At 42.1% G+C, this 288,358-nt stretch overlaps 3 protein-coding genes and 1 long non-coding RNA gene across 13 annotated transcripts; 1 reads left to right on the forward strand and 3 right to left on the reverse strand.

The window, feature by feature from the left end:
- Positions 1–37,564: 37,564 nt before the first annotated feature.
- On the reverse strand, positions 37,565–160,082 carry trim36 (tripartite motif containing 36). 5 transcript variants are annotated; one of them, XM_072281074.1, is made up of 12 exons: positions 160,057–160,082; positions 155,582–155,831; positions 142,485–142,514; positions 128,707–129,032; positions 125,588–125,734; positions 125,138–125,233; positions 95,976–96,229; positions 84,620–84,741; positions 75,567–75,617; positions 61,307–61,600; positions 46,083–46,380; positions 37,565–39,691 (listed from the first exon to the last, which is right to left on the reverse strand). In XM_072281074.1, exons 1-12 carry the CDS (start codon positions 160,057–160,059, stop codon positions 39,340–39,342), a joined length of 2,223 nt encoding a protein of 740 aa, XP_072137175.1. In that variant the 5' UTR covers positions 160,060–160,082; the 3' UTR covers positions 37,565–39,339. The 5 variants fall into 5 exon arrangements, with proteins under 5 accessions (XP_072137175.1, XP_072137171.1, XP_072137172.1 ...); XM_072281070.1 differs by lacking the exon at positions 160,057–160,082 and adding an exon at positions 158,584–158,792; XM_072281071.1 differs by lacking the exons at positions 142,485–142,514; positions 160,057–160,082 and adding an exon at positions 158,584–158,792.
- Positions 160,083–196,301: 36,219 nt separating this feature from the next.
- Positions 196,302–269,362, reverse strand: pggt1b (protein geranylgeranyltransferase type I, beta subunit). 2 transcript variants are annotated; one of them, XM_072281410.1, is made up of 9 exons: positions 269,219–269,362; positions 251,874–251,992; positions 231,651–231,718; positions 230,689–230,840; positions 227,761–227,893; positions 205,554–205,599; positions 201,122–201,306; positions 197,042–197,150; positions 196,302–196,785 (listed from the first exon to the last, which is right to left on the reverse strand). In XM_072281410.1, the coding sequence occupies exons 1-9, from the start codon at positions 269,284–269,286 to the stop codon at positions 196,604–196,606; spliced, it is 1,062 nt and encodes a 353-aa protein (XP_072137511.1). In that variant the 5' UTR covers positions 269,287–269,362; the 3' UTR covers positions 196,302–196,603. The 2 variants fall into 2 exon arrangements, with proteins under 2 accessions (XP_072137511.1, XP_072137510.1); XM_072281409.1 differs by lacking the exon at positions 269,219–269,362 and adding an exon at positions 266,190–266,331.
- Positions 266,463–276,352, forward strand: LOC140211568 (uncharacterized). Its single transcript, XR_011889513.1, has 3 exons — positions 266,463–266,485; positions 272,315–272,404; positions 275,878–276,352. It is a non-coding gene; the product is annotated as an uncharacterized lncRNA (long non-coding RNA).
- Positions 269,290–287,877, reverse strand: LOC140211566 (coiled-coil domain-containing protein 112-like). 5 transcript variants are annotated; one of them, XM_072281405.1, is made up of 11 exons: positions 287,722–287,877; positions 287,266–287,384; positions 280,749–280,867; positions 278,953–279,042; positions 277,117–277,192; positions 273,749–274,121; positions 273,061–273,477; positions 272,129–272,224; positions 269,737–269,855; positions 269,573–269,635; positions 269,290–269,366 (listed from the first exon to the last, which is right to left on the reverse strand). In XM_072281405.1, the coding sequence occupies exons 1-10, from the start codon at positions 287,758–287,760 to the stop codon at positions 269,605–269,607; spliced, it is 1,479 nt and encodes a 492-aa protein (XP_072137506.1). In that variant the 5' UTR covers positions 287,761–287,877; the 3' UTR covers positions 269,290–269,366; positions 269,573–269,604. The 5 variants fall into 5 exon arrangements, with proteins under 5 accessions (XP_072137506.1, XP_072137505.1, XP_072137508.1 ...); XM_072281404.1 differs by lacking the exon at positions 269,290–269,366 and having other exon boundaries at positions 269,391–269,635; XM_072281407.1 differs by lacking the exons at positions 269,290–269,366; positions 287,722–287,877 and adding an exon at positions 283,772–283,867 and having other exon boundaries at positions 269,391–269,635; positions 287,266–287,345.
- Positions 287,878–288,358: the final 481 nt, after the last annotated feature.

Genomic DNA, 288,358 nt, shown 5'->3' on the forward strand with positions numbered 1-288,358 from the left:
AACCTAAACCTCCCTCCTTACATAGCCGTCCATTTTCTTATCCCCCATGAGTGAACTGTTCCCTAGAAACTGTTTTTCAGAAGCAGCAAGTTCAGAAACAAAAGAGGAGTGAGATGTTGATTTTCTTTTGCAATTTTAATTTAATAGATCTATAAAAGAAAATAATATTTTAGAAAATAATCTGAATTAGCCGAGTTATAATAAATGGTAAATGTGCAAATCTAGTGAGGAGCTGGTGGCTGATTTTCAAATTGCCACAACTGGAGACTTTCTTTACCCAACATCTTGTGTAGACCGACTGATTATGATTGAAAACCAGAATTAGTCAACAATTCTATTAGTCCTGTGTCATACTGCCCCATTTTAGTAAAAGATGAACTGGATGGGCCATGAAAGCAATCCTCATTTTTAAACGACTTTGTTAAAAATGTTACATTTGTACTGTTTATATGAGTGGGGAGATGCTGCTACAAGTGAACAATTACAAAGGTTGATTCTGATGCCTCTGGATTGCAGAGACACAGAACTGCTTCAAAAAGCAGTGCCAGTCAAACTGTAATTTCAAATCTTTCCATTTTTCTTTTTCCTTTAAAAACCTGGAGCACATTAAGTAACAGATTCTTTAGTGATGAAGGTAATAATGTGCAGTTCGTCACTGGCTTAGAAACCTAAACCTCACTGATCCTGTTTCCATTACCGAAGGAAACAGATCTGTAAAATGTAGTTTAACCTTAAAAACAGAGACCTTGAATTCCTCTCCCACATGCTCATTTTGCAAGCAGTCATTTTAAATACTATATAACAAGCTTTTGAAAACCTTGAGCCTCGCTCCTGAAGTCAAATTGTTTTGACTGTACTCTAGTGTCAAGATAACCAACTGATTAACTATCAGAATTAGAGTCTGAATCAGGTTTAATATTATTGACATACATCATGAAATATGTTGTTACACAGCAGCAGTACATTATTATAATAAAATCTATAAATTAATAATAAAGTATAATAATCTATATTACAATAAGAAATATAGAGTATAAATTTAATTGAATAAGTAATGCAAAAAAAGAGGCCAGTAAAAAAAGAAAACAATAGTGAGATACTATTCATGGGTTCATTGTCTATTTAGAAGCCAGATGGTGGAGGGGAAGAAGCTGTTCCTAAAATATTGAGTGTGTGTCTTCAGGGTCCTGTATCTCCTTGTTGGTGGTGGCAATGGGAAGAAGATGTGTCCTGGGTGATAAACGCTGTTTTTTGAAGCATCACCTTTTGAAGGTGTCCTCAATGCTGGGGAATTAGCTAGTGCCCATGATGGTGCTGGCTGAGTTTGCAACTTTCTGCAGCTTTTTCCGATCCTGTGCAGTGGCCCCTCCAGGGCAGACCGTGATGCGACCAGTTAGAATGCTCCCCATAGTAGATCTGTAGAAATCTGTGAGAGCCTTTGGCAACATACTGTACCAATTCTCCTCAAACTTTCAATGAAATATAGCCATTGTTGTGTCTTCTTTGTAAATGCATCAATATGTTGGGCCCAGGGTAGGTCCTCAGAGATGATGACACACAACAAATTGAAACTGCTCACCCTTTCCACTGCTGATCTGTTGACGAGGATGAGGAAGTTCACTCGACTCCCCCTTCTCAAAGTCCACAATCAATTCCTTGGTCTTACTGACATTGAGTGGAAGGTTGTTATTGTGACACCACTCCACCAGCTGATCTACCTTGTTCCTGTACACCTCCTTGTTACCGTCTGATATTCTACCAACAACAGTCGTGTCATTGGCAAATTTACACATTTTGTTTGAGCTGTGCCTAGCTACATGGTCATAGGTGTAGGGAGAGCAGAGCATTGGGCTAATCACGTATCCTTAAGGTGCACCAGTGTTGATTGTCAGAGAAGAGGAGACGTTATTTCTGGTCTGCACTGACAGTGGTCTCCCAGTGAGGAAGTCAAGGATCCAGAAGGAGGTACAGAGGCCCAGGTTTTGGATTTGTTGATTAGTACTGAGGGTATGATGGTGCTGAATGCTGAGCTATAAGCAATGAACAGCAGCCTGGTATAAGCATAGTGGATTCCTGATAATTGGGACAGATCAGGATGAGTACATTTTGGCCCAATTAAGTGGCTGCCCCAACTAGCCAAAGTTTCATGGAAATAGTTAAAAGGTATAAAAAGACAAACTAGCATTTAACTGAGTAACAATTAATGTACTTAATGAAATTAGAACACCACCAATATCTCTACAGTCATAAAGAACTGTATTAGTTCCTAAAGTTTCTGATGGTTGAACTCATCCAATGTACACAGGCACATTCTTTTGACTGACAATAAAGGAACAAAATCAGCAAGCATCCAGTACAGCACAGTGCAAATAATGGACTCTTTCCATAACACTTTAGACATTACATCCTACAATGTTTCATTGTAACATTCAAGATGATTGTCAGAATCTTCAAATTCTTCGTAATCTCTCACTTTGTTGAAGTAGTGAAATCAGTTCATTTTTACTCCTGGTTATTTCCGGCATCTCCAAGTCTGATTGCTTGAAACCACAGTGAGCAAAACGGTTCTGAATTGTCTCACTGATGCCAACTATCAGTGACAAAAGTCATTGCTTTTTGAACACAAACACACATAACTGATGTTGTTTAAAAGCTGTTCACTCTAAGCACAGTATAGTGCCTAACGGCCACGCAAGTGCACATGATGGATGCGAGTTGGATTTTCTCTTGCTGGTTGGAAATTGTTGAGCATACCTTCTGCCCCAATTAAGCGATATAGTGTCCCAAATTAACGAAGCAAATCCTGGGCTATTTCCTCAATTTAGTTTTAGTTCTTTAAGTGTCGGCCCATATAAACAGCTGTCCCCACTAACCGATGGCCCACTTATCTGGACCACTGTATTGTTATCACCCAGGTGATGCAAAGACAGTGAGATTGCATCAGCTGCAGATCAATTCAGAGTCAGAATCAGAGTCAGGTTTAATTTTACCCCCATATGTCGTGAAATTTGTTAATTTGGCTGCAGCAGTACATAATAATAGAAAAATTTTTTGCACCACTTATGTAACTAATTAATATATTTACTTACTGTAATTCAAAGTAAATATATTAATTAGTTACATAAGTGGTGCAAAAAATAGAAATAAAGAAAAAGTAATGAAGTAGTGTTCATGGGTGCAATATCCATTTAGAAATTGGATGACAGAAAGGAAGAAGCTGTTCTAGAAACGTTGAGTGTGTGCCTTCAGGCTTCTGTACCTCCTTCCTGATGGTAGTAATGAGAAGCGAGGACACCCCGTTGTGGCGATAAGCAAATTGCAGCAGGTCCAGGTGCTTGCTCAGGAAGGAGTTGATAAGCATTTGTGTATCTTGTTTACTTAACAATGAAATCAACAGTACACTAATCCACGGCAAAAAAAAACTTTTTTTTATATGCTTGAATAGTGCAAAAAGCAGCAAATCAAATAATTGGGAAAATATGCAAAAAAAAATAGGCATCTGTAATAGGGATAATGAAAATGTTGGTTTGCTGCAAGAATAAACAGCTGTTTCATTAATGATCTTTGGGAAGGAAATAACCATATAACAATTACAGCACAGAATTGATTTGCCGTCACAAAAAAAAGTGATGTGTAAGTCCACCATCTTTACCCATTCTGATCTATACCTGCGTCCCGAGCTGTCAAAGTTGAGGAGATATTGGTGATGAGCAAGAAGTGTCCACAACCGATGAATCTAGAAGTTATTTTCATTTAAATATATTTTATTGTATAAATCACTAATCTTTTTTGCGTATCTTCCCCAAATGGTATCATAAATGTTGACTATGGTTTTCTATACTGTGCAAGTACTTTATTCTCTGTTGCTGTGGATGGAGTTATTCATTCAAGCTGTGGTCTACATTGCCCTCTACTGCTCTTTGGTAGCAGTCATGTCAACCCTCGAATAATCTTACATGCTTGTACATCTCATTACTCAATCTATAATAATTTTATCCTCATTCCAGATCACCTGGTAATTGATTCATACAATGTAAATGTCCTAATTGATCTTTACTTAATTTGATTAATTACATAGCATTTTTATTGTGGTTACCAGTAATACAATACAGGGAGGCTAGATTTATTTTCACTTATTTATTTTTAACTGGTAAGGGTGTCGACGGTTATGGGGAGAAGTCAGGAGAATGGGATTGAGAAGGATAATAAATCAGCCATGATGGAATGGGTGGAGCAGACTCAATGGGCCGAATGGCCTAATTCTGCTCCCATGTCCTATGGTCTTATTTTGATGTAGGTTAATTTGCTCAAGTCATTGAAATATTGGTATAAATTGTATAAAGGAGGTACTGGCAAATGTTGGGTGACAGATTTGAGCTCTGCATCTAGATCTGGATTCCTCTTGTATTAAGTGGCTTTAGTTATCTTTCCTGGATATCTAACACACCATTCCAAGACAACCTAAAGTTCAATACCAACAATGCACAAAAATGATTGGAGGATTTTGTTGCAGGGATCTTCCCCTTTGATCCCACCTTCAAACTCTCTAACTATGATCTTAAGAGTAAAGTGTATGGTCTGTCTCTTTATTCCTTTCCACAGCTGCTGCTTGATCTGATGAGTTTCTCTAGCATTTTGTATGCGTTTTGTCTGCTTCTCAATGTTGTAGAGATATTGTTGAGCTCGTAAGCACAGAAAAAGGACAAAAATGACAAAAGATAAGTATTTCTAGTAGGTGACCAATAATGAAAAACTATCCTTTTGCAAAGAAATGAAGAGACAGGATTTTTTTTTGCACTGCCTTACTTTCCATTTTTCTATTTTCTATTTATGATTTATAATTTAAATTTTTAATATTTACTAATTTTTACTATTTTTAATATTTAATATTTGTAATCCAGGGAGTGGGAAGCGCAGAATCAAATATCGCTGTGATGATTGTACATTCTAGTATCAATTGTTTGGTGATAATAAAGTATAAAGTATAAGACAGCCAAAGCTGACTACAGCACATTTACCACTCCACCCAGTGGAGCTCATGATGAGGGATATGGATATGAATAAGCTACAGTTGAGTTTCCATGACACAGTTCCTAGAGATTTATTCTGGGATGACTGAAACCTCAAACATGTACACAGACTGATTTTTGAAGAGGAGTGACTTTTCCACTTCATGTCATCGTAGTGATGGAGAAATTACACCAGTATTGAGCTCAGTCCAGGAAAACCAGGGAAATCAGGCAGTACAACTGAGGAGAAATCAGAATCATGTTTATTATCACCGGCATGTGACGTGAAATTTGTTAACTTAGCAGCAGCAGATCAATGCAATACATAATCTAGCAGAGAGAGAGAAAAAAATAATAAATCAAATAAAACATAATAAATAAACAAGTAAATCAAAATAGATTACTAAAACAAATGTGCAAAAACAAAAATACTGTATATTAAAAAAAAGTGAGGCAGTGTCCAAAGCTTCAAAGTCCATTTAGGAATCGGATAGCAGAGGGGAAGAATCTTCAGTGACTCTACATGCATTTACAAATGATCTGATTGTAGCATCAATGGATGGCATTGCCGAGGTCAGGGTTTCTTGCCCAGCACTGGTTGCCTGAAATATATGGCTTGCCAGAGCATTTCAGACAGTGGTTAGGAGTCAATCATGCTCGTGGGTCTGAAACCACAAACAGGCCAGAGCAGGTAAGGATGGCACGTTCCCTACCACAAAATCCTTTGGTAAATCAGAATGCTTTTCATGATACAATAGCTACGTGATTAGTAATATTGATCCTAACTTCTCATTCCAAAATAACTTTAAGCCCATAAAAACTACCTCACTACTTTACTTTCTTTTTGCACTACTTTATCTATTTATATATTTATTACCTATTTATTTATTATGTCTCATTTCTCTATCTATCTCTTTATTACTTCTAGTAAAGGCATCCGTTAGTCTTGTGAGACCATGGATCTGCGCCTGGAAAGGCTTCACTCTCCAGGGCGCAGGCCTGGGCAAGGTTGTATGGAAGACCAGCAGTTGTCCATGCTGCAAGTCTCCCCCCTGCACAACACCAATGTTGTCCAAGGGAAGGGCATTAGGACCCATACAGTTTGGCACCAGTGTCATCGCAGAGCAATGTGTGATTAAGTGCCTTGCTCAAGGACACAACACGTTGCCTCGGCTGGGGCTCGAACTCACAACCTTCAGGTAGCTAGTCCAATGCCTTAACCACTTGGCCATGTGCCCTTCTATATTACTCCTATATTTAGCTATTTATTTATTTACCTGATTGTCTATTAGTTTATTTACTTCTTTATTTGTCTAGTTACTTCTTTAATACCTATTTACTTATTTGATTTCTTACTGTAACTTATAGTATTGTTATATAGATTACACTGCACTTCTGCCACCAAACAACCAATTTCACAACACACAGTATATCAATGATAATAACGCTGATTCCGATTTTGAATTTGAACTCCCCACATGCCTTTGAAAGATTGAAGGATTCAAACTCACAGCTGTGGATCAATAGCAAAGGGTTCCAAACAGTAATCTGGAAATCTAACCATGAGAATTCCACAGCATTCCTTTAAGTTTCTGAGAGGGAAGGCCCTGACTCTCCATGGATTTCATTGCTCATCTCGGTCTACTTCCTCAGAAAGGGATTTCGATTCACACAGTTGAGACCATTGGCAGAAATTATAAAGCTTCATGGCATGGCTGCAGTCCCATCCTGATTGCTACAGGGCATCCACATGGGGAGAAGTTGTCCAGAGAGTATTGAAGGTATCAATTGAACAATCACTAATGTACATGAATGGTAAAGTAGTGTAAAGGGAAGGGAGCAGACAGGAAATGGGGTATATCCAACAAATCTGTGGTAAGATGAGCCAATTTATTGTTCACTACTGGATAACAGAGAGCAGATTCTGTAAAACAAACGATTCACTGAAGTTCTATTGGTCCAACACTACTTTGACAAGAAGAGAATTGAAAAGTCTGATTGATCGTTACGGTACTAAGAGATCATCAGAACATCAGCAACAACGACCCCTACCTAATTGAACACCATGTCAGCAGAGATGGGGAGCCAGGAAAGCACAAACCTCCCATGAGGAAAGCAAAAGACTTTACCTGATACTTTGGAAACCTCTGGTCCTCCAGGAAAGATTCCATGGTCATCCCCTGCAGTGGACTTCTGGACAGTGTCTTAGGAATTGACCTTCCATTTCAATGCATACCTGAGGAGGCCTTCCTCCTCCCACTTTCTATTTGAGGCCCATATTGTTTTCTCCACAGCAGCAATGGCAAGTGTGTGCCACACAGTAATTAATGTCTCCACTCAGCAACAAACGGCAGCCATGTGCAGGCAAGCCACACTCATGGAAGCCAGTAAGTTATGTGCTGCACTGAGAGAGGAGAATCGCTGGAGTATCTTGACCCACCTTGCAATGGGTTCTTCTCCCATGAAGATATTTGGTGAGCAGCTGACCTTGTGGGCCATTTTATTGCGAGCACCAACATACTACATCACCTGTCCTGTCCTGTGAACCAGAGTCATGACCAGTACATTTCTAGCAAGTGTATAAAAGGTAGACAAGAAGGGAAACTAAAATGTAAAAAGGCAGCTTGCCAGTTAATGTCAATCACACTGCATCAGAAGTCATTTCCTTTCAGGAGAAATGGCTGGGCTGGGATCCCAATGAAAAATCAAATAGATTGGATGCTAGAATATTGGCTGGAGCACCATAGTACAGCACTAAAGGCAGCCCTACTGAAATCAGCGATTGACCAGAGCAAGAGAATCCCGTCACTAACTCATCAATATCAAATTTCAAACTCCAGCCATTAGTTAATAGCTATTCTGTTAATGTCAATTCACAAAGCTGCTGCCCCGAGCATAGGATTCATGCATGTACTGGCCACAATGAGCAGGGAAAATTAAACCCTCTGGTTATTACTTACCCACAATTTACTTATCACACAAGCATGGCTAAAGGCTAATCATGTATAAATTTCTCAGCCTCCACACCATATGAAAGTTTCTGACTAGAATGTCAGGATCATTCATTCGCTCGGCATGTCCCCAACCTGTCCAAGACCAGTGCTGCAGAAAACCCATCAGTGACCTCAATCTGTTCTCCTCACAGCTTATCAGTGTCAATCACTGTACAGTTTTAGAAAGCAAACAGCAGTGCCAGTTAACCAGGAGCTCAGAAGTCTTTGCTTAATTTAGAAAAGGGACAAGGAACATTTCAAAATGATTTGGCACTTGAAGCAAATTTGTAGCAGACCAATGAAAAGTTTGAGCATTTGTGAGGTCAGACTGCATGTTTTGGGGTTATACAGGCAGGAAATATGGAAAACATGGTCAACTGGTGTTCACAGTAGAGGTTGACTACCATTCAAATAATGGACTCCTTAAGAAGGGCTGGGAAGTTATAATTTCCTGCTACTTAAGATGGGGAGTCCACGCAAACAGGAGCCAGGCTTGGCCTTATATTAGAGATTTGTCAGCACTGTTTACAGTTCTACCCCACCCCACAATGGTGCCCTTGGTAATTCATGTTATGTGAGACCTTATTGGCTTCTGGAGTTAAGTTTGCAGCTGAAAAATGAATGTGAGGTGAGTCCAAATTTCACCCATAAGTCAGCAGAGAGAGTAGACCTGACCTGCCCACAAAATTTAGCTCATCGATAAAGTTGAGTTCCGATCTCTAAGTAATCCTCTGGTCTGGACGTTGAAAGGACTGTAAGTTCTCAATCCAAGCAGCACTTCACCTGCGTGCAGAGTTGAAATTTATTAACTCCTGCCTGAAGCTATACGGCTTGGATTTTGGACTGATGAGCCATGAGACCATAAAACACAGGAGCAGAAATCTGACCCATTGAGTCTGCTCCACCATTGAATGATGGCTGATTTATTTTCCCTCTCAACTCCATTTTCCTGCCTTCTCCCTCATAACCTTTGACACAGTTACCATCAAATAGTTATCAACTTCTGCTTTAAATATACCCAATGACTTGGCTTCCACAGCCACCTGTGCAATGAATTCCACAGACTCACCACCAGCTGGCTGATGAAATTCCTCTTCATCTCAGTTCTAAAGGGACACCCTTCTCTTCTGAGGCTGTGCCTCCTGGTCCTAGACTCTCCCACTATTAGAAACAGCCTCTGCTTTGACCACTCTATCTAAGCGTTACAATATTCAGTCGGTTTCAGTGAGATCCCCTCTGACTCGCCTGAACTCCTGCAAGCACAGAGCTATCAAACGCTCCTCACCCATTAATGCTTTGGATGTGCTGGTCACATCAGTCTTTGTTTATCCTCTGTACTTCCTCATCTATCCCGCTTCATGCTCTGCAAATGGTTATTTTAAGAGCTTGATCCATGTCTTCGAAGATTTCCTATTTCCTACCTCAAGTGGCCTTTAAGATTCCTGTGATTCTGTAGTTCTGGTACCTGACACATCATTCCAATTGCCCAGAATCAGTGGTTACACCCCCAGCTGCCTCAGTCCTAGGCTTCAGAATTCCCTCTCTAAAACTACCCACCTTTATTTTTTCTTTCTCTCTCCTTTAAAACACTCATTAAACCTTACCTGGTAGACCAAGCTTTTTGTCATCTGCTCTGCACTCTCTCTCAGAGATTCCACGTCAGGCATGCTTTTGTTGAGAGTACTCTCGTCAAATGCCTTCGTGTGTTTTCCAACATTAAAGGAAGTAGTTGTTATGTAAGGAGCAAGTTGTGAAAACATCAGACACAGGGAGCCAATTCAATCCATTCATCTGTACACAGTTAGGATGCACAGCATCTTTCAACACCATCAGCTTGTAAACCCACTAAGAAATCCAGAGTGTTGAAACTCAGTGGAATGCATAACAATATCTCTGGTATTCTCAACATTCATTTCAATTACATTATGCTATCAGGAAGCATTTGCTATCATCTTCAGGACCAGTGTGGCCTGCTGCTCTTTACCTGGTATAACCTTCCGAAAGAGATCAATTGTAACAGCCTGGAGGAAGATGGGGAAGTTTGGCAGGGCCAATTGTCTGATGATCAGTGAAAGAAATACCATTTTCCTTAGCTGGACAATGAGGAAAGTTATTACTAGCAGTCAGACAGTCACGACATATCCCTTCAGAGAATAATGGGCAGAGTTGCCAGAGTTCTTTGGGGCTCTGCTCTTGGTCCAAGTACTCTCAGGTTCTTCATGGAACCGCCCGCTGACTTAAGGTCAAGCCATGGCATTCCGGCCATTTATTGTTCTTCCATCATGTGTTCTGGTTTCTTAGCTACTGAAAAAGATCAACATTATTCACAGCATGCCCTCAATCAATACTGAAGTGCAGGAGAGCACCAGCTGGCCCAGCAGCTGAGAGGGAGTCAAGTGCCTGATGAGGGATTGAACTGTATTCCTGAAAATTTAACTCTAGTTCCTCCTCCATATAAGCTGCTGATTTTAAAACTCATCTTTTAAGATTAGCTTTATTTGTCACATATACATCAAAACATGCAGTGAAATACATTGTTTATGTCAACGACCCACACAGTCCGGGGATGTGCTGGGGGCATCCCACAAGTGTCAACATACTTCTAGCACCAACGTAGCATGCCCACAACTTACTAATCCTAACACGTCTGTCTCTTGGAATGTGGGAGGACATCAGGACACCTGTAGGAAATCCACATGGTCATGGAGAGAAAATACAAATTCGTTAAAGACAGCGATGGAAATTGAACCCCAATTAGAGATCACTAGCACTGCGCTAACAGTTACACTACTATGCCACCTGTATTTCGAGGTTTTTATCCTGCTGAACATCCCCAGATTCTTCTGTTTTGATCTTATTGATCTACTTCCTCGTAAACTAACAGTGACTGCAGCAACTGGCCAACTTATTTCACTGGCCCTGTGACCAAAGAGAAGGGAAACACCAGAGTCTGTTAGTTCTCCTTGCCTACCCTGGCTTCGACTTTAGACTTTCATTCATCATTGAGTTCGCTACCTTACAACTTAATGATAACAAAGTAGCATGACATTGCTGTGAGAAATACAGTAAAACTGTCTGTTTATTTGGGAATCCCAACAGTTCAGCGCTTGGTTCACTAGGTGAAGTTTGACATCCTCCCTTTCAACCCACTACCTTTGAATCATTGGGATTACGTTTCCTTTTCTCATTGCCAAATCTCTGGGTCCCCTGTTCCCTCACTCCCCTTGCCAAACCTCTCATGCGCCCTTCCGTCTTACAAGGGACCGGCTTTTCACATTCATTCCACGCTCACCAGGGCCCCGCTTCTGCACTCTCTTTAAACTGACCAGGACCCCTTTAAACTTCCTGAAAGTCGCCAAAAGGCAACTCCTCATTCCGCTCCATAGATGCTGCCCGACTTGTTGAATTCCACCAGAATATTGTGTCTGTGTTGCTCCCCATTAAACTTCTGGATAACTTATTATCATACAGCATAGCATCTAAAAAAAGATGAATTAAAAGCATCTGTGTGTTTTACTAGAGTTACAGGCAATAAACCGGAAAATGTTTTAGTCTGGTACCACCAAAGTTTTGAGCATGCCAGATTGTCAGAGATGTGTTCTCCATTCAGGGAAATAACGGGAGATAGTTGTGACTTTGCAAGTATGATCTGCCTCACAAGGACAAATAAAAATAGCCTCATCAAGCTCTTTTCAAACCTGCATCCCTTTGAATCTCTCAAACTGAGATGACATTCTTCCACCATCAAAACATTTCACTTATTATCAAACTGTAAAGGCTAGAACAGAAGGAAATTTTAAGCCCACATTAATGCCCAGTTACAAAACTGTATTATTTATTCATAATAGATAGGATGTGATTATAGATTCTGTCAGAAGTTACCCGGTACTTACAGACACGGCTGCTAAGAATAGATCAATAAGGTCTATTCTGAATAAAAATGAACAGCTACTAAGTTAAAAAAGGTAACTATTACCATGTTTAAATATAAATAGCATGCAAATAAGTGTGTACATTTTCAAATCAAAGAAGATTTATGATCATTAAATGCCTGCACTTCAATTATTTTATTCTTTTTACTTAAGACATCCAGAATCACAGACACAATAAAAGGCCTTTACCAAAAGAAACTGGAATATTTATTGAGGAGAACACCTACAAATCTTTGTACTACATGAACAGTTGATGAGAAAGTGATTGCAATATAATGGACAGCTTGGATCTGCTACACTAATGATCACTGTAAGGTAATTAAGGGGCAATGACAAATATCAGTAAGGTCTTCTTAATCACAAACAAGGGAAAGTCTGCAGATGCTGGAAATCTCAGCAACAGACACAAAATGCTGGAGGAACTCAGCAGGCCGGGCAGTATCTATGGAAAAAGAGTACAGTTGGCATTTCGGGCCGAGACCCTAAATCAGGACTGGGAAAAAAGATGAGGAGTCAGAAAAAGAAAGCGGAGGAGGGGAGGAAGAACCACAAGGTGATAAGTGAAATCTGAAGGGGGGAAGGGATGAAGTAAAGAGCTGGGAAGTTGACTGGTGAAAGAGATACAGGATTGGAGAAAGGGGAGTCTGATAAGAGAGGACAGAAGGTCATGGAAGGAAGAAAAGGGGGAGGAGCACCAGAGGGAGGCGACAGACAGGTAAGGAAATAAGGTAAGAGAAGGAAATGGGGATTGGGAAAAATGGGGGGGGGGTGCATTACCAGAAGTTCAAGAAATTGATGTTCATGCCATCAGGCTGGGAGCTACAAAGACGGAATATCAGGTGTTGCCTCTCCAACCTGAGTGTGGCCTCAATGCGCCAGTAGAGGAGGCCATGGACTGACATGTCAGAATGGGAATGGGAAGTGGAATTAAAATGGGTGGCCACTGGGATATCCCACTTTTTCTGGCAGATGGAGTGTAGATGCGTGGCGAAATGGTCTCTCAAGCTGCGTTGGGTCTCCCTAATATAGGCCACACCAGGAGCACTGGATACAATAGATGACTCCAACAGCCTCACAGGTGAAGTGACGCTTCACCTGGAAGGACTGTTTGGGGCCCTGAATGGTAGTGAGGGAGAAAGTCTAGGAGTAGTTATAGCACTTGTTCTACTTGTGAGGAGGGACGAGTGGACAAAGGAGTCGTGTAGCGAGCAATCCCTGTGGATAGCAGAAAGTGAGGGGAAGAAAAGATGTGCTTGGTGGTGGGATCCTGTTGGAGGTGGCAAAAGTTGTGGAGAATTATGTGCTGGATATGGACACAGGTGGGTGGTAGGTGAGAACAAGAGGAACCCTATCCCTGGTGGAGTGATGGGAGGATGGGGTGAGTGCAGACGTGTGAAATGGAAGAGATGCGGTTGAGGACAGCATTGATGGTGGAAGAAGGGAAGCCCTTTCTTTGAAGAAGGAGGACATCTCCTTCACTCTGGAACGAAAAAACTCATCCTGAGAACAGATGTGGCAGAGGCAGAGGAATTGAGAGAAGGGAATGGCATTTTCACAAGAAACAGATTGGGAAGAGGTATAGTCCAAGTAGATATGAGGGTCAGTGGGTTTATAATAGACATCAGTAGATAAGCTGTCTCCAGAGACAGAGACAGTGAGATCGAGAAAGGGGAGGGAGGTGTTAGAAATGGGCCAGGTAAATTTGAGGGCAGGGTGGAAGTTGGAGGCTAAGTTGATGAAGTTGACGAGCTTGGCATGGGAGCAGGAAGCCACACCAATGCAGTTGTCAATGTAGTGTAGGAATTTTTTTCCAGTCCTGCTGAAGGGTCTTGGTTTAAAACGTCATCTGTACTCTTTTCCATAGATGCTGCCTGTCCTTCTGAGCTTCTTCAGAATCTTGTGTGCGTTGTGAGGTCTTCTTTGTGGTCTTTTAGAAAGCAGATACACTGGCATACAGATCAGATGAATCAGTCTATCAATAATTATTGGGAAGATCTTTCAACACTTTGTAGAAAACACCCAGGTGCTGAGACTCAATGTAAATATAGTACTTATAATTTCATGGAGGAGATGGTTGTGTAATGCTTCATAAGATTGCTGGTTTTAACTCAAGGTTTGGAGAGGATACTTGCTGGTAAAGTACTGGATAATCATGGCTTCTGACTCAGAGACCACTGTTCGACCTCTTTGTCTTTGGCACCTGACATTGTTCCAAGAAGCCTCAATGTAAGTGTAAGGTACAAGGCTACATTTTCTGTCTGGGCACTTTACAGCCCACAGAATCCAATATAGAACTGAACAATTTCAGATAACCAGCCTTTCCTGTTGGTGTCAGAGTAAGTAAAGTCATCAGCCTGTAACATGGACGCTGCTTCTCTCACCATGTATACTATCCGATTTGTGAGCTTTTTCAGTTTTCTCTTTTCCGATTTCCTGTAACTGCTGTGTTCTGCATCTCAGAGCGCCAATACTATTTCATTTGCTCACTCTTCCTTTAGGCTTTCACTCAGCTCCCTTTCGCTCAGGGGTTCCCAACCTTTAATTATGCCATGGACCAATACCAATAAGCAAGGGTCTGAAGACACCACTTGGAAGCCCCTGCTCTAGCTACACCTCCTGTCTCATTATCAAGCCTTTACCTCCTTTTGTAAATGGCACATATGGATCTCCAGCCCTATTACAGACATTCCCTTTATCCTCAGCAAATGTTTCTCTTCTCATGTTTCCTATTACTTTGTAAAACAGAAGGAAGCCATTCAGCCCATTGAATCTACACTAGCTCTCAGCTGCTTTCTCCACTTATCTCCATGAAGCATATTCTCAATAATCCCTCTTAACTCTTGCTGGGGACTAATTTATCTGCAGATTAAGTCTGTATCCCACAGGATAACTCAGGGTTTGGTGCATGTTAAATCTCACAGGCAACTTTAACAGTGTCTGCTCAGCATCCAGGGTTAAAATTAAGCCCTGGCCTTAAAAAAAAATTTGTATAAATGCAAAGCACTAGCTAGGATTAAGTAAACCTGTACACCTGCTCGTTAATGCAAATATCTAATCAGCCAATCATGTGGCAGCAGCTCAGTGCATAAAGAACATGCAGACATGCTTGAGTGGTTCTGTTGTCGTTCAGTCTAAACATCAGAATGGGGAAGAAATGTGATCTAAGTGACTTTGACGGTGGAGCGATTGTTGGCACCAGGCAGGGTGGTTTGAGTATCTCAGAAGCTGTTGATCTCCTGGGATTTTCACACACAACAGTCACTAGAGTTTACAGAGAACAGTGTGAAAATCAAAACATATCCGGTGAGCAGCAGTTCTGAGGGCAAACAGCCTTGCTGATGAGAGAGGTCAGAGGAGAATGGCCAGATTGATTCAAGCTGACAGGAAGGAAACCGTAACTCAAATAACCACGCGGGGCAACAGTGGTGTGCAGAGGAACGTCTCTGAATAGAAGATACCTAATAAAGTGGCCATTGAGAGTCTATTCGCTTGAATTGATACTCCTGTAATGTGCTGAGTTGACTTAGTGTAAGATGAGGACCATAAACCACAGTGTGAGGTGGTTCATTTTGGTAGGTCAAATATGATGGCAGAATATAGTATTAATGGTAAGACTCTTGGCAGTGTGGAGGATCAGAGGGATCTTGGGGTCCGTGTCCATAGGACACTCAAAGCTGCTGCGCAGGTTGACTCTGTAGTTAAGAAGGCATACGGTGCATTGGCCTTCATCAACCGTGGGATTGAGTTTAGGAGCCAAGAGGTAACGTTGCAGCTATATAGGAGCCTGGAGTACTGTGCTCTGTTCTGGTCACCTCACTACAGGAAGGATGTGAAAACTATAGAAAGGGTGCAGAGATTTACAAGGATGTTGCCTGGATTGGGGAGCATGCCTTATGAAAATAAGTTGAGTGAACTCGGCCTTTTCTCCTTGGAGTGACGGAGGATGAGAGGTGACATGATAGTGGTGTATAAGATGATGAGAGGCATTGATTGTGTGGATAGTCAGAGGCTTTTTCCCAGGGCTGAAATGGCTAGCATGAGGGGACACAGTTTTTAAGGTGCTTGGAAGTAGGTATTGAGGAGATGTCAGGGGTAAGTTTTTTACACAGAGAGTGCTGAGTGTGTGGAATGGGCTGCCAGCAACGGTGGTGGAGGTGGATACGATAGGGTCTTTTAAGAGACTCCTGGATAGGTACACGGAGCTTAGAAACATAGAGGGCTATGGGTAACCCTCGGTAATTTCTAAGGTAGGGACATGTTCGGCACAGCTTTGTGGGCCAAAGGACCTGTATTGTGCTGTAGGTTTTCTATGTTTCTAGTATGTTTCTTGTGGTATCTACAAGGATACAATTCTTCCCCATCTGATTCATTTTCAGAATTTATTTTCCAAACAAGTATCAGTTGCAAACTTCTTCAAAGAGGCACCAGGTAATGTTCACTATGTAAAAGTTTACAGCTTCCAGTCCAGTCTTAGCATGTCAAACACATATGAGCTGTAACTTCCGAACTGCAACAGAGATCATCTGTATCCCTGTCAAAAACAGACCTGGTCTAGAGCCGTATTCCCTGCTGGCACTTTGTCAGCCAGTTTTATATAGTGAATCTGTTGACGATAAAGCAAGTAACACGACAAGCAATCACACTTAGAGTGCAAAATAAATGTAAATTTAAATGCCGGAACGGAGTAGATGTTATGGCAGGAATCCTCACAGATTATTTTTGTAATTTGATATATCTAATCATCAGTGGCAGGATCCTTGACATTTTTGGGCACATATTGCAACCCATTTCTTCCTAAGATGTAATGGCCATTTCAGATCAAGCCAGAAACGTGGGGGCAGAGAGTAATTACCTGCCGTCTACCACTTAGGCAGTCCCTTGGGATCATGGGTGGTTTACTTCCACTCCATCCTTGTGGGTTCCTAGTAAATTCCACAGAAAATTCCACAGGCTGGAAGAATATGACCACAAACCTGGCACAAAACATATGGGTCTACTAAGCAACAGAGATTGCCCTCCTATATGCACCTGGGACCTAACCTCCTTACAGCAGGAACCTCAAGGCTTTGGACAAATTCTTCAAATCCTCCAAATTCAGAGGAAGGATAAACAAACCAAGGTCAATGTCTTCCCCCAGATCACTGAAGTCTTAGTTAGTCAGCTGTGTTGGGCAGGCTACATTGTTTGCATGCCTGACATCTAACTCTCGGAATAGAAACTCTATTCTGAGATCAGTCATGGGAAGAGATTACCTGCTATACTACAAGCCTGTCTGACAAAGTTATTTAGTTACCAAGTCTATGGCAGATGATCAAATCTCCCACTTCCTGCTGCCCTGAGAGTAGAGGCAAGAGAGCTGGGATGCAAGGAGACACAAGTGCAAAACCCAATGACCTTTTCAAATTCATCATCATCATCATCATGATTATGTGCCACTCCGCATGATGTGGGTGATCATGGTCTTTGACCATGATTGTTCTTGGTAAGTTTTTCTGCAGAAGTGGTTTGCCTTTGCCTTCTCTCAGGGCTGTGTCTTTATAAGACGGGTGACACCAGCCATTATCGATGCACTTCAGAGATTGTCCACTTGGTGTCAGTGGTTGCATAACCAGGACTTGTGATATGCACCAGCTGCTCACAAGGCCATCCACCACCTGCTCCCCTGGCTTCATATGACATTGATCGGAGCGCTAAGCAGGTGCTACACCTTGCCCAAGGGTGACCTGCAGGCTAGCGGAGGGAAGGAGTGCCTTACACCTCCTTTGACAGAGACGTATCTCCACCTCACCACGCGGATTTATTTCCTATGCAATAGCTTGAAAACCTGAAGCTCAAAACTCTTGGTGAGCTTCCACTACAATATCAATTAAGTTGGTTTGCACTGTTTCACCTTGGAGATCTGAAATCTGTAATCTGAATTCTGCTGTTTCAAGCTACAGCAAAGTACAAAATTGCAAACAGAATCATAGTAGATATTCCAACACTGTCTAAAACTCAAGATAATCTCAGAGAATATATCATCGAAAACACCCAAACAGGGCCCCTTGGTGATGCCAGTGAATAGCTTAACAAAATCCAACATGACAGCAGCCTTGTGAGTAATCGTAAGAACCAATCTAGTTTTTAACAAACCCTTACTCTAGATGACAGGCTACAAATACATCATTATACTCTTCCAGCATTTTGTAAGCAGGTGTTCATTTAATTCATTTCTGCCTGGACTTTAAGGGATGAATGGTTTAATTGCATTGAGATAATTAGGTGGGAGAAGATCCCACACCGATAACCTCATAGCCTGATTAGAACATAGAACAGTCCAACAGAGTGCAGGTTCTTCAGCTCACGATGTTGTGCTGACATTTTATCCTACTCCAAGATCGATCTAACCTTTCCATCTCAATTTTTCTTTCATCTATGTGTCTTTCTAAGAGTCTTATAAATGTCCCTGTTACATACCTCATGGAGATCTTGAGACTGTCTTATGAGGATGATGTAATGGTCTTTTGGAGGTTACCTGATGTAATTTTCCCGCCGATGTGAGGTCACGTGATGACATGTTCACCACGGGTATAAAAGGGAAGACCCCTGGTGACGCAGTTTTCCAGTTAGAACATCAATGAGATACTCCGCTCCACTGTGTATTTGCATTATGATGCAGTTTTGATTTTAAATGGATTTTTATGTTCTAATGTAGGATACAGAAGTCTGGGCCAGCAGTTTGACCAATCGCTGCCAGGTCTGTTAACGTATCTTTTCAGTAACATTGGAAAGTGAAGACGGGGCCCTGAAGGAGACGTTCAATGAGTTTGGAAAAGATTGACCATTATTGAATTTGTTCAAGAAAGAGTGATCTACATGAGATAGCCTCTGCTAAAAGTGGTAGAAAAGGCTGTGCAGGATCTATTCTACGGAGGAGGAAGGTCAGTGCCTTTAAAACTGTTTTATTTCCGTCATCGTGAATCCTGTGGACAAGGCAGGATCAGGCTGGGAGTGGCAGTGATGTCGTGTCTTCGAGGAATTCGTTACTTCATGAAGGTCTCTCCTAATTGACTATATAAATCTCTTGGACTTTAAAATTTACCATTCGAAGAACTGTGTTTGAATTTATCGCTTTAAGAACTGGTTTCGCATTTATCGCTTTAAGAACTAGTACTGAGTAGCGGTTTAATGAATGGCTGCATAGCCATTTACTTCCGGTTAGGGCTTTCATTTTTTTTTCATTGTTTATCAGGGTTTAGTAAATGTTTGTTTGTTTATAAATCCTGACTCGATATATTCATTGTTGCCAATCACGTGACATCCCTAATGTATCTGCCTCTACCACCACCCCTGGCAGTGTGTTCCATGTACCCACTACTCTCTGTGTAAAAACCTACAGTACCCCTGACATCCCCCATATACTTTCCTCCTACCACCTTAAAATTATGCCTTCTCATTTCCACCCTGGGAAAATAGATCAGGCTGTCCATCTATCTATCACTGTGTCTATGCATCCTATACACCTCCTATACACCTCCTTCACTGCAAAAAGAAAAAGCCATAGCTCGCTCAACCTCTCTTTATAAAATATGCTCTCTAATCCAGACAGCATCCTTGCAACTCTCTTCTGCACCCTCTCTAAAGCTTCTACATGCTTCCAATAATGAGTTACCAGAAATGAACACAATAGTCCATCTGTGGTCTAACCAGAGTTTTATACAGCTGCAACATTACGTAATTTTCTTGTTCTTTTTCAATGAATGGAAAGGAGATAAAATGTTGATTCATTTGTCGTCATCGTTAGGTCGCATCTGGAATTTCCAGTTGGCGGACAATTTCCCTCCACGCCGCTCTGTCCCGACACTTGTCCACAACATCCCTGGTCTTGTCCAGCTTGGCCCAATCCTTGATGTTATCCAGCCACGTTGTTCTTTGCCTTCCTCTTCCTTTCTTTCCCTCCACCTTTCCGTATAGCAAGTCCGTCAAGATGTTATCTCTCTGCGTAACGTGTCCACAGTAAGAAACTGTTAACTTCATAATCTTCTCCAGCAATGTCCGTGGTCTATCAACTTTGGACATAACCCTCTCATTTGAAACTTTCTCTACCCAGCTAATCTTCAACATTCGTCGATAACATCACATTTCAAAAGCGTTAATTTGTTTCATGTTATCCTTCTTCAGGGTCCATGTTTCTGATCCATACCTCAGCACTGACCATACGTAACACTCGAGGAAGCGGATTTTACTTTGGATATCTACCTTCCGATTGCATAGTAGATCTTTTAGCTTCATGAACTGGGTCTTAGCCATAACTATTCTCCTTCTGATCTCAACTTCACATCTCCCGTCATCTGTCAGACAACTGCCAAGATATTTAAACTTTCGCACTTGTTCAATGTCTTGTCCATTCACTTGTAACGATACCATCATGAGTGAGTCTTTAGTGTATGTTTTGCTTACCACCATCGATTTTGTTTTCTTAGGGTTGATTTTAAGTCCATAGCCAAGGCTTTCTCATTCACTTTATTCAGCATAATTTGCAGTTCGCATTCACTATCAGCTAACAACGTGGTGTCGTCCGCATACCTGATGTTATCCACCTTCCGGCCTCCGATTGGAATACCTGTCTCCTGATGGTCACATTCCTGAAAAATCCATTCTCCGTAGAGGTTGAACAAATCTGGCAAGCCAACACAGCCTTGTCTTACGCCTCGTTTAATACATGGCCAAGGTAATAGCTTATTTTCTACCCTGACTGCCGCTTTCTGATTCCAATACAAGTTCCTTATTATCTGCACATTCTCCCATCCCAGATCATACTTGTTCAGCGCCTCTATTACTTTCTCGTGTCTTACTTTATCAAAAGCCTTTTCAGTCAATAAAGCATAAATAGATGGTCTTCTGTGCCTCAATGCATCTCTCCATGATGTTTCTCATCGCAAATATTCCTTCCCTTGTTCCAGAGCCTTTATGAAAACCAAACTGTGTTTCTCCAATTTCATCGCTGATTCATTAGGGAATGTAAAATCATCATTATTTAACTTCCACCCCTAAATGCCATACAATTGAAACCCTGTCAAGAAAAAGTTCTACCCCACTAACTCCAATATTCCTCTGATCATGTAATGAGGATCCCAACCTTGGCACCACATCTAAGTTCATTTCGTCCTATCTGATTTGAACTGATTGTTATTGAAGGGTTTCTGAGATTTAACTGCAGCAGTAATAGCCAACACTGTGAAGAGGAAGCTGATGAGCCTTCAGTCCTGATCCTCTTTTCTCTGGCCCCATGAAAGGTAAAATGTTTGCCTGACATCGGAAATCAGAAAACATCTAAACCTTACTTGGGTCTTCTGTATAAGTGTTGCAGGTCTCCTGAACACATGCCCTGTTGATCTACTACCCAGAAAGGAAATCAGGATCTTAAAAAAAGCTAAACCTTTTGCAACTTAAATAATTATATTTTATTGTCATATTTCATGGTATAGTGAACTCCTCCTCAGTGAGTAAACAATTGCTCAATGATGAAGTTTTTTGCTTTGGTATGGACTTTGGCATCAGCTAGTAACTACCTCATTGCTATTAATGACCAACCTACCAATTGCAAATGATTTGAATGCAATAAGTAAAACAGAAATTCATCCACCTTCAATGGAAGCTTGACATGGGGAAGCACTGCTCTAGGCAACTTGGGATGGGCTGCTGACTTGACACAAAATCAGCCACGTACTGTACTATAAAGAACATTTTCAAAGGTTCATTTATTACCAAAGTGTACAACTCTGAAATTCTTCTTCTCCAGATAGCCACGAAGCCAAGAAAGGAAAAGAACAGCAGCACATTCATCAACACCCAAATCCACTCGCCCCACACCAAAATGAAATAGGTGCATCAACCCCCCAAATCCCCCACTCTCACACACAAAAAAACGTGAAAGATCGGGCGAAAATACAAAATATAAAAATCTATATGACTGAAAATAATTCTCCGGGTACAGCAGCAGGCTCTGCCCTCTCAGTTTGCAGAGCGATCCCCAACAATCTAACGGCAGGCAGCCAGCGCTCAACTTCCACATTCGTCGCAACAATTCAATCTCCCTCAGCAAATGACTAATCAGCAGTCTCCCTCAGCAAACAATGGAAGCTTTAATCAGTGAAATGGAGTCAAACATCAGCTCGTGCTCCGTCCCACAGCCTGCCCACACTCACCACCTCTGCCTCCCAGAATCCTCTCGAGGCCTGCAGAGCGCTGGAACACCCAAATGATCTCTAAACTGCAAATCATGGACTCCAACAGTCCCAGAATCACATTCAAGATGAAAAACAAATGTAAAAGACATAAAAGAAATGAAATATATGGTTTCATGATCTGCCCAGAAGATGTCAACTGAAGAAACATTGTAATTCAGCGCTATCTTTGATCATTTATTAAAAATTAACTATTTTACCCTACAAGGTTCCCCACTCTCTCCAACGTTGTTCTGTCTAGCTTTGGAGCCCCTGGCAGCAGCTATCAGAGAGAATGAGAGCTTTATAGGGATATCTGTGGGAGGACAGGTTCATAACCTGATGCTTTATGCGGATGATATTTTATTATTTGTGTCGGACCCAAGTCGATCAGTGCCATGTCTTTTTAACATTATAAAGTCTTACTCTAGATTCTCAGGTTATAAGGTTAATTGGACAAAATCGGAAGCACTACTGTTGACTGCATGTTGCCCTGCATCTGCTTTTTACCCAGGCCAATTTCACTGGCCAAAGAAGGGTATATAATATTTAGGTATTAATTTTTCCCCTCAACTGAAGGATTTAGTAAAGGTAAATTTTGATCCATTATTGCAGAGAATTTCATGTGATGTAGACAGATGGTCATCATTGTATTTGTCAATGTCGGGAAAAATAAATTCCTTGAAGATGATGCAAACACAAGGAATTCTGCAGATGCTGGAAATTCAAGCAATACACATCAAAGTTGCTGGTGAACGCAGCAGGCCAGGCAGCATCTCTTGGAAGAGGTACAGTTGACGTTTCGGGCCGAGACCCTTCGTCAGGACTAACTGAGGGAAGAGATAGTAAGAGATTTGAAAGTGGGAGGGGGAGGGGGAGATCCAAAATGATAGGAGAAGGCAGGAAGGGGAGGGATGGAGCCAAGAGCTGGACAGTTGATAGGCAAAAGGGATATGAGAGGATCATGGGACAGGAGGCCTAGGAAGAAAGAAAAGGAGGAGGGGAGGAAAAAACACAGAGGATGGGCAAGGGGTATAGTGAGAGGGACAGAGGGAGAGAAAAAGGAGAGAGAGAAAAAGAATGTCTGTATATAAATAAATAACGGATGGGGTACGAGGGGGAGGTGGGGCATTAGTGGAAATTTGAGAAGTCAATGTTCATGTCATCAGGTTGGAGGCTACCCAGACGGAATATAAGTATATAATACTCCAACCTGAGTGTGGCTTCATCTTTACAGTAGAGGAGGCCGTGGATAGACATATCAGAATGGGTATAGGACGTGGAATTAAAATGCGTGGCCACTGGGAGATCCTGCTTTCTCTGGCGAACAGAGCATAGGTTTTCAGTGAAACGATCCACCCTGCCCCTCCTGTTTTCTCCTATCATTTCGGATCTCCCCTTCCCCCTCCCCCTCCCACTTTCAAATCTCTTACTAGCTCTTCTTTCAGTTAGTCCTGACGAAGGGTCTTGGCCTGAACCGTCGACTGTACCTCTTCCTATAGATGCTGCCTGGCCTGCTGCATTCACCAGCATTTCGTGTGTGTTGCTTGAAATTCCAGCATCTGCAGATTTCCTCATGTTTGAACATATTTTAAGCAATTTGATAAAATAATTAAGGCTTTTATTTGGAATGGTAAACACCCATGCTTAAACTTTAACAAATCACAATTGCCAGGTGAAAGTGGGGGGCTTAGGTTTGCCAAAGTTAATATACTATTACTATGCCTTTAATCTTAAACATTTAGCACATTGGTCTCTCCCTCCGGAGAGAGCGCCTCCTTGGTATCGTATTGAGAGTTCTGCTCTTCCTCCCATCCCTCCATTACAATGTTTGTCTATCGAGTTACCTCCTGAGACAAGGTCTCACCCAATTATATTGCACATGCATTTGTTTTGAAATAAGCTAGCCAGATTATTTAAATTTAATCCATATTTGAATGAAGCCTCGAGTATCTAGATGAATCCAAAGTTGTGGATTGATAAATCCCCTTTCTTCTGGAGGGAATGGCAAGGGAAAGGTATAATTAAATTGGGAAACCTTTATAATGGTGAGAGTTTAAAGTTTTTAATCAATTAACCCAACAGTACGATATCTCTAGGTCACAATTTTGGAGATATCTTCAACTGCGTCATTTGCTACATACAACTTTTGGTTCTACACAGCAATCCCCACAAGTTACTACGATACTGTCCACTGTACTGGCTGCATATGGTAAAGGTCACGCAGCCTCAACTTATTATTCAGGTTTAACTCAAATCTCCGGGGACAAATTTCTGTTGGGTCTTAAAAGAGCATGGGGAAAAGCCCTGAGTGTGGCTTTTGAGACAAAGGAGTGGGACAAAATTTGCAAAAATGTCAAAACAATGTCAAGAGACCTGAGGGTGCGCCTTATTCAGTTTAAGATCCTACACCGTTTCTATTGGACTCCAGCAAGGTTACATAGATTAGGGTTGAAAAACACCCCTGAATGTTGGTGCTGTGAGATGGATAAAGGGGACTTAGTACATGCGCTCTGGTCCTGTCCCAGAATTCAAGAATTTTGGATTATGATACATAAGTATATTGGTGAAGTTTCGGGTATTCAACTCCCTTTCTGCCCCAGACTTTTTGTCTTGGGAGACACACTTGAGTTACTTGGGGATAAACACTCTCAAAATTGGATCCAAACAAGTATAATGGTAGGAAGATAAACTATACTTAGAGGTTGAAGGAACTTGGGGGGACTATCATTTCAGGAGTGGGTCACAGAAACAGCCAAAATGGCAGCTTTTGAACGCACATCTTACAAACAGTTTGATAGATTGGACATCTATACACAAAAATAGTGCAAATATTTAGGTTTCCTGGGGGCGGGGGGAATAGTGGTGAATGTGTGGTAAAGCATATTACTGAATGGCAGTCTCTTATGTTATTAGAGGTCTAAATAGACACACATGGTTATTATATTGATATTTATTTCTGCCATGTTTTTTATTTTATGGATAATTTTATGTTTTGTAAGCTATGATTTACATAATTTCAACACTGACTCAAGGGTTTGGGGAAAAATTTGTAAAAGAATTCAATAAAATTTAAATCATAAAAAAATTAACCATTTGCTTCTTTTTTTTGTACAGTTGTACTTGTTTTGAAAGGTAGGTGCCAGTAATGGTTAGGATCAGCAAACTCAAAGTTTAGCAGAGGCTTTACATGTTAAGATTATTTTCACACCTTAAGAAACATACCAGTGTTAATTTCTATTGATAGTAAGCTAAAAGATAAAAACACTTAAAATTTGAAAAAAGGGAAAAATCGGCTAAATATGTTTTAACTCTAAATGGTTAATTTGAGTCATTCTCTACAAAAGGAATATTTCCCATCAGCTTTGACAATTTTCTAAGTTGTTCATTCTTGTCTGTTAAATTCCTGAATACAATTGTTGTTGCTTATATTTTGCATTTATTTTTCGCATTTATTTTTCAAGTATTTTATGTAATTTTTAAAAAGTTACCTAAGGTTTTTACTTTCATTTGAATGATCATTTCAAAGACAGCTGAAATATTCAATAATGTTCTCCTGTTTTTCCTTGAGGTTTTCTAATCTGTAATTTGGTAGCAATTAGTTTATCTTTCTTTCAAAATAATTGCAAATACATTGATCACAAATATCCATCTGTCAGGTCTCTGAAGCTAATAACTATTATCATTGGTCTAAAGGAGGCTAATACTGTATGTAAAGTTAACCAAAAGAAAATATATCACCCAAGTTCAAAACCATCAAATAAAAGTCAATAAACACCCTTACTACATGATATAGAAGCATGTTCCTCACACGTCATGCATCAAAATTTATTAACTTGCATTGTAAAGTGTATACTCAAACCTTCAAAATATTAACCTGCAGCATTTTAGAAAACTCTAAGTGAACAATTTAGTTCATGAGTAAACTAAAGTAAAAAATTTCCTTCATCATTTGTAGCAGCATCTGACAGGAATAAAAACATAAATTCCTGTTTGGGCATATTGTGGACTTGGAGTGTATAGCAAAACATTAACTTCAGCAACCAATCTTTAGACCTGAACATAGACTGTGTATTAAATTTTAAATGCAGCTCCAGACAATATGTTCCTAGAGCGGTGAACAGCAGTTAATTGAAAAAGCAGACTATCTTGATTAACATTGTCTGGAGTGTGAGTACAAAGCACGAGGTGTGGACGTTATATGTAATTCAGAGGAAGCATTGTAGATACGTTGTAAGTATAAAATTGTCCTTTGATCTTTAGCACATAAAATGTCACGTAATGTTGAATCAAACAGTCCTCTTCCTCCAAAAGGGTCTCAATATGATACCAGTGTGTCTCATTTTGTCAGATAAGACTACTTCATAGCTACCAGTTCTGTCTCTCCAGTGACTTTGTTCACATTTTAGCAATCCCTATTTCACACAGTTATAAAATAAGAAATTATTAGTAGGGCTTAATATACAGACAGGAATGGAAGCATGGAGCTATTCGAAGCTACACAAAACTGATAGATCAATGCTAGCTTATAATAGTATACTAAAATTTTATTTGTGTTAACTAATACATTCTGCTTTTGATTAAACTGTCTCCACGTAATTTGATTCAGTTCTCAAAATGCTCTGAAAGAGATTTGTGTGGTTCATCAAACAAAATAGGAATGCTCATCAGCTTTACTCAAAACAGCCATAGAACCATAGAACATTACAGCACAGAAACAGGCCTTTTGGCCCTTCTTGGCTGTGCCGAACCATTTCTCTGTCTAGTCCCACTGACCTGCACCTGGACCATATCCTTCCATACACCTCCCATCCATGTATCTGTCCAATTTATTCTTAAATGTTAAAAGTGAGCCCGCATTTATCACTTCATCTGGCAGCTCATTCCACACTCCCACCACTCTCTGTGTGAAGAAGCCCCCCCCCCAATGTTCCCTTTAAACTTTTCCCCCTTCACCCTTAACCCATGTCCTCTGGTTTTTTTCTCCCTTAGACTCAGTGGAAAAAGCCTGCTTGCATTCACTCTATCTATACCCATCATAATTTTATATACCTCTATCAAATCTCCCCTCATTCTTCTACGCTCCAGGGAATAAAGTCCTAACCTATTCAACCTTTCTCTGTAACTCACTTTCTCAAGTCCCGGCAACATCCTTGTAAACCTTCTCTGCACCCTTTCAACCTTATTAATATCCTTCCTGTAATTTGGTGACCAAAACTGCATGCAATACTCCAAATTCGGCCTCACCAATGCCTTATGCAACCTCACCATAACATTCCAACTCTTATACTCAATACTTTGATTTATAAAGGCCAATGTACCAAAAGCTCTCTTTACGACCCTATCTACCTGCGATGCCACTTTTAGGGAATTTTGTATCTGTATTCCCAGATCCCTCTGTTCTACTGCACTCCTCAGTGACCTACCATTTACCTTGTATGTTCTACCTTGGTAGTACACAACCTAATGAAATGTTAAAAAGGATCAATGAGTGTTTTAAAGTGCATGTATTTATGATACGAATAAAAAATCTCATTAATTATGAGATTAATTAATGTCATAATTAAGGCCAAATTACGAATATTGTGTACAGTTCTGGTCACTGAATTATAAGAAAGATGTCAACAAAATAGAGAGAGTACAGAGAAGGTTTACAAGAATGTTACCTGGGTTTCAGCACCTAAGTTACAGAGAAAGGTTGAACAAGTTGGGTCTTTATTCTTTGGAGCGTAGAAGGTTGAGGGGGGACTTGATAGAGGTATTTAAAATTATGAGGGGGATAGATAGAGTTGATGTGGATAGGCTTTTTCCATTGAGAGTAGGGGAGATTCAAACAAGAGGACATGAGTTGAGAGTTGGGGGCAAAAGTTTAGGGGTAACATGAGGGGGAACTTCTTTACTCAGAGAGTGGTAGATGTGTGGAATGAGCTTCCAGCAGATGTGGTTGAGGCAGGTTCAATATTGTCATTTAAAGTTAAATTGGATAGCTATAAGACAGGAAAGGAATGGAGGGTTATGGGCTGAGTGCAGATCGGTGGGACTAGGTGAGAGTAAGCGTTCAGCATGGACTAGAAGGGCCGAGATGTTTCTGTGCTGTAATTGTTATATGGTTATGTACAAGAATTATATAGCATTAAACCAACAGTATAATCACATCTGTTCCTTATTAGCAAAGGATAGTTGACTCAATATGTATGGGTAGTTCCTGCAAGCAAAAGTTGTCAAAATCAGGGGTTCTTACTTAGCTTAGGTCCATGCTAGTTCCCAGCAGAGCAATCCAACCCCCACCTTATTGAAGATTCAAGGTTGTTTAATGTCATGTCCAGTGCACAGGTGTAAAGGAGATTGAAGTAATTGTTATTCCAGATAGATGCAGCACAAAAAGAACAATAAGATAAAGAACAAAGTAACTTTAAAATAACACAGTAAATATCAATTTATGTGTGAACTTGCCATTACTGGGGAGAAGGTTCTTGGGAGGAGCAGATTGGGAGGCAGATTTAAGAAAGGTGCAAAAATAACAGGGTTGTTATCATGGGTGACTTTAACTTCCCTAATATTGATTGGCACCTGATTAGTTCCAAGGGTTTAGATGGGGCAGAGTTTGTTAAGTGTGTCCAGGACAGATTCCTGTCGCAGTATGTGGACAGGCCAAATGGGGGAATGCCATACTAGATCTAGTACTAGGTAATGAACCGGGTCAGGTCACAGATCTCTCAGTGGGTGAGCATCTGGGGGACAGTGACCACCGCTCCCTGGCCTTTAGAGTTATCATGGAAAAGGATAGAATCAGAGGACAGGAAAATTTTTTAATTGGGGAAAGGCAAATTATGAGGCTATAAGGCTAGAACTTGCGGGTGTGAATTGGGATGATGTTTTTGCAGGGAAATGTACTGATGTTTAGAGATCTCTTGTGGGATGTTAGGGATAAATTTGTCCCGGTGAGGAAGATAAAGAATGGTAGGGTGAAGGAACCATGGGTGACAAGTGAGGTGGAAAATCTAGTCAGGTGGAAGAAGGCAGCATACATGAGGTTTAGGAAGCAAGGATCAGATGGGTCTATTGAGGAATATAGGGAAGCAAGAAAGGAGCTTAAGAAGGGGCTGAGAAGAGCAAGAAGAGGGCGTGAGAAGGCCTTGGCAAGTAGGATAAAGGAAAACCCCAATGCGTTCTTCAATTACGTGAAGAAAAAAAGGATGACAGGAGTGAAGGTAGGACCGATTAGAGATTAAGGTGGGAAGATGTGCCTGGAGGCTGTGGAAGTGAGCGAGGTCCTCAATGAATACTTCTCTTCGGTATTCACCAATGAGAGGGAACTTGATAATGGTGAGGATAATATGAGTGAGGTTGATGTTCTGGAGCATGTTGATATTAAGGGAGAGGAGGTGTTGGAGTTGTTAAAATACATTAGGACAGATAAGTCCCCGGGGCCTGATGGAATATTCCCCAGGCTGCTCCACGAGGCAAGAGAAGAGATTGCTGAGCCTCTGGCTAGGATCTTTATGGCCTCGTTGTCCACGGGAATGGTACTGGAGGATTGGAGGGAGGCGAATGTTGTCCCCTTGTTCAAAAAAGGTAGTAGGGATAGTCCGGGTAATTATAGACCAATGAGCCTTACATCTGTGGTGGGAAAGCTGTTGGAAAAGATTCTTAGAGATAGGATCTATGGGCATTTAGAGAATCATGGTCTGATCAGGGACAGTCAGCATGGCTTTGTGAAGGGCAGATCATGTCTAACAAGCCTGATGGATTTCTTTGAGGAGGTGACCAGGCATGTAGATGAGGGTAGTGCAGTGGATGTGATCTATATGGATTTTAGTAAGGCGTTTGACAAGGTTCCACACGGTAGACTTATTCAGAAAGTTAGAAGGCATGGGATCCAGGGAAGTTTGGCCAGGTGGATTCAGAATTGGCTTGCCTGCAGAAGGCAGAGGGTGGTGGTGGAGGGAGTACATTCAGATTGGAGGATTGTGACTAGTGGTATCCCACAAGGATCTGTTCTGGGACCTCTACTTTTCGTGATTTTTATTAACGACCTGGATGTGAAGGTAAAAGGGTGGGTTGGCAAGTTTGCAGACGACACAAAGGTTGGTGGTGTTGTAGATAGTGTAGAGGATTGTCAAAGATTGCAGAGAGACATTGATAGGGTGTAGAAGTGGGCTGAGAAGTGGCAGATGGAGTTCAACCCAGAGAAGTGTGAGGTGGTACACTTTGGAAGGACAAACTCCAAGGCAGAGTACAAAGTAAATGGCAGGATACTTGGTAGTGTGGAGGAACAGAATGATCTCGGGGTACATGTCCACAGATCCCTGAAAGTTGCCTCACAGGTGGATAGGGTAGTTGAGAAAGTTTATGGGGTGTTAGCTTTCATAAGTCGAGGGATAGAGCTTAAGAGTCACGATGTAATGACGCAGCTCTGTAAAACTCTGGTTAGGCCACACTTGGAGTACTGTGTCCAGTTCTGGTCACCTCACTATAGGAAGGATGTGGAAGCATTGGAAAGGGTACAGAGGAGATTTACCAGGATGCTGCCTGGTTTAGAGAGTATGCATTATGATCAGAGATTAAGGGAGCTAGGGCTTTACTCTTTGGAGAGAAGGAGGATGAGAGGAGACATGATAGAGGTGTACAAGATAACTAGAGGAATAGATAGAGTGGATAGCCAGCGCCTCTTCCCCAGGGCACCACTGCTGAATACAAGAGGACATGGCTTTACAGTAAGGGGTGGGAAGCTCAAGGGGGATATTAGAGGAAGGTTTTTTACTCAGAGAGTGGTTGTGCGTGGAATGCACTGCCTGAGTCAGTGGTGGAGGCAGATACACTAGTGAAGTTTAAGAGACTACTAGACAGGTATATGGAGGAATTTAAGGTGGGGGCTTATATGGGAGGCAGGGTTTGAGGGTCAGCACAAAATTGTGGGCCGAAGGGCCTGTTCTGTGCTGTACTATTCTATGTTCTATGTTCTAATGAAACTGAATGGTCTGAAGGTAGATAAGTCACCTGGACCAGATGGTGTACACCCCAGAGTTCTGAAAGAGGTGGCTGAAGAGATGCTGGAGGCACTCGTAATGATCTTTCAAGAATAACTAGATTCTGAAATGGTTCCAGAAGACTGGAAAATCTCAAACGTCACTCCACTCTTCAAGAAGGGAGAGAGGCAAAAGAAAGGAAACTATAGGCCGGTTAGTCTGACCTCAGTGGTTGGGAAGATGTTGGAGTCGGTTATTAAGGATGAGGTCTCAAGGCACTTGGAGGCACATGATAAAATAAGCCGTTGTCAACATGGTTTCCTCAGAGAAAAATCTTGCCTGACAAATCTGTTGGAATTCTTTGAAGAAATAACAAGCAGGATAGACAAAGGAGAATCCGTTGATATTGTGTACTTGAATTTTCAGAAGGCCTTTGACAAGATGCCAGTCATGAGGCTGCTTAATAAACTAAAAGCCCATGGTATTACAGGAAAGATTCTAGCATGGATAAAGCAGTGGCTGATTGGCAGAAGGCAAAGAGCGGAACAAAGGGAGCCTTTTCTGGCTGTCTGTCTGTGACTACTGGTGTTTCACATGGGTCTCTGTTGGGACCAATTCTTTTTATGCTGTATGTCAACGGTTTGGATAATGGAATTGATAGCTTTGTTGCAATGTTTGCAGACAATATGAAGATAGGTGGAGAGGGAGGTAGTTTTGAGGAAGTAGAGATGCTACAGGGGACTTAGATTAGGAAAATGGACAAAGAATTGGCAGATGGAATACAATGTTGGGAGATGTACGGTCATGCACTTTGGTAGAAGAAATGAAAGGGTTGACTATTTTCTAAATGGAAAGAAAGTACAAAAAACTGAGGCGCAAAGAGACTTGGGAGTCCTTGTGCAGGATTCCCTCAAGGTTAATTTGCAGGTTGAGTCTGTGGTGAGGAAGGCAAATGCAATGTTATCATCCATTTCAAGAAGACTAGAATATAAAAGCAAGGATGAGCAGGTTTGGGCCCTTTATCTTAGAAAGGATATGCTGAAACTGGAGAGGCTTCAAAGGAAGTTCATGAAAATGAATGTAGGATTGAATGGCTTGTCATATGAAGAGAGTTTGATGACTCTTGGCCTGTATTCACTAGAATTCATAAGAATGAGGGGTGGCCTCATTGACACCTATAGAATGGTAAAAGGCCTTGTTAGAGTGGATGAGCAGAGGATGCTTCTTTTGTTGGGAGAGTCTAAGACAGAGGACACAGCCTCAGAATAGAGGGATGTCATTTTAGAATGGAGATGAGGAAGAATTTGTTTAGCCACAGAGTTGTGAACCTGTGGAATTCATTACCACAGGCAGCTGTGAAGGGCAAATCTTTATGTGTATTTAAGGCAGAGGTTGATAGATTCTTGATTGGTCAGGGCATGAAGGGATCTGGGCAGAAGGCAGGAGATTGGAGCAGAAATTGGATCTGCCCATGATGAAATGGCGGAGCATTTAAGATGCTCTCTACTGCACATCTGTAGAATGACATAGGTGTAGATGTGCATAGTCCAGCTTTCTTCAGCCTCCTCAGAAAGAAGAGGCATTGGCGAGCTTTCCTGATTGTGTGGAATGTGTCCTGGGACCATGAGACATTGTGCGAGATGTGCACTCCCTGCAGTGTGAAACAGCTTGCAGTTTCCATGGCTGTGCCAGTGATGTAAAGAGAGGTGTGAGTGGTGTGAGTTCTCGTGAAGCCAATAACCATCTCCTTTGCCCTGTGTACACTGAGGAAGAGGTTATTTACCTGGTAGTAAGCCTTGCGTTCTTCCACTTCCTCTCTGTAGGCTGTCTCATCACTGTTGGTGATGAGCCCCAGTCACTGTCGTGTTTCGGGAAAACGTGACAATGTGATTACTCAGGTGTTTGGCCATACAGCAGATTGTGCAGTAACGGGCTCAACGCACAGCACGGGGGTGGGGGGCACTGTGCTGTGGATGGTGGGGAGGAAGGAGCAGTAGGGCGTCCTGACTACCTGAGGTCTGTTGGTTGGGAAGTCCAACACCCAACTGCACAGTGACTTTTAGATCAAGAAGCAGCAGCTTGTTCACCACGGTCCATGGGACTTCAGCGATGAAATCCAGAAACAGCATTCTGACATAAGTGTCCTTGTTTTCTCGGGGTGTCACGGCCAGGAGCACGACAGATGCCATAGCATCGGTTATGGAGCGGTTCTGTCAGTAAGTATGTTGATGAGTGCCCTGTGTGGTAGAGATGGGGTTTTTGGTATATGCCATTACCAGCAAATCAATGCACTTCATGATGATTGGCATCAGTGCCACAAGGAAGTAGTCATTTGATTCTGAAGGTTTAGCGTACTTTGGTAGAGGGATGATGGTGGCCGATTTAAAGCTGATAGTGGGGACAGCAGCCCGAGTGAGTGACATTTTGAAGATTCCTGTGAAGCTGGTGTGCACACTCCCTGAGTACTCGTCCTGGGATGTTGTCCGGCCCAGCCACCCTGCAAAACTCTCTGCAGAGTTTTAAACACAAGAGATTCTGCAGCTGCTGGAAGTACAAATCAACACACACACAGGAACTCAGCAAGCCAGGATGAAGGACCTTAGCCTAAAACGTCGACTTTTTATTCCTCTCCTGCTGTGTTCCCCCAGAAGTTTGTGTGTGTTCCCCCTCCTTATTCTCCTGCAGCCCTCGAACATATTATTGCTTATCTTTGATTATGTTGCTACTTTCTACTCTGAGGGCTGACTTCTAGTTGTCAATGAACCACCCAAAAGCACAAATCCCTGTTCCATCGGTTGAATTGACCTCATTTCCAAACTTTATTGGAGTATTGATGTGATCTTGTGATCGAAACACAGTAACCATAAACACAGGAGATCCTGCACAGGCTGGAAACCCACAGAGTAACACCCACTAAATACCGAAGGAACTCAGCAGCCAGGCAGCTTCTATGGAAATGAGTGAACAGTCAGTGTTTCGGGTTGAGTCCCTTCACCGGGACAGATGAAGGGCATCAGCCCAAAACGTCAGCTCTCTAAACACCAGTACTAGGTTATGGCATTTCCATGGGTAAAACCTTCCCAACCATTGAACACATCTACATGAAACTTGGCCAGAGAAAAGCGGCATCCATCATCAAAGATCGTCACCTCCCAGGCCATGCTCTTTTCTGGCTGCTGCCATCAGGTAGGAGGTACAGGAGCCTCAGGACTCACACCACTAGGTTCAACAGCAGGTTACTACCCCTCAACCATCAGGCTCTTGAACAAAAGGGGATAACTACACTCATTTAAGGACTCTTTTATCTTGTTATTTCATGCTTGCTATTTATTGCTATTTACTTATTATTTGTATTTGCAGAGTTTGTTTACAGTTTACAGATCACATTTACAGTTACTGTTCTATTGATTTGCTAAATATGCCCACAAAAAAAAGTAACCTCAGGGTCATATGTGGTGACATTTATGTACTCTGATAATAAACTTTATTTTGAACTTTGATCTTTTGAACTTTGAACTTTGGAAGGAGGGGGGAGGGTTTAGAAACACATCAGCTTGAACACTATCAGCCCAGTTCATATGTCATGTATGCTCAGCTGGAACTTGAATGGGGTCTGTGCCTCAGTACCCAAATTGATCCAGTGGTGGCAGCCTCAGAACCATGTAAGTATTCAGTGCAGTCCCTACAGGCCATAGCCTAAACAGAGGTTAACTCTAACTTGTTGGATTGAGTGGTGCTGCAGAGTAGCAGTAAGCATTATGCTTTACAGTGCCAGTGATTGGAAGATAGGGTTTTAATACCCGCTGCTGCTAGTAAGGAGTTTGAGCATTCTCTCCATGACCGCGTGTGTTTCCTCTGGGTGACCTGGTTTCCTCCCACATTCCAAAAGAGATTTTGGATGGTACTACGTTGGCACCAGAAGCTTGCGGGTTGCCTCCAGCACAACTTCAGATGGTGTAGGTTGTTGATGCAAATAATGCATTTCACTGTGTTTCGATGTGCGTGTGACAAATAAAGCTAAGCTTTGTTACAATTCAGTGTGCAGCCAACCTGCCATCTATTTTCTACTGTGGACAAAAGTTAATTCCAGTTGGCAAAAGTTCACAACTATTGAGGGAAGATCAAGGAAGCGAAGTGAAACCTGCCCATTTTGGCCTTCAGTCTTCCAATGTAATTGTACAACTTTGAAATTGATCCAAAATCCACTCTCCTCCTTCACTCAATCTGTTTAATTGGCGCCCAAAGAAGTTGTTGTGGTAGCTAGTTGTCAGGCCACTTGTTTTCAGGAATCAGCACGGTATGGCCATTCTGCTCATTGTGCCTATTCTATCCTTTTTCCCAGCTCCTTCGTCTCTTTCCTTCAACTTTTACCATTTCCAGTGTTTCCTCAATACATTTAAAAAAAGTATTTTCAGCTGTTACATGTCAGAACTCACCATGTAATTCTTTTCTCAAGTCATATTCTGTTCTTTTCAAGAATACCTTCATGCTAACATCTGTCTGGCTGATTAAAGTGAGCCTGTTTATTCAAAGCCCCACTGAGGTTGCCAAGAACAAGGGGTTTTGCAATGACAAGTTGCTGATGGGTGTGCCCTTAATTATTTATTAATTGAAATACCACACGGAATAGGCCCTTCGGCCCTTCTAGCAGTGCTGCCAGCAACCCCTGATTTAACCCTAGCCTAATCACGGGACAATTTACAATGACAAATCCCCCTACCAAGCTGTACGTCTTTGGACAGTGGGAGGAAACCAGAGAACCCAGAGGAAACTGGCGCGATCACGGGGAGAACGTACAAATTCCTTACAGACAACGGCATGAGTAGAACCCAGGTCGTTGGCACCGTAAAGCTTTGTGCTAACCACTTCGCTACCGTGTCGCCCCATTTAACAGCAAGGAGTAAGCTTCATCACATTAACCTACATTCCGGTACCTCACATCTTGCTTTATTTTGAGATCATGGGATGGATGAGTCATTGATCAGAGACGTTTGGGTCAGTGCCTTAAGAGATCTTGTGGCAGTGCCACGGAGCTGGGATAATTGACCCTCCAATAACTACGGCCATCTTCCTTTGTGCGAGGGACAACTCTGGCTAATAGACAACCCATTGCCTTCAGTGTGGATGCCACACTTCATCAAACATTACCCTGTTACCTGGAAGAGTGACCCTCACCTCACCTCTTCTGTCCATGTTGTAAGGAGCCAGTGAGTTCAGGAGTTGAGAGGTCAAGGTGAGTACACGTTCCTTGGGACCGTGGCAGATGTGCCTGTGTGAAGGCAAATGGCCAGACAGATAGTGGATGCACCCATTGGTTCAGAACATTACAGAACCATCTCTGGGCCCAAGGTGCTGCAAGAGATCTGCCCCCCAGTACAGAGGACTCGAACTCTTCAGTTTGTGCAGCTTTCTAGCGGCTTTCTGTCTGAATGACCAGACCCATTACTCCATCCTAAGGATCAATCAAAGTGCCTACTATTAAAGTAACCCTGGGAGCTTTGAGGAAAATAGTGGGAGAAATGCTTTTTGAGGAAACGTTTGGAACACTTTTTCTCAAGACCTGAGAAAGGGAGGCTTCAGGTTTCTTTGCAAGGCTCTGGGAAACTTTCCTCTGCTTTCTGCACATGCATTGGAAGTGTTTGTTTATCTGAGGAAGTTCTCTTTATCCTTCCTCCCAAGTATTGGTCCAGCTTCAGGTTGTTGAAAAAAGTAAGACTGCTTCTCCACTCAGACCCCAGTGAAAACACGATTGAAGCTTTCTTAAAGTCACATAATAACGATTTGTAGTCACAAAAGACTTCCACCTGATTTTGGTGCAGCTGAGTGGCCTGTGAAACCTTACGGATTAATATTAAAGGTAGATGGGGAGAAATTGAGTTCTGGGTCGGTAATGGACAGCCTATATTTAAACTAAATCCTTTAGTTAAAATCCCCATAGTCTCCAACTTCTCTGGCAACAATGTAATGTTTACGTGGTCTGGTAAAAGCAGTTTTTCCTACAGAAGTTTAAACTGTTTGCATCAATATATCCGAACCTTATATTTTCCTGTGCCCCTGGGTTATACTCCAGATTCCACCATTACACCCAGCTTTAAAGCTGGGCTGCAGTCACATTCACTGTCACATTCACTGTCACATTACCTCACCAGCATGTAAGAAAACTAACTTTGGTCTCAAACCACTGACCCTTCCCAATCCATTTTCTGTCTCCCCCACCCCTCCTTTTTCTCTTCTCCTTCTCCACCTCCACTTTCCCACTCTGCCTCTGACAATGTAAAGAAATAAGTCATGGCCTAGTTTCAATTACCTGCTGTTGCTCCCTCTCCTACAAGAGCCCCCCCTCCCAACCTTCCTCTTTCCTTGTTCCCCTTCCCATCATGTTAGTAAAGGGGAAATGGTGTGTAGTTCAAGAGCAGTAACTGAGTTTCCACTTTAAGGTTAATCATATTGCCCTTATTTATTACTGCATAATGAAATTTGAGAACCATACAGCAAAGGAGAAACATTAAAGATCCCCTTCCTTACAACCAAGGAACTTGGAAGTGCAGAATTAGGGCATCACAGTGCTACCATCAACAGGTGTATTTACAGTAAGATAATATCACAGAACTTGTCACACCCAATTTCCAATTAACAGTAACAGGGAGCACCATCCTTGGCTGATCTCAAGTCTTTTCCCCCACCTTGTTAGCAATTATTATGATTATGAGTTCATTTATTGTTTCAGGTGAATGTTCTAATACTTCAGAAACCAGTACAATCACTATTAAATATACCATTAATTTAATTCTTCCAGTACAATGAATAGGCTTAATTGTTTAAGTGTTATGAGATTCCAAGATGTGTTGACACATTATTGACCTAGTCACATAAATATATCAGGGGTAGCCTGGTGTTGTCTATCACCCTTGTGGGGTAAAAGGAATATCCAGTGTAATTTGTTTCTTGCCAATTAAATCTCCGATTTATTTTTTTGCAAGTCACACTAACAACTACAACAGGAAGCAGGAGTCAGGGGAGAGGATTAAGACAGAGAATGTAGCAGTATGAATGAGGTTGGGAAAATAAATGGGGGAAGCAAGCAGACTTAAACTGAGCAGTAGGTTTCTTTAAATCAGTACAGGGTACTATCACTGACAATAGTTTAAAAAAAAAATTCTGTCCCTTCAGCAAATCGTAACTCGGGTGTTGATCAAAACCAGTGTGGCTCTGATGGTCATAGCACATCCTCTTTATTGAGCTAGTGGGAGTGTGAGGAAACACCCGCGTCTTTTACTACGCCAGGGTGGCGCCAGTGTGATGCTATTACAGCTCCGGGCGGCGGAGTTTGGACTTCAATCGGTAAAGAATTTGTACATCCTCACCATAAATGGAGGTTTCCTCCAGGTGCTCCTGTTTCCTCCCACAGTCCAAAGACATACCGGTTAGTAGGTTAATCGGTCATTGTAAATTGTCCGGTGATTAGGCTAGGGACAAATAGGTGGGTTGTTGGGCAGAACAGCTCGTCGGACTGGAAGGGCCTGTTCTGCATTGTCTCTAAAATAAAACATATATTTTTAAATAACTGTTGCTGTGACACATTTTTTATTTATTGGTCCTGGACCCAGCACCCTCAGCACCAGCTTACACCGTGTGCATTCAGAAATCTTGCATTGATTAATCTGAATATTCATAAATGACATCAACATTATATTATGTTATTTAGACATGTCAAAGTTACAAAGCCTCCACCAAATGACACTTTGGTCAGTACTTTTTTATAGAAGGCATGACTTCATTTTAGATTCGTAGCTTTTGTGGCATAATATGAGAATCTCAAACCCAGAAGTCAAAAATAACAACTCCCTGCATCTCTTTAAAATTTTACTTTGAAAACTTTAAATACCAAACTGCACTTTGATGCAGCTACAGATACGTTAACAAAATTATTAACACACTTCAGTTGCATTATTTCCTTTGAAAAGGTCTGATTCGCATCAACAACAAAAAAGCAGAGATGAAGGGGAAGGAAGGGAAGATTTCAGAGAGCATTCTGCTGCCCTGTGACATCTAATCAATGAATGAGTATTGCACAGAACTGTAATGAGAACCATTCACATGTGGAATTACATGTCAAGGTTCTTCAAGCAATGCATGCCATAAAGTGCTACAAACAGGGGAAGCAAGCATTTTCCTAAAAGATCTTTTCATACACGTGGAAAAAAGCCTCCCAACAATCAAGAATTAAGAAACTAAATCGTGTAGATCAACTCTTTCATTGCCACTAGTTCCTCCAGATGTACTGAACCTCCTCCCATTAGCCCAAAGGCTGGGTACATTGTTCCAGAACATTCCACCCGCCTTTCATATAGACACTGCATATTGTCCCCATCGTGGAAACTGACTTTCCCTCTGTCATAGTCCAGACAAATGCCAATCCGATGGGGCATAGATAGAAAGCGCTCACAGGTCTCTGTGCAAGAGGTGGAAGGACTTTTGGGCATGAAGAACTTCCTCATTCCTATGGTGACAAAAGTGAAAGGCTGGGAGTGTTCCAAAGCAATATCTTCGCTCCCACTGTCGTGTCCACTGTCATGGTCATACCTGTGGAAAAGAATAACTTAATTTAGCAGAGAATAAACCAATAAAATATAACTCTATAGTTCAAATCTTGTGTTGCAGACCTCCCCAGAATGGGTGACTATCACTTGACCCATTAGGTTCACCTGAAACCTGCACCATTCTGCCCATAGGTCCTCAAGTCTTCCCTTAACTTTTCTCAGGCAAAAAATGGTCAGGGTACATCACTACACTCCTCTTCCCATAACCTCAGCAAGCAGTCTGAGGGAGATAGTCTATACTTACTAATCCCATTGTTTATACATCTGTACATTGCAATAAGGCAGGTGAAAGGAATCCAACTACTGTATACTATGTACAGAGGAGATGTCAGGGGTAAGTTTTTTTTTTAAACGCAGAGTGGTGAGTGCATGGAATGGGCTGCCGGCGACGGTGGTGGAGGCGGATGCGATAGGGTCTTTTAAGAGAGTCCTGGACAGGTACATGGAGCTCAGAAAAATAGAGGGCTATGGGTAAGCCTAGGTAATTTCTAAAGTAAGTACATGTTTGGCACAGCATTGTGGGCTGAAGGGCCTGTATTGTGCTGTAGGTTTTCCATGTTTCTGCGTTCTATATCCCATCTTGTTCACCCTCTCTTAGTTAGTGTGGCAGTGAGGTGATTTGGACAGGAAGTAACTAGCTGTCAGTTGCTTGAACCTTCATTTTCATCTCCAGAAATGTGAACTCACATATAGTACCTTGCAAAAGTCTAAGGCATGTATACAAGTGCTGCAGGAGGGGTGTGGGACAGGTGGCAGAGAAGGAGTGCCAAGGGTGGGGGGTGGCACAGGTGCAGACACCCCCAGCCCTGAGACACCAGGCCAGGACATTTGATTCCAAACAATTGGTTCATTGATCATTACAGAATGTCTCTCTGGTGCTTCCCACTCCCTCCTCTCTCCCTTCCCCTTTTCCCAACCACGATTCTGCTCTCCCTGCCCCCTTCCCACTCTCCGTCCACAATAGAGACCTATATCAGAATCAGGCTTATTATCACTCACCTATGTCATGAAATTTTTTTGCAGCAGCAGCAACAGTGGTACAGTGCAATACATAAAATTAATACATTACTGCAGCCTAGCTTTATATGTGCCTAAGACTTTTGCTCAGTACTGTAGATGTACTCCCCTCATTTAACTTTATGATGTTCAACTTTACCTGCAACATTATTTAAACAAAGTGGTGAAACCACTTCTGATTGGTAGGAAATGGTTATCACGTGCAGTTTGTGCATTCACAAGGAAGAGACCATTTTTGTTCCTCCAGCTAACATAATCACAGGATGAGAAACAAATAATCAGGACACAAGTAAATCTGAAAAGACTGCAGAAACCATAATATGCAATGGATTTGCTTAATTAATGCTTGTGTTCATGCAACAAGGGATTATTGCAAAAAGTAAATTCTCATCTATTAACTTCATCGGCATGATTTCACAAACCTCTGAATAAGACCATGACCATAAGATATAGGAACATAATTAGGCCATTTGGCCCATCAAGTCTGCTCCAGTATTTCATCATGGCTGATCCACTTTCCCTCTCAGCCTTCTCCTCGTATCCTTTCACGCCCTGGCTAATCAAGAATCTATCAAGCCCTGTCTTAAATATACTCAGTGACTTGGCATCCACAGCTGCCTGTAGCAACGAATTCCATGGATTCACCATTCTCTGGCTAAAGACATTCCTCCTCATCTCTGTTCTAAATGGATGCCCTCTCTTCTGAGGCTGTGTCCTCTGGTCTTAAATGCCTCCACCATAGGAAATATCCTCTCCACATCCACTTTATTGAGGCCTTTCAACATTTAATAGGTATTCTTCCGAATTCCAGTGAGTACAGGCCCAGAGCTATCAAACTCTCCTCATATAATAAGCCTTTCAATCCCAGAATCATTTTCGTGAACCAACTTTGAACCCTCTCCAATGTCAGCACATCATTTCTTAGATTGCTAACAATACTCCGTGAGGCCTCGCCAGTGCTTTATAAAGCCTTAACCTTACATCCTTGCTTTTATATTCTAGTCCTCTCAAAATGAATGCTAATATTGTATTTGATTTCCTCACCACCGACTCAAACTGCAAATTAAACTTTAATCCTGCACGAGGTCTCCCAAGTCCCTCTGCACTTCAGATTTTTGAATTTTCTCTCCACTTAGAAAATAGTCTGTTCTTTTGATGCTGTTACCAAAGTGCATGGCCATACACTTCCCAACACTGCATTCCAAATGCCACTTCTTTGCCCATTTTCCTAATCTGTCTAAGTTCTTCTGCAGCCTCTCTGCTTCCTCAACACTACCTGCGCGCCCACCTATCTTTGTATCATTTGCAAACTTGGCCACAAACCCATCAATTCCATCATCCAAATCACTGACATATAACATAAAAAGAACTGGTCCCAACATGACCCTGTGAAACACCATTAGTCACTGGCAGCCAACCAAAAAAGGCTCCTTTTATCCCCACTCTTTGCCTCCTGCTAATTAGCTTATGCTTTATTCATGCTAGTATCATTCCAGTAATACCTTGAGCTCTTAACTTGTTAAGCAGCCTTATGTGTGAAACCTTGTCAAAGGCTGTCTGAAATTCCAAGCACACAACATCCAACGATTTTCCTTTGTCTGTCCTGCATGTTATTTCTTCAAAGAATTCCAACAGATTTGTCAGGCAAGATATTCCCTTGAGGAATCCATGCTGACTACAGTCTACTTTATCATGTGTCTCCAAGCACCCCGAGACAACATCCTTAATAATCATCTCCAACATCCTTCCAGGTACTGAGGTCAGACTAACTCATCTGTAATTTCCTTTCTTCTCTCTCTCTCCATTCTTGAAGACTGGAGTGACATTCGCAATTTTCCAGTCTTCCGGAACCATGCCAGAATCAACTGATTCTTGAAAGATCACCACTAATGCCTCTCAATGCCTTCAGCCACCTCTTTCAGAACCCTGGAGTGTAGCCCATCTGGTCTTTGTGACTTATCTACCTTCAGACTTCTCGGCTTCCCAATCACTTTCTCCTTACTAATAACAACAACACTCACTTCTGCCCCCTGACACTCTTCAATTCTCGGCATACTGCTGGTGCTTTCCACTGTGAACACATCCAAAATACCTATTCAGTTTGTCTGCCATTTCCTTGTCTCCCATGACTACCTTTGTAGTATTATTTTCCAGCAGTCCGATGTCTACTCTCACTTCTCTTTTACACATTATACATCTGAAGAAACTTTTAATATCCTCTTTAATATTATCGGCTACTTACTTTCATATTCCATCTTTTCCCTCCTTATGGCTTTTCAGTTGCCTTCTGTTAGTATTTAAAAGTTTCCCAATCATCTAACATCCCACTAAATTTTGGTCTATTATATGCTCTCTCTTTTGTGTTGGATTTGACTTCTCTTGTCAGCCAAAGTTGCATCATCCTGCCTTTAGAACACTACTACATCTTTGGAAAGTATCTTACCTGTGCCCTCCAAATTGATCCAAGAAGCTCCAGCCATTGCTGTTCAGCCATCACCCTGCTAGTGTTCCCTTCCAATCAATTTTGGCCAGCTCCTCTCTCATGCCCCTGTAATTCCCTTTACTCCATTGTAATACTGATACATCTCAATTTAGCTTCTCCTTCCCAAATTGCAGGATGAATTCTATCATATTATGATCACTGCTCCCTAAGGATTCCTTTCCCTTAATCTCTCTAATCATCTCTGATTCATTGCACAATATCCAATCCAAAATATCTTACTCCCTTGTGGGTTCAACACTGAGCTGCTCTAAAAAGCCATTTCATAGGCTTTCAACAAATTCCCGCTCTTGAGATCCAACACCAACCTGTTTATCCTAATCTACCTGCATATTGAAATGTCCCATCACTATTGTAACATTACCCCTTTGACATGCATTTTTTATCTCCCATTCGTCGAGCACATCTTTGCTACCGTTCGGGGGTCTGAATATAACTTCCATCAGGGTCTTTTATACCCTTTCAGTTTCTTCGCTCTACCCACAACGATTCTGTATCTTCCAATCTTATGTTACCTTTTCTAATGAATTAATTTCATTTTTTTTAATTTTAATTTTTTTTTACAGACAGAGCCACCCCCCCCCGCCTCCTGCCAGTCCTTTTGATACTATGTATATCCTTGGACATTGTTTCCAACGATAATCTTCTTCCAGCTATGATTCAGTGATGCCCACAATGCCATACATGCCAATCTGTAACTGTTCTACAAGTCCATCTACCTTATTCCGTGTACTGCGTGCATTCAAGTACAACACCCTCAAGTCCTCTATTCATCACCTTTTTCCGCTTTTGTTCCCATTTTACGATGCAGCTCATCCCACTGACTGCAATTTTGCCGTATCATCAGCCTCTTCATGCTAGCAGTCTCACTACACACTGCCTCTGTAAACCAACCATCCTATCCTCAACCTTATCCTTTCAGTTCCCAACATCCTGCCATACTAGCTTAAACCCTCCTGAACAACCTTAGCAAATCTGCCTGCCAGGATGTTTGTCCCCCTCAGGTTCAGGTGTAACCCATCTCTTTTACCTGCCCCAGAAGAGATCCCAATGATCCAGAACTCTGAACCCCTGCTCCTTGCACCAGTTGCTCAGTCGCCATTCTTCTGCCAAATCATCGTATTCTTACCCTCACTGGCACATGGTGCACGCAGCAATCCAGAGATCACTACCCTGGAGGTCCTGCTATTCGGTTTTCTACCCAGCTCTCTAAAATGTCTCTTCAGGACCTTTCCTAGCAACATCAGAAAGCATCACACTTTTGTGAACTTAGCTTTGGGAGCTCAGAATGAAGGCAGTAATTTTCAGCTGAAATTAACTATTTTACTGGGCATAAATTTTGGCTGACTGGAGGAAAGTATAGTGGGGATGTTGGTGGTAAGTGGTTTTCTTCTCTTCAGGGAAAGTGGCGGGTGCATGGAACTCTATACCAGGAGTTGTGTTCGCTGCAGGTACTTTAGGGACATTTAAGAAACTCTTAGATAGGTACATGGAGGGGCGAGAGGTCAGATTGATCTTGGAGTAGGTTGAGAGGTCAGCAGAGCATTATGGGCCGAAGGGCCTGTACTACTCTGTAATGTTCTATGTTCTATGTTTTAAAATTGGGGATCAGGGCTCCCTACAAGATGCCCGGAATGCCATGGCAATGCAAGCAGGTTGTCAGAGCCATTGCCAGCTCAATGAACAATCTACCCAAAATGTTCCACTGGCAGGGTCCTTTTCTGCAATTCCACTTTTTCTCCGATACAAAGCCAATTCCCTTTTGAAAGACTACATTGAATCAGCTTCCACTACCCCTTCGAGGCTGGCTACTCCAATTCACATAAAAAGCTTAGTCCTCATCTCCCCTCTCGTTCTTTAGCCAATCACCTTAAACTCGTGTTACCAACTGCCCAGCCAGCAGAAAGAGTTGTGCTGCTTCAGTTTGTTAAAACTTGCCATCACTTTGAATATGCCCACTGTATCTCATCTGAATCCATTCTGCTCAAAGGAAGACCCTTAATAACTCATTCATAATTCCAACCCTTCCTTTAAACTTTCTTTGAACCCTTTTTGTTAATGAAAATTGACCCAGTTTCTCTTGTCTAGATACATGATGATATTTCCTTATTCTTGGTGATACTCTGGTAAATTTCTCTGTATCGCTGCCAAGAACTTGACATTCTGTTTAGATGATATAGCTCATTACTGAACACAACTTACAAGGTTAAGCTTAACTTCCTTTTGTAATTGAATCCTCTTACAAAACTCAGTCAGTATCATATAACTTAAAATATTAGAGCAACTTATGGCCTAGATAGAGCGGAAACATCCTCTGCACATCCAGTAGTTGGAGTCTAGGATCAGAGGGCACAGCCTCCGAATAGAAGAACATTCATTTAAAACAGAGATGAGGTGGAATTACTTCAGCCAGATGATAGTGAGCCTGTGGCGTTTATTACCCCAGACAGCCCAGGCGGCCAAGTCATTGGGTATATTTAAATTGGAGGTTGATAGGTTCATGATTTGTAAGGGCATTATAAGTTACGAGAAGAAGATAGGAGAACGGCATAGAGAAGGGATAACAACTCATTCGTGATGGAATGGTGGAGCAGACTCAATGGGCTGAATGGCCTAATCCTGCCCCCAAGTTTCATAGTCTTATGGAATGATGAGCATGATTGTTCATTCACTTCCCCTGGGGCTGGGGTGATGAGCAGACAAAGGCCTAGAGAAACTTCAGCTGCATATTTGATGCAAAATTCACGTCACTCGTACAAACCACTCCAGAAAATGTCAGCAACCATTACTTAAGGCATGTGGATAAATAAACAAGCAAAGTCAAACACACAGAGTAAATAAATAACGTGGTATAAACCTGGGACTGTTGATGTCATGGGGACTGTGAAACCACTCCTGCAGCTTCGTATCAGATACCACGCCTACTTTAACCAGGTAGGAAGATGCGTCCACTCGGAAGGCCCAGTAGTATTTCCCTTTTGTTATTCCTGTGTCTCCAGTGATGAAATTTAGGGACATGTAACTTCCAGCCATAATCCGCTCTGCACCTAGCAACAGAGGAAGCCCAGCCACACTCTCCACGGAGTCTCTCTGCTTGCTGAGAATCAGATGATCACTGTTGTAGCCGCAAGTCTCATCAAATAAGAATCTAAAAACTACATTGAGAAAAGAGAAATGGTCAGAACCATAAGGTCATTTTTTGATTTTTGTTGACAAGCAGAATAATGCTGGTAGTTTTGGTGTACGTTCTGACCTTGTGTAACAAGGTTTCATTATCCCTCTGTACTCTTACACCTAGCTACCTCCATAGTCTTCACTAGTTCTTTCAAGGTGTCTGCACACCTCCATTTCATGATCAACCAAAAATTTAATCACCTTGGAGGCTCCCTAAACATCTCTGGGTCCCTAGTTGTCTTTCCAACAATTGTCTCCTCTCGCAGAGATAGATAGGTTCTTGATTGGTAAAGGGGTTAAGGGTTATGGGGAGAAGGTGGCAAAATAGTGTTGAAAAAAAATTAGTCACAATTGAATGCCAGAGCAGATTCGATGGGATGAATGGTCTAATTCTTTTCCTATATCATCTACTCTAACGTACACTTAATCAGCTACTCTAACATATCCTTATTTGGCTTTGCATTATACTTTGATACCTTGAAATTTGTTGTTCCTCTCCGTGCCTTGTGGCGCATCAGGTAGCAACCTTTACGTTTCTTTAGCATCTGTCTGTGGATCAACCTGTACCTTAATCTACACAAGGACTCCCAAGTCCCTTTGCATCTCCAAGTTCTGAACTTTCTCCCCATTTAGAAAAGCCTACGCCTTTATTCCTTCGACCAAAGAGCATGAACAAACACTTCCCTACACTGTATTCCATCTGTCATTTCTTTGCCCATTCTCCCAATCTGTCTAAGCCCTTCTGCAGATGCCCTGCTTTCTCAACGCTCTTCAACTATCTTTGTATCATTCCATAAACTTGGCCATAAAGCCATCAATTCCGTCACCCAAATCATTGACTCATAACCTGAAAGAAGCATTCCCAATACCAACCCCTGCAGAACACCACTATTCATGGGCAGCCAACCAATAAAGGCCTCCTTTAATCCCTTCTTTGCCAACTGCCAGTCAGCCAATTTTCTCTCCATGCTGGTATTCTTCCTGTAATTCCACAGGCTCCAGTTTGGTTCAGCAATCTCATGTGCAGCACCTTGTCAAAGGCCTTCTGAGAATCCAAGTAAGAAATATCCACTGACTCACCTTAGCTTATCCTGTCTGTTATTTCCTCAAAGAATTCCAGCGGATTTGTCCATAAAACCATAAGATATAGGAGAAGTAGGCCATTCGGCCCATCAAGTCTGCTCGGCCATTCAATCATGGTTTGATCCAATTCTTCCAGTCATCCCCACTCCCCTACTTTCACCCCATACCCTTTGACGCCCTGGCTAATCAAGAATCTATCTATCTCTGCCTTAAATACACCCAATGACTTGGCCTCCACAGCTGCTCGTGGCAACAAATTCCACAGATTTACCACCCTGACTAAAGTAATTTCTCCACAACTCAGTTTTAAAAGGACGTCCTTCAATCCTGAAGTTGTGCCCTCTTGTCCTAGAATCCCCTGCTAAAGGAAATAACTTTGCCATATCTAATCTGTTCAGGCCTTTTAATATTTGAAATGTTTTTATGAGATCCCCCCTCATTCTCCTGAACGCCAGGGAATACAGCCCAAGAGCTGCCAGATGTTCCTCATACGGTAACCCTTTCATTCCTGGAATCATTCTCGTGAATATTTTCCGAACCCTCTCCAATGTCAAAATAAGGAGCCCAAAACTTCACACAATACTCCAAGTATGGTCTCACGAGTGCGTTATACAGTCTCAACATCACATCCCTGCTCTTATATTCTATACCTCTAGAAATGAATGCCAACATTACATTCGCCTTCTTCACAACCGACTCAACCTGGAAGTTAACCTTTAGGGTATCTTGCACAAGGACTCCCAAGTCCCTTTGCATCTCTGCATTTTGAATTATCTCCCCATCTAAATAATAGTCTGCCCATTTATTTCTTCCGCCAAAGTTCATGACCATACACTTTCCGACATTGTATTTCATTTGCCACTTCTTTGCCCATTCCCCTAAACTATCTCAGTCTCTCTGCAGGCTCTCTGTTTCCTCAATACTACCTGCTCCTCCACCTATCTTTGTATCATCGGCAAATTTAGCCACAAAATCCGTTAATACCATAGTCCAAGTCATTGACATACATCGTAAAAAGCAGCAGTCCCAACACCGACCCCTGTGGAACTCCACTGGTAACCGGCAGTCAGCCAGAATAGGATCCCCTTATTCCCAATCTCTGTTTTCTGCTGACCAGCCAATGCTCCACCCACACTAGTAACTTCCCTGTATTTCCATGGGTTCCTATCTTGCCAAGCAGCCTCATGTGCAACGGCTTGTCAAAGGCCTTCTGAAAATCTGGCTTTGGCCTATTTTGCCATGTGCCTCCAGGTACACCATAATCTCATCCCTAACAATCGATTCCAACAACTTCCCAACCACTGATATCAGGCTAACAGGTCTATAGTTTTCTTTCTGCTGCCTCCCACCAATCTTGCCTTGTCAGGCAAGATTTTGCCTTAAGGGAACCATGCTGACTTCGGCCTATTCTATCATGTGCCTCCAAGTTAGGTGGGGCGAGCAAAGACAAATCCTGCCACAAAAAGAATGCTGAGCATTGTGTTAACAGCTGGCTAAATCTGATTTGGCCACAACTATCTGTGCTGTCAAGTATTTTAAAAGACTGAACATTTTTGATATTCTAAATCATTTAGAAATATTCAAAACTATTGAAAAATTAAAATTAACAGAAAACAAAATTAGAAAAAAAACAAGCTATTAAAAACATGAAACATTTAAAATCATTTTATTTAAATGCAAGATACTTGTTAAAAAAATGGAATGAACTAATAGTTACTGGCCTCTCTCAGTTATTTCCTCACTTTGAAATCAATAGTGAAGCAGTCCCTGGATTAGATCCATTCTACAGCAGACTTTCCATGGAAGTCCTAACAAAGGGTCTTTGACCTGAAACATTAACCGTTTCTCTTCCTAGGCTCTGCAGATGCTGGAAATCCAAGTAGCACACACAAAATGCTGGAGGAACTCAGCAGGCCAGGCAGTGTCTATGGAAAAAGAGTACAGTCGACGTTTTGGGCCATGACCCTTCATCAGTCCTGCCTGACCTGCTGAGTTCCTCCAGCATTTTGTGTGAGCTATGTCTCTTCCTAGAGATGTGGCTTTTCAACATTCTCTTTTTTTATTATTTCAGGATATTTGTGAAAAATCCCCAGGAGAGCATTTAGAAAAACACTGATTGCAACTTCAATACTTTGGTATTGCAATTTGTGTTAAGTTACTCATTGTTTTGTGGGGAAAGTTAACATTTTCTCTTGAAATCTATTAATTACCAATTAGCTTCAAACTATTGGTACCCTTCCAAAATATTATGTTCTCTCAAAGGGTAGGTAATCCCAATCCATTGGCTTGACAAGGAGTCATGGAAACAAGATGGCACTTCAGCGGGTCGTCTCTAGTGCACAGAAGATCATCAGGACACAGCTCCCAGCCCTGGAGGAAACCTACAACTCTCGCTGCCTAAGGAAAGCTACAATACACACAGGAAGTACAATACACATTAGAAGGACAATACACACCCATGCAATCATCTGTTTGAACTTCTTCTATCTGGCAGACGTTATAAGATTTTCTATGCCCGCACTTCCAGAATGAAAAATAGCTTTTTCCCCAGAGCTATAATTGCTCTGAACCAATCGATCAAGCATCATCCATAAATTTGTTATATTGCTACTTTAATACTGGTTTTATGGCTGTCATGCATCTGAGTTGCGCTTTTGTACTGCTGGACATTGCTTATACTGGCTGGTCACTTGATTTTATTTATTGTTTATTTATTTTATTTGTTGTTTTATAGCATTGAGTACAAGAGTTGCAAACTCATTTTCGCTGTATTGGTGCATGACAAATTGTACTATGCAATGTCAATAAAGATATTTCATTCATCCATTCCGCACTAATAAAATATTTTTACTTCGGTGACTCTATAGACCTGGAAATATTCTAGTACAAAACATCCTTATATTGGACTGGTGTTCGAACCTGCAAAAAAGGGCAATGGTTGCAACTCAAGAGATTTCAAATTCTGGCCTTTTACTCTTATGGAAAAAGTGAATAAAGTTACAGAATGTTTACTGGATCAAAAATCAGGTAACTTGAAAGTTTGCAAGTGGCCTCTAAGAGGCCATCTGATCTGTTGTCCAAAAACGTTGTGGCACAGGGACTCGTTAAAGAGCAGCTTTGCTCCTTGGAGTCTCTAATGAGCAGCTTAGGGACTCTGAGCAAAAATGTTTGGAGCATTTTCAGTAGTTCTATATATAACGTGATAAGTGAGGGTTTTGAAAGCAAATTAACAGTGACCAGTACTATCCCCAGGCATTTACTCTCTGAAAGATAGAGGGGAGAGTAATGCTGCACCAGAAACAACCTGATTTCAACCTTCCTTTGGAGCACCCTAACTTGGCAAATGCGGGAATCCTTGACCATCAAACACAGAGCTCCACATGACGGACTCATTTAAATTCCACTATCCAAAACAATTTAGAAAGTACTTGGAAACCAGTCTCAAAACTAAAGTTAGAAGTATTTGGAGCTTAGCAAAAAATGTGCTCGATTCCATAGATGATCTTTTGTTGATGGTTTCAGTGGAGCTTGGAGGGAGAAATCATTGGAGGGTCTTCCAAGTTAAGAAAATAAAAACTCTTCATGTACATTTCCTATGATCAACTACTTTTTTTGCTGAAAGGGAAGTACTTTGAGTAAAAGTCCCTAAGCTTTTCTTTACTCATATACTGTACACTCAACAAACATGTGAAGAGAAAGCAGCAAGGGCAACCCCACCCTACGAAGTATCATTGCCTGCAGGCTAATAACTCTGCTACAAGAAGATGAGGTGAAGGGAGCTACAGAGACAGCCATCTTATGCTGTGTTTAGCAACAAACTGAATTGGTATAAATATTTAGCAGTAGTGGTACAAAATTACGACATTCCAAACAGTTGGTTTTACTTTATATTTGCATCAGTCATTGAAACTTTGCAAAAAAAAGTTTTCCAGACGCAAATAAAAGCTTTAGAAAAATCTCAGCACAGTGTCTTGCGTCAGTGATTGAGTGGTTAAATATGTAGGCGACCCATCCAATTTGCATGATTGGCTTTAGCAGGAGTTTATAACCTTTTTTATGCCATGGACCCATACCATTAAGGAAGGGTTCCGTGGATCCTGGGTTGGGAACCCCTGGTCTAGAGCATTTAAAATTAATCATTGAAAAATCAGGAACACTATCCCCTGTACCAAATGGCCTACTCACTGCTTCTATTGAGCAAGACTTGAGATTACAAAAGGTGCACAATTTGAAAATTAAAAAAAAACTTGTCTGGAAATGTGAAATAAAAGCAAAGTATAAGAAATATTCTGCAGATTCTGATGAAAGTCATTGACCTGAATTTTTGTAGTTTCTCTCTGCACCATTCTGAGCATTTCCAGCATTTCTTGTTTTATTTTACAATCTCACCTAATTTATTTCAGAGCATCTTGGTGAACTAAACCATTTATAAATATGCATAGCACTTCTTCAGTCACATTTTCTTATAAATTCACGGGTTTATTTAGCAGATTGTTTTTAAACAGTTTATGGGTCCATTGATTAGTTGAAGACGTTGGCGCTTGGTTGGTGCTGTTGGATGTTTCATAGGTTAAGTTAATTAAAATAAACCTGTTACCATGTACTGGTGTACACCAAAAGTAGCCTGATGAGGTAGAAGAATCACTTAATGCCAAGTTCTTTTTTTCATTAAGCATGATCTCATCTACAAAAGACTTGATGGAACATTCCTATTTGATTTAGTTTACCGCGTTAGAGCGTCACTCTATACAAGATCTCAACAGCCCCAGAGCAGTTCTGCAATGAGAGAGGTGCTGTCTTTCAGAAGGAACATCAAACATCTGAGTGTAAAAGATTCCATGGTTTTAATTCATGGAAGAGTGTGGGAGTTGTCTCTGGTGTCCATACTAATTCTCATCATCCAGTCAGCACTGCAATAGTTAAACATATGCATCATCAAACACAAAAGAATGACAGTGAGCGAAAGGAGATACTAGGGCTGATGCTCAAAAGCAGGAAAGAGATAGGGAATGGGACAGACTTGAGGAGAGAATGTCAGAGTGCTGGATCTCAGAAACTTAAGGCAATGGTTAAAATGGCACTTATCAAAAATTAGTCAGAGATATGAAGAAGCAAGATCATGGAGAGATACGTAAGCATAGAACACAGCAAGTCCTTCAGCCCACAATGTTATGCTGACCTTTTAATATACTCCAAGATCAATCGAACCATTCCCTCCTACATAACCCTCCAGTTTTCCTTCATCCATGTGCCCAAGAGTCACTTAAATGTCCCTGAAGTATTTGCCTCTACTGTCACCCCCTGCAGCATGTTCCACTCACCCAACACTGTATAGAATATCTCAGACACACACCGCTTTACTTTCCTCCAATCACCTTGAAATTATGCCCTCTTGAATTAGACATCTCCACTTCGGATACTTTATCTGGCTCTCCATTCTATGCCTCTTATCATATTATACACCTCCATCAGTTCATTCTATCCATCTTCACTCTAAAGAGAAAAGCCTTAGGTCTCTCAACTTTTCCTCAAAAGACATGCTCTCTAATCCAGGTAGCATCCCTGTAAATCTCCTCTGCGCCCTCTCTAAAGCTTCCACATCCTTCCTATAATGAGGCTATTAGAACTGAACACAATACTCCTAGTTTGATCCAAGCAGATTTTTATAGAGCTGCGTCATTACTTTGTGGCTCTTGAGAATGTTGGAGTAATAGTTTTAATTTTTAAATCTAGACATTGTTTAAGCAGGAACCAAGATGAGGTAGGACAGGTTGACCGCGACTCAGTGCAAGTACAGTTTTGATGAGGAGAATGAAGAAAGCTGGACAGCAGTGCTCAACAGCAGTCAAATCTAGAGGGAACAGGGGTATGGGTAAAGGTTTCAGCAGCAGATGTCCTGTAAGAGAGTAGAATCAGGCAATGTTATGGAAATTAATGATGGCGCAGTTATCTGATCCAAAGTTCATCTGGGAGTCAAACATGACACTGAGGGGAGAAGAGATAATGTTCAGCTATCGTCTTTCTGCTTGTGGAACCTTTCAGTGTGTGAAATGATTTATGTTTTCTACAACAGTGGCGACACTTCAAAATAACACATGGCCTGTGAAGTGATATTGAATTTCCAGAAAGAGAATGAAAGGTGCCGTAAAGGCAATGCCTTTAATTCCTTGAACGCAAATCAAACATCATTTTATGAAGAGATGTGCCCCTTTAAATGCTTAGGACGCTTTACTGTCGTAAGAGAAAGACCATTCAGATGCAGATGAAGAAACTCCACAATAATACTTCTATGAAAATATCACTTTACAGCCAATCAATTAGTTTTAATAATATCAAATTGTATCAATTCACTTACTTGGCAAGCTTTATTTTAATGTTTTCAGCAAGCATAAATGAAAGGAAGAATGACACACTTTAATGGAAATAAATGCTGATTTTACGGAACAAAGGTACACAATAAAATAAGCATAAACAAGTATGATGGAAGGATTTGTTTCAGCTTATTTTAAGTATGATTCCACAAGCAGCTACGTTTTCAACTAATAGCTTTGGTGGTTCAAAAGACACAAATGTGTGATGGATGAAGTTAAAAACCAACAAAAAAAACAGCAAAAATAAAAAAGAATATGATAAAATTGATGGCAGCTGACTGGTATTCCAAGAAGCTATCCCATGACTGAAGTTTAAGTTCCTCTTTCTGAAAGATAGCGTTTACAAGAGAGATCATCTCAGGCCTCACAGCAGATTTCCCTCGCCAGTAAATGGCACATGGGAAATAGGAAGGATAAGTTAATATGGAAGCTGTGGGTGGGGGGGGGGGGTGATATGACAGGTGAGAATGAGATTTACAAGCACTATACATAAAAATAACAAAGGAATCAAAGAAAATCAGACACTACAAAAAAATTCATTAAAATAAATACAAACGTTAAAAATAATAGGAACAATCTGCATAAAAACATGCAGATGGATCTGAGATTCTTCTTCAGAAATGGAAAACAGACAGGCTATTGTTGCCTGCAAGATATTCCTTGGCTGTTCCCCATCAGTGGCGATGGAGTCAGCTTATGTAAGAGTTATGCAGTGAATGCAGATGCCATTAACTCAGAAGCATGGAACTGAAGTGACCCACTTCTGCTGCGGTGGGCCATATACTGTATGCTCTTGTCCATTATGCCTCTTGTAATTGATGGGAGAAAATAAACAAGAAAAAGCAATCCCTGAGAACTAAACAGACATTTCAGCTTTCCGGAAAGAGCCTGTAACTTTGCTCAGTAGATTCTGAATATTGATATTTTAATTGCAAAATTATGCTTATGGTATGCATATGAAACATTTTCATGTTGGTTATTCATTACCCTTTTACAGAAATATCTACAGCACAATATCCTACTCACCAACCCAACCCTCACCACCAGCTTTAGTGGTAACAACAAAGAGGATGGAAACATTCCCATAAGACCTAGGGGCAGAATTAAGTCATTCCTCCAATTGAGTTTGTTCCGCCATTCCATCATGGCTGACTTACTGTCCCTCTCAAGCCCACTTCTGTTGCCTTGCATACCAAGCTGGAGCATAAATCTACCGTCATTGCCACCTGCCATTTCCAAATGAAACATCGTTACTAGGAGTACAAACGTACGCACTGCCCCGCCACAAACTTTAACCAAATGTTCAACCTTGTCATTGTGGGACTTAATTAATGGAGACAAAAAAGCAGAGCGCGTGATATCAAAGTGAGCAGTGTTTCCTATTCATGAAATTCAGCTGCTGAGCAAGCCATGAAATATGTTTACACCTTCAAAAGCAAACCATATTATATTAGCCCTTACATTCAACTAACTATAGCACTGATGGCTAGCTTTTCCTTCTCTTTCGATCACAGAAGAAATTTCACCGGCCATTGAATATAGTTGCACCTCTTAGGTATAGCTGTGGAATAAACTAGGAACATTAATCCATTTGTTTTGCAATTGCAGAAATTCTGATGGGTGCAAAGGTGCTGAGAAAGCACCTGACCTATGTATTTCCCCTCAGAGAGAGCCTGCGGCAGTCAGCTGCTCTGATTATTGCAGAAATGGAAGTCTGTGGCTGATGACGCAGTGGTGGTGGAGATTAGGGTCAGTGGATAGAACATACTGTGGAAGTTGTGACAAGGCAAGGGCTAAGATAATGTCCAGGCAAGGCTAGTTTATAGATGGTGCGCAGTCATCCTAAACAATGAGGGGTATTGATCATGTGGATAGCCAGAGGCTTTTTCCCAGGGCTGAAATGGCTAACATGAGGGGGCATAGTTTTAAGATGCTTGGAAGTAGGTACTGAGGGGATGTTAAGGGTTAAGTTTTTCACACAGAGTGGTGGGTGCATGGAATGCACTGCTGGCGGCAGTGGTGGAAGCAGACACAATAGGGTCTTTGAAGAGCCTCTTAGATAGGTACACGGAGCTTAGAAAAATAGAGGGCTATGTGCTAGGGAAATTCTAGGCAGTTTCTAGAGTAGGTTGCGTGGTCAACACAACATTGTGAGCTGAAGGGCCTGTAATGTGCTGTAGGTTTCTATTTGTAACAAGAAAAGTCTTTAAAGAGCATAGTTCCCCTTTGCACAGCATGGGGCTGGATCTATTTGATATACCAAGACAAGAAAAAGATGCAAACAAAGGATTCTAGGGTGACACTATTGATCATTTACTTAATTAATTCTAAAGTATTATCAGCCTTTAATGTGTAGATTATTTTGGTTATTAATATCCACAATGTAGTTTGATTGGTGACTGATTATGCAACTAGTATTCGACGAGTCAATTTCTGTATAAAAATGGGATTCATTTGTTCAAACTTTAGAACAGTTTGGTGACAAGGACCTGGCTGTTTTCCTTCGGCATGTGTAAATGAAGGGTAATCAAGGAACGTGTGCAAGTTTTCAGAGTCCAGTTAACCAGCGATGGCAATACCACCCTCAAAACAGCTGGAAAATCATCGACAGATTGGTCAATCTCACCTCTGCCACAAATGAAGTTCAAAAGCTTTAACTGTTTCTGACTTTATTGTCAATATTATAGCCATGTATTGAGATAGAGTGAGAAGTTTGTCTTGCATCCTATTCATACAGATCGGAGCATTACACAGTGCATTTAGGACTTAAAAGACTAGAATGATTATAATAGGAGTAATTAGCGGGTCAGCAGGGAACAGCCTGGAATGAGTTGTCATACTCTGGTGGTGTAACATTTAAAACAATCTACTAAAAATTAATCAACAATAAAATCATTAAAACACATGTTTGAAATGAGAGAATGTAAAACATAAGAACATTTAAATAATATTCGACAACGTGTATATTGGACAAAGCGCCTTATCCACTGCAACCATTCCTTACACTGAATTCAATGGTGGAGAGCTTCCTTTGCTAAGTGTAACCTAGGGAGTTGATTACCAGCAACTGCTTGGGAACAACTTCACATTCTGCTGCTGAAGCATAAGGAATATGGTCAAAGGAACGTTGGCAAACAACTATCTACAGGTTTGGGATTTTTACAGGTTTTCTTGAGCATACATGGAAATCACCCAGCACTGGCAGCTGGAGGAGGAACTGCAGCTAACCTGATGGAAAAACCAGCAGTTTCCCTCAAAGTCCATCATGTGCAATATGCATCTGCTAGCATTTCTCCTCAAACTTCAGCCCAACACCACTGACTTCAAGGAGGTATTGGCCACGTGTTCCCTTAGGACTTAAGTGAGGCAGGAAGTAACCAGTGCAGTATGGACTGAGAGAAACCAGGAATCTCCAAGCATGGCTGAAGTGCTACAAATGAACTTTGATCAAGGAAGTGGAAAAGTCGCCCAGGGTCCCAATGTCTCAGCAACAACTAATTTCATCAAGTAACATTCGTGAGCATCAGGAAGGGACAGAATGGATCTCCATTACATTCAGTTTTAAGACTGAGATTACTTTACCGCTGTTACGAGACTACTGATTGGTTCCCTAGCACAAGATAGACTCTTGACCTCAGTTTTATGGCCTTGCACCTTATTGTCTGCAGCCTCTGCATTTTCTCTATCACCTTAACATTTTATTCTACATTTTATGTTACTGCTATCCCTTGTCCTACCTCAATACACTGCTGTAATGAAATTATCTGTTTGTAAGGTATGCAAAAAAAAAAACCACTTAATTTTACCTTATAGACATCCGTCAGTCTCGTGAGACCATGGATTTGCACCTTGGAAGGTTTCTGGGCTAGGTTGTATGGAAGACCGGCAGTTGCCCATGCTGCAAGTCTCCCCTCTCCACGCCACCGATGTTGTCCAAGGGAAGGGCACTAGGGTCGACACAGCTTGGTACCGGTATCGTCACAGGGCAATGTGTGGTTAAGTGCCTTGCTCAAGGACACAACATGCTGCCTCAGCTGAGGCTCGAACTAGTGACCTTCAGATCACTAGACCGACGCCTTAACCACTTGGCCACTTCTTGTACCTTGGTGTGACAACAATAAAACTAATTTAGCTTTATGGTATATTCTTTTTTTAATGGAATGGCAACACCTGGAAGGAACAACCATTACTGCAATGGTTGCTAATAGGATAGGAGTATAGGATGTGTGTAGTCTTTTCAACTTGACTCTCCAAGTCAGGGACAGAGAAGTGGATACGGACTTCTGGTCCTCAGATAAGATTCAGCATCTCATTCTTACTAATCTTCCTTCCCATTAAACTTTGTGATTCATCTAAGCATTGTGATTCATTCAAGCATTACTGAGAACATTCAGTATTAAAAGTTACTGAGATGGTTAGAAAATCTTCGATCGAAAGATGGGACTATTTGGCTCAGAGAAAAGAGGACCTGTTGTTAAAAGAATCAATGGTGCTGATGTCAAAGATAGCCAGAAAAAGAAAGATTTAATACAAATTTTTGTTTTAATTTTAGAATTGACATTAAGAAAGTGACAAAAGTGGCCAGAAGAAATCCCATTATTGCAGAGATATGATTTCTTACAGACGAAACAATGAATAAACTTTTGAAACAATGGATGACAGTATGAAAATGGAGAGAAAGGCAGAAAACCGGGATCAGTTCTGAATTTCTGTAACATAAACTTAGCCAATAACAATGGAGAAAATGTATTTCTCCTGTGACTCAAAATTTAGGCAACAATTCACAAATCAAAAGTTAATTTAATCACAATACATCTGATTCATTAGAAATAAATTGCCCCTGACATTTCATGAAATTTCAATGAATCATATTTACAAGCAGATAATAATCACCGTTTAGAGTCAGGGCTAAATATATCTTCTATTTTCATCAGGAACAAGTTTTAATGACAGTGAAGTGTTAACTACAGACTGTGAGGTGAAGTTAAACCAAGTACAGTTCAAACTGTTACTCTCATATGATAATCTGGAGAAAAACGTGTACAACTGACAGATGAGCAGATGTAGGGAAGGACTACAACGAGTCTCATTATACAGCATGTCACTCCAATGTATCTCCTATTAGGTCAACTAAAGACCATTTCTGATAGGCTCCATAATATTGCATCCTTTGCCCTCTTGGCTGACTATTACTAATAGATTAGACATCAGGAAATAATGCCTGCATGCACACACAATGGAGATATTTTACATGTATAACCAGACTATTTTGGACATACTGTATGTGATTGAAATCCATCCTGTGCATAAACAATCATTTCTTCCTGTGTATGCCTACCATGTTTACTTAACTGAACTAGTCTTGGAATAAGGGTAAGCATGCCTACAGAGAGTACCCTCTGCATAACGACAGCTTGGGTAACAGAAACTAGTCTTTAAGGAATTTTCAAATCATTACACAAAGATTTGCGATATGAAATAAAAATACACTGTTATGGGATTTATTTAACTAAATAAACACAACATGCAAAAATAAAAGCCAATAAATATTGTCATTTTTTTGTCAAGGGTTTGCATTACGGGAAATTGCAACATGGATGGTTGACTATAGTGCAACCCTTAGTAATGCGGGCATGTATTTATGGTGTGTATGTTGATAGCACAGTAATTCTTCAATTATCCAACAGCAAATATCCAAATGCCAATGGGAAAATGAGCCAACTGTCCTAATAAATGTAATTAATCACTAATGTAATATGATGCTAATATTAAGTACATCCGAGAGCCCTCTCATCTTATTAGTGTAAACTTATTGTTATGTGTAAATGTGTGCCATGGGAAAGAAGGCACTCCTACACCAATGGAATATCGTTGCTGTATTCAAAACAAGCACCACTCTCCAGGATTGTGAGAGTTAGGATCTATTTCCACCCATCTGACTCAGAGACAGGGACGCCCACTGAACCAGTGCTCACTCCGTACCAGAACAGACATCCCTCTAGATGTTTGCTGATTCTAGTTTCCACCTCCACTGATGGAGGCCATGGCTCACCAGCTGACTCAGAGGCCTCCGCTAGCTTCCAGGCTCCTATAGTGACAACATGGTGCTGCTTCTGTATGCACGGCAACTGGTGGATGACTCAAAATAAGTCTTTTTTCATTCTAATTTCAAACTTCTCATAGGCAACCAAAAGATATTTACACAGAGGCACGTCTTTGTTATTCTTTTCCAGAAACCATCCCTCTAACCTAAAAATAGGCACGTATTGAGCACTGATAATATTCAAACTGGATCCAGAGTTTAGAATTTTGTATTCAAAGTATAAAATTCCTGGTTAAAATATCAAGAAATCCAAAACCTCTAGTTATAATTTATCATGTACTGAATCTTCTGGAAAATTCCGTGATAGGACGCAAAATTGGGCTGGGAAGTGGCAGTTGGAGTTCAACCCAGATAAGTGTGAGGTGGTTCATTTTGGTAGGTCAAGTATGATGGCAGAATATAGCGTTAATGGTAAGACTCTTGGCAGTGTGGAGGATCAGAGGGATCTTGGGGTCTGAGTCCATAGGACACTCAAAGCTGCTGCTCAGGTTGACTGCGTGGTTAAGAAGGTATATGGTGCATTGAACTTCATTGAACGTGGGATTGAGTTTATGAGCTGAGGGGTAATGTTACAGAAGTATAGTACCCTGGTCAGACTCTACTTGGAGTACTGTGCTCAGTTCTGGTCACCTCACTACAGGAAGGACGTGGAAACTATAGAAATGGTGCAGAGGAGATTTACGAGGATGTTGCCTGGATTGGGGAGCATGTCTTATGAGAATAGGTTGAGTGAACTCAGCATTTTCTCCTTGGAGCGGCAGAGGATGAGAGGTGACCTGATAGAGGTGTATAAGATGTTGAGAGGCATTGATCGTGTGGATAGCCAGAGGCTTTTTCCCAGGGCTGAAATGGCTAGCAGGAGAGGGCGCAGTTTTAAGGTGTTTGTAAATAGGTACAGAGGAGATGTTGGGGTAAGTTTTTTTATGCAGAGTGGTGAGTGTGTGGAATGGGCTGCCGGTGGATACAATAGGGTCTTTTAAGGTACATGGAGTTCAGAAAAATAGAGGGTTATGGGTAACCCTAGGTAATTTCTAAAGTAAATACATGTTCAGCGCAGCATTGTGTCCTGAAGGGCCTGTATTGGCTGTAAGTTTTCTATGTATCTATGTTTGTCAGCCATTTGGAAGCAAATTAATTTTATAAGTCATTTAGTAGCCTAATACAGTAACAATAATAGGAGTCCTGATGTAGGCCTGAAATGGTGTCTGTTTATTCCTTTCCATAGATGCTGCCTGACCTGCTAATTTCCTCCAACATTTTGTGTATGTTACTCTGGATTTCCAGCAGCTGCAGAACCTCTTGTATGGTTACTTACAATAATTATAACCCTCCTTCTCCCACAGGACTTACCCGGAGCAGGTGGTGTACAGAAAACTACTTCCTTGCTGCAGTCACTGTAATTCAAATTCTTACACCCTTTCACTCTGAAGACGTAACTGCTGTTGGTGTCGAGGTTGGAGACGACTTTACTTGTTTCACTCACATCCTCGGTGGACTGCCAGACACAGTCTCCATCTTGATCAATTTTCCTGTATTCCAGTTTATAGTGGTCTGCACGAGGGGTTCCGCTGGGCTGCTGCCAACAGATGATTCCTTCATCGTACAGTCGACTTTGCTTCTGATCAATAACTGGTGCCTCTGGAACTGAAAGGCAAGGCATTTTCGTTATTCCACAGATTGTTCCCTACACCACATCACAGTGACCCACTCCTGCTCCTGCAACAGCATCTCCATGAAATAAAGGGCAATTAGGGAAGGGCTATAAAAGTTGTCCTTGATGGCAAACCCACATCTCAAAAAGTTTAGTAGATATTATACACTCAGTGGCTACTTTATTAGGTATACTTGTACACCTGCTTCTTAATGCAAATCTCTAATCAGCCAACACATAGCAGCCACTCAATGCGTAAGTGCATGCAGGCCTAGTCAGCAGGTTCAGTTGCTGTTCAGACCAGATTATCAGAATGGGGGAGAAGTGTGATCCAAGTGCCTTTGACAGCGGAATGATTGTTGGTGCCAGACAGGGTGGTTTGAGTATCTCAGAAACTGCTGATCTCCTGAGATTTTCACACACAACAGTCTCTAGAGTTTATAGAGAATGATGAGAAAATTTTTTAAAATATTCAGTGAATGGCAGTTCTGTGGGCGAAAACATCTTGCTAATGAGAGAGGTCAGAGGAGAGTGGCCAGACTGGTTCAAGCTGACAGGAAGGAGACAATAACTCAAACAACCACAATACAACGGTGGTGTGCAGCAGAGCATCTCTGAATGCACAATGTGTCAAATCTTTTTTCTAATATAATTTTTATTGAGTTTTCGAAGTGATTACATAGAATGATAATATCTACCCTTCCCCCCTCCCCTTAACCCTTCCCCCTGATATATACCCCTACCTGAAAAAAAAAGAAGAAAGAAAGAAGAACTGCCTGGATAGTGGAAGGGTTCCACATGCTCCATGGGATTCAAAATAAATTTAATATATTTATTTATTACTCTCCCCAAGGGACCAACATCTTTATCATCGGAGCAACTAAATATGCCATCCTATCTTTTGTAAATAAGGGCGCCTGATATTCAAAAATGTATCATATTTATCTCTTAAATTATAAGTAATTTTTTCCAGTGGAATACAACTAGAAATTTCATTATTCCAACGATTTATACTTAAATACGAATCCGATTTCCAAGTAACTGCTATAGCCTTCTTGGCTACTGCCAATGCAATTTTTATAAACATGTCGAATCTTGAAGTGGATGGGCTAAGGCAGCAGTAGACCATGAACATACACTCAGTGGCCACTTTATATATTGAAGTTTATATACAGTTTACACACACACATAATACATAAGTATATGTGATCTGTAATTATATTTAGTTTCTGAAAATCAATATATTTTTTCTTAGCAATTGCATTAAATGAGACATTTTCTGAGACCAGCATGTACAACGCAATTCCGTGAATGCTTAAAGATAATTAAAATGTTTTGGAACACTTCAATCTAAAGCTGCATAGCATTCAGTTCTATTGGTTTCATCAATATTAAATTGGAAAAGCAATTTGTAAAATGGCGAGATTTAAAATCTGGATTGCATAAATAAGATAAAAACAAATTCAATTAAAAAGACCGGAGCTCAGGAAAGCACATCAGTATTCATCAGACAGAGCAAATGTAACTAGTTTCAGAAGATAAATTAGTGCTCAAGGTTAACAAGTGGAACACAAAGAGCTTCCTTTACTCTATGCCAACATTTCAGTAGGCACATTTACTAAATGGCGCGGTAATAATTGATTCTGACACAGAAAGCTTTGATGCTGACTGTGATTCGTGGTTTACACAGAATTTCCTGTAGAATGGATTCTGATGGGTTTGGTTAAATGAAAAAGCCTTGTGTCTAATAACCACCTGATGAAGAAGATGCGTATCTGCTGAATGATAGTAGCAGGAGCAGACCCATTCATTCACTTTACACACATTGTGTTGGTATTGTTTATACCACTGATCGGTAAAGATGGGTCATCCTCACCAGCGTGTGTATACTGAACCAGTCAAAACTAAGATTAAGAATCACAAGTGGTAAGTATTAATCCAAACACTACAATGGTGGCATGGCCACTGAGTTTAAATAGGGTGCAGATCCATTGTAGGGACATTGCTCCGATATGTTGCAGAAACGCTGTGACAGGTATCAGTACAATGGACAAGTGCCACTTACACACCACAGGCTGGGTAATCAGGCTTAAAGCAGTGTTGAAAATGATGGTCATCTCCCTGCTGACCACAAAGTCAGGAACTTTAGAGAAAAATCAACAACATTCAATACCAGGAGCAAGTCTACCCTTGAATGGTTACTAGGGCAACATCCTTACTTAAAGGAGCCTTCTCTGTGTGCCATGGAATCCAGCACTCCTTCCCACTGTTATTTATATCAGTCTTCATTATCCAGTATCAGCTGGCTTTACCACATTGTTACCTGTCTTGACATCAACAATCATCTCTTAGAACAGAGAACACAACAGCACCTTTTAACCTACTCTAATGTCAATCTAACCCTTCCCTCCCCAATAGCTCTCCATTTTTCTTTCATCTACGTGCCTATCAAGAGTTTCTTAGTCATAGTCATACTTTATTGATCCCGGGGGAAATTAGTTTTCATTACAGTTGCACCATAAATAATAAATAGTAATAGAACCATAAATAGTTAAATAGTAATATGTAAATTATGCCGATAAATTATGAAATAAATGTCCCTAATGGATCTGCTTGCACCACCACCCCAAGCAGGATGCTCCACACACCCACCACTCTCCAGAAATAGCTCAACTCTGACATCCCCCACATACTTTCTTCAAATCACAAAATTATGCCCCCTCGTATTAATTTCATCCTGGGGAAAAGTCTATGGTTGTCCACTCTAACCATGCCTCTTTTCATCTGGTACACCTCTATCAAGTCACCTTTCATCCTCCTTCACTCAAAACAGAAAAGCTCTTGCTTACTCAACCTATTTTCATAAGATATCCTCTCCAATCCAGGAAGCATCCTGGTAAGCTACCTCTGAACCCTCTCTAAAGCTTCCATGCCCTTCCTATAACGAGGTGACCTGACATAAACACAATATTCCAAGTGTGGTCTAAGCAGAATTTTATAGAGCTGCAATATTACTTCACGGCTCTTGAACTCAATCCTCCAACTAATGAAAGTCAACACACCATACACCTTCTTAACAACACTAGCAGCTTGTACAGTAACTCTGAGGGATCTATGGACATGAACCCCAAGATCCCTCTGTTTCTCCACACTGCTAAGAATCTTGCCATTAATCCTGTACTCTGCCTTCAAATTAGACCTTCCAAAGTTCACACTTCACACTTTTTCTGGTTGAACTCCATCTACCTCTTCTCAGGCCACCTCTGCGCCCAGGACATCTTTAGGGAGTGGTGTCTCAGAATGGTAGCATACTTTATTTAGGACCTCCAGCACCCAGAGCATGCCCTTTTCTCACTGTTACCATCAGGCAGGAGGTACAGAAACCTGAAGGCACACACTCAGCAATTCAGGAACAGCTTCTTCCCCTCCGCCATCCGATTCCTAAATGGACATTGAATCTTCAGACTTTTTTTTAATATACAGTATTTCTGTTTTTTTTCCACATTTTTTAAATCTATTCAATATACGTAATTGATTTACTTGTTTAATTATTATTTTTTATTTATTATTATTTTTCTCTGCTAGATTATGTATTGCTGCTAAGTTAACAAATTTCACGTCACATACCGGTGATAATAAACCTGATTCTGATTCTATCAATATCCCGTTCCAACCTACAGCCTCCTGTACTATCTACAATACCATCAAACTTTGTGTAATCTCTTTTCCTCTTTCATATCATTTCTTTTCCAATCCAGCAGTCATTTTACTGATCCCTTAATCCCCCACCCCCCAACCATTATTTCCTTGAAAGCCTGATATCTCTTGCCCGGTCATCTCGCGCTTTCACTTGCTGGTCCCCTTCCCAACCCACCCGAGATCTCCTCCCACCACCACACACATGCATTATGTGTTATGTGATCACCACCTACTTCTGCTTCCACCCAGTCGCCCCTGTTCTTCCCCCACCTCTCCAATGGTCTCAATGAAACCCCGTCTGCAACCTTCCCCACCCCATCCTTCTTCCTCAACACAGTGTGTGATTACAGAGACACAGCTCACTAACCAGGATGCGTGCAAACCTGGATACAATGGCTGCAACACGTATAACTCTCCAGCCAACATGCTGTTTATGTTTTGGACCCTTGTGGATCCTTTTGAATGAGTGGAATACTTGCCCAGGACACTACCAAAACATGCAAATAAGAGCTGAGGAATTCCTAACCACCCTTGTCTCAGAAAAAGCAAAAACAGTCTAAGCCATCACCTCTGCTACACTTGCTTATTATAGCAGCTGGAGTTAAGTCCCTGTGATAGTTCAATAGACTCGGCTGTAATTTTGGTAAAATAACAGACAATTTACACACAATAATCTCCAATCAAGAGCAGGAGATAATGATCAGATAAACCACTTTAGTGATACCAAAACAAAATACAGAGCATGCTGGGGGTCTCAATAAAAAAAACAAAAAACAGAAAATACTAAACAAGTCATTAGGTCAGGAGCATCAATTCTCTTTCTCCCTCCACAGATACCCCAGAGTGTTCTCTATTTGAGTTGAAATTCACAGCGTTTCAGTTTATGACCCTTGGCTTAAGGACTAAATATTAGCCAGACAGCAACAGTTCATAAGCTAACATTTCACATCATATTCTAACTATGCAAAGTTCAAAGTAAATTTATTATCGAAGTACATATGTGTCACCATATACAACTCTTAGATTAATGTTCTTGCAGGCAATCACAGTAAATACAAAGAAACTCAATAGAATCAGTGAAAAATTGCACACAAAGACAAACAACCAATGTGCAAATGACAACAAACTGTCCACGTAAAAAAAGAAAAAGAATAAAAAAAACAAATAAGCAATAAATATCAAGGACATGAGATGAAGAGTCTTTGAAAGTGAGTCCAGAGGTTATGGGAACAGTTCAGAGATGCGGTGAGTGAAGATGAGTGAAGTCATCCCCTCTGGTTGGAGGCTGAAAGTTGAGGGGCAATAACTGTTTCTGAACCTGGTGGTGTGGATCTTGAGCTCCTTTTTGATGGCAGCAGCAAGTAGAGAGCATAGCCAGGATGGTGGGGGTCCTTGATGATGGATGCCGTTTTCCTGCATTAGCACTCCATGTAAATGTGCTCAATACCAAAGTAAGCTTTACTCATGATAGACTAGGTTGTGTACACTACTTTTCGTAGGATTTTCCATTCAAGGGCATTGGTGTCTACATACCAGGCTGTGATGCAACCAGTCAGTATACTCTCCACCACCCATCTATAGAGGGTTTTTGAAGTTTTAGATGACATGCCAAATCTTCACAACCTTCTAAGAAAGCAGAGGTGCTGCTGTGCTTTCCTTGTAATGACCCTTACGTGCGTGAATCAGGACAGATCCTCTGAAATGTTAACACTGAGGAACTCTCCACTTCTGATTCCCCAGTGAGGACTGACTCATGGTCCTCTAGTTTCCTCCTCCTGTAGTCAATAATCAGCTTCTTGGTATTGCTGACATTGAGTAAGAGGTTGTTGTAATGGCACCACTCAGCCAGATTTTCATTCTCCCTCCTATATGCTGATTTGTCACCACCTTTGATTCAGCCAACGACAGTGGTGTCATCAGCAAACTTAAATATGGCATTGGAGCTGTGCTTAGCCTCATAGTCATGAGTATAAAGTGAGTAGAGCAGGGGGCTAAGCACGGAACCTCGTGGAGGAGATGTTGTTTCCAATCCGAACTGACTGGGGAAGTCGAGGATCCAGTTGCACAAGAAGGTATTAAGGCCTAGGTCTTGAAGCTTATTGATTAGTTTTGAGATGTTAGTAGTATTGAATGCTGAGCTTTAGTCTATAAAGAGCATCCTGATGCATGCATCTTCCCTGTCCAGATGTTCCAGGGTTGAGTAAAGAGCCAATGAAATGGCATCTGCTGTTGACCAGTTGTGACAGAAGGCAAACTGGAGCGGATCCACACGAGCAGCTTGGCAACAAATCAGTCATGTGAAGTACTTGACCTCCGAGATTTGATTTTACTACAGTAAGGATATCACTACAAATCGAACAAATAAAATGAGAAACTTGGAAACTACCATCGAAGTTTAAGGTTATCTTAAAAGAATGATCCCAGGGCATTAATAATTTTTTTCCCCGATCAATAGTGTGTTACATGAGAACCTTTCTATTTGTGAATTCCAACAGCAGAGGCACAAATTCAGCTGAGTAACATCCTGCATTAGCAGCACCTATTTCTACAGAGACCAACACTGGACTAAAAGCCCCATTTATCATCACCCTTAACACAGTTATTGATCCATTACAAGCAAGTGAAGCTGGCTATTAAGCTACCCACAGACTGCTAGAGTCTTCAGTGATTTCAATAGAAATAACATGGTAATATTTATTCCACTGGTAGCAAACACAGATCGTTTTAAGTGAGCCTGCAGCCAGCAAGATTGGATTTAACTCAAAGCAAGCCAGCATCAAGGAAGTGTCTGCCTAAACTCCAGAGCAGCCTTCACCTGTAAAATGGACCAAATTTTCTATCCCTGCATGCCAAGAGAAAGAACAGAGCTTGATAAAGAAAATTTTAAAACCAACTGCAAACTGAATGACCTGTAAAGTAATTAGTTCACATGGAGACACAGACAAGACCAACTCAAGGACATAAAGACCCAGCTCAAGGCCAGAAAGGACAGCAAATACAGTACTCAAGGTGTTGTATCTAAATGTGCGTGGTATAAGAAATAAGGTGCATGATCTTGTTGTAATATTACAGATTGCCAGGTACGATCTTGTGGCTATCACTGACTCGTAGATGAAGGATGGTTGTAGTTGGGAGCTGAATGTCCAAGGTTACACATTATGTTGGAGGGATAGGAAGGTAGGCAGAGGGGATGGTGTGGCTCCACTGGCAAAGAATGGCATCAAATCAGTGGAAAGATGTGACATAGGATCAGAAGACATTGAATCTTTGTGGGTTGAGTTAAGAAACTGCAAGGGTAAAAGGACATTGATGTCAGTTGTATACAGGCCTCCCAACAGTGGCTGGGAGGTGGACCACAGGTTACAACAGGAAATAGAAAAGGCATGTCAAAAGGGCAATGTTATGGTAGTCATGGGAGAGTATAACATGCAGATTGATTGGGAAAATCAGGTTGGCAATGGATCTCAAGAAAGTGAGTTGGTTGAATGCCTGAGAGATAGCTTTTTAGTGCAGCTTGTCATTGAGCCTACTAGGGGATCAGCTATACTGGATTGGGTGCTACATAATGAACTGGAGGCGATTAGGGAGCTTAAGGTAAAAGAACCCTTAGGAACCTGTGATCACAATATGATTGTGTTCAACTTGAAATCTGATAGGGAGGAAGTAAAGTCTGATGTAGCGGTATTGCAGTGGAGTAAGGGAAATTACAGTGGTATGAGAGAAGAAGTGGCCAAAGTAAATTGGAAGGAGCTGCTGGCAGGGATGTCAGCAGAGCAGCAATGGTGAGCGTTTCTGGGAAAAATGAGGAAGGTGCAGGACATGTGTATTCCAAAAATGAAGAAATGCTCAAATGGTAAAATAGTACAACTGTAGCTGACAAAGGAAGTCAAAGCTATGGTAAAAGCAAAAGAAAGGGGAATACAACAAAGCAAAAATTAGTGGGAAGATAGAGGATTGGGAAGTTTTTAAAAACCTACAGAGAGCAACTAAAACAATCATTAGAAGGGAAAAGATGAAATATGAAAGCAAGCTAGCAAATAATATCAAAGTGGATAGTAAAAGATTTTTCAAGTATGTTAGAAATAAAAGAGAAATGAGAGTGGATATAGGACCACTAGAAAATGAGGCAGGAGAAATAATAACAGGGGACAAGGCAATGGCTGCTGAATTAAATGGGTATTTTGCATCAGTCTTCACTGTGGAAGACACTAGCAGTGTGCCTGATGTTGTAGTGTGAGGGAAGAGAAGTGGGTACAGTCTCTGTTACAAGAGAGAAGGTGCTCTAAAAGCTGAAAGACCTAAGGGTACGCAAGTCACCCGGACCAGATGAACTGCACCCTAGGGTTCTGAGTGAGGTAGTGTTAGAGATTGTGGTGGCATTAGAAATGATCTTTCAAAAATCATTGGACTCTGGCATGGTGCCAGAGGACTGGAATTTCACTCTTTAAGAAGGGAGGAAGGCAGCAGAAAGGAAATTATAGACCTGTTAGCCTGACCTCAATGGTTGGGATGATGTTAGAGTCAATTGTTAAGGATGAGGTGATGGTGTACTTGGAGACACAGGACAAAATAGTACAAAGTCAACATAGCTTCCTTCAGGGAAAATCCTGCCTGACAAATCTGTCGGAATTCTTTGAAGAAATTACAAGTAGAATAGATAAAAGGGATGCAATGGATGTTGTATATGTAGACTTTCAGAAGGCCTTTGACAAGGTGCCACACATGAGGCTGCTTGCCAAGTTAAGAGCCCATGGTATTACTGGGAAGTTACTAACATGGTTAGACCATTGACTGATTGGTAGGAGGCAACCAGTGGGAATAAAAGGATCCTTTTCTGGTTGGCTGCCGATGACTAGTGGTATTCTGCAGGGGTTGATGTTGGGACCACTTCTTTTTATGCTGTATATAAATGATTTCGATGATGGAATAGATGGCTTTGTTGCCAAATTTGCAGATGATACAAAGATTGGTGGAAGGGCAGGTAGTGTTGAGGAAACAAATAGAATGCAGAAGGACTTACACAGATTAGGAGAATGGGCAAGAATGTGTCAAATAAAATACAATGTTGGAAAATGCATGCTCATGCTCTTTGGTAGTAGAAATAAATGTGCGGACTATTTTCTAAACAGGGTGAAAATTTGGTGGTGAGGAAGGCAAACGTCATGTCAGCATGCATTCCAAGAGGTCTAGAATACAAGAGCAAGGATATGATGCTGAGGCTTTGTAAGGCACTGGGGAGGCCATATTTTGAGTATTGTGAACAGTTTCGGACCCCTCATCTTAGAAAAGATGTGCTGGCATTGGAGATGGTCCAGAGGAGGTTCACAAGGATGATTCCAGGAACGAAAGGGTTATCATACGAAGAACATTTGATGGCTCTGGGTTTGTACTCGCCGGAATTCAGAAGGATGAAGGGGGATCTCATTGAAACCTTCCAATTGTTGAAAGCCTCGACAGAGTAGATGTGGAAAGGATGTTTCCCATGGTGAGAGAATCTAGGACAAGAGGGCACAACGTCAGGACAGAGGGGTGCCCTTTTAAAACAGAGATGCAGAGAAATTTCTTTAGCCAAAGGGTGGTGAATTTGTTGCCACATGCAGCTGTGGAGACCAGGTTGTTGGGTGTTTTTAAGGCAGAGATTGCTATGTTCTTGATTGGACATGGCATCAAAGGTTATGGGGGGGGGGGATGGCCCAGAACTGGGGTTGAGGAGGAGATAGACAAAAGGACCAGCCATGATTGAATGGCGGAGCAGATTCGATGGGCCAGATGGCCTAATTCCACTCCTATGTCTTATGGTCTTATAACCTACGCATGTTTCTGCATTCTCCACAATCTTCTGTATTCCAATTGCCCATGGAAATAAAAGTTCAATAAATCAAGGCACGAGTCGGTGAGATTGTCCCAGTAAACCTTCCTGCAAAAAAATTAATCACCCAGTAGTTGTTGCCTGCTGATTTGTTATCTGCAGAGAATGAGTAATTATGAGGCTATCTTCTTCTCCTCCGCCATCAGATTTCTGAATGGACAATGAACCAACCCGTGAACATGACCTCAATATCTTTTCTCTCTTTATGAACTACTTGATTTAATTTTTTTAAATATCTTATTGTAATTTACAGTATTTTTATGCATTGCACTGTACTGCTGCTACAAAACAATAAATTTTGCAATACATCAGTGATATTAAATCAGCCTCAAATCCCTTCTAACAAATATATCACCACACATTTAAAGGTTGAGCATCCAATCATTAGTTGTGCAACACAGAAACAGGCCCTGCCATCCATAGTTTCTAGGCAAACCTTTTCGCCCATCTACACAAATCCCATTTGGCCACATTGGTTCTGCCTCCTTCTATGCTTTGTCTGTCTAAATATCTATTAAATGTCATAATTGACTCCGATTCCATTGCCTCCACTGTTAGCACATTCCAAAATTTAACCAGTTATGTGTGAAAAACTTCCCCTTCATATCTCCTTTAAATCACCTCCCTACAGAGGGGCAGCCAAATGTCTGCACAGTACTCAAGTGCAGCTTGCAACAAAACACTTGCATTCTTGTCAGAACTAACAAAAGAGAGCATGCAATTCAGAATCAGGTTTAATATCACCAGCATATGTTGTGAAGTTTGTTGTTATGCAGCAGCAGTATTTTGCAATACAGAGTAATAAAAAAAAGTGAATTACAGCAAGTAAATAAGTTAAATTAAGTAAGTAGCGCAAGAAAGTGGAGAGGTAGTGTTCATGTGTTCAAAGTCCATTCCTGAATTACTGAGTGTATGCCTTTAGGCTCCTGTACCTCCTTCCTGATGGTAGCAATGAGAAGATTAGATTAGATTATGAGGACACTCAGTCCTCATTTATTGTCATTTAGAAAGCATACATGCATTAAGAAATGATACAATGTTCCTCCAGAGTGATATAACAAAAAAAAGGACAAACCAAAGACTAACACTGACAAGACCACATAATTATAACATATAGTTACAGCAGTGCAAAGCAATACCATAATTTGATAAAGAGCAGACCATGGGCACAGTAAAAAAAAGTCTCAAAGTTTCGATCGACTCCCGATAGTCCCCGATAGTAGGCAGAAGGAGAAACTCTCCCTGCCATAAACCTCCAGGCGCCGACAACTGTCGATGCATTGGAAGCACCCGACCACAGCCAACTCTGAGTCCATCCAAAAACTTCGAGCCCCTGGTCAGCCCTTCGACACCGAGCACCATCTCTGCTGAGCGCCTCGATCCCATCCCGGCCGCCGAGCAACAAGCAAAGCCAAGGACTTGGGGCCTTCCCCTCCGGAGATTCTGGATCACACAGTAACAGCGGCAGCGAAAAAGGCATTTCAGAAGTTTCTCCAGATGTTCCTCTGTTCTCTCACGTCTGTCTCCATCAAATCAGGATTGTGCACGGCACCCTACTTGACAGATTACAGATATCATTCACAGGAGTGGCTGCACAAGCTGCATTGCGCCACCATCTTCTCCTCTTCTCCGAGGGCATGCCCTCGGTGATGGGGGCCCTTAATGAGGTGTTGCTTCTTGAAGAATGACCTAGATGCCAGGGTGGCTCGTGCCCAAGATGGAGCTGACTGAGTTTACAACTTTCTGCAGCTTATTTCAATCCTGTGCAGTGTCCCCTCCCACTCCTAACCAGATGGTGAGGTGGCCATTTAGAATGCTCTTCACGGTACCTGTGTAGAAATTTGCCAGCGTCTTTGGTGACATACCAAATCTCCTCAAGTGAAATACAGCCACTGTCACGCCTCTTTTGTAGCTGCATCGATATGCTGGGCCCAGAATAGATCATCCAAGATGTTGGCACCCAGGAACTTGAAACTGCTCACTCTTCCCACCTCAGATCCCTCCATGAGGACTGGTCTGTGCCCTTGTCTTACCTTTCCTGAAGTCCACAATCAATTTTTTGGTCTTGTTGATGTTGAGTGCGAGGCTGTTGCTGTGACACCACTCAACTAACTGGTATATCTGACTCCTGTACACCTTCTCGTCATCATTTGAAGTCCTGCCAATAGTTGTGATGTCAGCTAATTTATAGATGGCATTTGTGCTGTGCCTAGCCACACAGCACGTGGGTGTGGAGAGAGTAGAGCAGTGGGCTAAGCACACATCCCTGAGGTGTACCAGTGTTGATTAACAGCAAGGTGGAGGTGTTATATCCGATGTGCTCAGACTGTGGTCTTCCAGGGAGGAAGTCGAGTATCCAGTTGCAGGAGGAAGTACAGAGGCCCAGGTTTCGATCAGACCTGTAGGAATGATGGTGTTAAACACTGAGCTGTGATCAATAAACAGCATCCTGCCATGGGCATTTGTGTTGTCCAGGTGACCCTAGGCTGCGTGAAGAGCCACTGAGATTATATCCGCGGTAGACCTATTGTGGTGTACGGGGTCTTTCTTTTTTGTATGTTAAATTTAAAATGGCAATAAGCGAATTACAGTGGGTCCAGGTCCTTGCTGAGGCAGGAGTTGATTCTGGCCATGACCAACCTCTCAAAGCACTTCATCGCCATAGATGTGCATGTGCGTGCTACTGGACGACAGTCATTAAGGCAGCTCAGCCTTCTCTTCCTGGGCACAGGTATGATTATTGTCCTCTTGAAGCAGGTGGGAACTTCTGACTGTAATAGTGAGAGATTGAAAATGGCTTTGAACACACCCACCAGTTCACTGGCAGGTTTTCAGATCCCAACCAAGCACCCCATCGGGCACTTGTCACCTTGTAAAAGTTCACCCTCATGAAAGGTGATCTGATGATGGCCTCCGAGACAGACATTACTGGCTCGCTGGCTGCTGCAGGGATCCTCAAAGCTGTAGATTTACTCTCCCTTTCAAAGCGAGCATAAAACGCATTGAGTTTATCTGGGAGTGAAGCTCCACAGCCATTCATGATGTTAGGTTTCGCTTTGTTGGAAGTAATGGCTTGCAAACCCTGCCAGAGTTGACACGCACACGATTCCGCCTGCAATCTCATTCAGAATTGTTCTCTTACTCTTCTGTAAATTGCACATGGCCTTTTTGTATCGACCTGGATCACCAGACTTGAATGTCACAGATCTAGCCCTCAGCAGTCTACGAATCTCCTGGTTCATCCACGGCATTTGATTTGGATACGTACAGTATATTCTTGTAGGCACACACTCATTCACACAGGTTTTAGTGAAGTCAGTGACAACTGTGGCGTGAAGATGAATCCCTGAATTTGGTCCAGTCCACCGACTCAAAGCAGTTCTCTAAGGGCTCCTGTGCCTCTCTTGCCCATACCTTCTTGGTCCTCACTATTGCCTTCTACACTGCTCTATCACCCCACACTGCCACTTGAAGGGAACAATGACTGAATTCCAAGGTCATTATTATTATTGATGGTATTTCTATCTCTGTGATGTTACCCTTAAACTGTTTCCATTCACTTACTGACAGGATAACCTGGTTTACAGCTGATCACCATGGTCAGACTGGTTTTACACTTTTCTGCCCCATCCTCCATGAAGATCAAGTTTCTTTTGACTGCCAGTTCTGATTAAGGTCTTTGACCTGGCATATTAATTTCTCTTCTCACAGCTGCAACCTGGCCAACTAAGTATTTCCAGTAATTTCTATTTTTGTTTCAGATTTCCAGTGTCTGCAGTTTTTTTTTGGTATATTCACAGTGTAAGGTAAATCTAGAGAGGAAAGGTAATATAATTATACACTACTTTGTGGTACATTATAATACTGGTAGCTTTCATAATGTGATGTGATATTATTTGTAGTGCATGCATTTATATTATTTGTGGCATTTACTTCCAATGAAGAATGAAAAACTGGTCTGGTTGAGACTACACTGTGAGCCCTGCAGAGGCGACTTCAGACCAAACATCAAAGCCAACTACGTGCACAGGGTGAGGCGTGAACCAAGTAGGTAGATGGGAAGATGTCAATGAAGAACTTGATAAAATTTTTGACTGAAATGGTATGACTCTTCATTGAAAATCCTATTATTTTGACCGAGATTTAGTGTCCTGGAATACTTCAATAGTTGGCTCAACTACAACCTCTGGTTTACCAGCTGTCAAAGTTTTGAAATCCCCTGAACATCTGTCATTCACAAATACTGAAAAAATGAATCAAATACATTCAAAATTAATCAAAATATTTAAAAACTTAAACAATAAACTCAATAATGCACTCAAATAAATAATTATAAAAATCTAGAAAACACTTAAATTCTCAATTACTTCAAAAGGAAAAGCTGCAATTACCTGAAGCCAACCAGCCACCCGGTGAGATGAGTCTTTGAGCCTGTGGAAGGTCTATCATAAATAACACAGGTTCAGTACAGAGATTTCCTCTGGGAAATAGCAGGACATTAGCGTTTCATCTCTAGACTCCACGAGGAGTCCAATGACAAAACATGGTCATCGGTCATAATTACAATGCAAGGAGTTTTCAGGAGGTCGTTGTGTGAGGGGCCCTCAGAAGTGATTTCCATGTGAAAGTGGCCCTCCTGACAAAATGTGCCTCGCTACTGTAATTCCATTCTCTGTCTGGTGGTGACACTCTATCATTACCACTGCTGGGAGGCTATAATTAGATGTGACAAGTCTACATTCACAATTCCTCATATTAACAAGGCAATAAGGATTCACAATGAACGTTGGACATTGTTACTCCAACATGGCTTGCTTGAATTATTTACCACTCATAATCTCTATTTCACATGATTCAGGCTTAGTCTTCACTTGCAGTGTGGAATGCCAAACAGAGTAGCGAATTAATACAAATAGATTTAAATGATTTGTGATTTGATTATTGCATATGAAAGTAAAACAATGAGCCAGGGAATTGGCAGAGCTTCCTATCCAATAGTCTCCTGTCTCTAATCTTTTGTGTGATTTCATCATCAGATGAAACCAAGAGGAGACAGAAGGGAAAGTGATGGATAAATGAATGTGGGCTTTAATAAAGGAATCTTGACCTGTGGATTGAAGGTTACGTGATGCATTATCCTCTATTTTCAACTTAAATATTGGAATAAAGTTAATGGCATTAGAGTTTGCTGACAAATAGAGGCAGCAGCAGATATTGGACGACAATGAAAGGTTTGCTGGAGTCTGGAACACAAGTTAGCAGAATGAACAATCTTCTGACAAATGCAGTTCAGTTTGCAGTCGTATACTCTGCAATGAAATATACCCCTAATAGGAAGAATTCTTGAGCTACTCTAAAAGATGTTGGGAAGATCTGAACTCATAAAAGATAAAATAAGGATCAGAAACTTGCCACTAGGTACAAAGTTCTGTCTTTCCCACTAACTGCATCGACTGCTCGACTAAGAGGATATCTGTCTTATTTGCTGTTTCCAATCCAATGGAAAGACTGAGATCAACACCAATCTCTTGAAAGTATTGGGGAAAGTTCATCCTGTGCAGTACATTGAAGAGCCCGATCAGGGTCAATGTGTTGGGGTCTGTCCCAGCTGATATTTCCAACCAAGTAACCACCGTAGTTCTACAATTGCTGGCCAGCTTCCAATTCCATTGGATTTCTGTTCTGAATCTGAAATAATTCCATGCTAACACGAGGAAATCTGCAGATGCTGAAATTTCAAGCAACACAAAAAAATTGCTGGTGAATGCAGCAGGCCAGGCAGCATCTCTAGGAAGAGGTACAGTTGACGTTTCAGGCCGAGACCCTTCCTCAGGACTAACTGAAAGAAGAGCTAGTAAGAGCTTTTAAAGTGGGAGGGGGAGGGGGAGATCCAAAATGATAGAAGACAGGAGGGGGGGGGGGGGAATGGAGCCAAGATCTGGACAGTTGATAGGCAAAAGGGATACGAGAGGATCATGGAACAGGAGGCCTAGGGAGAAAGAAAAGGGGGAACAGCCCAGAGGATGGGCAAGGGGTATAGTGAGAGGGACAGAGGGAGAAAAAGGAGAGAGAGAAAAAGAATGTGTACACATAAATAAATAACGGATGGGGTAAGAGGGGGAGGTGGGGCATTAGCAGAAGTTAGAGAAGTCAATGTTCATGCCATCAGGTTGAAGGCTACCCAGATGGAATATAAGATGTTGTTCCTCCAACCTGAGTGTGGCTTCATCTTGACAGTAGAGGAGGCTGTGGAGAGACATATCAGAATGGGAATGGGACAGGGAATTAAAATGTGTGGCCACTGGGAGATCCTGCCTTCTCTGGCAGACAGAGCGTAAGTGTTCAGCAAAGCGGTCTCCCAGTCTGCGTCGGGTCTCGCCAATATATAAAAGGCCACATCGGGAGCACCGGACGCAGTATATCACCCCAGCTGACTCACAGGTGAAGTGTCGCCTCACCTGGAAGGACTGTCTGGGGCTCTGAATGGTGGTGAGTGTAAGGGCATGTGTAGCACTTGTTCTGCTTACAAGGATAAGTGCCGGGAGGGAGATCGGTGGGTTCCATGCTAGCATAGCGGATGGCACTCCACTTTACAGTACAAGCGACTCGGGTTCAATCCTCGCCGCTGTAAGGAGTTTGTATGTTCTCCCTGTGACCGTGTGGGTTTCCTCCAGATGCTTCGATTTCTGCTCACAATCCAAATACGTACTGGTTGGTAGGTTAATTGGTCATTTTAAGTTGTCCCCCAATTAAATCAGGGGAGTGCTGGGTGGTGTGGCTCCAAGAGCCTGAAAGGCCTAGTCTGTGTTGTATCTCAATAAATAAATTAATTGATTAAATGTAGCAATGTGTGGCTGATGATCATAAAGTTATGCCATAGTAAAAATACTCAGTGTTGGTTGTTTGAAACAACTGGGGTCTTAAATTATCTGGATTGTAGCAATGAAATAACTTCTATCCTCATCAAGTACCAATTAAATAAATGTGGATCAGATACTGTGTTAATGAGCTGATCTGCTACCACTGAAGGAGATCAGGTTCCACCTGGATCAATGGATGAAGTGAATCTGATCTCTGATGTATATGTGATACCCACTGCTGGTAAATCATTTAGTGTGATGGCCTCCCACATGACTACATTGTAGTTCAAAGTACAAAGCAGAGGAATTGCTCTCAATCTGACGCTGAAACACTTTGACACACAATTTTCTGCCAAGCCGACAGTGATGCTAATGGCACTCTGACATCAGGCAAGGCCAGATGTAGAGTTAAATGCAAATATCCAAAATGTGTCAGCTGGCTTCCCATCTGCAGTCAGGCTCACCACTCACATGGATTGAACAGAGTGAGATGGAGCCATATTCAGTCGAGAGAGGAAAGGGACTGTGGGCAGTTTGAGCTCCAACTCCAACTGCTGCTATCATTTAGGATCATTTGAGGCAAAGCGTCTTTGGACTGGATCAGACATTGGGAGTCAGCTTTGGTAGGTTCTTTGGCAGTGTTCATTAAGCCATGTTTTTACTTCCCAAATTGATCACCCACTCGTTGCAGAAGTGAGACTCTATAGAAGAGAGTGGAAAGGACAGATGGATATCCTGTACTTAAGCCGTCTCATCGATTGATTGATCAAAGTGGTAAAACACACACAGTTCACATGTTACGTTACGGCTGGAGCTTGTGATATACACAGGAACTAAACACTTGAATGGATTCACCGAAGTAGAATTCACTGAACTACAAAGTGTAGCAGTAGCAACTCCTAAATACTTCTTTGATTATGCTGATGCCCACTTCCCATGTGCAGGCCCCAGGCAGCCAGCAGCATAAGCAGGCGACTATAAATGCATGTACACTGGCAAGCAGGTGGGCACTATAAGAGCAGGTTATCCCAGACCCAGATGTGGGTAGGTTACTGTAATTTGATGTCTTGTTTGAAGGTGCCTGTGTAAGACCTATTCCCATATAGACAGAACCAGTAGGGGCCCTGTCACTAAATAATTATAGCTAATGTCCCTTTACAGTCACAACCAAAACATTCTGACAAATTAGCTCAGCAAATCATATTGAAATGGAGTAAATTATTCATGGGTAATTCTTAATGGGTCTGAGGCCCACTGTGGCTTTCCGAAGAGACTCTGAGAGGGCAGAGGAATCTCAATCACTGTTAGCCTTAATCAATATGGTCCTAAATAAAACATTACAGTATTGTACAGGCCCTCTAGCCTACAATGTTGTGCCGATCTGAGAGGAGATTTGATAGAGGGGGTAAAGATAGGATAAATGCAAGCAGGCTTTTTCCCCCCAGAGGTTGGGTGGGACTGCAACTAGAGGGTTAAGGGTGAAAGGTAAAAAGTTCAAGGGAAACTTCTTCACTCAGAGGGTCATGAGAGTGTGGAATGAGCTACCAGTGCAAGTCGTGCATACGAGTTTGCTTTCAATGTTTACGAGAAGTTTGGATAAGTACATGGATGGTAGAGGTACGGAGGCCTATGATCCAGTGTACGTTGATTGAAGTAGGCAGCTTAAATGGTTTGACATCAACTCAATGGGCCAAAGGGCTTGTTTTGGTGCTGTAGTTTTCTATGACCCTGTAACCTTGTCATCTACCCTAAGATCAATCTACATTCATTCCTACATAACCCACCATTTTTCTCTCATCCATCTTCAGGAGGAGAGGAGAAGATGGCAGCGCGACACAGTGCACGCAGCCACTCTGAATTGATATCATATTTGTTAAATAGGGGCCATGCACAATCCTGATTTGATAGAGACAGCCATGAGAAGCACGGAGGAACATCTGGAGAAACTTCTGAAGTGCCTGCTTCGCTGCCGCTGCTACTGTGCGATCGAGAATCTCCGAAGGGAAAGGCCCCAAATCCTCGGCTTTGTCTATTGCCGGGGCCAGGGTCAAAGCACTCGGCAGAGATGGTGCTTGGTGCTCGGTGTCGGAGGGCTGGTTGGAGGCTCGAAGTTTTCGTACGGGCTCAGTGTCGGACTGTGGTCGGGTGCTTCCAGGATGCTGCAGCGGCAAGTTTGCGACGCTGGAATCTCATGGCAGGGAGAGTTTCTCCCTACAACCGTGAGATGATAGGACTTTTGAGGGACTTTGAGACTTTTTTTTTTAAACCGTGCCCATGGTCTATTCTTCATCAAATTACAGTATTGCTTTGCACTGTTGTAACTAAATGTTATAATTATGTGGTTTCAGTCAGTTTTTTTAGTCTTGGTTTGTCTTGTGTTTCTGTGATATCATTCCAGAGGGACAAATTGCATCATTTCTTCATGCATGCATTACTAAATGACAATAAAAGAGGACTGCGTGTCCTCATAATCTAATCATCTAATCTAAATAAGGGTTTCTAAAATGTCCATAAAGTATCTGTTTCCATCACCACCCTGGGCAGAGTGTTTCACTCACCCACTACTCACTGTGTGAAAAAAAACTCACCTCTGACATCTCCCTATACTCTCGTCCAATGACCTTCAAACTATGACCCTTCTTATTAGTCATTCCTCCCTGGCAAGAAGTATGTTTACCCACTCTTTGTTTCTTATCATCTTGTCCACCTCTCAAGCAGAAGCAGCGAATGCTAGAGCTACTGCAGATCTGATGAAAGACTATTGCATCTGAAAAGTTTATTTTGTTTCTCTCTTTACTTGCTGCCTCACCCACTCAGTATCTCCAGGATTTTTTCTTTCAGGACTTGCAATAATTTTTCCACTTTTTAATGTAACCCTGCTCTTCAGCAGTCGGTCAGTCAGGTATGGGAAGAACAGCCTTCGCTTCACCTTGCCCAATGTTAAGTAGGAGAAAATACCAGCCACCACTTTCGAGGTACTTAGAAGCATCATTCAGCAATTTCTAAAATTGTATTATTTTTGCTGCAAATTTAAGAAATGTGCATGTACATAGAAAGTATAGATCTTTAAAAGCATGAAGCCAAACACAAAGCCGTCCAATGAAGGGGTGTGTTGTTCATGTGTGAATGTGAGCTGGGTCTTTGTTTCACTGGGAGCTGAAGGGAGAAGATGCCGGACAGACGAGGTTGTAGGACTCGACCCAGAGCGGGGCCATGATCCGGCAAAGACCGGGGAGATCAAAGGAGGATCGGCGAAGGCGAAATCGTGAGCTCCAACTTGTGCACAATAGACTGTTTCATTAAAATAGGCCCTTCTCTTTTTTGCTTTTTCTTTACTAACCCTGTTATTCAAATTAATTATAAAGCTAAATTGTTTAATTACATAGAAACAGAAAACCTACAGCACAATACAGGCCCTTCGGCCCACAATTCTGCGCCAAACATGTACTTACTTTAGAAATTACTACGGTTACACATAGCCCTCTATTTTTCTAAGCTCCATGTACCTGTCCAGGAGTCTCTTAAAAGACCCTATCGTATCTGCCTCCACCACTGTTGCCGGCAGCCCACTCCACGCACTCACAAATCTCTGCATAAAAAAAAACTTACCCCTGACATCTCCTCTGTACCTTCTTCCAAGCACCTTAAAACTGTGTCCTCTCGTGATAGCCATTTCAGCCCTGGGAAAAAGCCTCTGACTATCCACACGATCAATGCCTCTCATCATCTTATACACCTCTGTCAGGTCACCTCTCATTCACCAACACTCCAAGGAGAAAAGGCCGAGTTCACTCAACCTATTCTCATAAGGCATGCTCCCCAATCCAGGCAACATCCTTGTAAATCTCCTCTGCACCCTTTCTATGGTTTCCACATCCTTCCTGTAGTGAGGTGACCAGAAATGAGCACAGTACTCCAAGTGGGGCCTGACCAGGGTCCTATGTAGCTGTAACATTACCTCTCATCTCTTGAACTCAATCCCACGGTTGCTGAAGGCCAATGCACCATATGCCTTCTTAACCACACAGTCAACCTGCGCAGCAGCTTTGAGTGTCCTATGGACACGGACTCCAAGATCCCTCTGATCCTCCATACTGCCAAGCATCTTACCATTAATACTATATTCTGTCATCATATTTGACCTATCAAAATGAATAACCTCACACTTATCTGGGTTGAACTCCATCTGCCACTTCTCAATCCAGTTTTGCATCCTATCAATGTCCCGCTGACAGCCCTCCACACTGTCCACAACAACCCGAACCTTTGTGTCATCAGCAAATTTACTAACCCATCCCTCCACTTTCTCATCCAAGTCATTTATGAAAATCACAAAGAGTAAGGGTCCCAGAACAGATCCCTGAGGCACACCACTGTTCACCGACCTCCATGTAGAATATGACCCATCTAAAACCACTCTTTGCCTTCTGGGCAAGCCAGTTCTGGATCCACAAAGCAAGGTCCCCTTGGATCCCATGCCTCCTTACTTTCTCAATAAGCCTTGCATGGGGTACCTTATCAAATGCCCTGCTGAAATCCATATACACTACATCTACTGCCCTACCTTCATCAATTTGTTTAGTCACATCCTCAAAAAATTCAGTCAGGCTCATAAGGCACGACCTGCCTTTGACAAAGCCATGCTGACTATTCCTAATCATATTATGCCTCTCCAAACGTTCATAAATCCTGCCTCTCAAGATCTTTCCCATCAACTTACCAACCACTAAAGAATCACTGGTCTATGATTTCCTGAGCTATCTCTACTCTTTCTTGAATAAGGGAACAGCATCCACAACCCTCCAATTGTCCGGAGCCTCTCTCGTCCTCATTAATGATGCAAAGATCATTGCCAGAGGATCAGCAATCTCTTCCCTCACCTCCCACAGTAGCCTAGGGTACATCTCGTCCGGTCTCCGTGACTTATCCAACCTGATACTTTCCAAAAGCTCCAGCACATCCTCTTTTTTAATATCTACATGCTCAAGCTTTTCAATCTGCCGCAAGTCATCCCTACAATGCACAAATCCTTTTCCGTAGTGAATACTGAAGCAAAGTACTCATTATGTACCACACATAAAAATTGCTGGTGAACGCAGCAGGCCAGGCAGCATCTATAGGAAGAGGTACAGTCGAAGATTTGGGCCAAAATCCTTCGTCAGGACTAACAGAAAGAAGAGATAGTAAGAGATTTGAAAGTGGGAGGGGGAAGGGAAGATCCGAAATGATCATTAAGTACTCATTTTAAGTACCTCTGCTATCTCCTCCGGTTCCATACACACCGTGGGATTGAGTTTAATTGTATGTGGTGTACTGTGGGTTATTTCATGGTACTGATTTGTGACAGGGTAACAAATCACGCAGCAGCCACACAAACGGGGGTTTCAGGGTGGGTTCGCACCTCAATCTCACACGTTAGGCAGGGCCAAAGATTGTCTTCCCTAGACTTAGGCTGCCGATAGAACCAGAGTGTTTCATTAGTATCAGAGTTTAAACAAGAGTTGTTTCCATAGTTTCCCTTATATGGATCTTCCCAACTTTCCATGAGACCATAACACATAGGAGACTATCTGACCCATTCCGCTGTGGCTGATTTATTATCTCATTCTCCTTGCCTTCTCCCTGTAGCCTTTGACACCCTTACCAACCAAGAACCAATCAACTTCCACGTTAAATATACCCAATGACGACTTCCGCAGCTGTCTGTGGCAATGAATTCCACAGATTCACACCCTCTGGCTAAAGAAATTCCTAAAGCAAACATCACATCTCTATCCTCACCAAAACCTGAATGACTTATGTTTTTCTCCTAATTCTTTATACATTTTTGCCTCCACCTGTGTCTGCTGGTTGTGTAGTGAGTGCAGTGTGTATTTTAATCGTCAACAGCACAAAAGTTCAAAACTGTTTACTACTTAAAATAAATAGCTGAGCTGACTCATTGGCTCGAAGGATGGCGGAATGGGAAATGGGTCCAATCATACTTCAGTGCTTCTAGGCATAAGGTACCTTGCTTTGGCAAAGAAGGAAGAGGAATTTTTATTGGTCATGTGGTCAGGCAGCATCTATAGATGGGAATAAACAGTCAACGTTTCAGGCTGAGACCCTTCACAGAGACTCGATGACGGGTCACGGCCCGAAACGTCGACTGTTTATTCTCATCTATAGATGCTGCCTGACCTGCTGAGCTCCTCCAGCACATTGTGTGTATTGCTCTAGATTTCCAGCATCTGCAGTACCTCTTGTGCCTACTGTTCATCTGGCTGGTTTAAACTTTCACGAGGGCATTGGATGCAAAAGGAAAGGCTTTCATTTCTGTAATAAGGCAAGAAAATGGAGACATGGTCTTTTTTTTTTTTAAATTTCTGGTATGTACCATTGGCTGACCCAGTGCTAAGTTTGACTAAGCCACAGTTTTCGTTCACAACCAAATTGTGCAATGAAAGAAAGGCTTTCTGATGTAGACAGCAATCTTTTTCAGCAGTGACATAGAAAGTAATGCAGTAATGAGCAGAAAGTTTGTCTGTGGACTGGTAACCAAGTGGACATACCCTGAGGTGGCACGAGGAACAGTTTACACTCACCATTTGAGAAAGACAATTCTTTCAGCAGATCCTCCTCTCTAGACACATCCAGAGTGAACTCTGTGAAGGAGGGCTCTGCAGCTGGCTGGAAGGTTTTCAGTGATTCGGTGGCCATTCGGATCCTGAAACACAAATAATGCCTCAGTCATTGAGCCTTTTCTTCATGCAAAGAGGACAAAAGACAAATGAAAAAGAACAATCTTGTCAAAGATAGGTGGAACCACAAAAGCAATGACAAAGAAAGAAATAGAAAGAGCTTTTCCTTCTTCTCAAAAGGTTAGTAGGCCCAGATTTGTGGAACATACAATGCATTTTTCTACTGTGTCATTGATACTATTTATGAGAGGATCTGAATACTGAAGGAATTAAGACTTACTGAAATTGTATAGAGCTTTAATGAGACTGCACCTAGTAAATCCTATTGTGTAGTTTTGGTTTCCTTACCTATGAAAGGATTTACTTGCCACGAAGATTCATTAGACTGGTTTCAGGCATAACAGCAAAAGAGAGGATATACAATATTTTTAAATAACTAGTTGGAAGCTGAAGGATTAGGAAGCTTTTAATAACCAATACCTGAACCTGCATGGTAGTGTAGTAGTTTGCATAATGCTTTACAGTACCAATGACCCAGATTCAATTCCCATTATTACAAGACTATTAAATGGTACCTTATTATCCTGACCTCATTATGATCTTGCACCTTATCGTTTACTTTCACTGTAGCTGTTACACTTTATTCTGCATTCTGTTATTAAACTACCTCAGTGCCCTGTGGAATGATTTGATCCGTATAAACCGTATGTAAGACAAACAATAATAAATGAATTCTAATCCTAATTCCAACAGAAGGTAACTAAAAAAGCAATTAGAACATAGAGCATAGAAATCTACAGCACATTACAGGCCCTTCGGCCCACAATGTTGTGCCGACCATGTAACCTACTCTAGAAACTGCCGGGAATTTCCCCAGCGCATAGCCCTCTATTTTTCTAAATTCCGTGTACCTATCTAAGAGTCTCTGAAAAGACCCTATTGTATCTACCTCTACCATCGTTGCTAGCAGTGCATTCTACGCACCCACCACTCTGTGTGAAAAACTTACCCCAGACATCTCAGGGGTGAAAAAAATTAATTATGAAGAGAAGGTAGCTAATACCTAAGCAAGATACCAGAATTTTAAAAGAGAGGGAAGAGTGAACATAGAACTACTGGAAAAAGACACGGAAGTAGTAGTAATGGTGAACAAAGAAATGGCAGAAGAACTTGTAACAAAAATGTTTTAAAATTCATTATATGTTCTTCCCTGATTCAGCAAGGGGTATTTGCAAACAATGGAGGTACTCTATGTGTTCAAAGTACAAGGGAAAATTTATTATCATACAACCCCGAGATTCTTTCTCATACGAGTATACTCAAGAAATCTATAGAATAGTAACTGTAAACAGGATCAATGAAAGCACAAGAGCAGAGAAGACAACAACAGCAATAAATAACGCCAGCATGAAATAACAAGATAAGGGGTCCTTAAAGTGAGATCATTGGTTGTGGGAACATCTCAATAGCTGAGTGAAGTTATCCTTTTTTGTTCAAGAACCTGCTGTTTGAAGGGTCGTAACTGTTCTTGAACCTGGTGGTGTGAGTCCTGAGGCTCTTGTACCTTCTGCCTGATGGCAGCAGCAAGAGCATGGCCTGGGAGGTGAGGATCTTTGATGGTGAACGCTGCTTTTCTACGGCAAAGTTTAATGTAGGTGTGCTCAGTGGCTGGGAGGGTTTTACCCATTAAGCACGAATGTTAAAGGCCACATAAATTCACTTTGTTAGAATTATATAAAGCAGATAATATAGAAAGAAGTTGCAAATGATTAATGAGGTAGTAGAACAAAGGAAAACAAAGTAATGCTTGTTAATAACTTAATAAGCTGAGCTGTACAATGCCAGAGGGAAATACAGATTGGGCATCCTTTCTCTCTCTGTCTCTCTTGATGCCCAACTCTTAGCACCAGCTGAGACCCAGCCTAAGAGAAAACTCCCCACTTGCACAAAGAGATTGACCTTTTTTATACATTTCAGGACCCCTTTTTATCTTACACAACATTCACAACTTATAAATACTGACAGTAGGTGTGCAAGGAGGAAAACATCCTTCACCAGTATCTAACCTTAATGATAGCTATTCAAAATAGCGATGAAACATTGGTCTGTAAGGGGAAGAACAGATCTTCACATTTCAAGCTGATACAATGTTGTGTTTCAGACTTCCATTTTACTGTAGCATATAGCAAGGAGGAATCAAACTTAACTCCTTCCTTACAGAACTGAATGAGAATTTGAGTCATTCTTTCATGTGGCAGACACTAGCAACATGCCAGATATTCCAAAGAGTCAGAGGGCAGAGGTGAGTGTAGTCACTATTACTAACGAGGAGGTGCTTGGGAGGCGCTGAGAAGTCTAGTCAGCCAGACAGGTGACTAGTGGTGTTGGGTCTGTTACTCTTCATGTTGTATGTTAATGATCTGGATGATGGAATTGTTGGCATTGTGGCCAAATTTGCAGATGATACAAAGGTAAATTGGAGGGGCTGGTAGTGTTGAGGAAGCAGGGAATCTGTAAAAGGACTTGGATAAGTTGGGAGAATGAACAAAGAAGTGGCAGATGGAATACAGAGTAGGGAAGTGCAGAGTCATGCACTTCGGAAGAAGGATTAAAATGTACTTCTAAATGGGAGGAGAATTCAAAACTCAGGAGGTGCAAAGGAACTTGGAGTTCCGAGTGCAGGTTAACTTGCAGGTTGAGTCAATATTAGCATTCATTTCGAGAGGGCTGGAATATAAAGCAAGAATGTAATGGTGAAGCTTGATAAGATATTGGTCTGACCACATTTGGAGTATTGTGAGCAGTTTTGGGCCCCATAGCTAAGGAAAGTTGTCCTGACATTGGAGATGGTCCAGTAGAGGTTTACAAGAATAATCACAGGGATGAAAAGGGTTAACATATGAGCAGTATTTGATGGCTCTTGGCCTGTATCTGTTGAAGTTCTGAAAGACAAGGGGGCAAATCTCATTGAAAAACCTACCAAATATTGAGAAGCCTAGACAGAGTGGACATGGAGAAGTTGTTCATTAGCGGGCGAGTCTAGAACCAGAGGACGCAGCCTCAGAATAGAAGGATGTCTCCATTAGAACAGAGATGAGGAGGAATTTCTTTAGCCTGAGGGTGGTGAATCGGTGGAATTCTTTACCACAGACAGCTGTAAAGGCCAAGACATTGGGCATTTTTAAAGCATAGGTTGCTAATTTCTTGAACAATAGGAGTGTCAACAGTTATGGAGAGAAGGCACAGAATGGGGTTGAGAGAGAATAATAAATTAGCCTTTATTTTTCCCAGGGCTGAAATGGCTAACATGAGGGGGCATAGTTTTAAGGTGCTTGGAAGTAGGTACAGAGGGGCTGTTGGGGGTAAGTTTTCCCACACAGAGAGTGTGCCTAAGACTTTTGCACTGTACTGTAGTATATTGCACTGTGCTGCTGCCGCAAAATAAAAATCATGGTCGGTGATGAGTGATGATAAGCCTGATGCTGATATGGGTCTCTATTGTGGACTGACAGTTGGAAGGGGGCAGGAAGAGGGTAATAATGGTTGGGGAAAGCAAAGGGGGAGGGAAGGGAGTGGGAAACACCAGAGAGACATTCTGCAATGATCAATAAACCAATTGTTTAGAATCAAATGACCTTGTCCAATGTCTCAGGCACAGGTGTGTCAGCACCCATGCCACTTCCACCCCTGGCACTCCTTCTCTGCCAGCCGTCTCACACCCCCTCCTAACCTCCACCCTTGGCATTCCTAAAATCCTTTGCTTGCGCCAGATTTACAAATTCGCTCTCTGCTCCACGTTGACAAATATAGTACTGCGCAAAGGTCTTAGGCACCCTCGCTGTACATGTATTTATATATTGTGTTTCTTTTTAATGCTGCATTGGATCTAGAGTAAGGATCATTGTTTTCCTTTATACTTGTGTACTGAAGAATGACAATAAACAATCTTCAACCTTGACTGTTGAAGGGACAGGTAACCTTCTCCTGCTGCTGTCCGTAATGCCATTTTTTAATGAAAGCCATATTAGTATCAAATATAGAACAATTATGCTTCCTTGGACCACTGTGAGTAAAACTTTAAGATTCAATCCTTAGTAACTAAAAATTAGTTCATTAAAACTAATGCTAAACAAAGGATTACCCATAAGTTTACAAAACAAAATGGTCAGTGGTACAACATGGACACAAGTATGAGGCCCATAGCACCTTGGGAAAGTCAATTACAGAATGTGCTGATGGATTCAGCAGTGATGGATCAGATTTCTGTTCATTACTGGATTATAATGTATGGGGTTCATTCTAACTCGAACCTTTATTCCATCAAAGAATTCCTCCAAATGGTGCTAACAGGAATCTGACATGCAAACATCATCCACAGTGTAATTTTCAATGATGCCAGTTTGATACAAAGGCAGTCAGCGTTTACACATGGAACACACTACAGTACTTTCACTAACCTTTCCCTCAATGTCAGCGAAAGAGCTGGCCATTAATCTCAGGAAGCAGGGTGGAGTACATTCCCATTTATGTATTGTTTGTGCTGAGGTGGTGATTGTTGAATGCTTCTTGTACCTAGATGTAAGTAACACCAATAGCTTGTCCTGGTCCAGTCACGCTGACACTATGACCAAGAAAGCATACGAACACCCGTTTCCTCAGAAGGCTAAGGAATTTGCAGCATGTCCAGTTTCACCGTCAACAATTTTTATAGGTGCACAATAGAGAGTATTTTATCAAGATGATTCACAGTTTGGTACAGCAACAGCTCTGTCCAAAACCATAGGAAATTGGAGAAAGTTGTGAACCATCTCAGTCCATCACAAAATGCAGATTCCCCTCCCAATTACACTTACCACTCTCAGGAAACCAATCAACATAATTAATGATTCCCCCCCCCCCACCCACTCTGGTCAGTCTTTCTCCTCCCTCCTTCCATCAGGCACAGGATACAAATGCTTGGAGACATGCACCACTAGCTTCTGTTCTGCTGTCATAAGATTCTTGAGCGGACCTCTTATATGATCAAGATGAACACTTGATCTCTCAATCCAGACATCCCACCCTGCAAACACTCATTTCAGGGTGGTAGCACCCCCGCCCCCCCCCCCCCCCACCGCAACCCCATATCCCCACCTTCCCTCCGGTCGACCTCCAAGTGTGTATGTAATACTTTGTTTAGTGATTTTGTTTAATCTGTAAACCAAGTTGGGTATATGCAGAAAATGTGACATTAAAATATGTACTTATATTATATTATCATGTTTATTCTATTACAACTTCAAGCAAGTCTGCAGGGAGTTTGGCCTCATCACGGAGGACATCAATAGCGTAGCTCCCTAGCAGCCAACCAGCTAGTTTAAATAACGTTAGCTATGCTAATGAACAAATGACCCCTGTTAAACTCACCTCAACATGTCTTTTACATTTTAACCCACCATGGGCAATAGAAAAGTCACTGTTGCAAACAGTGCAGCGAGCAACACTGTCATTATTTTTGAGGTCAACTGCAAAGCCCGCCCACAGAGAAAACTGATAGGTCTACTTAGCAGGGGTCCCCAACATTTTTTGCACCACGGACCGGTTTAATATTGACAATATTCTTGAGGACTGGCCGACCAGGGCAGTGGGGGGTGTTAATCACGACCGGAATATAGGTGATAAGTCAACTACAAGTCACTTACGAGTGGTTAATACACTCAATTTTGTTTCTAAATGGGTTTATCTAACAAATTTAATATTAAACACACAGCGAATATTTTCCTTGTATGAACATATAAAATCATTGCAACACACCAATATCACTGAATCAGTGGGAGCCCTGGGCTTGTTTTCCTGCAACAAGATGGTCCTATCGAGTTATCCATGCGAGACAGCGATACTCGAAGGGGGTTCCTTATGTCCAGTCTATTCCGCAATTTAGTTTTCGTTGCATTCATTGCAGAAAAGCCTGGTTCACAGAGATATGTTAGAAATGGAAGCAACGTTTTTAGTGTTTCCGTGGCTATCTCAGGATATTTAGCCATGACTTTGATCCAGAATGCCAGCAGAGATGTTATGTCAAACATACTTTTCAGCCCACCGTCATTTGCAAGCTCGAGGAGTTGATCTTCTTCCCGCGCTGACATGGATGACCCGTGCGTAATGACCTCATGTGCGTTCAAATTCAACGGTGAGCGTGACAGGGAGTGAGGAAAGGTGCAGCTGACTCATATCGTTTCATATCGCCAAATCATATCGTTTCCTCACAGCCCAGTGGTTGGGGACCACTCTTAACACAAAGAGAGACCAATCAGGATGCTCGCTCTCCCTCTCTTTCTCAAAAAAATCTATTTCCAGGATATTGTATATAATTTCCGGGCATCAGGGAGCCACTATCGATATGCGGGAGACTCCCGGAACTTCCGGGAGAGGTGGGATGTCTGCTCAATCTACCTCACCATTGCCCTTGTGCTTTGTTTGTCCAACAGCACTACATTTTCTCTGTAACTGTAACGTAATATTCTGCATTCTGTCATTGCTTTTCCCTTTCTACTACTTCGACGTACTTGCGCTTTGGAATGATCTGTATGGGTGATATGCATGACGAAGTTCCTCACTGTATCTCACTACACATAATAATAATAAACCACTTAACCCTCTTTCCCCACGGAGAAAGCTATTTCAAGGTCCAACACTTAAATTGAACAGATTAGATTAGATTACTGTCATGCACACCACATTGCAATAAAATTCCTTAGTCGTGATAAATACAACAGTAAGCACAGGACAGCAGAATGGGGCAAAGATTGCAGTGTAATCTGAAGCAGTACAAAAATAAAAAGTGACAACAGTGGAATCACTGAGAGAGGTGGAGTTAGGAGCGTGAGAACATGGCAGCACCATTGAGAAGGGAATATGGACAAGGAGATTGGCTCAGGAGTCTGACAGCAGTGGGAAAGAAGCCTGTGATCAGTCTGGTCTTTCAAACTCCCACATCTTCTCCCAGGAGAAGAGAGAATAGAAAGTGGCAGTCCTACAAGCCTTCCTGAAGCAACACACTGTAATGATAGACTGAATGAAAGGAAGAGGTGGACTTGTGGTGGACTGAGCTACCTACCACGCAGCTCCTCTTAAAACTGGGTACTTGGTTCTCACTAAGATCTATGGCTTCTATGTAGTCTCGAATTAATTCCACAAATGTGCCTTTACTGGTTTTACAATGGAGATCAGGGTCATTCTCCATGTAGAAAAAGTCCACAGCCCTACCTTCATCAATTACCTTTTCACCCTTTCAAAAAGTTCAATCAAGTTAGTTACTACTAACATGAGACTCACCAGTCTATAGTTTCTAGGATTATTCCTATTTTCCTTCTTGGATAACATTAGCTATTCACCAATCCTTCAGGGCCTCACCTAGCTGGAGAGGACATGACAACATTGGTCAAGGCCCCAGCAATCTCACCTCTTGCATGCTTCAGTAACCTAGGGCGTAGCCAATCAGGTCCTGGGAACTTATCCATTGGAATGTGCTTTAAGAGAATCAACACTACTTTCTTTTTTATTTTGTAAAGCTCTAACACATTGGTATCTTCTACATTGATCTCCCTCTCCTCAGTTAATACTGATGTGAAGTTTTCATTTAGGACCTCACCCACATCCTCTGCTTAAAATCACAAGATCCCTCCTTTATCCTTCAGTGGTCATACCTCTTCCTTTGCTATCCTCTTGCTCTTGACATAATGCCAAGGGATTCCTTTAATCTACTTGCCAAGAAGCCCCTTCTGGCTTTCCTAATTCTCTTCTTCAGTTGTTTTCTGGCTATGTTATAATTGTCACAGGGCTCTGTTTGATTTTAGCTTCCTAAACTTTACAAACACCACTTTTCTTTTTGACTAAATTCGCCGCCTCTCAACATCCAAGTAGCTTGATAGCTGGCATTTCTAATTTAGAAAGCAGTTATTCCTACCCATCACTGAACGTGCTCGCTACCACTGCCCGTCACCCCCGATGCATTTTAAACTACTTCTGCAGATGGAGTGGAGTCAGATGGCAGGAAGTCATCCATAAATTGGATTCAGTAGAATGAAATATGACACTGAGCAGTTTACAGCAGGCTGCTCAGAGCAGTGGCTCTGCATTTGCTGGGCAGGTGACACTGGTTATGCAAAACTGAGCAGAGACAGCAGCTCTGGGTGGAGTCTCTGGCGACCTCCCACATGCCGGTGACATATCCACTCAAAGCTGGCCATAAACAGATTGCAAACTCCATCTCCAGGTATTGGCCCTGTGTCCAGGCAGTGGTCAGCCCTCACCATCCAGGACATGCCCTCTACAGGCTACTACCATGATGACCCGCACTCAGTGTTTTAAGGACATCTTTCTCCACTCTGCCATCTTATTATTCATCTTTTTGCACCATTTCATTGATTTTGTAACTCAAGTCACACCTGCGACTTGCACAGTACCACTGCCACAAACCAACAAATTTCATGACATATGTCAGTGATAGTAAATTTGATTCTGATTCTGAAGTCTTCGGACTAAATTTATTGATCATCCTATATCAAGAGTTTCTCAACAAATGCACTGGAAAGATTTCAAACAAGGTCCGAGGAAAGGTTCACTCCATCGCCGCAAGTTCAATTTGCTCTACAACTCAGCTCTTCCAGTTTAATGGATCTCCATGCATTTGAAACGTATTGTGAGAGGCATTTGGGATTTACTTCATGTAACTATTATTTAAAGTTTGGAAGAAAATCTAGGCAGATATTGATGCAATAGAAGTTGGAACAACTCATCAATCCTCAGCCTTTTAACAAAATTATAATACCTTGGTAGAGTAATGTTCCGACATGTCAGTCCCTGGCCTCCCCTTGTGCCAAGATGAGGCCACCCCCAGGTTCATAGTACCTCATAACTTCTCCAGGTAGCCTCCAACCTGATGGCATGAATATTGATTTCTTCCTCCCCCTCCCTTCTTCTATTCCCATCTCTGGCCTTTTACTTCTTCTCACAAACAAGAGAAAATCTGCAGATGCTGGATATCCGAGCAAAACACACAAAAATGCTGGAGAAACTCAGCAGGCCCAGTAGCATCTAGGAAACGAGTACGGTCAACATTCTGGACCTGCCTATCACTTCCCCTGGGTCCCCCCTCTTTCCTTTTCTCCAATGGTCCACTCTCCTCTCCCATCAGATTCCTCCTTCTCCATCCCTTTACCTTTCCCACCCACCTGGCTTCACCTATCACTATCTAGCTAGCCTCCTTCCCCTCCCTATACCTTTTTATTCTGGCATCGACCCCCTGCCTTTCCAGTCCTGAAGAAGGTCTCGAACCAAAACATCGACAGGTTAATCATTTCCATAGATGCTGCCTGACCTGCTGAGTTCCTCCAGCATTTTGTGTGTTACATTGTTAGAGTATGTAGAATAACCCTGAATTGTCCCAGAGTATGTTTCTTTTTTTCCCATAAAAAGATGCTCTGAGATGATTTTGGGAGTTTCTACATATACTGCCAAAGCTGAGAGTACAGTTTAGTTTTCTCTTCTCAAAAAATATTTAAATTATTTAGAGATACAGCACTGTGACAGGCTCTTCCAACCCAATGGGCCTGCACGGCCCAATTTTAGATTATGAAGACACACAGTCCTCTTTTATTGTCATTTAGTAATGCATGCATTAAGAAATGATACAATATTTCCTCTGGTGTGATATCACAAAACACAGGACAGACCAAGACTGAAAAAAACTGACAAAACCACATAATTATAACATACAATTACAACAGTGCAACAATACCATAACGATGAAGAGATCCATGAGCACAGTAAAAGTTCAAAGTCTCTCAAATGTCCATCTCACGCAGACGGGAGAAGGAAGAAAAACTCTCCCTGCCATGCCCGACCACAATCCGTCTCTGAGTCATCCGAAAACTTCGAGCCTCTGAATCAGCTCTCCGACACCGAGTACTGAGCGCCATCTCTGTCTGAACGATTCGACCTCAATCTCGGTCACCAACAGCAGGCAATTATAGCTATGTGATCAATAACCTGGTAACCCCAACGTTTTTATAATTTGGGAGGAAACCCACATAGACATAGGGAGAACCTTCAAACTCCTTACAGACAGCGATGGAATTAAACCTGGGTTGCTGGCACAGTAATAGCTTTACATTACCATACTGACCCTCTGATAAGACAATATTTTTACTCAGTATTATTTACCTTTTTTTTATTACTTTCATGATTTGCCTCCCTTTGCACATTGGTTGTCAGTCCTTTTTTTTTCCATTTACAAGTGTTTCTCAAATCTTAAAACACATTCGACTTCATACATTAAAACAAAATGAGAGAAGGAAGGAGGGATTATTATATCTGAGGAAGAATGGACAATAATATGGAGGTATCAATGGAAGTATACCAGTTCACAGAAATGGAGGGAGTTTGGATGGAAAAACTTGATAAGATATTTTATCACACCCTCTCAGAAATCCCATGAAAGTAACCTCCCTGTTTGCTGGAGAAATTGTGGAAATCAAAATGCAAACCATCATATTTTCTGGGAATGCCCCGTTATCAAAGACTATTGCAGTGAGATACACAATGCCCTACAAGACATCTTTAAATGTGAAATACCCTTAGAAAGTAAGACCATATATTTTGGGTATGTACCTCAAGAATGGTTAAGAAGAGATAAATATTTAATGAATATACTGTTGATGGCTGGTAAAAAGACCCTTACCAGGAAATGGTTATCACAGGAGAGCCCAACTTTAAATGTGTGGATGGAAATTACAATGGACATTTACAAAATGGAGAAGATAACAGCATCTGTTAATCATAAGTTGGAACAATTTGATTCATACTGGGAAAAATAATACAACTACATAACACCTCATAGGCCTGATTTTATTCTCACAAATCAATATGTTGTAAATAAAAGATCACTCCCTACTTGTACATAGTTTTCTCCTTTTGCTTGTTCTTTCTTTCCTCTCTTTTCTATAGGTGTATGCCTCAGATAAATACTATGTGGAGATTTGTGCCAAATATGATTATATGATATACATGTACAATATCTGAAATACATCTTATGGAAATGCTTGTGATGAACTTCAATAAAAAATAAACTACAAAAAAAAATGTATTGCATTTCTTTATTTTCCTGTCAACGCCTGCAAGAAAATGAATCTCAGGTAGTATATGGCTATGTATATGTACATTGATAATAAACTTACTTTGAACTTCTGTGAGCTATAGAAAATAACTTTAGTGGACCTACCTCGTGTGCAGCTGCTTTGCCGTCTGCACGAAGCAGGATTGGTCTGTTTCCTTCAGAACTTCTTGGGCATAACCCACCAGTCCGCTATTTTCCAACATTCCCTGATATTCATCCATCTGGTAATGCAATCTCTCCAGCTTTGAGCTTTGGCTCTCCTCAATCGACTCGATAAGCTTCATTTTGCGCTGCTCCAAGATGCTACAGAGCCTGTCAATCAAATCAGTCGCTTCTCTTTTTGACTTTTCTCCATTCCTCTGAAATGAAAGGAAACTACAAGTGAAAAGGTTGCCCCTTCACACCACAATTCATCTAATTTGCCCCATCCATACATACAATTTAGTCATCCTGTATTTGATTGTCATCAGGACATGGATTAAAACCTTGCCCCATCTGAATTTTGTTTCACCAGCCACGATATTCTCTTGATTTGTGCTTCTGCTCAGTCAGTCTTGCTCTCTGCACTCAATTAGCCAAGAGCTTTTGACCAGCAGTGTCACTGCTTGGCATGTCTGACCCAGCACCAGGTGCATCCCTTCAAGGGTAATTAACCAAATTACTTACTCACATTTATTAGTGAGGAATTTACTAACACTTCCCTCCCCTTTCACAGGCTAATCTGTTACTTCAAAACAGCATTCTGAGCACATGACTCGATTTTAACACAATTGGATTAAGCTATCATTCTTATCAGCATATCAAATGCTTTATCGAAAAATTTTCAGGAAGATTTCCGTCTCCTTAAAATGTTGCTGCTGGATGTCGGTAATTTTCCCACTCTGACCTTTTGCCTCTTCTCACCCGCCTATCAGTTCCCCCTGGGTCGCCTCCTCCTTCCCTTTCTCCCATGGTCCACCCACCTCTCCTATCAGATTCCTTCTTCTCCAGCCCTTGACCTTTACAACAGACCTGGTTTCATCTATCACCTTCCACCTAACCTCTTTCCCCTGCCCCCCGCCCCAACTTTTTATTCTGGTGTCTTCCCCTTCCTTTCCAGTCCTGAAGAAGGGCCTCAGCCTGATCTTATTCATTTCCATAGATGCTGCCTGGCCTGCTGAGTTCCTCCAGCATTTTGTGTGTGTTGCTCTAGAAATATGGGTAATTTTTACATTTTTGCTGGTGGTGTATGACAGGCCATATCATATTAACTAACCATTGTAACACCTCTTCTTCCCAGAAATAAAATACCGCTGATGCAGGATATCTGAAATCAGACACCAAGTGCTGGTAACTCAACAGGTCAGGTAACATTTGTAGAGAGAGAGACAGAGAGAGAACATTCTAGTTCTAATGGAAAATTGTTAGAATAAAATGCTCTCTCTACCCCCCCTCACTCAACGGACATCGGCCAGTTTGCTGAGCAACTCAAGCATCTTCAGATTTATTTCATGTTTTCATTCTCACTGACTTCACACATTTCATCAGTGTTGTTGGAACAATTTCCATCCACCCGCTTCGGGATTTGCTGGGCACCACTGCGAATAGTTTAAATGTGTAAAGCCACAGATCATATAATTAATAGATTATTTACAAAATTATGAGGTGTACAGATAAGGTAAACACAAGTAGATTTCTTTCCAACGTACTTATGTTGGGCAAGACTAGAACTAGAGGTCATAGGTTAAGGGAGAAAGGTGAAAAAGTTAAGGGGAACCAGGGGGAAAACTTCTTCACTCAGAAGGTGGTGTGAGTGTGGAACCAGCTGTCAGTGGAAGAGCTGGATGTGGATAAGAGAAGTTTGAATTTGTACATGGGTGGGAGAGGTACGGAGGGCTGCGTTCCAGGTGTGAGTTGATGGGACTAGGCAGAGTAGCAGATCAGCACAGACTAGATAGGCTGAAGGGCCTGTTTCTGTGCTGTTGTATTTTATGACTCAATCACCACTACACAGTAACAGGCCCTTTGGCTCTTCTAGTTCCTGCTGGCCTGGTTTTCTGCCTCGTCCATCTACCTGTACCCCGACCGTAGCCCTCCCTCCGTACCTCTCCCACCCATGCGCCTAAAAATAAATGCAATTAGAAAGCTGCAACTGAGAGAGAGAGAGATGCAAAGGGGAAGAGGTTCCCTGTTTACTTCACACCTCTCAACCTGCAGTCAGTGAAGCAGTTTGAAATGCAGCCATTTTTGCAGATTAGAGGTAGAGCAGTCAGCATGCGCTCAGCAAGCTTCCTTAAACTGCTGTGCGAGGAGATAATCAGCTTCTTTCAGTAAAGTTCTGTGAGAGGTAAATGTTAGCCAGGCCACCAGGTAAAGATCCCTTGTTCTGCAGGACCTTTAATTTCAGCCAGTGAAAGCAGAGAACTCCGCTTAACTCTTATAGAATAGGCTGCATCATGAGCAACCCTCCTCTGCACTGTTCATTTAGAATTCTGGAAGATTAGTTTTATTTTTCATATGCACGTCAAAATATAGAGTGAAATGTGTTGTTTCCATCGACCAACACAGTGCAAGGATGTGCTGGGGGCAGCCTACATATGCCACTATGCTTCTGGCACCAACATAGCAGGCTCGCAAATTCCTAACTTGTACATCTTTGGAAGGTGGGAGGAAACTGGAGTGCCCCCAGGGGAAATCCATGAAGTCACGAGGAGAAGGTACAAACTCCTTACAGACAGCAGTGGGAGACAGACCCCAATCGCAGGCACTGTGAAGTGTTACGCTACCAATGCACCTCCGGAGTTCGATTTGAACCTGGAGACTTCGGACTCGGAAACATGCATCTACCAGTGAAGAATGACTATTTGCTTTAGCGGAAAACAGGTAGGCAGGCAGTCATTTAAAAGCTTTCCTGAAAATTGCATTTGGGTGAACCTGGGAAATCAATAGAACATAGAATAGTACGGCACAGTACAGGCCCTTCGGCCCATCTACATGAACCTACTCTGTGATCAAACTCTTGCCTCCTACATAGCCCATCACCCTGCATTTTCCTTACGTCCATGTGCCTGTCTTAAATGTCCCTATTGTATCAGCCTCTATCAGCACTCCTGGCAGTGTGTATCACACACCCACCACTCTATACAAAAAAAACTTACCCCGATATCCCCCCTATAGTTTCCTCCATTCACCTTTTGTAATGTCCTTTGGTGTTGGCCATTGTGTCTCTGGAGAAAAAGAAGGTGCTAGCTATCTATGCCTCTCATCCTCCTTCGCTCCAGTAAGAAATGCTCTAGCTCACTCAACCTTTCCTCATTAAACATGTTCTCTAATCCAGGTAAATCTCCTCCACACCATCTCTAGAGCTTTCACATCCTTCCTATAATGAGATGACCAGAACAACGGTGACCCTTCCTCCTCCTCCCTCCCCAGTTGAATGAAACCACAAGCCTCATCTTTCTCAGGTGAGAAGTAGGTAGTTAGTAGGTTATATCAGTCCCATCAATTCTATTTCATAAATAACATCATTACAAATTCACAGATTATTTTCATCAAGCCTGTCAGCGATGGATGGTGCTCACATTGTTGAGCCAAGGGGAGGAGAGTGGAGAAGGGAACTTGCACACACATCAGATGGTACACAATTCTGAGAACAGGGACGCACTTATCATTTAAAGTTTATCGGTTTATTTCTATTAGCTTTAGCCGGTGAGGTAAGGATGAGTCAATCTATACTAATAATCAGCCCAGGGTAACTTACCAATAACAAAAACTGATCAATATCAATTAAAACCAAGGTCAAATCAATGGTTCAAACTGATTGGGATATTTGAACATTAACAAAGCCAATGACAGCCCCGCCTATCTTTGTTTACTGTTCTTCAAAGAACTTTCCAAATCTGAATCACACGAATCAGTGAGGGGAAAATGGACTTAGACCATAAGGCCATATGACATAGGTGTAGAATTTGGCCCACAGAGTCTGCTCTGCAATTCCATCTTGGCTGATTTATTACTCCTCTCATCCTCATTCTCCTTTCTTCTCCCCATAACCTTTGGCGCCCTTACTAATCAAGAACCCATCAACCTCCCCTTGACCTCCACAGCTCTCTGTGGTAATGAATTCCACAGATTCAGCACCCTCTGCGGAATTCCTCCTCATCTCTGTTCTAAAGGGACGCTCCTCTAATCAGAGGCTGTGCCCTCTGGTCCTAGACTCACTCTCTTTGGACACAACCTCTCCATGTCCACTCTATGTAGACCTTTCAAAGTTTGTTAGGCTTCAATGAGATCTCCTCTCGTTCTTCTAAGCTCCAGCAAGTACAGACCCAGAGCATCAAACTCTCCTCATGCATTAACTTCTTCATTCCTGGGATCATTCTCGAGAACCTCCTCTAAAGACCCATCTTCAGCTATTTACCATTTAAAAGCACAACTAAAATTAAATTGATAATTTTAAATGTGAAAAACGAACCAGGTGTTTTATTCAAAATGTCTATGAAACATACATGCTGCAGGTACATCCCAACAACTGCTTTGGCAGAACTTCAATGACTGTCGGCTTTGCACATCCCTATGTCAACAGCAGTGACATAAGACTGAGAAACAGGTTAAATGCAAAGCAGGTTTAAGGTTAGAGCTCTGTGAAAGGCCTCTTAGAATCATCTAACTTCTTTCTGTACGCTCTCATTTAAGTCGCGTTGAATGAGAGTGCAGAAGCAACAGGAAGATCAATTGAAAAACTGAACAATCTCCAAACAGAACAAAGGACCAACTGCAACAGTGGACTGCATCATCACTGGATTTTCACTGTCTAGTTTCTGCTAAATCTCAAAGAACTGCACAAAGTACTCTAAAACTGTACCAAAGCTCAAAACCATTGTTAGGAAATCCTATTGGTTCAGCACCCGGCTCACCAGGAGGTGATCCCTGTATAATCTTTAAACTCACCAGAACCCCATTTCCTGCATTTCCGTGAAACTCACCAGCACCCTGTCTCAGCACTCCCTTTACATTTACTGAGTTCACTGGAAATTTTACTGTGTAATATCTATTTGCACATGTTGGGATGTTAATGGGAATATTGTCCATAATCTAGGACATCTAGCAAGCAGTACAAAACCCCTGAGCAACCTGGAAACCTTCCAAGGTGCAAGTCCATGGTCTCACGAGACTAACGGATGCCTATATAAAAGTGCTGATGATGTAAAAAGACTAAATAAACTCATCAAAAAGGCAGGATCCGTCCTTGGCTACAACCCAGACTCTTTTGAATTAGTGGTGGAGAGGAGATCACGAAGCAAACTGTTATCCATCACGGACAATCGTGCACAACCTTTCCATGACCTACTGAATCAGCAGCGGCGGCCCCTTTCGTACAGACTCATTCAGCTCTGCTGTCATGAGGATCATTCCTACCAAGTGCAATAAGCATATACAACAGTTCATCTCTGTGCGACAGGAGAACATAGAGGGCTATGGGTAACCCTAGGTAATTTCTAAAGTAAGTACATGTTCAGCACAGCATTGTGGACCGAAGGGCCTGTATTGTGCTGTAGGTTTTCTATGGTTTCTAGGAAATCACACATTATAGTACAATAATCACTGTTTTATTATTTCGTACATTATTATTGCACATTAGTACATTATTATTGTGTATTTTATTATTAGTTAAGTCTGCGCACTGTGTGTTTTAAATGTCGCTGCTGTAACAAAAGAATTTCCCATTCGGGATTAATAAAGTACTTAATATTGTTATTACTGAGGCCCTTCGGGCTTTACCGTGGTTGGCCCCTGAAGGTTAAGAGCATGCAATCACCCTGGAAAACATCTGTGCATGAATTCTTTTCCAGGGACCTGTGCACGCCAGCTACCGCACTGGGCTTCAGACAGTATGGACTTGACCCAGTGGCAAGAGACACAGGTTGGCTCTAAGCAATAGACTCAGCACATACGCACTCCGACTACACATTGACATACAAACATGTGTGCACTTTGACCACAGATGCAGATGAATAGACATATATACACATTCACAGACAGATAGGTACTAATATAAAAGAATAAAAGCAAATACTCCATATACATTTTGACTACATGCACTCTTACACACACACACACACACAGACATACGTGCTCATGAATGATTACATGAACATAAATATAAAAACACACACACCTATGCAGATTCTGGCTACGTGCACATTTCCACATTCACTCAGTGGCCACTTCATTAGGTATACCTGCAAACCTGCTCATTAATGCAAATATCCAATCAGCCAATCATGTGACAGCAACTCAATGCATAAACATATGCAGACATGGTCAGGAGATTCAGTTGTTGTTCAGACCAGACATCAGACTGGGGAAGAAATGCTACCTAGGTGATTTTGACTGTGGAGTGATTGTTGGTGCTAGATGGGGTGGTTTGAGTATCTCAGAAACTGCTGATCTCCTGGGAGTTTTCACACACAACAGTGTCTAGAGCTTACAGAGAATGATAGAAAAGACGAAAGATATCCAGTGAGTGAAAACATTTGGTTAATGAGAGAGGTCCGAGGAGAATGGTCAGGCTGGTTCAAACTGCCAGGAAGATGACCGAAGCTCAAGTAACTACTTGTTACAACAGTGGTGTGCAGAAGAGCATCTCTGAATGCACAATATATTGAAACTTGAATTGGACGGGCTACGGCAGCAGAAGAAGACAAACACGCACTCACTGGCCACTTATGAGGTGAAGGAGGTACCTAATAAAGTGGTCACTGAGTGTAATAAACACACACACACACACACAACCTAGATTATGTAAGACCATAAGACATAGGCGCAGAATTAGGCCACTCAGCCCATCGAGTCTGACCCACCATTCAATCATAGCTGATTTATTTTCACTCTCATCCCCACATTGGTGTATGGCCATCCCTCATCCTAATCTTAATGGCTGGCAGCCATTCTCCCTGTCCTGGGAAAGGCTGCACTCTCAGTCCTGACACTCAGGGCCGCTCGCAGAGACTGTTTGCCTGTGGCTGAGCCCATGTACTCTAACCCTCCCATGAAACACTTCAGGAGAACTTTCAGAAACCTGCAGAGAGGTAAAGTCTTGTGTAAGCGATGCTGTCATTGGGAGCAGTCAGAACACACTCCACCATTGAGACAGCTAAAACACTAGGAATCTGTCAAAAAGTGAATGCATATGAAAGTTTCTGGCATTCAAAATCAATGAACACTACTAAAAAATAAATCATATGATAAAAATGTAAAAATTAAGAAAGGCAAATAAAAATTGACAAAACTTAAGATCACTTCAGAACATTTGATAGCGATTGGGAAAGAGCATCGTGCTCGTGCTCCAACACAGTTGTCCCAAGCAAAAAATAGGCAGTGCACTTAGGAGTTCTGCTTTCCCCTGGGAATCCCAAACTTGGTGGCCCAAATATAGGAAATTCCAACAATTCCTTGCAAAATCTGGTCTATAATCTAGTCATTTATTTAATTGGGAATGTTATAAGTTAGCCATTGTAACAGTAAATGCAGTTTCATCTGCTGTAAACAGTTTTAAGATATATTGAGTTGTGAAAAGCATGCTAGAATTGAAAATTTTATTTATTTGAACCGAAGAATAAACTACAATCCTTGCATTTTCCTCCTCAGGCTGATGTAATGTGGAACTTTTCCAGACCAGTTGAAATACAGAACATTTTGGGAATCAGAACACTCTCAACTACACAGTATTTCTGACATACACTCTGAAGCATTGTTGAGGATCCCTACTGCCCATCCTACAATCTCTTTAACCCACTACCATCAGGAAGGAGGTCCAGAAGCATCAGGACCAGGACTGCCAGACGGTGTAACAGGCTGTAAGACTGATGAATACCCTACCACCACTGAGGTCTCGTCACCAGTTCACTGTTTACTGTTTGTCTATGCTGCCCCCCACTTGCATTTTGATTTATACTTTATTCATTTACTTACGGTAGTATTTTGGTTTATATGCTGTGCGTGTTATACGTTTTGTGGTGCAGTGTGATCTGGAGGACATGGTTTGGTTTGGTTGTATAAAGCATATGTAGAGTACAGGCAAATGACAATAAACTTGAACTTGTACTCTGTTCCTGGGAAAGTGTAAACAGCAGCTCCTACCTTCGGATGAACCTCCTCCCAGCTCACGTTATATAGCAACAGTTATTCACAACCAATAGAACCTTCACTGCTTCTGAGCTGAAAGCTGTTCCATCACTACCTGACCACCCAATTATGTTGCCCCTCAGAACAGTATGACACAAAGTCCAGAGTGAGAAACAACATTCCGATCAAAAAAATAAAGCCGTAGATACTGGATATCTGAAATAAAAACTAGAAATATACTTTATTTAGAAATATAGTACCAGCACATTACTAACCCATCAGGTCAGGTCAAAGACCCTTCACATCTGAAATCAATGACCCTTCATCAGTTAATGGAAACTGCAGATATAAACTAAAGCAGCAAATACTTTGTCAGTTTATTTCCTACACCTTCTGTTTTCAATTTGTCCTCGGTTCCTGAGATCACACTGACTGGGGATCTATGATCTCCCCACTACGGTAAGGATATTCTTGTAGTGTTCAACAGTGACTCAGTTTGAAAGGAGTACAGAGTTTGGACTGTCAACTCAAAGGCTAATATTAGACAAAAGAGTACTTGGTAACGTAGTTTATTACACACTGCTGATATCAGTATTGTAATTGCTGATGTCAGTGCTACAGTGAAAGCTTATCACCACCCTCTGACATTCTTCTAGTTACCTCTATTGAGGAGTGTTATCCCTAGTGTGATTAGGGGTGTTAGTAATTTAAGAGGTGGAGTGTATTGAGGTTACACGTACACTTGGAAGGCAGCAAGTCTTGTAAAAAGCGGGAGACTTAGACACGATGTTATGAGAGCCACACAGGTCCTGAATTGTTATGTATTCATGTATATTTTGACCCTTACGGGTTGCTGGCAAGTTCATCCGTGTGTTACGTACTGAATATAATGTGGGAGGGCATTCTGGGTAGATGGCTTACAAGTAAAATAAACAGCTGCGCGTTTGTTCCTGATCTTTCCGTCTCGCGGGAGAGAATGAGAATGGGACGGTTCAATAAGAGAGAGACGGAGAAGCCTAGCTAACTTCCCTGGAATGTGACTGTGCTTGAAAATGGTGACAATGTTTGTAACTATGGGGTCGTATGACGAAAACGACAGAGCATTAGGGTTCATATACTGAAAGATCTGAATATTTGGCTCTGAGAAATCAAATTTCAGATGATACTCATGTTCTAACTTTTCTGATTGTGATGAGTAAAAAAATGTTTATTTTATTATGCAGTCTAGAGCAATGAGCTAAGCTAGGTGATAAGCCTTATGAAGATATAATTAAAGTCTTGAAGGACCACTATTCAGCTAAGCCTTTGTTACTACTGAGAGGTTTAGATTTCAAGAGGAAGGCAAGTCTATTGCACTTTGTGGTGGTGCTGAAGCAATTGTCTGAACACTGTGATTTTGGGCAGTTGCTGAATGACACATCATGTGATAGACTCATATGTGGTCTGCGAGGCAAGGCAACTCAGAAACATTTGCTTACAGAAAACAGACTAACATTACAGAAGGGAGTTGAGATTAATACATCAATGGAGATGGTAGCTGAAGAAGCACAGCTATTAAGCACATTTCCCAAGTTAATAAAGCTTCTGCTGACTTTAAGAACGAGACACCTTTTGGGCGTCAATGTTTCTGTTGTGGCAAAACTAGCCATTCAGCAAAAGAATGCTGGTACAAGGATTTAGATCGCTGAAGCTGGCAAAAAAGGACATACTGAATGCGCCTGTAAAAAAATAAGAAGACACTTTCATCCAAAAACCCTGTAATAAAGAAAAATGACTTTTGGGAAAACAAAAAGAAACATGTGAACAAGATGGTTCACACTGAGGACAGACTGAGTAACTCTCACTCTGTGGTTGAAAAAGCTTTGCGTGTTTTATGTTTCAGGGCACAAAGACGGCTATTGGGTGACTGCTCGTTTAGTTGAGGCCGCAGTGAGGGTGCGGGTGGACACGGGTGCTGCAGTACTGCTGGTGTCAGAGACAGTTTACAAGGAGAAGTTGCAGCATCTCACCCCTGCAGGGGCAAGGTTGACTCTAAAGACTTACGTTGGTGAGGTTGTCCTACTGAGGGGAGTAGTACATGTTACCATGGAGATTAACAAACAGAGAGAGAAACATCCACTGTGCATTGTTAAAGGTTGTTATCCAGCACCTCTGGGCTACGCAAACTCAACTGCCACAACCAATGATCTCACTTTGAGGACTCTTTATCTCGTTATTTCCTGGTCTTATTATTTATTGTGGTTTATTCATATTTGCATTTGCACGGTTTGTTGTCATCTGTGCTCTACCTGCTCTTTCATTGATCCTGTTTATAGTTACCATTCTATAGATTTGCTGAGTATGCCCACAGGAAAAATAATCTCAGGGTTGTACGTGGTGACATGTATGTACTCTGATAATAAATTTTACTTTGAACCTTAATATATACTTATTGTAATTGATTTACTTATTTTTTTCTATATTATTATGTATTGCATTGTACTGCTGCCACTAACTTAACAAATTTCACGACACGTGCTGGTGATATTAAACCTGATTCTGATTCTGAGCTAGAAAGGGAGCAGATTTATGGAACAATCCCACAGGGGTATGGTACGCATGATAGAATCAGACTCCAAAGAGACAGAGATGGGAACGCAGGATGACATCCACTGCACACCCAAGAAGCACGACAACAGCAGTACATCTACGACCTAACTTCACTAGGAAAGCATCTGTGACTATGCACATTAATACTACATCTTTCATATGCTATGGTGCATATGGGAATTTTCCATCTATTACATCTTAAAAAGGGTATGTGTAAATGCACCTTTAAGAACAGGGTGTACCATTAATGCACATTGCTCAGTAATAGCCGAGCAATTACCGCCTGCAATAATGGGTATTCTGTTGGTAATTCTATTTCTGTTCTTAGATTTTGTAACTCTAAGGAGCATCCAAACACCACAAGGGGAATATTGAGCAATTAAAATAAATAAGTTAATACTTCCATTAAAAGAATTTCACAGGGACACTAGTATCTATCTAGCTTACATTAGCATTCTAATACCCAGGCTTATACAGTATGTGGGTGTTGCTGACAAATCCGTGACATTTCCGTGTTCTGGACTGAACTAGATTATCAACTTTCTCTTATTGTTGTTTCGAAGATTATTGGATTTGTCAAAAACATCATGTGAAATCGAATGTTACCAGGGATACTGCCTTCACTGGGATGAGACAGTGGGCGCAGCAGCAGATTGCAGACAGATTCTGCTGAATTGCAGCATTCCTTGTAGAGTTAAGGAGGAAATCTACAGAAAGAAACTTTGGATTTTTTTCCCGCTTTGACACCTTTGTACTGCTAATTAAAAAGATATTTTAGTGATAAATTGATGTGAAATTAAAGCTTACACTAATTAGAAGGTGTCAGGCGCATTGAAGATTAGTGCACAAGGCCTTAGAATCCATAATAAATTATTTTATTTAAATACATTATAAAACAGGAAGAGAGAAGGACCACAATCAGCCAGAAAATGTGATCCTACACAATTTAAAGCAGAAAGACCCTACAGTTAAAATTTGGAATTTCAACTTCCCTCTTCATGAATGCAGTCTTATTTGCTAGGTTTTCACTTTTAGGAGTGTAAAAAATGAAGCTCTTGTAGTTTTGAGTAAAATAAAATTACCATTCCTCCTGCCTCATCCTGCCAGGAGAAAGAAGGAGCAGTTGAAATGGAATGGGTGATTTGACCACTCATTTCTAATCAGGCTGACTGCAATTGAACACCTTTTATAGCACAGTATTTAAGTCAGTCCATCGGGCATCCTGTTGAAAGTAGATGGGGGCCTTACTTAATATTTCAGTGATGGTATCAATGCTGCAACATAATACTAATAACACGAAAGGGAGAGCTCTGTGCAATCTGCTGCCTGGCACCAGAGCCACAGCAGAATGAGGCACCGGCAAAAAAAAGCTAACTTAAATATTAACCAGAGTCTGTTAGAAATCTTGTTGGCCCAGAAGTGACCCTGAAAAGAGCTCCTGGACTTTCCTGGTGTCAGTCACCAACAAATCCTGAGCTTTGGCCTTCCTCTGGCCAGACTGGGAACTCAGCCTGAACTCCTACTCAGGCCCAGAATCCTCCACTGCACACCCCTGCTGCTATAGTCCCGCTCGCATCCAGCAGGCAAGTAATGAATCAGCCGAGAAGAAAGCAGAGAACTTGCATTTAAATGTTACTCCCACATTTAGGGATAGAGCTGATTTACTATTTTTAACTGATGCCCATATGTTTAATAGAGGTGTCTTACTTGTTCCACATTAGGTCATTCTACACCATGCTTTCTTTCTTTCAACATCTTATCCCAAAATGAGTAAAAGACCATAAGACATAACAGCAGAATTAGGACATTTGCGCCCTCCCCCCCCCCATTGAACCTGCTCCATCATTCAATTATGGCTGATTTATTTTCCCTCTCGATCATATTAAATATACCCAATGACTTGACTTGCATGGCCATCTGTGGCAATGAATTCCACAGATTCACTGTCCTCTGGCTAAAGAATTTCCTCCTCATCTCTGTTTTAAAGGGACGTTCTTTTATTCTGAGGGTGTGCCCTCTAGTCTTAGGCTCTCGCACTATAAGAAACACCGTCTGCATGTCCACTCTATCTAGGCCTTTCAATATTCGGAAAGTTTCAGTGAGGTCCAGGGCCATCAAATGCTCCTCATATATTAACCCTTTCATTCCTGGAATCACTCTGATAAACCTCCCCTGGACCTTCTCCAAGCCAGCAAGTCCTTTCTAAGATAACAGGAAGTGCTAGTCAAGGCCATATGAATGCATGCAATCTGCCAGTCGTGGTGGCCTAGTTATCTAGAGCTGCAGTCTAAAAATAGCAAGGCTGTGATACATGGAAAAAATACTGCCTCACTTATTATTTCAATGAAAAGTTTACACCCATACCCTCAGCAGTGTTCCTTTACATTTAATCCTTAACCGGATCCATGTGCCCGGTTTACTGCATGTCCCTGAACTCAGTTACTGACAGGTGTTGCTGAATCAGCTGGCAGATTTATATCAAGTTATAATATGACACAAAATCCATTTATGAGCAAGACAAAGCATTCGTGTTCCTCAGTAACAAAAGGCGGAATCTAATCGCTGTCAGAGGCAAAGACACAAATTGCTCTGTTTTTGTTCAGGCCATTCATTCGGGTGAATTTCTACAATTCACAATATTCCCATTGTGCAGATTAAAATAACCGATTCTGTTCTACCACATACGAGAAAAATAGAGCAGAATGCAAATCTCCGAGTTTTTACACTGCGTGCTGAAGTCACTAAATAAATTTGCCTCCTGCATTCCCCCATGAACACTCAAGCACTGTGTGCGTCCCCCCCGGCTCAGACTCCAGCTGTCCTTCCACTCGAGCTGCTCCCTCGCTCCTGTTGCTGTCAGTCTGGGACTAGTGGCAGCACAGGGAATTGCAGCTTACTGCAGTCAGCAGACCTCTCCGGACCACTGTACGTGGCACTATTTCTGGCACTCTGACGCAAACGCCAGTTCGGCAAGGGACACCTGAACTGCTGAGGCACATTTGCAGCATCAGGAACGTGCCATTGGGTAGCCAGGCCTGAAGCTGGCTACGGGGAGCATGAGAGATCGAGCTGGAATGGCCAGTTGCTACATCATCTGGGCTGAAGTGAACAGACCAGTTGCATGTGGAATGACCTCCTCCCATGCAGTACGATGCATTGACATACAGGGCTGACTCGCACTCAGAAACACTGGGGTGATTTTTGCAGTGACGTGAAACAACTTGGAAACGGCCATTACTGTGTTTTACTAGAACGACAATATCATTCTCAATTGCATAACAAACGATAGTGTTGAGTTCTGGTGAAAAGTAAAAGTCCAACAATAATCCTTTTTCTCCCCTCTGTTGTAGATCAAGCTGCTCAGTTGATCGTAAAGCTTTCCGATGCACATAGATCAGAAAATTCTATTGCTGGCTAATCCTATTCTTCACTAAGAGAAAACGGAACAGCATGCAAATACATTGAACTTCACTGGTCTTTCTTATTGAATTTGAAATAAAGGTTATTGATATTGCAAACACTTCAAAGCAAAAAGCACAGAACACATCTACCACCACATCCTACCACCAAATACATCTTTATCTCAACCCATCCCACTCTCCACTTTCTGCAGAGATCACTCCCTCCACAATTCCCTTGTCCACTCATATCCCTCTTCACTAATCTCCCTCCTGGCTCATATCCCCACACCTACACCTGTCCATTCACCTCCCCCCCTCCTCCATTCAAGGCCTCGGACAGTCCTTCCAGGTGAGGCAACACCTCACCTGTGAATCTACTGGGGTCGTCTCCTGTACCCAATGCACCTGATGTGATTTTCTCTGTACTGGTGCAACCGGACGTAAGTTGGGTGACCACTTTGTTGAGCATCTCCACTCTATCCGCCAAAAGCAGATCTTCTTGGCAGCCAACCATTTTAATTCCCATCCCCATTCCCATTATGACATGTTGGTGCACAGCCTCCTCTTTTGCTATGATGAGGCCACTCTCAGGGTGGAGGAACAACTAAGTAGCCTCCACCCTGATGGCATGAACACTGATTTCTCCTTCTGGTGTTTTTTCCCACCCCCTTCCCTCTTTTTCTATTCCCCACTCTGGCCACTTACCTCTTCTCCTCGCCTGCCTATCTCCTCCTCTTGGTGCCCCTCCTCCTTCCCCTTCTCCCATGGCCCACTCTCCTCTTTCTCCTTTCCCACCCACCTGGTTTTACCTATCACCTTCCATCGAGTCCTCCTTCTCCTCCTTCCACTTTTTTTTTATTTTGGCGTCTTCCCCCTTCCTTTCCAGTGCTGAAGAAGGGTCTAAGCCCAAAACGTCGACTGTTCATTCATTTCCATGCTGAGGACCTGCTGAGTTCCTCCAGCATTTTGCGTGTGTTGCTCTGGGTTTCCACCACCTATAGAATCTCGTGTTTTGAAGATCACACGATTACGTTTTTCAGAAGCTGAATGAGGGAGATGAATTTTGTGTGGATCTGACCGTCTGTCTACAATCTGGACCTAGTTAGTATATTATACACTTCAAGATGATTCAAACCACTCACCACTTTTGCTCTGATTTTCCCCTGCTTACATAGGCTGTGCATCATTTCTCCCTGCTTTCTGTGTAGTTCTAATGACAAATGACTTCAATTGCAAGAACATGGAGACCAATTTCATAAATGCTAAAGATTCTGCAGGAGTTGGAGACCCGGAGCAACACACACAAAATGCTGGAGGAAATCAGCAGATCAGGCAACATCTGCGGAGGGGAATATACAGACGACGTAGCACACCAAGACCCTTCATCAGAACTTCATCAACCACTTTCATTAACAGAGGCATAGTCTAACATTCAGCACATCAGTGGCCCACGTTACTTATCACTGACATGTAGTACTATTGTGTACAGTTCTGGTCACCGAATTATAGGAAAGATGTCAACAAAATAGAGAGAGTACACAGAAGATTTACTAGAATGTTACATGGGTTTCATCTCCTAAGTTACAGAGAAAGGTTGAACAAGTTGGGTCTTTATCCTTTGGAGCGTAGAAAGTTGAAGGGGGACTTGATAGAGGTGTTTAAAATTATGAGGGCGATTGATAGAGTTGACGTGGATAGGCTTTTTCCATTGAGAATGGGGGAGATTCAAACAAGAGGACATGAGTTGAGAGTTGAAGGGCAAAAGTTTAGGGGTAACATGAGGGGGAACTTCTTTACTCAGAGAGTGGTAGATGTGTGGAATGAGCTTCCAGCAGAAGTGGTTGAGGCAGGTTCGATGTTGTCATTTAAAGTTAAATTGGATAGCTATATGGACAGGAAAGGAATGGAAGGTTATGGGCTGAGTGCAGGTCGGTGGGACTAGGTGAGAGTAAGAGTTTGGCACAGACTAGAAGGGCCAAGATGGCCTGTTTCCATGCTGTAATTGTTATATGGTTGTATGTTATATGCTTATCCTATAAATAATATTCTTATAAACTCTTCTCGGGCTACCAGCTGGGTACAGGTATCGATTGTAACCAAAGTTTCGATGACCAACTCTGTCATTTTCATGAGAGACAGCAGCAGCTTCAGGAATTATGATGGGTATAGATAGAGTGAATGCAAGCAGGCTTTTTCCACTGAGGCTGGGGGAGAGAAAAAACAGAGGTCGTGGGTTAAGGGTGAAGGGGGAAAAGTTTAAAGGGAACATTAGGGGGGGCTTCTTCACACAGAGAGTGGTGGGAGTGTAGAATGAGCCGCCAGGTGAAGTGGTAAATGCAGGCTCACTTTCAACATTTAAGAAAAACTTGGACAGGTACATGGATGAGAGGTGTATGGAGGGATATGGTCCAGGTGCAGGTCAGTGGAACTAGGCAGAAAAATGGTTCGGTACAGACAAGAAGGGCCAAAAGGCTGTGCTGTAATCTTTTATGATTCTAACCATTACCATCCCTCAACCGTCAGGCTCTTAAATAAAAGGGGATAACTACACTCAACACTTATCATTGAAATGTTCCCACAACCAATGGGATCACTCTCAAGGACTCTTCATCTCATGTTCTGGATATTTACAGCTATTTATACTTGCGTTTGCAGTTCATCTTCTTGTGCACTCTGGTCGAATGCTCTATTCGAATGGTCTATCTTTGGTTCTGTTTTCGTTACTAATCTATAGATTTGTTGAGTGTACCCATAAGAAAATGAATCTCAAGGTTGTCTATGGTGACATATATGTACTTTGATAATAAAATTTACTTTGAACTTTGAATTCCTCTGACCACCAGGAACAATCATCTTATTTGAGAACTTTCTTCCCCCAAATCCGTCTACGGCCAATAAAGTGAGGTTACTATACATTACACTGATTGGCTCTGATAGGCTCCATCTCCACCTATTAACTAATCTGTTCAATCCTAATGAACGCCACTGCAGCTGATAAAATGAAGCCAAAGGCCTTCACACCTCATCTTCCAACTGGACATGAAAATGAACTTTCTAAACTGACTTCAAAACCTGTTTGTTGAACCATGTGATGTCACAGTCAGTGCCAGGCAGCCTTGCACCTACGCACACCACGCAGAGCTGAGAGCAAACTCGATACTGTGGTGTGGCATGCCAGAGAACAAAATTGCTCTCCTTGCATCCCTCTTATGGATTGGCGAGGCAAATGAAGTCAAGCTGTTACTTTTAACACTGAGTAACGCACACAAAATGCTGGAGGAACTCAGCAGGTCAGGCAGAATCTATGGAAGGGTCTCAGCCCAAAACACTGACACTTTGTTCCTCTCCATAGATGCTGCCTGACCTGCTGAGTTCCCCCAATATTTTGTGTGTGTTACTCTGGATTTCCAGCATCTGTAGAATCTCTTGTGTGTATTACTTTTAATACTAACTCATTTTCAAAGTTAATATAAAAGATCTCCTAGGTAACTCCTAAAATATCACACATGTCCATCCTAAAAGCATACAGCAAATTGTAACGTGTGTAAGATGCAAAAGTACTCAAATGTTGTGGTCAGCTATTTGCATAATTATGCAATGAGTCAGTTGGAAATATGGGCAGATATTGTTGAGAATCCAAAATACATACAGCAGAATATATTAAGAGTTAAATTTTCTACACGGTATTGCAAAGTATGTATTCACATAAAATTAGAACCACACCTTTTGACCCAACCTGTCCACGTTAATGTTTATACTCTTGACAAGTAACTTAGGAATAACGATGTACTTGATGAACTTCTAGAGTGTATGACAGTCGTTTTTTTTTCTGGATCAGTGTGTTTTTGATCAACTAGGAACAGGCTACTTTAGATCCAATACTGTGTAATGAGAAAGGACCAAATCACAAAATGTTAGCTACAGCGCCGTTAGAGGACAGTAATTATAATATCACAGGATTTTATATAAAGAATGAAAGTTATTTAGGTCTTAAATATGAAAACAGAACAAAGATATGAGGTGTCAAATCATTATGGTGGAATAGAACTTAATTAAAAAGTATCATGTTGCACGAGCAGTGACTGACATATAGTTAACAAGAATAAAGATAAAAATAAAGATAGGCTTTATTTGTCACAATGACATCGAAACATAGAGTGAAATGTGTCATTTGCAGCAAATCAAATTGGCAAGAATTGTGCAAGTGTTGCCACATTTTCAAGCACAGGCCGAATCGAGGCAGTGGGGTCCACGCCCCAGAGCGTACTGAAGTGACTGTACCTGATGTTTGGGCAATGATTTAAGCTCCGGGCTGAATCGGAAAGATTGGGTACAGGCTGAATTGAAGCAGTGGGGTCTACGCCCCAGAGCATATCAAAGCAACTGAACCTGATGTTTGAATGATGATTTAGGTCCTCAGCCAGATTGAAAAGGTCGAGGGATCAGGGTGTCCGAGCCTGAGGCGAGGGACAGGGCAATTCAGTTCACTGTGCCAAACTAAGAGTCTGGGGCAGACGCTCTGTGGACTTCAATTCTGAATGCTATTTGCATGTGTTTATTGTTTGCATGATTTGTTTTTTTCTCTCTCTCTGCACATTGGGTGTTTGACAATCTTTTTTTAATGGGTTCTTTTGTGTTTCTTTGTTTTGTGGCTGCCTGTTAGGAGACAAAACTCAAGGTCATATAATGTATACATATTTTGATAATAAATGCACTTTGAACTTCCGGCGCCAACATAGCACGCTCATAACTCACAAACCGATGCAATGTATTTGGACCTCACAGATGCCTTGAAAAGGGCACACAGAAGAAATTGCCAAGCAAAATAACAGTATATGATATTGAAAGTAATAATGGTATTGGAAGTAATAATGGTATTGGAAGTAATAATGGTATTGGAGTAATAATGGTATTGGAAGTAATAATGGTATTAGAGTAATAATGGTATTGGAAGTAATAATAGTTTTGGAAGTAATAATGGTGTGAGTTGAGAAATAGTTAATGAACAGAAAAATGAGAGCAGGAATGAAAGTCATATTTGAATTAAGAAGCTCTGATCAGTGCAGGAGATCATTTATTCACAATTCATATCAATGGGTTGGATGAGGTGCTCAAGTGTAACGTGTTCAGGTTTGCTGATGAAACAAACCTGCTGGCAGCGTGGACTGTGGTGTGGAGAGGATTTAAGAAGATGTATTTATTTATTTATTTGTTAGTTTATTTATAGATATCGCGTGGGATAGTCCCTTTTCCAGCCCTTTGAGCCGCACCACCCAGCAACACACCAATTTAACCTGCGCCTAATCACAGCACAGGTTGCTGGATGGCCGGCTCCTAGTTCTTGTGTTCTGAAATTCCTCCTAGGCTTTTTCAGCATATTTCATTCAAATACATATGTAGTTTTCCTCTTGCATCCTTCATAACTTGTCCACGTGAAAAAGTGTTCCAATTCTAACCACTCTGCTGAATTCCCTACAGACTTTTTCGTAATGGCTTCTATTTCTGGTCTCGCCCACAAGAGAAAGCAACCACAAACAGGATTTATCTCAGGTTGAGCACTTCCCTGGAGATGCTGTCACCTCCCTTTGCACCCTTGAGGGTTTTTTAAAATCCATTTCTAATACTTATTGCTCATAAACAAAACTCTTAAATATGTATAAAACATGAAGGGGAACTGGCACAATGGAACATATTTTCAGTGTTTGAAACATAGCACAACAACAACTTGCATTTACACAGTACAAATAGTACATTAAATTGTATCGATGGTGTACTGGGACATTACACAAAACCTGGCTTCTAAGCACATATGGAGATACTGGGCCAGATTCCAGTCACTCTCGCCTCTTGAACAGTCCCTGCAAGTGAATTTAGTACCTTAGGTGGCTCTAGTGGGTCTAAACATCCTTGAGGCCTAAATGGTGTGTGGGCACCATGAAGTGGATTAGACCCTGAGCCCCTGCCCCTTCTCCACCTACACGACTTTCAAATGTCTCTGATTCAGAAACGTATACTTCGATAAATGAAAAAGTGAAAATTGAAGCATGTTTTAAAAGTCAATTTATTTATAACTTAGAAATGAACCAGTAATAGTCACCATGAAGGTCCTGAATGGTTGTCAAGAAAAAGATCTAATTCACTAATGTCCTTCAGGGTTTGAAATCTATGGACTGCCTATGGCCAGGTCTGCCAATGTGACTGACCTTCAGCTGCCTCCTCTATTCAGGGTTGACTGGGGACCGAGGACAAATGCTGTGTTGTCAGCCACATCCACATCCAGTGAAGGAATAAATGAAATATAGCTGTAGTTGTGCACAAACTGAACAGAGGAATGTAGGGGCAAAATACTAGGAAAGATAATGTCTTTCTTGAGTCACTAATCGATAAGGACAAGATGAACAGTGCAGCTAATTCACGTGAAACCCAAACCTATGTCAAGCCACTGAACGGTAATTGCACTTTTCAACTTTGGATTTATTACTGAATCTAACAAGAAAGCTTGTGTCTGAGCTGATCTCTCCATCCACACTCCCCCACCCCAGCCGGCAAGCAGGCCTGCCTTTATTTTCCATCTGGCCCCATTACATGGAAGAAAAACACACTGCACAACTGGCCCATTTATCCCTTTCACATTTCGTAAATATTTCTGGTTATCCTGCAAGGAATTCTACGGAACTTCAGCAATGCTTTCAAAATGGGTATAAAATAATCATTCCAGCCAGTATGGTGTAAATTTAACCTTCTGATCATCCACACACTAAAATTAGAATTGGCACAACCAGATTCATGCAGTTGGGTCAATTTTAATAATAAACGTAACCTTAGTTAGTGATGTTGCAAACCTTTGACATACTCTGCCCCAAATGGTTGAATGTTTAATAATTGAGTAAACTCTGTGTTGAGACTGATACATTTTTGGACACAATAAGGACCCTCCCACCACCCAGGACATGCCTTCTTCTCATGACTACCATGGGTCTGAGGACATACAATTAATGTTTTAAGAAAAGCTTCTTCCTCTCACTATATTTTACTCTTTTTGCACGACTTATTTATTTTTAACATATAGTTTTTATAATTTATAATATATTTTATGTATTGCACTGTATCACTCCTGCAAAACAGGAAATTAACAATTGTTAATAAATCTGATTCTGATTTTGACTAAGGGATTCCGATTATATGAGCACCAGGCAGGAAAGCAAACTTGAGATGCAGAACCTGTCATGATATTTATTGGCCCAGCAGGCTCACGGGTTCAATAGATACTCCTTATACCTCCCGAGCTCTGATGCTGAAAAGGGAATTTTCATAAATAAAAGACATTTTAATCAGTATGTTTTATTAATATATTCAGCTCTAAGCATTATTAAATATCAATACAATGAAACATGAGAAATAATAGTGGAAGTAAGCCAACCAGTCCACTAAGCCTGATCTGCCATTCAATAAGATTGATCTATTTTTAAAGATTAGCTTTATTTGTCACAGTTATACAGTGAAATGCTTGGTTTGCATCAATGTCCAACACAGTCCAAGGGTTGTGCGGGGGCAGCCCACAACTGTCACTGTGCTCTGGCACTGAGATACAGTGACATGTCCGCACGACACACACAGAATGCCGGAGGCAGTGTTCATGGACAAGTGTAAACAGCAGCTGTTTCGGGCCGAGACCCTTCATCAGGACTGGAGAAAAAAAGATGAGGAGGTGGGTGGGGGGGGCAGGGGAGGAAGACATAAGTAGTAGGTGATTGGTGAAACTGGGAGAGGGAGGGGGAGGGGTGAAGTAAAGAGTGGGAAGTTGACTGGTGGAAGAGATAAAGGGCTGGAGAAGGGGGAATCTGATTGGAGACGACAGACGGCCATGGAAGAAATGGAAGGGGGAGCAGCACCAGAGGGAGGTGATAGGCAGGTAAGGAGATAAGGTGAGAGAGGGAAATGGGGATGGGGAATGGTGAGGGGGGCAGGATTTACCGGAAGTTTGAGAAATTAATGTTCATGCCATCAGGTTGGAGGCTACTCAGTGAGAATATTAGGTGGTGTTCCTCCAACCTGTAGTGGCCTCATCACGACAGTACAGGAAGCCCTGGATTGACATGTTGGGATAGGAATGGGAAGTGGAATTAAAATGGGTGGCCACTGGGAGATCCCGCTTTTTCTGGCAGACGGAGCGTAGGTGCTCGGCGAAGGGGTCTCCCAATCTATGTCAGGTCTCACCGATATACAGGAGGCCACCCCGGGAGCACCGAGCACAGTAAAGGACCTCACAGGTGAAGTGTCGCCTCACCTGGAAGGACTGTTTGGGGCCCTGAATGGTAGTGAGGCAGGAGGTGTAGGGGCAGGTGTGGCACTTTTTCCACTTGCAAGGATAACTGCCAGAAGGGAGATCAGTGGGGAGGGGTAAATGGACAAGGGAGTCGTACAGGGAGCGATCTCTGCAGAAAGCATGTGGGGGGGGGGAGGGAAAGATGTGTTTGGTGTTGGGATCCCGTTGAAGATGGTAGAAGTTACAGAGAATTATTTGCTGGATGTGGAGGCTGGTGGTAGGTGAGGACAAGAGGAATCCTATTCCTGATGGGGTGGCGGGAGAATGGTGTGAGGGCAGATGTGGGTGAAATGGAACAGATGTAGGTGAGGGCAGCGTGAATGGTGGAGGAAGGGAAGCTCCTTTCTTTGAAGAAGGAAGACATCTCCTTGGTTCTGTAATGAAAAGCCTCATCCTGACAGCAGATGTGGTGGAGACGGAGGAATTGAGAGAAGGGGATGGCACTTTTACAAGTAACAGGGTGGGAAGCCTCCAACATGATGGCATGAAGATTAATTTCTTGAATTTCTAGTAGTTCTCCCCCTTCACCGCTCCCCATTCCCATTTCCCTCTCTCATCTTAACTCCTTACTTGTCTACCACCTCCCTCTGGCGCACCTCCCCCTTCCCTTTCTTCCATGGCCATCGGTCATCTCCAATCAGATTCTCCCTTCTCTAGCCCTTTATCTCCTTCACCAGTCAACTTCCCAGCTCTTTACTTCACCACTCCCCCTCCCCAGGTTTCACTTATCACCTTGTGTTTCTTCCTCCCCTCCCCCCACTTTCTAATCCTGACTCCTCATCTTTTCTTCTCCAGTCCCAATGAAGGGTCTCGGCCCAAAACGTCAAATGTACTCTTTTCTATAGACGCTGCCTGGCCTGCTGAGTTCCTCCAGCATTTTGTGTGTATTGCTTGGATTTCCAGCATCTACAGAGTTTCTCTTGTTTGTAGCAAGTCCAAAACTCACTAACCCTAACCATGTCACTTTGGAATGTGGGAGGAAACCAGAGGGAACTCACTGATCGTGGGGAGAGTGTATAAACTCCTTACAGACAGCGGTGGGAATCAAACCCAAATCAGGGATCACTGCCACAGTACAATGATTGTGCTGACCCCTATGCTACGCATTTCATCTTCAGTTTCCTGATTGTTCCTCGCGTCCTTTGATTCATCTAATTTCTGGAAATCTACCTATCTCGTTTTCAAATACAATTAACGCTGAAACCTCTACAAACCACCGGACTAGAAAATTTCAAAAGAAATGTCATGAAACGTCTCCTCATTTCAGTCCTAACTGACCTACCCTTGGCTTTTGAAACCTCCAGTTCTGGACTCCTCAATGTCTATTCTGTCCAGCTTTCTAAGAACACTCCTTATATTTACATCAGTAAGGTCATCTTTCATTCTTCTAAACCCTGAATAAAGTCTAGACTACTTAATCTCTCTGCACGTAACAGATCTGCCATCCCAGGAACCACTCTGATGAATCGTCACTGTGTTCTCTCTAAAATAATTATACTATTTTTAGATTTTCAAAACCCAAATTGTTTATAATATTCCAGACATGTTTCACAAAGGCCCTGACTAATTTTATTAAGATATCATTATTCTTGAATGTGAATCCTGTGGTAGTAAAAATCAATGTATCATTTCCTTTCCTAATTGCTTGCTGCAGCTACATATTGGAAGAAATCTTGTTCCAATGATATCAACATTCTTCAGCCACTCACCACTTAAAACAATACCCAGTCTTTCTGTTTTTTCTCCACCAAAATGAATGACATTGTCATAAATTCCAACAGTGATCCCTGCCTCTGTCATTAACATCCACGAAATGGGTAGTTCAAAACACCCAAACTACCAAAAAAATCTTCTATAAATCCACAGGCCAGGGAAGCAAATTAACATCAGCATCCTCGCCCAGCCCAACATCCCCGCATCAAAGTTCCAAATACTCTCAGCTAGTTTCAGATATTGGCCTGCCATTCACGTTCTTGACACCAAATTACCAAAACAGACACATTATGCTGAGTTGTATCACAGCAAGAAATTACAAAGGAAATAATAATGTAAATCATTGAAGGATATTCTGAAATGCTCCCTGACAAAGTGTCATTCTGCTAATAAATTCCAAGGACCCCTGCCTGAGAATAGCTCATGTTGGAGAACGAGCATTCTGGCTGAGAGTCTCCAGTCTATTCATCAGGAAAACTGAGAGATGTAATGTAAACAGCAGAAGGAACGTGCTGTATCTCTCTCGCACCACCCATCTCCCCTTTGAATTCAGCTCCATCTGTGGCTAGCACCCGGGGGTCCCACATTGGCTTCATTAGCCACTTCAGAACCCACAGATAGGAGCGGAAGAAAATCATCTTTGATCCTGTGAGACTGCCTAAGAAAATGACGATGATCAGTCAAGCGTAACAAAGCTGACATGAAATCTGGTGTTTCTTTTTAAAACAAAGATTATAAATGCACTATAATTACTCAACATATTAAAATCTGGTATTCTAGTATGGCATGTTTCAAAATTGGAAAAATGTAACTAACTTTGTGACTTCATTCACTAGTGTTTAATCTGGAAGCTTGCTATTTTTAAAGTTATAAAGATAACTCAGTACTTAGATACTATTTTTGTCACTCAGAAGCTTCCACCCACATCCAGTTAATACAAGCAGATTCGGACAAATGAAGGCTCCAATCCATATCTCTACAATTTCTCCATGCTCGCTCCTCCTGAAGACGTCCGAGTATCTCTTTCTACTGAGTTCTCAGCTAATAGCCACAATGATCAAAGTGTAGTGCGGATAGGAACCAAAAGTATCACTAGAACGACAAATGGTGAATTGTGTGCACGTTTGTACTCTAGGCGACGAGAAGGATATAGAGAATGTGTGGAGTGAATAGAAGATACAACTTCAAATATAGCTTTGCATACGGATGAAGCTTTATTTCCTGGGACAGAGCAGTGTGATTTTGTGTGTAGCTGGTCCCTTAAGGTTGTCATAGCTGGGAGAGGTAGTGCAGATAAGCTCTCACTATCTATTAAATGCTCCCAGTGACGTGTGTCTCAAATAGCCTCTGACAACCACGTCCAGCTCTTGGTCTTCACGTACGTCTTAGCTACTAAGCTTGGCAGAACAGTTTCTGCTGACAGGAGAAGGGGCAAAGACAGGTTGTTGTTGCTGAGTGCCGTCGAGTCGTCATCGACTCATGGCAATCCTATAGATAGTATAGTTGTCCATAGGGTCCTCATGGTAAGATATGGATGTAAATTGCCAGGCCTTTCTTCCACAGAGATACAGCTGCTGCCCAGGTTGGGACCTGGGCAGGTAAGATGGGTTTCCGGTGCTTTAAAACCAGTCGATTTGGGCAGGTGAGGCTCATCAGCCACAGTTGGCAACTCGCCCTGCAGAAGGAAAACTCTGACTTCAAACTTCTGCTGCTTTGTGGCTATACCCGCCCTTTGGGAAGGCTTTGGGAGTCAACCCCGAGGAAAAATCTGGAGCTGGAGTCCCTACATTGAGTGGCAACTCCTGCAACACCACTAGTGACAAACTGTATCGGTCTCTGCCATTGCTTTGGATTCATCAGCAGTGTGGAGAGGGAAAGCCTGCAACATGGGCGACGTCTTGCTCTCCACATTGTACTCCCCTGGCTTGTGGGTCACATAGACAGCTATAGGTTGCAATACCCATGGTCGACACCAACCAACGGTGGCCCTCACAGTAACTGAAGGAGAAGTGGGCTCAGGCTTAACTTCCATTCCCAATGCAAGAGTGGAACTAGCCCACTTTGATCTCCCCCAACGTGGCCACCGATAACTGTGATCTGAAGCTATCTGAAGTGAGTAGGCAGGTCTGATGACATCACTGTTTGAAAGGAAGATGCTGGTGTCTGGGCCTTCAGGGTCTAATTGTGGGGATTTGGGATGATGCGTGCATTAGTTAATATCTTATAGAATTCTATTGCCCTCGGCTTGCCCAGGTACACCATTCACCCAACCCACACCCCCAACCCCACAATGACAGTGATTCCCCGATAATCCACCGGGCTCATCTTGAGCTATGGGTCAATCTCTGGAGATCAAGTGCCAGCCAACATGCCTCTTCATTTTAATTCACTCCGTCCCATTCTGGTTAAGAAGGCGGCCTTGAGGCTTGGACGTAAATTTGTCTGAGATTCCCCCGTAAAATGGCCTTTGTTTAGACTGCAGAATTGCCAGGGAGAAAAATTAATATTCTATATTTCAGGTTGGTAATTGAAAGAGTAGCAAATGAAGGAAACCAGAACAAAGTGGCTGCTTCATTGCGTGGCACTGGTTAAGCTACAGGTTGTAATTCCTATTTAATTTTGTGGTCAAAACAGCCAACTGTAGACTGTTGATAAGTATTTATCAAATCCTACAGTGTAGAATACATAATTGTAAGTGATTTTTAGCTAAAGAAAATTTAGAATTAATCCACTTGTGAGGGAACAACAGGGTTTCAACCAAATAGATCCAGGTGCAAGTGAGTAATCATATTAGTCTCTTCAGGTCAGTTGCACCTCAGTAATCTGTGGGTAAATTGCAGCAGGGAACAGAGTAAGTGAGTCTTGCGAGCCAGGTCTGGAGAGTACAACAGAGCACTATAGCAGTTATAGCATTGTTGTGACTATATGTTATAATTATGTGGTTTTTTTCAGTTTTTCAGTCTTGGTTTGTCTTGTGTTTCTGTGATATCATCCTGGAGGAACATTGTATCATTTCTTACTGCATGCATTACTAAATAACAATAAAACAGGACTGCGTGTCCTTATAATCTAATCTAATGTTGGGTCTGAAGTAAGAACGCAGGGCATTATAGCAGATTGGCGCCAGAGTATGGTTAAGCAAGAGCAAGGAAGTAGAACTTACGTTGCATCTATACAAAGCCATAGTTAGAAACACAAAGTAACATGCAGTTCTGACACTACACTTTAATACAAATATGTTGGTCATGCAGGACCATAGCTTAGAGATAAAGTACATCTCTGAGAATTGAATGATAAGTAGAATTTACACAAATTATGGTTGCTTTCTCTACAAGTTAGAAGATTAAGTGTGATATTTCTGAAGTTTCATGGGCATGAAGGATAACTGAAAGACTTCCATTGATTTTGGAATCTAGAATGAGGAGGCAAAATCTAAAATTTAGAGGCAGACCTTTCATGAGTGAAGTTCAGAAACACTTCAACATGTAAAACCCAAGGTAAATCAGAGGCTGTCATCTGTAAATGGAAATGAATGCTACATCTTCTCAAAGTTTTTTAATGTAAAAGACTGTTAGAAACATAGAAACATAGAAAACCTACAGCACAATACAGGCCCTTCAACCCACAATGCTGTGCTGAACATGTACTTACTTTAGAAATTACCTAGGGTTACCCATAGCCCTCTATTTTTCTAAGCTCCATGTACCTATCCAGGAGCCTCTTAAAAGACCCTATCATATCCACCTCCACCACCGTCACCGGCAGCACATTCCACGCACTCACCACTCTCTGCATAAAAAAACTTACTCCTGATATCCCCTCTGTACCTGCTTCCAAGCATCTTAAAACTATGCCCTCTTGTGTTAGCCATTTCAGCCCTGAGAAAAAGCCTCTGACAATCCACACAATCAATGCCTCTCATCATCTTATACACCTCTATCAGGTCACCTCTCATCCTCCGTCGCTCCAAGGAGAAAAGTCCAAGTTCACTCAACCTACTCTCATAAGGCACACTCCCCAATCCAGGCAACATCCTTGTAAATCTCCTCTGTCCCCTTTCTATAGTTTTCATATCCTTCCTGTAGTAAGGTGACCAGAACTGAGCACAGTACTCCAAGTGGGGTCTGACCAGTGTCCTATATAGCTGTAGCATTACCTCTCAGCTCTTAAACTTAATCCCATGGTTGACGAAGGCCAAGGCACCATATGCCTTCTTAACCACACAGTCAACCTGAAACTATGATAATGTTGGTGATAATAAAACTGATTCTGATTCTAAGCTGAATTCTTAGGCCTGGTGGTGAGTGTTCCTGGCACAACCCAAACTGGGCATTGGTGAATAAGTAATTCTTTTTTATCTATCTTTCCATCTGTCTGTCGTTCTACCTATCTATCCCAATTACACCCATGTGAACAATTAGCTTATTCACCCGTACACCTTTGGGATGTGGGAGGAAACCAAAGCATCCGGAGGAAACCCATACATTCACAGGAGGAAGATATATACCTCTTACAGACAGCGGCGGGATTTGAACTCATGTCGCCGGTGCTGTAATAGCATTATGCTAACTGCTTTGTGACTGTGTCACCCTATAGTTGGTTATTGGTGAGTAAGTGCCATTTGACAACACTGATGATCCACAGCTTCTGACTCTTTGCTGAATGATTGGATGCTAAATAGCCAGATTGGATTTATTCCACTTTTTCTTTGTAAGAAGAAATACACAGCCAATTTTCCATATTATTGGTAGATGTCAGTATAACAACTGTACTGGAAGAGCTTGGCTAGAGGTGCCGTTTATTCCAGAGTGTAGCTTTTTGATACCACACCTAGAACGCTGCTGGGTCCCAAAGCCAATGTTGTATCCAATCACCTCTGCTGCTTCTTGATCTGACAAGTGAATGGAGTTGGATGAAGACTGGCTTCCCTATCTATTTACCAGTTTTGGATGAAAACAACTGTGACTGCTTGCAGCCACATCCTTAACATGTTGGGCCCCACCGTTTTGGTTAACAGTTTGGTAACATTCATTTCCTCACTGGCATAACTCCCAAGAAAAATTACCCTCCTTGTTCTTGGTATTGCATTGTTTTAAACCTAATCACAGGTTATGAAAAATGACCATTCCTACCTCTGTCTGATCAATCATGTGTTCCAGTTGAAAGATCTGAGCTTTCACTTGGCCCTCTTTGCTGATGAGGTAACCAATACTCTTAGACAGCTTCTCCTGTTGGCATAACGACAGAATGCACAGCAGAATGAAACCAGAGAACACCATTCAAACTGCACCAGCTGTCAACAGATCCTCAATATCTCAATTTACGCATACACAAAGCAGTGAACAAATCTCAAAATTAATGAAACCAAATATATACAGAAGCGTAAACAGAGAAAGAGTGAGGCCAGGAAACGGCCAAGTCACTGATACATTAAAATCATTAAGAATTTAAGATTCAACTGTGTACAAGACTTGTGGGAGAATGATATGTTGGAGAAGTTTGATGTCCAGATATTTGAGAACAACATGAATGTCTTTGAAAATGAAAGTAGTCAGGAGCTCTTAAGTTTTAACATATCCTACCTTGAGCACTTTGTAGGCACTGCTCATAGAAGTGACCTTGTGGTTGGCGTGTGACCCACCAAGCTTACAGAGGTGACACACGGGCCTCCGGCACATCTCGCAGTACATGGTCACCTTCTCCATTTCATGCTCAGGGCACATCAGAACCTGGTGGCATTTGGGAGTGGAATAAAGAAGTTTGGTGTGGAGGATCAGGGATAGGAGTGGAGAGATGTGGTTGAAGGGTTGTGGTGGGATTGTGGGAAGGAATAAAAAGACATCAAATATATTGTCATTCCAAAATCAAGAGGGTATTTTATGTCACACAGTACCGGCACAAATTTTAATCAATTTCTGTACTCTACAATACTCCCAGAAGAAGATGATCCCCTAAAGACTGGGGAATGCTGGAAAATCCAATCCTGGTATAATTTAGTGTATTAGAATGTTTCCCTGCTTCCATCACTTTCCAATTTATGATCAATTCCAAATTAAATACATAGCAGGGCAATTTGGATGGCAGAGATCCATAGTTCAGAATGAAGATGGCTTAAGAAAATACCCACCTATAAAAAAGAATTCTAACCCCCAAAAACTAGCAGCCCATCCAACCTGTTCATGGGTACCAATCATTCTCTTGGAAACAAGGGGTATCAAATGAAAACCCACTTTAGGCCTCTTCTACGGAATTGCCTAGTGCTCCATGGAGAGTTCTTCACTGAATCATTTTGTTTCATGTTAAATGTTGAGCCAAGTTAGAACAGGAGTTCTCTCCCGACATCTCCAGCTGCCTGAGGGCCAAAGCCAGTGATCATACACCCAGCATCCACCCACTTCCATTCCACATGCCATGTTGCAATCTACCCCTCCCAGTAATGAGTCAGCAAGGTGAGCATATCGAAATTTATCCTCTTGAAATGAGTGAGCTACCTCTGGAAACATGGGAGAGCCAACGCCCACTGGAAACATGGGAGAGCCAACGCCCACTAGAAACATGTAGGGACCCATTTTTCAAGTGAGTGAGTGTCCTCTGATTGTTCTGGGCATTGTTGGCCGTGCTCCTTATTGTCAATTTTGACTTTGACTCCACACTTTGCTCCAGAAAATAATGTCCTCACCTTCAACTTCGCATTTAAAATAGGACGGCTAAAATTACCCTTAGGTCGGTCCCAAACAGTAAAAAAATTCCTATTGAGAAAATTATCTCCATGTTTCGCTGGATTCAGAACTTCAGAAGGTTTTTTACAGTGAACACAAACTGCACCTGTGAACCAATCCTTATGCAGCTTGTTCTTTATTGCTGAGCTGAGCACCTTTTTTTGCAGTTTAGTATTGAAGAAATTTGGTTCTGACTCTCATTCTGATTCAGTAGTCATTCCACCTCTATCCTTTCTAACTTCCTCTGAAACCCTCTGACCCATTTGCTCTTTCTTTTAGCCTTTATTCTTCCATTTCAGCTTTCTCTCTCTCTCTCTCTCTCTCTCTCTCTCTCCATTTCTTATTCCCCTTTCACAAACAATAGAAAATCTGCAGATGCTGGAAATCCAAGCAATACACACAAAATGCTGGAGGAACTCAGCAGGCCAGGCAGCATCAAGGAAAAAAGTACGGATGATGTTTTAGGCTGAAACCCTTCAGCAGGACCTTTCTATTCTGTTTACATTCAAAGAAATCACTCTTCTTCTTGTTCACTCTACTCTCCATCTTTTTTTAAATTTTCCCTGATTTTCTTCCTTCCATCTTTCCCTCTTGCAGTCTTTTCTCCTTATCCACATTCAGTATTTTCTCTGTGGCTTCATCTACTGCTTCTTTTCCCCTTTCTTTCCATGTTATATACAGTGGCCTGGACATGGGCCTCAGAGGTCCAAAGACTGGATATTCAACTTGTAAGAAATAGCAAAACATAACAAAAATGTTTCAAAACAGAAGTCTCAGATATTTTCAACTAGTGTGTCTTTTTTTTCTGTTCCTGTCTCTTCATCCATTCCGTGAGCCATGCCCACAATCTTCAGGGAATGTGCAGCTGTTGTATACGAGGGTGACGAAAATGACTGCAACATCTGTCACATATACATCAGCGCATATGATAATCGTGCCATAACGCGTTATATTTGTAAGACAGACTGAATGTGTCTGATTACAGATCGTGCCCTTTTAAGGAAAGGAAAGGCTTGAGGCTATATATTGATAATTCCTCAACCTAGTCTTGTTTTTGTGTAAAATTATTCATTGGAACATCCAAAGCGGGGTTCTGAAATTTACAGATTTTGAAGTATCCACCAACATTAAAGAAACACATGAATTTGACATCAATTTCCTCTGAAAATGTGGGTTACTTCCATTTACTGAATCACTTTAGTATCCTCAAGGGAAATCTAACCTTTAGGTCAATCTGTTCACATGTGTCAGAATGAATAAGCATGAAAATTCATAGACCATGCAACCAACTCAAACATGTTTCTTCTTTAGCTTAGTTATCAAAACATGTTCTTTCAATTTAATAAATTTAATATTGTATGTGCTGTGACTAAATTGAAGTATTCAAACTCACATAGCTGCAGCTTTGGTCAATGTTACATGATTTTAGGTTATAAAAGCAGATACTGTTGGATTATCAATTCAAACTTCCTTTGGTTTTGCTGACTCTGAGCTCTCATTAAATTATTTATTAATTAAGGTCTAATGTCTTTTGTTCTTTTTATGATTTTTTTATGTGCATATGTCAGAAGTTGTGGGACCATATACTTTCACCTTCACAAGAACTATTTTGAAAGAAAGAGGAAGTGTTCTGGAACCATTTTCACAGACTCTTTCCCCTGCCCCCAGGACAGAAATTCTTTAAACAGAGAGTGGTGGGTACATGGAACGCCCTGCCATGGATGGTGGTGGAGGCAGATACATTAACGATATTTAAGAAATTCTTAGATTAGCACATGAATGATGGAAAAATGGAGGGCTATATAGGAGGGAAGGGTTAGATTGACTTTGAGTAGGTTAAAAGGTCATAGGCCAAAAAGCCTGTATTTTTCTGCAATGTTCTATGTATTTTCCTAATCATCTTATGCCCATGTAAAGGGAATTCCGGGAATGCCCACTTACAATATGTTATATATAACAAGACAGTGAAAGAACATCCGTACCTTGGGCCGAAAGTTGGTGGTTGGTCCTACATACTCATGTTGAGCCTTTGGAGTCCCCCAGGGATGGTGAAGTTTAAAGCACTCATTGCAGTAGCTTGCTTTGCAGTCCATGCAACTCTTGGTGGCCTCGCTGGGCGGAGCCTTGCAGAGGTTGCACATGATGGCTACAGCTGCGCGGGCGGCCTGCCGGTATCTCTCCACAATCGTTTCCAAGGTGAAGTTTCGGAACAGTCCGCTGATGCCTCGCTCTCCGAGATCGATGTCACACTTACAGCCAGGGCAAGGGAAGGTGGTGACTCCTTGACTGTGGATGGTCCGTTTCCAGCCTGGATGGGCAGCAGATCCTTTTTAGTCAACCAATACATGAAAGAATAAAGGGAATGACAGAGAAAGGACAAACAAGGGAAAGTAAAAGAAAATTGAGAGAGTAGTAAAGTTATATAGGTTACTGTATTAGAATGGTTGAGTAATACAGAGCAGAAGAAAATCATTTGGAAGCTCCTTTGAAGAGCAATCTCATTTGTTCCATTGTGATATTTGTTTCTATGTCCCTGCAATTTCCTCTGCTTCAAGAATTTTTCCCTTCAGTGCAGTTCCTGAATATGTACTCAGCACACTGACAGACAAGAATTAAAATCTTATTCATTGATAAGAAAGCATTTTCCTTGTTACACCGCTGCTCAAAGCACTGCTCTTTCAGCCATCTCCCTCCATTCTTTTGGTTTCAATTCTTCATGACTTTAAACCTTTTGATCTATTTCCATCTTGGCTTTCTCAGAACTTAAAAGAAATAACCTCATCTTTGATGTACGATATAATTATGATGTCTCAAATGTAGGTTAATTCCAATAACTCCTATCCCTCCCAAAGTCTACACATCCTTCAAGCAACTGGACAGAAATGGACATGAGACCCAATTGGCATTGCACCATCATTTTATACAGGTTTAGCAAAGTTTCTTGGATTTTGAATTCCTTGAATATGTTTATAATTTTAATAAAGCAAAAGACTATATTAACTGCTGAAGAATTTGTCCACAACCACTGAAGTATTAATGTTCTTGTATCCCAGTTAAAATAGTTCCCTATCTTGCTTTTCCCCTTCCTACATCAAGCAAAAATGATCAAAGTCAGTCAATTCCACGTACTGAGATAGTTGATGGAAGATCAGAACCTTTACTTCTCCATGATTATTATTACATTGGTTGACACAATATCCACTGAACTAGTGAAGATGATTTATGGTGAATTAGATTAATAGCCTCTCATTACACTATAATTTTTTAAATTTTTCCTTAGAAGGACAAGGAATTAGAAACTAGCATTTATATAACATCTTTCAGAAGGCTATGATAAATAAAATGTTCTTTTCCTGCAATTAAGTGCTTTTGAGGAGTACTTTAATTATTTTGTTTCCTTAAGGTTATGGTAGCCGGAGGTCATAATAGGGATAAGCTCTCACTATCTATTAAATGCTCCCAATGGCATGTGTCTCAAATAGCCTCTGACAACCAAGTGGAGCTCCTGGCTTTCACGTGCGGCTTAGCTACTAACCCTCATGGAACTGTTTCTACTGACAGGGGAATGGGCAAAGGCGGGTTACTGGCATCTTAGAACCCATTGCTTCGGGCAGATGGGGCTTGTCAGCCATGGTTGGCAGCTCATCTAGGAGAAGGAAAGCTCTGATCTCAAACCTCCACTGCCTTGCAGCTATACTCACTCAGCTGGCAGTAAAACCTGAGGGAAAACCTGGAGCTGGAGTCTCTAAGGCAGTTCCTGTGCTAAGTTCAATCTGACTGGCAACTCCTGTGACACCGCTGATGCCAAACTGTATCAGTCTCTGCCGTTCCTTTGGATTCATCAGCTGCGTGGAGGGGGCAGGGAGCCTGCTACATGAGCAATAACTTGTTCTCCATATCGTACTACTCTGGCCTGCGTACTAGCTTGTGTGTCACATAGTTAGCTAGGATGGAACACCCGTGGCCTGCCATGACCAGCAGAAAGCCTCGACGTAAAATTACCTCAAATTATCTCAATTTCTTTAATATGAATCAGAAATCACTTCAGATAAATGAAAATATCTAACTAAAAGAGCCCATTTAAATTAATTCTTTTCCTAAAAATAAGGAATGTTGAAGATGATCCTTTAATTTTATTAAACCTTCTTTGCTTTGAGATAGAAGTTACTGGAGGTTGAAAATGGTAAAATTCTCCCTAAGGTGATGTCCCCATCCCTTTAGAATCTAAAATACCTCTGCTGTTGTTCAGAGTGTTAATATGTACCTTAATATGATAGGATATCAAGGGAAAGGAGGACAAAGGACACGGAACTCCACCAATGAAAGTGAAATGGAATGAAATGCATTCCATGTAAAAACTATGACTCAGCAGGTGTCATTGGGTCAATGGCAGCATAAAAGTTATTGTTTTTATTTCCTAACATTTAATAACTCACTGATTGAAGTATTTTAAACTGGTCTGTACTGACAAGTTGTCAGACGGATTTTCAACTATTTTCTTTAATAAAAGTAAATTTATTACTGCCATTTGATTCCCAAGAATCCAAAAGGCAGCAGAAAAAGCGTTAGCACAAACATGTTGAACTTATTAATGTCAGTTACAGTTCCCGGGGCGAAAGAACATTGATGAGCAAGAAAGCCTACTTGGCATGACTGAAATGTTTAAAGAACACTGACTACGAATGAAACAGCTGCTTGTCTTCATTTTAAACTGGAGTGCCGCTGAGTACCTACCACATGTCACATAGAATTGTATCAACTCTACACCCTAACCTCAAAAACCATCAAATCCACACAGACAGATAAGCATAAACTATTAAAAATAAAACACAGAGAAATTACAGAACAGATCATAGACTGGCTGAACTGATAGGTCACAGACTTAGTCCGTGAGCCAGTAGGGTTGGTCGGTACTATCTGAGGGGAATAATGTTCTTAGTGATTTTTGGCAAGTTATACATCTCTAGAGTTAGAAAATACTAGACAACTGGGTGACCCTTTGGGAGAAGGGTAGTGCAGTCTGATGTGACCAGAATGAACATTAAATTTCCCTGAATGCTACTGCTATCACTTTGCTTTGAAAGAAGAAAAACTCAGTTCATCAAAGAAGAAAGATGTGTAGCAAGACAAATATTGCTCCTCCTCGTTTAACAAAGGACACCTTTGATGACCACATTTCTGGTTGATCTGCCACCCTTCAGGAACACTCTAACGTTTTCATGTCTTTTTCCCCGGCTTAAAGCCACATACAGCTGACCATGCTGGAATACCGGTTTCTCCAGATAAATCCAACACATTCTCCATGGTTTGGCCTTGTGCCTTATGTATAGTCATAGCAAAGCATGAGTGTATCAGGAACTGGCACCGCTGAGGAGGGACATCTTCTCCTTCTGATAAACTGAGAGTAATTCTTGGGATCATAACAATGTCATTTTCCAACGCACCAATGTTTACCTTTGCTACGATGAGATTGTCGTGCAGTTCTTCCACCATCATTCGCGTTCCATTGCAAAGCCTTGGTGGATCCAAGTTCCTCATTGAAGTGATGGGAGATCCCCTCTTCAATTCCAGTTTATGTGGTGGCAATCCAGAGAGTTCGACCGAATCAAGGAATTCTGTAGGAAAATGAGTGGCGTTAGCTCCTTCACTTACGGCATTGAAGGAACAGTATTCTTTCATGATTCTAGAGATGTGTCTAATGCATGTGAAGTTTATTTTTCGTATCATTTCATTGAGAGGAACCAAGGTAGAATTCCTCAAGAACAGTTCTGCAGGATTGTTGAATGTCGGGTAGATGAAATCAATACATTCTTCCAAAGTTTTTGCTGGCAGAATCCTCAGGTAATTCGATTTCATCATTTTCATTTTTCTCAATCTTGTCTTCTCCAGCATCCAATAACTCAGAATATCGTCCTTCTCCCTCACTCAATCACATCTTTCTCTTCAATTGAAACTTGATGAAGCTTCTCCATAAGTAGGAATTTCTTATGCATGAATTCTCCACATCAAGATCATTTCCTCGTTTCACAACTGCTAGAAGCTGACGCAAATTGCCACAGCAAATGGTTAAAATACTTCCAAAGGCCTCATTCTTGCCACATACATCACGAAGAGTCCAGCCCATGGCTTCAAAACTCCTCCTCCTAATCATGGGGCAATATCCCAGACAATAAGCCTCGCATTTCAGAGTAAATTCGCGGTTTTGGTGTTTTTATCAATGTTACAAAAGGCATCTTCATTGACTTTGAGGGGTATCTTGAATCTTGAATGCGCTGTCCTACCACCAGGCATCAATGTTGCTGCAATACTGGATGATGCCTCAGCAATAGCAACACCTCCATCTCCCCTAACTTCAGCGAGGATCAATTTGATGATAAATGTCTTGCCCGTTCCTCCTGGTGCGTCAATGAAGATCATTGAAGAGAGATTCCTTTCCAAGCAGTCGTACACATATTCATTTACTTCTCTTTGCTCATTATTCAATAGAGGCTCCTTCTGTGAAACAAATTCTTGCTGTTCGTCTGTGTTGTATTGCAGTTCACGCAGAAATTCCAGATTGCCAGCACTTTGAGTAATTGTACCATTTCTTGCTGTCGGCAAGTTACATTCTTCGAATGTATTGCCTAAGTTCTCAAGTTTCTCTTGAAGAGTTTGTCCCTGATGCCTCTCATCGATCATGATATGAGGATCATTGGTAGTTCTCCTCCCCATTTGTAAGAAATCCTCAGACATTGCATTCTTGAACCGGTTCCATAATTGCTGTGGATTGTTGATTTCAGTGTTTGTTAGCAAGACGACAAACAAATCTCTCACTACTCTGGGCATTCTTGTTCTCTCTGCCTCTTCCATAGTTCACTGCCAATGATCATCAGCTTGCAACAATCCTCTCTCTCTGCAGACATCTTTGAATGATGGAAAGGTACCTCCATCATGTGTTTTCAATGATTCGAAAGATACTGGCCCCTTTATGTGATGAAGAAGAAGTCTCAAATAGTAGAGCTCACCGCTTCGTGGAGAAATGGTATACACTCCACCCAGAACATTTGCTTCAGAAATCCCAGAGTAGTCCTCCACTCTTTTCCCCATTCTCCTTCTTTCCCATCTCTTATTAGTCCCTGGGAGTGGGCACATGGCCAAGTGGTTAAGGCATTGGACTAGCGACCTGAAGGTCATGAGTTCGAGCCCCAGCTGAGGCTACATGGGTTGTGTCCTTGAGCAAGGCATTTAACCACACATTGCTCTGCGACGACACTGGTGCCGAGCTGTATGGGTCCTAATGACCTTCCCTTGGACAACATCGGTGTCATGAAGAGGGGAGACTTGCAGCATGGGCAACTGCTGGTCTTCTACACACCTTGCCCAGTGAAGACTTTCCAGGTGCAGATCCATGGTCTCGCAAGAATAACGGATGCTTTTTTTAGAATCTGGGAATAGGGTGTTTCGAAATACTTCATTACAATAAGACTTAAATATCTCATATTGATGGGTCACAGTTTGATCTCTCCCAATCCTGCACATGCTGATGGTGATTAGCAGAATGTGACCGCTGGAAATAGAGCTGCCCTGCCCTTTTGCTCCAGTTAGTGTCGCTGCTGTGAGCATCGTGAGGTGCTGCTGAGGCTGGCTGTGCGCATGCATCGTGGTGTCACGTTGCGGTTTCCATGAAAGCTAGAATCGGGTGTGGAAAGCGGGGCCTGTTGATAAGTGAGCAATTTTAACGAATATGAGCAATTTTAAACAAATATAACCCTGACCTTTGCATACATTCTATAAGTTAGTGCATTTTAAGTCCATTTAGTCAAAAAAAGTGCCACCTTAATGCACCATTTGCGCTAATTTGAGGCCACAAACAGACAAACAGATAAAAGAATGAGAATTTTAGTTATGTACAGATAGATGTGATAGCATTGCACCAGTGATAGCTTTATGTGTGATATCATGCATTTTATAACACTACCCTAAAATAAGCATTTTCGAAAGGTGGCCAATATAAAGTACAACATATATATTCAACCTAGTGGTATTTTGTCATCAGTGATTCCCCCAACATTGAAATTTGTCACAATGACAGCTGAGTTCAAGCACTTTTCATCAAATGTTGTTATAAAATTCTACATTGAAAACTATGTTATTGGTGGCACTTGCAGTACAGTGCCCAAGTTCAGCAGAGTGAATCATTTCATTTTTAGAAAAATATTTGTCAGTTGTTTATTTTGGAAAAGCCAATAAAAATCCTAGAAGACATATAATCACATGGATTTGTGGAGAATTTGTTCAGGAATTCAAATAAGTAATCACTTTTTGTATATATTCCATATTAACATCAGTACAGCAGAAAATGTTACCCCACCCCCCAAAAAGTGAAAAACCTCACTTGGAGAGATTTCTGGAGTTTTATCAATCTCATGATATTTTCCATATTTTTGTATCAAATCAAAACAATCTTAAGCCTTTGTCATAGCATGTAGAATTACAGTACAATAATTCAAATGTGGGGTTCCACATGGCCATAACCTAGGCTCCATTTGGTTGTAAAATGAAAATATTTAATCAAAGACTGCTTTCTGTACTTTGTTTTCCATACTTTCATAACCTATTAATAATCATAATAATTTTCCAAGTCTTCCACATCTTCATCTGAACGTTCCACACTCTCTGAGGTGGATGCCTGGTTCTCACAGTCTGCCAGTCTACACATGTCAGTACACCTGAGGCCATTTGCAACACACATACATATTGGGAGTGAACATTTTTTTGGACAGTTACAGGCCAGTAGATCCAGGACGGTATCGGGTGCTGGCTGGCCTTCCATCCAGTGCACCACCAACTGTTCAGCTTCCTCTTCTCTCTCCAACTTCCATCCTCTGTCAACAGGGCTTGGCACTTGTGGGTCCTTCTCCAAACATCTTCTCCATATACCAGCCTGGTAGTTGGCTCGCTGTGCATGTTTTGTTAAGCAGTCCTTGCATGGTGGGAGTTGACTTCCGATTTCACCTTTTTTGGCACAGAAAAGGTGATACCTGAGCTCATTGACCTTCGTGGTCGATGCTTTTGGGGCATACAGGAGACATGTAAATGCCTCCAGTTTGTCCATCAGTTCTGGGGAGAAGTCCCATTCCTGACCTAACTCTAAAAATGTGTCCTGAGTTTCCCTGTTGCTGGTCAGAAGTTTTAGGGCACTTGTCCCTGCAAAAGCGCTTACGGTATCACATCCTGTATATGCGTGCAACCGGATGAGAGCCCTACAAACCTCTATGCCAACAGTGGCAGCAACCTTCCTGATGTCTACAAGCCTTGTACGGGTTCTAGTGCCACACTTCTGGAACAATGGGGCTTCAATCTTGTCACAATTGCTAAAGACACCTGTGTCTTCTGAGCAGATCACTACAGATTGGTATCCCTCTCTTGTGGCATGGGCAGCATGGAGTAGTAGGTGGCCATCTGCTTCTTCTTGTTGACACTGAAGAGCTGACACCTCCTCACTGTCTTGAGATGTGATTCTGTAACATTTGTCATTTACAGATGCATACAGAATCTTCTCCTGTAGCTTTGCTCTGTACTCCGCCTTCCTCCATTCATGGACTATGAAGCTAATGAGACTATTTTTGTTATTGACTTTGGTCAGGAAGCTCCTCCACTGCCTCACCATCTGTGTGCCTGTGATACCTCGCAACACATGACGTCTCTTCACCCCATAGAGATTTTTCACTATTCTTGATAGAATTCTCCTTGTATGTGTCAAGCACATCTATTCTGCTATTCTGACTGCCTTCCCTCAGAACCATACCCAGAATTGTTGTGGCAACATCTCTGAAAGTAACTCTATCACCTTTCACTCTTTGGACCAAGTTCATTCCATCAACCACTGTAGCAGAGTTTCCTGGGAGTTGCTCTTCTACTGCAACTTTTTTTCTGCAAGTTTGTGGCTAAAATAGCTTCATTTGTCTTTCTCAGCGATCCTTCTGATGTGGACAGGGCCCAGGGCAATGGTCCAAGGGGATGAGAAAGGATATCCTCCATACGTAGACTGCGCCCTTGTGCCATCACTATGATGTGTCCAAAGAAAGACCTGTCTGCTTTCAAAATGATCACCCTCCCGTTTGATTTCACTTCTCTCTTCTTACACATATCACTGAATGTTTTCAGCTTGTTGGTTTTCACTGGGTCATGGAATTTCTTTGCTGGTCTCTCATCCTTGAAGGTTGCATAGCATTGCTCACCAATCTCATATGCCTTCATCAAGTCGGAGGCAATGTCCTTGGGGGCTGCTTTTGCCGTAGAGATGCTAATGAGGTCCCGCTTCTCTGCAAATGGGTTGACCCATTCATGTATGAGGCTAACCACTGCTGAAGCTGCTTCCTCATCTTTCTGGTTTCTTGGCGGCTGTAGCTCCACATGACAAAGCTCTGATTTGTTGCCTTGCACCATCTCCCTTAACTGTCCCAGGAATGCACTGTGGTGCTCAGCTGTTATGTAGTGACGCTTGTTAGCTCCAGCATTCAGGCTGAACCGTGATGTGCCTCCAGGAGTCTGTGTGTCTTTGTTCACTGTGGCTTCAATAGCCTGGTACAGGGATCTGCCCAGAGGGATTGTTACTTGACAGCTGCACTGAGAATTGGCCTGTCTTGTAGGCCTCATTCACAGAAGGATTCTTCTCCAGGAGATTCATCATCTGAGCCAAGTAAGGAGACAAGTACCTGGCATAATTCATCTTATCATAGGCAAAGCACCATGGGATGCTATCACAAATTTTCTAGTACTAGGGGTGTATACCTTGCCAAAAATCACTATAAGAATTATTCCCCCCAGATGGTACCGGTGGCCCAAATTTGGGGTCCTAACTCACGGACTAACTAGCTGAACTGTATCATTGCATTAAATTTTAGTCATTGCTTGTATCGCTATCTCACATTAAATATTTTTGTACATATTCTCCAATTATGTTGTGCATCCCCTTCCCATGACAGCTCTCGGCTCTACAAACTTTTATCTCATTTCAAAAACAATTTAATGAATATGAGCAGTGATACAAGCTTGAACTAATAGGACCTTTAATACTAGAAAACATCAGCTGGATTACACGGGGTATTTTTAAATTTTGCTTGTCTACTTCACTCTCCACCATCCTCGTGCATAGGACCACAATTAATCCTTTCAGCCCCCTCTACACCCCAGTGCATTGATAGTTTTCTCCTTTTACCAATAATTCCAGAGGTTGCATAATTCCAAGGGAGATGGTAAAGGCAGACACATTAGGCACGTGGATGATATGAAAATGGGGAGCTACATGAGAGGGAAATATTAGATTGATTGTAGAGAATGTTAAAAAGTCGACACAACATTGTGGGTCAAACAGCCTTGGCTGTGCTGTAATGTTCTTAATAGCTTCCTGCGACATAAAACAGCAGGCAATGCACCCAGAATTTTTACTCCCAATATGCAAGTTCTATTAGTGCAAGCAAGCTTCTTTAGGAATGGATACAGCCATCAATCCTTTGACGAGTTAAGCATCCTTGCGTATGTTTTCAGCCATAAGTAATCAGATACGTTATGGATAAACTGTTCCTTTGCAGTGAATCATTCCTCAGTACACTTACAGCAGAGGGTAATGGTTGAGAATCAGACACAAAGGACACCAATAACTGTTGAAAGCATTAAACCAAGTATGAAAATTTAACAAAAGGAACCAAGTAGGACATGTATGGCTTTAACCCCAGGTGTGTAGCAAGCATGTGTCTGGTGGTGTGGGGCGGACCGGTGTTACAGGATGGCCAGTGATTGAGAAACATGCTCACTAGCCCAAGGGCTTCAGTCTCAGGGTACACGAACTCCAGTCTAGTTTCAGTTTTCCTTATTCAATTCCTGCCTGGAAGATTCTTGGAGGAAGAAAGGGAAAGGGACGGGAGTCTGGGTCAAGTCTGTAGTGGATGTTGTTTTGGTGCCAAGGTGAATCCTTTGGCCAATTTATTTAGAGATACCGCATGAAATAGGCCCTTCGAGCTGAGCCACCTGTAACCCCTGATTTTAACTCTAGCCAACGAATAGGACAATTTACAACCTACTAACCAGTGTGTCTCTGACTGTGGGGGGAAGCTGGAGCCCCCAGGGGGAAACCCACGGGGACGACATATAAACTCCATGCAGAGGATGATGGGATTGAACTCTGATCTCTGACGACCTGAGCCGTAATGGCATCTCGCTAACTGCGATGCTACCATGGTGCCTCAGTTCTGAAGCCAAATGAGTTGTACGCTGACTTGGTTGACCTACCCAACAACTTCCGACCTGCTCCTGGCTGGCTTGCCTACTTGGACTCCGCTTAAAACATGACTGGTCTTCCAGTGACAAAGCAGGGTTTAATGTGCCTAAATTCAAGAGACCCTCTTGTTAAACACATACCACCAGGCTCAGGGACAGCATCTATCTTGCTATTATCAAATTATTGAATGACTCCCTAATGTGATAAGATGGGCTCTTCATTCCAAACTCTTCCTCTTTACGGCCTTGCACCTTATTGCCTGCCTGCATTGCACTTTCTGAGTAACTCATATTCTGCATTCTGCTACTGTTTTTCCTTGTACTATCCCAATGAAACAATGTGTATGGATGACACACCAAGCAAAGGCTTTCTCTGTACCTCGGTACATGTGACAACAGTAAACCAATTTACCAATTTTGCACGTTGCCTCTCTATGTACTAAAGTCTGAAATATGGAAAAGAATTAATTGCCCAATGGACTATGTAGCCTGTTTCCTTTTCACCGGCCAGCCACATAGTTTCCCTCAGGAAGGGGGAAAAGAGTTGTCTGGTGGGTCGGGGAGGAGGGGGTTGTAAAATCATCACCAGATATTCATTAAATTACTTTTTAAAATTGCTGCACTCATTGCAATCTAAAATCGGATGCTCACAGCATAGAAGACTACCTGGCTATCTTATCAATGTTGTCCTAGCTACCACATGACTGAAAATGATCGGCAAATGACATAATAGAATATTAATAGGAAAAAAAAGAAATACTGAACTTTCAATTTTAATGATCCAAAGTTGAGCATGAGGATAAACATAAATAAAGGAGAAAATGCAAGAGGAGAGGGAGGGTCTGACATAGAGCTATTGAATATATGATGACAATCAAGCGCAGTAAATCCACCCTGTTGCCATTTCACTGTGTGCTAACGCTGTTCCTGGTTCACATGAATTCAAATGGAGAAATAACTTGCATCTGTTCAAGTTACAGTACTGTTTGTTTTACATACCTGAACATCTTATCCACTCATTAATCACTGAGAGAACAATAATGTTATTAGAAATTAGTAACGAGTAAAATTGTTAGATTTCACAAACACGAGGAAATCTGCAGATGCCGGAATTTCAAGCAACACACATAAAAATTGCTGGTGAACGCAGCAGGCCGGGCGGTATCTCTAGGAAGAGGTACAGTCCACATTTCAGGCCGAGACCTTTCGTCAGGACTAACTGAAAGAAAAGATAGTACGAGATTAGAAAGTGGGAGGGGGAGGGGAGATCTGAAATGATAGGAGAAGACAGGAGGGGGAGGGATGGAGCCAAGAGCTGGAAAGTTGATTGGCAAAAGGAATATGAGAGGATACCTCTTCCTATAGATGCTGCCTGGCCTGCTGCATCACCACCAATTTTTATGTGTGTAGATTGTTAGATTTAACAGCATAGTAAATTTTTCGGTTTTTTATAGAATCATAATATTATTAGTAATTCAAATGAAAGCAACACATGATAATTCAGAGAATAATAGTATTTCACAGATGTTATTAATGCAGTGAGTAGACAAGTATAAGAGGAATTTCACAAGAATATAATGCCGTTGGTAACTCAGAGAACAGTAACATTGTTCCTAATTGACAAGAGTATTGTTGGCAATTTACACAATAACACTGCTGGCTGATTATGGATATGAAATCACTCATTCACCTGATAACACTGTTAATCACGTACACAGGTGCCAGTACTGTACTCTGCACAAATTCTACCACTTAACTCAGTTTCTGTGCACTAGCATTGTATCAAAGACCTGATCAGTAAATGTGATCAGGCACCCAGTGCTCCACGAGTTCTTTTCGGGATTACTGTAAAAACACAATACCCTTTCCTTTCAGTGACTGCAAGCACAGCACCCTCGGGCTGACCCCGACACCACTGTGAAGCCGGCCGTTGACAGCTGTAGAAAAGTATCCCAGGAAAGTTCACCCATTAATTCCTTCCAGCAGTGTCAGCATTCATCTCCTTTAGGTTGTGTGGTTCAGAATGTCAAATGGATATGAAATTAGATCTTTTTAACTTCCTGACTCCAGGTAATGTAGCACCATATCCTCTGTAGAATTTCATTAGAAAGCAGATGGCAGAACTGACTACATCATCCACAAAGTCGGCAGTTCCCTCTAGCTAAATATGCTAATGGGATGGAATTTATGCTGGGATTGCACTCAAGTCCACCCAGCACGGGTCACGTTGGCTTTCCTAACAAACATGAGCTCTTTTCACTAAATGAGAGCAGGCCTGCCTCTGCACATCACAACTGGTGTGGTGAGACTGCACTAGATAGCTTCTCTTTAAGTTAAGGACTTGCCCCTTGGTCTGGCTCTCTCACACCACCACCACCAGCCCGTCACCTCCCCAGACAATTTTGTCTCCAATCCCCGTCAACCACATCTCAACCTTGACTCCCTCCCATTCAGTCCTGACTTCAAACCACCCTCTACTTCAACCCAGCTCTCGAGGTCTCAACCACTTCCTCCACCCCCACGATGACTGAAGCTCCATCTCTTCCCATCCTTGGCCCCTTTTACTCACTCCCATGTTCCATATACCGAGCGGGTCGATGACACATCCATTTTGCTTTACTCACCCTGCTTCCAGCAATAGGTGGAGAGGGCCTGTTAAGCAAGCAAAGCCTATCCCGTTAGGTACAATGCCATGGACCTCAAGCTGAACAGAATTTTTAGTGTGAGTGACCCACCCATGCAAAACGTATGCACTGTCCCAGTCTGCACTGTATATTCAATGTGCCTTTCCCCAAAAGGATTCCTGTATGGAATGGGAAAACAATATTCAGATACCTGTTGATATTTTGTATGCACTCCTGTTTGCATACTGGTAAGAAAGAAACAACACAGCACGTAATAAAACAACATAAAAAGCAAATTAGGAGACACAGCACAGCACTCAGAAAACAACAGGCAACACAAGCAGATATGAGACGCACATGCCATTGTCACAAACTAATGACCCAAGCAAAGCCAGAAAGAAATTGTTTGCAGTGGTCAAGCTAGGCTAAAGTTCACATGAGTTTGACATTTTTTATCACTTGTTCTGAAATGCAAGGTAATTTATGACGTGGGTTATTAACCCAACTAAAGCACATCACAAAGTGACAACTAATTTGTTCGAGGCAAATGTCTAAACCAGAAACATATTGAATTTGTGTGATAATCTTATCACTTTCAGAAAAATGATTAAAATTTGGATTATTATATTTACTGTTGAAAATAATTCTGGTGGCTCCATTAAAGCAAATGTTGTGTTACAGATTGCCAGTCAATTAATTTCATAAAAAGACACTTTTTTAAATAATAGTGATGAGCTCATGTCAACTTTAGAATGTGACCACTTTGTTTGATTTTTAACAGATATAATCAAATTTTAATTTGCAAAAACAGAATAAACAGTCATAATTGAGTTGCAGCTATGGTCCATTAAACCTGAATCAACACAGAATGTTTCTACCTTTTCTCCCGAATGACCTTCGCAGTGAGGCTGCAATCAATTAACAAAGAGTCAGGAATAATTTCTCAGTGTGGTCCCCACTATGCTGTAATGTTGTAAACACATTAGTGGTGAATTTCATTGTCAGATGAACATATTATCACAGAGACAACATGGCACAAACTAGATCACACTCTTTAAAAGGGAAGTTAACCTTTGAGATCAGGTTAGTTTATTACATTATTCGGATCAGAAGAAATTCAACACAATGCAATCACAAGCTTTCAAAAGTGCATTTCCTCTTCTCAGGTTTCCACTTGTTAATATATTTGACACACTAGCCTGCAGAGCCGACTGAATGAGTAAACTGACTGTAATAACAAGTTATTTTGGACATCACTGTTTCAACATGCAGGAAGTACAATGCAAATTATATTTTCAAACATGCAGCACGGAAATATATTCAACCACTAAAATATTCAGGATAAGCTTGCATTTCAATAGAATGACAGTAAAGATAGTATAAAGTTTTAATTTAATGTTTATCCTATTGTGGAAACTTTGGAAACTCTACTGAATTATCATACACATTTCCCACCTCTGTAATTGAATTCCATTAATGCAGGTTTGAATCAAGTTCCACAATTTCCTGTCATCCTTAAGTCCTCATTCTTCAAACATGAGCCTGTCATTGAATGCTGAGTGGCTACCTGATCGATGAGTGCATCACAACCGTCTCTGTTTCTAGGGTTTGAATTGTTTTTAAATTTACCTGACACTCACATCTAAGAAGAGTTCATATAAACTGAAGGCATTTCTCAATCCTTATTCACTACCTCACCGTATATCCTTTTCACAAGAATCATCAGGTAATGATCAGAACTAGGAGGTATGGATTATTAATCTTCTCCTTGTCTTGGTGAGTTTTACCACAATTGGCAACACTATAGTTAAGAGCAGCTGATTTAGACCATTGAGCTTACTGGTATGAAATCACCATGTGTAGAGTACTGCCAGTTAAACCATCAAGCAGATCTGGAATAGCATCTTTAAATCAAATATCTGAAGGATTTGTTGTATTTTAAATGTCTATGGAAAACCAAAAACCATTAAATAATTAGCATTCAACGGTTTGAGAGATGGAAACAATCCTTGTGTCAAAATTTTGGCACCAAAAAGTGTTATTTTCCAGGAATACCAAACATGCTTTTATTTTTCTCCTCAAGCAGCACCATTCAGTCGCATGGAAATATGCGCAACTATTTTTGCAGCCACAACTGCAACCTGAGACGGCATTTACAGTGGCTGTCAGGAGGACCGTAGCCGCGAACTTTTATAGCTCTGGCTGCTTCCAGACTGGGGCTGAAGATACTTGTCGTGTGTAGCAGTTTGCTACCGATTGTTGTGTAAAGAAGATCATTGACATTGTATAATCAAAGACAGCTAATTAAATTTAAATCTCTTCTGCCAGAGTCCAAAAGGTGGAGAGAATTTGTGGCTATGCTCTAATTGGTGAGCGCCATCTAAACTGCTTGGGTGACGTGGCTTGCTGGGTTGAGTTGCTGACTATGTGCAGGCTGTGAGATCTGCCAAGTGTGTGAGGGTTTTGTGGAACTTGCAAAAGCTAGTTGCTAGTCCTGAGTGAAAGGCATTGTTGGAGAGTTGCTCGGTAAAGGAGGGAGGGAGGTCTGTCGACAACAGTTTCGTCTGAAGCATCACCGTCCTGGAACATTCTTGGTGACCCACAGCTCCCAAAGAGCCTGAATTGTTTTTTAAATGTATCTGATAGTTACATCTAAGAACAGTTCAAATAAACTTAAACACCGGATTGAAGAATTAATTAACACTGTAGAAAAGATACATTTAATGATAGAGATCAGATGATCGTAAATGGCAGATCATTAATGGTTCTCTATGGAAGGTAATGGCCCGTACAGTTTAGTGTTACGAATATATTTGTAGATAGACATCTATATTGTCCAACTTACAGTAAAATAATAAAGAAAAAGTTAATATTTTCTGAAAGTTGTTACCTTACTTGCTTGAAGATATTGGTCAGCTTTCTTGGTCAATTTTAACTTCTTTGAAATACCTCGCTTAAACGTTACATACAATCCCTTTATTTTGCACATATTACAGTACAGAATCACTATAAATAAACTTAAATTACACAGGGCTTTAGTGATGGCCGCAGTGATTGCATACCAGCTGTTTTTTTCTTTCTTTGGAAAGTGGCGATAATGTACATTTCAATCTGGGTAGGGCATGTTTTAAGATTTTCAGTTATTGCTCAGATGTTATAAATTATTCCACAAGAAGTTAACATGACAACATGGAAACAATTTATAGTTGACTACAAGCATGAATGCAGCCAGTATTCCTCCTCCGGAATGCCATCTTGCATTTGCTGCAACTTGTGAGCATCTTGTGAAGCCTGAACCAGACTTGTCTTTAATGCCCTACCTTATCTGCAAGCAGATAGTATAATGTCCTGATGAATGGTCTCAATCTGAATCATCGACCATTTACTCTTTTCCATAGATGCTGCCTGGCCTGCTGAGCTCCTCCAGCATTTTGTGTGTGTTACTGTAGTATAGCGTGGTTCCTTAAGGTTGTCATAGTCAGGGGAGGTAAAGGGGACAAACTCTCACTACCTGTGAAATGCTCTCAATGGAGTGCATCTCAAACAGCTTCTAACAACTAAGTCCAGTTCTTGATCTTCACAAGTGGCTTGACTATTACGTCCGGCAAAACCATTTCTATTGACAGGAGAAGAAGCAAAGACGGGTTAGCTGTGCCTTACAAACAGTCATTTATGACCATAAGACCATAAGATATAGGAGCAGAAATAGACCATTCAGCCCATCAAGTCTGCTCCTCCATTCAATCATGGTTTGATCCAATTCTTCCAGTCATCCCCACTCCCCTGCTTTCACCCCATACCCTTTGATGCCCTGGCTAATCAAGAACCTATCTATCTCTGCTTTAAATACACCCCATGACTTGGCCTCCACAGCCTCTTGTGGCAACAAATTCCACAGATTTACCACCCTCTGACTAAAGTAATTTCTCCACATCTCAGTTCTAAAAGAATGTCCTTCAATCCTGAAGTCATGTCCTCTAGCCCTAGAATCCCCTACCATGGGAAATAACTTTGCCATCTCTAATCTGTTCAGGCCTTTTAACATTTGGAACGTTTCTATGCGATCCCCCCTCATTCTCCTAAACTCCAGAGAATACAGCCCAGAGCTGCCAGACGTTCCTCATACGGTAAACCCTTTCATTCCTGGAATCATTCTCGTGAATCTTCTCTGAACCCTCCCCGATGTCAGTATATCCTTTCTAAAATAAGGAGCCCTTATTTCAGGCAAGTGGGACTCGTCAGCCGTGGTTGGCAGCTCATCTAGGAGAAGGAAACACTGATCTCAAACCTCCACTGCCTTGCGACTATACCCCCTGACAGGGAAGGCTTCAGGAGTAAACCCCAAGGGAAAAATCCGGAGTTGGGGTCCCTAAGGCAGTCCTACGTTGTGTTCAGTGCTGACTGGCAACTCCTGTGATGCTGCTGGTACCAAACTGTATCGGTCTCTGCCGTTCCTTTGGGTTCATCAGATGCGTGGAGAGGGGGAGCTTGCTACATGGGCAACAGCTTGCTCTCCATATCGTACTGCCCAGGCTTGTGTATCTAGACAGTTAGGACTCAACCCCTATAGTTGACCCTGACCAAAAGAGACCCCAGAGACAGTATAATTTTCAAGCTTACACGTAGAAATAATGCTATTTGACCTATGTATTTAAGTCTCATACTGGCACATTTAACTGAATTATAAAGCCTACCAAATACCTATACATCTGATAACCACATTTTCGGTTCTGCTGAAAAGGTGCCAATGTCTCTACAACTCACAACTAAGACAGTGGTATCCTGTCTTAGGATCCTTGGAGTGTCAAAGATCAACATGTAACATTATCACCGCTGAAGGTCAAGAGTGCAAAAAGCCTGGTATCTCTGTCCACCTCTTATCCAACTTGCTCCCCAGGCATTAGAATGATAAAAGTCCAAAACAATCACTGAAGTTGTAAATGTGCTCCTGCTCTTGGAAACACAAAATAGCAGGCATTGCCTATATGAGTTTCAACACAATGTTGCTATAGTTAAATTAGAAGACTAATATTTCAAATATATGGACGTGCAATCCAGAGACCAGTGCTCAAATCTCTCAACAAGGCAGCTATGAAACTTAAACTCAGATTAATACTGTGGAACTTAAAGGAAAGGACCTACTGGGGCTCTTAAGGACCCACCTGGTTCACAAACGCCCTTGAGGAGAAGAGTCAGCCACCCTCATACTGTCCAGCCAGCCTGCGACTGCGGACTCCTAAATTCCCTCTGAAGTGTCTAAGCTGTTTAGTCATAGCCATACTTTATTGATCCCGGGGGAAATTGGTTTTCGTTACAGTTGCACCATAAATAATAAATAGTAATAGAACCATAAATAGTTAAATAGTAACATGTAAATTATGCCAGTAAATTATGAAATAAATCCAGGACCAGCCTATTGGCTCAGGGGGTCTGACTCCCCCAAGGGAGGAATTGTAAAGTTTGATGGCCACAGGCAGGAATGACTTCCTATGACGCTCTGTGCTGCATCTCAGAGGAATGAATCTCTGGCTGAATGTACTCCTGTGCCCACCCAGTACATTATGTAGTGGATGGGAGACATTGACCAAGATGGCATGCAACTTAGACAGCATTCTCTTTTCAGACACCACCGTGAGAGAGTCCAGTTCCATCCCCACAACATCACTGGCCTTACGAATGAGTTTGTTGATTCTGTTGGTGTCTGCTACCCTCAGCCTGCTGACCAAGCACACAACAGCAAACATGATCGCACTGGCCACCACAGACTCATAGAACATCCTCAGCATCGTCCGGCAGATGTTAAAGGACCTCAGTCTCCTCAGGAAATAGAGACGGCTCTAATACTTCTTGTAGACAGCCTCAGTGTTCTTTGACCAGTCCAGTTTATTGTCAATTCGTATCCCCAGGTACTTGTAATCCTCCACCATGTCCACACTGACCCCCTGGATGGAAACAGGGGTCACCGGTACCTTAGCTCTCCTCAGGTCTACCACCAGCTCCTTAGTCTTTTTCACATTAAGCTGCAGATAATTCTGCTCACACCATGTTTCCCATTAGTATGACAATGAGACAGCAAAGGGATAGAAGCCTGTGGACCAACTGGCATTGACACAACCTTTGTAAAATGCTCCTGACAAACATCAGGGGGCTGGAGTCCAAGCTGACTCAAGGGCTAGTCCAACAGCAGCATGACCTAAGCATCTTTTACAGATGGCTTGCCAGCACCTTCATCACAGTCTCTGCATAGGTGCAGTCCCACCAGAGGTGGATGCACAAACCAAAGGGAGTAGTATTTGCAGTCCTCAGTTTCCACGCTTCTCTAGCCTACCTGTCTCAAGGCATAACTCATCTATGGGCAAGGAAACCTTTTGATTACCACTTTCTATCCTCCCTCAGCTGGTGAATCAGTGCTTCTCCGTGTTGGAGAAAACTTGGGAGAAGCACTGGGCATAGCGAGGGTACAGAATGTACTGTGGGTGGGAACTTCAGTGTCAGTCACTGAGAATGGTTTGCTAGCACCACCAGAGACCCCACCAATCCACTTCAAAGGATAAATCCACTTGGTGTCCTCACCAATCGCGTGGCAAATGCATCCATCCACCATAATATTCTCAGAGAATCTGTACAGAGATACAGAGCCTTTCTAATGCTGGGAACGGTCGCTATGGGATTCTTCAAAGCTGCTAAAGCAGACAAACCCAGAACACATGTAGCAGCTCAGTACTGAGCATCCATGAGACACTGTGGGCCACCAGCATCACAGATATTGGATGCAAAACCTCACAACCTGGCGTACTTCTCACTTCACTGTTATTTCAACAAGGCCGGGAGTCGACCCTACTAAAAAGAAGAGTGCCGGTGTGCGTTCTGGGAAAAGTACTGGGTGTACTGGGTGCGGCACCGGTTTAGTGAAGATGCCACACAGGATTACTGGCATGCTAAGTAGACGGTGGTGTAGTGGCATCAGCACTGGACTGCAAGGCGGATGGTCTGGAGTTCGAATCCAGCCAGGACCCGAACTGGGCAGCATTGTCTGTGCGGAAGAAAGGCCTGGCAATCTACTTCCATATCTTGCCACAACTACACCACCCATGGGGTCATGATAGCATTTAACAGGAAATAATAATGCATAAACAGTATGCATTAGGCAGAGTTAAGCCAACTCATGATCAATAAATCAGACATCTAATGCTGATTGATGGAGGACAATGAAATAGCCAAGAGAAAGGGGAGGCTCCAAGTACATCCTCATCTTCAACAAGGTGACCCCTGTTTCCATCCAGGGGGTCAGTGTGGACATGGTGGAGGATTACAAATACCTGGGGATACGAATTGACAATAAACTGGACTGGTCAAAGAACACTGAGGCTGTCTACAAGAAGGGTCAGAGCCATCTCTATTTCCTGAGGAGACTGAGGTCCTTTAACATCTGCCGGACGATGCTGAGGATGTTCTACGAATCTGTGGTGGCCAGTGCTATCATGTTTGCTGTTGTGGGCAGCAGGCTGAGGGTAGCAGACACCAACAGAATCAACAAACTCATTCGTAAGGCCAATGATGTTGTGGGGATGGAACTGGACTCTTTCACGGCGGTGTCTGAAAAGAGGATGCTGTCCAAGTTGCACGTCATCTTGGACAATGTCTCCCATCCACTACATAATGTACTGGGTGGGCACAGGAGTACATTCAGCCAGAGACTCATTCCTCTGAGATGCAGCACAGAGCATCATAGGAAGTCATTCCTGCCTGTGGCCATCAAACTTTACAACTCCTCCCTTGGAGGGTCAGACACTCTGAGCCAATAGGCTGGTCCTGGACTTATTTCATAATTTACTGGCATAATTTACATATTACTATTTAACTACTGATGGTTTTATTACTATTTATTATTTATGGTGCAACTGTAACGAAGACCAATTTTCCCCGGGATCAATAAAGTATGATTATGACTATAAAGGCAGGATCCGGCATACACACAAGTCCTAAAGAGAATACCTGTTACATTCACAACCGTGCTCAGACAGACGTGCTAAATAAATGATTCCTCCTGGCATCTGTCCGTTCTGTTGGTGCCAGTATCGATGGATACAGGTCAGGGGAATAAAATGAGGAAGAGGAGAATTAAGAGTGATGCAAGGAAGAGTTTTTACACACAGCTTGCAGCTGCAATCTGGAACGCACTGTCTGCAGCTATAGTGGAAGCAAGGTGTGGCCTACAAGAGAAAGCAGATAAGTACATGACCGAGAAAATTTTGCAGGGCTGCAGCAAAGGGAAAGGGGGGAGGTGGAATGGCAGATTTGGTCCTGTGGTGAGCCAGCACAGACAGGATGGGCTGAGAGGCCACCTCCTATGCTGTAAACAATCTGATTCCCTGATTCTAAGAATCTTTCAAAGAAATATAGGCTTCTTAACATCAGGGCTGTAATTTTAATAATATGACCAAGAAACAAATTTATCGCATTTTTCAATGTGGGGATTTGCTCTCTGAATGTTGGTTACCACGTGGGGTTTTGTTATGCGCGCATCAGTACCTAGGCTTTAAAAGCAATTGGTTTTGAATTAATTCAGTGGAACTGGACACATCCTCACACTTGAAAGATGCCATGACACTCTGTAAATAATGGTATTTGGATGACAGAATTGATGGTTTTCTGCTCAAGTCTGCAGATGATACAAAGATAGGTGGAGGGGCAGGTAGTTTCGAGGAAGCAGAGAGGCTACAGAAGGACCTAGACAGAGTAGGAGAACGGGTAAAGAAGTGGCAGATGGAATACAGTGTTGAGAAGTGTATGGTGATGCACTTTGACACAGCCTCAAAAATAGACGGACGTCTATTTAGAACAGAGATGAAGAGGAATTTCTTTAGCTAGAGGGTGCTGAATCTATGGAATTCATTGCCATAGGCGGCTGTGGAGGGCAAGTCATTGGGTATATTTAAGGCAGAGGTTGATAGATTCTTGATTGGTCAGGGCATTAAGAGATACGGGGAAAAGGCAGGAGATTGGGTCTGAGAGGGAAAAATCGGTCAGCCAAGATGAAATGGCGGAGCAGACTTGATGGGCCAAATAGCCTAATTCTGCTCCTATATCTTATGGTCTAATGGTAAGTAATATTTTTATTTACATTTTATTTTTGTTTTGTCTGGAGCCTAAAGCAAAAGGCGAACGGATGGGGCATCCCTAATTTATGAACAAAATCAGTGCATGCCTCAATGACATTAACAGCAAGGATTCATTCAGGCAGCATGTGACTTTGCAGCCTTGGGCCCTTTATGAGAAGGCAATGGCTATGTGTAACAAGCCAGGCAAAATACGCATCGTGGCTCCAAGGACAACACCACATGACAAATGAAATGTGAGATACTTTGGGAAGTCTCAGAGACGTTATGAAATTTATATAATTCTTGTTTTTATTTTTAAAAATCTCTATCTGTTGGCCGTCCAAATCAGTTTGAACAGCCCCAAAAAGAAAAATCTATTTGAGACTAACTGGTATTGTATTGGAAATCCCATTCCAACTGGCCATTGAACAGTTGATGTAAAAATGCAACATGTCACATTTGTGCAGTGTGGATCTTTGGAAGCAAAGTTAGATGTAGACTGCTCGAACAAAGGAGAGGAATCTTTATCTCAGTTATAACTTCACTGATTAGAATAAAATGCATAATCAAGGAAACTAGTAAAGCACAATCTTTGTGCATTATCGTATTGAATATTTTTCTTTATCTTTTGCAAAAATTATTCCACTGCATTCAGACTTGCAGTGCTGAAACTACTCTAAGATAGAATGCTTCCATCCCTAAACGGCCTTTTCTCATTAAGATCACATCTCCTGTTCGTGATATTAAATTCAAATTCAAAACCATCAGATTTACCTAGTCAGATATTAATTTACATTGCTTTGTCCTCCCATTCAAGGATAAATTTTCGACCCCAACACAAAATGGAAGCTGCCTTTTTAAAGCATTGTAGTCACATCAAGGGCAACTTCATTTGCTATACACATTTTTATGTATTAGCAATTTGTTGCAGTGTATTGGCATGACATGCAACAAAAAACAATATTCAACAACTATAAATGAAAGTTATATAAAAAAAATAAAATTAGAGGTTGAAGTATGGATATGGAATAAAATGTGCATAAATACCGCAAATATAGTGAAAATATCCTCAGACTCCTTTAGGAAGGAGGTCCAAGATGAAAGAACTCAAACAAATTAGCAAGTAGAGTAATACAACTTGAAGGGGAATTGCTGATTAACTTAAAAATTAACTTTATTTGTCACATGTACATCGAGACAGTGAAACGTACAGTGAAATATGTTGTTTGCATCAAATCAAGTCAGTGAGGATTATACAAGTGTCACCACACTTCTGGTGCGAACGTAGCAGGCCCACAACTTAGTAACCTTACTAGTACATTCTTGGAATATGAAAGGAAACTGGAGCACGCGGAAGAAAAGCACATGGACACGGGGAGAACGTGCAAACTTCTTACAGACAGTGGCGGAGTCGAGCCCCAGTTGCTGGTGCTGAAAATTAATTGCACTATGGTGGGATTCCCATGAACCTTCTGCCTATGTTCTCCAGATGGGTGCAGGGCACAGACGTTGAAGAGGAAACTTTGATAAGTCTCTGCATTGTTTCTTGTAAATAGCATAACTCCAAAGCCATCGATGACTGGACGTGAAGGATGAGTTTAGACTGGAGGACTGGCTGCTAATTAACGCTGGCTGTTTTCTCTTGGGCGAGGTTGAGTTTCTTAAATTGATCTTGGAATTGCACTTATTCAAGCTGCCAGGGAGTATTCCATCACACCATTGATTTGTGTCTTGTAACTTTCGGAAGCCACACACAATAGGCAGAGCAAAATAAACATGGGTCAGATCAAACCTCTGCAGTTCTGCCTTATCTAATCCTGAATGATGATGGGCAATGAAAGAGCAAACAGAAAGATGAGCTTCCAAGCACATCCTTATTCTCAACAAAGGCAGAATCCACCATTCACAATGATATACAGGCAGAAGTGCTGAAAAGATTATCTTTCTAAAATTAGGGGATAAATCATTAGAACCACAATACCCATCCACTGACCTGCTTTTCTTGCCACACTAACCACAGAAGTTATGCAACTGGCCGAGTTGTATTTCTTGCTGGCAAAGACTCCCATACAAGGGCAACAGTGGGAGACTTATTAATGGTAATGCTAATGGGAGGGAAACAGACTTCCTCTATTTAGATTTTGTGTGGAACAACTGCTTGCCAGCTTGTGCCCGCAGGTTGCCCAAGCCTTTCAGTGTGAGCACATGGGCCACCTTATTTTTTGAGGTGTTACAAATGGAATTAAATATTTTGCAATCGCCTAGCCAATGACCCCAATTTGCCACCCTGGTGAGGTTTAACAATAGGTTAGCAATGCACTCATTGTCTAGGTTGGATTTGATTAACACAAAAATACCTGGAATTTTTCCCCCACACTGATGATAGCAGCATTGAGATTAAAGGTACAGCTCTTTCTGGAACTCAAATTTTCAACAGCAAGGCAAGATTGCTGTTGGAGCCCATGGATTTTGTAGTATTCTGCGTATTTGGCTAATTTTTGATACTACAGTTAGCAAAGGAAATGCTGGATGCTGACAGGGATGGCGGGCCATGAGAGGGTCCCCCGTTTCACCATGACTGGATAAAAATGAATGCAAACACTTCAACTTCGAGTTTTGTATTTATTGTCAAGCCTTGTCATCATTCAGACTCAAATATTCCTGTAGCTGCCTCCTCCCATTAGCCGGCTGATTATCAGCAAATGAATAGTGCAAGACTGAAGAACTTTGATTTCAACTGTTGTTACTGAGATCACTGAACTCTGCCTAGGCATCCGCGTTCAGTGTGCATCTGGTAACTTTACCAGCTTGCATCTCCTTTTTTTGGTATTTCTCTACAATCCTCAGTAAAGCAGGGTTGGTTTCATGGGACGAGCAGGGTGACGGATACAGTACACGCCAGTGTATCTAAATATTAGACACCAGTGTTACTGCCTTGGGGAACACTGTGGATGTCTGGTTTTGAGCTGCTAGGTATGCTCTAAATCTGCTCCATTTAGCAGTAGTAGCCTCAAACAGATTCTCCTGTGTGAGAATGGGATTCCATCTCCTCAAGATTTGTGCACTGACCACTCCCACCACAGTATTATGGTCAAATCCATGGGTGGGAGGTAGGCTGATGAGAACAAGAGCAGAGAATTTTGCTCTTGATCTTGCATTGCCTGCTACAATGCTCAGCACAGCAGCTCTAACTTTCAGCCAGCTGTAGTGCTACTAGTGCTACATGGTGATGGACATTTAGATCAGCCTGACAATGTCCTTTCATTGCTGTTGTGATATTCAATATGAAGCGATGACTACCAGAATGCTTCCTGGTCCTTGTTTGTTCTGGTCACATGAGTTCACTGTCAATGCTGAGGACTTCACGTCACCACCGCCAACTTTACCACATAGGGGACTGTAATGAAAGCACTCTGATATTGACTGTAAGGTATAATTGCATTAAAATGTCTCTTGCAGTCAATTACTTGACTGGAATATGGAAAGTCACTTGGCAGAAATCACCAGGGGTCTGGCAGGAGTAGACTGCTGGGCTAACCATGCAGACCAAATTCCCAATGTGCTCTCACACTATGCAAACCTCTATGCCAAGACATTAATTTGCTACAACATTTCTTGTTAAACTGTCACATAATTGCATGATTATTATAGCAGACTATATTTTCAAATTAAACTGGACAGTGAAAAGTTAAATGTTTGCTTCTAGTCATTATCACACTTTCAGGGCATTGCCATGTTAATATATGTAATCACTACTGTAATTCAGATGTTCAAAATAGCCTTCGCAAGTAGCATTGTTGTGTTTCACTGGTGTTTGTGCTGTTTGACTGATCTGAAACTGAGACTGCAATTTGCATCTTGCATCACGAAACAGATGCTGCTGGCTGGGAAACAGACTCGGGGGCCTGGCCAAAGGACCCTGCTGTTATTGCAGAAACGTGTGAAGTCCCAGTCTCGCGTCATTTTTGAATAAGTATTTTGAGTGCCTTATGCTTATGGGACTGACTTCGCCAATAAAAATATCAAAGAGAGTCAGTGACTAAATCTGTAAAATTGATAAGTGATCCAACCAGTTACTTAAATCTGGTTTGACAGCCACTTGGAGATAAATGGCAATATTATGAGAAACTTGGCTGTTTAAGACCACCTTCCATTGGGGCTCCCACCAGAAATTCTATGATCATCCATCTAGTTTGGTTCTGTAGTCTTTAATACTTGTGCTTAAAAAATGTATTTATCTTTGCTTTGACCAAATCGCGACAGTTTTCTGGAAGGCTCCAGATTTGCATTAGTCTCCAGATGAAAAGAACTTCCCAGCATCAATGCTGAATGTTTTTTTTTTGTTAGATCCTCTTTTTTTGGCACTCCCATCAGATCTACCTGCCTATCTGCCTATATATAGATATATATACACACACACATACCTTCAATATCAAGAGAGTATAAGCCTTGTCTAGGCATCAGATCTTATCTTTATAGATTAACCTACTTTGCCCCAATTCATTCGAGGAAAAAGTGTCCTGTGCCCTCTTCAAAGCCACACACACAAAACGCTGGAGGCACTCAGCAAGTCAGGCAGCATCTATGGAGAGAAATAAACATTCGACATTTTGGGCCAAGGCCCTTCATCGGGGCTTCGACAGCTTTTTGTGTGTGTTGCTCAAGGTCTCCAGCATCAGCAGAATCTCTTGCGTTTATCTCTTCAAAGCCATCCATGGTGCTGAACTGGGACAAAACTTTGCCATTGTTATATCAAGCCTAATCAAACATACAATAACACAGAGATATCACCAGTGTGTAAATAAAGTTTGATGTGTTTTTTTTAACGGTTGCTGGAAGTTGTTTCTGTCAGTGGTGGTGCGGGTGATGCCTACCTGTCCGGGTGAGCCTGTCGAGCCTCTCAACACTGGCCGAGGAGAGGCGACGTGCTCTGGGGCTGCTGACAGGGGTGGCTGGGTTGGAGAACTCTGAGTCTGTCTCGGTAGTTGCATCCTCCCTGAACAGCAGCAGCTCCTTGACGCACTTATGACAGACACTGTGCTGGCAAGGCAGGATCAGGGGATGAGTGAAGAGCTCCTTACATGATGGGCAGATCAACTCCCGCTCAATGTTTTTAATGGGAACCTATGGAGAGAAGAGAGAGATTAGAACATAGAACTGTACAGCACAATACAGGTCCTTCAGCCCACAATGTGCCGACCTTTTAACCTACTCTAACTCTTCCCTCTCACATCACCCTCCATTTTTTCATGCTTCTACCTATCTCAGAGTCTCTTAAATCTCCCTCCACTACCATCACCCTGGTAGTGTGGTCCATCCACCGATCACTCTCCATGTAAAAATCCTACCACTGACATTCTACCCCCCCACCATACTTTCCACCAATCAGCATAAACAACGCTCCCTCAAATTTCCATTTGCACTCTGGCTCTAGTTGCCCAATTAAACCTTAAAATTATGTCTTACCATATTAGCCATATCCCCCGGGACAAAAGCTTTGGCTGTGATGCCTTTTATCATCTTGTACACCTCTATCAAGTCACATTTCAATGTCCTTTGCTCCAAAGAGAAAAGCCCAAGCTTGCTCAATATTTCCTCATAAGACATGCTCTCTAATCTAAGCAGCATCCCGGTCAATCTCCTCTGCACCCTCTCTAAAGCTTCCACGTCCTTCCGTAATGAGGTGACCGGAAATGGACACAATACTCGAAGAGCAGTCTTACCAGAGTTTTATAGAGATGCAACATTACGTCATGGCTCTTGAACTCAGTTCCCCGAAAACAGAGGCCAACACACCACTCGCCTTCTTAACTACGCTATGAACTTGAGCGGCAACTTTGAGAGATCTATGGATGTTCAAAGTAAGTTTATTATCAAAGTACATACACTACTGTACTAAGACTTTTGCTCAGTACTGTACATGGTATTATATATTGAGGTGGACCCCAAGATCCTTCTGTTCCTCCACAGTGCCCAGAATCTTGCCATTAACCCTGTATTCATCCAGCAGTTGACTCAGTAAACTATGAGAATGCAAGTAGCATTGTGCTCATACCACTGTGCCATTTGGCCCCTCAGGTCTGCCCTGACATATAATATGATCTTGGCTGATCTATTCAACTCCTCGTCTGTGCCAATTTCCCGATCCCCTCGACACCCGAATCTTTCAAAAATGTAATAGTCTCTTTTTTTTTTACTTTTTTTCCTCTGCGTTAGAGATACAACATGGCACCAGGACCTTATCCCAACGAGCTCATGTGGCCAATTAACCTACTGACCGGTATTTGGAATGTTGAAGAAACCTGAGCACCCGAAGGAAATCCATATGGTTAATGGGAAAACTCCCTACAGACGGTGACAGAATCGAACCCGGGTCGCTGGCATTGTAAAAGCGTAATTTAGTGCCGTCCCCAAATGCTTCCAGAAACCTAGACTCCACAAGCCTCTGGAGTAGAGAATTCCAGAGGTTCACCAGCCTCGGCGAGAAGTTCCTACGCATCTATAGTCCTCATAGACAGTAACACTCAAGTCTGCCTGAGAAGTAATCTTCGAGCTTTGATGAATATGGCTGAAGCAAATAATTGCAGGTGCTGGAAATCTGAAACGTGTCAGTCAGCGTCCGTGGGCCAATGTGTTAGGTTGCCAACCGTGGAAACGTGGGAAAGCAAGTACTAAGTTGGAGAGAGGGCTGGGGAGGGGAGATCAGAGGGAATCTATATAGTAGGACTTAATTATTATTAATCACCGAGAAATTAATTTTAAGCAGAAAGATGTAACTGCGTCAGTAAAGAGAGGAGGAAAGGGCGAAGTTATCAGAAATTGTCAAGTTCCAAAGGGCTTGCAAAGAGCCAGTAAGAAGTTGAGGTGCGATTCCCTGTCCTTAAATTGGTCATTAAAGGTCAGTGTAGGAGACCAAGGAGATCGAGGGCATCCTTACGGGAATGGGGCGTTGAATTAAAGCGACCGGCAACTGGAAGTTCAGGGGGGCCCTTGCAAGGTGTGTTCTGCAAGTCACCACGGAACCACAAGTCGAAGAGAGTGGTGTGAATGCTAAGGGAGCACAGGCCCACAGACACTTCACGTCAGACTCCTCGAGCCTCACCACCCATACTTTCCAGCTCTTTGACCGGTTTGGCCCGGGGCTCACTTCTTGCCGCCCATCCCCCTAATTGTTAGACGTGCAAACGTGGAGCGGCAAGTTTCCGGGCTGCATTAAACCGGAGGGACCCCCGATCCGACCAAGGACCAACGTTGGCCAGGAGAAATGCTGGGCTGCAGCGAGAGACCATCATGGGAACCGTACCCGGAACTGTTTTATAGAGCAGAAATGCTGTCCGAGTAGATACTAGTGGGAAAGTGGGATCTGAGACAGAGGAAAGATCCCATCTGTAGATGATACAGGGGATGACAACGCATCTGCACAGGTTCGGATTCAACGTGCGGAGATCCACTGTCTCAGCAGCACACGCGCTTGGCTCCTGCAGTGGAGGGTCGGACAAAGCGCAGGTCTGGAGGGGTGGGGTGAAGAGTCACAGTGCCATACTAAAGCCGTCCCGGACTAGCAAAGACAACTCGGGGAGATCCCCTCAGGCTCGGGGAACTCAGACCGTGGGGCAGTGTGTAATGTCCCGAGAAAGAGTAGGTTGGAGTCCTGCCTTGCCTTCTCTCCCGCATATACACCTGTAACCCACCCGGTGGCCGTGGACTCTGCCGGCCAATTCCCGGAGCCGTTCTGAAGGGAAAGGAACCACTACAGATCCATCGAGCAATTGTAGAATTGCTCGCAGCTGTCCCAGCACCCTGCAGATGCAAGGGAGACCGACCTCGTTCCTCCGAGCTACAGAGGGCATGTCTCCCTCCATATGGGGCCACCTACCTCACCACGGGAGATCCTGTCAACGATGAATCCAAACTCACTTATGTCGTCCGAGTCGGACATGCTCGGGGGGCTTGGGGGCAGCTCCGTGAGCGCCCGTGAACAGCTACTTTCTGCCTGTCCCAATGTGTCCGGGGGACAAGGGGCGGGTGCCAACGGTCCGCTCTGTCCCGGCCGAGGGATCCGCTCTCTGATACAGTATTCCGGGCTCAGCCCCGATTCCACCGCCCCAGTCACTTTGCCGAAGCCCGGGCTCCGCCCACAGCGTCCAAGCCGGGGCGTGGAGTCACGGCTGACCGAATCATGGCATCAAGACGAAGCGACAAGCCCCTGACAGCGGTCAGCGCCCGCCACTGATGGTTTCAGCGTAATCCTCCCCCTCTCCCCTCCCTCGAACCCACCCTGCTCATTTTACAGCGGAGACGCCACCAACGTCCAGTAGATTTGCGAAATAAAGTCATTAAATACTCTTCCAGGACAATATTAATTCCATTGCACTGGTGTCCCGACCCTGCCTGGGACCCGGGGCGGATTCTTCCGAGTCTAGTAAATCAGCAAGCGCTTCCAAGTGTAGTCTAACTCAGTAAATTTACCTGCGAGTTTAATTAATGTCCCTGCCCGCAGTTAATAATAATGCTGTCTGCAGCTTGCCCGAGGTTAAGCCTCAGGCAGATGACGGTCAAGGTCAGGGAGAGGGAACGAGGGCAGACTCCCAGACATTGAAAAGTACCATACTGTCTCTGCCAGGGGCTACTTGGAGCCTAACAAAGTGGTCGTTCCGTGAGGGATGGGGAGGGGGGCGGTGTTGAGCTGTCGCCTGCTTCTCTTGAGATTATACTACACACCACAAACACCGATCTCTCGGTTCTCAGCAGTCCGCGCCACACCCGTCTCGACACACGGGGAGAGAGGATGGCACACACACACACACACACACACACACACACACACACACACACACAAACACAGCAGAGACACCGTTCAATCAGAAACTGGTGGACCTCTCCCTTATAAAAAAGACACTGGAGTAATTATCAGAATGAGTTGCCATGACGGCAGAGGATAACGAACGCAGCGCGGAGGTTTAAAGGGCTCATTTGACGCGGGTGTAAACTACGCTCCGACGCTGGGCCGACTACAGTCCTCACATTGTTCCGTATATAGGATGTGGCTTGGCTACAATTCAACAGGTACAAACGCGGATGCAACTTCCAAAATAAAATTAATGGGACTCAGAGGTGCCAGGTTCCCAGGGGCTCTGCTCAGAGGCTGCTTCACGGACCGTGGTAAAACAGTGAATGCTGCCGCCAGACAAAGCAAAATACTGCGGATGCTGGACAATTGAAAGAATAAATTGCCGGAAGCACTCAGCTGGCTACACGAGATCTGTGGAGAGGGAAATGCAGAGTACGATTGGATCGATTACCTTCTGTCGGAACTACGATTATCGAAATTTACCGCGCAATTACACACCATTGTTTGTTGTAATCCACTCTCGCCATCTCCGCCTGTCCGAGCTGGATGCAACATTTCATCAAAGGGTGTCTGACAGGAATAGGTTTACATGCTTCAGTACATTAGGAGCCGGTACACTCAGTGCAGCCTCGCCACTGTAAGTGTTTCGGGCGGAATCAATTAACGAGCATAAGATCGCATAAACTACAAAAGGACGTCAAATTCGCTGTTCTAAATCTTTCATTTTCACAGCAGCATTATTTCTAAAGCGATCTTACGCCGTGCGACTCTGTTCCGCGAGTAATTTAGCAAGAAAGTGGGCGGAGTACATATTCACTGTAAACTAAACAGTCACATGAATCCTGTCTGCCAGCTAAGATGCAAAACTATTTATTCATTTATTACCCCCTGTAAAAAAAATTCTTCATTAAAATGATGGCGTGGATTAATGTTCAGCCAGCCTGCGATTTGTCTGTAATTTAAAGCAGTTTGCAGCTCCCGTCTCTATAGCAGCTTGTTTCATGTCATGACTCGATCAAAATTGAACAAAAATAAATGAGACACCTAATATTTAAAATCTAGGCTGTGATCACATCGAATAGGAAGCAAACTGACGTGGAGTGGATCATGAAGAATAGAATTCAGCCCATCAAGCTGGTGATAGCTCAAGTGGGTTATCCAATCTGCCCTGCTTTATGATCTTTCTTGATTGTCCTGCATATTTTGTCCTTTAAAGTGGTTAATCAATTTCCTTTTGAACATTATTGAACCTACTTGCAGTCCGGATCGCAGCAACTTGCCGAATGAAAGCTAATTCTTTCGCTGTTTCTATTTCTCTTTACAAATATCCTTCCCTGGTGTCCTCTGGTTTTAAGCAATAAAAAATGTTTCTTCTCATTTCCTATATAGAGGTATTATATGTTTTTAAATATCTCCATCTGATTTCTCCTTAACTGTAAGAAGAACACCTGTCTAACCTTTGGTAGTGAATGTGCTTTTTAAAATGGTCTCTATCCCGCCCAGACAAGTGTTGCTAGTTTAGAGGTGAGCCTGGGTGCAGAAAGGGGACAAGCTGGCACAGTTGTTTTCCTAAGGCTGATCTGCCCCTGAAGGCAGAGTACAGGGTTAATGGCAGGATTCTCAGCAGTGTGGAGGAAGAATGGAAATTGAGCTCCATAGATTTATCAAAATTCCCTAGCAAATTGATAGAGTGATTAAGAAGGTGTGTGGTGTGATGGCCTTGATTAGTCGGGGGATTGAGTTCAAGAGCCACAGGGTAATGTTGCAACTCTATAAAACTCTGGTTAGACCACACTTGGAGTACTGTGTTCAGTCCAGGTCACCTCATTATAGGAAGGATGTGGAAGTTTTCGAGAGGGTGCAGAGGAGATTTACCAGGATGATGCCTTGTGAGGACAGATTGAGCAAGCTAGGGCTATAGTTTTTAGAGAGAAGGAGGATGAGATGTGACATGGTAGAGGCCTAGATACAGTGGACAGACAAGAGGCTTTTAGCCAGGGTGGATTTGGCTAATACTAGGAAGATAACTTCAAGGTGATTGGAGGAGAGTACAGGGCAGATGTCAGAGGTAGCTTTTTACACAGAACATGGAACGGGGTGGTGGTAGAGGCAGGTACATTATGGACATTCAAGAGACTCTTGGGCACATGGATGGGAAAAATGGCGAGCTATGTGGGATGGAAGTGTTAGATTAACCATGGAACAGGTGGAAAGATGGACACAATGTCATGGTGCTGTACTATACTATACTGTTCTGTGTTCTAGAGTGATTCATCAGGATGGTGAATCATTGAATATAAGGAAGGAGTTGGAGGGGAACCAGAGGGAGGAAGGTATGAGTAATTGACAGATCTAGAGGGCAGTGGAGAGGAAAGAGATGGGATGCTGGGGTCAGTGGAATAAGGAGAACAAAGCGGTGGGGAGAACAGATGGGAATGGTTACCAGAAGGTAGAGAGATTAATGTTTATGTCATCAGGTTGGAGACTACCCAGGTAGGATGTGAGTTGACAAGGCCATGGACAGACAGGTTGAATAGAAAGCGGAATTAAAATGGCTGGCCACTGGGAGATCCAGACTGTCATGGCAGATGGAGTGAAGGTGCTAATCAGAGCGGTTCCCTCAGGTCTCGCCAATGCAGAGGAGGCCATAACGGGAGCACAAGATCCAATAATTGACACAAGTGGATTCACATATGAAGGACTGCCCAACCTGGAAGGACTGTTTCGGGGTCTGAATGGTGGAGGTGCAGGGGCTGGAGTAACGCTGAGAATGGTTGCAGAGATAAGTGCCTGAAGAGGGATCAGTGGGGAAGGATGAGCAGACAAAGGAAACATGGAGAGAGTAATCCCTGCAAAGAGTGGGGGGGGGGGTGCGAGGGGAGGGGACGGGATGATCTGCCTGGTGGTAGAATCCCATGGTGGATAGCAATATTGCAGAGGATGATATGTTGGATGTGTGGGCTTATGGAGTGGTAGGTGAGGACAAAGGGAACTCTATTGCTGTGATGTCTGGGGAGTGGTGAGGGAGATTGGGTGGAGGGCTGCATTGAAATGCAGTGTTGGTGGGGGATCCCCATTGTCTACAAAAGGAGGTAATCACGGGTGTCATCAGAGTGGAAAGCCTCATCGTGAGAACAGATATGACAGGGTCAAAGGACGGAGGCCAGCAATGGCTGGTATCTCTTTAAGCAAAATTAAACAGTAGAGTGAGCACTACTCTCACTGAACACAAGGTAAGAGATATTTTTATTGTTTTAACTAATTGGATCAAGAGGAATGTAATTGGTGTGGAACAAGCCACAGCTGGATCTGATGTCATTGTTAGATATAGAGTGGTTATCTGACAAACTATCAGCGATTGCCTTACGCTTTAATAAGTTCAAAGTCCTTTATTCTATTCAGTCATTCATTGTACACTTGCTAGTAGATGGTCTATTGAAATTCAACAGTCCTTCTGGACTGACCTCCAATCAATGTGTTAAACTGCTTTCCTATTGCATTTACTGAAAATGGCAGCAGCAAGTACCACAGAATGCATGAATCTCTCATTACCAATGATAATCTCAGGGTAATTTATTGGCTTCTGTCCAATGGAATCTTCCAATTGGTGTATTAATTCACATCAGTATTTTCTGTCCGTCTCTATGTGCAGAACATAGCATGGCGCTTGAAGGTGGGCCCACGATGTTTGTGTAGAATGTGATGTCAGGCTAAACCTGTTGCCTCTGATGCACAGGATCTGTATCCCTCCATTCCCTGCATATTCATGGGCCTCTGCAACTCATGTTCTCAATATTATTTATTTATTGTTATTATTTGTTTCTTTTGCAGACTTTGTTGTCTTTTGCACAGTGGTTGCTTGTCAGTTTTTGTGTGTAGTTTATCATCGATTCTGTTGTATTACTTGTTTTCTGTAAATGCCCACAAGGAAATGAAACCCACATGAGTCGTTGAAATGAAAATGGCAGTATACCTGGCCATGTGCTCAGAGACTGTGCAGTCCAGCTAACAGATGTTCTCACTGACTCCTTCATCTGGATCGGACTCACCATCCGCGCAGGCCTCAAGGCCACCACCTCATCCCGGTGCCCAAGAAGCTGACTCAAAAACTACATTCATGTTGGTACTGGCCTCACTAATAATGAAGTGCTTCGAGCGAATGGTTATGAACTGCGTTAAATCCAGCCTTCCCACCACATTGGACACCTACCAGTTCACATAACACCCATGTTGGTCCGCTAACAACGCCATACCCTCCTTCACAAATTATTTCTTTGTTCTACTGTGAAAGCCTGCAAGAAAATGGATCTCAGGGTAGTATATGATGACCTATATGTATTTTGAAAATAAATTTACTGTGAACTTTGAAGTGAAATACATGGGTTCATGTAACACGACAGAAAGCTCCAGTTAAGGTCCATGTGTGCATGTAATGGATTAGAACATAGAACACAGAAAACCTACAGCACAATACAGGCCCTTCAGCCCACAATGCTGTGCCGAACATGTACTTACTTTAGAAATTACCTAGGGTTACCCATAGCCCTCTAATTTTTCTAAGCTCCATGTACCTATCCAGGGGCCTCTTAAAAGACCCTATCGTATCCACCCCCACCAAAGTCACCAACAGCCCATTCCATGCACTCACCACTCTCTGCATAAAAACTTACCCCTGACATCTTCTCTCTACCTACTTCCAAGCGCCTTAAAACTGTGCCCTCTCATGTTAGCCATTTCAGCCCTGGAAAAATCCTCTGACTATCCACACGATCAATGCCTCTCATATCATATTGTCTGATAAAAATCACTTCTGCCCATAGCTCCTAGTGTTGAACTACTATTTCTAACCTTCTATGAGAAGAAATGGTATAAATACACTATTATTTCTTCATATCAACCAGCTTCAAATGGATTAGCTGAGAGATGAGAAAAGATAGGGAAGCTCTCGTGAAGCAAGGGTCATTCAGAAAATAACATGCAAAGTCGTTTTACTTTGTTATGACTGAAGTACAGAAAAATTCTGCACTCTGTGATGGACACCTGCAGAAATATTAATGAAGAGAAGCTTGTCACAAATATTGTTTCTGGAATATCCTGTGGTTCCAGTGAGTAAGAGTGGTACGAGAGGTTTATAACAATCTGACAGTGACATTAGACTGTGCAACATTCAACATGTGTACATAATAAGCGTACAAACTTGCAAATAAATAGCACTTTTCTGAATGTGTACATCTTGTGCCTTTTTGCAATTGTTAAGACATTATCATTTGTAATGAAAGACGAGCTAGAATGGTAAGCAGAGGTCCAAAAAACAACTAGGGACACTACTATTTATTTCCATCCAGTTTAAAGAACTGCTTTCTTCAATTTAGCTGGTTTTATACTTGTACCTTCACTGTGACCTGGGCTTTAATTCTGCAAACAAATAAATCATGTGGTATTTTGTCAAATATACTTTATAATTCCAGACTCTCTAAACCTCTCGTTAACTATTACTTCAAATAGATGAAGCTTTATAGGTCCCCAGTTGCACCAGGGTATTAAAAATCAATTGTGTGGTGTGAAAGTGGGAATAGCTTGAGGAACAGACAGCATAATGAAAGATGGTAGGCCATTAATGAACCTGTTAGGATTTTACAACCATCAGGCACACTTCCTGGTCATCTTCTGGTATTATGCAAACATGACTAGGTTTAATCAGTCAATGCCCATTTAATTTTCATGTTCATTAAGCATTATGTATTAAAATTCTTTAAAATCATTTCCAGTCCACTTGGCAGGAAGGTTTAAGTATGCAGTTCTTGCAGGTGACCCTTCTGTGAATGATCATTATCTTCATTTGAATGTAAACGTTGAAGTTGTTAAACCAGCTAAAGGAAGCTGACAGCTTTAGAAACAGAAAAACGGTGTAAAAAAGTAAGTTACATTATTACAGCTCACAAGGCAATTTAGCCTATTGTTCTTTAAAGAGCAGTCCCCTAGTTCCATTTTCTCACCCTTTCATTTGAATTACTCTGATGTCCAACTAGTTGCTTTCTAAAAGCATGACACACACAGAGTTCTGGAGAAACTCATGAGGACAGGCAGCATCTATGAAGGGGAATAAAAAGTCAACGTTATGAGCTGAGGGCCCTTCAACAGGACCAAGTCTCCATAGGTGCTGATGAATTCCTCGGAACACTTTGTGTGTGTTACTCTGGATTTCCAGCATCTGCAGTAACTCTTAAATTCATTCCTTCTGAAAGCACTGTTTAATTCTGTTGACACCATCCTTACAGGAAATGATTTCCAGATCAGAATTAATCTCAGAATAAAGAGGTACCTGCCCATCATGTTAGATCTGTGTCTTTGAACATATATAATAGGAACAGTTTTCCCTTGTTCACCAACCAGAAAACTGCTCCTGATTTCAGAACCTTTACAGATCCATCCACACTCCTTTCGAACTTTCCAAGCTGGACAAAAACCATAGTGTAAGTAAGCCTATAAGTAATAAATATGAGAACATCTGCATATGCTTGAAATCCAAACCAATACACACAGAATGCTGGAAGAACTCAGCGGGTCAGGCAGCATCTATGGAAAACCTTAACAGTCGACATTTCAGGCCAAGACCTTTCTTCAGGACTGACAAGGAAGCGGGGAGATGTCTGAATTAAAAGGTGGAGTTAATATCCATTATCTCTTGAATTCTTCTCATGAGTTCTTTCTGCACTGTCTTTAGGATGACATCAACATCTTAAAATGCTACATGGAGCTAATATCAAGTGCAAATATACAGCAAACCAAAGGTGGAGCAACAAACTATATGCTGGAGGAAATCAGCACATTGGTCAACATTTGCAGGGTGAATGGAATTGCCGGTGGTTCAGGTTGAAACCTTACATCAGGAAGGCAGTCTCTTGTATTTCTGTGAAACTATAGATGGAGGCATTTAAACATCAAAATTATGACGATGGAGGAGTGAAATTTTCACGGGGTCATGAAGCAAGAGAGTAGTGAAGAGGTGGAATTCTAGAGGGTAAGTGCTACAAAGCTGGAGTTATGGAAGGCAGAGTAGGGTTGAATGGAAGGCTTGTGAGAAGAATGGAAACTCTGGAATTAACTATCAGGACAAATAAATCTGAGATATTATAATAGGGGTGCAGGAGAATGAAGGGAGACTTGATAGAGGTATACAAAATTATGAGGAGTATAGATAGGGTTAATGCAAGCAGGCTTTTTCCTCTGACCTTGGGTAAGACTAGAACAAGAGGCCATAGGTTAAGCATGAAAGATGAAATATTTACAGGGAATCCGAGAGGGAAATTCTCACCCAGAAGACGGTGAAACGAGCTGCCAGTAGAAGTGGTGGATGCAGGTTTGATTGCAACACTTTAAGAGAAATTTAAATAGGTTCTGATGTAGGGTGGGAGGGGTATGGAAAGTGTGGTGTGGGTCAGGTGTGGGTCGATGGGAAAAGGCTGAAAAACAGCTGAGTACATACTCGATGGGCTGAAGGGTCTGTTTTGGTGTAGTAGTGCTCTATGACTGCATATTATTTGATGGGATTAATACACAGGCTGATGGGACATGATATGGCATGCTCAGAATTGTTCTGAACAGAAAGATTCTTGAAGAGGGTTGAGGATGGATAACTAATGGGAATACATTACAATAAATGCAGAGCTTACAAAGACATGGATAAGGGCTTTATAGCAGACACAAAAGAAAGTACACTCAGTGGCCATTTTATAGGTACCACTGAGGATACGTTCATGGTCTTCTGCTGCTGTAGCCCATCCATGTCAAGGTTCAACATCCATCAAAGTTGCTGGTGAACACAGCCGGCCAGGCAGCATCCCTAGGAAGAGGTACAGTCGACGTTTCAGGCCGAGACCCTTCGTGTTGTGCATTCACAGATGTTCTTTTGCATTGTTGTAATGCATGGTTATTTGAGTTACTGTCAGCTTAAGCTTGTCTGGTCATTCTCCTCTGAACTGTCAGCAGTTTCTGATATACTCAAACCACCCCATCTGGCACCAACAATCATTCCACGGTCAAAGACACTTAGGTCACATTTCTTCCCCATTCTGGTGTTTGATTTGAACAACAACTGACACTCTTGACCATGTCTGCATGCTTTTATGCATTGAGTTGCTGCCACATGATTGGCTGATTAGATATTTTCATTGGCTAGCAGGTGTACCTAATAAAGTGGCCACTGAGTGTAGATTGCCTGGGCTCTAGTGTGTCAACACTCCAAAGCCTTTCAAATATTGACCGGACTTCCTAACAATTATTTCAATGTCAGCTGTTTCCTCAAATACATTAGTGCAAAATAAATTTTGCTTTCTAAATATAAATAATATTTAATTCTTCATAAAGCTATTTAATTTGAAACCAGGCTATCTGGCTTCACATTTATAGTCGTAAAAGTCCACGGCATCTTCAGAGGATGAATTGGCTTTAGGTTTCTATGAAAAATCTCAAAGCATGGAACTAACTGTGAGCTCTTAGAAGAAGATACATTATACATTGTTTTCTGAACTGGAGCAATATAGATGTATCATTCTGACTATCTGGTGGCAATAAATTCACATTGCCTCTGCTTTACTGTTTGTGAGAAAAGAAACATTTTTCTCCAGGGACTACTTAGCAACATCAGATTCATTGAACAACAATTACAAAAGATCGCCTTCTGCTAAGGTGCTTAATTGAGACAGAATGAAACAATACATTAAATAATAGTGTCAGTGCCTTGCACTCTATTTCATTAAAGTCAGTTGAATTTATAGGCAACTATAGTCTAATGCCACAAAAGGTATATTAATTTAAAATTAGCTGTAGAGCAAAACCCAATACTACTAGTCTATGCCTCTGTTACAGAAAGAGAATACAAATGGACAAAGGAAAAGGTTATGTTTCTTGAGATTATCATGAAAAGATGCAGCATTCCCTGAGAATCCTTGGCTGATAATCATTCAAAGTCAAAAAAGAGCAGTCAGGATCATACTAAGAAGCTTGGGTGAACGAACTGGCAGTGCATGGAAGCCCAGCGTACATGGTGGAAGGATGCACTACCTCATTAAAACGCCTGTCTACCCACATAGACACGCACATATCTCCTGTCCCATCTTTTATGGAATCTATAGGCCCCACATTCGACTTGTCAGGTCACCTCAGAAACCAAAGAACTGGAAACCAAGAAAGTCATCCTTGACCCTAAGGAAATGTCTAAGAAGATGAGGAAGTTACATTTCACATTGAGCCTAAATTAACAGGGATAAAAATTGAAGCAGATTTAACTTGCTAGTTAAATACATAAATATTGGCGGGATTCTCAAAGTTTGCTTCTCTTATTATAACCGTTATACTGTTACAAGCCTGCGGTCGTTTACTGAGATTGTTTCTTTAAGAGTGCCTAAGGGAGGCGGGACTCTGACGTCAGTCGCAGGCTGTGGCAGCCTGCTGTGGACTTAATCACACGGACAGGGAGAGAGAGAGAACAGTTACTCTTGCTATCTTCGCAAGACTTGGAACTATAAACTGCCGGGGCAAGTTTTCTCCAGAATGGGTGAAGTCTAAAGCTTTCCCATTACCCAAAAGATTGGGTTAATCGATGACACTGGGCACAACGAATGTGTGACTGTCACTTCATATAATCCATAGGAGTGGGTTTTGGGGATATCCTGGGGGACCACTTGTGTTAACCCTTGCCTGAGTATGTTGTGTGGTAAGCACTCGAAGACGATATTCCTGTGACAGGTCACTTTTGGTGATAATTCGTATGTGGACGGATTCTACGGACAAGATCTTCGGCGACTATTACTTCATTTACCTGACGTGGACCCTGTGGAATACTTCGTGCTTAGCTTTTCTGTACATTACAGCGTGGATTACAAAAAAAATCTCTGCCATCGTTTATTACATGGCTGAATGAACTTTCCTACTTTACCAACTCCAGACTCTAAGCCTTGTTCCCCCCAGGCTCAATAGTTTGGGAGCTATATTTACACACATATACACACATAACACAGTTAACTTTTGTTTATCTCGTTAAGTTACTATATCATGAGTAGATACTAATAAAGATAATGGTTTTAACATTAAAACCTGACTCAGTGTGAAATCTCTTGCTGCTGGTTCGTTTCTAAGACGTTACAATTCGTTGATGTTAAAATATCCTGATGCTGGCTCTGAAAAGGAAATCAAATATTCCTCTAAAACGCTTTATAGCAAAAAGGTGCCAATGTGACACAGCTGTGGTGGTCACTCTCAAATGTAACTATACTGAATAGGTTGCAATTTGCCAGTGTGGCATTGTGTTATTTGTTTATTTACTGAGATACAGGACAGAATAGGCTGTTCCAGCTCTTGGAGCCATGCCACCCAGCAACCCCCGATTTAACCCTTGACTAATCACAGGACAATTTACAATGACCAATTAACCTGCCGACCAGTACAACTCTGGATGGTGGAAAGACACCGGAGCACCCAGGGGAAACACATGTGGTCACGGGGAGAACATACAAGCTCCTTGCAGGCAGTGGTGGGAATTTAACTCGGGTCGCTGGTACTGTAAAGCATTGTGCTAACCACTACGCTACCGAGTCGCCCCAAAGCTGATGACTTTGCTTAGCATCCCTAGAATTTCCTTTCAGATTATTTCACAATTGTTTTATAACTTTACTTCAGGAGTAGTATCTCTGCTGGAAAACTGATTTAAATCATTCTGGTCGGCACGGAAGTTGTAGGCTGAGGGCCTATTCCTGTGCTGCACAGTTCTATATTCGATGTAAATTATCTACAACTTCTTTGTAGTCAGTAGAACAGAAGCAAACAAAAAAGTTCCCCTAACAAATAAATGCCTGGGACTTCACTTGTATGTCAACTGGGTGCTATAAAAATTATTTTCCAGGAACGTTATCATGAAAGTTAATAGGTTTTATTTTTTGTCAAGTGGTGACTTTCACTTATAATGTTCTTGATCCTCAGTTTCATTGGAAGATATTCTACATTCTAGCCCCAGGGATTATTATATCATTTCTTTTAAAATACATACAGAGTTATTTAAAACAATTGTTAAAATATGATTGGCACATGGCACGTGGATGATAGGAAAATGGAGTGCTGTGTGTGGGAGGAAAGGTTAGAGTGATGTTAGAGTAGGTAAAAAAGTCACTACAATATCGTGGACCAAAAGGCCTGTACTGTGCTGTCCTATATTCTTAATAAAAAAATATTAAAATAAACCTCACAAAATTCTGTTGTGGCATACCTTTTAATTATAAGTGCTTCTATGGTCTTTAAATGCAAAAGGTATTAGCTATTCCATTGATAATGACTTGGAATCCTTGCCAAATCAAAAGGTCAAAGGTTCAGGTTCCATATCTGTATTGGAAACATTTAGCGAGGGCCCTAACCTCCTTTTCACAGGGTCACGTTGTTTCCTTGCCTAGAGATTCCATGCACAGCGACTGGTGGTGAGGTTGGCGGTGGGTGCAGTAACAGCACATTGTGGGACAAATCAGCGATGCATCAGCTGCTGCGGGTTTCCACGGGAACTGGAATTGGAAAAGTGGTTTATTACTGTCACACGTACCGAGTTACAGTGAAAAGTTTGTCTTGCATGTTGTTAAAACACCATGGTAGCAAAGTGATAGTGCAATACTACTAAAGCACCAGGATCCCATGTCTACTTCTGCCACTGTCTGTAAGGAGGTTGTACACTCTCCCCATATCCACATGAGATTCCTCCGGGTGCTCCGTTTTTCTCCTACATTCCAAAGAAGTACAGATTAGTACGTTATTTGGTCACATGGGTGTAATTGGACAGCACAGCTCATTGAGCCGAAAGGGCCTGTTACCTTGCTGTAAAATTTTAAAAAATCAAATCATTAGACAGTGTATTGAAGTTTTACAAGATAAAACAATAACAGAATGCAGAATAAAGTGCAACAGCTGCAGAGAAAGTGCAGCGCAGATAGACAATAAGTTGCAAGTCGTAACAAGGTGGATTGTGAGGTCAAGAGTCCATCTTATCATACCAAAGAACCGTTCACTGGGTCGGCTGGTGGTGCAGTGGCATCAGTGCCGGACTCTGGAGTGAAGGCTCCCGAGTTCGAATCCAAGTCGGGCCACCTCCCAGGCATGCTTTCCATCCGTGCCGGGTTGAGCCTCGAGCTAGCCACTCGGCCTCGTAAAAAAAAAAGGGTCGAGTCAGGAACGTTCATATCGTGACCCGGTAAATCCGAAAGGAGACCAATCGTGGCACCACGTGCCAGACAAGAATGGCTGACTGTCTGGTGTGACACGCAAAAAAAAAAACATTCAATAGTCTTATAACAGTGACATAGAGGCTATCCTTGAGCCTAGGGGTATGTGCTTTCAGGCTTTTGTATCTTCTGCCTGATGGGAGAGAGGAGAAGAGAGGAAGTCCAGGCTGGGTAGGATCTTTGATTATGCTGGCTGCTTTACTGAGGCAGCGAGAAGTGTAGACATCGAGGGGAGGCAGGTTTCATGATGTACTGAGCTGTGTCCACAACTCTCTGCAATTTCTTGCAGTCTCAGGCAGAGCAATTGCCACACCAAGCTGTGATGCTTGGTTAGAATGCTTTCCTTGGATAGGATGTTTTCTGTGGTGCATTGATAAAAATTGGTGAGGGTTGACAGGACATGCTAAATTTCCTTAGCCTATTGAGGAAGTTGAGATATTGGTGAGCTTTCTTGGCCGTAGTGTTTTGCCTGCAACCTTGTACCTAAATGGGCAGCGTACTTCATCAGAGACAAAGAATGCTGACTGGGGGTAAATCTAGAGTGGGCAGTGGGAGTGGACAGGGCTTGCTAACGCACACAAGATGCTGGAGGAACTCAACAGGTCAGGCAGAATCTATGGAGAGGGATAAACAGTCAACGTTATAGGCTGAGATGTTCTATCAGGACTGGAAAGGAAGGGGAAAGAAGCCAGTTACAGTTTTAATGCAACAGAAATGTGTAGAATTTTAATGGGCTAGACAGTGACATTTTTTTCTCTGAAGATGAGGAGTAATAGGCAATGTATTAGCTTACCGTTGTAACTGTTAAAAATAAAAGTTACATTGATTGTGTTGAGTAGGCCTGGTGACAGGCCCACACTTAGTGAATGGAGTGACAAAGAAAGAGACGGAAATTGACAAGCGAATTTCAATGCAGATAAGTGCAGGAGAATGCTTCTGATAGAAGCTAGAGGAAATAAATAGTGTTTGGAAGACATGAGCCTAGTTGGACTAGCAGAAAAAAGGGGGCTCAGAAAACACAAAATGTAGGGAACGTACAAAATATCCAAGCGCGCCCATCAGAGACACAGAATGGAATTTAATGGTAAACCTTTACTACACATTGGATAGTTGGAATATTATCGCCTATCCTTGGCACCAAATCCTTAGAATATTGTCAGGTCTTAGAGAGAGTGCAGAGATGATTTACTGACTTTCAGGAGAGCGTAAGACCATAACACATAGGAGCAGAATTAGCCCACTCGTCCCATTGTGTCTGCTCCACCATTTCATCTGGGCTGATCATTTTCCCTTTTAATCCCATTCTCCTGTCTTCTCCCCATATCCTTTCATGCCCCAACTATTCAAGAACCTATCAACCTCTACCTTAAATACGTTCAATGAACTGGCCTCCACAGCTGCCTGAGGCAATGAATTCCACTGATTCACCACACTCTGGCTTAAGAAATTTCATCTCATCTCCGTTCTAAATGGACATCTATCTATTCTGAGGCTGTGCCCTCTTGTCCTAGACTCCCCCACCATCGCAAAATCCTTTCCTCAACCACTTTATCTAGACCTTTCAACATTCAATAGGTTTAAATGAGATCCTCCCTCATTCTTCTAAAATCAAATGAGTACAGCCTCAGAGCCATCAAATGCTCATCATATGATAACTCATTCATTCCCGAAATCATTCTCGTGAACCTCCTCTGAACCCTCTCCAATGTCAGCACATCCTTTCTTAAATAAAGGGCCTAAAACTGCTCACAGTACTACAGGAGAGACCTCACCAGTACTTCATAAAACCTCAGCATTATGTTCTTGCTTTATATTCTAGTCCTCTCGAAATGGATGCCGACATTGCACTTGCTTTCCTCATTACCGATTCAACCTGCAAATGAACCTATAGGAAATTCTGCACGAGGGCTTCCAAGTTCCTTTGCACCTTGGATTTTAGAATTTCCTCCCCATTTAGGAAATAGTCTATGCTTTTATTCCTTCTGCCAAAGTGCATGACTATTCACTTCCCAGCACTGTATTTCATCTGCCACTTCATTGCCCATTCTCCCAACCTGTCTAAGTTCTTCTGCAGCCTCCCCGCTTCCTCAACACTACCTGTCCCTCCACCTATCTTTGGATCATCTGCAAACTTGGCCATCAATTCCGTCATCCAAATTCATGAGGTGGAAATAAGTTAGTTTTATTCATCTTAAAACAGAATTTCAAGGGGGAGATTTAATAAATCTAGGGACAATTATGAAATATTTTGATAAAATAAGGATAAACTTGTGTTGGGCACGTGGCCAAGTGGTTAAGGCGTTCATCTAGTTACCTCAAGGTTGCTAGTTCGAGCCTCAGCTGTGGCAGCGTGTTTGTGCCCTTGAGCAAGTCACTTAATCACACATTGCTCTAGTCTGTGCAAGGAGTGGCGCCCCACACAGACCTCCAATCTGCACCTTATAAGGCATGAAAATGCCCGACGCAGGCCTCTCATGGTCTAAGTCAACGTTCCCTCCCTCCCAAGGATAAACTGTTTCTGCGGACAGAACAACTGTTGATCCTAGGGTGCAGGTTTAAATAAATGCAAAAAGAAACAGCAAGAAAACGAGTATTTTGGCAATGTATGATCTGGAAAGAACATCCTAAAGAGCGGTGTAAGTGGTTTCAATACTAACATTTAAAAAAATAACTGGACATATGGTTGTACGTTAAATATTAGCTGAGATATGGAGGCAGCCAGAAGGTAGCATTAAATGAACAGCTCTTTCAAAGACCCTTCTGCGGCACCCTGAACTGAAAGGCTTCTTTCTGTGGTGGATGATGCCACATTTCCTTACAAAGTTACCGCCAAGAATTCTCACGCTATTCTAGCTTGTAAGGTTGCAGCTATTCCCCTTCTGATGTCGAGCGCTCTAAATTAACTCACAGCATGATAAGTAAACCACAAAGTATAATCTTAAATAAAATGCACAAGGCAGACGGTACTATAAACGAGGACCCCACAGAACGAACACACCACTGATAAAGAATGTAAACACGTTTTACTTATTGATGAACAGTGGCCTTCTTCAGTGTCTTTCCGCTTTAAGTATACAAATAACATAACAGTAACAAACATGGTATTCCACCTTCAGAATAGTTGTTAGTCTCTAGGGATAAAAGGTCAAAAATGACATAAGAAAATTTTTAGGGCACCACAAACGTGCTTTCAAGTTCTTGGCTGGTGTTGACTTTGGTAACAAATTGGTGAAAACTCTGGATAGACGAATAAACCTTATCTGCCCGTCTCCTGGTGGAGCTACAGTGGACCAACTGGGAAAGACCCAAAGACTTCCTGTTGATGTTACTTTTCTTTTGGTTACATTCCTGCCCCTTTTCTTTGGAAAGAGATTACTGGAGCTCAGGAAAAGTCATCCGCAGAGGAAACCTCATTCCAAGTCAAAGCCAGATCTGGTCTTTATTTGTTGCACATGATGTTAATGCCAGGTTTGATGTGAAGGATTCGCGGTGTCAGGGTTAAGATTAGAATCCCAATAAAAATGTAAACAGCAGGGAAGCTAAATTGAGCTGCTTTTTTTGTGAGGGATTCTGATATTAACCCACCCTCTACTCGTTTTGTCAGGGTGAATATGATTGGGTAAAATATTTTTGTTTCTGCTGGAGATTTATCCCTCAAACTTCTGAACAGGTGGCAATTTAGATGACAAATTTCCCCATTAGACATGGCCAGGAATGAAAAAATACATTCAAATTAGCAACTTATAAGGTGATATTCTGTCAGCCTTACCGTACTGACTCTATATCCCAGTTTAGAAACACTGCAGAAGACCAACTTGTCTGAGGCTCACTTGGAACTTAACAAGGTTTATCTTTTAATTTACTTCAAATGTCAGGCAAATTTCATCTGGTTGCAAAATAATTTCTTAATTTGCATGACCTAGCAAATTTCATGGTGTATCGACAACGCTGTTTTTCTGGAGGTGGAGATATCTTTGGAAATGCATCTATGCATTTCTTTTCTTTCTTGGTTCCATGGCTAGCTGGAGAACAGAGGAATTCCAGAGTTGTATATTTTGATAATAAACAGACCTTTGAACCTTTGAATCTTGTGCCAACGGAAGAGGAGCAGCACCAATAAATGAAGAAAGCAAACAGAGCTACTTGGAGAGTGAGAGAATCGTTGTAGGCTGCAGAGGCTCGGAGCTGCAAAGCTTTATCGGAAGAGTAGTGGATCAGGAGGCTGCTCTTCCCCAGGGAGAATGCTCCTCATGAGCAAATATGTAACTCGTTGCCTCAGCTGCCACTGTCAGCTCTAATGCAGTAGAGATCATTGTGGCCCTCGGGTTTTTCACCGCTGGCTGTTTTCCAGACATAACGTGAATCGTAGCTGCAGTCAGTCAGTCCGTCAACAGTTCATGTCAAGCTAAGCAATGTCAGATTATTCGCCATAGACAACTAGATAGAGCAGGATGGAGCTCTGTGGTTTGGAGGCTTCCTTCAAGTCCACGTCCAACTGAATGTGACTTGCACTGAGCCCACAAAATCAGCCAGCTGTTAAAGAACAACTGAGGCCAAGAGGTATGGCTAAGGTCGTAAATGAATGCTATTCACAGGTATTCATAAAAGAAGCATGTAGTTTGAGAATTCAGTGAAGGTTTAGGTACAGCTCAGTGCAGATATCCATAAAAATAAGAGGAAGCACTTGAAGAATTGGCAGACATTAGGGGTGGGCTGTAATAAATGCCTAGGACTGCACCTTTCTCCTAGTCCACCGCAGGAAGCTAGGATAGAGATTGCTGGGGCTCTGCACCAGATTTTTAAATCGTCATGGGATACAAGTCATAGTCATAGTCATAGTCATAGTCATACTTTATTGATCCCAGGGGAAATTGGTTTTCATTGCAGTTGCACCATAAATAATAAATAGTAATAACACCATAAATAGTTAAATAGTAGTATGTAAATTATGCCAGTAAATTATGAAATGAGTCCAGGACCAGCCTATTGGCTCAGGGTGTCTGACCCGCCAAGGGAGGAGTTGTAAAGTTTGATGGTCACAGGCAGGAATGACTTCCTATGACGCTTTGTGCTGCATCTCGGTGGAATGAGTCTCTGGCTGAATGTACTCCTGTGCCCACCCAGTACATTATGTAGTGGATGGTAGACATTGACCAAGATGGCATGCAACTTAGACAGCATCCTCTTTTCAGACAACACCGTGAGAGAGTCCAGTTCCATCCCCACAACATCACTGGCCTTACGAATGAGTTTGTTGATTCTGTTGGTGTCTGCTACCCTCAGCCTGCTGCCCCAGCACACAACAGCAAACATGATAGCACTGGCCAGCACAGATTCATAGAAAGTGAGGTACCAGACAGCAAACACTGTCCCCCTTTTCAAGAAAGGTAGCTGGTAACTATATATTGCACATCAGTGACAGGAAAGATACGAGGAAAAAAATTAAAGGGAGAGGATAGGTTATCATTTGGAAAGGCAGGGATTAATCAGAGACAGCCAATATGGTTTACTCAAGGGAAGATCCTGTCTGATTAATTTGAATAAAATCCATGAAGAGGTAATAAAGTATATCGAAGAGGACAGGGCTGTCGATGTGATTCGGACTTAAGTAAAGCCATTGACAAGGTCCCACATGGGAGCCTGGTTTGAAAGGTTAGGGCCCTTGGATCAACTGGCAAACTGGATAGGAGGTAGAAAGCGATGGGAGAAGGTTGCGTTCGTAATTGTATGTCTGTGATTACTGGTGTCCTGAAAGGATCCTTGTTGGTAATATCTGTGCTTTATTTGGATATGGGTGAGGGGTGCAAGGCCAATAAATTCACGGGTGGCATGGAGATAGGCAGAGTTGTAGGTGGTCTTGGTCTTCAGACAGATATCAACGCTTTGTTAAAGGCAGATGGAGTTTCATCCAGTGTGAAGTGATGCATTTTGGAAGCACTAATGAGGAAAGGAAATATATCATGAATGGTAGGGTCTTAAGGAGTATTGGGAATGGAGGGTGGGGACCTTAGAGTACAAGTCCATAGATCGTTGAAGGTGAAAATGCTGATAGATGACGTAGTTAGGAAGGCATCACAATACTAGCCTTCATTAACTGGTGCACCAAATACACTGCACGATAACATAGTGATCAGCACAACACGATTATAGTGCCAGCTGTAAGATCAGGTTTCAATTTCCACCGCTGTCTGTAAGGAGTTTGTATATTCTCCCTGTGACTGTGTGGGCTTCCTCCGGGTGCTCTGGTTTCCTCCCACATTCCAAAGACTCCCTGTTTGGGTTAGTAAGTTACGCGCATGCTACGTTGGCGCCAAAAGCATGACAGCACTTGCAGACTGCCCAGCACAATCCTCGCTGATTTGATTTGATGCAAACAACACATTTCACCGTATGTTTCGACATACATGTGACAATTAAAGCTAATCTAATCTAATCAAATCAAGAAAGTAAGGAGACTATCCTTCAACTTTATAAAACATTGAAACATTGCCCAGGCCTCAGCTGCAGTTCTGGTGATCAAGGTACGGGACAGATGTGATGGCCCTGGAGGAGTTGCAGAGGAGATATACCAGGATGTTGCCTGGGTTGGAGCAGTTCAGTTACGAGGGGAGACTGGAAAAGCTACAGTGGAGCAAGGGGGGTCACTGTAGATAAAATGATGAGGGGTACAGTTGGGATACCTTGAATGAAACTTCTCCAAATATCCGAGCTAGATAAAACTAGAGGACGTAGGTTTTGGGGAAGAGAAAAAGATTCAGAGGGGATATGAGGGGAACCTTCTTCACCCAGAGAGTGGAATGCAGCCCAGGAGAGAGTATTTGACGCTGGGTTGCTAACAACATTTATTTTTATTTTGTTTAGAGATACAGGGTGGTAGCAGGCCCTTTTGGCCCAATGAGCTCACACCGTCCAATTACATCCATGTGACCAGTTAACCAATGAACCCAGATGTTCTTGGAATGTGGGGAAAAAACTGGAGCACCTGGAGGAAACTCATGCAGTCACGGGGGAGAACGTACGAACTTCTTACGGAGAGCGGCAGAATTGAACCCAGAGCGCCAATGCTACCCACTGTGCTACTATGCTACCCCTAAGAAGTGTTAAGATGAACTTATAGATAAGCAATTATTATTATTATTACTATTATTATTACAGATAAGCAATTATGCATAGAGTGCTATAGACCGAGTGCTGGGAGATGGGGTTGTTATGGAAGGGTGACCATTGGTTGGCATGGATGGATTGAGCTTAAGAGCCTTTTTCTATGCTGGATAATTCTAGAACATCATGCAGGTCCATGCTTACTCTCTTGGCAAATGTCATAATGATTTTTTTTTATCTTGCATTGGTCTATTCATCAATGAGAACGAGAACCTCCAATCTTTGGTTAGGAGCTCTCACCTAATCCATTGGTTTATTAGTCCTTTTGTTCTTGTCAGCGGAACTGTGCACATTCTTATCCACGTGTTGACTAGAATCCTCATCTAACAGGTGAATAAATGTTTGTACTGTCCGGAGATGATCAGCCTGATCAACTTTGCACAACTCCGTAATGGGGACAACATGTGGGCTTTGTCTGGAAAAGGGCCTTGAAGATAGTTTTGAGGTAGACAGCAAGATGGGAGTCATTGAATTTTTTTTTTAAGCTAAGCTATCAGTGGCTGCTTCATGCCAGGCAATGAAGCTATGAATAAAAGATGTTCTCCTGTCACTCATTCAGCCTTTTCTTGTGACCTTTCTCTGAAGGAGACGTGGCACGTATCCTTGAGCATGCGAATGATTGGAAGTTGTAATCAGTCAGAATGTTACAGTAGATTAAAATCTTGAAAAAAAACATCTGCAGATACTGGAAACCTAAAATAAAGAGACTGCATTTGATACTGAGCAGATGGATCCAGGTAGGGGACGACGAGGGGTGGATGATACACGGATGACACACGGATGATAAATTAAAACAGATTCGTAGATACGCAGACGGCATGAAAATTGTTCAATCTTTCTGCAAATGAGTCAAACTAATACATTTTCTTTTAAGTACTCTCCAGTGCAGCTATATTCCACCTTCATTAAGGGGATACAAATTCTGCGGTATACCTATAGAATACAAATCTGCAGTATACATATTCTGCTGTATTTTAGTCAATGTATTTGAATAAAAAGGGCCATTATTCTACTTGACATCCTAATTAACCTACACTTAATTTTCATTGCTTCCCGCATGAGTTCACCTAGACTCCTTTGTACATCAGTATGGTCTCCCTCCTTTTAAACAATATTCTAGTTTTCTAATTTTTTCTAACGAAACAGTTAAGCACACATTCCTCAGGAAGGGCCTAACTGCAAACTCCTTTGAGGTGATCTCATATTCCATGGTTGACAACACGTTAATACTGGAAAACCACACAGGCTGCTTGAGCTCTCCTCCAGCATTATCAGTACATGGCAGTTAACCCAAGCACACCGAGAAAGCAAAGGCAGCAAACATTTAGATCATTAGAACATATTGGGCTCCATAACTAAGAAAAGATGTGCATTGGACAGAGTCCCGAGGAAATTTATTAAATGATTCCAGGAATGAAGGGGTTAATGTATGAGCACATGATGCCTCTGGGCCTGTTCTCACTGGAGTTTAGAATGGGGGGGGGTGGAACCTCTTTGAAAACTATCCATTATTGAAAGGCCTAGACAGAGTGTATGCGGAGAGAATGTGTCCAGCAGTAAGAGAGTCTTGGACCCAGAGGACACAAACTCAGTATAGAAGATGCCACTTTAGGAGAGAGATAAGGAGCAATATTGTTCGCCAGAGGGCGGTGAATCTGTGGAAGTTATTGCCAGCAATAGTCGTGGAGGTCAAGTTATTGGTATATTTAAAGTAGAGGCGGATAGGTCTTGATTAGTAAGGTGGACAAAGGTTACATGGAGAAGGCAGGAGAATGGAGTTGAGAGGGAAATAAATTAACCATGATAAAATGGTGGAGAAGACTCAATAGGCCTAATTCTGCTCTGGTCTTATAACTATTCAGGCTGCATTGGGTGGTGCCTTCAGTGGGAAGATGAATATGTGACTGTATATCCTGGGGAGAACTTTTCTCCTCTGGATACAAGAAGCAACTATTTAGAAAAACACTGCGTGGGAACGCAGTTGGAAGGTGCTTGCAACTGAGGGAATGTACTCAGTATTTTTAGGTACAAAGTGTAAAGGAAGGGAAAACAGTCAAATCCTCCATTATGCACACCCTGCATTGCCTTCTTCTGGCAAGGCTATGTAATTTATAGAGATGATTAGCATTGCCATTGAACACTGTAAATACAGCAATAAACCAAGCAACTCAAAACCTAACACATCAAGCCTATGAGAATAAGTTGAAAAATTTCAGACCACAACTCCAAGGAGCATTGGTATTGTGCACATAGAGCACACCTCTACATGAAACATTGCCGTAGAAAAGCAGTATCCATAATCAAAGATCCTCACCTCCCAGGCCATGCTCTTTTCTCGCTGCTGTCATCAGGCAGAAGGTACAGGAGCCTCAGGTCTCACACCACCAGGTTTAATAACAGTTACTACCCCTCAACCATCAGGCTCTTGAACAAAAGAGGACAACTACATTCAATCTATTTCCAGTGTTCACAAAACCGATGGTCTCACTTTAAGGTCTCTTTATCTGGGTGATTTCATGCTCTTTCATTTCATACTCATTATTTATTGCTGTTCATTTATATTTGCATTTGACAGTTGTTCACTGATCCAGTTAATATTCTATAGATTTGCTAATTATGCCCGCAGAGAAAAGAATCTCAGGGTTGTATGTGGTGACATGTATGTACTCTAATTATAAATTTTACTTCGAACTTTTTAAACTTTGGACTTTATCTAGAATGAGTTGCCAGAGATGGTGCTGGAGGCAGGAATGATAATAACATTGAAGAGGCACTTGAATGAGCAAAACATAGAAGGATATGGGGTTAATGTGGGCAAGTGGTTGGTGTAGGTAGTCATGATGGTCTGAATAGATGAGGTGGACCAAACAGCACATTTCTATGCTGTATTTTTTTTATTTCAATATATACTTTATTCAAAAATAAAAATAAAATTATATACAATAAACCATTCAATAACTTTCCATCCTTTATATACGTTTCCATTATGGTCTGTACCTATCCATACTTATGGCCACCCACGTGGCACTCCAGTAGTTCAGCTTATCACACCATTGTTGAGGGGTATACTCCCCGCCCACCGACCCTTCCCACTCCCACAGGTGGAGAAACCTGTACTGTGGTCCTTCCCCACCGGGCCCTTGCGGTGGCTGCACCGAGTTTCAGTGCATCCCTCAGCACGTACTCCTGCAGCCGAGAATGTGCCAGTTGGCAGCATTCTCCCACGGGCATCTCCATGTGCTGGTAGATCATCAAGTTTCGGGCCGACCAAAGAGCGTCTTTCACCGAGCTGATTGAAGTTGAATTGTCAGTAGTGCATAGTTGATCTGGAGAACCATCTCCATGGAAAACATTTACCACATTCTGGTTGGCATATCTCTCCTATAATGAGATCACTAATGTATTTATTTGATAATAATCACCACTGTGCTGCTTATATAATCTGACACACATCCTAGATATTTTGCTTCAGGTTAGTAAAGATAAAGGGAATGCAAATATATTCTGTCTTTTGAAAACAATGCACACTTAAAAACAAATACGTTGAGGTAGTAAAGTCGTTACCCTATGGATGAGGCCAAGAGTCAGTCTGTGTTTTCGCAACAACTCAGACGCTGCTGAGTTAGCGAGTAACTGAGTTATGCAGATCAAGAGTCATGGGCTGGGCATGTGGTCTGCCCTGAGGTAATAAATCTCAGATGGTGCAGCAGACAGATGCCAACAGCTGACCTTAGCTCCTTTAAATAGGGGGGAGGAAAACTGTCAAATTTCTCCATACTGGCTGCCATCCAGCATCATCTGAGCAAATACACTTGTGTAGGTTTGTTGAGGACATCATCAGATTGAATTTGGGAACATAACTCTGGATCTCATTTTGGTCAATGACAAATCAATATTAAAGAACTGTTGCTTCATCTAACTTTGCTACTTCAGAAAATGACTGCTACTTTCTATAATTGTCTGCAGAGAGCAATGTGCAGTTCATGGTGGTTTTATATCGTATTGGTGTAATCGTCAACTGTACTCTGGTGGAGTTTGCCTGAATCTTCTTCTGGAGTTTACTGATCTTCTTCTAGTCAGAGAGCATGTGAACAACCAATTGTAAAACCAGTTTACACTTTCTTCTGGTGTAGAAACATTTAAACAAAATCATTCTAACAATTCATTAATTGCCTTCATTCCCTCCCCCCCCCCCACTCTGATTTCCACACATCATTTTTCACTCCGGCTCTACAACTAGTATGGGAGAATTCATTAATTATATTAATTTCTAACACAACAGACATTTATGCGCAAACAGATTATTTTTCCAAAACACTGAAGATTTGAACCACCTCACTAACTAGAAATTTCTGTTAAAGTTCTCTTAAACCTTGAAGCCTTGTTAACATCAAGCAGCCATAGACTCTTTGAAATGGAATTTAAATCACGTAACTCTAATATTGTAATGTTAATCATTCATCCCCTCCTGGAAATAGATATTCTCAATTCCTGCTAAATTGCCCCAGTTGAGATTACCACAACACAGGTAGAAGATTTAGGCACTCTGCACTGTAGGACAACAATGTATGATGAGAGGGTAAAATCTTTATGGAGGTGAAATTTATTTTTCACTGCATTTGTGATCTGGTGGGATAGATTACAGATCCAAATATAGAAGCCAGAGCCTCAAGGCCAGTCTTCTATTCCACATAATGAATTTAGGCACCTTCTATAATAGTGTGTGGTCGATCCTGTCCAATAGGTCACTCCTAAAATGTCATGTTACAAGATGCTAATTGGGTATGGCGTGGAGCCATACATTGTGTATAGGAGGATGCTTTGCATTACTTTACTTGTTCCATTCCAAATCTTTGTTTTCACCCCTTCCTTTCTCTTTCAGAACCAGAACCACCACTAGCCTTTACATTGTCTGCACAATTTCATCACCAAACAGAGATTTCCCTTCCATTTCAGCATTCTCAGGTGAACGGTTACAACAGCTTGGTTCAACCTTCAATTACTCACAAAACTCCCGCCCATCCTGTAACATGTATTGATAGGGGTGAGGTGTGAAATCTGCCTTTGTATCACCTTCTTACCCATTGTCCAGGCCCTCAAATTATCCTTCAAGTGAAATGAGAATTAGCCTAGATTTCTTTCAATTTAATGCATTGCACGGCTGCACAGCAGTTAGCGCAAAGCTTTACAGCAGCAGCAGTTGAGGTTCAATTCTCGCTGCTGCCTGGAGCAGTTTATACATTCTCCCCGTGACTGCAGCTTCTCTAGATACGTCGTGGTGGTGGCTATCCCTCGAGGTCGAGGATGATGGTCTTCATTCTGAAGAAGTGGCCCACGGAGTGAAGACGCCTGTGTGTGTATTTGTTTAACGTGTACTTGATGTTGCACTCCAAAAAGAACACAATACTGCACAAATCAACTATCTGATTCCAATGGCATGGAAACCACGACGATTGGAGCTGATGGATTTGCTGCAGCCTTCATTCGCCTTCACAGCCGTTGAGTTCGAAGTAACTTCGTCCACCTGTTCCACCGTTGAAGTCTTGGTTAGATTGTTCTTTGTCAGGGACCTCACCCTCGACCTTACCGCCATGGGTGACCCTACCAGGAGCATAGCTCCAGACGGCATTGCTCTCGGGATCTCAGGACCACACAAGCTTCTCCACCACGACAAGGTGACAATCCACGGAGAAGCTTCTCCAGATACCTCCCACATTTAAAATAGGTACAGCTTAAGGTTAGTAAGTGTGGACATACTACATTGGTGTTAGAAGCATGGCGACACCAGTACATCCTCAGACTGTGTCATTCATTGACACAAAATGACACACTTCACTGCATGATAAGAAATCGCAGGGGTAAAGGGGCCCTGATGGCAGTTATTTAAAGGCCTCCAAACAGCTGTAGGGATGTGGACTACAAATTACAACTGGAAATAGAAAAGGCTTGTCAGAAGGTCAGTGTTATGATAATTGTGGGGGATTTTAACATGTGAGTGGATTGGGAAAATCAGGTCGGCACTGGATCTCAAGAGAGAGAATTTGTAGAATGTCTGCGAGATGGCTTTTTAGAACAGCTTGTTGTTGAGCCCACTAGGGGATCGGCTGTACTGGATTGGGTGTTGTGTAATGAACTAGAGGTGACTAGAGAGATTGAGGTGAAGGAACCCTTAGGAGGCAGTGATCATAACATGATTGAGTTCACTGTGAAATTTGAAAAAGAGAAGCTGAGATCCGATGTGTCGGTACTTCAGTGGAGTAAATTACAGTGGTATGAGAGAGGAACTGGCCAGAGCTGACTGGAAAGGGACACTAGCAGGAAGGACAGCAGAGCAGCAGTGGCTGGAGTTTATGCGAGAAATGAGGAAGGTTCAAGACAGATATATTCCAAAAAAGAAGAAATTTTCAAATGGAAAAAGGATGCAACCGAGGCTGGCAAGAGAAGTCAAAGCCAAAGTTAAAGCAAAGGAGAGGGCATACAAGGAAGCAAAAAATAGTGGGAAGACAGAGGATTGGGAAGTTTTTAAAAGCTTACAGAAGGAAACTAAGAAGGTCATTAGGAGGGAAAAGATGAACTATGAAAGGAAACTAGTAAGTAATATCAAAGAGGATACTAAAAGCTTTTTCAAGTATATAAAGAGTAAAAGACAGGTGAGAATAGATATAGGACCAATAGAAAATGATGCCGGAGAAATTGTAATGGGAGATAAGGAGATGGCAGAGGAACTGAACGAGTATTTTGCATCAGTCTTCACTGAGGAGGACATCAGCAGTATACCGGACGCTCAAGGGTGTCAGGGAAGAGAGCTGTGCGCAGTCACAATTACCACAGAGAAAGTACTCAGGAAGCTGAATAGTCTAAGGGTAGATAAATCTCCTGGACCAGATGGAATGCACCCGCGTGTTCTGAAGGAAGTAGTTGTGGAGATTGCGGAAGCATTAGCAATGATCTTTCAAAGGTCAATAGATTCTGGCATGATTCTGGAGGACTGGAAGGTTGCAAATGTCACTGCGCTATTTAAGAAGGGGGAAAGGAAGCAAAAATGAAATGATAGACCTGTTAGCTTGACATCGGTGGTTGGGAAGTTGTTGGAGTCGGTTGTCAGGGATGAGGTTACGGAGTACCTGGAGGCATATGACAAGATAGGCAGAACTCAGCATGGTTTCCTTAAAGGAAAATCCTGCCTGACAAACCTATTACAATTTTTTGAGGAAATTACAAGTAGGCTAGACAAGGGAGATGCAGTGGATATTGTATATTTGGATTTTCAGAAGGCCTTTGATAAGGTGCCACACATGAGGCTGCTTAACAAGATAAGAGCCCATGGAATTATGGAAAAGTTACATACGTGGATAGAGTGTTGGCTGATTGGCAGGAAACAGAGAGCTGGAATAAAGGGATCTGGTTGGCTGCCGGTTACCAGTGGTGTTCCAAAGGGGTCCGTGTTGGGGCCGCTTCGTTTTACGTTGTGCTCCAACACCTCAGGGCATATTCAAAACCCGGACTCCAGCAACGACCATGGACACCTTCACAGCGATTGCGCAACCACCAACTGCGACGCCAGCTTGAACTCCAGGCCGGGTCTTTATGTGCTGCTGTTGTGACTCCCGTCTCCCCTTCCCCCACCAATACTCTGCAACTCCGTCTCCTTCAGATCCCATCGTCAGCTCCTGGGTCCTCAGAGGCTCCATCTTCCTTTCACCCCAACCCTCCCCTCTCCATTGACACCCCCAGCCTCCCCCCTTCCCCCCTCTGATCCCAGCTCTCAAGATTCCAGCCTTGAACTCCAGGCCGGGTCTTTATGTGCTGCTATTGTGACTCCCATCTCCCCTTCCCCCACCACCACTCTGCAGCCCCGTCTTCCTCAGATCCGTCAACTCCTGGGCCCTCGGAGGCTCCACCTTCCTCTCACCCCAACCCTCCCCTCTCCATTGACACCCCCCAGCCTCCCCCCTCCCCCCTTTGATCCCAGCTCTCATCCGTGCCGGGTCTTTACCATCCCCTCCAACCTTCAACTGTCGGAGGCAGAACGCTCGGTCCTCAGTAAGGGCCTCACCTTTGTCCCCCTTCGCCCACACCTCAGCGAGTTCCGTGTTCGCCACGATGCGGAACTTTTCTTCCGCCGTCTCCGTCTCCGAGCCTACTTCTTCGGCAAGGACTCTTCCACCCCCACCGATGACCCCTTCTCCCATCTTCAACCCTCCTCTTCTTCATGGACACCCTGCTCTGGTCTTCTGCCTGCTCTGGATCTCTTTATCACTAATTGCCGACGGGACATCAACCGTCTCGACTTCACCGCACCTTGTCCCCATTCCAACCTCACTCCTTCCGAACGCTCTGCTCTCCACTCCCTCCGCACTAATCCTAACCTTATTATTAAACCCGCTGATAAGGGGGGGTGCTGTTGTAGTCTGACGTACTGACCTCTACCTTGCCGAGGCACAGCGACAACTCGCGGATACCTCCTCTTATTTACCCCTCGATCGTGACCCCACTAAGGAGCACCAGGCCATTGTCTCCCACACCATCACCGACTTTATCTGCTCAGGGGATCTCCCATCCACTGCTACCAACCTTATAGTTCCCACACCCCGCACTTCCCATTTCTACCTCCTACCCAAGATCCACAAACCTGCCTGTCCAGGCTGACCTATTGTCTCAGCTTGCTCCTGCCCCACCAAACTCATTTCTGCATACCTCGACACTGTTTTATCACCCCTTGTTCAATCCCTTCCGACCTATGTTCGTGACACTTCTCACGCTCTTAAACTTTTCGATGATTTTAAGTTCCCTGGCCCTCACCGCTTTATTTTCACCATGGATGTCCAGTCCTTATATACTTCCATCCCCCATCAGGAAGGTCTCAAAGCTCTACGCTTCTTTTTGGATTCCAGACCTAATCAGTTCCCCTCTACCATCACTCTGCTCCGTCTAGTGGAATTAGTCCTTACTCTTAATAATTTCTCCTTTGGCTCCTTCCACTTCCTCCAAACTAAAGGTGTAGCTATGGGCACCAGTATGGGTCCTAGCTATGCCTGCCTTTTTGTTGGCTTTGTGGAACAATCTATGTTCCGTGCCTATTCTGGTATCTGTCCCCCACTTTTCCTTCGCTACATCGACGACTGCATTGGCGCTGCTTCCTGCACACATGCTGAGCTTGTTGACTTTATTAACTTTGCCTCCAACTTTCACCCTGCCCTCAAGTTTACCTGGTCCATTTCCGACACCTCCCTCCCCTTTCTAGACCTTTCTGTCTCTTTCTCTGGAGACAGCTTATCCACTGATGTCTACTATAAGCCTACTGACTCTCACAGCTATCTGGACTATTCCTCTTCTCACCCTGTCTCTTACAAAAACGCCATCCCCTTCTCGCAATTCCTCCGTCTCCGCCGCATCTGCTCTCAGGATGAGGCTTTTCATTCTAGAACGAGGGAGATGTCTTCCTTTTTTAAAGAAAGGGGCTTCCCTTCCTCCACAATCAACTCTGCTCTTAAACGCATCTCCCCCATTTCACGTACATCTGCTCTCACTCCATCCTCCCGCCACCCCACTAGGAATAGGGTTCCCCTGGTCCTCACCTACCACCCCACCAGCCTCCGGGTCCAACATATTATTCTCCGTAACTTCCGCCACCCCCAACGGGATCCCACCACTAAGCACATCTTTCCCTCCCCCCCTCTCTCTGCATTCCACAGGGATCGCTCCCTACACAACCCCCTTGTCCATTCGTCCCCCCCATCCCTCCCCACTGATCTCCCTCCTGGCACTTATCCGTGTAAGCGGAACAAGTGCTACATATGCCCTTACACTTCCTCCCTTACCACCATTCAGGGCCCCAAACAGTCCTTCCAGGTGAGGCAACACTTCACCTGTGAGTCGACTGGGGTGATATACTGCGTTCGGTGCTCCCGATGTGGCCTTTTATATATTGGCGAGACCCGACGCAGACTGGGAGACTGCTTTGCTGAACATCTATGCTCTGTCCGCCAGAGAAAGCAGGATCTCCCAGTGGCCACACATTTTAATTCCACATCCCATTCCCATTCTGACATGTCTATCCACGGCCTCCTCTACTGTAAAGATGAAGCCACACTCAGGTTGGAGGAACAACACCTTATATTCCGTCTGGGTAGCCTCCAACCTGATGGCATGAACATCGACTTCTCTAACTTCCGCTAGGCCCCACCTCCTCCTTGTACCCCATCTGTTACTTATTTTTATGCACACATTCTTTCTCTCACTCTCCTTTTTCTCCCTCTGTCCCTCTGAATATACCTCTTGCCCATCCTCTGGGTCCCCCCCCCCTTGTCTTTCTTCCCGGACCTCCTGTCCCATGATCCTCTCATATCCCTTTTGCCAATCACCTGTCCAGCTCTTGGCTCCATCCCTCCCTCTCCTGTCTTCTCCTATCATTTTGGATCTCCCCCTCCCCCTCCAACTTTCAAATCCCTTACTCACTCTTCCTTCAGTTAGTCCTGACGAAGGGTCTCGGCCTGAAACGTCCACTGCACCTCTTCCTAGAGATGCTGCCTGGCCTGCTGCGTTCACCAGCAACTTTGATGTGTGTTGCTTGGATTATGGAATAGATGGCTTTGTGGCTAAGTTTGCTGATGATACAAAGATAGGTGGAGGGGCCGGTAGTGCTGAGGAAACAGAGAGTCTGCAGAGAGACTTGGATAGATTGGGAGAATGGGCAAAGAAGTGGCAAATGAAACACAGTGTTGGAAAGTGTATGGTTATGCACTTTGGCAGAAGAAATAAATGGGCAGACTTTTATTTAAGTGGGGAGAGAATTCAAAGTTCTGAGAAGTAACGGGACTTGGGAGTCCTCGTGCAGGATACCCTTAAGGTTAACCTCCAGGTTGAGTCGGTGTTGAAGAAGGTGAATGCAATGTTGGCATTCCTTTCTAGAGGAATAGAGTATAGGAGCAAGAATGTGATGTTGAGCCTCTATAAGGCACTGGTAAGACCTCACTTAGAGTACTGTGGGCAGTTTTAGTCTCCTTATTTAAGAAAGGATGTGCTGACGTTGTAGAGGGTTCAGAGAAGATTCACTAGAATGATTCCGGGAATGAGAGGGTTAACATATGAGGAACGTTTGTCTGCTCTTGGACTTTATTCCTTGGAGTTTAGAAGAATGAACATAGAACATAGAATAGTACAGCACAGCACAGGCCCTGCCTCCCATATAAGCCCCCACCTTAAATTCCTCCATATACCTGTCTAGTAGTCTCTTAAACTTCACGAGTGTATCTGCCTCCACCACTGACTCAGGCAGTGCATTCCACGCACCAACCACTCTCTGAGTAAAAAACCTTCCTCTGATATTCCCCTTGAACTTCCCACCCCTTACCTTAAAGCCATGTCCTCTTGCATTGAGCAGTGGTGCCCTGGGGAAGAGGCGCTGGCTATCCACTCTATCTATTCCTCTTATTATCTTGTACACATCTATCATGTCTCCTCTCATCCTCCTTCTCTCCAAAGAGTAAAGCCCTAGCTCCCTTAATCTCTGATCATAATGCATACTTTCTAAACCAGGCAGCATCCTGGTAAATCTCCTCTGTACCCTTTCCAATGCTTCCACATCCTTCCTATTGTGAGGTGACTATGAGAGGGGACCTCATAGAAACATTTCGCATGTTGAAAGGCATGGACAGAGTGGATGTGGCAAAATTGTTTCCCATGGTGGGTGAGTCCAGTACGACAGGGCATGACTTAAGGATTGAAGGGCGCCCATTCAGAACTGAGATGCAAAGACATTTTTTTAGTCAGAGGGTGGTGAATCTATGGAATTTGTTGCCACAGGTGGCAGTGGAGGCCAAGTCATTGGGTGTATTTCAGGCAGAGATTGATAGGTATCTGAGTAGCCAGGGCATCAAAGGTTATGGTGAGAAGGTGGGGGAATGGGACTAAATGGGAGAATGGATCAGCTCATGATAAAATGGCAGAGCAGATTCCATGGGCCAAATGGCCGACTTCTGCTCCTTTGTCTTATGGTCTTATGATTCAATATACATATGAAAAATAAAGATAATCATCAAAGAGATTCTGCAGATGCTGGAATTCCAGAGCAACACACAAAATGCTGGGGGAGCTCATCAGGTCAGGCAGAATTTAAGGAAATGAATAAACAGTCGACATTTTGAGCAGAGACCCTTCTTCAGGACTGGAAAGGAAGAAACCAGAAGAAGATAATTAATTGACTTCTAACAAAATCATCATTGCATTGATATCTCATGATGTGGCTTTGGCAAACACAGATTGTATCGATTATGCAGAACCTCTCTATTCAGCAAAGTGTGATCTTCACCTATGATTTTACTTTCATAGTCATAGTCATACTTTATTGATCCCGGGGGAAATTGGTTTTCCTTACAGTTGCACCATAAATAATAAATAGTAATAAAACCATAAATAGTTAAATAGTAATATGTAAATTATGCCAGGAAATAAGTCCAGGACCAGCCTTTTGGCTCAGGGTGTCTGACCCTCCAAGGGAGGAGTTGTAAAGTTTGATGTCCACAGGCAGGAATGACTTCCTATGACGCTCTGTGTTGCATCTAAGGTGGAATGAGTCTCGGGCTGAATGTACTCCTGTGCCCATCCAGTACATTATGTAGTGGATGGGAGACATTGTCCAAGATGGCATGCAACTTGGACAGCATCCTCTTTTCAGACATCATCATCAGAGAGTCCAGTTCCATCCCCACAACATCACTGGCCTTACGAATGAGTTTGTTGATTCTGTTGGTGTCTGCTACCCTCAGCCTGCTGCCCCAGCACACAACAGCAAACATGATCGCACTGGCCACCACAGACTCATAGAACGTCCTCAGCATCGTCCGGCAGATGTTAAAGGACCTCAGTCTCCTCAGGAAATAGAGACGGCTCTGACCCTTCTTGTAGACAGCCTCAGTGTTCTTTGACCAGTCCAGTTTATTGTCAATTCGTATCCCCAGGTATTTGTAATCCTCCACCATGTCCACACTGACTCCCTGGATGGAAACAGGGGTCACCGGTACCTTAGCTCTCCTCAGGTCTACCACCAGCTCCTTAGACTTTTTCACATTAAGCTGCAGATAATTCTGCTCACACCATGTGACAAAATTTCCTACCATAGCCCTGTACTCAGCCTCATCTCCCTTACTGATGCATCCAACTCTTGACTTACTCCCACTTTTACCTTGCCATCTTCCTCCAATATTATTTGAAGTTTTCAGTAGAAGCTTGAGACCAACATAAATTTTCCATTTAAGGACATTGTAGCCTCTCTGATTCAACAAGTTCAACGATTTAAGGTGATGATTCTGCATCAGCATCTTGGCCCATTACAATGCATCTTTGCCTTGAATTCTCACCATCTTTTCATAATATATCTTACTTTCTGTCCATTCGCAGACTTCCTTTCAGTAATTTTCCAAAACTTCACCCAGTTTGAGATATTAACCTTGTTGCGCCCTCCAGAGGTTGCTCGATTTACAGAGTATTTCTCCGTACTTTGTCTTCATTTCAGATTTCTTACATCCAAAGTCTGACGTTATTGCATTAATAAATGAGAACTTTGACTTATTACCTGATCCCTGCCTCCTGATTCTGATCCATACCGTCATGTCACAAATCTGGACTCTGGTTAGTCAATTACACCAACGTTAAATAGTTACTCACACTGGCATTTTCAAAATTCATAATGTAGAATGAAATATCTGAAAGCAACAGTGGTGAAGCAAAACAAGTATCTACATACTGGCAGTGATTAAAAACAAGGTAATATCATTACAATGATAAGAAATATTCTGTAAAAAGACAAGTGATATGCAGTATCACATTACTACAAGATGAAGTATTTTCTTTAGTGTGTATTTAAACTGAAGTAAAGGAATACTTCCCACTGGGGTTCCTAAGCATTAAACTTAAAACCTTTGGCAAGTTTCTTGCGGAAAATAAAGCAGCTAAAAGAATAAGTTTTGATTTATTAGTCACAACATGGAATATAAGAGCAGGTGGATTATGCTGGATTGTAAAGACCTGGTTAGGCCACAGCTTGACTGCCATATAGAGCTCTGGTCACCACTTTACAGGAAGTATGTGGTTGCTCTAGAGAAGGTGTAGAGGAGATTTTCAAAGATATGGTTAGGTCTGTAAAAGTGGAACTGTGGGGAATGTCACATGAGCTAGGGTTATAGCTTTTGATTCAGATTTATTTATCACATGTAATTTTAACATACAGTGAAGTACGTCGTTTGTGTTAACAACCACCACACCCACAGATGTGCTGGGGCAGCCCGAAAGTGTTGCCACATATTCTGGCGTCAATTTAGCATTCCCACAATGCTTGGCAGGATAACACAAAACACACCAAGCACCCAAACGACAACAGCAACACAAGCCCCTTTCCTCCCACCCACCCATCCACATACACAGACAGCAAATCAGACAGGACTTTGACCTCTGGTCGACACCAATCCTCATTTGAGGATTTGCAGTGGAAAGGGTGAGTAGTTTCAAGTTCCTGGGGCATCAGCATCTCAGAGGATCTATCCTGGGCCCAACATGTTGACACAATCACGACAGAAGCATGGCAGTGACTAGAGTTCATTAGAAATTTGGGGAGATTTGGTATGTTAGACCCTAGCATATTGCTAAAGATGTATGGTAGAGATCATTCTGACTGGTTGCATGACCATCTGGATGCATTGGTCTGGAGCCTATTGCATAGGATTGTAAGAGGCTGCATAAGGATGTGGACGGTTAGCTACATCACGGGCACAAGCCTCTCACCACTGAGAACATCTTTAGAAGGTGATACTTCAAGAAAGCACATACATCATTAAGGACCCTTATATCCAGCATGGCAGTGTAGTGGGTAGCGCAACTGGTACAGTAGAAGTGGCCCGGGGTTCAATTCCCGCCACTGACTGTAAGGAGTTTGTACCTTTCTCCCTGTGACCACATGGATTTCCTCCAGTTTTCTATGACAGTCCAAAGATGAACTGGACGATAGGTTAATTGGTTATTGTAAATTGTCCCGTGATTAGCCTAGCATTAAACTGGGGCCTGCTGAGCAGTGTAGCATGAAGGGTCTTCTCCAAGCCATATCTAAGTCAGTAAATAAATAAATATACAAGGTATACCCTAATCTCATTATTACCATTAGGGAGGAAGTACAGAAGCCTGAAGACCCACACTCAATGTTTTAGGAACAGCTTCTCCTTCTCTGCCATCAGATTTCTGAACTGTCCACCAACCCACGCACACTATCCCACTATTGCCATTAAACAATAAATTTCATGTGCCAGTGACAACAAACCTGATTCTGATTCAGTTCCAATTAAAAGCTTGACCACATTCAGAGGCATGGCTCAAGGAAATTTGTTTATTTGTTTAGGCTTCAACACCAAGAGCAAATAAAAAACATTAAAAAAAAAATCCACAAAATCAATGAACTGTATGTTTGCTGACCTTTAACATTTTCCCCTCCACAATCCCAAGGCATGCAGTGCCAGAATATGCCTTTCAGTATCCTTTCACCTTCACCAAATAAGAAAGATGTCATTTATTGAGGCTAAGGTTTTTCAATTCACTGACACATTGTTAAATATGTTAGACCTGGAAAGTGAGTTCTGTCCTCAATATGTCCTTGTTCAATTAGATTCTTTGTTTCCTCACTTGCAGACCCTAGTCAGTTCAGCATGGCAATGACAATGACATGAGCCCAGCGTGCAAGTGCAATTACTAAGTAGGTATGGCAGTGCCTCTACTTCCTTAGGAGTTTGCAAAGAGTTGGCATGACATCTAAAACTGACAAACTGCTCTAGGTGTGTAGTAGAGAGTATATTGACTGGCTGCATCACAGCCTGGTATGGAAACACCAACACCCTTTAACGGAAAATCCTACAAAAAGTAGTGGATGTGGCCCAGTCCATCAAGGGTAAAGCAGCCCACTCCACCATTGAGCACATCTACAAGAAGCGTCGTCACAGTCACGCTCTCTTCTTACTGCTGCCATTGGAAAGGCGATACAGGACCCAGGACTCACAACACCAGGTTCAGGAACAGTTATTACACTTCAACCATCAGGCTCTTGAACCAAAGGGGCTAACCTTACTCGCCCCATCATTGAAATGTTCCCACCGCATATGGACTCACTTTCAAGAACTCTTCATCTCATGTTCTCTATATTTATTATTTATTTTTGTATTTGCACAATTTGTTGTGTTTTGCACACTGCTTGAACACCCATGTGGTCTTTCATTGCTCTATTATGGCTATTATTCTATTATGGACTTACTAAGTTTGTCCACAAGATAATGAATCTCAGGGTTGTATATTGAGACATATATGTACTTTGATCTTTGGTGGTTAAGAGAGATGTGGATCCAGAATTTTTCTGTTTGTAAGAAGAGTTCCTATACTTAATATAACTTGGTACAAATAATTGAAGGACTTTTAGTAAGAGGTTTCAGTGGCTTTGTTATCCTCATTGTAATGATCTGCTCAGGCAAACTTTACCATAAAGGATTTTGGGGTTTTAGAATTTGAAAGTTAGAAAGGATTGCAAAAGCAGGTCTGGAAAAAAACCCTCCTGACGGGTGAATGGGATTCTGGGTTCATCCTTCAAACATCATGCTGTTAAACCTACTCAGTATAGTGCGCTTTCACTGGAAGTAAAATTGATAGTTTTCCATATAGCAATAAATTTCTACAAAGTCAATCTATTTTAACTAAAGAATTTTAAAAAATGATTACAGAATACAGTGAAACCCCGTTATAACGCGATCGCTTGGGTCCATAAAATGTCATCGCGAAAAAAGCGGGGTCGCGCTAAATCAGGGTTGTTGTTACTGTAGAAATTAAAACACAAATTAATTTTTAGTAAAGCTTTTTAATACACCAAACAATAAAAACATTCAAGAATATTAGCAATCATCATTTATTGTTTATTTCTTAAAAAAGTGATTCAGTGTTCCTTGCTTGGAACACAGCGGGCCAGGCAGCATCTGGTCAAGACCCTTCATCAGGACTAACGGAAAAAAGAGATAGTAAGAGATTTGAAAGTGGGAGGGGGAGGAGGAGACCCGAAATGATAAGAGAAGACAGGAGGGGGAGGGATGAAGCCAAGAGCTGGGAAGTTGATTGGCAAAAGGGATACAAGGCTGGAGAAGGGGGAGTATGGATTGATATGGACATGGAGTCCAATGACTCATCACGTAATATACGAATACGTGTTAAATTGGGGCGCGTAAAATCAGGGTTTCACTGTATTAAGCATAGAAATTTGGAACAAAACAAGTATTTAATGTGAACACAAAAATCAGGGAGCAGATGTATTATTACTTATTATTTATTAAATGCTCAAAATTCTTTAGAAAATTAGTATAAATGATTTCTTACAGAATATAGACAAACCTCCACCCACTCAAAACATACTCAATGCATTATCAGAATTCAGAGCAAATAGCAATTGGTCTATTTAGCGACCAATGATAATTGTTTAAAAGGAACATTCTGTACAGCTGTCTTTTTAATATGGAATCTCAGCATTCAAACAAGATTTTTTCATAAGATGATGGCTTTTTCCTTGGGCAAAAAGATTCAATCCAGTTTCAATTTTTTTGCTACCATGTTTGTCATGTGTAGTCAGGCACAGATTCTGAATGCTGCTCCAGCTCCTGAGTCTCTGCTGTCTGGTGCAGGTGCTGAAGGTGCTTAAAAGCCCTTATGCTCATATTCAAAGCAGGATGTACTTTGCAAACACCAGCCTCTCCAATTAAAGAAAGACCACACACTCCAAAGTATGCATGCAAAGCATCTGAAACAGACAAATAATATTTAGCGTTAGGAGAAAGTTTGAAGGAAAACATAACACAGGATTTAAAACTGGATGAAAACACGTTAATCCAATAATAACAAATCTAATCACATTTGTCTTAGAAAGATTTATTTTCTAATTTTAACTTTTCCTCTCTCTTAAAAAAGAGTGTACATAAAAAGATGAACTCTTCAAAAAGGAACTGCTGCTTTGTTTACATCTATTTATACCCCAAAATACTAAATTTCAATTTTACCTGGATGACTATCCGGCCATTTTGCAAATCCTCCAACAATGCGATCCTGGGTCGACAAAATGTAATTTCTATTTTTCTCAAAGTTAGTATACTGAAAAATCTGCAAAAGCTGCAAAAGGAGTTTAACAACTGTTTTATGAGCTACTATTTCCATAGAGCCAACATACTCATTGCACTATAAAACAATTACTGCTGTGAGTGTAAAAACATTGTTGTTGCTTGCAAATTGTCTCTGTAAAACTAATGTTTCACTTTTTGCATGACAAAATATCTAAAATATTTCCATGTAGAATTACTTAAGGGTATTCAATACAATGTACTGTAAACCATATAATTCCTTTGTAATCATATTCCTATACTCACTCACTAATCTACAATACTTCACCTAACTTTGGACTGAACCACGCTGCCAGCAGCTCAAGCAACACCATGGACTTGCCACCCACATTAATCACCTGCCCACACGTGTTTTTTCCGGATGCGAAGAGCTGATTCACGTGAGCCTCCACACCCAAGGGACAAGTAAGCACTACTGTTGACTGCCTATCAATTTGATTTGTCCCAGTCATTCAGAACAGCACAAAAATGTTGACCAGCAGCCAAATCTGGCTGCCCTCAAACTAGCAAACAGGACACTATTGAATGGAGAAAAGTAAAGCAAAATGAGATTTTTTTCAAACCGGAAATGAAAATAAGTACACAAAAATAAAAATATTTTACAGAATTGCAGTAATGTAGAATTGTAGCTATATAAAACTTCGGTAAGGCCGCATTTGGAGTACTGTGCGCAGTTCAGGGTGCCACATTATAGGACATGAAGGTTTTGAACGAGGTGGAAAAGAGGTTCAGCAGGACAGTGTCTGGATTAGGGAGCATTAGCTACAGGAGGGAACTGTTTAAATGGAGTGTCAGAAGCTCAAGGGTGGCTTGATAAATAGGTATATATAATTATGAGAAGCATAGATTGGGAAGGTAGTCAGAGTCCTATTCCCATTACCACAGTGTAAATGTCAAATACTAGGGCTGTAAGGTAAAAGGGGGAATGATTAAAGGAGTTAACAAGACAAATTGTTTTTAAAGAGAGTTGTAGGTGTGTGCATTGTGCTCTTAGAGGAGGTGGTGATAGTCAATTTAAATATTTAGACAGTCACACGTACAGACAGGGAATGGAGGGATATAGACTAAGTGCAGGCAAACGTGTAGTTTAAATTGACTTCACAGCTGGCACAGATATCATGGGCTGAAGGGCCTATTCCTATGCTGTACTATTCTACTATAAGACATAGGATCAGAATTCGGCCAGTTGGCCCATCGAGTCTGTTCCACCATTTGATTATCTCAGATCTATTTCCCTCTCAACTTCATTCTCCTGTCTTCTCCCATAACCTTTCACACCCTGTGTTATCAGGAACCTATCAACCTCTGCCTTAAATACACCCAATGACCTGGCCTTCACAGCTGTCTGTAGCAACAAATTCCACAGATTCACCACTCTCTAGCTAAAGAAATTCCACTTTATCACCATTCTAAATGGACAGACATCCTTCCATTCTAAATTTTCCCATGATAGGAAACATCCTCTTCACATCTACACTATCTAGGACTTTCAATATTCGATAGTTTTCAATGACCCCATTCTTCTAAGTTCCAGTGAATACAGGCCCAGAGCCATCAAACACTCCTCATAGGATAAGCCTTTCATTCCCAAGATCATCTTCGTGAATCTTCTTTGAATACTCTCCAACGTCAGCATATCCTTTCTCAGATGAGGTCCAAAAATAGTCACAATACTCCAAGTGATGCTTCACTTATAAAGCCCCAGTATTACATCCTTATTTTTATATTCTAGTCCTCTCAAAATGAATGCTAACACCACTAGTAATTGGCAGCCAACTGGAAAAGGCTACTTTTACTCCTACTCTTTGCCTCCTGCCAATCAGCAATGCTCTATCCATACTAGTATCTTTCCTGTAATATCTACCTTGCTATTTAGCTTCATGTGCAGCACCTTGTCAAAGGCCTTCTGCAAAACCAAATATGAAACATCCACAATTCTCCTTTGTCTATCCTGTTTGTTATTTCCCCAAAGAATTCCAACAGATTTGTCAGGCAAGATTTTCCCTTACGGAAACCATGTTGACTACAGTCTATCTTATCATGTGCTTCCAAGTGACACCCCATCCTTAATAATCGCCTCCAACATCATCCCAACCACGGAGGTCAAGCGAACTGGCCTGTAATTTCCTTTCTTCTGCCTTCCTCCCATCTTGAAGAGTGGGGTGATACTTGCAATCTTCCATTCCTCCAGAACCATGCCAGAATCTAGTGATTCTTGGAAGATAATTCTTGAAAGATCTACAATCTCTTCACCTACTACTTACTGAACTCCAGGATGTTGTCTATCTGGTCCAGGAGATTTATCTACCTTCAGACCTTCCAGCTTCTCCCTAGTAATAGCAACTGCATTCACTTTGGCCCTCTGACACTCTTGAAGTTCTGCCATACTGTTAGTGTCTACCACAGTAAAGACTGACACAAAATACTTATTCAGTTCATCCACCATTTCCTTGCCCCCCGCTTACTAACTCTCCATCATTTTCCAGTGGTCCAATATCTACTCCTGCCTCTCTTTTACTCTTTATCTATCTGAAAATACTTTTGATATCCTCTTTGATATTATTGGCTAGCTTACTTTCATACTTCATTTATTCCCTCCTATGGCTTTTTTAGGTTGCCGTTGGTTTTTAAAAGCTTCCCAATCCTCTACCTTCATACTAATTTTTGCTCTATTATATGTCTTCTTTTGCTTTTATGTTGGCTTTGACCTCCCTTACAGCCACAATTGTATCATCCTGCCTTTAGAATACTACTTCTTTGGGATGTATCTATCCTGCACCTTCCGAACTGCTCCCAGAAACTCCAGCCATCATCCCTGCTAATGTTCTCTTCAATCAACTTTAGCCAGCTCCTCTCTCATGTCTCTGTAATTCCCTTTATTCCACTGTAATACTAATACATTTGACTTTAGCTACTCCCTCTCAAATTGCAGAGTGAATTCTATCTCTGGTTCCTAAGCATTCCTTTACCTTAAATTCCCTAATCAAATCTGGTTCAATACACAACACCCAATCCAGAATAGCTGATCCCCTTATGGGCTGAACCACAAGCAGCTCTAAAAAACCCATCTTGTAGGCATCTTACAAATTTTCTCTCTTGAGATCCAAAATCAGCATCAACCTGATTTTCCCAGTCTACCTGCACACTGAAATCCTCCATGACGATTGGATCATTGCTCCTTTGACATGCATTTTCTATCTCCTGTTGTAATTTGTAGCACAAAGCCTGGCTACTGTTCAGAGGCCTGTATACAACTCCCAGCATGGGCTTTTTACCCTTGCAGCTCTTTACCCTGACCCACAATGATTCTATAATTTCTGATCTGATGTCACCACTTTCTAAGGATTTGATTTCATTTTTTTAACAAACAGAGTTATGCCATTGTTTACAGGGGTGTCATGTTCAGATGCAACACAAGTTCAGTATATCATAATCAAGTGCTCAAGAATGTAGCCACAGAGCAGCTGCAGCAATAAACTGTTTCAGTTCATTTATACTTATCTGAACTACCTGTAATGGGTCACTTTCATCAATCAATCACCTGAAATTCCTGTTTTAACCTCTGCCACAATAAAGGGCCAAAGTTCTCATACGGCCAAGTCCAAGGTTAGGGATGCCCTCCATATTTGGGATCAGAAGCATCTGGAGCATCAGTCCCTATTGTTTGAGGAGATATAAAGTAGAAGCAGAAGTCCTGATAATGAGGTGGGGAGAGAGTTAGCAGGGTGGTAGCTGGCCGAAAATCGCACAGGGAAACACTGCCTTTACTTGGAAGATGGGTCTGAAAGCAAGAACCAACATCCAATTTTTACAGGAACCAAGTTTTCACCATCAGCTTGATCCATACAAATCCTTCATGTCTATGTGCTTTCCAGACTAGGAATCCAGTAATAGAATATAAACAAAACTAAGAAATCTTATAGAAAATATTTCAGTACAAGAACATTTCAGGTTTTGAATTACCTTTAGAGTTGCACCAACCCAGAAAGAGTAGCAGGTATCTACAGGTTTGTTAGGTCGTCCATGAAAACCATTCTGTTGTCTCATTATACACCACCGTCTTATTCTATTTAGTTCTTTCTCAGAAAATACTTCATTCAATTTCCCCATCAGACAAAGCGAAGCAATGGCACAAAAAGTAGATCCACCTGTTAATGACAAAAACAAAAAGCACAGATTGTTTAAAAATGTAGATTAATGCAGACACTGCTGACTTTTCATTTCACAAAATATAATGACATAAACTAGACATAGTATTGCCAGATCCACTTTTGGGAGAAGAGGGAGTAACAGACTAAGGAAATGGATTCCAATTTATGGTTATGTGCCCATATGAATCAAATCTCTTGGGATTAAACAGAATGCTGTAAAATGGCCCTTGGATAGAGAAAGTGAAGAAGGGCATGTGATAGTGATAGAAAGTCTCCTGAAGGAATGAACACAGCACCCAACTAGATAGACGAATTACACAGGATGGTTTAGAATACTACATTTCCAGGGGGAAAATATGTCAAAATGTAGGGATTTCCTGATAATAAGGTAAAGAGGAAGCATTACAACTCAGCAAATCAAGTAGAATAAATTTGAAAGGGCAAACAGCAGCAAGGGCAAGGTAAAAGCATTTAAGAAAAAAAGCAATGGCTCTCATTTAAAGAACTTTTACAGCAAGAGGAATGGAGAAATTAATGCAATTGAAAGGCAATAATCAAATCCCAAGGTACTGAAAGAAATGGCCAGGGCATAATGCATGCACCAATTGTGCATAATATTTCAGAATAATACCAGAGTATTGCTGGGTTGGTGGGTGAAGAAGAGGAGAGAAAGAAACAGATAGAGACAGAAGTACAAAATAGTTGGCCTGATATCCCTGACAAGAAAATGCTAGAATCTAGGATTTAAGTTCTTTAATAAAGTGATGAAAGAAGACCTACAGAATTAGGCAAACCCACCATGAATAAGGGAAATCTCATTTGAGACAGAGGTTGTGCTCTTATGTTCTTTTACGATACTGATCAACAGAAAAAATGAAGATGAACCAGTGGGTATCATTTGGAGTTTAACAGGTTTTGGCAACTTGAAGAGGTTGCTAAATAAAATTAAAGCACACGGTACTAGGAATACAATAATGGTGTTTATTGAAGATTGGTGAAAGGACAGAAAACAATGGAAACAAACAGTTAATCTTCATGCTGGGAAACTGCAGATAGAGGGACATCACAGAAGTTGGCACTGGTGCCCCCAGCTGTTCAAAATCTGCATCAATGATTTAGATTAAGGGGACAAATGTTACATATTCAGGCCTGCAGATGACATCAGGCTTGGGTAGTAAGGAGGTTTGAGGAGGATGCAGAAAGCCTTCACAAGATATAGATTAGGCGAATGGTCATAGTCATACTTTATTGATCCCAGGGGGAAATTGGTTTTCGTTACAGTTGCACCATAAATAATAAATAGCCATAGAACCATAAATAGTTACATAGTAATATGTAAATTATGCCAGTAAATTATGAAATAAGTCCAGGACCAGCCTATTGGCTCAGGGTGTCTGACCCCCCAAGGGAGGAGTTGTAAAGTTTGATGGCCACAGGCAGGAATGACTTCCTATGACGCTCTGTGTTGCATCTCGGTGGAATAAGTCTCTGGCTGAATGTACTGCTGTGCCTGCCCACCCAGTACATTATGTAGTGGATGGGAGACATTGACCAAGATGGCATGCAACTTAGACAGCATCCTCTTTTCAGACACCACCGTCAGAGAGTCCAGTTCCATCTCCACAACATCACTGGCCTTACAAATAAGTTTGTTGATTCTGTTGGTGTCTGCTACCAACAATGTAGGTAGCAGATGTCAACGTCATGTTACGGAATCTTACAGGTGTTACAGGTAAAGGCAGCAATCGCCCCTTGAACTGAGTGGGTGGTTAGGACATTAAAGAGTCAGGTAGGTCTAGCGTTTTATATATAGGATACACCAGGTAAACATGGTAAATTTTCTCCTAAGGAACTTTAATGAAATGACAACAGTCTGGAGGTTTCTGCACTCAATACAACAACTACTAATAATTATATGCTCTATATTTTTCAAACTTTCCAAATTCCACATTGTTAACCAATATAAACTCCACAGTTGCCATGATGAATCTGAACTCTGCTCTCTATTATTAGGACAGGAATCTAGGTTATTAATTTAGAAATTTAACCACTGTCTTGTCATTGTATTCTTCGATGAAATATGATGTGGAACTAGGCAAGGTCATTCACTTCAGTGGAACAATGTGGAGGTGGAATTATTTATTAAATAATGAGAGAATGAAAGAGTGTTGGGAGTTGAGAGGGACCTAGCTCCCCTTGTATACTACAGGTTAATGTGCAGGTACAGCAAGCAATTAGAAGGTGAAATAGTAATTTGGCTTTTGCTGCAAGCGGAATTACTATAAGGTCCAAGTGACATTGCACTTGGAATACTTTATACAGGTCTAGTACGAAATGATATAACACATGATATCCTAGAAATAGGAAGTTCAAAGATTCAACAGATTGATTTCTATCATGGGGGAAGAGAGGCAAAATGAGATTAAGTAAACTGTGACTAGACACTCAAGTTCAGAAAAATGATGGGTGGTCTCATTAAAAGCTCTAGTGGAAATTGACTGGGTTACTGCAGAGTTAGTATTTCCTGACTGGGAGATGCGCAAGATGAGAAGAAACCTCAGAGGGGAATGAATCAATGGGATTCTCTACCCAAGGAGTGCTGGAAGGCTTAGTCATTGAATATATTAGAAATACGCACTGAAATATGCGCTGCTCAGAACATTAGTCGCACCATGATCAATCTTTTGATTCCTGACTTTGTCTGAACTCTCACTAACATCTGTCTCCATAACCTCTCCGCTATCTGTTCCGGCACTTTGGTTCCCATTCCCCTACAGCTCTAGTTTAACCCCTTTTCTCCCCCCCACCCCACCCATGCAGTACTAGCAAACCTTCCCGCTAGGATAGTAGTTCACCACCAGTTCAAGTGCAAACCAGCTTTTCTGTACAGCTCCCTCCTTTCCTGGAAGAGAGCCCAATGATCCAAATATCTGATGCTCTCCTTCCTACACCAACTCCTTTGCCACACATTGAACTGTATGATCTTCTCATTTCTAGCCAGTACCCTGTCCTTGTCCAAGCACATTGTTGTCATAGAGAAGAAAGTTCACAAAAGCCTCTATTGACTCAGGAGACTAAAGAAATTTCACATTCCCCCATTGACCTACCAATTTTTATCAATGCATCATAGATTGCATTCTGCCTGGATTCATAATGGCTTGGTATGGCAACTGTTCTGCACGTGGCTGCAAGACACAGCAGGCTCATCTCTATGGACTTTCTCTTTATTGTTCGTTGCCTCACTAAAGCAGACAGCATAATTAAAGATCCCTCCCACCCCGGATATCCTCTCTTCTATACACGATCATGACAGATTTTGGGAAGGTAAATGCTGTTCCATTTTCAAAATGTTTTGAAGACCAGAGTACAATATAAAGGATGTATGTAGAAAATTATAAGGGTAGTTACAACCTGGAACACTGCTGGTAAGGGTGGTAAAAAACAGTTGATCAGTGCTTTCAAAAAGGAATCTGATGGGCATAAAGAAAAATATTTTGCAGGGCTAAGGGATAAACATTAAAATGGTAGTGATAAAGTTGTTCTCCAATAGGCCACCTCCTAAGCCAAAATGATTCTTTCATATTGTATAATCACTACTGAAACACAATTGAAACAGGAGCTGCGATAACAAAATTTTAAAATTACATTTTAACATATTCATGTAAGTACAGCACATATAGAAACTTATTATGTTTTTTTCTATTGTAAAAGCTTTAATTCACATAAGTGTAATAAATTTCAACTTGAATACAGTAAATAAGGCTGCAAAGAGTGCTGCTTGTTAAGATACACTAGGATCTCTAAACAAGTTATTATATATGTGCAAAAATCTCAAAGTTGCCATTAGCTCCATTAAATGATGACTGCAAGCACCAAGGGTTTTATTGCTACTACAAAATATGGATGAATTGTTCTGCCTAATGTGAAACTAGGTAAAGTCATTGATCCTCATAGTAAATCACATCAACAGATATTGTGAGCAATTTAATTTTGCTTCCTGAGTTCATGAATACTTAATATATACTTCAAGAAAATATAAGCTACAAAATTTGTATGCAAAGAATTTGATACATACAAGCCATATTTTGTTCTGAAGCATCAAGAGCAGGTCTGGCAATATTTCTAACAAAGGCAACCATTTTGAAAACCAATCCAAGTACATGAAAAAATATAAAAATTACAATTTACTTGATGAAAGATGTGTTTAACAAGAGGGAAAAATTTTACAATGAATACGTCCTTACCATGTGATTCCAGTCCTGCTCCTTGGGCAAGTCCATTATCATATGACTAAAAGGAGGGGAAAAAAAAAGATAAAAATGTATTTCCTAAACACAGCAACATGCACCAAATAAACTACAACATGAGAATTAAAGGCAGTAACGTACTTACAGATTGAACCTCAAAGTGATACTGCGAATACTTTTAGTAATGATTTTGATCAGTTTACTCGTCTCTCTGATCAAAAGAAACCCAAGGTTATAATCAGTTTCTCACATACTGAAAACAGTGCTCATTACTACCAATTTCATCTCGCATTCATGCATCTCCACCCAGTTTTCAGTGGTATTCACAAGCACCATAATTTCATGTTGTATTTTCATACATCGTTTTCAGAAATGTAAATAATGTGAAATGAGAAACTGCATAAAAGGTATGAGGAGACCAGTGGAGGAGGAAAAATGAAAGAGACCAAGAATGAACAAAAGAACACTGTATGAACAATGACCATAAATTTTTAAGAGAGAAACAACCTAGTGCTTGCCTAAAAACAAAAATATCGTGGCCATTTTTTTTTCAATGAAATGGCTAGTTTCTTGAATCCTGAATCAGTAGTATATCAAAAGATGAACTGTAACATGAAAATGTATTGTTTACTGTAGTTCCATGAACACAAAGCTCAAAAGTTCAAAGTAAATTTATTATCAAAGTACTGTATGTCACCAAACAATACCCTGAAATTCATTTACTTGCAGGCATTCACATTAAACACTAAGAAACCAATAGAATCAATGAAAAACTCCAAAGATCAGTGTGCAAAACACAAATTATGCAAATACAAACCCCCAAAATAATAATACATATTAATAAAATTATATTCATAGATTCCTCAAAAGTGGGCTCATAGGTTGTGGGATCAGTTCAGAGATGGGGTGAATGAAGTAATCCAATTTGGTTCAGGAGCCTGGTGGCTGAGAGGTAATAATTGTTCCTGAACTTGGTGGCATGGGACTTAAAACTCAGCAAGGCCTGGGTGGTGGGGATCCCTGAAAAGGGACTAAGCAGTTCAAATGGTTCAGCACGGACTGGATGGGCTGAAGTGTCCGTTTCTGTACTGTACTTTTCTATGAATCAATGACTGCTATCCACAAATTAGTTTTGTTTAATTCAGTCAGTGCACTCCTGTCCTGTTCTATTCCAGTGCTCCAGTAGTTACATTTGTATAATTTTTCATACAGAAACATTTTGCCATTAAATGAGATTAGGTCTGTGATTATTAGGCATTACAATTTTCAAACTTAAAAGTTAACTGACCAGCATCAAAGGTCTGTAGAAAGCAACCACGTCTCCAATATAAAAGTTAAGCTAGAGAGGGTACATCAAGATTCACAAGGATATTACTAGGTCTGGAGAATTATAAGAAGCGACTGGATAATCAGAAACTGTTTCGCCTGAAGTCTAAGGGGTAACCTTATAAAAGGTTTATAAAATCATGATGTCTTATTTTAAGATGGACTGTTAGTTTTCTTTTATTCTCCAAGGTAGAGGAGTCGAAAACCAGAGGGCTTAAGTTTAAAGTAAGAGGGAAAGATTTAAAAGGGACTTGAGGGGCAAGTTTTTCCCCAGTGAGAGGGTGATGGCTACATGGAAAAGCTGCTAAATAAATGGCAGAAGAGAGTACAATTACAGTATCTAAAAGATCCAATCTCAGGCCAGTTTTTAAAAGACTTAAGGCATATTCAATGTTCAATTCAATGACTTATTTTAAAACCTGAACAGAAATAACTTTTGCTGGGGGGCGGGGGATGTCAAGCTGACACAATCAATTTTATTTTACTCATGGTAATGTGGGCAAACCTCTAACTCCACTACAGATTTCCTGGTTTGTTTACCATGCTAGCCTCTTCCTCTGCTCATACAGAGTAGCTTTGTTTTTAAATCAATATGCCCACTATTAGCTCATTTTCATTTACAAAATCATTACCAGTTTGAGGGGTCATTAAGGCCCTTTTTTGAGCAATCTTAAAATCATATTCGTCTGTATTATTAAAATGTGTTGTGCACGATTTTACAATCAGCACTGAGCACTAGAAGTATATGTTGGAGATGATTCTCATCAGTGTTGGAATTAAAGGAATTAAAATAAGATCTGACAAATTATACTGATCCTCTCGATGAAACTTGCTTGTTAGTGGATGTGTGATATTTAAAAGGAATTGCAATAAAAATTCTGCTTTTCTATCTAGTATGTATTTTTAGCTACACAATCAAATATTAAATTCTTGGATCAATGCAATATCATTGCAATTGGGAATAGTCATTTATGTTGCAGTATTTTGCTGTACAATAAAAGCTGCATGCAGCAGATAAACCACTAAGCAAATCACTGGTATGCTGAAATGCTTTTTAAGAAACTATTTGGTGGAGCAAGAATGATAGGCAGATGTAGCCAGGAAGAGAAGAGGTGGGCGGGGGGGTGTGGAATGGAGTTGGGAGACAGATCAGTAAATGATAGGGAGAGTCATAAAACAAGCATATTATGGGAAACGTAAACCAGTGCTAGTGGCAGAACTGAAGAAACTAAGGGTACGTCCACACTAGACCGGATAATTTTGAAAACACCGGTTTTGAGTAAAAACGACAGGCGTCCACACCAAGCACTTTTCAAAATATCTCTGTCCACATTAGAATGGATATTTGGGCGAATCTCCTCCTACTGGGCATGCGCAGGACACACAGAAAACAAGCGAAGAGGAAACAGTATACTTGGTGCGCGTTTGTCCAGTTACAGACTAGAAAAACTTTAAAGGAATTGTTGTTGGCTCTCGCACAGAAGGACTTAAAACTAAAAAACAATAAATACTAGAGCGTATGGAGGCAACCGACAGGGAATTCACGGACAGGATGACCCGGCTGACGACAAACATTGAAAAATTGACTAACTCTGTTGCATTAATAAAGTACCTTGTTAAATGTATAAAACATGTCTGCATCAGTGTTACCTTGTATTTCCATACAACGTTACATTAGGCTGTTACATATCTATTGTCAGAGAAGTACTTGCATAAATAGGTAAACCACCTTCATACAAGCGAGGACAGAAAACAGGGCAAAATGAGTATACTTATTTATTCAGTAAGCTATGGGTCAAAGTATTTGGTGAGTACATTTCTAACTCTTCTGGCTTCAGTCTCGTTGCCATCTGTTCTGAAATTGTTAGGTTATGTGGGGGAGTGCGTTCAAGGAAACAATGAAATGCCGCACTGCGGCCATCTGTTCCGGCACATCATGACAGTGTTTTTAAATAATCAAAGAAGCTGACTTTACAATTTAACTCTCACGCCGTTCACACCCGGCAGTGCTTGCGCAGTACCAAGCAGATGCAGAAAAACCATTGTTGTTGTGGTGTTGTCATGACAGTGTTTTTAAATACCTCCAATTACTCCATCCACACTACAATGCGCAACAATTGTTTTCAAATTTATACACTCTGGAGAGTGTTGTAGAAAAGCTCTGTTTTTGGGGGATGAAAATGCCGTTTCAATGTGGATGGAAGGTCAAAACGAAGAGAAAAAGCTTCGTTTTCAAAATTATCCAGCGTAGTGTGGACGTAGCCTAAAACAAAACATAATCTGAACTGTTGTTATATCAAATCCAACAGAATTGACTGCTAATCCATTTACCAGCCACCTTCTTATCACCTGTCCCCAACAAAGCACTAATTAACAATGTAATAATAGTATGAAACAGAAGTGATTTCAAATTAATTATTTAAATCCAAATACCCTAGGGTCAAATTGCCTAATAACTATGACGAGCTTCAAGAGAGACGTCACAGCAACCAGGGCAATTCATCATAGCACTGTTCTGGAAAAGTTTATTAAGAAATAAAAATTTTCAAGACAAAATGCCTTCAATCCAGATTAATAGTTAAACTGAAGCTTTCATCTCAACAGAAGCCTCACTAATGTTGTTATGAAGTTTACAGTGTAGCTGATTGGCTAGGCAACTTAAAGATTTAGAGGACATTTAGATAAACCTGATTTCAGGTTAACAAATACCAGCACAAGTTCATTTTGCTTCCTCATCAACAATACCATAGTCATAAACATTATTTCACATTTTCCTCTCATTGGCCTTCATGCTTTATTTTCAATAATGTATGACAGAATGTGCTTTCTATATAGCAGAGATTAGGAGATAAGACTCCTTTCATTGGCTAAGCAAAGGCAAGCTGTTACTTTGAGCTATTTTGAAATTCTTGACAACTGTTCAAATTTAAGTAGACCCTCTTAATGGAGTGGTTGTGGGGAAAGTTATTCTTAAACCTACATATAAATTTAGGAATCGAACGGGTGAGTATGGTGGGACTAATATTCTGAGCTGTGCATATTTCTATGTACTATAGGAAAGGCAGATGAGCTTAGGACATGGATCAGCACGTGGAATTATGACATTGTAGCCATTTGTGAGACTTGGTTGCAGAAGACGCTGGACTGGCAGCTCAATGTTCCAGGGCTCCATGTTTTAAACATGATAGATAGAGCAAGAGGGGTTAAGGAGGAGGGATGGCATTACTAGTCAGGGAAAATGTCACTGCAGTGATCAAACAGGACTGGAGAGCTCGTCTACTGAAGCTATATGGGTGGAAAGTGAGGAATAACAAAGGACCACATTGATGGGATTATATTATAGACCACCCAACAGTCAGTGGGATTTAGAAGACCAAATTTGTAGAGATCGCACGCAGACTGTTGCAAGAAACGTTAGGTTGTGATTGTAGGTGATTTTAGCTTCCACATATTGACTGGGAGTCCCATACTGTAAAAGGACTGGGTGGGTTAGTGCTAATGGAAGTTTTCTAATCAGTACATAGATGTCGCAACAAGAGACTGTGCGAGATTTGCTCTGCTATTAGCGAATGAGATGGCAGAAGACAGAAGTTCGTGTAGGAACACTTGCATCTAGTGATCATAATATCAGTAGTTACAAGATAATTATGGAGAAGGATTAGCTCTGGTCCTTGGGTTGAGATTCTAAATTGGAGAAAGCTCAATTTTGATGGTATCAGAAAGGATCTGGCAAGTGTAGATTGGAGCAGGTTGCTTTCTGACAAAAATGTGCTTAGTAAGTGGGAGGCCTTCAAAAGTGGAATTCTGAGTACAGAGTTTGTATGTCCTTGTCAGAATGAAAGGATACCAGGTTTAGGAAACCTAGGTTTTCGAGATGTTGAGATGCTGATTAAGAAAAAAAAAGGAGGTGCATAGTAGGTATAGGCAGGAAGGCAATAAACACAAAAGAATACGAACAAATCAGGAGGGCAAAAAGAAGGCACGTGGTTGCTCTAGCAGACAAGGTGAAGGAGAATCCCAAGGGCTTCTACAGATACAGTATATCAAAAGCAAAAGGATAGCAAGGGACAAAATTGGCCGACTGGAAGATCAGAATGGTAATCTATGCATGAAGCAAAAGAGATGGTGGAGATCTTAAATGGATTTTTTGCATCTGTATTTAGTCAGAGACAGGCACAAAATCTATAGAAGTGAGGCAAAACACAGAGAGGTCATGAACTATATGCAGATTACAGAGGAGGTGGAGTTTGCTGTCTTAAGGTAAATTAAGGTGGATAAATCTCTAGGGCCTGATAAGGTGTTACCTTGGACCCAGTGGGAGGCAAGTGCAGAAATTGTAGGGGCCCTAGCAGAGATATTTTAAATGTCCTTAGCCACGGTGAGGTGCTGCAGGGTTGAACTATAGCTAATGCTGTTCCATTGTTAAAGGAAGGCTTTAAGAATAAGCCAGGAAATTATAGGACAGTGAGCTTGACCAATCTTAAGAGTTTTTCAAGGAAGTTACCAGGAAAGTTGATGAAGGTAAGGCAGTGGATGTTGTCTACATAGACTTTAGCAAAGCACCTGACAAGGTCCGGTATGGGAGATTGGTCAAGAAGGTTTAGTCTCTTGGTATTCAAGATGAGGTATTAAATTGGATTAGGCATTAGTTCCATGGGAGAAGCCAGAGAACGGTAGTAGAAGGTTGCTTCTGTGACTGAAGGCCTGTGACTAATGGTGTGCCACAGGGATCAGTGCTGGGTAGTTATTGTTTGTCATCAATATCAATGATCTGGACGATGATGTGGTAAACTGGATCAGTAAATTCGTGATGACACCAAGATTGGGGGTGTAGTGGCAAGCTTGCATCAAGATCTGAACCAGCTTAGAAAAACGGGCTGAAAAGTGACAAATGGTATTTAATGCAGGTAAGTATGAGGTGTTTTACTTTGGGAGAACAAATAGGGTAGGATTTACACGGTGAGTTGTAGGGCACTGAGGAAGGCAGAACGAGGGATCTGGGAATACAGATCCATACTTTTACGAAAGTGATGTTAAAGGTAGATAAGATTGCAAAGAAAGCTTTTGGCACACAGGCCTTTATAAATCAAAGTACTAAGTATAGGAGTTGGGACAAAATATTGAAGTTGTGCAAGAAGTTGGTAAGGCTCAATTTGGAGCATTGTGTGCAGTTTTATTCACCTACCTACAGTAAAGACGTCAATAAGATTGAAAGAATGCAGAGAAAATTTACAGGGATGTTGCAAGGACTCGTGGACCTGAATTATGGGGAAAGGTTGATCAGGTTAGGACTTTATTCCTCTGAATGTAGAAGAATGAGGGGAGATGTGATAGAGATATACAAAATTATGCGGGGGGGGGAGGGGGGAGTACAGATAAGGTAAATGCAAGCAGGCTTTTTCCGCTGAGGTTGGGTGAGATGCTAACTAAAGATCATGGGTTAAGGGTGAAACATGAAATGCTTAAGGGGAATATGAGGAACTTCTTCTCTTAAGTGTTTGCTGAGAGTGTGGAATGAGTAAGTGTGCCAGAGAAGTGGTGGGTCTGGGCTCTATTTCAGCATTTGGATAAGTAGATAGCTGGCAGGGGTATGGAGGGCTATGGTCCAGATGCAGTTTGATGGGACTAGGCAGATAAACAGTTTAGTATGGACTGGAAGGGCCAAAGGGTCTATTTCTGAGCTGTAGTATTTTATGACTATGACCCAATATTGCTCTGCAATTAAGCACAGACCTATCCTTTCATGTAACATTATTTTGTCGTCTTTAATTGTTTCTTTAAAGATCTCTTTTTCACTTAATTAAAGCAAGTTTCCTTTTATATAAGGCTATAAATTTAACTAACAGGGAGAATAATCACTAGACTGCATGTGTTGAAACCAAACAAACTTAATAAATACATGGCAGTGAAACACAGAAATCAGAAGACAAAAGGGACAATATTTGCTTCAATCAAATAAAATTTAATGATGTTCATTCATGCATAACTGCAAATACTTGTGGTACAACCTGAGGACAGAGTTTGATAAACTCTACTGGACCTTTAAGATTTATTTTAACAGCAGTTCAACATTACTAAAAAGGATGCTGCACGTGGAAAAACATGCAGATGACATCTTTGGACCAAGCTATTCTTTTATGACAAGGTCATTAAAATCTTTATAGTTGTAGTTACCCAGCTGATGTTTTTCAATACCTGACCCACCTCTTAAATTATAACTGGATAGTTTCACAGGGCACCTACTTTGCATGACAGCAGCACTGATAATGAAACATTAAATGAAAGTCTTGGGACTCTCTCACCAGCTTATCACCAGCTATTTCACAGCTAGTAATTTGGTTAGATTTAGATAGAATATTTTGATTAAAAAAAGTCTAGATGTACTAGCTAAGCAACAGTCCCATGGTTAAAAATGCCTTTATCAGAGGATTTCATACAAAGAAAAATAAATTAGGCATTTTACAAGATTAAAAAAAATGTTAAAACAAACCATGTCACTGAAATAATTAAAGTTTGGTTAATTTTTTTGTAAACTCCAGCATGTTGGGATATTTTGCTGCAAACTATTAGATATTCCCTCCAGTGACCATTTCTGCCAACTTCCTGCTGTTTTTAAGCTCATTATTTGCTAAATATACTCACAGTTGTTGGCCTACTCCTGTCAGTGCAGATGCTTAGTTTAAAGTCAGCTGGCAAACACACTGATGAAAGCAGAAAGATAACAACAAGGAAATGTCCAAGTGCCAATCAAGGTGAACATGTACATAGTTCAAATGCAGATACGTCTGTGCCTGTCCTACATGAATATAAGGACCTCGCACTAAATTAGCAAACGTAGACGTAATGTAGTACTGGGCCATGGAAGACTGCTACATCTTAGATTGTGTCATAGCTCTGTTGAGACATGCTTAAATATCCCAATGTTAATGTGTCACTGCCCTCTTCTACGTAAGATTTCAGAACAAGATTTATTCCACTTCAGAGATACAGGTATATGAAGGGCACCCTCATCTGTTTCCTTATTGATACTATGTAGTCCATGTATGGGGTGTCAGGGAGGGGTAGCACCTCTGGTGGGGGAACATGTCGTGTCCTTTTCAGGGCGGTTAATCCACCTTTGGTTCCCACCTGGCACTCAGCTCTCACCTGTGGCTCCCCGTAGCTGTTTGCATGCAACAGCGGCCACACCCCGGGCAACGGCTTCGACAAGTCGGCTAAACCAGGTGAGGGTAGCCGACGGGTCTCAAACCCTCGGTGAGATAGGGAGTTGTCTATCCCAGCATCTGAAGACAGACTCCGGCGGATTGAGCGGACGAGACCAATGGAAGGTCCAACGGTCAAGAAGGCGGTCTCTGCAAGCGTCGTGGAACGTGTAGAGCAGGACAAGACACAGAAGACGTCCTGGTCATCCACTGCGCCTAGTCCCATCTCCAGCCGTCTAGACTCTGTCTTGCCACTGGATCCAGATGGGAATTGGGACGAGAGAGTGAGGCTGACGCTGCGCAACTCTCCCTCACTTAAATCCAAATCACGCGCTAGTCTCGACACCATCATAATGGTGTCGAGGTCTTCATCGACGTCAATGATGGACGAACAACCAATGTAGTCCATGCCAATTTTAAGTTAGTTTTCATCACAAACTAGAGTATACACATTCCACATCAACTTGAACATCAGGACAACAGTAAAATGCTCGAGTTGGCTTATATTCAACACTATCATTGACCGAAGGAATCCACTTTAAAAATTTTGGATTCAGCTTTATTATTATTATTATTATTCAGTCGAGGGAAAAGTTACAGAACAACAGGAGAAAAAGAGACATAATCAGAAGGTCAAATTTGAATCACAATTCAAATGGTAAATCATTTTCAAAGAATAGATAAATTTTTGGAGCTTTGACTGATAAACCCAACTATTTTGAGTCAATCTCTAGACTACATTAGCATATGTTGTCATAAATGCAAATATAACAAAATATAACAGCACAGAATCCATAAGTGATGTACATGCACATTTCTTATTATCTCAGAAGGGCTTCAATAGTTTTGTTAACTGCAAAGATCTCACACAATAGAATCACAGAGATACAACATAAAAACAGGCCTGTCAGCCTATCAATTCCATGCCGATTGTCAACCACCCATTCACAGTCCTTCATTACATATAATAATTTATCTCAATGTTAATTGTCATCTTATTTTACTAATTTTTAAAATTTCTATGATGACTAAGGCCTTTTGTTTCGAACACTAAACGTCTCTAATTGGAAAGATAGTTGAAATTAAGAAGGCCTTCCAGGGTTAAACTCTGTCAGAACTGGGAAAAGAAATAGTTTATAAATGAATAGGAAGGTAAATTGGATAGGACAAAGGGAATGCTGCGAAGCCAAGATTGCTGAAGGAACAGGCTATAAACAAACACACCCATTTGACGAGTTAATGAAAACAATTAGTTGTGCTATTGGTGGGAAGTAAATCTGAAACAATCACTTATTTATAACGTGTGCATCAGAACTAGCAGATGGTCTTTAATGTTTAGTGCACTCTCTGTTTTTTAAAAATAATTTTTGTTCACTGCATTTTTTGCAATCTCAAAACCACTGCAGCATTGTAGGAATCTATGTAGTCTACAGAGTTTGTTCAGTTATTTACTCAGTAATCAAGAAAGCAACATTTCACATAGCTTTGCAAAGTACCTTTACACTTTCAAACATTTTACAAAGCACAATTAATTCTGCAATATTATCCTTTAAACTTTACATTTTTAATTATGAATCCCAGGATACCATATGCATCTTTCCCCAACTTACTGTCACTTTCAAATTTATGTATGTATATAAGCAAGCTTCTAGTCATGCACCCCTTTTAAAATGATACCACTGAGTTTTTATTAGCTTTCATTATTTCAATTGCTCTTGCAATTACTTATCACCCATGTGTCTGTCCACTCCATCAGACTGCCCTTTTGTTTTTAGGTTTACTGTACAATAACCCACTTTACGAACTTTGTATCACTAATTTGGATATTTTATTCTGCATGCCCAGGTATGTATTGAAACTAGCAAAGGTCCAAAGGTTTTGTTTAAGTTATCTTATACAGGTAGCAAATGCAACATGAACAAATGGTCTTTTAGACAAGTCAGATTTCAGTAATATCGCTCTCGAATATACATCACAACAACGGCAACATTACCAAGGGAGATAGGATTCAAAAATCAGCACAAATATGACATGCCTCTGAAATAATTTTTTTAAACAAGGATTACTGCAGCAAATCAAATGTTAAAAGGGCATGCAATATCTACACCAGAACAATTTGATCCTTTCAAAGAAATCTGTGGATAGTGCCTCAAAGAACAATTTCCCCACCCCACCTCTAACAAGGTAAATGGGGTTTAAGTAACAACCATTAAAATTCCAAGGGAACGCCATGCCCTGGTTACCAATACTAATGCAAGATACTATCTGCGAACGTTACATCCACAAAGCTGCTTAAGCCTGACCAGATGGAGCCAAAAGATTACCAAGATAGCTAGACATGATCTATATATAGAATGCCAATCATGAACTGCTGCTTTTTATTATTTAGAAATAAATTATTAAGGATAACAATGTTACAATGAATGAACCAGTTTGCAAATATTAAAGCAAGTCATCAGGTGAGAATAGAAATTGCATTAAATACACAGCAGTGTTCAACTATCTATTTTGGGATTCATTTTTACTGTTTTGTTATACAATACTTCAAAAGCATGAGAGATTTTTGAATCACTAATCTAATTACCAAGTACATTTCAGAATTAAAAATACTAAACCTTGTTTAACAGAAAATGTGCATTGGGCAATTTTAATAAAATGATCACGGATGAGATTTCAGGGGCTGGTGGAGAGTTGGGTGGACAGCGGAAAAGGAAGATGGGGAGGGGAGTTATTAGGTGTGTGCTGGGGGAGAAAAGAGGAAATAAGAAACTAAAGGTAGTTATTATTAATCAATTATAGTTGCAGGCAAGCGGAATTTATTAATTTTAATGCTGACTTGCACCAATTTTTCTCAAACCATCAAAAGGTATGATTTCTCAGACAGCAATGCAATCTGTATCCAATCAAAACACACAACACATCTAGAAAGTTCTACAACAAAGTAAAATGTAAAAAAAAGGTAGCTATAGATAAAATTTACATTTGCAATATCTGAATTCACTGAATTGAGAGTTTCAAGTGGTAAACACACACTGTAAACAATACTGGTTAATCTAAGCTACTTATTAAAATAGAAATGTGACTTACAGTACTTTATATGAAGTGATTTTAATCATAGAATTCAAAAGCAAAATAAGTGGGCACTCAGCCAAGTCCATTCTAATTCTCCACATGGAACACATTTAAAAGGATTCCCCAAGTTTCTTCATCATTGCAAAATAATTTTTCTTTCAGGTTCTGATTCAAATTCAGTTTTGGAAAGAATTAAATTTATTATCACTGTCTTATAAGACATGAAATTTGTTGTTTTTGTGGCAGAGGTATGGTGCACAGACAAAATGACTATAAACTACAAAATAAATAAGAAGTGCCAAAGAAAAGGAATAATGAAATAATGTTCATTGGCCACTCAAAAATCTGTTCGTGGAGGAGTAAAAAGGGAAGAAGACCGGGCAGCCTTGAATGAGGGATATTTAATTACAATGGGTCCAGATAGAGTAAATTGGGAGGAACCATCTTCTTTGGCAATGGGGTCAAAAGCCAGAAAACAGTTAATGCAACTGGTGGAGAAATGAGGAAATATTCTATTCCCTACGTGAAATCTGATAGTGGTATGCAGCTCACTGCATTAGTGGGCAGCAGAAGCAGAAACCCTCATCACGTTTACTGAGATACCACACTGGGTATCATGGGAAGTTGTTCCTGTCTGTGGCCATCGAACTTTGCAGCTCCTCCCGTGGAGGGTCAGACACCCTGAGCCAATAGGCTGGTCCTGGACTTATTTCCATCTGGCATAGTTTGCATATTGTTGTTTGATTGTTTGTGGTTTTTGTATTTCTATATTTATGCTCTATTCTTGGTTGGTGCAGCTGTAACGAAACTCAATTTCCCTCGGGATCAATAAAGTATGTCTATGTCTATCACGTTTAAATGGTATTAGGACATTTACTTGAAATACCAAGTACCTTGTACTGGAAGTGGGATTAGGTAGAAAGGCTAATGCTCAGCTGACACAAACATGATGTGTTGAATTTAAAAACGCAAACACGAGGAAATCTGCAGATGCTGGAAATTCAAGCAAAACACATAAAAGTTGCTGGTGAACTCTTCTTCTGCCGGCTCCGTCTCCGAGCCTACTTCTTCGGCAAGGACTCTCCCACCCCCACCAATGACGCTTTCTCCCGTTTTCAACCCCCCTCCTGTTCATGGACACCCCGCTTTGGTTGTCTGCCTGCTCTGGATCTCTTTACTGCTAACTGCTGACAGGACATCAACCGTCTCCACTTCACCGCACCTTGTTCCCATTCCAACCTCACTCCTTCCGAACGCTCTGCTCTCCATTCCCTCCGCACTAATCCTAACCTTACTATAAAACCCGCCGATAAGGGGGGTGCTGTTGTAGTCTGGCGTACTGACCTCTACCTTGCCGAGGCACAGCGACAACTCGTGGATACCTCCTCTTATTTACTCCTCGATCGTGACCCCACTAAGGAGCAGCAGGCCGTTGTCTCCCACACCATCACTGACTTCATCCGCTCAGGGGATCTCCCATCCACTGCTACCAACTGCACCTGTATGGGTCCTAGCTATGCCTGCCTTTTTGTTGGGTTTGTGGAACAAGCTATGTTCCAAACCTATTCTGGTATCTGTGCCCCACTTTTCCTTCGCTACATCACCGACTGCATTGGCGCTGCTTCCAACACGCATGCTGAGCTCGTTGACTTCATTAACTTTGCCTCCAACTTTCACCCTGCCCTCAAGTTTACCTGGTCCATCTCTGACACCTCCCTCCCCTTTCTTGATCTTTCTGTCTCTATCCCTGGAGACAGTTTATCTACTGATGTCTACTATAAGCCTACAGACTCTCACAGCTATCTGGACTATTCCTCTTCTCACCCTGTCTCTTGCAAAAATGCCAACCCCTTCTCGCAATTTCTCCGTCTCCGCTGCATCTGCTCTCAGGATGAGGGTTTTCATTCCAGGATGAGGGAGATGTCCTTTTTTTTTTTTAAAAAGAGAGGGGCTTCCCTTCCTCCACCATCAACTCTGCTCTCAAACGCATCTCCCCCATTTCACGCACATCTGCTCTCACTCCATCCTCCCACCACCCCACTAGGAATAGGGTTCCCCTTGTCCTCATCCACCACTCCACCAGCCTCCGGGTCCAACATATAATTCTCCATAACTTCTGCCACCTCCAACGGGATCCCACCACTAAGTACACCTTTCTCTCCCCCCTCTCTCTGCTTTCTGCAGGGATTGCTCCCTACGCAACTCCCTTGTTCATTCGTTCCCCCCATCCCTCCCTACCAATCTCCCTCCTGGCACTTATCCTTGTAAGCGGAACAAGTGCTACACATGCCCTTACACTTCCTCCCTCACCACCATTCAGGGCCCCAGACAGTCCTTCCAGGTGAGGCGACACTTCACCTGTGAGTCAGCTGGGGTGATATACTGTGTCCGGTGGTCCCGAAGTGGCCTTCTATATATTGACGAGACCCGACGCAGACTGGGAGATCGTTTCGCTGAACACCTAGGCTCTGTCCGCCAGAGGAAGCAGGATCTCCCAGTGGCCACACATTTTAATTCCACGTTCCATTCCCATTCTGATATGTCTATCCACAGCCTCCTCTACTGTAAAGATGAAGCCACACTCAGGTTGGAGGAACAACACCTTATATTCCGTCTGGGTAGCCTCCAACCTGATGGCATGAACACTAACTTCTCAAACTTCCGCTAATGCCTCACCTCCCCCTTGTACCCAATCCGTTATTTATTTATATACACACATTCTTTCTCTCTCTCTCTCTCCTTTTTCTCCCTCTGTCTCTCTCACTATACCCCTTGCTCATCCTCTGGGCTCCCCCCCCCCCACTTTTCCTTCTCCCTAGGCCTCCTGTCCCATGATCCTCTCATATCCCTTTTACCAATCACCTGTTCAGCTCTTGGCTCCATCCCTCCCCCTCCTGTCTTCTCCTATCATTTCGGATCTCCCCTTCCCCCTCCCACTTTCAAATCTCTTACTAGCTTTTCTTTCAGTTGGTCCTGACGAAGGGTCTCGGCCTGAAACGTTGACTGTACCTCTTCCTAGAGATGCTGCCTGGCCTGCTGTGTTCACCAACAACTTTTATGTGTGTTGCTTGATGTGTTGAATCGCTTATTTCTGAGTTGTAAATTTTTAAAACTGCAGTAACTAGAACTGAATGGGAAGTACTTTCATTACAGCATTAGTACATTTTAACAGTATATTATTACATACTCACTTTTGCATTCAACGCCTCTGTTATATGATTCAATTTTCTTCACCCACCTAAAAGCTTCAAAGATTTATCCAAACGTACATTCAAGTCCCTGTTTCCAGTCACTTTATACTTATAACCTGTAAATACATCTCTTCTATTGAGTTCCCAATTTAACCTCAAATATCACTATGGATAATATATTTGCAAAGGATCAATTCGTTTTTATCCCATGAGTTCAGTTAAAATTTATCAAGGGTATAATTAGCAACCATTCAATTAGGCAGGCAGGGTGGTGGAACAGTACATTGCTTCACAGCTAAAGAATCCCCTTAACCCTTCAACCATCAGGATCCTGAACCAGAGTGGAGAACTTCACTCATGCCAACCAATACCGAACTGATTCCGCAACCTATGAACTCATTTTCAAGGACTCTACAACTTCATGTTCTCAATATTATTTATTATTAATTTTTTTTTTTGCATTTGCACAATCTGTTGTCTTTTGCACATTGGTTGTTTTTCTGTTTTTGTTGGTGTGTAATTTTTCAATGATTCTACTGTGTTTCTTTTTATTTACTGTGAATGCATACAAGAAAATGAACCTCAGGGTAGTATACAGTGACATATATGTACTTTGATAATACATTTACTTTGAACTTCGCATTCACGGATGTTTTGTGTGGAGTCTACATGCTCTCTCGCTGGCCACATGAATTTTTGTTAAGTGCTTTAATGTCTTCCCACATTCCAAAGATGACTGATAGGATAACTGATGATTTAAGTTATTCCTTAGCAGGGGCGCATCCATGGAAAATAGCACCTATGGCAAGCACTGAAATTGCGCCCCTGTCCAAACATCTGACACCCACCTTTTAAATAACTTTACCATAATATCAGCTCAAAAATACAAGTCAAGCTCATCAATCTTTTAATTAACAAGTTATAGCACTACATGAAAATTATAACTGCACCTTCCCTGCTTTCACTGATTCAAATTGGTCTATGATGTGATCAAAATCAGTTTTTTTCAGTTTCTTCTCTTTCTACACTCAGCAAAGCAAGATCACAGAGTCTGCCTTGACCCATGGAGGCTCTCAAATATGGAAGTATTAGTTTTAACTTGCTGAATGATCTCTCACAGCTGATGATGGAAAATGCGATGGTTAGCATTATCTGAATAGCAATGCGAAGACTGGGGAAAACGCTCTCATCTCCATACTGAACAATAAGTTCAAGAAGCTCTTCAGGTCTTGAATATTTTCCTGTTGACCCACCTTGATAGCAACATTCTGCAATCCAAAATTTTTTCATATAGCTGCTGTCCATCAACAGAGCTGCACAATTTGCCCAAATTTTCGCACTTCTTCTTTAGGTCGTTACTGTCGGCACCGTAACACAGTACCTCGGCATCGAGAAGGACCCCAAACCTGGCGTCAGTGTTGTGCAAATGAGCAAACCTCTCGTCCATTTCTCTGTGATGATGGTCGAGTGTTCCCTTCATGACTCTTTCCATTTCCTCCTTAGCTGTTAACCCATTCGTTTCTTTCGTCTCTGATGTCTTTCAACTTCAATACTCCATTCTTGACAGAGACCGACTCCTTCTTCAAGTGACTCACTGTCCTGACGAAGGGTCTCGGCCCGAAATGTCGACTGTACCTCTTCCTAGAGATGTTGCCTGGCCTGCTGCGTTCACCAGCAACTTTGATGTGTGTTGCTTGAATTTCCAGCATCTGCAGAATTCCTCGTGTTTGCACTGACCAACACTTCTCTTTCATCATAAAAATGATCTCAGAGAGCTTTCAAATCCAGGGCGACTTCATGGAAGTTCATGCTAGGATCCTGCAGCCTCTTTTGAATATGGTCAATGCGAATGAGTACTATGTTCCAAAATCCTAGCAAAATCAGAAAATCGTAAATCAACATGCGGTTTTACAGCTGCCTTGCGTCACTTCTTGTTTCACTGGTCTCGTTTTCATTGTCTATCGTGTCCTGGAGAACTTGAAGTATCTCCTCAAGGAACTTGTTGACAGGCTTCACAGCCTCTGTCCTTGCACTCCATCTGGTTTTGGACTCCGACTTAACCACAGGCACAGTGTTCTTGAGTTTTTCCCAGCACTGTGTTGAACAAGAGAAAAACACGTAGAGAGCTTCAATGGTTCCAAAAAAAATGTGACCATCATTGTATCCTGCTTGGCTGCATGTACACCCACCAAGTTGAGTGAGTGATTGTTGCAATTCACAAACACTGCTAGGTTGTTTTTCTCACTTATTCTTTGATGAACACCACTTGTGTGTCCAGCCATCACAGCAGCGTTGTCATAGCACTGTGACTGACAATCTTGTAGCTCCATTCCGACCTTCTCTAGCTGTTTCAAGATGTCTTCAACCAAGCTCTCAGCATCCTTTTGGCTTATCTGGATAAAACCAAGGAAGGACTCTCTAAAACGGACTGTTTTCCTCTCAAAATCAACTTCCACATACCTCACTACTCCTGACATCTGCTCACAGTGTGCCTGATCAGGAGTCGAGTCGAACATGAGACCATAGTACTTGGCTTTACGAATGCTTCTCAGTAAGCTCTGGCGAACAGTGGATGCCATCATGTGGATGAATTCGTTCTGGACACCCGGTGAAAGATAAGACGTGGATCCACATGAGTGAAGTGCTTCCACATGACTTTCCACATGAGTGAAGTGTTCTTTTATGACAGGGTCAAAGATGGTCAGTAGTTTCAGTAAGCCAAGGAAATTTCCCACATTGAAGTCATCGTCTAGCTGAAGTGACTCCCTGTGTCCTCGCAAAGCCAGGTTCTGAATCGCAAGGAATTTTAGGCAGTGAAAGATTCTCATCAAGATATCACGCCACTTCTGCTTTTCCTTCTCAATCGGTGGCTGAAATACCGCATCAATAACTCCTCTGTTTCCAGCTAAATTTCTTTCCATTTCTTTCCACAGTGTGAAGCATTCCCGATGATTCTTGGCATTTTCATGAACACTCATCCTTTCAAGTGCTTTCTGCTGGTTGAATCCACTTTCCTGCTCCAATGAGGATTGATGGTCTGACCGGGAATAGAAAAGGCAACAGATACAAGATGCAGACTTTTTAGAAGGGGAATAGACCAGCCATGAGCAGGTTACTTCCTCACCACGTCCGTTTCCCAATTTCCTCTTGAATCAAGTTTTGTTCATTGAGTGGTTTATGTTGGTAGGAAAGGCCCCCTCACTGTTCTGGAAATACTTCGAACCCAGCTTTATTATTTCTGTTCTCAACGCGTCAGGCAGAATTGCTTTTTCAGTATTCTTGTCGAACTTCAGAAGTCCAATATCATGCTGTTCATAGCTCTTTGACACCATCCAGTTCACCAGGTTCAGTGTCGTCAGGTTCAATCTCGTCAATAAACTCAACATCACCACCACCACCATCGTCTTCCCCTCCTGTCATGTCCATGTTCTCTGTGGTAGCCTCACTCTTAATCTCGTCATACTCGGACTTATCTGACTTGACTTCCTCCTCGGCTTGTGACGCATTTGTACTTGATCCACCTTCGAATTCTAACAAACTTGTAGCAGGTGCAGGCGACTCCATGGAACGTGTCGAACTACTACTTGTTCCAGGCTTTTCAAAGAAGGGCATGAAGAACTTGCTCGACTTCTTGGCTTCCTCCACCTCTCATCTCTTCCATCCTTCAGCTCCACTTTTCTTCTTCTTCGTGAAGAAACGTTTCATGGTCTTCTTACACAATGTTCTGAAATAAGGCCATCCTAGTGTTTCTCACCCATGATAATCAAAGACAGATCATACATTTGAAGAAAATTCTTTTTTCACTATCCGAGGATGGCTTGTCTGACTTTAATAGAAACTGCTCAGTGGCACCCAGGGCACGTGCCATACCTGCCATACCTTAGATATGCCACTGTTCCTTAGTGTGGATGAATGGTAAGAGAATCAAAGAGTGTCGAAGAGCGCAGAATTAGTTGCTGCAATAAGACCACAAATCCATGAGACATAGAGCAGGATTGGGCCACTCAGCCCCTTGAGTTGCTCCACCATTTCATCATGGCCGATCCCAGATCCCATTCAACCCAATATACCTGCCCTCTCACCATATCCTTTGATGCCCCAACCAATCAGGCATCTATTAACCTCCACTTTAAATATACCCACGGACTTGGCCTCCACCAGAGTCTGTGCCAGAGCATTCCACAGATTCATCACTCTCTGGTTAAAAAAAACATTCTCCTTACTTCTGTTCTAAAAAGTCACAGTTCTGAGGCTATGCCCTCTAGTTCTGGATACCCCCACCACAGGAAACATCCTCTCCACATCTACATTATCTACTCTTTTCAACATTTGGCAGGTTTCAATGAGATCCCCATGCATTCTTCTAAATTCCAGTGAGTACAGGCCCAAAGCTGCCAAACACTCCTCATATATTAACCCCTTCATTCCTGAAATCATCCTTGTGAACCTCCTCTGCATTTTCTCCAATGACACAACATCTTTTCTGAGATAATGGGCCCCAAACTGTTCATAATACATCAAGTGCAGCCTCACTGGTGAGCATTATTTCATTGCTTTTATTTTCTATTTCCCTTAAAATGAATGCCAACATCACATATGCCTTCTTTACCACAGACTCAACCTGTGAATTAACTTTCTGGAAGTCTTGCATGAAGACTCCCAAGTTCTCTTGCACCTCTGAAGTTAAAATTTTCTCCCATTTAGATAATAGTCCACACTATTGTTCCTTTTACCAAAATGCATCATTATACGTTTCTCAACACTGAATTCCATCTGCCACATTTTTGCCCATTCCTTCAATTTGTCGAAGTCCTACTGCAATCGCATTGCTTCCTCAGCACTACCTACCCCTCCACCCATCTTCATATCATCTGCAAAACTTTGCCACAAAGCCATAAATTCCACTAACTAAATCACTGACAAACAATGTGAAAAGTAGCGGTCGCAATACTGACCCCTGAGGAATATAACTAGTCACTGGCAGCCAACTAGTAAAAGCCCCCTTTATTCCCACTTGCTGCCTCCTGCCTGTCAGCCATTCCTCTATCCATATCAGTATATTTCCTGTAACCCCATAGGATTTTATCTTGTTAAGCAGCCTTATCTGAGGAACCTTTTCAAATGCTTTCTGAAAATCTAAGTAAATGATATCCATGGCCTCTCCTCTGTCCACCCTGCTTGTTACTTCCTCGAAGAATTCTAACAGATTTGTCTGGCAGGATTTCCATTCACAGACACCATGCTGATTTTAATTTATTTTATTATTAGTCTCCGAGTACCCCGACCTCGTCCTTAATAATGGACTCCAGCACTTTTCCAACTACTGAGGTTAGGTTAACTGGGCTATAATTTCCTCTCTTTAGTCTTTCTCCCTTCTTAGAGTGGAGTGACATTTGCAATTTTCCAGTCCTCCAGGACTATGCCAGAATCAAGTGATTCTTGAAAGATCATGACCAATGCATCCGTTCTCTCTTCAGCAACCCCTTTCAGGACTCTGGGATGTAGACTATCTGGTCCAGTTGACTTAGCCATCTTAAGACCTTTCAGTTTGCACTTTTTCCTTTGTAATAGCAATGGCACTCACCCCTGCTCCCCGATACTCCATGGACCTCTGGCATACAGCTAGTGTCTTCCACAGTAAAGACTGAAACAAAGTACCCATTAAGTTCATCTGCCATTTCTTTGTCCCCCAATACTGCCTCACCAGCATCATTTTCCAGTGGTCCAATATCAACTCTCACCTCCCTTTCACTCTTTATATGACTGAAAAAACTTTTAGTACCAGCTTATATTATCGGCTAGTTTGCCCTCATATTTCATCTTTACCCTTCTTATAGCTTTTTTTAAAGTTGCTTTTTGCTGGACTTAAAAGCTTTCCAATCATCCAACTTGCCACTCACTTTTGCAACCTTATATGCCCTTTCCTCGGCTTTTATGCAGTCCCTAACTTCTCTTGTCAGCCACGGTTCCCTACCCTTGCTATCTGAGAACTACCTCTTCCATGGGACATATCTATCCTGCACCATGTGAATGATTCCCAGAAACTTCAGTCACCTCTGTTCTGCCGTCATCCCCGCTAGTATCACCCTCCAACCCACCTGGGCAAGCTCCTCTTTCGTGCCTCTGTAATTCCCTTTATTCCACTGTGAGACTAAAATACGTGACTTTTGTTTCTCCCTCTCAAATCGAGTATGAATTCAATCGTAATATGATCAGTGCCTCCTTGGGGTTCCTTTACATTAAGCTAATAAAAAAATACATGGAAAGTAAGAAGAGAAAGAAAAGGACAGATGGGATTGCTCTGCTGGGAGCCAGGACAGACCCAGTGGCGTCCTTCTGTGTCATAAATAATTATTTTGACTGAAGAACAATTACCGCTGTATATTAACTACCTACTGTTTAACTGCTGGTGATTAATTTATGTCAACAATTTTAAACAGGAATTTTCAACATTCACTGACTTCAATGAGTGCAGCTCCAACAAACCTCAAAGTAGACTCACTTAAATGAAACATTAATTCCCTGTCACCAGCATACACAGTGGCTGCTGTGTATATCATCAATAAAAATACCTGCAGTGGCTGCAGTTCCTCACCTTGGTTATGCAACTTCCCAAACTCTTGACCTCTACTATTACTAGGATCATCTTGGGGACACCACCAACTGCAAGTTCCCCAAGTTGCATACCATCTTGACCTGGAAATATACTGTTATTCTTTCTCGATTACTGGATCTAAATGTGGAATTTCCTATTCAACACCAGAGGAATGCAAGGGTTCATAGCAGCAGCCACCTTCAACTGGACAATTAGGGATGGACAAAATATGCTAGCCAATATATCCCAAAAGCTGAATAAATAATTGAAAAAAAAACACACGCATGCATCTCCTTCTACCTTAGACTACGAACTTATCAATCACCCCTGCTGTGGACCACTTCTGGAGGTCCAAGACGCCGACTTCTACAAAGAAGGGATCTGTATGCTCCACAACTGCTGGACTAAGTGCGTAAATATAGGAGGGGACTATGCTGAAAAATAAGTGTGCTAGGTTTTTTTAAAAATTGACTCCTACCTTAGGCCACAAATTTATCAATCACCCCTCATAAAATGGCTTCCCACCGAAATACAGTTTTATGTGAAAGTAGGCTGCTTGAGTTAACTAAAAATATGAACCATGCCGTGCAAAACAAACTTCATTAATTGCTAAAATTTTCATACCAGTATTCATCTGTGGAGATAAATGTTACTATTTAATTAACAAACTTTCCTTACAAATGAGCAACATTAACACATCCTATTTAATTTTAATAGGAATGAACTTGCTGATTATTCCCAATATCCTGCAACCAAAATCTGAAATTCAACTACCTCAATGTCTAATCACAATACAAATCTAAATTTACTTTACTCACCATGCTCTTCCTGATGTATTCTATGGCTTTCTGTGTGTTCATTCCTGACCAGTCATTAAGCATGTAGCAGATACAAGAGGCACAGTAGACAAACCTCATGTCATTTTCACTTCCTTCTGGCACGGCGTAAAAGCTGCAGAACAGACAAAGAGGGAAAAGATGCGATTGCAACTATTTGGAAGTAACTAATACATCTGGAAGTGACCAAAACGTTCTTTTGACTTTAGCATGAAATATATCATAAAGTTTGAAAGTCTGAAAATAGAGTTTGTCCATTTTTCAAATGTATCTGATGAAAGATCTTAAATTCAACGTGATCAGAACAAGTTTCCATTTACAATACAAATATTTTGTCCAATCTGGTTAAATAGCAAAATAGATGTTACATCAAAAGAATGAAAATTTCACACCAATCCACTTTAACATGAATTGTGTATTTGTGAGTATATTAAAATTTTAAGAGGCAAAATGATTGTCATGATAGCTGGAATGCAAGGCGCTAATCAAACTATGATGTTGCAGATTCTACAATTTTAGACCTGTACCACTATATTTTTGGCCCAGCCGTCAGTGCCAGCTGCCACTCCACTTGCTAGTAGCCAACTGACTGTGCTCCCAGCTCCATTCTGGCAATGAGACAACATAGAAACAGCAGAGGCATGCAGGGAATGTGGCAAGAAAAAAAAATGGCATGAGAATCAGGAACCCATCAGGCAAAGGGGAAAAGTAATGGACTTGGTAGATTGTCCACTGAAGCCGTTACAGATTATTTTCGAGTTATGAAATCATGTGAATGTAGCAAATATTAATTCACGTGAGAATCAATCTTCAATTCTTAATGTTCAAGATGTTCTTGCCTGTATCAGCCAAATATGTAAGACAATTGGGTTATGCATCAAACCAAATGCCAGAGGAACTCAGAGGTAAAGCAGCATCTATGAAGAGGAATAATGAGTCAATGCTTAAGGCTGAAACCACTTATCAGGGTAAGTTATTATCACCATTATGACTGAGTTCAAGGAAGCTTGCAGACCAGAATGATTTAGCACACCATACATGATCAGAGGTATACTGATCAATGAGTAGTTGGGATAGTTTATCTGCTACTTTGACATAACTTTATAACATCAGAATAATCCCAAACAGAAGTTCTGTGGAGTCAGGTCATCTTACCATTGAGGGCTAGTCAGCAGGCTGGTAGCTCTGCTCCCAGGGGTGACTGAGCAGAATTATCAAGCTCACATTTGAAAGAAAGCAACACAGTCCTTTCTCCATACCAGTGCTAATTTCTTCAAAGTAAGTTTATTATCAAAGTACATATATGTCACCATATACAACCTTGAGATTCATTTTCTTGCGAGCATACTCAAATCCAATAACCATAATAGAATTAATGAAAGGCCACACCAATGTACAACCAGCGTGCAAAAAATAACAAACTGTGCAAATACAAAAAGACGTAACAACACATAAACAAACAATAAATATCGAGAAAATGAGATGAAGAGTCCCTGAAAGTGAGTCCATAAGTTGTTGGAACATTTCAATGATAGGGCAAGTGAAACTGAGTGAAGTTATCCTCCTTGGTTCAAGAGCCTGATGGTTGAGGGCAATAACTGCTCCTGAACCTGGTGATATGAGTCCTGAGGCTTCTTCCTGATGGCAGCGATAACAGAGCATGAGCTAGGCGGTGAGGGTTCCTGGTGATGGATGCTGCTTTCCTGCAAAAACAATCTGTGATGGGGAGGGCTTCCTATCCTCCATATCAGTGCTAACTCATTAATCCTATCTCAACAAAAATAGCTGATAACTGAAGAAGGAAGCAACTAATTTTCATCAGGAGTCACAAAACTACCTAATCAATGTTTTTTTAAATGTACAAAAGAGTTTTGTAAAAATTTCTATTTAGGTATATCAATTTGCTTCCATGCAAGGTGGTTTTCTTTTGTAGGATCTTATGTGGTGAAGAAAAATAGCAAAACTATTTCCTCCAATTAGCATTCAATAATCACTACTGGCAGACTTGTCTGGAAAGCCATGAAGTCTAGTTAATGCTTAATGGGTACAAGTATGGTTATAACTATGCAGGCTTACAGAAAATCATATTTTTGAAAGACTGCTCCACAAGTCTAAGGCAAAATTTAAGAGAAAAGGCTGGAACTTCTGGTGTTTAGGTATTGAAGGAAGATGACAATGTACGTTACCGTGCAGAAGTCTTAGATATATATCTATCTCTAGGGTGCCTAAGACTTGTGCATAGTACTATAGTACTATATTTGTCAATGTGGAGCAGAGAGCGAGTTTGTAAATCTGGCGGGAGCAAAGGATGTTGGGAATGGCAAGGGTGGAGCATCACGAAAAAGGTGTGGGACAGGTGGTAAAGGACTGACAGGAGCAGGGTTGGCAGGGGTACAGACACACACAACCCTGAGAAACCAGGCAAGGTCATTTGATTCCAAACAATTGAATTATTGATCATTACAGAATGGTCCTCTGGTGCTTCCCGCTCCCTCTCTCCCCACTCTCAGTCCACAATAGAGACCCATATCAGAATCAGTTTTATCATCACTTACATACATCATGAAATTTGTTCTTTTATTGCAGTAGCAATGAAGTGCAATATATGAAATTACTATGGTACAGTGCAAAATTCTTCAGCACCCTAGCTATGTATATGTGCCTTCCAGTTTTGCACAGTAGTGTAACTAAACAAAATCCCAAATGCTAATTAGAACATTAGCACTTCATTGTTATAAAAAGAGATGGATTTTTCTCACAGGAATCAAGAGAGCACAGCTCAGGCTCCTTTGATCAGGTCAAAAATAAACCAGATTATAGCGATCCAATTTAATATATCACTACTACATAAATGTAGTGCTGTGAGGTATTAACATGATTTATGCTAGAGTAGTAATGATTTTACCATACCTGCCGTCTTCAAGTTGTAGGGCTCCAAGTCCTGCTAAACATGCTTCCTTATTTACCCGTTTCAGATCATCTCCAAGAATCACCAGGCTAGCTAGGCCAGTATAAGTCATTGCTATATGACCACTGTCATACAAATGATGCGTACCATGACTCTAAAATATGTCAATAATCATGCATTAGGGAAAATAGTGTAAATATAAGCATTTCACTTAGCTCAGATTAAGAATAGATTAAATAAATCAATGAGCAACACACACAAAATGCTGGAGGAACTCAGCAGGGCAAGCAACATCTACGGAGAGGAATAAATAGACAATGCTTTGGGCTGAGACCCTTCATCAGGACACACATATTAATGATTTTATTTTGTCTGTGATATGGGGATCAGGAAGAAATCAGATTGGGAGAATAACAGAATCCTGCACATTAAAAATCAATGTTTGAAATTAATTTCTGTATGTCCAAAATCATTGCTCTTTAAAATAAAAATTTTAAAAGAATTATTGAAGATGGTTCATGCTGCTTTATCCAGCTTCAGTTGAGATATAGGAAATTCAATAGTCATTTAGATTAGAAGTCAATCTTTTCATAAACAGTCTACGATAATATGAACATTTTAAGTCTTAAACAAAAAGGATCTAATGCTTTAAGTCTTAATTTTAACATTCTCAGAATATGAAAAGTGGCATTAAATTCTTCCAGCCATCCAGTGATATCGAAGAAAATATTTCCTAATTTCACAAATATTAAATGGTTTACTAAAACATATAGCTGTGTATATGGTTAAGACTACAAACACATCAAAAAATGAGAACCAAATCCCAAAGTATACTGATTTAACTCAAAATTGGTAATAGTTCCAATAAAGGAAGATACTCAAGGCTTCAACTTCGACCTTCAGTTTCGTCACAATTGAATAAAACATTGGATTCTATTTGAGATGCTCTTCAGTTTCCACTAACCTTTGATTGACTATATGGGATTCCCAGATGTGATGAACCCCTGAAACCACAGCGCTGCAGATTAGATTCTGAAAAAAAAAAATCAGAATGGTAATGTCAAATTAATGCAGTCTGAACATTTTAAATAGTATTTTTTCAGAACTTACTACTAAAGGACAGTAGTTAAAACTTCAATGAAATACAGCTGGCCCTCCTTATCTGCGAAGGATTGATTCCGAGACCCCCCGACGGATACCAAAAAACGTGGATGCTCAAGTCCCTTATTTAACCTCAGTGTGGGTGGACTTTAGGACCCAGGGCAGCACAGGACACGCTGCCCACAGTGTTTCTGTTCCGTTGATTTATAATATCTAATACAAATGTAACTGCTATGTAAGTTGTTATACGGTATTGTTTAGGGAATAATGACAAGAAAAAAAGTCTGCACATGTTCAGTACAGGCGCAACCATCGTAGCTCTTCTGGGAACGCTGATGCTGCCTCGGCATCAGCCGATGCCGATTCTCCCGTGACCTTTAAGTTCTTGAGGCTGCAGCGCTTTACATAGCCAGCCAGCCATCCCTAGCACTAACACTTCCACGAAATTCATCTTCTTTCTGCTTTATTGTGCGAACGCTCGATTCGTTCTTACCGACCTTACAGCCCACTCCGGAATGCAACATGCCACTTTTCAAAAGATCTAATATTTCTAATTTCTCGGCGAGAGATAGCACTTTACGCTCCCTCTTGCCTTTGAGGAATTGCTTTGACCACATAATTACTTTTTAGGAGCCATTTTTTCACAGAAACAAAGTAGCGAACGAACAAGACGCAAGGCAAACAACGCTCGAACAATGAGTGCTGGAGAGAGAACTTCCGAGTTTTCCCGATTCGCGGTTGGTTGAATTCGCGCATGCGGAACTCATGGATAAGGAGGGCTGACTTTATAAACACTTTTAACAAAATAAGTTTCTATTGTGCCTATAGCTGAACTCATGATATAGTCTGCATGCAACCTGTAACAAACCTACTTGGCCTCTTACTGAGTTAATACATTTCCTATGAGAATACAGGAAGTTGTAATGGACGAAATACAAGAGCCACAAATTCCTGCTAATTTCAATTTCTGGATCAGTGACCATCTTCGCTTAACATTGATGAAATGTGGTCTATGGATTAACCAGAGCCAGCAGAGCAATGATGGAATGGCAATTTGTGAATTTAACTAGATAGTCAAAAGTCTCTTTAATCCTGGGAAAGAGCTAAATTTTACGGTTTGTGGTAGGGACAGAACACAATGGTTTTGGCTTTCCCATCTAGTTGATAGGCATTTCTTGTCCATAAGACCATTAGAAGCAAAATTAGGCCATTTGGCACATTGAGTCTGCTCTGCCATTCAATCATGGCAAATTTATTTCCCCCTCAACCCCATTCTCCTGCCTTCTCCCCCTTACCTTTGATACGATGATTAACCAAGAACCTATCAACTTCTGCTTTAAATATATCCAATGATTTGGCCTCCAGAGACATCTGTGGCAATGAATTCCAGATTCACCACCGTCAGGCTAAAGAAATTCCTCCTCATCTCTGTTCTAAATAAACATTTCTCTACTCTGAGGCTGTGCCCTCTGGTCCTAAACTCTCCCACTATAGGGAAGCATTCCCTCTTTCTAGACTTTTCAATATTCAATAGGTTTCAATGAAACTCCTCATTCCCCTCATTCTTCTAAACTTTATCAAGTACTGGCCAAGAGCCAACAAATGCTCCTCATACGTTAACCCTCTCATTCCTGGAACCATTCTTGCAAACCTCCTCTATACTCCCTCCAAGGTCAGCACTTCTTAGTTAAGGAGTCCAAAACCCCCAACTGCGGTCTGACTAATGACTTATAAAACCTCAGCATTACACCTTTGCTTTTATATATTCTTGTCCGCTCGAAAGGAATACCAATATTGCATTTGCGTTCCTATCATCAACTCAACCTGCAAGTTAACGTTTAGGGATTCTGCACAAGATCTCCCAAGTACCTTTGCATCTCCAATTTGAACCTAATCCTCTGATTTTTGAATTCTCTCCACAACACGCACTGGACAAGACAAACACAAACATCCAACATGTATTGGACAAAAAATCTAGCAATTTGGAGACTTGAAGTGTTGAGAATAGTGGTTGTGAGATAGACATTCAATAAACATTGAAAGAGGAGGAAGTATTATGATCAAACATAGAAGGCAGCCATAGGTAGACTCTTGCAGAGCTTGTGACATAACAGGAAAGATCCTTTAGATCAGGGTTTCTCAACTGGGGTTGCTAGAGGTTCTGTCAATTTAAAAAATATATCATTTTTGAACTTTGCACAATGCCTGATGTTAGCGCTTGTAGTGGTGGGCAGTAACCAAGCAGCCTGTTGGCAATCTCGTTAGAGGTCTCTCAGCCCAGTGTGGCAGTGCACAGTGGGACTGTGCTTATTTGCTTGAGTCCATTCTTAATTTTTGATGCGAGATAGGGGAGGCCGTTGATAATTGGTGAGTGCTGCATCGTATAGAGGGGTGGACGGTAGGCTGATAATAGGTGAGTGCTGTATTGCACGGAGGGGAGAACAGCAGGCTGATGAGGAGTGTGAAGTGTGTTTTCTGACCATTGAATGGACTCGCCCAACTTGGACTGTGACGTCAGCTTCTCCCTCCCAAATTATATCCAACTTGCCAACTGACTTATGGGAGCGAACAAACTACCAGTGTAGCAGAAAATTGGAGGGAAATTTTCATTCTAAAGGTGGTATTTTTTTTATGCGCCGTGATTCAGCTGCTGGCCTGTCGCTTTGCTATTGTTGCAACATTGCAAAAGGTGGATTGCGTAGTCAGAAGTGAATTTTATCATGAAGTTTTCATATTTCTTGCAGTTTTCTCATTTATTTATTATGCTGTCCTTTTTTATATTTTATAAAATTGTGTCTTTACCACTTTACCAATCAGCATTGTTAATAAATGTTCATGTTGTAAATAGCATTAATTAAAATCAATTTAAATTAAATCTACTGAGTCTACCTTTAGAAAGAATAAATCCCATTTTGGCTTAAGACAATTATTTAACAGAAATTTATTATAATTGCCTTACGAGTTTTAAAAATTTATGAAGGGAAAGGAGATTAATTACAAGAACGGCAAGGTAAGCTAAGCTAAACTTAACTACCTGATTTTTTAAAGAAAGATCGGCTAAAAATTTATTGCAAAACACATAAAAGTTGCTGGTGAATGCAGCAGGCCAGGCCGCATCACTAGGAAGAGGTACAGTCAACGTTTCGGGCCGAGACCCTTTGTCAGGACTAACTGAAAGAAGAGCTAGTAAGAGATTTGAAAGTGGGAGGGGGAGGGGGAGATCCGAAATGATAGGAGAAGGCAGGAGGGGGAGGGATGGAGCCAAGAGCTGGACAAATTGATTGGTAAAAGGGATATGAGAGGATCATGGGACAGGAGGCCTAGGGAGGAAGAAAAGAGGTGGGGGGGGGGAAAGCCCAGAGAATGGGCAAGGGGTATAGTCAGAGGGACAGAGGGAGAAAAAGGAGAGAGAAAGAATGTGTGTATATAAATAAGTAACGGATGGGGTACGAGGGGGAGGTGGGGCATTAGCGTAAGTATGAGAAGTCAAAGTTCATGCCATCAGGTTGGAGGCTACCCAGACGGAATATGAGGTGTTGTTCCTCCAAATTTATTCGCTACTCAAAAGAGCATTGACAATTATTTTTGCAGAATCTCACCTGGTCCCTCAACACCAGCTCCATAGCAAAGAAAGCCCAGCAACATCTCTACTTTCTGCGAAGGCTGAGAAAAATCCATCACCCACCACCCATCCTCACCACATTCTACAGAGGTTGTAATGAGAGCATCCTGAGCAACTGCATCACTGCCTGGTTCGGAAATTGCACCATCTCGGATCGCAAGACCCTGCAGCAAATACGGAGGTCAGCTGAGAAGATCATTGAGGTCTCTCTTTCCTCCATTACAGACATTTACACCACACGCTGCATCCGTAAAGCAAACAGCATTATGAAGGACCCCATGCACCCCTCATACAAACTCTTCTCCCTCCTGCCATCCAACAAAAGAGACCAAAGTATTCGGGCTCTTACGACCAGACTACGTAACAGTTTCTTCCCCCAAGCCATCAGACTCCTCAATACCCAGAGGAAGGACTGACACCAACCTACTGCCCTCTACTGTGCCTATTGTCTTGTTTATTATTTATTGTAATGCCTGCACTTTATGCAGTCCTGGGTAGGTCTGTAGTCTAGTGTAGTTTTGTGTTGTTTTACGTAGTTCAGTTTAGTTTTTGTGTTGTTCATGTAGCACCATGGTCCTGAAAAACGTTGTCTCATTTTTACTGGGTACTGTACCAGCAGTTATGGTCGAAATGACAATAAAAAGTGACTTGACTATTATATCTACAACCTGCTGATCGCACTGTGTGTGGGTGGGAGTATTTGTTCACAGGTTGTGTGTGAAGCCTCTAGTGCAGTAGTGTACTAGTGCCTGTAGTTAGAGCATGCTGCATGGTGCTCTCTGCTTACAGCTATTGCCGCTGGTTAGCCTTAATAGAGGGTGAAAAGAGGAGCCGAGTGTGTAAGCCTCCTCCTGCCAGTACAGAGCCTCTCCACCACCAAGACTCCTGCAGTGCCTCCTTGGGGCCACACATGGAAACTGGGTATCTTACGGTCCCAGGCTAAACTACAGGGGATCTCGGAGCAGCAGTGGGCCCCAGAGACGTGGCGTGCAGGCCCACCACTGTGTGGACACGCCCTGGTGCCCGTCAACCACTGTCCCAGCTATGGGCAAATAGCCCCACTGCCTTGTGGTAAGACGGTCGAGGCAAGGCTAAGGGAGCACACCCTGACAGAAAAGCAATGTGCTGGCGGTGCGCAATAGGCGGGCCTTAACAGATAAAGGACCCGGCAGCCTCCTGCAGCCAAGGTGAGGACCGGTTGTCCTGGGATCACCCTTGCCACTGGGATTTACCTCATCATGGTGAAGATAGTGCTACTGGGGATGGCACACCCCCTGTGGCACTTTAAAATCTTCCTTACGCAGGTCTCCACCTCTGACCATGGTGAACAATACCCGGACCTTATATATGGTTTAAGTCTGACGGCAATGGGAGCAGGTACTAATAGACTGGAGCTCCTAGTCAGAACCCTGCATGGCAGCGGCACAGGGTATTTGGTTGCTAGCAGATGGGACTGAGTGGCAGCTGTTTTCGGCAGACCCTGTGCGACTGAGCAGTCCTATTTAGGGACCGCACTGCTCACCCCAATTGGGGAAGGGCCTAGAAAAGGTGGCCTAAAAATTGTCTATTCGATCACTCACCTGGATAGGTTACCGCGCCTATCGGGTTATTCCACTATGGCGGTCAAATAAGAAACAATACAACCTAAAACTGGCAACATGGAATGTAAGGACTCTCCTGGACTTGTACGGCATCTCTGACAGACCTCACCGGAGCGTTGATCGCTGCTGAGCTGAGGCGCTACAATATCGACATTGCTGCCCTGAGTGAGACCAGGCTTCTGGATAAAGGCTCTTTAACAGAGGAACGGATGGATTACACATTCTTCTGGAAAGGTTTCCCCCCCAGGTGGACAACATCTCCACGGAGTAGGCTTGGCCATCAAGAACACCTTTCTACCAAGTCTTACAGAAATACCTGTTGGCATTAGTGAAAGAGTAATGACCCTCCATATCCCCCTGGCAAAGAAACATTATGCCACGCTTCTCAGTGCCTATGCATCAACTTTGCCATCTGAGAATGAGGCCAAGGAAGGCTTTTTATCAGACACTGGATGAAGCTCTTTGTCAGATCCCTAAGAATGATAAGATCCTTTTGCTTGGGAACTTCAACGCTAGGGTGGGACAAAACAAGATATGGAGTGGAGTGCTCGGTAGGCATGGTATTGGCAAGGTATTAGCATAACCAACACCATCTTCCAGCAGAAGACAAAATATAAGACCTTGTGGATGCACCCTCACTCTAAATGTTGGCACATGATCGACTTCATCATTGTGAGACATAGTGACATCAAGGATGTTCTCGTCACCCATGCCATGAGAGGTGCAGAGTGCTGGACTGACCACCGTATGATTGTGGCCAAGCTCCATATGAAAGTGCGTCCCCCCTTGCGGCTGCAAAAACCCAATAAAAAGCGGCTAAATTGCAACTGCCTGAGAAACACAGAAGCAAGAAGTGAGTTTCGACGCATCCTAGCTGAGAAACTAAGGGAGTTGGAACCTTGTCTGAGCTCAGAAAATACCATGGAACAACAGTGGACCCATATCAGCTCTGCGCTCTATGAGGCAGCAGCCCAATCCATCGGCCATAAGGGCAGGAACCACAAAGATTGGTTTGACGATAACTCAGACACCATCCACAACTTGCTTAAGGACATGCACAAAGTACACCAGGCAACTTTAGACAACCCTTCATCCACCAGCATCAGGCAGCATTGGCAGGCAGCTTGGAGGAAAGTGCCAAAGGTAATACAGGCCATACAAAATGAGTGGTGGACTGAAAAGGCACATGAAATCCAGTCCTTTGCCGATAATAATGACATGCATAATTTTTACAATGCTGTCAAAACCAAACCATCTACGGCCCAATAAATCGATGTGTTACTCCTCTGAAAACAGCAGATGGTCGAACACTTCTGAAGAATCAGAATACCATTCTGCAGAGGTGGGCTGAGCATTTTAACACCCTACTTAATCAGGACTCTGACGCAGACCCTACCATCCTGGACAAACTGCCTTAACTTCCTCCTATCCACGACCTCAGTCTACCACCAACCTTCCAGGAGGTTCTATCAGCTGTCCATTCCCTTAAGAACAAGAAGTCCCCTGGCACTGACAATATCCCTGCTGAGTTACTGAAGAACGGAGGGTACACGTGTATGCACACTCTCTACCAGTACATCACCAAGGCCTGGACTGATGAGAACATCCCACAGCAATGGAGAAATGCAAACATCGTTGTCATTTACAAGAACAAGGATGACAAGGCCATCTGCGACAATAGTAGGGGCATATCACTCCTTTCTGTTGCTGGAAAGGTCCTGGCTAAGGTGATGCTTCAAAGACTCATTAGCAACATCACCAAGTCAGTGCTGCCTGAATCGCAATGTGGATTTAGGAAGAACAGGAGCACGATCGACATGATCTTTACAGCCCGGCAGCAACATCAGGACCCATTTATGCCCTTTGTTGACCTCTCCAAAGCATTCGACACTGTGCAAAGAGAGCTCTTATGGGATGTCCTCCGTAGGTTTGGCTGACCCAATAAACTTGTTAACATCCTCCACCAGTTCCAGGATGGGATGACTGCTCGGCTGACCTTAGGAGAACAAGAGTCCAAGCCCTTCTTTGTACACACAGGGGTGAGGCAGGGGTGTGTGCTAGCACCTGTGCTCTTTAACATCTTCCTCTTGTGTGTTACCAAGCTTCTCCACAACGAGATTGAAAACAGCAGCGGTGTGGCAGTGGACATCAGATTAGATGGCAACCTCTTTGACATCAGGAGGCTCTACGCAACCACCAAACTCCGTAGAGAGTGGGTCCTGGAGCTGCAGTATGCAGACAACTGTGCTCTTGTGGCCCATACTCCGGAGGATCTTCAGACTGTTCTTGCTGTGGTGGTGAGAGCATACAGCAGGATGGGATTGACTGTCGATACCACCAAGACAGAAGTGGTTTACCAATGGAGTACCAGTCTCCCACCCACTCTACCTGCCTTCACTGTTGATGAAAAGCTGTCAGTAGTGCCATCTTTCAAATACCTGGGGAACATTCTCTCTGAGGATAGCGGCATTGACAACGATATCCAGAGCTGCATTAAACAGGCATCAGCTGCCTTTGGGAGACTTCGGCGTAGAGTCTTTCAGAACAGGAGCCTTTGTCCCTCCACAAAGGTCGCCGTATACCAAGCGGTCTGTGTCACCACCCTCCTTTATAGCGGTGAAGCTTGGGTAACCTAAAGCCGTAACATCAAGTACTTGGAGCGCTTCCACATAAGCTGCCTCCAGCACATCCTGGGAAATACCTGGTGTGAGCGGGTGCCTCGCACTGAAATACTTGTAAAGACCAACTGCAGAAGTATTGAGGCCATGATCACCCAGCGTCAGCTGCAGTGGCTGGGGCATGTGATAAGGATGCCCCCATGTTGGCTACCCCGCAGAGTGTTATACGTCTAACTACATCATGGTCGATGCTCAGCTGGAGGGCCGAAGAAGCGCTATAAGGATCAGATGAAGAATGCTTTAAGGAAGTGCAAGATCAGACCAGAGGACCTGGAGGAGGTTGCTGCTGACCGTACCGCTTGGCGACAGCTGTGTAGGGAAGGGGTTCGTATTCCGGAGATGGAAAGAACAACCAGAAGACAGCAGAGGAGAGCCAGGAGAAATGCAGCCATGGTTGCCACCACTACCACATATACATGTCCCACCTGCAATAGAGCTTGTGGGTCCAGGATAGGACTGCATAGTCATCAAAGATCTCACCGGTAAAGGAGTGGACGTTGTCATCAGATTTCGATGGACAACGAGGGGGAGGGGGAGGGGGATGGGAACTGATCACACTAACATATTGTGAGCTGTAGATATAATAATTTTTACACAGGGTTCCCTGAGACCTGAAAATTATTTCAAAGGTTCCTCCATGGCAAAAAGGTCCAGAAAGGCTGCTTTAGATAAAGGTTCCTAGTTAGGGCAGTGAGGAGCATTAGAGTAATTTAGCCCCACGGCCAAGGGAAGAAGAAACCAGCTAAGTCTCAGCCTGAACTGTTGACTGCTTATTCATTTCTATCGATGGTGCCTGGCCTGTTGATTTAATAATAAATACAAAATCAAGTGTTTATTATTAAGTATGGTATACAGATAGTTTTAATCTTCATGCCAAATCTATGAGCACATTGAATTTGCCAAGGGTAAGGTTGAAGGGAGGGTTAATATGATGGACTTTATTGGAAAAGGAGATTCTGAGTATATTGAAACATACAGTGAAACCCATAGAACTATGAACCTTGAGGGAGTTACTTTTGCATTCAAGTTCAAAGTAAATTTATTATCAAAGTGCACATATGCCACCATATCCAACCGTGAAATTCAGTTTTTTTTACAAGCATACTCAGTGAATCCAAGATAAACCGTTCAAATACAAAAGAGAAAAATAATTCGTAAATAAGTAGTAAGTATTGAGAACATGAGATGCGAGTGCTTGAAAGTTAATCTATAGGTTGGGGAACAGTTCAATGATGAGGCAAGTGAAGTTGAATGAAGTTATCCCCAATGGTTCAAGAGCCTGAAGGTTGAGAGGTAGTAACCTTTCCTGAAGCTGGCAGTGAGAATCCTGAGACTCCTGTATCTTCTTCCTGATGGCAGCACTGAGAAGAGAGCACGATCTGGCTGGTAGGGGCCCTTTCTGATAGATGTTGGTTTCCTGCAACAACACTCCATGTACATGTGCTCACTGGTGGGGGAGGGCTGTACCTGTAATGGGCAGCGCCGCATCCACGACTTTTTGTAGGACTTTCTGTTCAAGGCCATTGGTGTTTCCATACCAGGCTGTGATGCAAACAGTGAATATATTCTCCACCACACATCTATGAAAGTTTGTCGAAGTATTAAATGTCATGCTGAAGTTTTGCTAACTTCAGAGGAAGTGGAGATGCTGCTGTGCTTTCTTTGTAACTGCACTTACGAACTGGGCCCAGGGCAGGTCCTCTGAAAGGATAACACCAAGTAATTTAAAGTTGCTGACCCTCTCTATCTTTGATCCCCTGATAAGGACTGGTTCATGGAGCTCTGGTTTCCACCTACCAAAGTCAGTATTTAGCTCCTTGCTCTTGCTGACATTAAGTGAAAAGATGTTGCGGCAGCACCGAGCCAGATTTTCAATCTCCCTCCTATACGCTGATTCTTTGATTCAACCAACAATAGCAGTGTTATCACCAAACTAAAATTATTACATTGGAGTTGTGCTTAGCCAGCATGATTCTGGATCAGATTTTGCACAGAACAATAGAAATCTAATAAACTTTGTAGTTTAGCATTATGAAATGTCAATGCAGCTACGTTGCTCAAAAATAAAAAAATGATGACTCATTATGCAGAATGTTCCGTAATATGCATTGCATATTAAGAATACAGGTTACTATTGACCATAAATAATTATGTATCCTCTCTGTACAACTACCAACTGCATGTGTTTAAGTATTAAAGTATTTCAACATATTTGACATTTTTGGGTATATCATAGCCAGCATTGCTAAACACTGTACCAAGAGTCCTGTAACGTTTAATGAAACTTAAAACTATTTTCCTTGATCTCAAATGTTATTTTTGCTAGTTTGAGCAAACTGCAGAAATAGTTCATCATCGCCAGTTTAATGATTTGCTCTTCCATCATGCTGTAAAGACACCACCCCAGCGGTGTCATCTAATGCCATTCTGTATAAACATTTTGCACAGCCACAGGCAGCATCTCTAAAAATATATAGCCTTTTATCAGCTTTTTTTCTGTATTTGGCGAGTCACAATTTTACAGATTCTATTATTAACACCTTTAAAACCAACTTCAGAATGTTCAATTTAAAGTTACATTGTTACTTTAAATTCATACAACATGGAAACCAACTTGTCCTGTCAAAAATAAACTTCCAACTTCCATGCAATTCTTCAGATTGTTAAACTTAAGGGTTATTATTCTAATAGAAGTACATAAGATCTTGAAGAGTATAGATAGGGTGAGCGATCATTCTTGCAAGGATGGGGAATAAGATTAGAAGTGAAAGATTTAATAAGAACCTGAGAAGCAACTTACACAGGGTTCTTTTGAAGACCCTGACCTGGAGTTACACACTGACTACGGTTCTTGCAGGAATGGGACCCGCTCTCAGGGTTTCACAACTGGCTGTTAATCAGCACGCCAAAGGTGCAGCCCAAGAGCCTCGCTTGCCTTTGGAGGTTCGATATTTCATGGCTCTGGAGATGGGGAGGGATCAGAGGTCAGTGTCTGGGCAGGAAATTGGTGTGTCGTGGGAGATGGAAGATCTAAGACTGTGTGCCCAGAGACCCGAGATCTTTGGGCACAGAGCCTGGAAAAAGCGATGCAATGGACTTTTAACATCGTAAACCAGCGAGTTGTTTGTTATGTCTCCCCTCTCGCTGGGAAATGCAGACACCTCTTTCTCCCTTATTAGGGAGAGAGAGCCTGTGGTATGTCGAATACCGGGTGAACGAGCAGTCTTTGGGGTACTGCAAGTCTGTCTCTGCTGTTGCTTTGCTCACGCTTGAGTGCTTGGTGGCGGATGCAAATGCTTTCTTTTGCCGGTGGGGAGAGGGGGGATCGTTGTTTGCTGCTGCTTATGTGTGGGAGGGAGGGGAGCTGAGGGAGACTTTGGAGTTCTAATATTTAACTGTCATTCATTCTTTGGGGGCACTCTTCTGTTTTTGTGGATGGTTGCGAAGAAAAAGCATTTCAGGATGTATATTGTATACATTTCTCTGACATTAAATGTACCTTTGAAACACAGAGTGGGTAGTAGGTATATGGAACCAGCTGAAGTAGGTACATTGGATACATTTGAGGAGTACAGTTGATTCTGGTTAATTGGGCCATCAGTTATCGGGACAGCTGCTTATTTGGGATAACTCAAATAACAAAAATAGAGGAAATAGCCAGGATTGCTTTTGTTTATTTAGGACACAGTGCCACTTAATTGGGGAAGGAGACAGTCAGTCATGTGAACTTGTGTGGACCTTAGACACTCCTATGCTTAGGGTGAACAGTTGTAACGTTATCCATTTGGACCAACAGAAGCCGATTCAAAGCAGTGATATCTGATAATTGTTTTTTTTTAATTTTTGAATTAAAAAGAAATTGAGATCTCTGCCATGAAAAAATTCAACACTAGCCAAAAAGATTAGCCTACTCAATCAAATTAAAAACCATCCGCCTAACATCACTCATTGTCAGCTGGCAGAGATAACTGGGATGCCGAAATCTTCAATTACACGCTTGATACATCTGCAAGATAAACCACCAGAAGAATGGGCATTACATGAGGGACAACAGGGAACATCCCAATAACAAAAGCATGAAGATAAGGATCCGGATGCTCAAGAGGTTTTCTCAATCAATCCTTAATCAATAGTTTTCTATTGCAACTGGACGAAGTGTGCGTGTTAGTGGATCAATGTTTTAAAAAAAAACAAGTCAGGGGAGCTAGCTAAACAGCTGGTTCATGAAGATCTTAAAGGAACAGATGGTTGGTTGTCTCGATGGAAATGTAGGCACCACACTAAATTCAAGAAAGCACACTGCGAGAAGATAGTGTTGATATTGTAAGTGCAGAAGCATGGAAACCTACAAATCTCCCAAACTTACTTCAAAAATTTTATTCAGGTGATACCTACAATGTTGATGAAACAGGCCTTTATCTTCAAAATCGTGCCATGCCAGACAGTTCCCTTTGCTACAAAATGCAACGCTATCAGGTTCAAAGAAAATAATGGATCACATAACTATGTTATGTTGTTCAAAATGTCAGGAACTGATAAAAAGAAATTGTTGTTTATTGGGAAAGTTGTTAAACCTTGATGCTTTAAGGGGCTAGGAATGGATAGTTTACCAATCAAGTACAATGCCCGCATACACTCAATGAGTTCCTCTATTGGTAACCATTACAAACTGATACACAGTTTTATATTACTGTAGTAATATTGATAGTGTTCCAATTTGTTCTGCATTTCATTGAAATACATAATTCGTTACTCAGTTAAACAGTAGTTTGTATTTTTCATACCTTTTTAATGATTTCCATGAAACCTTAGATAATTGGGACAGCTGCTTAATTGGGCCAAAATGTACTGGTCCTGATGTGTTCCAATTAACTGGAATCCACTGTATATACACAGGTATGACAAGCATTGAAAGGAAAATATGATTAGCTTAAACATATACAATATTTAGGTCAGTCTGGGCAAGTATGGGCCAAAGGATCTTTTTCTGTGCTGTACAACTCAATGATGTTTATTACACCAAATACAAATAAATGGTAGCATCACAAGTTTAAGCTGCTCTCAGGCTACTGGGCTAGAATATTACACATTTTATCACTTCAATGAGGCAACTTTAGTATTAAAAACATGAGGCATATAAATACATGAGGCACTCTAATAAAAACACAAGCAGAGAAGGAAAACAAAAGAATTTGATGGCACATCATTCTTGAACACAACACTTTGCAAAAAGGAAAATTGTTACAATTATTGGACGTCAACCCAACGTCAGGATACCGTAGCAGGAATTTCCTGGGACAGAGTCACAAGCCCATTTTCAGCTGCAACAATGACCTCCCTTCCATCACAAAGGCAGGGTAAATAAGTTTACTAATTATCGCAAAACTTTCACTTGAAAGTAGCTTCCTCAATAATGAAACTGTTACCTGCAGGACCTGAGAAGTGGCAAGAAACTTCCCTTGCCAACAAACCAATATAAAATGACCATCTCTAATAAGTGAATCTAACCACCCATCCTAAACAGTTAAAAGCATTCCATCACGTAGTGACCAACCATCACCATTCTATGCGCGAGAAGGTTACCACTGGTTAGAAACTCAACTGGAAACACTTACATAAACACCAAGACCCCAAGAAAAGATTAGAAACATGGAGTCCTGCAGCGTGTGATTCACCTGTGACATTTTCTACAAGGTACAGGCTAGGTGCATAGTGACTACTCTCCACTCACAACTTTAACAACCTTCAAGATGAACAACAGCATTTGCGTTGAAGTCTCCTGCTTGATCAGTATCCTACACACCACTTTAAATAGTCTCTTCACTATCATATTACTACTTCTGTACACATTATCTAGAAAACATCTGCCGAAGTTACTCTGACAGCACTTCCAAAACTCATAATGCCTTCCACCAAGAGGCACATGGCAATAGATAGATTGAAACACAACTACAGACAGACTGCCTTCCAAATGGCACAATATTTTGACTTGTAAATGTACCACCATTGGATCTAAATCTTGGTGTTCCTTTTACAACAGCATGATAAAAGTATCTTCACCAAAATGACTGCAGCAAGTCTAGAAATAACTCATCAAAATCCTGGAAGTAATAATCATACAGACAGAGTTGTACAGCGCAGAAATGAGCCCTTTGGCCCACGTGGTTTATAATCATTTGTCGTCTACACTAATCGTACTTACCTTGCTCTCTCTATACCCATGACTGTGTAGCTAGGCGCAACTCAACTGTCATCTATAATTTCACCGATGATACAATTGTTGGCAAAATTTTAGATGGTGATGAGGTGAAAATGAGAGAAACAGATCAGCTTGTTAAGTAGTGTCACAACGACAACCTCACACTCAACATCACTGAGATCATGGACTTATTGATTTATGGAAGGGGAAGTTGGAAGAACACACACCAGTCCTCATCAGGGGATCAGCAGTGGAAAGAGTGAGCAGCTTCAAGCTCCTGGACATCAAAATCTCTGTGGATCTATCCAGAGTGCATCATACTGCAATCATGAAGATGGCACGCCAGTGGCTATACTTTATTAGGAGATTGAGTAGATTTTATATGTTGTCAGAGATTCTAGCAAATTTCTACAGAAGTACCAGGGAGAAGAAACCAACTGGTTGCCTCACTGCCTGGTATGAAGGCTTTAATGCACAGGATCATAAAAACCTGCAGAGTGTTGCAGACTCACACAGTTCCATTTTGGGCACCAGTCTCCCCAGGAACATGGACATCTTCAAAAAGGCCACATTCATCATTAAGGACTCTCACCATTCAGGATATGCCCTCTTCTAAATTACTACCATAAAGGAGGAGGTGCAAGAGCCTGAAGAGACACACTCAACATTTTAGGAACGCCATCCGCCGTCAGATTTCTGAACTGTTTATGAACACACTCTATTTTGCTCTCTTTTTGGACTATCTAAAAATAATTCTTATCATAACTTAAAATAAATTTTATGTATTGCAACTTATTGCTCCCGCAAAACAACTAATTTCATGATATTTCTAAGTGATAATAAACCTGATTCTGATTTACATTAGGTCTGTATCTTTTTAAGTGTCTGCCTAAATGTCTCTTAAACATAGCCACTGAGTTTTACCAACTACTCTGCAACTGAGTTCCAGATATCAACCACTATGTTTAAAAATAGCACTTCCCATGTAATTCCGATTTAGAACTTCTTCCCTTTATCTTAAACTATGTCCTCTGGTTATTGAGGCAACAACATGGGGTTAAAAGATTATGACTATCCAAGCCTCTTATAATTTTAAAGACTTTTTAAATCAGGGCACTGTAGCGGTGTGCTACACACAGCGCTAAAATAACCACATGTAGTTGGTGAGTTAGAGTTGCAATGAAAAAGGTTTATTCAAACTTCACGGCCTGCTTTAAAGCCTTCCCGTTCCCGCCCTCCCTGGGCGGGACTGCTGTGGGGAGAGCATATTTCCAGACCCTTTCCGCGCGCGGGATTTTCCCCGCTGGTGAAGATGGCCTGGCGCCCTTTTTGGGGCCGGCATCTTTGCCTGCGCACGGTTTCGTGAGTCGGTTCGTGTGTGCTAGAAAGTGGGTCGCCACATAACCCCCCCCCCCCCCACCCCCAGAACCGGCGATACCTCCCCCAGTGTCCACAGTCTGGATCGGCCTCTGTTTGGGAGGTCTGCCCCTGCGCTGTGGTGCCTGAGCCTGGACCGGCTGCGCCGTCCACATGGGCCGGTTTGAGTCGGTACACCGTGAAAACCTCCTCTCTCCCCCCAATATCCAGCATGAACGTGGACCCGTTGTTCCTGATCACCTTAAACAGCCCCTCGTAGGGCCGCTGTAGCGGTGCCCGGTGTCCGCCCCGTCGTACAAAAAGAAACTTACAGTTCTGCAAGTCTTTGGGTACGCAGGTTGGGCTCTGTCCATGCTGTGAAGTGGGTATGGGGGCCAGGTTACCGAGCCTCTCACGTAGTCTGTCCAGGCCTGCTGCGGGTTCTTCCTCTTGCCCCCTTGGGGCTGGTATGAACTCTCCTGGGACGACCAGGGGTGCACCGTACACCAACTCGGCCGACGAGGTGTGCAGATCTTCCTTGGGTGCCGTGCGGATTCCGAGCAGGACCCAGGGAAGTTCATCCACCCAGTTAGGCCCCTCCAGGCGGGCCATGAGAGCCGACTTCAGGTTACGGTGGAAACGCTCCACTAGCCCATTCGACTGTGGGTGGTAGGCAGTTGTGTGGTGTAGCTGCGATCCTAAAAGGCTGGCCATAGCTGACCACAGGCTGGAGGTGAACTGGGCGCCCCTGTCGGAGGTAATGTGGGCTGGTAACCCGAAGCGTGCTACCCAGGTTGCGATCAGTGCTCGGGCGCAGGATTCGGAGGTGGTGTCGGTGGGCGGGACCGCCTCTGACAATCTGGTGAACCGGTCTATCATAGTTAGGAGGTACCGTGCTCCTCGCGACACTGGCAGGGGCCCCACGATATCCACATGAATGTGGTTGAACCTCTGGCAGGTGGGTTCGAACTGCTGCGGTGGAGCCTTGGTGTGCCACTGCACCTTGGCTGTTTGGCACTGCATGCACGTTTTGGCCCATTCACTGACCTGTTTACGAAGCTCATGCCACACGAACCTGTTGGAGACTAGCCGGACAGTTGTCCTGATGGAAGGGTGCACTAAGTTGTGAATGGATTCAAGAACTCGCCGGCGCCAGGCTGCCGGGACGACGGGGCGAGGTTGGCCGGTAGCTACGTCACACAGTAGGGTCCTCTCACCTGAGCCTATGGGGAGGGCTTGAAGCTGCAAACCGAAGACTGCAGTCCTGTAACTAGGGATCTCATCGTCTGCCTGCTGTGCCTCTGCCAGCGCTGCATAGTCCACCCCCTGGGACAGGGCCTGTATGGTAGGTCTGGAAAGTGCATCCGCCACGACGTTGTCCTTTCCCGAGACATGCCGGATGTCCGTCGTGTATTCGGAGATGTAGGGCAGATGTCGCTGCTGGCAGGACGACCAGGGGTCGGACACCTTCGTGAACGCAAAGATAAGCGGTTTTTGGTCTGTGAACGCGGTGAAGGGCCTACCTTCTAAGAAGTATCTGAAATGCCGGATTGTCAGGTATGGTGCCAATAGCTCCCGGTCGAAAGCACTGTACTTGAGTTCGGGTGGTCGTAGGTGTTTGCTGAAGAACGCCAGGGGTTGCCAGCGACCCTCGATGAGTTGTTCCAGCACTCCACTGACTGCTGTGTTGGATGCGTCCACTGTGAGGGCAGTAGGAACGTCCGTTCTGGGGTGCACTAGCATCGCGGCGTTTGCCAAGGCTTCTTTGGTTTTAACTAAAGTGGCTGCGGGCTCTTCGTCCCAGGTAATGTCCTTGCCCTTACCCGACATCAGAGTGAACAGGGGCTGCTGAGGGGAGGAAACGGTGGTAGAAATTCACCATACCCACGAATTCTTGCAGGTCTTTGATTGTGTTGGGTTGGGGGAAGTGGCGGACCGCGTCTACCTTGGCGGGCAGCGGGGTTGCCCTGCCTTTAGTCATCCTGTGGCCCGGGAAGTCGATGGTGTCGAGTCCGAACTGGCATTTGGCTGGGTTGATTGTAAGACCGAATTCCCTCAGGCGGGAGTAGAGCTGGCAGAGGTGGGACAGGTGCTCCTGACGACTACTGCTGGCTATGAGGATATCGTCCTAATAGATGAATGCAGAGTCCAGGTCGCGTCCCACCGCGTCCATTAGCCGCTGGAACGTCTGTGAGGCATTCTTTAGACCAAACGGCATTCGGAGGAATTCGAAAAGTCCCAACGGGGTGATGAGTGATGTTTTGGGGATGTCGTCTGGATGTACCAGGATTTGATGGTATCCCCAGACGAGGTCTACCTTGGAAAAGATCCTTGCGCCGTGTAGGTTTGCTGCGAAGTCTTGAATCTGCGGCACAGGGTAGTGGTCTGGCATTATAGCCTTGTTCAGTCTGTGGTAGTCACCGCATGGTCTCCAGCCCCCCCTGTTGCCTTGGGCACCATGTGCAGGGGGGAGGCCCATGGGCTGTCGGACTGTCGTATGATCCCCAATTCCTCTATCTTCTTGAACTCCTCTTTCGCCAGTCGGAGCTTATCCGGGGGAAGCCTTCGAGCACGGGCGTGGAGGGGTGGTCCCTGGCTCGGGATGTGGTGCTGTACTCCATGTCTGGGCATGGCTGCCGTGAACTGTGGTGTCAGTACTGATGGGAAATCCGCCAGGACCCTGATGAATTCGTTGTTGGACAGTGTGATGGAGTCCAGGTGTGGGGCTGGCAACTTTTCTTCACCCAAGGAGAACGTTTGAAAAGTCTTGGTGTGGACCAATCGCTTCCCTTGCAGGTCGACCAGCAGGCTGTGGGCTTACAGAAAATCCACCCCCAGGAGTGGTTGGGCCACGGTGGCCAGTGTGAAATCCCACGTGAACCGGCTGGAGCTGAACTGTAGCCACACCGTGCAGGTGCCGTAGGTCCGTATTGTGCTGCCATTTGCAGCCCTCAGGGTGGGTCCGGGTTCTCTGTTGCGGGTGTCGTAACTCGTTGGAGGTAAGACGCTGATCTCTGCTCCGGTGTCGACCAAAACGCGTGGTCCCGACTGCTTGTCCCAGACATACAGGAGGCTGTCCTGATGGCCAGCCGCCGTAGCCATCAGTGGCGGCTGGCCCTGGCATTTCCTGGGAATTTGCAGGGTGGTCTGCAGCGGCGGGCCTCTGTGCCCCACCGCTGGTGGTAGAAGCACCATTGTTCGTTGGGCTCCTCACTCACGTCGCCGAGTTTTGTAGGCTCTGCTGCCGGGCCTGGTCTGGTCTGCCATTGGGCACGCAGCTTAGTGATCTGTGCGACGGATGCCCCTCTCTCTTTCGTGGCATTCCACAGCGCATCTGCCTGGGCCGCCACCTCCCGGGGGTTGCTGAAATCTGCATCGGACAGCAGCAGGCATATGTCCTCGGGCAGTTGCTCTAGGAACACCTGCTCAAAGATGAGGCAGGGTTTGTGTCCTTTAGCCAGGGCCAGCATTTCATTCATTAATGCCGACGGCGGCCTGTCAACCGAACCATCCAGGTGCATTAAGCGGCATGCTTGTTCACGCCGTGAGAGTCCGAAAGTCCCTATGAGCAGGGCTTTGAATGCTGTGTATTTGCCGTCCTCCGAGGGCGACTGTATAAACTCCCCAACTTGTGCAGCTGTCTCCTGGTCGAAGGAGCTCAGCACATCGTAGTAGCGACTGCAATCGGAGGTAATCTGCTGAATGTGGAATTGAGCTTCTGCTTGTTTGAACCATAGACAGGGTCGCAGCGGCCAAAAGCTTGGCAGTTTTAACGAATCTGCGTGAACAGATGCGGCGTCGGTCATCTCCGGTCCAAATATCGTATGGGCCATCGGGGTCACCAATTGTAGCGGTGTGCTACACACAGCGCTAAAATAACCACACGTAGTCGGTGAGTTAGAGATGCGATGAAAAAGGATAATTCAAACTTAGCGGCCTGCTTTAAAGCCTTCCCGTTCCCGCCCTCCCTGGGCGGGACTGCTGTGGGGAAAGCATATTTCCAGACCCTTTCCTGCTGGTGAAGATGGCCTGGCGCCCTTTTTGGGGCCGGCCTCTCTGCCTGCGCGCGCTGTTTCGTGAGCCGGTTCGTGGGTGTTAGAAAGTGGGTTGCCACAGCACCCTTTAGCCTCTGTAACTCGAGGGAAAACATACCCATCTTATCCAATCTGCCCCCTATCACCGAATTCTTCCAATCTAGGCAATATCCAGGTGAATATCCTCTCAATCCAAATATGCCCAAAACCTTCATTAAAAGGTCACATAGTCTTTATTTTAAAAGCATTTGAAACAGTGATGATTCGAGAATTTTACACTCCAGAATGGGACAAAACTAAATTTAATATCAGAAGAATTAACCCAAAAACATTTATTTGTTGAAATTTCTGGCAAATTCATAATCTGTACAATTCACAGATTGACGTTTATACATGTCATGCACCTCACATCTAGTAAGCGAACCTTTTCTCCCACCACCAATTAACAGCATCATGTATTTGACAATGTTAATGAAAAATCCTACATTAGAACATGTATCAAAATTGCTAAGATTAGGCAAAGTGCAAAGGCACAAAATGCAAACACATCTTCAACAAAGCACTGACTACAAGATCAAAAACAAAAACTCACTCACTGTCTTCAGTAGGAAGGACCTGCAGGGAATAAATCCATTCAATAATGCTGGCTTTATCCACCAGATGCAAGGCACTCAGCATATCCAGACCAGACAATGCAAAGAAAGCAATGGTCAATCTGCAAATACAACAGATAAATCATCAATTCATCCCACGGATATCACCTGCTGAGTTCCTCCAGCACCTTTTGTGTGTTCCTCAAGATTTCCAGCATTTGCATAATCTCAACAAGACATACACAAAACATTTAGCTATGTGTGAAGTTCTTTCATTGTAAACAACATATGGCACCCTAGAAGATGTCCTCTGCGGTACTCTTGTAATACATGCATTAAAGGGAAAAAGTTTGAGCTAATAATTTTTCAACTTATTTCCAGGTTTACAACTCATTCAGTAAAATCTGAGCCCAAAACTTGCAGCTCAGTTGCCGTCTTGTGCAACTCACTTTTTGAAATATTCAGTTGCAAATTACATCAAACTTGCAAGCTGAAGTTGAAAGAATTAATGTATTCCACAGCACAACTGTCCTGTTTTTCTCTAAAAGCACCCCACCATTGAACAGAAGGAACAGGAGGTACAGCAGCCTTAAGTCCTACACCACCAAGTTCAAGAACAGCTACTTCCTAGCAAACATCTGGCTCTGGAAACAGCCAGCACAACCCTGATCACTGCTTGACTTGATTTTGAATACTGTATGTTACTTTATAACCATATGAAAAAGCAGACAATAGAGCCACCCACAGCTCCAATCTAATTAAATCTGCAGATGATACTACATTGATTGGTTTTAATAATAACAAGGCAGCCTACAGAGAAGAAGTCATCACCCTGACACAGTGGTGTCAAGAAAACAACCTCTCCCTCAATGTTGCAAAAACAAAGGAACTAGTTGTGAACTACAGGAGGAACGGAGACAGGCTCACCCCTATTGACATCAATGGATCTGGGGTTGAGAGGGTGAACAGCTTCAAGTTCTTCGAAATACACATCACCGAGGATCTCACTTAGTCTGTACGTATCGGCTGCATGTTGAAGAAAAGCACAATAGTGCGCCTTTCACCTCAGATGGTTGAAGAAGTTTGGCATGAGCTCCCAAACCCAAAGAACTTCCTACAGGAGCACAACTGAGAACATCCTGACTAGCCGTATCACTGCCTGGTATGGCAACTGTACTTCCCTCAATCGCAGGACTCTGCAGAGAGTGGTGCAGACAGCCTAGCACATCTGTGGATGTGAACTTCTCACTATTCGAGACTTTTACAGTGACAGGTGCGTAAAAAGGGCCAGAAAGATCATTTGGGACCCGAGTCACCCCAACTACAAACTGTTCCAGCCACTACCATCTGGAAAACTGTACCGTAACATTAAAGCCAGGACCAATAGGCTCCAGGACAGCTTCTTTCACCAGCCCTTCAGACTGATTAATTCACGCTGACACAATTGTATCTCTAAGTTACATTGACCGTTCTGTTGTATGTCTTACTGCACATACTTTTTATACAAATTACTACAATTTGCACATTGCACATTCAGAGACGTAACGTAAAAGATTTTTACTCCTAAGGTTGTCAAGGCGAGGAGTGGTAGTGGGGACAAGCTTGTGCTCCTCACGGTATGCGACTCAAATAGCCTCTGACAGCCAAGTCCAACTACTGGCCTTCTCGTGTAGCTTAGCCTCTAAGCCTGGTGGAACTGTTTCTACTGACAGGAGAAGGGGCGAAGGCGGGTCCTAGCACCTTAAAACCAGTGCTTCAGGTAGATGGAGCTCGTCAGCCTGGGAAGGTAGTGGGAAAACTCTGATTTCAAACCTCCGCTGCCTTGCGGCCATACCCACTCAGGGGAAAGGCTTCGGGAGTAAACCCTGAGGACAAATCTGGAGCTGGAGTCCCTAAGGCAGTACGATGTTGCCTTCAACCTCATTCTGGCAACTCCTGTGATGACACTGGTGCCAAGTTGTATCAGCCCTTGCCCTTCCCTTGGACAACATCGGTGGCATGGAGAGGGGAGACTTGTTGCATGGGCAACTGCCGGTCTTCCATAAAACCTTGGCCAGGCCTGCGCCCTGGAAACCTTCCAGGCGCAGATCCATGGTCTCGCAAGACTAACAGATGCCACCACCATGTGAAGAATGTAAGAAATAAAGTCAATTCAAGTGTATTTCTAATATTCCAATTATAAGTCACTGCTGCACTAATATACTGTATTAACAGATTACTTGTTCTATTTCCACAAATGGGGCTTGAACCTGTAACTTTATGACTCGGAAACAGCAGAACTACTATTGACCAAAGCCGACAATTACCAGTGAAGACCGGACTATTCCAGCTGCCCTTACATACAACTCCAGTTCCACGGGAGAATGTATATCCAAATGTTGTCATGACTTGAGGGTGTGAGTTTATAGGGAGAGATTGAATAGGCTATGCTATTCATTGAAGTGTAGGTAACTGACGGGTGGCCTTATAGAGGTGTATACAATCATGAGAAGCATAGATAGGGTGAATACATAGTCTTCGTCCCCAGAAAGAGGGTATCAAACACTGGAGGGCTTAGGATTAAGGCAAGAAGAAAAAGGTTTAAAAGGGAATCTGAAAGGTAGCTTCTTCATGCATATGGGACAAGTTACCAAAGGAAGAGGTTGAAAAATGCACGATAACATTTAAAAGACACTTGGACAGCTACAAGTGATATGGGCCAAACTTGGACAAATGGGACGTCTAATTTAGCAATCAGCTAAGCGTGTAAAACCTAGCTTAGCAGTTTGGCCACCATGGACAACTTGGGTCAAAAAAACCTGTTTCTGTGCTGTCCTACTCTATGACTACGAAGAACAGCACCTTTCAGAGTTATACTGTTGTATCAAACTGCAAGCAGTACATACAATAATTCCCACCTTTTTAAAAATGTATCGACTGTATGGGTGCCCAAGATTATAATGGCCTGCCTCAATGATTACTGCCTGGTAGCGCTTATATCAACTGCAATGAAGTGTTTCGAGAGGCTGGTTATGGTATGAGTTAACTCCTGCCCCGTACATGACCTGGTCATGCTTCAATGTGCCTACTGTCACAACAGGCCAACAGCAAATGTAACATCTTTGGCTCTTCACTCTGCTCTGGACCGTCTAGACAACAGCAATTCATACGTTAAGCTGCTGCTCAGCGACTGCAGCTCGGCATTCAACATAATTATTCCTTCCAAACTCATCTCCAAGTTTCCAGATGTGGGGCTTTGTACCTCCGTCTGCAACTGTATACTCTACGTTCTCATCAGCAGATCTCAGCAAGGATTGGTAACAATATTTCCACCTCACTGACAATCAACATGGGTGCAACTCAAGGCTGCAGGCTTAACGCCTGCTCTGCACTCTACATAAATGACTGTGGCCATGCAGAGCTCCAGTGCCATATGCAAATTCACCAACAATGCCACTGTTGTTGGACAAACCACATGCGGTGATGAAATCACCTTACTGAAGCAAGACAGGACACCTGGTTGAGTGGTGCTTAACAACAACCAATCTATACTGGGGCAGGGGGAAGGAAGGGGGGAGAAATTGACAGTGGAGAATCAGCAGTTTTAAATTCCTGGGCATTAATGTCTCAGATGACCTGCCCTGGCCTCAGTTAATCACAAGGAAGACGTGCCAGCTTCATTGCTTTTTGAGAAGGTTAAGGAGATTTGGATTGTCACGAAACACTCAAACAAACGTCTACACATGTACTGTTGAAAGTATCCTGACAGGTTGCATCACAGTCTAGCATAACAATCCGAATGTGCAGGAATGCAAGAAGCTGCAGAGTGCAGTGGACTCTGCCCCATACATCACAGCAGAACCTTGCCCACCACTGGTAGTATCTACAGGAGATGCTACCTCAAGGCAGCAACATCTATCGTCAAAGATTGCCACTATCTCCGCCATCTTCTTGCACCTACCATCAGGGTACAGAGGCCCAACAGTCCTACTGGGTTCAGGACACCTTATTTCCCTTCAGTCACTCCGTTCTTAAACCAACTGGCACAACCCTAACTAATCATTTCAGTTTAAACTTTTTTGTTCTATTTGTGTTTTTTCTTGTAAAAATTGTGTTTTATTTGTGTTTAACATCAATCAAGGATGGGTCAGCTTTATTAGCAGTCACACAACAGCTTGGGCAAATCGTCATTTCGTTTACATCAGAAATAAAGTGATCTTAGTTTTGAATGTAAGAATCTCAGCTGGGAAATTGTTGGAGAAGTGGAGCCTCAAGGGGATGAGGTATGAACAAGGCTTTCAGGGGTAACAGAGGGCTGAAAACATAGAAGTGTCATTTCTCATATCACGGAACAAAACAGAATCAGCAGGTCTCGGTTCAGGCCAAGCTGTCACACCTCCTCTCTTGAACCATGGGGAAATTCACCAGTTATGGCTTGAATTGCATGAACTGAAGGCTAATCAAAATAATAGTCTTAGTTTTGCAGTTTACACCAAGGGGGATTTTTTTTTCCATCTGGCCAGGTCTTGGCAAGCAGAACACAAACTTGTTTGCAAAATTAAAGCTCTTGAGATTAAGGAAACAGCAGTGAGACACTTGAGGTGCAGGTGTGCAGCTGCTCAGCTCTAGAAACATGGGCTGGAGCCTGAGCTCCAGCGCTATGCAGTGTTTACATCTTTCTCCCCATATCTGCATGGATATTGCCCAACTGCTCCCCTATCCCAAATACGCATTGCTTGTTGTTAAATGGCTGTTACAAACCTGGAGGGTGATAATGGAATTCAAGATAGAACAGGTAGAAGGAAATAGGTTGGAAAATGGAATTACTGACAGCCAACACATATCTGAGTTGCCTCCTGAATCATATGGAAATGTTAACAATGGATAAAACCAAAGAAAACTAGCTAAGGGTCATATAGAAGAATATAGTTAAAGAGTACTAAAAATTCTCAGTCATCGTTATTCACCTGGCCCACTAATGTTCTTCAGCAGAGAAAAAGCTGGCACCCTTACTTGGTATAGCCTTTTGTGATTCCAGATCTACCAGTGTAGGTGATGCCTTGAAATGACCTACCTTAGTCAAAACAAAAAATAGGGCATTTGCTGGCCTCATCAATAGTATTCAAGTTTCAAAAATAAACTAATAAAAGTTAGCAGAAACTAACATAATGACAATAAGATCCAAATTAAAATACTGTGGATTCTGATTAATTGGGGCACTCTGGGACCAGTACATTTTGACCCAATTAAGCGGCTGCCCTAATATATTAAAGTTTCATGGAAATAGTTAACAAGGTATTAAAGACAAGCAACACACACAAAATGCCAGAGGAACTCAGCAAGCCAGGCAATATCTATCGAAAAGAGTAAACAGTCGACGTTTCCGGCTAAGACCCCTCAGCTACTGCTTAACTGAGTAACAAATTATGCATTTAAATGGAATACAGAACAAATTAGAAAACTACATTCATATCCTACGACAGCGGTCCCCAACCACCGGGCCGCGAGGAAACGATATGATTTGGCGATAGGAGTCAGCTGCACCTTTCCTCATTCCCGGTCACGGCCACTGATCAGCCATTATGCATGCGAGGTCATTACCCGCGCCTCATCCATTTCAGCGCGGGAAGAAGATCAACTCCTCGAGCCTGCAAATGACGGCGGGCTGAAAAGTACGTTTGACATAACATCTCTGCCGGCATTGTGGATCAAAGTCAAGGCTAAATATCCTGAGATAGCCACGAAAGCACTGAAAACGTTGCTTCCATTTCCAACGTATCCCTGCAATGAATGCAACGAAATCTAAATTGCGGAATAGACTAGACATTAGGAATCCCGTTCGAGTATCACTGTCTCTCGTCACCCTTCGATAGGACCATCTTGTTGCGGGAAAACAAGCCCAGGGCTCCCTCTGCTTCAGCAATATTGGTGTGTTGCAATGATTTTATATGTTCGTACGGGGAAAATATGTGCTGCGTGTTTAATATCCACACGATACTTAAAATGTTATGATGCTATTGACTTATATAACTATATAACAATTACAGCATGGAAACAGGCCATCTCTGCCCTTCTAGTCCGTGCTGAACGCTACTCTCACCTAGTCCCACTGACCTGCACTCAGCCCATAACCCTCCATTCCTTTCCTGTCCATATACCTATCCAATTTTTCTTTAAATGATAATATCGAATCTGCCTCTACCACTTCTGCTGGAAGTTCGTTCAACTTTTACTTTGAGCTCCCCTGATAATTGACTTATCACTATATTCATGCCAGAAAAATATGCGCTGTGTGTGTTTAATATTAAATTCGTTAGATAAACCCTTTTAGAAACGAAATTGAGTGTATTAGCTAATTATCATCTATATTCCAGTCGTGATTAACACCCCACCCCCGAACAGAATCGCCAAAAACGGTTTGTAGAAAGAAATCGTACACGCAAGTTACGCACGTGCACTGGTGCCCGCGCAAGGCTTCATGGTCATTGTAGTCTTTTCGGGGAAACCCCAGCGTATCTGACTGCTACTCTTGTCCGTTGACAACCCTACCCCCCCCCCCCCCCCCCGGGTCGGCCGGTCCACAAGAATATTGTCAATATGAAACCGGTCCGCAGTGCGAAAAAGGTTGGGTAACCCTGTCCTACAAGGACAGGAAAGCTGCGTGAGAGTCTATAAAGTAGAAAAGTTGGGGCAGTTCCATTCTCTCGACCTTGGAAATCGAGGTCCAGTGGTACGAGTAGGCGTCACAACTGGAGTCTTCCCTGGTTGCAGTGGATGACCGTGAATCCTTTTGTGCCTCATCATGCCCTTTGCTCTCCACAGTGTTGCAAACACGCTTTCCTGGCCATGGGATCTCACCCGCCAGTCCAGCAGAACTGACTTCGCAAGCTAGGACAGGCATGTCCCTGTCTCACTGGGCATACGAGACCTGCCGGCTATCCTCAGCTGGTTTAGCCGGCCTGTCATAGCGCTGCACCAGGGTGCATGCAAACAGCTACTTGGAGCCACACATGATAGCTGAGTGTCTGGTAGGGACCAGACAGGGTTCTGCCCCAAAACCCCACACATACAGTATCTTCAAATACACCAATACCATAACAACTATCCCAATTGGTTAATAGCACCCTCTTATCACACTCAAAACCAAAACAAGCTGCTAGCGCAAACTTTCTCAGCGTTTAACACAACAAAGCCGCATTCCCCAGATTAACATAACAAAGACGCCATTTTAATTAGCCTCCGCAGTAACATAGAAGTCGAAACCCTCTCACACACATGACAGAGCAGGAAGGATTAAAGAGGGAGTGATGGCGTTATTAGTCGGAAAATATCAGGCAGCGGTCAGTCAAGACAGACTGGAGAACTCATATAGCGATGCTTCATGGGTGTAACTGAGGAATAAAAAGATACAACCAGGTTAATGGGGCTATATTATAGACCACCCTACAGTCCACAGGATTTAGAGGAACCAATTTGCAGAAAGGTCACAGATTGTTGCAAGAAACAAAAGTTGTTATAGTGGATGATTTTAACTTTCCACATATTGACTGCGATTCCCTTACTATAAAAGGACTAGATGGGGTAGAGTTTCTCAAACACGTTCAGCAAAGTTTCCTTAAACAGTACATAGAAGTCCCAACAAGAGAGAGGGTGCAATACTTTATCTCTATTAAGGAATGAGGCAGGGCAGGTGACAGAAGTTTATGTAGGGGAGCATTTTCATCCAGTGATCATAATGCCATTAGTTTCAAAAGTAAATATGGAAAGAGATAGGACTACTCCGCAGGGTGAGATTCTAAATTGAAGGCAGGCCAATTTTGATGGTGTCAGAAAGGATCTGGCAAGTGTGGTTAAGGACAGGCTGTTTTTTTGACAAAGGTGTACTTGGCAAGTTGGAGGCCTTCAAAAGTGAATTTTTGAGAACACAAAGATTGAATGTGCCTGTCAGAATAAAAGGTAAAGATAACAGAGTTAGGAAGCCTTGGTTTTCAAGAAATATTGAGGCTCTGGTTAAGGAAAAGCAGGAGGTGCAAAGCAGGTATAGGCAGGTAGGAACAAATGAGGTACTGACAGAGTATAAAAAATCCAAGAGAACACTTAAGAATGGAATCAGGAGGGCTAAAAAAGGCAGGAGATTACCCTCGCAGAAAAGGTGAAGGAGAACCCCAAGGGATTCTATAGATGTGTTAAGAACAAAAGATTGCAAGGGACAAGATTGGTCCTCTGGAAGATCAGAGTGGTAATCTATGCGGGGAGCTAAATGAGATAAGGGAGATCTTAAATGGATTTTTGCATCTGTATTTGCTCAGGAGATGGTTACTGAGATTAGAAGTAAGGTAAAACGGCATCAGTTTCATGGACTCTATACAGATTACAGAGGAAAAGGAGGAGATGTTTGCCGTCTTGAGGCAAATCGGATGGATAAAAGCCCAGGACGGGACAAGGTGTCCCCTCAGAACCTGTGGGAGGCAAGTGCAGAAATTGCAGGGGCTCTAGCAGAGATATTTAAATCTTCCTTAGTGACAGGTAAGGTACCAGAGGAATGGAGGAAACTAATGTTCCTCTGTTTAAAAGGTTTTAAAAATAAACCAGAAAATTATAGGCCTGTGGGCCTGACATCAGTAGTGTGAAAGTTATGGGAAAGTATTGTAAGGGACTGGATATGAGTATTTGGATAGACAAGGACTGATTAGGGATAGTCAGCATAACTTTGTGTGTAGTAGGTCATATCTAACCAATCTTACACAGTTTTTCGAGGAAGTTACCAGGAAAATCGATGAAGGCAAGGCAGTGGATGTTGTCTACATGGACTTTAGCAAGGCATTTGACAAGGTCCCGCATGGGAGGTTGGTCAAGTAAGTTCAGTCACTTGGGATATGTAACTGGATTACACATCGGCTTTGTGGGAGAAGCCAAAGAGTGCTAGCTGATGGCTGACTAGTGGAGTGCCACAGGGATACAGGGATTGGTGCTGGGTCTGTTATTATTTGCCATCTATATCAATGATCTGAATGATAATGTGATTAACTGGATCAGCAAATTTACAGATGACACCAAGATTGGAGTACAGTGCAGGGGTCCCCAACCTTTTTTGCACGGCAACAATATTCTTGCGGACAGGCCGACTGGGGGGGGGGGGGGGGTGGAGGGGTGATCACAACTGGAATACAGGTGCTAAGTCAACTGTAAATCACTTATCAGTGACTAATACACTCAATTTTGTTTCTCAAAGGGTTTATCTAACAAATTTAATATTAAACACACAGCACGTATTTTCCTCGCATGAATATAGTGATAAGTCAATTATAAGTCATAAGGGGTTCCTTATGTCCAGTCTATTCCGCAATTTAGTTTTTGTTGCATTCATTGCAGAAAACTCTGCTTCACAGCGATATGATGTTGGAAATGGAAGCAACGTTTTCAGTGCTTTCGTGGCTATCTCAGGATATTCAGCCTTGACTTTGATCCAGAATGCCAGCAGAGATGTTATGTCAAACATACTTTTCAGCTCACTGTCATTTTCAAGCTTGAGGAGTTAATCTTCTTCCCGCGCTGACATGGATGATTCACTGGGGACAGTCGCAAATGGGTCACAGACCCATTGCTTTGCACATTTTGGGTCATTTGTGGTTGGGAAGTAACGCTTGAATTCTGTCGACAGCGAAGATAGGTGATCGCGCACCATCTGTGAGCCTCAGTCTCTCCCAAATTCCCAGCTAATGTTGGGAACATGTCAAATATGCCTGTCCACTCTCCATCCCCACAGTTCCAGTTTGGCTGTGAAAGCAGACACTTTATCTGCCAACTTGAAGACAGTTGTCATTCTCCCATGAAGTGACAAATTGAGTTCATTGAGCAGGTTGAAGATGTCACACAGATAAGCAAGTTTTGCTTCTACTCGTCGTCACTGAAGTGTGCTGCCAGTGGTGACTTTTTTTCCTGAAAGAAATCTCTGTAGCTGCTTTCTTAACTCAAAAACCCTGGCCAGGGCTCTCCCCCTTGATAGCCACCTGAATTCAGTGTGTAAGAGAAGGCATTTGTGCTCTGAATCCGTTTCCTCGCAAAGCTGCTCAAATAGACGTGAGTTAAGGGCTTTTGCTTTGATGTGATTGATAACATCAACAACGTCACTCAATACACTAAGATCAGGTGACATTTTTCGGCTAGCCAGCATTTCCCTGTGTGTGACATAGTGCGTAGACTGGCATTCAGGAGCAACCTCTCTGACTCGGGTAGTGAAACCAGACTCATTAAGCCGTTCCAACAGCTGTGCTTCGATGTCCTCCACTATGTCGTTGACTCTCCTTGCAACTGTGGTAGCTGAAAGAGAAACCTGTGCCATCTTGTTAGCTGCAGCTTCTCCCAACGGTTCATGGCACGTCCTTGGCAGCAGGCAGAATCAATTCTTCACCAACAGTGAAAGGCTTCTTAGCCTTAGCAATACTGCTAGCCGTTAAGTACGACACTCTCAGAGCAGCAGCATTTGTGGAGGTGCTGGCTCTCAGCACTTGCTTCTGTCCCGCTTACTCACGTTTTTTCCGCTCAAAAAACTCAGCCGGTTTGTCTTTAGTGCAGGGTGCTTGGAATCAAGGTGCCGAAGCAGATTTGAGGGCTTCATTGCCTCATTAGATAGCTTGTCTCCACATATCACACACATGGGGCTTGGAGCGTGCGAGTCACAATAAAGCCATATTTTATGTATGACTTGTTGTATTTTCTGTTGAAGGAAGCTTTCTTTTTTTTGCAGTCTCAGCCTCAGCTGTCTCTGCGTTATCATCATCGTTAGGCCTTTTATGTCCCCTACCACCTCTTACAAAGAAACTCTCAAGCGATGTTTGTTTTTTACTCATCGAGTAGTTGTAGGTTAATGTCCTCTCATGGGTAACGACCTCGCGTGCGTTCAAGTTCAACGGTGTGTGACAGGGAATGAGGAAAGGTGCAGTTGACTCATATTGTTTCCTCACAGTCCGGTAGCACATGCTTTGCAGCCCGGTGGTTGGGGACCACTGGTATAGTGGACAGCAAAGACGAGGATCGGAGCTTACAACGGGATCTGGACCAGCTGGAAATACTGATTAAAAAATAGCAGATGGAATTTAATGCAAACAAGTGCAAGGTGTTGCAATTCAATAGGAACAACCAAGGTACATCTTACATAGTGTAAGGAAGGGCACTAAGGAGTGTGGGTGAACAAAACGATCTGGGAATACAGGTCCATAATTCATTGAAAGTAGCATCACAGGGAGATAGGGTTGTAAAGAAAGCTTTTGGCACATTGGCCTTCATAAATCAAAACACTAAGTACAGGAGATGGGATGTCATGTTGAAGTTGTATAACACATTGGTGAACCCTAATTTGGAGTACTGTATGCAGTTTTGGCCACTTACCTACAGGAAATAGGTAAAAAGTCGGGAGGAGAAGATGGCGGTGTGACGCAGCTCACAGTGGCCACTCCGGTGGTAATGTCCGTTATCTGCCAAGTAGGGTGCCGTGCACAATCCTGATTTGATGGAGACAGACGTGAGAGCATGGAGGAACATCTGGTGAAACTTCTGAAACGCCTGCTTTGCTACCGCTGCTACTGTGTGATCCAGAATCTCCGGAGGGGAAGGCCCCGAGTCCTCGGCTTTGCTTGTTGCTCAGCGGCTGGGGCGGGGTCAAAGCGCTCGGCAAAGGACGGTGCTCGGTGTCAGAGGCTTGAAGTTTTTGGACGGACTCAGTCGGCTGCGGTCGGGTGCTTCCGATGGTGCGGCATCGGCAAGTTTGTGGCGCTTGGAGGTTCATGGCAGGGAGAGTTTCTCCCTTCTGCCCTCTGCGTGAAATGATGGAGCTATCAGGACTTGAGACTTTTTTTTTACCGTGCCCATGGTCTGCTCTTTATCAAATTACGGTATTGCTTTGCACTGTTGTAACTATATGTTATAATTATGTAGTTTTGTCAGTTTTAGTCTTGGTTTGTCCTGTGTTTCTGTGATATCACTCTGGAGGAATATTGTATCATTTTTAATGCATGCATTTCTAAATGACAATAAACGAGGACTGAGTGTCCTCATAATCTAATCTAAAAAAAGGTTGAAAGAGTACAGAGAAAATGTGCAAGGATGTTGCTGGGACTGGAGGACCTGAGTTATAGGGAAAGATTGAATAGTTTAGGACCTCATTTTTTGGAACAAAGAAGATTGAGGAGAAATTTGATAAAGGTGTACAAAATTATGAGGTGTATAAATAGCACCAATGCACCACGCTTCTTCCACTGAGGTTTGGTAGAATTAGAGGTCATGGGTTAAGGGTGAAAGATGAAAAGTTTAAGGGAAACACGAAAGGAAAATTCTTCATCCAGAGCGTTGAGAGAGTGTGAAATGAGCTGCTAGTCCAAGTGATACATGCAAGCTTACTTTCAACATAATAAGCTTGGATAGGTTCATAGATGGCAGGGGTATGGAGGTCATTTATCCAGGTGCAGGTCAATCGAAGTAGATGGGCCAAAAGGTCTGTTTCTGAGCTGTACTTTTCTATCACTATGACAAAAATCACTGTTTTTTTTTAATAAAGAACACAAACACACGCAACCAACGCTATTAAAAACCGTTCTCTCCGAGCAATCAATGTATCCCAAATAAACGAAGGGAATCTGGATATTTTCTCGATTAGCTTTGGATCTTTACAAAATATCCCAAATAAGCAGCTGCCCTGATTAACCGATGGCCCAATTAACCAGATTCCACTGTATATAGAAAGTGAGCTTAAACACAAGGAATTCTGCAGATGCTGGAAATTCAAGTAACACACATCAAAGTTGCTGGTGAACGCAGCAGGCCAGGCAGCATCTCTAGGAACAGGTACAGTTGACGTTTCGGGCCGAGACCCTTCGTCAGGACTAACTGAAGGAAGAGTTAGTAAGAGATTTGAAAGTGGGTGGGGGAGGGGGAGATCCAAAATGATAGAGGAGAAGACAGGAGGGGGAGGGATGGAGCCAAGAGCTGGACAGTTGATTGGCAAAAGGGATATGAGAGGATCATGGGACAGGAGGCCCAGGGAGAAGGAAAAGGGGGAGGGGGGAAAAAACCCAGAGGATGGGCAAGGGGTATAGTGAGAGAGACAGAGGGAGAAAAAGGAGAGAGAGAGAAAGAATGTGTGTATATAAATAAATAACAGATGGGGTACGAGGGGGAGGTGTGGCATTAGCGGAAGTTAGAGAAGTCAGTGTTCATGCCATCAGGTTGGAGGCAACTCAGACGGAATATAAGGTGTTGTTCCTCCAACCTGAGTGTGGCTTCATCTTTACAGTAGAGGTGCCATCTTTACAGCAGAGAAAGTGAGCTGCCATCTTAGCGAATGATGGAGCAGACGAGGAGCAATATTCTGTATGTCTGCTTTTACTCAACATCTATAAAAAGTGAATAAAACTTACAGCATATAAATAATTGTGTATCTGTGATCACGTAGTGGTACAGATGTCAGAGGACAAATCTACGAACTGGCCAAAGAACCAAAGGCTTCAACAAAAAGTGAAAAAGAAACACGTACAACACGCTGGAGGAACAGTTGTTTCCACGGATGCTGCCCGACCTGCTGAGTTCCTCCAGCGTGTTGTGCGTGTTGCTTTGACCTCAGCATCTGCACAGTATTTTGTGTTAAAAGTAAAAAAAAGTACGCTATTGCAATCGACTCTTAGCACGCTACTCTAAACGATGATTGTAGCAGAGTCACTAATCATTTCCAAGGACGGAAATGGATGGGTCTACCGAAAGGTATATCACGGGTATTTTTATTATTACAAAATAATCTGGCGAATCGCAATTTTGTTAAATTACAGCGTTGATATGTAGCAATTTTACAGACTTGAACTGAAATTTACGCGATATCGTGATATTTCTGCATATACAGTAAATGCACGAACAGTTGACTGAGGTTTCACTTGTGCGAAAGGCAAACCCCGTTTATTTAAAATCATGTTTTGTTTTCTGTATAATTTTAAATTCAAAATTATGAATTACAGGAAGGGTACTATTACTGTATGGTCCACGCCCTGCAGCTTCCCTCTGCAATTGCCCAAACCAGCAGATGACAGCCCGTTAACTGCCTGCGAATGCTCCATGTGTTCATCATCACCCAAATCTCAGCCTGAGGGACAACTGCTTACTAGCGGTGGCAGTAGGAGAGAGGCATCTCCCACTCCCGCTACACCGTGTCCCCTGCCCGTCCCGACCCGTCTGAAGCAGCCCGGACGCGGGGCTGCAGCAGAGTGGGTGGGGCGAAACTCAAGGATCATCTGGGCCCTCGCTTCAATCTACCTCCGCCAGTGGCTCCCGCCATCGTGCATCAGGGCCCTGCCATACCTGCTGGTCTCCAGCGAGCAGTACCTCTCGGGTAAGATCTTCAGGCATCGCTCGAAGAAGCCGACGTGCCTGTCCCTGAGAAACTCCAAATGCTCTCCAGCCGCCGTCTCTTCGGCCATGTTAGATCGCCATGGACACGCCCCGCCCCCTCCCGGCTACAACCGACCAACCAGCGAGAGCGCGAGCGCCAGCGCCGCCGCTGGCGCGAGGCACAGCCGCTCAGCAAAGCGGCGCCCGCATTTCCTCTGACGATGCTGAACTTGCAGCTTGCAGTCACATTCCTAATGTTAACTTCGGTAAAGCAAACAAACTGGGAGTATGGGGTTTAATAAATAAATATTCCCTTTGTATAGATAAAAATATTTTGTATTGTACACGCGCGTTAACTTTTGTTAAAAAATACCTAGTGAAACACTTCTATTTGATAAATAGAAATTTTCGTGGATAAAATATATTTGCTACGTGACAGGTTTTAGTTCTAATGAATAAATGTTGATGAGCATGTAAGCAAAGTTCACCATTTCTTCATACCAGAGGCAAATGGCAATTAGTAAACATGATGTATTTTTAGCAACACTTTCAGTAGGCGGGATGAACTCAGCAGGTCGGGCAGCATCAGTCAGAAACGATGAGTCGACGTTTCGGGCCGGAACCCTTCGTCAGGACTGAAGAATGAAAGATCGGGAAGGATTTGAAGAATGCTTGTAGCGTCAGTTGAAAGACCAGTAATTTGAAAGACAAAGGGGTGGAGGGAGGGGAAGCATTGACGTCATAGCCCTGAAAACAATGGGTAGTAGAAGAAGGAGGCGGAACCATGAGGGAGCTGGGGGAGGGGGCAGAGTGAAATAGGGATAGAGGAAGGGAAGGGGAGGGAATTACCAGAAGTTGGAGAATTCTATGTTCATACCAAGGGGCTGGAGACTACCTAGAAGGTATATGAGGTGTTGCTCCTCCAACCTGAGTTTAGGCTCATCATGGCAGTAGAGGCGGCCATATATGGACATATCTGAATGGGAGTGGGAAGCAGAGCTGAAGTGGGTGGCTACCGGGAGACCCTGTCTCTTGTGGCGGATGGAGTGGAGGTGCTCGACAAAGCGGTTCCCCAATCTGCGTCGAGTTTAATCTTGTTATCAATAATTCATATACATAAATTTGCTTTGATAAACATGCAACTCAATCATGATTCAATTTTTATTCAAAAGTTCAAAGTATATTTATTATCAAAGTACATAAACATTATAAAACTTTAATATACATCACCTAACAGGTAGCCATGCAAACAATAAACACAGGCAAATAGAGTTTTGAACTGAAGTCCACATAGACTCTTAGTTCAGCGCAGAGCGGAGCAGCAAACTGAACCAGCCCATCCCTCGCCTCGGGTCCCAGCACTCTGACCTTTTCAATCTGGCCTGGCACTTATATTGTTCAAACATCTGGCTCAGTCGCTTTAATACGCTCTGGGACCTGGACCCCGCCAGTCAATTCGGTCTATACCCGACCTTACTGATTCGGCCCAGCGCTTAAGTTATCGGGTTCCGTTGCTTCCACATGCTTTGGGGCCTGGACTCCACCACCTCAATTTGGCCTGTACCCAGACATCCCACCTCTCCCGGAAGTTCCGGGAGTTGATAGTGGCTCCCTGACACCCAGAAATTATATACAATATCCCAGAAATCGATTTTTTTGAGAAAGAGAGGGAAAGAGAAAGCGAGCATCCTAATTGGTCTCTCCTCGTGCTAAGAGTGGTTCCCAGTGGGCCGCGAGGAAACAATATAATTTCGCAATATGAAACAATATGAGTCAGCTGCGCCTTTCCTCACTCCCTGTCACGCACTGTTCAACTTGAACGCACGTGTCATCCATGTCAGCGCGGGAAGATCAACTCCTCAAGCTTGCAAATGACGATGGGCTGAAAAGTATGTTTGACATAACATCTCTGCCGGCATTCTGGATCAAAGTCAAGGCTGAATATCCTGAGACAACCACGGAAGCACTGAAAACGTTGCTTCCATTTCCAACATATCTCTGCGAAGTGGGGTTTTCTGCAATGAATGCAACGAAAACAAAATCGCAGAATAGACTGGACATAAGGAACCCCCTTTGAGTATTGCTGTCTCCCATCACCCGTCGATGGCACCGTCTTGTTGCAGGGAAACAAGCCCAGGGCTCTCACTGATTCAGCGATATTGGTGTGTTGCAATGATTTTATATGCTCATGCGAGGAAAATATATGCTGGGTGTTTAATATCCAAACATTATTTAAATAGTTATGATGCTATTGACTTACAATTGACTTATCACTACATTCATGCGAGGAAAATATGCTCGCATATTTGTTTAATATTTGTAAAATATGTGTTTAGTATTAAATTCATTAAATAAACCCTTTTAGAAATGAAATTGAGTGTATTAGCCACTTATAAGTGACTTATAGTTGACTTATCACCTATATTCCGGTCGTGATTAACACCAACCGCACCCCCCCACCCCCCCGGTCGGCCGGTCCGCAAGAATATTGTCAATATTAAACCGGTCCACAGTGCAAAAAAGGTTGGGGACCCCTGCTAAGTAGACCTATCAGTTTACAGTCGACCTCAAAAATAATGACAGTGTTGCTCACTGCACTGTTTGCAACAGTTGACATTTCTATTGCCCATGGTGGGTTAAAATGTAAAAGACATGTTGAGGTGAGTTTAACAGGTGTCATTCATTCATTAGTACAGCTAACATTATTTAAACTAGCTGGCTGGCTGCTAAGGAGCTATGCTATTGGTGTCCTACATGATGAGGCCAAACTCTTCACTATGCTTAAAGTTGTAATAGAATAAACATAATAATATAAGTACATATTTTAATGTCACATTTTCTGCATATACCCAACTTGGTTTACAGATTAGACAAAAATCACTAAACAAACTGTTACGTACACCCTTGGAGGTCGACCGGGGGGGGGGTTGCTACTTGAAATAGTGGTGCTACCTCCCTGAAATGAGTTTTTGCAGGGTGGGATGTCTGCTGTACCTGACCTTTCCGATTCAGCCCGGTGCTTAAATCCATTGAATCTCGTGTCTTCCTTGCTCTCAGCAACAGACATGCTGCCTCACTTCGGTTCTGCCACATTAAATTGCCTCCAAGTCCAAAGGGAAGTTACATGCTAGCGTTTGCAATGATTGTCTACGAAAAAAGTGATCAACAAAGTTTAATTGTTTCCTTTGTTTAATTGGGCACCAGCCAGAATTTGTTGAGATTCACCAGCTCATCTTAAACATACATCTTGATTTTTTTAAAAATGTACCTCGCCTCCTTTCCATCTTCCACCTAATCATTAACTAATTTTCTTCAATTATTTATCAATTTATTTAATAATATAGATAACATACAATTACTACTAAACAGTCCAATTCCAACACTGTTATATCCCCTTCCGCCAACTAGGAACAGCCCTGAAAAACACAAAAAATAATTTAAATAAAACTAAATAAAGTACTTTTTAAAAAGTGAGTGTATTTCAATCTCTAGCCTTTTAAACATGCTAATCACCTACCTGTGAGGGAGATACAGCACAGGCCCACCATCACATTTCCCGATATTTTTTGTGTGTTCCTCCCAACCTTTGGTCAGTTTGAATAGTCTAGATGGATCACGTTGTATTTGAGCTTCGACCTGAGTACATTTACAGCAGTACAAATGTTGGTGTTAAACCTCTTCCCAAAAGTAAATTATCAAATGTAATCTGATATTAATTTTACTTCACATCTTCTAAAGAAGATAACTCAAGGGCAGTTTTGTTTCCTCAGATATTTAATTTTAGAGTAACTTGTCTGAAAGGCTACAGTAGAACTAAGCCCATGTTAGGCACATTTGTGCATGTCATGTTCCAACAAAGATTTCTATCAAATGACTAGAATCAAAAACCCAGTAAATTTTAACCCTTCATATGCATCAATTCACCCATCACAAGGACAACGACAGAAACTGGCTTCTCTAATTTACATAGTTCAACATCATATTAGATGCAGAATTTAGCCATTAAGTCAGAGATTCTATTTTCTTTGGAATGCTATAATCAAAAATTCACTCAACATTCTACTCAGCAATAAAGACTGAATATCCAGCTTTAATTACTAAATGCAAATGATGAAACTCATTTTCTATTTTTCTACAGTATCGGACTCACTATTTCTAACAAGTCTAAATAACTGGACTACATAATTCCCATTTTTCAATTAAAATATTATCTGGAAAGTACTATTACAAAAGCACTGCCCTCAGTATCCTTCCTTTTCACCTCCTCCAAGTATGAAATCAAAAATTAGTCAAACATGACCTTACCTTACAAATTCGTGCCAACAGTTCTCGCCTAACCTGTACCTTCATAAATGAAATGTTTCTTAAAACATTCCAGTGATTTGCTCATCACTAGATTAACCAAACTGGCTTATAATTACCTAGGCCTTCCTTACCTCCCTTTCTAAAGAAAAACTAACAGTTCCTTAACAGCACCACTGTAGCCACAGATCATTGAAAGGGTGTGTAAAGAGCCTCTGCAATTTTCTCTCGTTTCATGTTTTGTATTTCTTGGCAACATAGAAAGAGGCTATTTAGCCCATCAGGTCCACGCTGGCTCTCAGAGCAATCTCATTCTCCAACTTACTTCCCTGCAACCTATTTCCTGTCACATGCTCATCATCTACACCCTGATTTTCTTATCACCCACCTACAGTAGGGGCAACTCATACTAGCCAATCAAGCTACTAACTTGCAGATCTTTGGGTTGTGGGAGAAAACCAAGGCAGCTAGGGGAGTCCTATGCAATAACATGGAGAATATCAAAACTCCACATAGACAGCACCAGAGATCAGGACTGAACCCAAGATATTGGGGTTGTTAGGCAGTTATATACTAGCTGTACCATTTCCTTTAACAGCCTAGGATATACTTAATACTGGTACATCATTAATGTTTCTATCTTTCCAATGGATATATCAGAATACTTAACGTAGTGCAATGTCGATTCATTAAATCGATTGTTGAAAGAGGAATTTCAGAAGGGAATTAACAGGGTAATGAGATTGGGGTAACACACACAGAAAGCTGGAGGAACTCAGCAGGTCAGGCAGCATCTATGGGAAGGAATAAACAGTTGATGTTTCATCAGTCTTAGTGAAGGGTCTTAGATGAAGCTTCGACTGCTTATTCTTTTCCATAGATGCTGCCAGCATTTTGTGTGTGTTGCCTTGGATTTCCAGCATCTGCAGATGTTCCCGTGTTTGAGGGTGAAGAGATTGTTTCTTCTGACTTTTACTTCTAGAACTAGCAAGCATGGTGTGAAAGAAAACAAATCAGTGATTAAGGGACTGTGAGAAAAAACCCTCGAGAACTGTGAATGCTTAGCTGTGCATTTTGAACTAGATCAATTTGTTTTTAGAAACCAGAGGAATCAAGGTACATGGGGAGAAGGCTGGACAAGGCCACCATGAAACTAAATGCAGAAGCAGGTTAAATATTTCATGTAGTCTACTCGTTTTTTTTAATGTTCTAGTATCTTTGAATCATAAGTTCAGGCTTCAGATATGGTTTACTATCAGTCTCAATGTAGTTTCTTTGGTGGGTGTATGTGACAGATCTAGAATTCACACATATAAAGCAAAGATCTGAGTGATTTGAAAATGTATACTTTTATGAGACCAACTTGTAACCATGAGTAGAAAGCTTTTTTTTAAAAAGAAACATAACGAAGACCAAATGAGCTGGGGAAACAGACAGAGAAGGGCAAAGATTTGAGATCCCAAGATTGAATTTTGACTGACTGGCTGAAAACAAATCTGACTGATCTGCTACAGTGTTATTCCCCCCAGGAAATTTACTCTTAACAAGCATGACTAATTATCACATTGAGGCAATGGCTCTTGATCTTTTTAAAAAAAACACAAAACCTTCTCTTTAAGCTTGGAAAATCTCTTTTCTCGCTCATCCTCCATCTCCTTCTGCATTCGCTTCTCCAATAATTTGAACTCCAATTTGTTAAAATCCTGTGTAGTATAAAAGATGTAATAAGTAATTGTTTAATTCAACCAATAATGACAGAAAATAATGGTTTTTATTCTTTTTCTCTGAAACAGGTGAAAGCATTCCCAAACTGAAAGTCTTTAAAATGTTACCGCAAGACACATTTCATGACAAGTGTCATCAATGATAAATCTGATTCTGATGTAAGTAAATTTTTATTTATTTATTGAGATACAGTGCGGAACAGGCCCTTACAGCCCTTCGCGTTGCGCCATCCAGCAATTCCCAATTTAACCCTAGCCTAATCACGGGACAATTTACAATAACCAATTAACCTACCAACCGAACGTCTTTGGACTGTGGAAGGAAACCCACGCAGTCATGGGGAGAACATATTTTATTTTATAATTTAAAATTATATCCCACAATTTTTAAAATTAAAAAATGCAAAGTGTTACCGAAATAAGGCAAAAATACAAATATACCAGGGCTAGTTCTATACATTTGACTGTTACAAAGAAAGATATATTATAACTTTAATAATCTGGCAACCTTATGACTTTGGTGATGCTAGACTGGCAGAATTTATGCACTATTCAATGTTATTCCTATTAATACAAAACATATTTTAATTCACCTTTCAGTTTTAAAAAAAATAATTTTCCAACGAACTGGACAGGTTTAAAGGGAGCGTGGGAAACAGGGCCTCTGAGTTTAACAGAAATGTGGGAAGCACTCAGTGAACTAAATGCTAAACCCTCAAGATATCCAAACTCTGCAATGGCAAATTATTTACATTTTACCTGCAATTTCTCTTATTCAGGCATTTGATAAACAAGCTATTTTCTAAAAGACTTACTCTCTCTTGAAACCTGGAAATTTCTTTTGCCACAAGCCATTGTTTTTCTTCTTTTTCAGCTTGCTCCCTCATTTGGGTTTCCAGCTGCAGAAACTCCTCCTCCTCCTTCTTTTGCTTAGTATAATCTTCAAGAACTTTTTTCACTTTGAGCCGCCTTAAACTTTCCTTTTTTTCCCTTTTTATTCTCTCTGCTTCTTCCTTCATTTGTTTTTCTTTCTCTTGAGCAAACTCCAATTCCTTTTCTTTCTTCCACAACTGGAGCTTGATAGCTCTTTCTCTTCTCTCCTTCTCAGCCCTGAGTCGTTTAGCCTCTTCTTTTGCCTGTTGCTCTGCATCTAACTCAGCTCCATTCTGTGCCTGCAACCTCATCAGCTTTTCTTTTTCTTGTTGCTTCTCTGTTTTCCACCTCTGAATAGCCTGTCAGGTAATTTCAATAACAACAAAAATGATTGATTGAATGCTGATGATCTTATTTCCTTGAGTTACAGTTTCTGATCTTGTAATAATCATATATCATTTTATTCCACTCAAACCAAATTGCAAGATTTGCTGACTTTTTTTTCAGTTGGAACAATACATTTTATATATATATCAACAGATTATTTTAATTAGTAGGAAATACATTTAAGAAGGTTTTGATTTCTAGAAATTATTCAATATTTAAAAATATTCCAAATATCTTCCCTACCTCTTTCCGCCTTTTTTCAAGAAAGAGAAACTCTTGATACCATTGTTCATGCTGAATTATATCCTCTCGAGTCCTTCCAACCAAATACTGTAGAGCCTCTTCAATAAAAGAAGGCTTCCCTTTGTGTTTTGTCCATACCTTGAGAAAGTTCTTATGATCAAAATCATCCCAGCCACCTTGGTGTCCAGTCTGCTGAAGGAACTTTTCAAAGTCTGCAATTTCCACCAGCACATTGCCTGGTTTAATTGATGATCCCTTTGCTAAGGCAGTCTTAGAAATCACAGTCGGATTACGGGCCCATATTTCTATTTTCTTCTCCACAGCTAAAACTTCTTGAGTAGCAACTTTTTCTTCTTTCAAAAGGTTTTCATATCTAAAAAGATACATTAAACCACTTTATAATTACATCTGCAAATATAAAAAGCTTCACAGTAAGTTTTTTTTTCCAGATATATAAAGAGTAAAAGGGAGACTAGAGTGGAAATCAGACTGCTGGAAAGTGATACTGGAGAGGTAGTAATGTGGGACAAAGAAATAGCAGATGAACTTAATAAGTACTTTATGTCAGTCTTCGTTGTGGAAGACACTAGCAGAATGCCAGAAATGCAAAAGAGTAGGGGCCAGAAGTGATTGTTGCTGTTTTTACTTAGTAAAAGGTGCTTAGGAAGCTCAGAAGTTTGAAGGTAGATATCACCTGGACCAGATGGACTACACCTCAGGGTTCTGAAAGAGGTAGCTGAAGAGACTGCAGAGGCATTAGTAATGATCTTTCAATAATCACAAGATTTTGGAATGGTTCTGGAGGACTGGAAAATTGCAAGTGTCACTCCACTCTTTAAGAAAGGAGGGAAGCAGAAGAAAAATAATTATATGCCAGTTAGTCTGACTTCTGTGGTTGAAAGGATGTTGGAGTCTGTTATTAATGAAAAGGCTTCACAGTACTTGGAGGTACATGACAAAATAGGCCAAAGACAGCATGGTTTTCTAAAGAGGAGATCTTTCCTGACAAATTTGATGGAATTCTTTGAGGAAATAACATATAGGATAGACAAAAGAGTCAGTGGATGTGGCTTACTTGGATTTTCAGAAGGTATCGCACATGAGGCTGCTTAACAAGGCTTACTGTATTACAGAAAAGATACTAGCATGGAAAGAAGATACAATGATAAGTGGAGGGGCAGGTAATATTGAGGAAGCAGGGTGTTTGCAAAGGACTTAGATTGGAAGAATAGGCAAAGAAGTAGCAGATGGAATATAGTGGTCATACACTTTGGCAGAGGAATAAAGGCATGGACTATTTTCTAAATGGGAAGAAAAATTTAAAAATCAGAGGTGCAAAGGGACTTGGGAGTCTTTATGCAGGATTCCCTGAAGGTTAACATGCAGGTTGAGTAACACCACACCTAGGAGTATTGTGACCAGTTTTGGACCCCTTATTTAAGAAAAGATGTGCTGGCATTGGTGAGTCAAGAAGAGGTTCACTAGAATGATCTAGGCCTGTACTCAATGGAGCTTGGGGTGGGGGTGGGGGTCCTCTTTGAAACCTATCGAATACTGAAAGGCCTACATAGAGTGGATATGGAGAGAACATTTCCTATAGTGGGGGAGTCTAGGACCAGAGGGCACAGCCTCAAAATAAAGGGACATCCATTTAGAACAGAGATGAGGAAAAATGTCTTTAGCCAGAGGGTGGTGAATCTGTGGAATTCATTGCCACATCAGCTGCGCAGGCCAAATCATTAGGTATATTTAAGGCAGAGGTTGTTATGTTCTTGATTAATCAAAGGTTATGGGGAGAAGGCAAAAGAATGAGATTGAGTGGAATAATAAATCAGCTATGATGGAATGATGGAGCAGACTTGATGGGCCGAATGGCCTGACTGCTCCTATGTCTAATGGTCTTATAATTTGCCTCTTTATACAAAAGCCAAAGCAATACACATGAAAGATGCCATTTTTCAAAAAATTGTGAATAACAACCCACACAAGAAATGTTTATCTTTTCCTTTCGTCAGACCCAAACTTATTACACATTCAAAAGCTGATCAGTTTTAGATCCCTATTCATTTAAATAATTTGCAAACCATAATAAATCAGCTATTCGAAATTTCTCGACTATTTCATTACAGATCCTGACAGGATTACAAATCTACACATCTGCAGTGCTTATGCTCCCACAATAATTGTTGCTGCAACGGACAGAAACCAGCGCTCATAACTTCAGAAAAGGCAGAAATCACTCAGCAGCTTTTACGAAGACAGAAGCAAAATTGTTTTCAGTTGACCTTTCATAGCTACTGTTAAAGTAGTATTGTATTAATTCAATTTAATCCGCAAAAGAATGAATATTTTAACATAAAAAATAAGATGCTGGTTGAATTAAAAACCTTGAATATCATTTATAGAGACCCAAATTCAAAACATGTACAAATGATTTCAGGCAATTATATTGTAAAAAATACATTTAAAAATCCCATTTCTGAAGATTTCTCCTTGCAAATGCTACCTGATCTCGTATTTTCTGTTGTTATTTCAGATGCCCAGCATCTGCCATTTTCTGTTTTTCCAGTAGCTAGACATTCACTTCAGGTTGTGGCATGAAATATGGCGTAAAATTTAACAAAATAAATTTCAAAGCCAGAATTTTATCATATTTTTCCTCATCAATAACTTTATCACTGATGCACAATTTAAGTTTTGTCAGGACCAATCATGTCCAGACCTCAACATAACTTTCATTTGAACTTGGACAAAAGATCTGAATTACAGAAGAAAGATAAGGATAATTATGCTTCGTATCAAGACAGAATTTTACCAAACCTGGTATCAAGGAGCTCTGTACCTCCTGTACAAAAGAAGGCAGTTGCAATTGTTGAATACCTCACAGGAACAATTCAAGTCAGTGCCTTCAGCTGCTCTGTCGATGACCTGCGTTCCACAAAGTGGGATCAGGGTGTGGAGATATTAGCTTATAATTGCACAGTGTTTTTTCCATTTGAGCATCCATAGAAATAGAAAAAGTTAAGATCTGGACAGTATTCAGGCTTGAGTTTGTAAGTGGCAAAAGACATTCACACTGCACTGGTGCAAGGCAATGATTACCTCTAACATATCTAACTATTTATTCTTGAAATTCTGCAGTATTACTGTTGTTGAATATTATGGGCATAACCATTGACAACCCTAATCACGACAGCTTGGCAACATTAGGACCATTTTGGTTTCTTTGCTCTTACTGTGTTCTTTCTTTGTACAAAAATGTTTATATTGTTCTTGTGAATTATGCTTATATGAATCTATTTTTGAAAAGATTAACTTCATTTGCCACATGAAAATTGAAACATATAGTGAAAGCAGTCAGCACTTACATCTGTCGTTGAGCTTCTTTGAAGACATTAATTGAATCTTCAACTTCTTCCATTATCTCCCTTAATTTTTCTATAACTGAAAACACACATCAATCTAATGAAATGAATGTAAGCAAACACACAAGTAGCATCATTAATAACTGAATTAATAAAATAAATAATTGAAAATAAACAAATTTGTAGCAACTTAAACAAACGTAACAGGTTACGAAAAGTGATTGTGTAGTAGAAATTTCAAGATGATGCTGAGCACCTCGGTCACAAAGAGAAAGAAAAGGGTGTCATCATTCACTTTCAAAATGCTACAAGTTTGTGAATAATAACAGAAGAAATAAAATTAAACCAGGAATAAGCTAGGTTTCCAAATTTTACAAAACATGCAGTTTTTAAGTGTGCTATGCATTTATTATAAGTTCAGGTCTGCAATATTTATCAACCTAGTTTCAGTATAATCACTTATTGAACATGTCTGTCTCTTTTTGTAGCTTTTGACGTAGCTGTCCCATATCTAATTGTGTTAATGCATTATCCATGAAATCAAATATTTGATTACAATGAACATTTAACAAGATAGACAATGAGCATTTGACCAAATCAAAGCTTGCTGTATATATTTAAACTATTTTATTTCATATCATGCAACATTGCACCTTGTCAGTTTATCATTTCTCTATGCCTGCAGCCCACAACAGATGAGCTTCACACTGTAGAAGTTCTTAACTGAAGGTTTTCTGCCTTCAACCTTGTCTGCCTGAGGCCTTTTGCAACTCCATTACCAAGAGCTAACTGCCCTCAGTGTCCTTTTTTCCTTCATCCGTTTATGATTTTAGAAAAAAATTGATGTCTTTGGAAGATCAAAGACAGATAATTTTTTTCCCAAAATCACAAATGTGAAGTGTTTCATCTAAATCCCATTAACTGTTAGTTCTGTGATCTTTTGCCTCCTGGTTAAGAAACACGAAAATGATAATCACTTCCAGGTGCATCTTTAATCTCCTCCAGCCCTAAAACCCTACATTTGGTTTATATCTCCTGACCACCTATCCAAAGTTACCAGTTAACAAGTTCTTAAATTTTCCCCTTTAAACCTCTGCATCTCCCCTCTTCTCTAAAGGTTTCTTAAAACACAGATTTTCAACCAAATTTTTGATTATCTGGTCTAACATTTACATATGTTGTCCTTTGTCTAATTTGGTTTGATAAAGTTCCTGTAAATTACAATATTCGGCAACATATTAAGTTTCCTCTTGAAAACTCTATCATAGAAGTAATGTTGAAGCAATTCAATCAGCTTCCATTTTATCAAGATGAGAGCATGAGATACCACAAAAACTATGGGACCAGATAATATACCAACTGAAGCTTCAAGTTCCAGGACAAATTCCAAATATAGGGTGACGGTGAATCCAATTCACACCAAGGCAACTGTTGCATAATTGTGACATCCAGGGACTCTGATAAAACTGCATTCAATGAGTATTAATGGGAATGTATTCCGACAGGGCCATACCTTCCACAGAAAAGATGATTTGAAGTTATGGAGGTCTGCTACCAGAACATCACAGCAATAGATCCTCAGGGCAGTATTCTAGCTCCAATCACCTGGAACATTTGCTGATGACTGTGCCATATTCATACCACAGAAAATGACTGCTGCCAGAAATCCTACACAACTTTCAAGCATAGTCTGATCAATGAGAAATAACATTTTTGTCACAGAAGTGCTTGCCGAAGACCACAGAGTGTAATATATAGTAATATAATATACAATATGGATGCATGATAAAGCTTCTGATCAAAATAACAGTTCACACATTGCTTGAATGTTGTACCTACATTCTGGAGTAGGTTTGACATCTTTTAGCTGTCCCTGGAATCTCTTCACATTATGATGTATTTTTGCAAGTTGCTGTTGAATTTTCATCTCTAAAAATTTCATTCAAGAAATTCTAAGTTAATGTTGAAAACACCATATTTAGATTGCCTGAGTCAAAACATTCTACGTTCTTCCTTTATCACAATGAAATCGTGGCCATTTAGTTCTTAAGTAAATTAGGCAATTAATTCACATCTTAATACATTTTGAAAAATGCCAGTCTAAAGCTTTACCTTAAAATGTTATAAATCTGAATACCTGATTCAATACTACCCTTCAAAAAACATACTTAAAAGGATCATTCCACTGCCTCAGAAGCATTTCAAAATATTTCCCATTCAATACTTTCTTTTACAGTGTGTTGATTTTCTATCATTTCTAATGATGACATTTGTCTATGCAGCTCATCAATTGTGCGTTCTGAGATGGCTCTGCAGTCCGATTCTAGAAATGTATGAACATCACCAGTAAGGGCAGGTAAACTGTCCGGCCGCCATTGAAGCAACAGATGTGGCCATTTTTCTCCTCTCTCGAGCTGTGACCAGATCTGCACGGCGACTATTCTCAAAATTGTTGGAAGCTCATCTTACCAGGGCATGGCATCCAGTCCAGTCCTGAGCACTCTACTCAAGCTGCTTCGGTGTGATGTCAGCATACGTGAGGTTGATTTCACACACTTGGCAAACCTGTTACTAAGTCTCTTCTTCCTTGCGACGACTCTCTATAGCAATTGTTTGGGTACTCTGGAATCCTCCACGTGTATAACATGAGCTGTCCAGAGAAGCTGGGCTTGCAGCATCATTGCTTCTTTGCTTGTGCTCTCTACTCTTTTTAGGACCCCCTGGTTGGTGACACAATCCTGCCAGCGGATGCCCAGGATTGATCTCAGGCTATGTGTATGCAAGGGTTTCAGCATTTTTAAGGTGCCTTCTGTATATGGTCCAGGCTTCACAGCCATATAATTATCTGCTAAGGATGACTGCTTTGTAGACCTTGAGTTTCATGGCTTTTCAGATGTCATGCAAGTTCAATACATGTGAATGCAAGTGCCCGAGGGCTTGACTGGCCTTGCAAATCCTAGCACTTTACAGTGTAGGCTATTGTTAGTAATTCACTTGTGCAAAACACGATCCCGTAAAGTGCAGAGAAGTGAATGGCCAGTTAATTGGTATACTATGTTGGTCTGAGAAGGATCACTAGCGAAAAATTGCCCTTGTTGAAATGGTGAGTCTTCTGCAGCTACTCAATTTACTGAAGAAGGCAAGTAAGTGCCTGCGGGTTAATGGATTGCCCTTGCCAAGTTCAATCATCTCATCACCAAAGATCCACAATAAAACAAAAAAAACCTAGGAAAGTCTTCGTCGATCCGGTCACCATCTCTTGTGAGAACTAAGGAGTTTATAATTCATTTATAGCTCCTCAGTCAGAAGGGTTATGAAGGCTCAGTGTCTGTGTAATATCTCAAATATACGATATAATAATGCAGCAGTAACATCAACACAGATCAAAGAAACAATCTAGCTTACACTTTGAATCCAGAATCTTTCCTCAAAGGCAAATATTACAAAATTGACATGGCATAAGCATACAGCAATAGCAAGCAAAGTACAGACATTACAATCAAGATGTACTCCAATCTGATATATACATTTGAGAGAAGAGTACATGTCCAAGACAAGATTGAAAAATTTCTCAATATAAATGGAAGAACATCAAAGCTCCCACCATCACCCCTAATAAATTGTTAAATTCCTACGTTCTGTTTTCCTGTTATTTGCCATCTTCAGATCCAGCTCTTCAAAAGAGTTATATTCTGCTCTCTCATTCTTTTTACTGAAAAGATAAGTATTCTTATCCTTTTCTAAACTGGCTATTCTGGATTAGGAAAGAAAATACAATAAATTAGAATTTTTAATCTTTTTACATATGCAAAAGCAACTTCCCTGTTAAAAGCATATAAAATTACTCTATTTCAGAACTAAGCTTCAAACACATAACCTGATATACTTTTTTGTTTTGTGCAAGTGTAATGATTTTACTGCAAAATGCTAGTAATAAGCACATCTTTTGAAATAATTCCATGGCATCTTGTTCTTCATCTTGAGAGTGGACAGTTGTTGGTTATTGGATTTCCCTTACATTGCAATCATGACAAGTTATCTCTTAACATCCAGAAAAAAAATGGAAACTACACTCTTGCAGATCAGGTAAGCATCAGGGTGAAATAAATTAGAGTCCATTATTAAGGATAAGTTTTCAGAGTACTCGGAGGTACATGACAAAAACAGGTGAAAATTAGCATTGCTTTCCTAAGGGGAAATCTTGTCTGACAAATCTGTTGGAATTCTTTGAGGAAATAACAGGAAGGATAGACAAAAGAGTGTCAGTGGATGCTGTCTTCTTAGATTTTCAGAAGGCCTTTGACAAGGTGCCACACATGAGGCTGATTAACTAGATAAGAGTCCATGGTATTACAGGAAAGATGCTAGCATAGACAAAAGATTGGTTGACTGGCAGGAGGCAAAGTGTGGGAATAAAGACAGACTTTTCTGGTTGACCGCTGGTGACTAGTGGGGTCAGTGTTGGGACCACTTTCACATTATACGTCAATGATTTGGATGACAGAATTGATGGCTTTGTGGCCATGTTTGCAGACAGTACAAAGATAGGTGGAGTAGTGATGAGGAAGCAGTGAGTCTTAAGAAGGGCTTAAACAGATTAGGAGAACAGGCAAAGAAGTGGCAGATGAAATACAGTGTCGGGATGTGTATGGCCATGCACTTTGGTAGAAGGAATAAAGACGTAGAATATTTTCTAAACTGAGAAAAAATTTTGAAATTATTGGTGCAAATGAACTTGGGAGCTCTTTTGCAGGATTCGCTAAGGGTTAACTTGCTGGTTGAGTAGGTAGTAAGGAAGGCAAATGCAATATTAGTGTTTATTTGAAAGGACTTTACACCTTTGCTCTTACATTAATGCAGAGACTTCATAAGGTATTGTTCAGATGGTACTTGGAGTATTATGAGCAGTTTAGAGCCCCTTATCTAAGAACAAATGTGAAAGGGTCCAGAGGAGGTTCATGAGAATCATCCTGGGAATGAAAGGATTAAGGTATTAGGAGCACTTGATGTCTCTGGGCCTGCACTATCAAGAGTTTAGAAGAATGAGAGGGAGAAATCTCATTTAAACCTATCGAACAGACAGAGTAGACGTGAAGAGGGTGTTTCCTGTTGTGGGGGAGTGTAGAATCACAGGATGCAGCCTTAGAATACAAGGATTTCCATTTAGAACGTAGATGAGGAGGAATTTCTTTAGCTAGAGGGTGGCGATTCTGTAGAATTCATTGCCACAGACATCTGTGCAGGCCAAGTTGTTGGATATACTTAAAGCAAAGGTTGGTAGGTTCTTGATTAGCGAGGGTGTCAAAGATTGTGAGGAGAAGGCAGGAAATTGGGACTGAAAGGGATAACAAATCAGCCATGATGGAATGGCGGAGCAGGCTCGATGGGTCAATTAGCCTAATTCTGCTCCTCTGTCTCATGGCCTTATATATAGTAAATAGTACAGATGTGCCAACAAAGTTCGAGAGTGAATGGTAAGTGACTGAGCAAACTGTTGCAATGGAATTCAATGAAGGAAAATGTGAGGTCACCACTTCAGGTATAATTATTAGTATGATCTTTTTTTTAAATCAGTAAAAAGCTAGGAAAACACTGACCCAAATATAATAATGAGCAACAAAATTTGAAAGGGTTAACTTAAGGCTAGAAGATAAAAGGCTGGCAACTGACCTGCAGATATATTAATTTCTGGTTAGACCTCATTTTAGAATGGTGCATTTTTTTCTAGATACAGCGCCTCAAAAATAAATTAGCTAATCGAGTCATTGAGTAATAATACAAGCCTTTCAGCCCAACCAGTTCGTTCTGGCCATGGGGCCCACCCAGCTAATCCCAATTTTCTGCATTAGGCCCATATCCCTCCAAGCCCCGTCTCTCCACCTACCCACCCAAGTGCTTCTTAAATGATGCTATTGTACCTGCCTCAACCACTTCCTCTAGCACTGAAAATGTCACCCTCGGGTCCCCTTTAAATCTTTCCCCTCTCACCCTAAGTCTATAACCCCTAGCTTTGGACTCTCCTGCCCTGGAGAAATGACTGTTACTATCGACCTTATCTATGTATCTCATAATTTTAAACAGCTGTGCAGTCACTGGAATAAATGCATAAATAGAATCTTTAAATATGATATTCTGCATAAATTAGCCTTGTATTCATTTGAATGTACAAGACATAATTGAGGTGTTTAATGATTAAAGAATATTAATTGCATAAGAATATTTTCTTTGGGAGAGTAGAACATGAGGTGAGATCATTAATGTACAATTAAAACTATGAGATTCCGGGCTGATATCAGAAAACTTTATATAAACAGAAACCACCTCAATTTATACATCATCACTACAATTTATACATCATCACTAATGTAGCTGTTATCCAAATCTCTGCTGCTCCTTTCCCAACTTGCTTTGAATTCTGTCCATCCACTATAATTTTGTGCTTTATAAGAACATTATCAAATAAAATCTGCCAATGTAAACACACAGTGGATTATAAGCAGATGATCAAAACTTTGGTCAAGGGCATGATTTTTGGAGGAAGGGGAGTACTAGTTACATTCAGCTATCTCTGAGTATTATAGAGCTAGAGATTACAGAGATGTAAAGGAAAAAAATTATAGAGGGATTCATGAAACTTAAAATTCAGACATTACATTACCTGCATCCAATATCAGTCAGCAAGCATTATAATGGATGGACAGAATTCAGTGCAGCAGATTTGGAAGATGTCTTCCTTGTTCTACTCTTGGCAAATCTAGAGTGCATATGAAAGATCGTCTAAAATGAGCACAGAGGAGAAGTAATTTGAAAATATCTTCCCTAAATTGCAGAGGCCTGCTTAATTGAAACATTTTAAAAATAAGATTGATGGGATTTTTGTGATGAGGCATGTTGATGTGTTTTAGATGGAGATGAGCTGCACTTTAATTCAATGGAGAGGGAAGAATGGAGGTCCTTTAACATCTGCCGGACGATGCTGAGGATGTTCTACAAGTCTGTGGTGGCCAGTGCTATCATGTTTGCTGTTGTGTGCTGGGGCAGCAGGCTGAGGGTAGCGGACACCAACAGAATCAACAAACTCATTCGTAAGGCCAGTGATGTTGTGGGGATGGAACTGGACTCTCTGATGGTGGTGTCTGAAAAGAGGATGCTGCATGCCATCTTGGACAATGTCTCCCATCCACTACATAATGTACTGGTTGGACACAGGAGTACATTCAGCCAGAGACTCATTCCACCGAGATGCAACACAGAGCGTCATAGGAAGTCATTCCTGCCTGTGACCATCAAACTTTACAACTCCTCCCTTGGAGGGTCAGACACCCTGAGCCAATAGGCTGGTCCTGGACATATTTTCTGGTATAATTTACATATTACTATTTAGCTATTTATGGTTTTATTACTATTTATTATTTATGGTGCAACTGTAATGAAAACCAATTTCCCCCAGGATCAATAAAGTATGACTATGACTATGACTAAGCACAGGAAGCCAAATGAGCCACTTCTATTGCTGAATGACTGACAAATTCCTTAGGAATCATTTGCCTATCATTGCCAAGTTGCAGAGCAACATACGTCGGTTGGCATTTTTTCAATGTGTCTGGTGCAATGCCAACAGATTTCAGCATCCCAATCAGTCGGTCACAGGGTCAGCACACATAAGGGTTGATTATATCACTTCCTTCACTTCGCAGATGAGCAACGTTTTCTCCCCCACATTGTTTTCTGGGTAGGAGACAACCTCATACTTGAACTCCTACACCAGAAATATAACTGAGGAACAGTACTAGGGTTTCCATTTCAATTATCGAGGAAGAACCAGCTTCTTGCCAATAGTTACTCCGATACCAATGTTTTTTCTAAACTGATGTTAATTTCTTCCAGCTCCTCATTCACTTGGCACCATGGTAGCGTAGGGGTTAAGTGCAACGCTATTACAGCTTGGAGCATCGGAGTTCGGAGTTCACTTCCGGCATCTTCTGTAAGGAGTCCGTATGTCCTCCCTGTGGAATGCGTAGGTTTTCTCTGGGTGCTCCTGTTTCCTCCCACAGTCTAAAGACAGTAGGTTAATTGGTCAATGTAAATTGTCCCAAGGTTAGGCTAGAGTTAAACTGAAGGTTGCTGGTTGGCAAGGCTTGAAGGGCCAGAGGGGCTTATTCTGTGCTCTATCTCAAAATACAAATAACTTAAGCAATTCTTCATTACTTCTGGAAGATTTTTTTTACATGAAGTGATTTATTTTTTCTGTGCAAACAACAGGAATTCTGCAGATGCTGGAAATTCAAGCAACACACATCAAAGTTGCTGGTGAACGCAGCAGGCCAGGCAGCATCTCTAGGAAGAGGTACAGTCGACGTTTCAGGCCAAGATCCTTCGTCAGGACTAACTGAAGGAAGAGTTAGTAAGAGATTTGAAGGTGGGAGGGGGAGAGAGAGAGAGAAAGAATGTGTGTATATAAATAAATAACGGATGGGTTATGAGGGGGAGGTGGGGCATTAGCGGAAGTTAGAGAAGTCAATGTTCATGCCATCAGGTTGGAGGCTACCCAGATGGAAGATGCCAGAGAAAGCAGGATCTCCCAGTGGCCACACATTTTAATTCCACATCCCATTCCCATTCTGACATGTCTATCCACGGCCTCCTCTACTGTAAAGATGAAGCCACACTCAGGTTGGAGGAACAACACCTTATATTCCGTCTGGGTAGCCTCCAACATGATAGCATGAACATTGACTTCTCTAACTTCCGCTAATGCCCCACCTCCCCCTTGTACCCCATCCGTTATTTATTTATATACACACATTCTTTCTCTCTCTCTCCTTTTTCTCCCTCTGTCCCTCTGACTATACCCCTTGCCCATCCTCTGGGTTCTCCTCCCTCTCCACCTTGTCTTTCTCCCTAGGCCTCCTGCCCCATGATTCTCTCATATCCCTTTTGCCAATCACCCATCCAGCTCTTGGCTCCATCCCTCCCCCTCCTGTCTTCTCCTATCATTTTGGATCTCCCCCTCCCCCTCCGACTTTCAAATCTCTTACTAGCTCTTCCTTCAGTTAGTCCTGACGAAGGGTCTCAGCCTGAAACGTTGACTGTACCTCTTCCTAGCGATGCTGCCTGGCCTGCTGCGTTCACTAGCAACTTTGATGTGTGTTGCTTATTTTTTCTGTATTTACTTCATGCCTTGATATAACTTATCTTATTACAGTTTAAAAGAGAAAACTATAACCTTATATTTTCTTTACAAATTTATAGCAATTCTTGAGTCTGTTCTTGTGTTTTACATCAGATTATTTCCAGATTCTACTTCCCCTTTCTTTGCAATGCTTTGTTTCTACTGTGCTGAACTCTGAAAGTTTCCCCATTCTCAGTCTATTTCCTTTGATCCAATACCATCTTGATAGTGTTGTTAAATTTTACCCATAGCCCCAAGATGAACATAGCCACTAACTATACAGTATAATTCAAGATTATGATCAATACATTCAGATTTGGTAGAAGAAAAACTGGTCAAGACAAAGGATCAGGCACAATCTTACTAAATGACAAAAAAACTCAAAAGTCAAATGGCCTTCTCCAGGTTCTATTTCTGTTCTGTTAAATATTAAAATATTATTACTCCCTTTCTTCAAATAGTGCATGCACTTTACTTTCATGTGACTTTTTTGTTGAAAACAAACTAAATTTATTTTGACATATTTACACTTCACAGTATAAGTGTGTGTTTAAAAAAATGAAACAATTCTATGTAGAAAGTTATTAAAATTATAATTACCATACTATAGTTCAACCATCCCAGTAGCAGGGGTACTTGGAAGAAAATAATAAAGAAAGCCATCATTGGTTTGTATAGATAGTTTAAACGTACTTTAATAAAAGTATAAGGAGATACACAAAGACATGAATGGGTACAGAAGGAGTTGCAAATGGATTTAGAGACCTATTCCTATCTTTTATATGTGTTCTTGCAGATTTGGTTTTGGTACTACCGAGATGGGAAAGATTGATGCCAAAGGGTGAAAGACATAACTGGAATATCCACTAACCCTGAGGGTCTAATATTTATCTACTCCAGTATGTTAAACCCCTCTTATTATGGTTGGAGCTCCCTGCATCATTAGCCTATTCCCCTCTATAAGGGCGTGTTAAACTCACTGGAGCCTCAGCCTCCGCATCTCCTGGAGGAATGCCGCCGGGTTGTCCGAGTCCCTCAGAGCCGGCACGGGGGCCCAATGTCTCGGCGCTGCCTCCGACTTCCACGCACAGGCGTCCACCTGCCGGACAGTGAGGAGGGAGAGAAGACAGCAGCTTATCCACAGACCGCAAAGCAACGAAGGGAGGGGAGCCCGGACCCCGCTATGCTCCTCAAAATACCCGGGGGGGACAAACACCAGGGTCAACCCCATTGCCCCCAACATCACTGGCCCAAAACCCAGATTCCCCGCCCTCCGGGACCTGGGGCATTTCCCCAACCCCGGGAACGAGGGGCCTTCCCCTCCGATCCAACCCAGCTGAGTGTCTACGCGCAGTCCCCGAAATGCGCCCCGACGACACCCGGGACCTACCCACCGCCCCCGACCCAGACAGAAGCTCCAGCCGAGGAACCCGTACCCGCTGAGCAGGGGCCGCCGCCGTTGCTAGGGCCGCCATCTCACCGGGCTGAAGCAGCGTGGTGCCGCCGCCACCGCGAGCTGCTGGAGGCGGCTGCGGCCAGCGGGCGGCGCCGGGGAGCCAGCGCTGCAAACAGCGGCGCAAATGTGCAGATGTGCCGCTGTTGCTGCGGATTGCTGGCGATCCCAGCCAGTCTGAACCCCCACTCTTTACTCTTCCCTCTGTCCTTTAGCGCGCACACACACAAAATCTAAAGGCTTTCCGCTGTCTTAATTCACTTATATTGCGGAGATTTTGCGGAACTCCCCGAGGTTCGTAGTATCTATGAGTAAGAGAGGATTGTTGTTAAGTCTGCCGAATCCGCAAAACAGACCACATTGCTTTTCGGGCATGTTGACAACATGCAAATGAATAGTCTGTTGGGAGGTGGCCACGTGGTGCAAGTAGTTTGCAGATTTCAGCAAAATGGCAGAACAACAGCAGAGGAGACAGAGGCTGCCCAAATTTAGCTCAGATGAGCTGGAGGTGCTGATTACAGAGGTGACTACCCATAGAGACCAACTTTTCAGTCGTGCCCACAGACTGTCACAGGGAGAGCGGGATAAAATATGGCAGGATATCACTGCCAAGGTCAATG

The sequence above is a fragment of the Mobula birostris genome, chromosome 17 (genome assembly GCF_030028105.1).
Source record: "Mobula birostris isolate sMobBir1 chromosome 17, sMobBir1.hap1, whole genome shotgun sequence".
Classification (NCBI taxonomy): Eukaryota; Metazoa; Chordata; class Chondrichthyes; order Myliobatiformes; family Myliobatidae; genus Mobula; species Mobula birostris.

Bases quoted from the DNA above. Each gene is read 5' to 3' on its own strand.
- trim36 (XM_072281070.1), bottom strand. From the start codon at position 158,646: ATGTCCGACTCGGACGACATAAGTGAGTTTGGATTCATCGTTGACAGG. The intron at 84,742-95,975 runs GTAGGTCCACTA...TTTGTGTTTCAG, and splicing joins GCAAAGCAGCTGCACACGAG to GATCCGAATGGCCACCGAAT. The intron at 75,618-84,619 runs GTGAGTGTAAAC...TATTTATGATAG, and splicing joins AGAATTGTCTTTCTCAAATG to ACCTTCCACAGGCTCAAAGA.
- pggt1b (XM_072281409.1), bottom strand. From the start codon at position 266,308: ATGGCCGAAGAGACGGCGGCTGGAGAGCATTTGGAGTTTCTCAGGGAC. The intron at 227,894-230,688 runs GTATGGTAAAAT...TCTGTTCTGCAG, and splicing joins CTACAACTTGAAGACGGCAG to CTTTTACGCCGTGCCAGAAG. The intron at 196,786-197,041 runs GTAAAATTGAAA...TGTCTGTTTCAG, and splicing joins ATGGCCGGATAGTCATCCAG to ATGCTTTGCATGCATACTTT.
- LOC140211566 (XM_072281405.1), bottom strand. From the start codon at position 287,760: ATGGCGGCCCTAGCAACGGCGGCGGCCCCTGCTCAGCGG. The intron at 277,193-278,952 runs GTAGGTACAACA...GTGTGTTTTCAG, and splicing joins TGTCAAACCTACTCCAGAAT to TTATAGAAAAATTAAGGGAG. The intron at 273,478-273,748 runs GTAGGGAAGATA...ATTACCTGACAG, and splicing joins TTGAAAAAAGGCGGAAAGAG to GCTATTCAGAGGTGGAAAAC.